Source organism: Eumetopias jubatus, unplaced genomic scaffold (genome assembly GCF_037043125.1).
Source record: "Eumetopias jubatus isolate StellerSeaLion01/CBP00866 unplaced genomic scaffold, mEumJub1_p1.0 scaffold_5, whole genome shotgun sequence".
Classification (NCBI taxonomy): Eukaryota; Metazoa; Chordata; class Mammalia; order Carnivora; family Otariidae; genus Eumetopias; species Eumetopias jubatus.
This window is the reverse complement of record NW_028274811.1, coordinates 121,059,709-121,348,066: the sequence shown is the minus strand read 5'-3', so window position 1 is coordinate 121,348,066 and position 288,358 is coordinate 121,059,709. Positions and strand designations below refer to the sequence as shown.

Sequence of the window (288,358 nt, the reverse complement as noted above, 5' to 3'; positions counted from 1 at the left end):
ATGAAATTGCTTAAAGCCAACTCCAAGAGTTAAGCTTAAGCTCGAGGGACATACGAAGGCCTGGACTCTCTTACAATTGCATAATAAAGTGGCAAATTGATTTATTTAAAAATTACCTCACTGGTAATAAATACTCTAATATTAAAAACATTAACCTGAAGAATGGCAATAAATTCCCTTCAGAGGGACATGTTGTGGCCTCTTTGTATACTCAGTAAAACCATGCCATTTGCTGCTTAATGTAATAACACACACCCAGACCCCTTTCCCCAACCCCCGTACACTTAAACTACTTTTGGAGGATCTGACGAGCTTATCTTCAGAACAATCAGTCGATAAGATTCCACTCTGAGGATCATCAGCATCCAGAAGAGCAGCTCATCCCTTTTGATTCAAGTTTTAGATATTTATAGAACAAGACAAAGATTCATTGCTTAGGTAGAAAGCTGTATTTGGTTACTTTTTTCCCCTTTCCTTTTTACTCATTTAAACGAAAAGCAGCCATCCTTTGACAATACAATTTTTTTTATTTTTTAATTTAATTTAAAAAATAAAGGATTAAAAAGCCAAGATTTTTTCAAGGATGTGGAGAAAGGGCACCTTTGTGCACTGTTGGCGGGAACGTAAACTGGTAGAGCCACTATAGAAAACAGTATAGTGGTTTCTCAAAAATTTAAAAATAGAACTACCCTATGACCCAGCAATCCCACTTCTGGGAATATGTCCAAAGGAAATGAAAATGGAATCTTGAAGAGATATTTGCACCCCATCCAAAGGAAATGAAATCAGTATCTTGAAGAGATATCTTAACTCCCATGTTCAGTGCAGCATTATTCACAATAACCAAGGTATGGAAAGAACCAAAGTGTCTGTTCTTGGATGAATGGATAAAGAAAATAGATTAATTATATATATATATACGTGTTGTATATATATAATTATATATATGAGATATATAGATATGAGGTATATATATACACATATATATATCTCAAAATATTTTTGTCCCTAAAAAGAAGGAAATCCTGCCATTTGCAACAACATGGATGAATCTGGAGGATAGTATACTAAATAAAATAAGTTAGAGAAAAATAAATACTATATGATCTCACTTACATGTAGAAGCAAAAAAAGTAGAACTCATCAAAATAGCAGAATGGTGGCTGCCAGGGGCAGGGTTTGGGAGAAAAGGGGGAATTTTGGCAAAAGAGTACAAACCTTCAGCTATAAGATGTTCTAGGGATATAATGTACAGCGCAATGACTGTATTGGATACTTGCAATTTGCTAAGAGTAAATCTTAAATGTTCTCACAACACACACATACATACACACAACTGGTAACTATGTGAGGGGATGGATGTGTTAATTAACTTGATTGTGATAATCATTTCACCATATATATATATCAAATCATCACATTGTCCACCTTAAATATATACAATTTTATTGATCATATCTTAGTAAAGCTAGAGAAAAAAAAAGCCAAGATGCTTTTAATACCATTTTGTTATTGGGCATCAGGTAAGAAAACGGCAAACACGGAAGTCTGCTGAATAATGCAGAGAGCTGGCTGTGCAGTGAAGATGGGTGGTATGAGCATGAAAAGAAGGACCACTGCAAACGGATTGGCTAGAACATGTCTTTGGTGTGGTAGAGAGAGGCAGGGACACAGCAAAGGTTATAGGAAGAAGAAGGAAGAATTGTCTGGAAACTGAAGTAAAACAAAAACAACCAAGAACTCTAGGAAATACACACACATACACACACACACACAGTGGTTGCAAGGCAGGGGAAAAATGAGACGCAGAATGGTAAAATGACAGTTACTACTTGAACACCTCTGATAATAAAAATTTATTCAAGAACTTGAGTCAAGGGGTGCCTGGGGGCTCAGTCAGTTAAGGACCAACTCTTGATTTCACTCAGGTCATGATCTCGGGGTCGTGGGATCAAGCCCCACACGGGGCTCCACACTCAGCAGGGAGTCGGCTCAAGATTCTTTCCTTCTCCCTCTCCCCATGCCCCTCCCCCCTCAAATAAATAAATAAATCTTTAAAAAAAAACGAGTGAAGATATCTAGTATTTGATCAAATCCATCAAAATATGAAACTGACTCTGGTTTTTTGTCAGTCAGAAACAAATGTAATTAAAAAAAAAATTCTGTCCTTCAGGGATAGTACTATCCTAGCAATGTTGATCCTCTAAAAAAAAAAAAAAGAAAAAAATCATTAATTAAACCCAAACTGAAAATGTCATTGGCAATGAAATCAGTCAAAAAACCATGGGTTGAAAACCACTTAATATGTCTGTTTTAAGAATGTGTGCTATACTTAGACATGTTTGGAAAAATAAAATCTAAACATGGCTGAGATTTTACATCTCATATAAACATGAAACGGAAACATGTTGTAGAGAGGAGAAACATACTTCCAAAGCTAGAAGGATTTTTATGTAAATTAAATGTAAACCCCAGGAAGGAGTTGGGATGCTCTGAGATGGAACAAAGCCATCTTGAGATCCTCTAGCAATACAAGAAAGACCATATCAATAATTATTCCCAAAATCCTATTCTAAAAATTTCACACTTTAATGGTTACACAAATGGTTATATATTTTTTTAAGTTAACTGTTTCAATGAAGGATTTACTATATTTTTGTTGAGACTGCTCATGCTCTACTCATGAATGTGAGTCTAACGCAGAATGATATCTGGTGGCCACATACCTAAGTTACAGGTTCCGTATTTTGGAGAAATGAGTATGTTCATTCCATAAACTGAAGTCATTAAAACAAGTAATAGGAAAGCATATAAATATCCTAAAAATAAATGTTTGCATAATTGTTCTCATTGTAATGAAGGTTTTTTTTTCTTTTTTCTTCTAATTTTTTTAGCTTTATCGAGCTATAATTAACAAATACAATGGTAAGATATTTAGAGTGTACAACCTGATGATTACACACACACACCCCCCCCCCCACACACACACACACATCTGTGAGAATTCTCCCTGTGGAGTTAATTAACACATATATCCCCTCACATGTATACCTTTGCATGTGTGTGTTTGAGAACATTTAGCTACTACTTTCTCTAGTTTTAATTATACAACACCATGTTATCAACTACAGTCATTATGTTATACATTAGATCCTTAGACCTTATTCATCTTATAACTGAAGTTTGTTCCCTTTTTACAAACCTCTCCCTATTTCACCAAGCCCCAAGGTCCTGGTAACCAACTGGTTCTCTATTCTCTGCCTGTATGAGTTCAACTTTTCTTGTTTGTTTAATAAGTGATACCATGCAGTATTTGTCTTTCTCTGTCTGGCTTAGTTCACTTAGCCTTGTCCTCCAAGTTGTAAGTTTGTGATCCACTCATCATAAACACATTTCCTTTGTAGTAATGGTGGGATATCATAACCTTTCAGAATTTGAGGTGTAACCAAGGATTGAATAGGCAATGCTTTTTGCCACTTCAATCTGATTCATATTGATCCACCAAAAACACAGAGATATTTGTCAGCCTCTCTTATAAAACCCATTTTAGTATTATCTTCAAGGCCTCCAGCATCAGCTGAGGCCTATATCCTGCCTGTTCAAAAGCTACCTAGTTCCTAAATTCCCATGATTAAAATCATTCCTCTGATATAAAGTATTGGTCACTAAAAGAAAGAGGTAAAATTCCAACTGAATTACACTGAAGACCATTAATATAAGGCACAGATCTGTTTATCATACTAGTATAACAGAAAAAGTATTAGACTTAAAGCCAAAGGCCGGGATTTGGGTTCCTGCTCTGCCATGCACTCTGTAACTTGAAGTAAACCATTTTTTTTTAAAGATTTTATTTATTTATTTGAGAGAGAGAGAGGAAGAGGGTCAGAGGGAGAAGCAGACTCCCTGCTGAGCAGAAAGCCCGATGTGGGACTCGATCCCCGGACTCCAGGATCATGACCTGAGCCGAAGGCAGTCGCTTAACCAACTGAGCCACCCAGGCGCCCCTTGAAGTAAACCATTTAACTTCATTAGGCTTCTGACTTTTTCTGTAAAATAAACCCAACTGCTCTAAGATTGTTGTAAGGATTAAATGGGATGATATGTTTTAAAGCATTTAGAACAGATTTTCTGATGCCTTTTAGGGACCAAATTAGTTGCTTTAAGAACAGAGCACTGAACAGTCAGATTTAATGAAGTGTGTGGCAGATGCTACTATTTGCCTAACCAATAGTTATTTTCCTTCTTTTTTTTTTTTAATTGATCCAATTTTGCTTGGGGTGACAATAGGCCTCAATTAAAATAATCCTTATTAGTCATGAACTCCTTTTCGCTGGATGTGAGAAAATAGACCCATATTTGACCAACCTAATAGAGTTGGGGTTCTATTACCTGCAATCAAATGCAGTCCTGACTGACAGAGGGAGAAATAGCAAGCAAAGGAAAGCATCTGGAGCACAAGTAGTTGGCTGGAGCATATAGAGTGATCAAGACAGGGTGCAAAAGGGTTAGGAAAAATGTAAAAAGGAAAAGGTTACTACAAAAAAATAAAAATCTTGACTGTGTTCACACTTGTCCTAGACCCAAGCCCAACCCTTGGAAGGCCTGATGCCTATTGACCACAGTGGGGATTGAACACAGGCTATATTGTAAGAAGCCACTCCAAGTTGCCTTCCTTTGAAGGACAGATTTCCTATTTCTCTACATAAAAGCGTTCCTTGCTGGTATGTTTCTATTGTATTAGATGCAAACTCATTTAATAACTCTTAAATTAATTTTGAACCATTTATTATGTTTATGCTTCAAAAAGGCTTTTTCATTGCCAAGCAAATGGAGGATGATAAAAATGACTAGATTCATTTCAATCCAAGAGCAATGGATTCCTATATTTTTAATGCTAAATTGACCTATGCCTGGGTCATGGAACATGACTGGGCTTGATTTCCACTTTTCAAGAAATTCAATCAATTTTAACTAAATTTCATATATAAAAATGTCCTTGAGGAGATGGCTAATGCTTAACAGAAATCAAACTCACAGAAAATTGTTGATTTCTTACCATCTCATCTATGTTTTATGGCAGAAAGTGTCTGTCCCATACCACCTAAAGATACTGTTCCCTAAACTCCATGAGCACCCACTGGAGAAACATCAGTTTGGGCTGTTACTGTTTAAATCATACCTTAAGACAAAGCAAGAGTCAAAACATGAAACCAAGGGGATGTAAGTGAGGCATTCAGCTCAGGTACAAAATTTAATGATGTTCAATAAAACTCAGTAATCAGGATAATTTAAATTAATATTTTTATGCAATTGCTTTTAGAAAAGCAATTCCCCCAAATGCATGATGAATAAAATCCGAAATTTTACATAAAGACAAAGTCTGATTCTGCACTTGCATGATTCACCTTACTCGCTTCATTTTAACCCCAGTCTCAATGTCACTTATTTTTTTAAAAAAATTTTTAAAGATGTTATTTATTTTTTTGAGAGAGACAGAGAAGGAGCACAAGCAGGGGGAGGGGCAGAGGCAGAGGTAGAGGGACAAGCAGGCTACCTGCTGAGCAGGGAGCCTGCCTCCCTGCTCTATCTCAGGAACTAGAGATCATGACCTGTACCAAAGGCAGATGCTTAACTAACTGAGCCACCCAGGCACCCCCCACCCCCGCAATGTCACTTTAGATTAAAAAATCTTCTTTGGCTCAGATTTGATCCTGCCCTGACCCTGAGGGATGGGGCAACTGCAAAATAGAAGCACGGGGGAGATGGCAACAGCCACTGGGGTGAGACCTTAGGAAGAACACTGACTGCTCATTTGGTTCTGAGGCCCCTCATGGATCTTGATAATGGGCTTCCCCAGAAAACCAGTGTTTTTCCCCTCCCATGGCCACACCTCTAGAGCCATGATGATGCCCACTTGGCCTCTGAGTAGCCTGGGAGATTTTCACAATATTGCACTCTCTTTGGATAGGACCTTCAGCTCCACTGGAATTGAGTTGATGTGTCCCCTTGGATTCTGGGCCTGAATGATACCAGGTGGTCCTCTCTGTACCCAGGCTTTGCTCACATCCTATCATGCCTTGTGCTCAGGCCCTCCTGGTTCTAACAGAGTATGATGGGGAAAAAAATCAAGTCAGTAAGCAACAGTAAATCAATATTTTTCTATTTTTCTCTATTTGAAAAAAGTTAACACTACGTTTTTCTTTTCTGTTTTCATAAGAGTAACTGAGTAATACAACTTCCTGTTAATAGATGTTTCATTCCACCCTTAGGCATGGCTAGAACTACCCAGGCAGTACTGGTCTTCATTGTGAAGCCCTCATTAGTGCAAATGGCACAGTAAGTAAAAATGGAACTCCACTCCCAGGCCTTGTTTTAAATATCATTGCCATATGTGCTCATGAGTCATGCATTATGCTTTTAGGCAATTCTGCCAGTAACAATACTTGATTCAGGAAGGTGTCTGACCTAAGGCATTAACTACAAAAAATAATTTATTCCTTCAATTCTGTCCCAGCAGAGTACTACATTTTGAAAATGGAAACAACTCATGTGGATCATGCGGAGCAACATGCATTGCTACAGAAGCAAATGTTTCCAAAAAATCTTGCAGACCACATTGGAGATGGTCTTCATTATCTCCTGATAATAGTTCTAAATGACACCATTTGACTGACACTAATGCCATTTTATTTAGGCAAAACTAATCCTCCCAGCCCAGGAGAGCCAAAAATATTTGTGAAGCTCCTTTTTTTTGGAAGTGAGACACCATGATTTTTCATAAATTCAAGTTGAAATGGACCTTAATTTGTTGTTTTCCTCCAGTGTCTTTTTATATGAGGTTTCTTGGTGTCAATCATTGAGCCATATGCCATATTTATAAGGACTCTGCACAACTGTCTCATAGCAGAATGGGTTCCAATGTTACAGTTTCCTTCATTTTTTTATGACAAACACAATGTCTATTTACTTTTTTCATATTTCAATCTTCTTCTTGCTTCTGAAAAATTAGACCAAATAGAGATGGAGAGGTTCATCTAATCTAGCCCATTCTTTCTTTTTCCCCATATTCTGTACCATTATTTTCTGCTACTAAAGTACTTCAAAGAGAGGCTGGCTCTGTCTATATGGTGGATATCAGATGGACAGTGACTCTTCGTATACTGTAAGGGTCATTTATTAGCACAGGAGGAGAAGAAAGCATGCCTTGAAGCTCAATGAGGGATGGGCATTTTGCTTTTCCATCAAGCACTTCTATGAACCAGACTGCCATCAGTAATAGTTCCAAGGACTAGAGGTAGTGAGATCAATCTTGAGTGTGTGTTTGTGGATGAGCACAAGGTCTTTACTGAAGGAAACTTTGTTGTCTGAGGTCAAGAATACAAAGGAAAGAAAAGAACCTTCTGTTTGGCATGGGGCTTTGTTTTAATATTTGTTTTTGCCCCAGGTATACAAGCCACTCAGAAACCTGCCTCATTTCTCATCCTTCCTTCTGCCTCTGTGCACTGTTTTAGTCTTCATTTCTTCATCTCTCTCCATCTTTATTTCTTCTCTTTCTTCTCTCAGTCAATATAGCCAATAGGAGAAAAGGCCAGTACTCTCAGGATCTAGGTGAGATGTGGTGGTGGGGATAAAGTTGGGGTGGGGTTGAAGCAATTCTGTAGTTTCAGCCATTGAATCAGGTTCTGGGGTTTGTTATATGGTGCACTTGTTCTCTGTAACATTTTCAGCAGGAAGCTTGAGTATGGAACCTCAGTATGAACAAACCTCCTGCTTCAGAAAGCAGACATGGCATTATGACTGTCTGGAACTCTAGACTCCCTGAGTATGCTCATTGAGGATACACAGGCAGTCATTCAAGGTTTCGCTAAGGTAAATGTCTGCGTTCCACTGCAATCAGCCTGACAGAGGCTGATCGCCTCAGTTGGCATGAAACTGTCCTCACAGGCAGCGTCTGCTCTCACCATGACCCAACTCTGAGATCAAATATTCCCCTGAAGCCAGCTTCTCATTCTATTCTCTCACTCAGCCCTAGGATCCCCACTGATCTAAAAGGGTATTCCCACAGGGCATGGGGAAAAAGGCCAAGCTGGCCCCTCTAATTGAGCTAGCAGGACCACAGGAGTGTGGAAGTTAAGATTCCTTTGAAATGTGTTTGTAATATGAGGGAAAGCAGGGGAAGCAGGAGTCCCAGCAACAGTCATTTGTGCCTTGCCTTTGCCAATTTTGTTCCAGAATTTCTGCTCCAAAGAAGAGAAATATAAATAAACTTATTTATGTCAGAAGATTTCAAGTAAGTAAGGGCACATAACATTTTTAATTTGGTATACCACATATTTGTAGGCATTTTCTGGTTTTCTCTACCCTTTAATGTGAGCAGCTTATCAATCTATTCATTACACATGATTGTCTTGATTAGATAGAGCCTGATGCTAATCAGGTTAAAGACTTCATTGCCAGAGGGACCAGTTAGTTTTACCTCATTTCAAGGCTTCATTACTCATGAATCCCAAACAGCTTGGAAATGTCTGCCGTCTTCACATGAGGAGCAAGAAGATGAACAGTTTTGTACCTACCTTTCATGGGATCCATACTATCACCTTCACATCTGAGGGAATGCATTGATCTGCTGTTGTTAATGTTGTTGTCATATTGCAGCTTCACATGATGCTCTGGAATGGTCAGGAGAGCCAGCAGCCAGAAATAGAAAGTATGGCAGACACAGAAGGCCTCAGTCCATTTTTCCTTCTGCCAATTCTTTATTTTTTTTAAGATTTATTTATTTATTTGAGAGAGAGAGAGAGAGAGAGCAGAGGGAGAGGGAGAGGGAGAAGCAGACCCTCCACTGAGTGGGCCACAGGGCTCAATCCCAGGACCCTGAGTTCATGACCTAGGCCAAAATCAAGAGTCGGATGTTTAACCAACTGAGACACCCAGGAGCCCCCTTTTTGCCAATTCTTAACTGTATAACTTTGGATAAGTCACTTTTTTTTATCCAAGGCTTTAATTCTAGAAAATTTCTTTTTTTTTAATTTAAACTCAATTTAATTAACATAAAGTGTATTTTTAGTTTTAGAGGTAGAATTAGTGATTCATCAGTTGCATATAACATCCAGTGCTTGGGCATTAAAGAGGGCACTTGATGAAATGAGCACTGGATAAGTCACTTTCTTTCAATTTCTTCATCTGTAAAATAAGGATGATACAACAAATCCCTGTAGTACTTTCTACACAGGACCATTTTAAAGTTCACAATAGATCAAACATTTGAAAATGCGTTAAACACTAATGTCTTAGAAAGATTATTCAGTAGTTATTTCCATGCACCATTTTGAGCTACAGTTCCCCCATCAATCATGGGTAAAAGCCAGTGGGGCACATTCTGAGATAGTACACAATACTTTAAGTTCATTACTAGGACAATGAAGTCACTGACTGGGAGTGGGGCGGAGGTAGTCTCTCTTATTACAGAGAATTATATGGAAACTGGATTCCAAGAGCTTAGTCCCTCCCAAAAGAGGTGGACCAGATGTGGAAAAAGAAATGGGCTCTCATCAATGGCATCAGAGCTAGAAAAAGAACTGATATAAAGGGAGGCCACTAAGGGAGGACCTAAAATGAAGGAGTACCCACTGAATTTGTGGCACACGGACAGGAGTAGGGTGGGATACCTCTGAGTGGAAAAATCTTTTTTCCATCAGCAAATTTTTGTCATAGCACTCCAGAGTCTTCCTGGACTTCTTAGAAGAGCTCAAGCTGTCATCACTCATTCTTGCATCACTACAGATACATATCATGCTGGACAGGTAGAGGATTCATGAAAGAGATGTGCAATGATTTAGACCCTGGGACTCTGAATAGTTTGTGCTAAGCTCCCCAAATTGAATAGATGAGACATTGCCTGTGCTCCACCAGCACCTTAGAGCCTCCATCATGGGCTGCAAGGTAGAGCAAACTCAAAACAATGTGTTCAGCAGAAAAAAAGGATCATTCCCAGGAGTGAAATTTGGAAGTAGAAGTAAATGAGGAATCCTGAGAACTTCTGACTTTAGCTTAGAATATTTTTATTTTGTAGGTCTTTGGTCCATGGTACTAATTCAGTGTGTCTGGAGGGATACTCAATTTGCCATGCTTCATTAAGTATCTACTTACAACCTTACACATAATAGTTTTCAAATCTTTTACTAAGATATTTGAAAAACAAAACCATTAATCTGCTTCTCTCTGGGCAATTTCAAAGTACTTACCTCCACAGTACCCAAGAAGCCAGACAAAGACAAATCTAGTAACAAGGAAAGAGAAAATATCCTTGGTGTCTCCTACAGAGAAACCAGGTGAATCTAAACCAATGCATGCTGCATTTGAGTACCTTTCTGTTTCCCAAACGCAATACTGAAATATAGTAAGCCAAACTCTTTAGGATGCTAAGGTTTTCTTCCCCTGGTTTTGGTTGTTTAAATGCAATTCCCCTATCTACTGAAAACATTTACTAACTGAGTCATTTCAATCTGTTGTTAATCGTACTGTCTGAAGTTTACACGGATAGGAGAATTTACCTTTCCCATATCTTACAAATTGGAGGTAACGAATCAGGTGCAAACATTTTGTATATAGGATAGAGACCTTTTTTTTTTTTTTTTTTGCTCTCTATCCCCAACCCCAACTCTGGGCATGTTAGAAACAGAGATAATATATTATTAAATTTTACTGAGGAAGTTTTATCTCATGAATATTTCAGTATGTCTATGAAATCAAGATTGTATTAGCTGTACTCTTCAACTCTTACCAGATAACTCACCTCATTTATTTGACATTATCACAAAGTATTGTGTTTCACATAAGTGAATTTTCCAGCTAACCATAACTTATCCATTAGAACATTTGAATGACAATTTTCTTTGAAAATACTAACATAGGGCGCCTGGGTGGCTCAGTTGGTTAAGCGACTGCCTTTGGCTCAGGTCATGATCCTGGAGTCCCGGGATCAAGTCCCACATCGGGCTCCCTGCTCAGCAGGGGGTCTGCTTCTCCCTCTGACCCTCTTCCCTCTCATGCTCTCTGTCTCTCATTCTCTCTCTCACAAATAAATAAATAAAATCTTAAAAAAAAAAAGAAAAGAAAATACTAACATATATTAAATACTTATCTGCCTCTTAAACAGAGGTTACCTGTCATGATTTTGTCTCTTTATTTTGCTTGACAATTCAGGGTCAACACCATGAACATCCTGTTATCCTGCATGGTTGTAATATAGCAATGCTTTCCGGGCGCCTGGGTGGCTCAGTTAGTTAAGCGACTGCCTTCGGCTCAGGTCATGATCCTGGAGTCCCGGGATCGAGTCCCACATCGGGCTCCCTGCTCGGCGGGGAGTCTGCTTCTCCCTCTGACCCTCTTCCCTCTTGTGCTCTCTATCTCTCATTCTCTCTCTCTAATAAATAAATAAAATCTTTAAAAAAATATATAGCAATGCTTTCCAATATGAGTGGAAAGGCCCATGTTCCTGTACAAAATGGCCCTGGACTGTTCTGGTGTTTGTTTATTTGAAGTTCTTGAATATGTCTTTTCTCATTTCTCTGCATCCTTCATCACAATATGGCCATCATCATGACTTCTTGCTCATTCTAATGGGTTTCCTTTTCTGATATATTGTTTCTAATATATTATGAACTGGGAAAACATACCCTAAGCTTGTTAAAATTTTGTACACAGCAAGAATATACAGGGACAAAGTGAAGATCTTGACTATATAAATACCATATGAACTTAATATATGGGTATTGAGAAATCCATTTGGTTACTTATAGGCTTTTTAGAATATTACTTTCTGGTTATTAAATATCAGATAGAATAAGTGACCAGTGAGAAAGGGATGTGTTCCAACATTTAGACATGTGAGATAGCTTTGAGTCATGTTTTTTCACAGCATATTTTTTGTAAAAACAGTTCACCAGCCAGCTTATAATTATGAGTGTAAGGCAGACGTTGGAAGGGACTTTTGTATTAGAAAAGGTCTCCTAAACGTTATTAACCAGTAAATAGGCTGAGTCTTATTTTTTATCATTTGACCATTGACAATAGTAACTTGGCCATTTTTAGTTCCTACACAAAGAGTCCTGGTTAGGGAAGGCCTTATCGTTCCACAAACGTCCAAAGGAGAAAGGGGCTAAGGAACTTTGACCACGACAAGCTTTCTCATCTCCACAATCTAGATGGAATGAGCATGAATGGCTGTATGCTCTGTGGAGGCAGGATGGGGAGAGGAACTAGAGCCCTGAGTGTCTGGGTAGGATTGTCACCACCAGGGTCATCTCAGAGAGATGGAAACCTGCCCTGAAATAGATCAGAGGCAGTAATTTCAAAGCTATTAAAGTGGGTTTCTGAACTCACTGTTAAATAGAGGTCTCTAAAAACAGATTTTGCCTTTTCTCCCAAACATCTATACCATAGGAAGCTGGAAGTGGGAGTGGCTGAGTACAGTCAAAGGATTCTCACAGAGAAACCCAACAGAAAAGGAAGAAATGTCCTTGGCTTAACTCCCTACTTCTCTTCTTAAAAGTTAAGAGGCTCAGATCACAAAAAGGAAATGGAGGTACCTGGATGGTTCCGTTGGTTAAATATCTGACTCTTGATCTCAGCTCAGGTCTTGATCTCAGGGATGTGAGTTTAAGCTCCAATTTAAGTACTTAAAAAAGAAGAAAGAAAGAAAGAAAAAGAAAAGAAAAGAAAAGAAAAAAGAAAAGAAAAGAAAAGAAAAGAAAAAAAGAAAGAAAGAAAGAAAGAAAGAAAGAAGGAAAGAAAGAAATGTAGTTACATTTATTTTACCTCCAGTACCTGGCAAGGCTTCTAGTGAAAATGTTTGTAGTTTAGTCCACTATATTTGTCTTTTTGAGGAGAGACTAAAAAACTAAAAATAATAATTCTTAAAAACCCTTTTCTCAGCCTGTGATAAGTTGACAAGTTGCAAAAGTTTGAAGGGATATCTGAACCACACTCCAGTTCTCCTTTAGCTATTATGTGGCCATCAATTCCACTAAAGTCTATTTTGTCATCTGACCATAAGCTTCCATCCTCTCAGATTTCTATAAATCAGAAACAAATTAAAGCTCTAAAGAGGGCTATGACAGGTTAGAGCAAACCAATATGTTTTTAAAACATGCCCTCAGAGGGGTGCCTGGGTGACTCAGTTGGTTGAGCGCCTAACTTTGGTTCAGGTCACAATCTCAGGGTCCTGGGATCGAGCCCCACATCAGGTTCCCTGCTCAGCAGGGAATCTGCTTGATCCTCTGCCTCTGCCCCTCCTCTTGATCCTGCTCTCTCTCTCTCTCTCTCTCTCTCTCTCTCTCAAATAAATAAATAAATAAAATCCTTTAAAAAAAACGGCCAGAGACCACAACATATTTCTTTTGATTATATACATGGTTCTTACTTCAGATCTAAAAAAAAATGTAGTCTTTAAAATATGTCACTGCTATAGCAAGTAAGGGCTCTCTCATGGGGGCTGGGGGAGATAGCCATTCATCCATTTAGTCAATCAACAAACATTTATCAAGTACCTAATACCTACTAGACTTTGCCTGGATTTGGGACCACAATGGGGAGCAAAATAAATCCAAACTGGACACTTGAGCTTGTAGTCCAATGGGGCAGACAAGCATTAACAAAATATTACACAAATTAATAATTTAAATATCACTATGAAAAGTGCCCTGAAGAAGGTCAGGGAACTCTGTAACTGGGAGCATAATGAAGGTTGGGAGCCAATACGGGCTTCCTGAGGATGAGACATTTAAATGAAGTCCTGAGGCTAAGCAGGCGTTAAAGGTAGCCATATGAGGAGGGGGAGGATATGCCAGTCACAGAGAAGGACAAACACAGAGCCCTGAGAGGATCTGTTTGCTCAGACCAAGCATGTGAATCATAAGGAAGCATGTTTAGAATCTGCATGGTCATTAAGTACTCTTGCTTGTGAGTCTGCAACGCCTGCCTCCTCCCCAATCCCCCCAAGTTCTGGGAACCTTATCCAACCACCACAGCTGCTTAGATGCCTTTCTCCTCTAAAATATTTATTATGTCCTTCACTAAGTGCTAAGTACTTACTGCCTTAAACTACTTTTTAAAATTATCTTACTTGTATTAGTCTGCTCGGTCATGACAACAAAATACCATAGACTGGGTGGCTTAAAGAACAAAAATTTATTCCTCACAGTTCTGGAGGCTGGGAAGTCCAAGGTCAAGGTGCTGTCAAGGTAGGTTTCATTCAGAGGTCTCTTCTTTAGGCTTATAGGCGGCTGCCATCTTGCTGTGTGCTTATTCGACCTCTTCTTTGAGGGCACAATGGAAAGCGAGTGGGCACAAGAAAGCTCTCTGATGTCTCTTCTTATAAGGGCACTAATCCCACCAGGAGGGCTTCACCTTCATGACCTCATCTAACGCTAATTACCTCCCAAAGGCCCCATCTCAAAATACTAGCACATTGGGGGTTAGGGACTTCAACATATGGATTCGGAGGGGACATAAACATTCAGTCCATAACATTCCTCTATGCAAATGTATCTTACTTCTACAACTAGAACATGAGCACAAGTTTTGTGGACTTGCCCTACATATCCCCAAATCCCCAAAGCCTCTAGTACATATCAAATGCCCATAGCAGTTTACTGATTGCCAATGAATTATTTCTGTCTCTGTTCAATTAATCAAACACGTAGGACCAATTAAGTACACTGAGTCTTATTTAAGTAACTCATGTAAGGGTAATTAGATGTCAAGTGATTCAATATTTGACTAAAAACATAAACTTTTTTCTTTTGGCTTCTTCAGTGTATGTGCATGTGTGTCCGCATGTGAGCGTGTATGTGTGTTGGGGAGTATATATTATTTCCTAACTGATTTTTTAACTGCTTGCTACTAGCATGTTCTATTTCTGGCTGAAATATTTATTTCCATACCTAGTTGGGATTAAAATAATCAAGAAAAATAACTGCAACACTAATGAATGCTGAAGACATAGAAACAAAACAAAGGTAGGAAACAGGAATGTGTAACACAATTCCAACTCTGCAATCTATCTATATCCATATCCATAATCTGTATCTATCTGTCTCTATCTATTGTCTATCTATCTATCTATCTATCTATCTATCTATCTATCTATCTATCTATCTAAATCAGGGTCAGTAGAGAAGAATGGTTAAGAATGGGACTCAAACTAGAATGTCTGAATTTGAATCTGAACTCCACCATTCAGTAGATATTTGACTCTAGACAAATTACTTAACCCCTCTCGGTTTGTTGGTTTTTTGGGGTGGGGTTAAACTTTTCAAGTTTTTATTTAAATTCTAGTTAGTTAACATATAGTGTAATATTGGTTTCGGGAATAGAATTTTGTGATTCATCACTTACATATAACACCCAGTGCTCATCACAGCAAGTACCTTCCTTAATCCCCATCACTCATTTAACCCATTCCCTCTACCCACCTCCCTCCATCAACCTTAATTTGTCCTCTATCATTAAAAGTCTCTTATGGTTTGCTTCCCTTTCTTTTTCCTCCCTTCCCCTATGTTCATCTGTTTTGTTTCTTAAATTTTACAAATGAGTGAAATCATATGGTATTTGTCTTTCTCCGACTTATTTCACTTGGCATAATACACTGTAGCTCCATCTACATCATTGCAAATGGCAAGATTTTATTCTTTTTGATGGCTGAGTAATATTCCATTGTGTGTGTGATCTTCTTTATCCATTCATCAATCAATGGACACGTGGACTCTTTCCATAATTTGGCTATTGTTGATAATGCTGCTATAAATATCAGGGTGCATGTATCTCTTCAAATTAGTATGTTTGTATCCTTTGGGTAAATACCTAGTAGTGCAATTACTAGGTCATAGGGTGGTTCTATTTTTAACTTTTTGAAGAACCTCCATACTGTTTTTCCAGAGTGGCTGTACCAGTTTGCATTCCTACCAACAGTAAAAGAGGATTTCCCTTTCTCCACATCCTTAACAACATCTGTTGTTTCCTGTGTTGTTAATTTTAGCCATTCTGACAGGTGTGAGGGTGGTATCTCATCATGATTTTGATTTGTATTTCCCTGATGATGAGTGATGTTGAGCATCTTTTCATGTGGCTGTTAGCCACCTGTATGTCTTCTCTGGGAAAATGTCTGTTCATGTCTTTTGTCCATTTCTTAACTGGATTATTTGTTTTTTGGGTGTTGAGTTTGATAAGTTCTTTATAGATTTTGGATACCAACCCTTTATCAGATATGTCATTTGCAAATATCTTCTCCCATTCTGTAGGTTGCCTTCTAGTTTTGTTGATTGTTTCCTTCACTGTGAAGAAGCTTTTAATCTTGATGAAGTCACAATAGTTCATTTTTGCTTTTGTTTCCCTTGTTCTGGAGACGTGTCTACTAAGAAGTTGCTATGGCTGAGATCAAAGAGGTTGCTGCCTGTGTTCTCCTCTAGAATTTTGATGGTTTCCTGTCTCACATTTATGTTTTTCATCTATTTTGAATTTATTTTTGTGTGTGGTGTAAGAAAGTGGTCCAGTTTCATTCTTCTGCATGTCGTTGTCCAGTTTTCCCAACACCATTTGTTGAAGAGACTATCTTTTTTCCATATGTACATAATATGTACATATTACATAAGTACCTCATAAGATTGTTATGAGAATTTCTGAGTTAATAATTGTAAAGCACATAGAACAGTGCATGACACATTGAAATCTTTACACGTGCCTTCATACATCAAATGAAATAAACTGAAATACAACAAAATATAATAAAATAAAAATATGTGATAAAAGACAATGAATGGATATGGAAATATGTTGGTAGAGGTAATCTCTGATGATGAAGTTATTTGGTTAATACTTTTTTGGGGGGATGGAGGGGTCTGTATCTCCAAATTTTCTATAATAAACATATATTTTTGAAATAAAACCAAGAATAAAAATATATTTAAATATATAATATATGTGTATATAGGTATACCTTTAATATACATATACATATATATAATTGTTGCATTGCTTACATATCAATTTCCTGGAATAATAATTATCTTACAAGGATGTTGTAGAAATTAAATAGGTAAGCTATGCAAAGGTCTCTGTTTACCCTTCTGGATATACTCCCACCCTTCTGTACCTTGACCTGGATGGACTACAGCAAGGGACTCCTTTGGCCTCTGACTTCAGGTTGTGTTTGGTCACTGTGGAGCCCCGATACAAGGTCGGAGGAAGAGGAGAATGAGGTAATGTATTTCCTGAACCTCTCCCATCAAGGTCACTTCACAGGCTGGCCCAATGCCCTCCAGCTGGGGGCAAGCTTGATTCCTACAGCATTGGATAGGCTTCTCTCATTCTTTCATTCCAGGGGTAATGGCTCCATTCTTACTAGCCCATGGGGTGTCGCCCTGTTCCTCTGTGAGTTCCCTATACCCTGCCCACACTTTTGTGAATGTCCTTTTATTAGACCCTCCATGATTTATTCTAATTGAGCTTGCCATCTGTGTCCTGCTGGGGACTTTAAAATATAAGACAGACATCATCTGACACAGGGTGACTGCTCAGTAATTGCGAGGTTGGTTATTATTGTAGAAGTAAGAAAACAGTGAAAAGGCTAAGTGCCTAAGGCTGGAGCCTAACAATCTGCCAGGAGTGCAAATTCCTTGTCCTTCTGGAACCTGATGCCTTGTTCTAGAGAATACACACACACACACACACACACACACACACACAGTGTATAGAGTGCTTACTACATGCTGGGCAATGGCCTGAGTTGGCTGAGGACCCACCTATGAGGTACATAGTTTATGGATGAGAGAACAGTGGTTATAGGTAGTTAATTAACCAGGTTAATTAGGACTAAGTAGTATCTGAAGTGTCTGGCTCCAAAATATAAGCTCTTGGGCACCTGGGTGGTTCAGTTGGTTAAGCGACTGCTTTCGGCTCAAGTCATGATCCTGGAGTCCAGGGATCGAGTCCCGTGTCGGGCTCCCTGCTCGGCGGGGCGTCTGCTTCTCCCTCTCACCCTCCCCCCTCTCATGCTCTCTCTCTATCTCATTCTCTCTCTCAAATAAATAAATAAAATCTTTAAAAAAAACAAAAACAAAAACAAAAAAAACCCAAAATATAAGCTCTTAACACAAATTCAAGTGGCTCCCTGAGCCCAGGGCACACAAAGCCAGCAGGGGCTTCAGCCTTTGGGGGGAGGGGGAGCTTACGGCAACTTCCAAGAATCCTGGACAAGCCTGAACCTCATCAGCAGCAACTGACAAGGGCAATTCTGTTCTGGAAAGAGAGGGCCATGGAAAGAACCTATTATAGGCTAATTTTGTTTCCATCATGCAGGGTGATAGAGACAGTCCTTTGCTGGTGGAGAAGGCTGATAATTTTTTGTCATTCTCCAAGCCTTGCTGGTCTTCCTTTCATAGCCTACATGGTGTATTTTATGCCTTTAAGTTAGCAGAACTTGAGCTCTTTGTCTGACCTAATCCCATCTATTGTTGATCTGCTTGTTTAATCATGATGCTGTGAACAAATAAACTATGCTCATTTTTAACATGATTTGTTAACAATATACCAAGAAGTCTTCCTCCCCGCATGTTTTGGCCAAGCCTCCCTTTTAACATGCACTATAATCTCATGAACTCAATAGTTTCCAAATAAAGAGGCAAGTGCTATAACCATCAGAGAGACAGCTGGTCTAGTGATTAGGAACACAAACTCTGGGACGCCTGGGTGGCTTAGTAGGTTAAGCGCCTGCCTTCAGCTCAGGTCGTGATCCCAGGGTCTTGGGGTCGAATCCTGCACCGTGACCCTTGCTCAGTGGAGAGCCTGCTTCTCCCTCTGCCTGCTGCTGCCCCTGCTTGTGCACGTGCTCTCTCTCTTTCTCTGACAAATAAATAAGTAAAATCTTAAAAAAAGAAAAAAAGAACACAAACTCTGAAGCCAGATTGCCTGAGTTCACATGCGATGCTATCACTTCACTACCTGTGCCTCTTTACTTACATGCAACAAGAGGATAACTGTAGCATCTTCCTCACGGAGCACTTGTGAGGATCGAAAAAGTGAATATATACAAAGTACTTACAACAGCCCATGACACATATGTGCACAAAAAACTGTATTTGAGCAGGAACCAGAGCAAGTGCTTTTAAAACTTTGACAATGCAGGGAGGGAGGTGTCAGGAAGTAGGGGGCATGATCAGGTTAAATTAACTAACTTTCTTGCTTGTTTTAAAATAAATAGATACTGGGTATTAAGGAGGGTCCTTGTGATGAGCAGTGGGTGTTATATGTAAGTGATGAATCACTAAATTCTACTCCTGAAGCTAATATTACACTGTATATTAACTAACTAGAATTTAAATAAAACAAATAGATCCTAAGAGGAATAGAATATCATGGCCTCTCAGACAATTCATTCATCAAATATTTTTGAGCACCAAATATGTGCCAGGAAGTCTTTATTAAGCATTGGAGATACAGCAGTAAGCATAATAGGCAAGAGATGACATGGACATTATATTCTAGTGGTGGAAGATCAACAGTGACTATATAAATATCACACTGACCATAGTCAGTCAAGGTAGTGTGCCAGTCCCTGGGATTAAGACATAAAGACTTACTTTATCGGGGATACCAGTCTCTTTAGGGAGCCTGGGCAGTTACATAAAACTGACACCTTTACTAAAGGCCAGTGAATGTTACTGATGAGTACTGTTGAGGATAGAGGTGAAAAGCCTGAGAAGGAGGCCTGGATGCCATTCACTCACAAGGGCAGGACCCAGTGGGGCTACCCTGCCCCAAGGTGTGGGCCTCATGTGTACAGATTCAGAAGCTCAGTTTAGTTATGGTGGCCAGGGCTGATCAGAAAGTGGAGAACTGATTCCTAATAACTGTATTCACAAAAAAGCAATGGATAAATCAGTATATCAAAATATTTACAAGGGCATATTCTTTTCCTGTGACAAAACCCAACTGAACCAGGGAAGGTAACCTTCTGCTAGGACTCAAGATACCTGAGGGAGTAGGAGAGGAAGAGAGGAACCTGAATTCATAATCAGATGTAGTTAGTGAGGTAGGATCAAAGAGAAATGAGTTAGACAGTCATAGGCCAAAGGAGTTAGTCTCAGATGAGATTGCTGTATGTCCATCACAACCAAGTTCTCTTTTCCTAGGCTGAGCTAGATATATGCCCTACTAATTTTAAGTCCTTCTTGTCTTTGTTCCATGCAGACCTCTCCTTTCTTATTAAAAGGCTCTTTCTTCAGTACCTTAGACTAAGCAGTTTTAGCCTGAACTTACTTAAGTCTTTTTCCTTCCAGATCTGCTGTGATTCTATTCTTCAGGATAATGTCTGTTAATGGCTAATACCACATCTTAGGTGATTTTATAAATTCAACATTCAGAAGGAGCTCTTAGAACAGCATACCATGTACCCTCCTGTGGACTACCTATCACCAGAGGGTTGGAAGGAATTGCTGATAACACCCTGAGATGAACAGAGAATATTGCATGTAAAAACACCACTTTGAGTAAAGGATGGAGGCAGGAAAGAGCATTTGAAGAACTAAGTGAAGCAAATTTCTAGCAGAGACGGGATCATAATGGGAACACGACTCAGAATAAGAGAGATGGATAGGACTATAATATGGAAGGCCTTAAACTTCAAGCCAAGAGCTAGGAATATATTATATAAGCAGAAGGGGGACTACTGAATATTGCTGAACAAGAAGGTGACATATACAAAGATGAGTCCTTGGAAAATTAATTTGGCAAAAATGCATAGGGAAAAGTAGAGAGGTGGATTTGGAAGAAAGAAGAGGTGGCAGTAAGTCATTCTTTGGGCTAGGACAAAGGAGAGGACAGTATATCAAACCTTGAGTCCATTCTTAAGTCCTAGGAAATTGGCCATTGATCAAAATGATCCAATCTTCCTTTCATCTCATTCTCAACTGTCTTTCCCTAAAACCTGTTTCCAGGTTCCTTCCAAAAGCACCCAAACATATACTAATTCTTTTCCTTCCAGGCAACTTTATGTGGAGTAGACCAAGGTGCCTGGGGAAAAAAAAAAGGCTCAGGAGGCTGAATGAAGAATCTGGAAACAGCGAGGAGTTCCGAATACTTTCTGCTAAACTAGCATACTAGAGCTAATCAGCATCAGGGCACAAGACACAGTTGGGAATGTTAGCTCAGTCATCAAAGTGAGGATACTATTACAAACTCCTGGATCAGTAAAATAAGACAGTTGAGCTAAAAGGCCTGTAAATCAACTTCTAGTGTCTATATTCTAGAGTCTAGATTCCCTTTATTTTAGGAATTCAGGTCAGGCCACACCTGCATACAAACTGAGGTCAGGAACAGACATTCATTTATCAGGATGAGAAGAAGCCAGCAATACAAAGAGCAGGGGAAAAGATTTCTTGGCAGAAAGAATAGCATCTCTTAAAGGCTAAAAGGAAAACATGCTGGCAAGGAGAAAGACAAACGAGGAGGAAGAGTTAATAATGGTCTATATTTACTAGACACTGTCCACATGCTATATTCTAATTGTTTACATGTATTAGTTCTTTTAGACCCCACAATTTTCCTATAAGGTAGGTGATATTATCATTCTCATTTTATAGAAGAAGAAACAGAGGCAGAGAAGCTAAATTCTTCACCCATGGTCATAAAGATAGTGGTGGTGGAGTTGGGATTGGCTCCCTGGAAGTCTGGTCTCATACCCCACTCTTAACCGCAATGCTTGAAGTATTTACAGAACTGCACAATGGTAGTGTGGCTGGAGTACACGGAGCCAGAAGAATGGCCCAAGGTAAAGTTGGAGAGGTAGGTAGGGGCCAACTCATGAAAAATCTATGATGAATAACTTGATTTAATTCAATGTGTAGTGGGAAGTACTGAGGAGTTCTGAGTAGGAGAGTGACGTGGTACAATTTACTTTCTAAAAGATCCTAGGCTGATCATTAACAATGATCGTTGGGTATAGATGGCCTTGGATTAACAGTGGGATCATCACCTGGGAGCTCATTAGAGATGCAGAACCACAGGCCCCAACCCAGGCATACTGAATCACAATCTTCCTTTTAGCAAATCCCTGCGTAAGTGTATACACATTAAAAAACTGAGAGGCACAGGCTTAGAGATTCCATTTCATAATGGTTGGAGAGTAGAGAAGCCTGTAAATGAGACTGGAGAGGTGTGGCCATTAAGGAAAGAGAAGAATTGGGAATGAGTAGGGGCACAGAAACCAAAAGAGGAAAATATTTCAAGAGGAAAAGAGTTATGGGTTGCATCAATGTTGCATCAATGGCAAATAAGATAGACAAGGATCAAGTGGATTTGGCAACAGGAAGGTCTTGGTGACTGAGAAAGAATAGGTCCAATGGATGGTGGTGATGAAATTGGAAATTTGATTGTAATCTTGGACAAAGCCAAACAGGCCTCTGCAAATCAAAGTCAGGGATGCATAAGGCTTGAGCCAAAAAGATGTATTAAGGTCAGAAAGAGCAAAGGTTTGAGGAGGAAAGAGAGAAACTCATCATGTCAGGGTCAAGATTTGGAAGAGAAGAAGTAAAAAAAACAAACCCCCCCATCCATGAAAAGATCATTTAAGGTTCTTAAACACCTGTTGCTGTGTCTACCTCTCATACATGGCAATGTCAAGCATACCCACTCTTCAGGTAGGGTCCAGGCCAGAAAGTCACAGTCAACATGGGAATGATCCAAAAAATTTATTTATTCAGCTACTACGTTCCAGGCATTGGTCTAGATGTTGGGGCTACAACAGTGAAAAGACAGACTTATTGGGTTCTGGCCTTTGTGGTCTTATGATGGGGGTGGAGAGAGGAAATGGGGATGTCCAGGGAAGGGGAGCAGAAAATACGCAAACCAATACACAAAACAATGTCAAGTAACAGTACCATAAATCAAACTAGACCAGGGTAATGATATAGATAGGAATAATAGGGCCTGGTGTTTTGACAAAGTAATCTAAGAAAACCTCCCTGGGGTGGTGACATCTGAACATTTGAAGAGAGATATAGGATAAATAGCAACCAGATTTATTTTAAAACACTGTATTTAGGATCTATATAGATTGTTCTGGAAATGTTGGGAATTCTGGAAAATGTTCAGCAAGCCCTCAGGTGGGGAAGTGTCTTCCAAATTGATAATTACCTATAATAAATAATAAGGACCAGGCCTCTAAGAAATTGCAGCAAGCCCCATGGGAAAACGGCTTGGGGCTTTGTCTTTCTATGAATGTCTGGGGCAGGGTGAGATCAGTGAATCTGTGAGGCCCAGGCAGGATAAAGGGGCCAAGCTGGCAATCATTTCAGTCTAGACGTTGCTGAGTTGTAGGGTGTGGGGAGGCTGCAGGCTCCTGGTTATTCCTGCTCTCATAAACCTCTTTTTTCTTCTCCGCCCCCACCCCATAGTACATTTCCTCCTAGCTGGTTCTCAGGACCACAGCCCTGCTCCAGTTCTGTGCTAGCAATTCTCTCAGCAATGGCTTCCTCACTGTACCACCAACCCCACCAAAGAACCTATGAGGCTGAAGACAGGCATGATCCAGCTTCTGATAAAAGGACAGTCTTCTTTACATCTGTTGCTCCACTGCAAAAGTTCTTCCACCTAAAGACTCAGACCCAAATATATAAAAGCTTCCACTTAGTGGATGCTGAAAATTTCTTCATGGACTGTCTTTCCATGGATAATTTTGAGCATACCTGAAAACTCTTTCAGAAGCTAGAACTCTAAGTCAGTTGTTTCTTTCCCATTATGTCCCAGTGTGATTCTATTTTAAGAAAATGTAGTCCCATTTTGTGGATCTTGAAAGCCAGTAAGGGAGTTTGGTTCTCTAAATTATATACCTCTATTTGGGCTTTTTGAAAGCCATTCCTTTCCTGGATTATGCCTAATTTTGAACAGGTGACTTTTATTCAGTTCATTATAACACTATTCCTAAATTGGCTAATAGAGCCCTTGATGCCCTTCTTAGATGTAACTGGCATAAATGTCTGCCTTAATAAAGCTGAATATCTAGAAGTGGGTTTTTTCTCCCTTGAAAAATGCCATGTCTATGCTTGAGTGCCACACATTTACTCCAAATTTCCTATTTCAGCCAGCAGAGATTTGTCACAATATGACAAGCTGTACATTTTCTTATAGCGTATCAAGACTACCTGGAAGATATATTACTTCAATTAGGTGTGTCAAACCATCTGCCACAGAAAATTCAAAATGCCCTCTATGCCACCTGATGGAACATAGCTGATTTATTCAGAAGGTAGCTGGAAAGTTGGCAAAGGATCAGTGCTTCATGGAGGGAAGAGGTGCTGTCACGAGACACAAAAACAAAAACCTCACTCATTAGAAAAAAGGAATGCCTGCTGAAGGCAAAGTGGAAGGAAACATAACAGATGCCCTTATTAAATTAGTTCAGTTTATAGTAGATTGAAGATCCCAGGTTGACTTAATATGAATGAGTCTTGACATAATCCTTGGAAGTCGATCAGTTATTCTGCAGCTGTTTTGCCACACCACCTGCATATTTTGTGTGCAGATGATGTGCAGCTCCTAGAAACCTCCTCATAAAGGTTGATGTGCAAGTTACCCCATATGTACAATTTACAATCCTTTGTATATTTGGACTGGGGGTAGAGAGGAATATGATGGAAATGTGGCATGTCATTAATTGCTCTGGATTTCTTTCCTGCCTGAAAGATTATCAAGAAATGGGAAAGTAAACATTGAATGCTTTATTTTAGAGAATCAGCAGTGAAGTATAAGCAGCATTAACGTGGTCCCAAGAGGAAACTGGGGGCCTTATGTATTTCTCCTAACAGGAATGCTCCGAATCATACTTTATCACCAAACCTGACTCTTTTTCATAGACAATGTGGAATGGATCCTACCCAGACTGTGGTTCTTCCTCCCTGCCCCGTCAGCTAACTGAAACCCTTTATCCTGAATCCCTTAAACACAGAATTTTTCAATCTCAGCACTATTGATATCCTGTACCTGATAATTCTTTGTTGCATGTTTATATGTGGGAGGAGGAGGTGTCTTGTATATTGTAGGATATTTAGCCACATTTTTGGCCTCTACCTACCAGATGTCTGCAATACTTCCCCAGTCATGACAATCAAAAATGTATCCAGACACTTCTTTTTTTTTTTTAAGATTTTATTAATTATTTATTTAAGAGAGAAAGAGAATGCATGGGGGCAGAAGCAGAGGGAGGGACAAACAAACTGCACTGAGCACAGAGCCCCACACAGGGCTCGATCTAATGACCCTGAGATCATGACCTGAGCCAAAATCTAGAGTCAGACACTTAACCAACTGAGCCATCTTGCACCCCTGTCTCCAGACATTTCTAAGTGCCCCTAGAGTGAGAGGGGTAAATCATCCTTGGTTAAGAACCACTCCATTAATGGTTTTGGGGAGAAGAGATGCCAGAGTTCCCCATGGCAAGTCACATGACAATTTTCAACCAATTGCAGATCACAGGAAGATGGTAGCTGTTTCAATTACTAAGAAGTACCCATTGTTTCTTCATGCGGATAATGGAACTACCAATGAGATTGGCCATAATTCTTGGCCATAAGTGATTTGTGGATATAACACTATTAAAATCCTGTTCCCTAGCAGTCATGAGAGAGATAAATATGCTGTTTTCATGATCTGGAGTAAACTGTCCAAGGTCATGAGGTATCTTGTGGGTCTCCCAAGGAAACCAAGGCAGGGCAGATCAAGAACTCATAACCTTCATTTTTCATTGCCTAGTTAGCCACAACAAAAGTAAAGCACTATTCATCAAGACAAGAAGCAATCATAGTTCAGACTTCAATTATATCTCCTGTGTGAGTGTCAGGAAGCAGCAAGATGGGCTTCCCATAAACCCATGAAGGATGTGGGCTGAAATACTATCACACTCAGGATAAGAAGAAGTTCACATGGCCAAATGATGATGGCCAAATGATATTGTAAACTGACATGTGAAAAATGCTTTATGCTTTAAATCAAGAAATAAATGGTAAAGAATTTGGCATTAATTTTTTACAATCTCTCTCTCTCTCTCACACACACACACATAGTTGCTTATTTTAACCTAAAATTTGGATTCTATTTTATTCAATAAAGAATATGTCCCTAAATCACTGGTGTTCATTACGTAGAAGTTATCCTTTTACAATTATTCATAAAATTGATTTAAAACACTTTAAGGACTAAAATACATACATACAAACATACATAAAACCTTTTCTAAATTTTGCTCTTTATGAAGTTCAAGACATATTTTTCCAATGTAGAGGGATTCCCTTCTTACATGCCTGTTGGAGCTAAATTTTTATAACACTGTTCATATAGCACTTAGCACTTGCCCGCATATCTCAAGTAATCATTACAAATACAACTGTCCTCATTTGACAATTGAGAAAACTGACACTGAAGTTTCCTTCAACATCATCTGGGGAGGGAAAGAGTGTGGAAGATTAAACACTGCTCCTCTGGTTTTCGTCAAATACAGCTTTAACCACTTGCATTTGTTGGGATACAAAAGAGACACACGAGCTGCTAAAATGCTATAAACTTAGATGTTTGCATCTGAATGGTGGACGATGAAATGTTTAAAGAAGAAATGGTAACAAACTCGAATATGACATTCTAGACTGGCTCTTTGAGAAGGCAAAATGCTTGGTGGATCAGAGTCTTTAAGTATAGCAGTATTAGCAGGCAGGTATAACTGTAAGGGGATATAGACTCTAGGCATATCCCACACATGTCTCCCTTTTCCTCCTTCCTTCATGAATTTACTCAAGTTAAATCACAGTAACATGAACACCAAGGGTAGCCCTACAGTTAAAGGAAAATCATAAAGAGACAAAAGAAGATATGTTACATGACTAGAGAAGGAAGCAGTCTCCATTATTGTATCCTGGAGATGATAAGAGGCTGTATAGGTAATTGATACCCATCACCTCTAGGTCTTTCTTTAGTGCTAATTCACAGAGCTACCCTCTCTTTTCTCTCAAGCCAACTGCCTTTTCAGGTCATTGTCTTTTTAACTGAAAGTGTGGGCCAGCACCCACCCATCACCCTAGCCTCCTCTCAACCACTGGATCTATGGAATAGTACTGACAGAGGGAGTAAAACATTAAAAATTTCTTCCTAGTTCAGTGCTTAGGGGAGAATAAGCAATAAGAGTTTCATGGTGTCATACTCTCCTCTTAGGAACTAATTTATTCTAAGATATGTTTTCATGTTCAATGGCTTATAGGAAAATTGAGGGTCGTAATATAAGCCGGCCTCCCTAAGGTGATATGAATAGCTCATAACAAAACAATTTTGACTCAGTCAATGTTCAGCACATAGTCATAAAGAATAGAGCCCAGGTGATGGGCACTGTATAAACCTGAAACAGAATAGATTTAGGAATTAAAGCATTCAGAGCTTGTCAGCTGCTCCCCATGTATTAACGTGTGTTCCTGCCAAATAGTGTTGTCCATGCTTGTTGTCCTTTTGCAGTCGCTATGCACCAATTATCTCTGCACATTTATCCTCATTATCTCTAATTATAATAATGAGAATCTAAATTTTTGTGGAGCCTTAAGTTACTCTCTGATACCAAGGGAGGAACATTAACTCTTTCAAGTCTTTAGGGTGTCATTAAAGGCATAGCAACAATAGCACGCTGAATGACACTTACTGGCCAGAAAAAATTAATCTACCTGTTTCAGTGTTTAGCAGAAAACCCTAAGCTCAGTGCAGGTGACAACACAAAATAGTGATATAAATAGTGATCCTAATCTGTGCATTGAGTTACAGTGAAAACTAGTCTTGGGGCACCTGGCTGGCTCAGCTTGTATAGCGTGCAACTCTTGATCTCAGGGTTGTGAGTTCGAGCCCCACATTGGGTGTAGAGATTACTTAAAAATTTTTTTAAATATAGCCTTATTATCTGTGAGCCTCTCCTTGGGTGCAGCTGAGATTTTAATTTTTCCTGAAGAGTTTTGGCAGCACAGTCATAGTCAAGCTGGAACTCTGGTTCTTTGGTACTTAATTCAATGGCTCTTGCTAAATAATAAAGGCATAAGCCTCGTGAGTCAGAGTCTCTTGAATCTGATAACTCCAGAAAACACATTTTATTTTATTTTTTTAAAGATTTTATTTATTTATTTGACAGAGAGAGAGACACAGTGAGAGAGAGAACACAACCAGGGGGAGTGGGAGAGGGAGAAGCAGTCTCCTGCTCCCTGCGGGACTCGATCCCAGGACCCTGAGATCATGACCTGAGCTGAAGGCAGACGCTTAATGACTGAGCCACCCGGGTGCCCCCAGAAAACACATTTTAAAGAACTCCAAGGCCTTTAAGAAGCCTGCCATGAGAAATAAGTTCTCTAGAATTTACAGATTATTTAGAGACTACAGAAAGTTGTTATATCATGGGTCTAGGAACCAGCTTCTCAATGAAAAGTTATTAAACAAATAGTCAAAACAACACCCCTGTCCTTCCAACAGGATCTCTGCCTTTTTCTAACCTATCTGACTTCTTTCTCAGTGCTGTGGGAATTCCAGTGTCTACATAAGCCCACTGGTATCATGGAATATTTGTGTTCAAAGCATATTTCATTATGCCCAATCCTTTCAGCATAGCAGATGGCATTCTAATTTGTTTAGAACACCATTTTAGAGACTATGTATTTGCTCAGTAAAGTGATTTTGATTTAGACCCTGATATTTTGGCATATACACCATCCCTACACTGAATATTTATCAGTGACCCATTCCCACTCCTGTCGTAAAAGGGGACATGTGCTCATTTTCTTCCAAACTTGATGCTTATGTACTGATTAAACACAAATAACAGAATGGGAATTTTCAAATTTTTAATTCAGTTTCTGAACATACTTTTAATATAAATATAATGTGAGAGCTTCTTCAACACAAATAGTGTCCTTCTCATGTAGGTTAGTGGATTTTTTTTATACTATTAGTGCAGTTTAAACTTGTATTTCTTCTGAGACTACCTCACATTTCAAAACAAGACACTCACCTATCATATGTACATAGAATAATTTCCATAGCAACACTCTTTCTCTTTAAATTTTTAGTATTGTCATTTTTAAGTACTAATTATCTGGTTGTTTGGTGGCAAAAATCACAGGCGAAAAAAATGGAATTCATTAAAAATGTGTAAAACATTGTGGTCTGATGTCTTTGGAAATAAAAGAATATACAATAAAAGTCCAGTTTTTCATTATCATGTAGCTTTGTGCTATTCTTTTCCACAGCTTTAACCTCTGTCCTATTGCCAAAAAAAAAATCCCCAAAACAACACAAAACAAAACCAGAAGCCAGATGTAACAAATACTTTTAAAAGCTGAGCCTATCATAGAGGTAGTTAGCTTCCATTCCTTTTATCTTACCTTATTGTAGCAGCTGAAATGGGGGTCTGGAGAGCTTTTCTGAAACTGTTTCTTAATAGATTCTAAAGAGTCTCGGGTTATTTGAAGAATCCTTGACAGACACTGATGAAGGAAAACACTCCATGAAACATACCATACACTTCAAATCTAGAGGGTCACGTGAGCAATTACAATTCTATTTCAAAGTTTGTTGGTGTGGAAACCTCACAAAAGAGTTGCACCTCCAAATAACTCCTTGCTTCCGTCCCTGATCCCATCCACAGCCCCTTCCCCACCCAAACCATCAGGGAACAAGCCCTCCTGAAGCTTTCTTCCTGGGTCCCCTGGGGCTACACTTATGCCTGCCTCCACAGGTCATCTGTGAATGTTCTTTATGCAACGTGGGTGTGTTTCCCAGAGGCTTCTAAAAACAGATTCAATGATTCTGGAATTCTTAAACCTCTTTTGTCAAAAAATTTTTTAAGATGAATTAATTTGTCAAATCCTTCCACTCAGGTATCATGAGATTCAGATAGCAATAGATTCCTGCAGAATAAAGCATCATTTCCCAGTAGTGCCAAACATCTTTTTTCTTGCTCATCTTTGCATTCCAATTCATGATTCTGAAAATATTCATGGATTGGTGCAATATTCACAACAGTTGTATTTGGCTAAGGAATACTTTGCAATATTAAACAATTCGTTTTCCCCTTAGATCTGTACAACTAGGCGAAATGCCAAGAAGCAGGATACCGATTCTTTACATTGGCAACTAGCTGGAACATGAATAATGTAATTGTGAACACTTCTATAAGAATATTTAGTAAAACTGAGTTTAAAATACTTTAAAACTTCAACTTCATTTATTTTTGTTTTAAATGTGATATTTATTAAAGTACATATTTTTGCCTTTAAATTTAATTGATAACTATGAATATTAAGTTTTATAAAGCTGTATAAAAACAATAGCTTTACACAAATGTTCTATTTGTCATTTTGAAGGCTGTAGGGGATGAAAAGTTTTCCTTTCTTCCCTTCCAGGCTCTTTGGCTGGTCTAATAATTAAATTGACATAAGACAGATTAACAGGAGAAAAAGAAATTTAATTTCCATACATATGGGAGCTCATAAAAATATGAGACTCAAGGAAGGGACCAAAGCAGGCAGCTTTTTTACCTTTTAGACAAAGAATTTGTGAAGAATTGACATGACAAAGTTTGTTTATCCAGCCTTCTTGGCCCTGAATTCCCTCTCTCTGGTGACGAGTACGCCTTTTGCCCTCTGGGTACAGATAGAGTACCCTTCACATGGAAATTTATTTCCTGCTTTCAGGGGGACAGAGGAGGGTCAGAGTATCCTTATTACACTGGCTGTTTCTTAAGTAACTTTAATTCAAAATCCATACATACAATGGAATATTACTCAGCCATCAGAAAGGATGAATACCCAACTTTTACATCAACATGGTTGGAACTGGAGGAGATTATGTTAAGTAAAATAAGTCAAACAGGGAAGACAATTATCATATGATTTCACTTATCTGTGGAACATACGGAATAGCAGGGAGGACATTAGGAGAAGGAAGGGAAAAATGAAGGGGGGGGATCAGAGGGGGAGACGAACCATGAGAGACGATGGACTCTGAGAAACAAACTGAGGGTTCTAGAGGGGAGGGGGTTGGGGGGATGGGTTAGCCTGGTGATGGGTATTAAGGAGGGCATGTTCTGCATGGAGCACTGGGTGTTATACGAAAACAATGAAGTGTGGATCACTACATCAAAAACTAATGATGTATTGTATGGTGACTAACATAATAAGAAAAAATTATTAAAAAACATCATCAGTATTCCAAAGTGACATATTTTGGGATGCCCTGCTCTGAACCCTATCATGGTACAATTTCAAGGTAGGAAGATAAAACATGTTTTATTTAGCAGTTTGTCAACTGATTTTTAACTTACAAATTCCCAGGCCACATAAATTTTAGGGGCAGGCCTGTTAACCTTTAGTCAAGAATTCCCAATTTTGTGTTCAGTTTCACTTTACCTGGATAGCCTCTTGCCAGGCTCCTCTCTGCATACTACTCTTCTGGAGTTTTCCTGGATTCTTAGAAGGACGTAAAGATGGGCCAAAGTGATGAAGCTTCTCCAGTTTCCACCCAGGATTTTATCTTCCATGCTCTGCTCTTTCTTCCAGCACTCATCAATATATAAAGGCATGATCTCAAGGCTTAGTGGAATGAAAGCCATCAAATTCTCACCAGAAAGTTGGTGAACTATTCCCAAGTCTATCCCAGAAAACGTGTCCAAATGAAAAGAGTTTCCTTTTTCCCCTTCATCTTATGACATTATGACCCAAAGTCATAAAAGATTTATTCACATCAACTATATAATGTATATTCTGTGAGTAAAGCAAAATTTTCTGATCAGTGAGTCATTCTCTCAAAAACAGAAAAGAAAAATTACTCATGTGGGCTACAATTATTTGGTGAAAATTTCTGGAACATTACCTCTTAACACTCCTCATATTTTTAGATCTTTGACTTATGGTCTAAATTTAAGAAGTTAAACACCATTTGAACTTTATTTGGAATAAACTACTCTTATATCATTATTTTAGGAATGCCCGGAATCTAGCTAATGGGGGGGGGATACTTCCCCAATTTATGCTCTAAGGTCTGCATGGATCTCTCAAGATGTAATACATGTGTAAGCTGCTATTAATAATAATTTGTCATGATTAGGAAAAAAATTAGGTAGTCCTTGACTGTCAGGTTGTTATCCTAATGAAAAGCTGTCAAGATAATTTTATTTTACCCTGAAATGTCTCCATCAATTAACTTCAGCTGATTGCCAGAACATTAACCTTGGTTTGCCTTTCAGATCTGCTGTTCTCAGAATGCTGTGTAAATAAAGACATGGTATCAAATATGTCACCATTTAAAGTTGATTTGTTGGATTTTTTCTATGCTATATAAATAAAATCTAATGTTCTAATCATGAAAAATGCATTGAGTATTTTCCTGGGATTAAAAAAGTATACCTGAATCTTATGGCAGGTGCAGGTCTGATACAGGTTTTTCAGTGTCCATAGAACTACCTTATGATCACATGAAACCATAAAATAATGACCCCATAAGTGACACTCATTGTTACAGTTAGTACTGGAAGTGACACTTATCAGATCTCCTTGACAATTTTGGTGATAGTAGGTTCCCCAGGAAGGTTATACTCATGGTTCACATAAGGGAAGCAGGTCCAGATGTCAGGAAAGAAAAAAATATATTAGCGTCTTAAAGGCCCCAACACAACAGAGTTTTGGCCAGTGATAATATCCTTAAAATCCCCATATCCACCCAGTTTTGTTCCTTGGTTTTCTTCTGTTGGAGTTCTGAATCTCCAGGAAAAAAATGAGGTGTTGGTACAGAGAGTAATGATTCATAGATCTCTTGCCACAGAGTTGAGTTCTTCATTACTCCAACTGCATTTGGGGAAAGCACAGGGATACTGCATTACAAATAATATTGAACTTTCCAACAATTCAGCAAAATTTTACATTAAATAGTCTTGATGCACTTCTTCCTGTACTTGACTGAAAACTCCTCAAGGACAAGAATAACATATAACACATGACTGCCTCCTCAAATATCCAGCATGATAATAGAGGTTCAAATATTGTTCATTGATTGAGAGAAAAAAATGGACTTGTGTTCTGATCAAATGTTTGGTCAGGTATCCAACAGAAAATAACTAAAAGGCTGAGGAAAATACTTATTAAGCCTTATTAATTGCACTGAAGATCTTGTAAGAATGTGGGGATTCTTCAGGCCAAAATCTATCTGTAGGAGAAAACCTAGAAGTTTTTCCCTCATAAGAGGAAATCACTTTTACTCTGGGAGCATATGCTGAACCTGGCAAACTTGAACTTCAGTTTTCATCGCCTCACTGGAACAGGAACAGAAGCCGCACTCAGAACCTGCTGACAGGGAAATTTAATAAGAGACCTTTCCCTCATAAAGTTCCATTCGCAGTTTAAGTCTGAACCAGATGCAAACCCCCCTCTTTTCCCAACATGAGGCTACTTCAAGGAAAGTTGCTTTGGTGCTGAACAAAAATGGGGAAAATGTCCCTAAAAAGTTATTTTAAAAAAAGCTGGCCTGGGGCACCTGGGTGGTGCAGTCGGCTGAATGTCTGACGCCTGGTTTCAGCTTAGGTCATGATCTCAGGGTCATGAGATCAAGTCCCCTGCCAGGCTCTGCACTCAGCATGGAGCCCCCACCCCCTTCCCTCAAATAAATCTTAAAAAAAAGTTGGCCATTATGACAGTTTGCTAGCTAAATTTAAATTCACTAAGAAAATACAACAAATGTACCACACGTGTACAGGATGTAGATGGTAGGGGAGGTGGTGTATGGTAGGAGAGGGGATATGTTAATTAAAAAAAGTTAACTACAGGAGTCCTCAAAAATCTGAAACTGAGTTTTTATCTTAAAAAGTTTCCAGGGGTGCCTGGGTGGCTCAGTTGGTTGTGTTCAACTCCTGGTTTCAGCTCAGGTCCTGATCTCAGGGTTATGAGGTTGAGTCGCATGGTGGGCTCTGTGCTCAGTGTGGAGTCTACTTGGGATTCTTTCCCCCTCCTTCTCCCTCCCTTTTTGCTCCTCCCCCTGCTCTCTCTCAATAAATAAATAAATGAATACAATCTTTAAAAAGGTTCCAAACTGGGTGCCTGGGTGGCTCAGTCGTTAGGCGTCTGCCTTCGGCTCAGGTCATGATACCAGGGTCCTGGGATCAAGCCCTGCATCGGGCTCCCTGCTCAGTGGGAAGCCTGCTTCTCCCTCTCCCACTCCCCCTGCTGTGTTCCCTCTCTTGCTGTGTCTCTCTCTGTCAAATAAATAAATAAAATCTTTAAATAAAATAAATAAAAAGGTTCCAAACTGTTAGTGCTTCATGATCCTCTCTTCAAGTCCCCTCTGAAAGAATGTACCAACACTCTAGGCCTTGAGAATTCCCACAAATATTTTTGTAAGGACATGCACACAGTCAAAACCCAAAAATGCGCAAGGAAACAAGTCTAAAGTAAAATCCAACAGAAATGGAGCTCTGAAAAATTTCAAGTGTTGAAATAATAAAACTCATGATTTAAAATAAATCAAATACAAGCTTGAAAATATTTTCAGGAAATATGAAATATAAAATATGGTGTAAGAGATTTGAATCATGATGAGATAGTACTTTCAGAAATGATAAATATAATAATTGTAATAGAAAACTTAATAAGTGGACTTACCAGCAGAGCAGATACACCTGAACCAAGTCACCGTAAATTGAAAACTAGGCCAAGCAAAACAATTCAACACGCAGCACAGACAAAAGAGATACAGAGTCTGAATGTACAGCTGTGAGACAGAGAAGATGAGGTAAGAAGGTGTAACGTACATATAAGTGGAGTTCCACAAAGAGGAGACGAAGAAAGAGACTTGGGCAATATTTGAAGATATAATGGCTGGCATTTTCCATACCTGAAAGATGACATTGATTCATAGACATAGGAATCCTAAGGAATCCCAAGCAGGATAAACACAAAGAAATGCATATCTAGTCATATCATAGAGACACTGCCCAACAACAAAGACCACTGAGAGATTTAAGGTAAGTCAGAGAGAAAAAGATGATTACCACAAAGGAGCAACATTTCAACTAACAGACACCAAGGAAGCTATAGGAGAATGGAACGCAAATCTTCAATTTGCAGAGGAAATACTTGTCAACCAAGATAAGGGAGGGAAAAAAAGATAAGGGAGAAATAAATTCATTTTCAGAAAAAAATGTTTGCCAACAGCAGACTCTCACAAAAGGAAATTCTAAAGGAAGAAGTAAAGTGAACACATATCTATGATGCAAGAAGGAATAAAAAGCACAGAAACTGGTAAGTATAAGCACACATAAGTGAACATATTTAAGCATAAGTGAGTGATAATAGAAATGCAAGCACATCCTGTCCAGACCACATAGATATTTTGATCCCTTCTCGCTACTTCCATTACTGCCACCCTAAGCTAAACCAACATCTTTTGCTTGGATTGTTGCAATGATCTTTTCTAAAGTGTCTTTCTGGTTCTGCCCTCAGCCAGATTGATCAGTTTAAAATGTAAATTGGTTCATGACATTCCTCTGCTCAAAACTCTCCAATAGCTCCCAAAATCAGTCAGAATAAAACATAAAGTCCTTGTAGATCTACAAGGCCCACATGATCAGGCCCCATATAACCAAGCCCTCCATTTTGTCTCTGGCTGTATTTCATAATGCTTTTCCTCATTATCTTTATTCCAGTTGAACTGGACTTTCACTGTCCTTGAACCTGCCTTGAACTTGCCAGAGTTATTGCTGCCTCTGGGCCTTTAAAAGTTCTGATCCCTCTGCCTAGAATGTTTTTTCCCTTAGAAATACACAACTCTCTCCCTTACTCGAAAGTGACCTTTTCAATGAGACCTGATGGGAAAAAGACACTCAGAGTATATTCCTTCCATTACTTGGGTGTTTGATGTATAATCATTCTTTAAAGATTGTGGTTTATTCACTCTTCTGTGTATTTCAACACTTTACCAGCTGCCTGACCACTATTTGTGACATTCTATTGGTGGAGCTGAGGATTAGCCAACTAAGGTGATAGTTTTAATTATTTAGGGTGTATTAACTCCTACTCCTTTCCCAAGCTTATGGCAGGCTTTGGAAGTAAATGTGTCTAGGGTCAAATTCTACCTTTGCCATTTACTAACCAGCCTTGAGGAATTCCGTTAACTTTTCTGAGCCTCTGTTTCTTCAACTTTGTAGGGTTGATGAAAAACACAAAGTTGTTTTGTTTTGTTTTTAAACATAACAATAGCCTCCCTGGAAACTCATTCAATAGCATTTTTTTTTAAGATTTTATTTATTTATTTGACAGAGAGAGACAAAGCTAGAGAGGGAACACAAGCAGGGGGAGTGGGAGAGGGAGAAGCAGGCTCCTCGCTGAGTAGGGAGCCTGATGCGGGGCTCGATTCCAGGACCCTGGGATCATGACCTGAGCCAAAGGCAGACACCTAATGACTGAGCCACCCAGGCACCCCTCAAGAGCATTTTTAAACAATCATTCGTTCCTTTTTAAAAGCTTCTTATCTTCAAAGTCCTTGCTAAAGCTTTGGATTTTGTTTGCTTTTTGTTCCTAAGCCAGGCAATCTGCATAACAACAGTATTTCATTTGAAACTTCCGTGCAGTGGTTAAAAACCAGCTGCCTGACCACTATTTGTGACATTCTATTGGTGCAGCTGAGGATTAGCCAACTAAGGTGATAGTTTTAATTATTTAAGGTGTATTAACTCCTAATCCTTTCCCAAGCTTATGGCAGGCTTTGGAAGTAAATATGTCTAGGGTCAAATTCTACCTTTGCCATTTACTAACCAGCCTTGAGCAATTCCATTAACTTTTATGAGTCTTTGTTTCTTCAACTTTGTAGGGTTGATGAAAAAAATATGAAATAAGACAGGTAAGACATCTCTCACCAGTATCTGATACATAATAGATACTCACTAAATGGAAATAATTATTACACCAGAGTACATTTGGCTGATCCAGAGGTGAAGAATATGAGAATGGGGATAGAGGAAGAGTCTAGGAGGGAGAACAGAATCCATTTCTTTCAACAAATACTTTCTTCAAAATGTAGGTAGGATTTAGGTCATTAGACAGTTTTTGTAGGTAGATTCATCTGTGATCACAGGAGCTAAGACAGGAATGTGAGTTTCCTGAGGGATCATTAGGCCAACAATCTTTCAAATGAGGCTCAGTGCCTCTAGAAAATCTAGATATATTCTAGAGCCCTCCTGAAGAAATGAGTTATATTTTATCTCAGTCTGAACCTACAGCTGTATCTGGCAGCTGAGGCTTTAAAGATCTACATCCCTCAGGAAAGGAAGGCACCATTGGCTCTGTCTTTAAGCCTAGTTCTCTTTCTGACTCCAACAGCACTTCATGGTTGAAGTTTCCTGGGGAATCCCTTCAAATGAAGTCCCTGATGCCATGGTTCTCTCTGCTGCTAGAAGTTCCTCATTTTTTGGTCTTGTATTAGTCCTTTATTCTGTCACATACATGTGAATTTACATAATGATACTGGCCTTGTATCAATTTACCTCAGAGCTAATCCAGGTTTCTCTGCAAGACTGTGCTCATAATTTTTCTTTGATCTTAGTTTTTAAAAATCTGATTTTTACATTTTCCTTGAAGAAATAGGGCCATGAGCTATGTTTCACAATTTATATAGCTGATTATATGTCCTCTGATTTTGTGTGTTATTCCAACAGCTTCCTTCTGAAAGTTCCCTTCCCTACTTTCCATGCTTTGTGTTCTGTCCTTTCGTCATGTAATACTTGCTCTGCTATTATGAAGGATTGGGCATATTTTGATATGAGTAGTATGGATAAGGCAGTATTTTCTCTTTCCCCAAATATTCTGCTTACCTAAAATAGGACCTAATATAAATTTAGTTCTGTTTGTGTAGAACCTAGCAGATCTTTATAAGAGAAAGAGAAAATGGTATAATGTTGAAAAAGTACTGAGAAGCAAAAAGATGCTCCTTCTGCAACAAAAAGAGTAAATGACTTATTTCTGGAATTGTCTAAAATGAAGTAACTAATATCCAATTCGTATTTTTTTCTCTATCCTACTACATACAAAAAAAAAATTTCCTGTACAGATCTGAAAGAGTGATTTTTCTCTCCTGGCCCTTTCTATCTCCCCACTCGAAACAGATTTTGTTTTCCTTTCCCCCAACCTGTGAGGGGGCATTATGTATGCCCTGCATAGTGCTATAGGGGACTTATCTTAATTTTTATCGTTTTTTATAAATTTTTTTAAGGATTTTATTTATTTATTTGTCAGAGAGAGAGAGCACAAGCAGAGGGAGAAACTGGCAGAGGGAGAAGCAGGCTCCCCGCTGAGTAAGAAGCCGATGTGGGACTCAATCCCAGGACCCTGGGATCATGACCTGAGCTGAAAGCAGATGCTCAACCAACTGAGCCACCCAGGTGTCCTTAATTTTTATTGTATTTATGTCATTTCCCTAGTAGAACTTCAGTAGAACAGATTTATAAGTGAACACACAATTTAAGATGATACTATTATTCTAAACACAGGAGGATGTACTCCATAATTTGAGGCAAAAAAAAAAATCACTTATTTACCTATGCCTTTAAGAAACTCATCATGTCACTGGAATAAGAAATAAACATGATGAGGATTCAGCAGAGGAAGAGATAACCCACTTTACTGAAGAGACACCATTGATGAACGGACAGGATTTAAACATGCAGAAAGACATTCCAGAGAGGTAAAGAGAGAACAGAATGAGCAAAAGCTATTAAGTGGGAAGGGACCAAGACCATGTGAATGCCAATAAGGTCTTAATTGTTCTGCTATCTCTACAACTATTCACCAAGTGGTAACACAATAATTTCCAAAAGAACTTTTATTTCCCAAAAATTTACTTAAAACATCTAAGCCATATCACATTAGGAAATTACCATGTAAGATAAAATTATGAATGTCATTTCTATCAAGTAGAAAAAAAAAACTTTTCCATCATTTCAATACATTTCTTCTACTACCATTTACTTATTTTTCTTGTTAAAGTAGTGAATAAAGAGGCTGTGACACAGCCCAACTTCCTTGCAGAATATTTCTGATTATCTGAACACTCCAGTGACTGAGAGTGCCTTATCCAGCCCAAGGCAACAACAGATTCTGTACTGTGGGAGGCGGGAATGGATTTGGAAGGAATCTAAGTTGGTTGTTGAGAGTCTTGACTATCTAGGATGTAATTTCCTTGGTCCAACAGGACAGTTCTATGATATTAGAGATTATGTCTCTCCTGTTCACTAAATATTTCCCAGTCTCTAGCATAATGTCTGGTATATTTGTTGAACATAAAATGTTCACTGACCAGGTGGTCTCTTGCAGTTTGGGTCTCTGTACTTATAAAATGAGGAACTGAAGACAGAATCAGGTATGATCTCTTAATGTTCTTTTTTGATGATACACTCTAAGGTAGAGTTCACATAGTGACCCACAAACAGGTTTTGTTTGATCTGCAAAGTGACAAAAATTTTTAAATTAAATGCCAAAAATCTAAAGGTTCACATATCAAATATACATGAAAAATCAAATGACATTACAATATTGTGCCAAGCAATTTGCTTGCCTGATGCCAGTCAGGTTGTTTAAATTGGGCCTGATCTCTCTAATATACTACACTCCATCTTACTTACTCCCTATTACTTACTACAGCTCATGTCTCTGGTCCCTATAGACTTTTGATTTTGTGATACTCTAAGTCTTTCATAAAATTCTCTTCCCATTTAATACATGGGAGTATAGACACACAAAAAAATTGTGTAATTATACTCACGCCTCCATTAAGTATCAAAACCTGAAAATGGCAGTCAAATCTACTGAGACTTTCATCCAAGCAATTATGTACTCCTCCTAGCTTTGAATTTCTCTTTACTGCCAAGGCTTTGCTGTCCCTAATGTCAAAGCCTTCTCAAGATTCATTTGGAAAAGAAAAAATGTGAAATTCTATACAATTATAAAGTAGTTTTTGTAGAAATTGTAGCAGCATCTATATTTTATGATTCTGAATCCATGATTTTAAAGATTAATTTTTCCATGAAGCATTAGCTATACTCACTCATGCTATCAAATTAAATAATTTCCCTCACCCAGACCCTAGATTGTTTTTTGTGTTGTTTGGAATGACTACTGTTAAGAGTCTGAGAGGCTGTTTGGTCCATTGTCAAAGGTCCATCTTCTATGGTCTATGAGGAGGCTGCTTTTAGAGGACAGTGGAAGTCCGTGTTTTTATTAACAGAAGAGGGGAACAGGCTTCCGAGATTTGGGCATGTGCTCATGGTCACAAAGTAGTTAAGTGGCAAAACTAGAAATAAAACCCATATCCCTTAGCTTCCATTTGAACTCCTTCTTCATTACCCCTTGCTGACCACGTCCCCCACCGCCACTCTTTCCTTTTCAGTGCTATAGGGAGAACCATTACTTTCCAGAACAATGGTGGTAATAAGTTTAATCAGGGCCCATTCTACTAAGGACAGAGATGTCAACACATTTGTGGAATTTCACAGTTTGCATAGCTTTTTGCTTATTTCTCTAGAATCCTTCCTATCTAAAAATTGAACTGTCACTCCTCAAAAAAACACTGGCTGAAAATGGAATTTCACAAAAACTAATGATGTAATGTATGGTGATTAACATAACAATTAAAAAATTAAAAAAGAAAATGGAATTTCACTGGAAAATTCCACTGCTTTAATGTTGGCCATGGCTAAACTTCAGTCTGTATTGGAGAATGGCCAAAGCATCTGAGAAGTTAATCGTTCTGTTATCAGTCTATTAACCAATTAATTAAGATTGATCACCAAATTATGGACCCTCATTGTGTGTATGTGTGTGTGTGTGTGTGTGTGTGTGGTGGGGGAGGGAGCATTATAGGGTCTCTAAAAGAAAAACAAGGCCTAGGGAACGATTATTTTCCAATCTGTGTGAGGCTAATTGAAAATACGGTAGGAATTGAGTAATGAGACTAATAGAGTGCTCTGGATTAAACTGAGCAGGCTGCTTGAAAGAGATGGGACTCCATCTGGGTCTTAAAGTAGAGATTACAGGTAAGTGCAAAGGAAGAAAGGCAGTGAAAATGCATGAGAATTTATACCGAAACAGGAGCAAGCATAAGAGGGTCTATAGGCTGCAAACAAGTGGCCCTTAATTACTATAGGAGTGTGTGCGAAGTAGCAGAGAAAAAAGTAGTAGGTAGGGTGGGACAAGACACAGTGTTTAGGACTGAATGACTTTCAAGGAAGTGACTGAGTATCTAAATCTAAAAATAACCAAATCAAAGATAAAATAAAATAAATAAAAATAAAATAAAATAGTTAATATATACATAAAAAATACAAAATGAAGTGCACCTGGGTGGCTCAGATGGATAAGCGTCTGCCTTCAGCTCAGGTCATGATCCTGGGGTCCTGGAATCGAGTCCTGCGTCGGGCTCCAGGGACCCGCTTCTCCCTCTGCCTCTGCCTCTTTCTCTCTCTCTCATGAATAAATAAATAAAGTCTTTAAAAATATATATAAAATGAAATAACGAAATAGCCCAAACCTAAAATAAACATTATTTGTTCATCTTGTTTAATGATGGCATTCTCTACTAATAACACTGTATTCCATTCTAGGATAACCACTCCCTCCATCCCACCACGATATACATGTTGTATTTGTCATTATAGACCTCAGATGTGACCACCTAAAAGAACCTGTTTCCTAAAGAAATTTGTTTACTTTCCAGGCTTTGAGATACAAGACCCAGGGATTTACTCTGAGAGCTGAATTTCACTCAAATTCTTTCATTACATTTTGTGCCTTTCTGTAGACTGGGCAATGGTAAAGTGGACCTTTGCCCCATTTTAAGTAAATCAGCTGCAACTTGCAGACTTGTTTCTAGGGCAAGTTTCCTTTTTTGTCTTGTTTTTAAAGGCTTATGATTTATGTTTATCAGTACTGACATTTTTGGAAAGGAAGAAAAAACAAATTCTATATTTAAGAAGGAGAGTAATGGTGAAAGGAATAAGTGTATAGTCAGCTCTTTCTCCCTATTTCCTTCCCTCTCTTCCTTTCTGGCTTTTTCTTTCCTTTCTTCCTCCTTTCTTCTCTCTATCTATCTATCTATCTATCTATCTATCTATCTATCTATCATCTATCTATGCATTACCTTAATTTGCTACTTAAACCATAATTGATTACAGTGGCTTTATTGACCCTTAGGGCAGAAGATGGCTTTGTTTGGTCAAATACCTTGATCAACTAGTTTGGGCACCCAGATAACAACTGGTAGGAGACAGATAAGTAAAGAGAGAACAAACTGTTCCACAAACACAAGATAGAAAAGAATTTGCAGATACAAAAAAATGGGGGTGGGAAGGGAATGAAAAGAAGAAGGAGCTAATCATCAACATGGCCAGAGGGACCTCCAGGGCCGTATCACGTACAGAGAGACTTCTGGGGGCAGGGATAGCCAGATGATCACTAAATATTGCTAAACACTTCTTCTCTATCATTCCAAACTTGAGCTAAATCTCTACCCATAAAAGTTACTTGTGTGGGTAGAGATATGGGGAAATTAAGGAAAGCAAGTTGCAGCCCACGAATATACCAATGGAAGAGAACAGCAGGTGGATATGACACATGAGTGAAATGAAGAACTCAGAAGGAATAAGAACTTACAGCAAGGTCTGATCATGAGAATGTCAACCCCCTGGACTTTGAAGAAATCTTGGAGAGTACATCAGCATTTCCATTTGATAGGAACAGGAGCTTAAAGCAAATTTAATATAACTTTCAGGTAAAGTAATGTCATTGGAAATACAGAAGATATCCACACACTCATCTATGTGTCCACATCTATATCTTTATCCAAAGATAGATATACCATCTCGGTGTTTATGATCCTTGTGAGTTAGATCATGGTTTTAAGTACTTGTCTTGAAACTTAAGTTATTAATATATTAACCATCTCAGAGCCATTTACATTGCAACTTTCTTTAATTCTATGTTTTTAAATATCTACAGGTCACCTCTACCTTGGCAAACATAATATCCCATAATTCTCCCCTCTTCTTTCCTTTCTTATTTTGGTCTCTGGCCATATCATTCTTCCAGTTTCCTAATTAATAGATTGAAGACTTTCTTTGGCAACTGTTTCTTCTTCTGTACATTCCTCAAGCAAGCCTTTGGGTATTTCCTTTACAATATGTTCTGTATGAGTGCCCTTGGTTTAGTATTCTTATATACTAATAATTATAGGTTCCCATTACTTTTATTCTCAATTGTTAAAATTTGTTAATTAGTCTCACCACCTTGAGTCTCCCTTCTTCAACAACCATCTCTGGTTCCAAACCATCTGTGTTGAGTTTCTGTTTAGCTAAACTGGAAGTATATTTCCCGTAATTCCCTTCCCTGCACAGTTCTGCATTAGCAACTGGAGAAAATTTTGTGAGATTGGGAAAATGAGTGAGGCAGCTGACACTACATTCTGAAAGCTGGTGTACAGTATCAGGTGCTTTGTAGCTTGTAATGTGAGCCAGCAGATCAGTTGATCTGATATATTCTGTACGAGTGTAAGGTATTGGGTGACCAAATGATGCAGCGATAGTGATTTGTACTACATTCCTATTCAACTTATTTGGCCTGTGCAGACAACAAGCAGATCTCGGAAAAAGACAACAGATTATCTTAAACTTAATCAGGTAGTGACTCCAATTGTAGCTGTTGTTCCAGATGTGGTTTTGTTGCTGGAGTAAATCAATACAACCCCTGGCACCTGGAATGTAGCTACTAATATGACAAATGCTTTTTCCTCTGTATCTTTTGGCAAAGACCATCAGAAGCAGTTTTTTTGTAGTTCACAGAGCTTACTTTCTTATCTCAGGGAGTCTGTCAATTCTCCAGTCCTATATCATAATATAGTCTGCAGGGATCTTGACTACGTCCCCATTAAACAGGACATCATACTGGTCTATTACATTGATGATAATGTCCTGATTGAATCTGATGAGCAGGAAGCAGCAACTAGTTTAGATACCTTGGTAAGACATATGTATGCCTAAACCCCCCAAACATTCAGGGGCTTGTGACCTTGGTGAAATTTGTAGAGCCCCAGTTATCTGGGTATATCTGGGTATATCAAGATATTCGTTCCAAGGTGATAAATAAGGTGGCATCTACCACTGGAAAGGGGGCACAACACATACTAAGTTTCTTTGGATTTCTGAGGCAGCATATAATTAATCTGGGCATGCTCCTCATACCTGTTTACCAAGTAACCCAAAATTTGGCCAGTTTTCAGTTGGGGCCAGAATAAAAAGGCTCTGTAACTTGTCCAGGCTGCTATGCAAGCTCTTCCGCTGCTTGAGTCACATGACAAGGATTCAATGGCATCTGATGTAATGATAAGAGATAAGAATACTGTATGGTATCTTTTATAGGTCCCTTCTCTGTAAGCCAATAACAGCACAAACCTTTAGGATTCCGAAGCAAGCTATTCTATCCCCTGCGCAACTGCAGAGGATGAGAGAGCTTTTTTTTCTTTTTGAAAAAATAGCATCTGGCTTTTCACAGGCCCTAGCAGAGGCTGAGTATTTGAGCATGAGCACCAAGTTACCAAGGAACCTGATTTATGTTTGTCAGAACCGTCTCTGGGTTAGGGTTAGCCATAAAAGAAATTTCCATGTGATTTGGAAGCAGAAATGAAGCAAAAGTTATGGACATTGTTACTAATCTGTTGGCTCATTTCTTGGTATGGATTAATAGCCAGGACGGTAGCTCCTGCAGTTTCTGCCAGATGTCCTTCTTCAGCCTCTCCCAGTCCTGAACCAGGTGTGCAGGTCCCTCCATGGGGAAGGATGCTGGCTTCTCCAGGCCATACTTGTGCTCAGAGTTGGAGGAGAAAACACAAACTAGTTCATCTGCATGGCTTCCCTTTTGTCCTCACTTCCCCAGCTTCACGTTCAGCTTTTCTTCCCAAATGCCTGCCCTGCTAGCCTACTTTAGGCCACCACCAGACACAGGTAATGTTCTCAGAAAATTCTACCCTAACTCCCTAATTGTATAAATTCTAATTCCTACGGAAGCTTCTTACTCCTTTTTCTCATAGTGGTTCTGCTTCATTAAATAAACCCTAACTAAAACACTACCATTGTACTTTCAAACTTACATATCTTTTTAAAAAAATTTTTTGATTCAAGTATAATTAACATACAGTGTTATATTACTTTTAGGTGTACAATATAATGATTCAACAATTCTATACATTACTCAGTGCTCATCATGGCAAGTGTCCTCTATCCCCTGCACCTATTTTACCCATCCTCTGACCTGCCTCCCCTCTGGGAACCACCAGTTGATTCTCCATATTTAAAAGTCTGGGGTTTTTTGTATCTTTTTTTTCTTTTTTCATTTGTTTTGTTTCTTAAATTCCACATGAATAAAATCATATAGTAGTTGTCTTTCTCTGACTCATTTGCTTAACATTATATACTCTAGATCCATCCATGCTGTTGCAAATGGCGATTTCATTCTTTTTTATGGTTAAGTAATATCCCATTGTATGTATGTATGTATTTATCTATCTATCTATCTACTTATATATCACATCTTCTTTATTCATTCACCTATAGATGGACACTTGGGTTGCTGCCATATCTTGGCTATTGTAAATAATGCTGCAGTAAACATAGGGGTGCATATATCTTTTCATATCTGTCTTTTTATTTTCTTTGGGTACATACCTGGTAGAATTACTGGATCATATGGTAATTCTATTTTTAATTTTTTGAGGAAATTTTGTACTGTAAACTTTCCATATTTTATATTTAAAGTGGTTCTCTTATAAGCTCATAAGGTGGGTTTTATATATTCACAATCAAGAAATCTTTTAATTGAAATATTTATTCTGTATTTATTGTTATTTCTTTTTTTTTTTTTAAGATTTTATTTATTTGACAGAGAGAGCACAAACAGAGGGAGAGAGAGGGAGAAGCAGGCTCCCTGCTGAGCAAGGAGCCCAATGTGGGACTCGATCCCAGGACCCTGGGATCATGACCTGGGCCGAAGGCAGCCGCTTAACCAACTGAGTCACCCAGGCCTCCCTATTTATTGTTATTTCTGATACATTTGTATTTGTATACAACTTTTTCTTCAGTTTGTTCCGCATGTTCAATATTCCTTTTACTTTACTTCCTTTTTTTTTTTTTTTTGCCTTCTTTTGAATGAATCCAGTACTTTTGTTGTTAGTTTTACATTCTTTCACTATTTTTTTAGTGGTTACACTCATGAATCTTTAATTTACTCAAGTTTAACAAAACAAATATAGTCACATTTCCTGCGGTTACTGATGTATCTGGGCTTACATATGCCAATTTATGATTTTATTTCCATTTGTTCTAGTGTTTTATGTAACTTTTCCTTTATTATTTTTTGGGTCCCTCAATCCCTCACTGGGGACCCAAAGCTTTTTTGCCCAAAAGTGGCTAAAATGACCAGGGGTTAGAGAAGTTTCCTCTTGATATAGGGGTCTCAGGAACCGTGCTACCAAAATCCACTGGTAAAGCCCTGATTTGGGCTACAATTAGAATGAGAAACTGTAAAAGTACAAGAGCTGATAGAGTTATGAAAGTCAGAATATTTAAGCAGGTGTTATATAAGGAGGTTGTGTCAACTTTCCTTGAAAGTTTTATGGGAATGGGTATTATGTCTGGCCAGGGAACACTTCTCCTACCCAGTGCTGTAAAACCAAAACCTGTTGATAAAGTCCTAATGGAGGCTACAGTTAGGAATGCAAGAGTTGATGGAATTAAGGTAGAAGTTTGTAGGAGAATTTGTATGTTTGAACAGGCTTTATGTGAAGTGGTTGCAACTCTTTTATCTGATTGTATTATGGGTATGGACATTGTATCTCACTGGGGAATGTTTCCCCTACCTAGTATTGTAAAACAGAAGACATGCAAATCTGCCCTTCAAGCAATATGAACTGGACTAGCTAAATGCGAAGGTATAAAGAGTGAAGCTATATATGAGACCACTTCTGCTTTTGAAACCTGACTGGATCGAATGGAAGCCTACAACCTTGAATGGCCAAGCTCTGGGAGACATTTTCATGTGATACAAGGCCAGACTGAATAGTTACTAATAACTGAATGAGATTTTAGTAGTATGCTGCTATCTTTTGACTTTTATGATTGTTTTCCTATAAGGGATTTATGTTTGAAGACCAGGGGGCGGACTGCAATATTGTGATTTATAAGAAATATACATTTGATTATTCATATGACCAAAATATATTTTTCATATATATTTGGTCTTCATTCACAGTACCTGGCTCACAGTTCCCCAAATCCCTGGAATTCCCTAAGTGTTGAGAGTGATCAAGGTGTCTTCTGTTATGTTAATAAGGCAATTTTTTTTGGATCCCACCGAGGGACCAAGAGAACCAATCCTGAGATTAGAGGGCTGGAATTTTCAGTTCCACACCCAGACTGCTGGGGAGGAGAAGAGGGCTGGAGGTTGAATCAATGTCAATACCCAATGATTTAATCAATCATGACTATGTAAGGAAGCCTCCATAAAAACCCAAAAGAACAGGGTTTGTAGAGCTTCTGGGTTGGTGAACACTTGTAGATGCTGGGAGAGTGGTGTACCTAAAAATGGCATGGAAGCTCTGATCCCTTACCCCATGCATCTCTTCCTTCAGGCTGCTTTTGAGTTATATCCTTTTATAATAAACTGGTAATCTAGTAAATAAAATGTTTCTCCAAGTTCTGTGAGCTAGTCTAGCAAATTAATTGAACCTGATGTGGGGGTTCTTGGGAACCTCTGATTTACAGTCAGAAGTACAGGTAACCATTTGGGCTTGTGATTGGCATCTGAAGTAGGAGGGTAGAAGGGGCAGTCTTGTAGGAAGGAATCTTACTTAACCTGTAGAATCTGATGTTATATCCAGGTAGATAGTGTCAGAATAGGGTTGAATTGAATTGAATTCTCACACACACACAACCCACCCCTTCCCCCCTACTAAACACACGCACACCCCACAGATGATAGAACCTAATTTACAGTTTCAATTTTTTTTTTTAAAGAATTCACTCTCCAATTTATTCTTCCTCCATTAAAATTAATGTGTCGTTTGTTCCTCTGGTTGCTTTTAAGATTTCTCTTTGTCTTTGACTTTTAGTGACTGGCTACTGATATGCTTGGGTTTCTGTTTTTGTTTTTAGTCCTGTTTAGGTTTGGTGGAGCTTCTTTAAATCTGTGGGTTAAGTTCTTTTGAAAGTCTTGGGAAATTCATAGCCAATATCTTGCCCATTAAATCTTTAGTCCCATTCTCTTTCTTCTTCTCCAACACTTTTATAGATATTTGATATTTTTACTGTGTTCCATGCGTCTCTTACACACTTTCCAGTATTTTTTTTTAATCCATTTATTCCTTCTCTGCTTCAGTCTGGATACTTTATGTTGTTCTATCTTCCAGTTTACTGATCCTCTCCTTCACTGCCTCATCTGCTATTACACTTATCTATTGAATTCTTAATTTCAATTTATTATATGTTAGAATTTCTCTGGTTAAATCCTCTATCTCATCATCTACTTTTCTGAATATGTTAATCTTCTTTAAAGCCTGTGTCCAATGATTGCAACATCTCAATCACCTGTTAAAACTTGTGGCAATAATTTGAGGGTCTTTCTGAGGTCCTCTTGAGAGTTTTTTTTCTTTCTGTTGAGTGGTTCATATTATGGATAGATCACCTTATTTCACTCAGGGACTGAGAGGTTTTGAAGATGGATTTTTGTCCTTACAAAAGGATTGTCTATTTCTGGTCCACCCTTACTTCTTAGGTATAGACCTTCTGGGGAACTAAATTTTAAGATATTTACTAGGACCTTTCCTTTTCAGCTGGCCCTGATTTCTAATTTTTGTCTTCCCAACTTCATGAGGCAGTGTTAGCTCTTCAAAGCTTTTCAGACTCCTCCACTGTCACTTTATATTTACTTTCCCAGTGCTTTGGATCCACAAATCTTATAAATTAACAAATACCTCAAGGGGAAAAAATGACATGGAATGTCAAGCTTAAGAATATAAGACTAACTGCACTGTGTTGCTTTTTTGCTTCAGAAAATTTTGGAGCATTATATACTCTTAATACTCAGCATTTTTTTGTGTGGTGGTGGTGATGGGTATTTTATTCAGCTTTTCTGGTTGCTTTCTGTGGCCAGATTTATCTATGGCAATCTATAACACCATTACTAGAAGTAGAATATTCCTTGCACGCTTGCTTTTTAAGAGTAATTTTTTTCATTTTGCCTTCAAAAAAGGTCTTATTTTTCTTTTTCATTGTTTGCCTCACAAAAGTAGGTGGACTCAGAAATGCACATAATTACTGATGGTGCAATGCTGGTTTTTCATAACTTCTTATTAGAAGGCCAGAACAAGCTCTCACTGAGTCCTTTCACATTTTAAATCAACAGGTGCCCTTGATGATGAATGAGAACTGATGAGAGACCACCATGAGAATTTACATTCATCTTTAATGGCTAAATTGTTCAACATTTTAAATTGCCAGTAATTTTTTTTTAAGAGTTTATTTATTTATTTATTTGACAGAGAGACAGCAAGAGAGGGAACACAAGCAGGGGGAGTGGGAGAGGGAGAATCAGGCTTCCCGCAGAGCAGGGAGCCTGATGTGGGGCTCAGTCCCAGGACCCTGGGATCATGACCTGAGCGGAAGGCAGATGCTTAATGACTGAGCCACCCAGGTGCCCCAAATTGCTAGTAATTCTTGAATTCATATGCTACACTTGGCCAGGAAGAGAATAGATAATTGAAAACCACAGATAATTCAGTATCTCTTTTGGCCACTGGTTTTAAACTTTCTCTCCAAACTCAATTTTCTTAAACAGAGAGTTTATTGTACATAAATATTTTCCATGTTCCAGATGACACGAAAATTTCCAAGACAAAAGAGAGCAAAAGTAGAAAAGCAGGGGTCCTAAAAACAATCTAAACATGAAAATATTATTTCCAATGTGAAAGGGAATTTTTTGAGCGGCTACTATGTATCAGGCACTTAAGATACATTTTTAAAAAACAGACCTGTGAGGAAAGATATTATATCCACTTACATATTAGAAAACAGACCCAATGAGTTTAAGAAACTTGTTCAGAGACATCCCACTAGTGGGTGACATTCCTAGATAAAACTACTTATTATTAATTAATAGGGAGAGTACAACTTTTTGAAATTCCAAGTGGAAAAGAAATCGAGAACATCCACCGTTTTGAGCAAATTAAAAAGGCAGTCTTTGAACTTTTAGTTATTTTCGCATTTATTTTTTTCATTGAAATTTTTGAGATGATTTTAATTTCTTATTCAATTGGAAGAAATAATATTGAGATGTCCAATTCCCCAATACATGTTTTCCTCCAACAACATTATCTTGCAAAACTATATTACAATATCATATCCAGGCTAATGACGTTAATACAACCCACCATCTTACTCATGTTTCTCCATTTTCACTTGTGCTTATTTGTGTATATGTGTGTGTGCACATTTGGTTCTATACCATTTTATCACATGTGTAGGTTTGTATAGCCACCACCACAGGTAAAATAAAGAAGAGCTCCATCACCACACGGACCCCTTAAGTAATCCTGTTATAACCACACCCACCTCCCTTCCACTCTTCCCCCCAGGTCCCTAAACTTTGGGAACTACTATTCCGTCCTACATTCCTAAAACTGTATCATTTCAAATATGTTACATAAGTGAAATCATATAGTCTATAATCTTTTTTTTAAAGATTTTATTTACTTATTTATTTGAGAGAGAGAGAATGAGGGACAGCACAAGAGGGAAGAGGGTCAGAGGGAGAAGCAGACTCCCCGCTGAGCAGGGAGCCCGATGTGGGACTCGATCCCGGGACTCCAGGGTCATGACCTGAGCCAAAGGCAGTCGCTTAACCAACTGAGCCACCCAGGCGCCCTAGTCTATAATCTTTTGGTATTGACTTTTTTCACTCAGCATAATTTCCTGGAGATTCACATTCCTTTTTAATGCTAAGTAGTATTCCGTGTTTTGGATTTACCACAGTTTGTTTTACCATTCACCCACTGAAGGACATCTGAGCTGTTTCCAGTTTTTGGCTTTTATGAAAAAAAAACAGCTATAGACATTCACGTACAGGTTTCTGTATGAACATAAGTTTTAAATTTTCTGGGAGAAATGCCCAATTGTATTTGCTAGGCCATATGGTAATTGCATGTTCAGTTTTAAAAGAAACTGCCCAACTGTTTTCCAGACTGGCTATCTCATTTTACATTCCCAACAAGAATGCAGGACTTATTTAATATGTCCACATCCTCAGCATTTGGTGTTGTCACTGTTTTTTATTGTAGTTATTCTGATACATGTGTAGTGGTATCTCATTGTGGTTTTAATTTGCATTTCTCTGAGGGTTAATGATGTTGATTGTCTTTTCATGCTTCCTGCACTTGTTTTAATTCCATTTAGCACTGAAATTTGCATTATTGGTGATTGGAAGAATAAAACCATTTTTAAAAAACCCATCCTCATATTCTCTCCTCCATTGAGACTCCAGTTCCTTTTGATTAAATTTCTCATCCAAAATCCAAGAGACCACTTCTCTACACTCATTGCTATATCCCTAGAACCTAGCACACTGCTGGCTTACAGCAGGTACTTATGTCAGCTATCAATTTATTGTCTTTCAACTTCAAATGCACACTTCACTGTCTTCTCCAAGATAATGGGAGTGGACCCTGCAAACAACACTCCTTTGTATCTCCTTTTTCAAAACTGTAGTTATTATAAGGATGCTGAAATGGATATTCATTTCAGGTTTTCCTTTGAAAACCTTTTTGATATGAAAAATTTCATACACTAAAGTGATAGTATAATGAACTCTCATGTACCAATCATCCCCAGCTTCAATAATTACCCAAATTTTGCCATCTATTATCTCTTTCCCAATTTTTAGGTTTTTTTTTAAGATTTTATTTATTTGAGAGAGAGAGAGTGAGCAAGCGCACAAGCATGGGGGAGGGACAGAGGGAGAGAGAGAGAAGCAGACTCTCCGCTGAGCAGGGAGCCTGATGCGGGGCTCCATCCCAGGGCCATGAGATCATGACCTGAGCTTTTGCAGACGCTTTTGCCAGAGTATTTTAAACCAAATCCTTGTCATGTAACTCCACCATGAATACCTTTCTTGATGAGGTCAAGTCATAAGCTGGAGGACGTAAGTTGATGACAGGGCAAAGGTTCAAGTGCTTTCTTCTTGTTGAAAAACAAATTCATGCTCTCAGAACATGATCAATTAGGCAGGTGTACCTCTTGGAAAGTTTTATTATTTTTATTATTTTATTTTATTGAATTACTCTTCTTCTGGACTACACATCCCTGTTCTATATATACAGGTAGATAAATCTTTTTGCTATGGTCCTGATAAAATGAAAAAGATGTTTCCTTATTAAATGGAAAGTCATAGGAGATAAACATATGCATCTACTCTATGTACAGGACTCTGACTTTAAGCCCTCATTTTTCCCCTCCTCCCAACAGAACATGACTTCTAAGTTTATGCCTGAGTTAACTTTTGTAAAGATGTCCAGTTCTACCACAAACTCAGCTGTTCTTGGAACATTTCTGCTTTTCCATGATACTATACGACAATGAGGTCATTTCACAATTGCTTCTTTTCTGGAAAACACAGCTGGCTCAGTTTGGTCAGCAACGTTCTCATTGCTGCATTTCCTGAGTCACCACAGTATTTCACTGACCCCTCCCCAGAACAGATTACATCTATGTAATATCCTTTCAAGATAAAACATCCCAAATCAAATGACTACAATAGCCATTGAGTGGTATGCTCCTTATTCTGGACTAGCATTGTTCTAGTTCATATCTTTTCAATAACTATTATCTCACTGAAACTTTAAACTCAGATTTTCTTAAACCAAACATAAATGATGGTTAATTTTTGTCCTCCAACTGCTCCTTACCAGGAGTACTACATTGTTTGTGGCAGAATTCCTCCTGATTTTGTACAGATCACAATAATTCATGAATTACTTGATCTCTCTGTTTTGTGGGTTGTTTTGGTTTTGATTGTTAAGAGTCACTTTAGCTTTTTTCTAAACATGGTTACACATTTTATTGAACAACCTGTGGTATATTTAAGGATGTGTTGAACAGAGGCAAGTATGAAATCTAACTTCAAGACCCCTCTAAACAGTCTTTCATGGTCCACATACTTTTCCTTCATAGAAACGGGAAACTCAGCACAATTATAAATTTACTCTTAAGTGTTATTATTTTATTAAAAGCTATTTCTCTACATTCATATTGCTATATCCCTAAAACCTAGCACACTGCTGGCTTATAGCAGGTACTTATGTCAGCTATCAATTTATTGCCTTTCAACTCCAAATGCATCCTTCACTGTCTTCTCCAAGATGTGAGTGGACCCTGCAAACAGCACTCCTTTGCCAACTAGCATGACGTTAAGCTTTGTCAACAGAACTTTCTGAAGAGACACTTGAAGAGGAAGAGGTTTTTCCTCCCAGTGGATATACCGCTCTTGTCAGGGTCCTGCAGCTCACTGTTTTCTACTGTCCAGCCCCTGCAGCAAACAGCTTCTCCAGAATCCCGAAACTCCAAAACAATTGGCTTACCTAGTTCCTGACTCCTGCAGTGTGGGGTGGCCAATGGAGCCCCAGTGCCAGCAGTTGGCCCCAGCACTCCTTCAGGGAGCCTTGCAGTGGAGTGCTGCAAGACACTGCCCTGTGAGTGACATCCCTGTCATCTCCTCACATGGTTTTGTGGCTACCTCTGAAGTGTGGCGTTCCCTTGGCTAGAACTTCCTCTGGCTCCTCAAAGACCGATTTCTAGCAAGTTTTGCTAGCATGGCACCACAGTGACTTTTCTGCCATCTGTGAGCCAGAGCTATGCACTTTCCAACAAGGTCTGGATCTTAGTTCTATAAGCCTCTTCCTTGGATGTTCCATCTTAAACCCGGGGTTATGGCTGTTCCTTAAGTCTACTATTCATATGTTATTGAGACTTCTCTCTCCTTCTTACTAGCTAATTCCTCAATATTCAAATTCTGTTACAGTTAACAATTCTTTAAATTAAAATCTCTGTTCAGGGATGCCTGCGTGGCTCAGTTGGTTGAGCATTTGCCTTTGGCTCAGGTCATGGTCTCAGGGTCCTGAGATCGAGTCCTGTATCAGGGTTCCTGCTCAGTGGGGAGCCTGCTTCTCCCTCTGCCTGCCATTCCCCCTGCTTGTGCTCCCTCTCTGACAAATAATCTTTTTAAAAAATTTCTCTGTTCAATTCACCACGTAGTGTCTACTGATTGGACCCTGATAAAGTGCTCAAAAAATATGTTGAAAGAAAATAAGAAGAGAAAAAAAATGAGGAGGTAAGAAATAAAAAGAGACCCCTAAATTATTACTGTCTTATCCCAAAACAGCTGTGTATTTACCTGCAATTATTTGGAATCAGAAAGTTATGATCCTGCGCCACTGGATTCTTTCTCAATAATTTATCCACTCTATTCATCCCATCACTAAAAATTTATTGAGCAATGAGTTTGCTGAGCATATGTCAGTAGGTTTCTTGGGATAATGAGAAAGTTGGTGAGTCTACAAAGAGAATCCAGACTATAAAGCCCACAGAAATTTCCTTGAATATCAAGATTTCAGGCAACTAGATTTAAGACTCCCTTTAAATCAGACTATACTTCTTCTGTCCCTCTCCCTCCAACTCCTACCAATAAATTAATAAATGAATGAGTAAATAGATAGGTAAGTAATTTAATTCCTGTTCTTCAAATTCTCGTCAGAAAATGCTGCTTAATATCTAAATTAAATTCCTTGCCCCTCCTTTTCTTCTTCTTTCCAGGACCTAGGGCATTCTTCAGTAGTTATACACAGTACCTCTTTAAGTTCTTATTAAACACTCCTTTAGCTTCTCTTGTTCAGTTAAATATGCCAGGTACTTTAGTCTTTCCCTGCAGTTTGATTCTTTTAACTTCTTTGTCTTCCTGAGCATTCTCCATGTTGATCACATGTGTCTTAGTTCAGGCTGCTATAACAAATACCACAGACCGGGTGTTTTAAACATTAAACGTTTATTTTTCACAGTTCTGGAGGCTGGGAAGTCCAAGATCAAGGTGCTGGCAGATTCTGTGTCTGGTGAGGGCCCTTCTCCTCATCTGCAGATGGCTGGTTTCGTGCTGTATCCTCACATGGCCCCCTTCTTAGGAGGGCACTCATCCCACCATGAAGGATCCACCTGCCTAACTTCCTCTAAACCTCATTATTGCCAAAAGGCCCTACCTCTACATACCATCATAATGGAGACTGGGGTTTCAACATATTGATTTGAGTGGGGGTGGGGAGGGGAGGGGAGGAGACGCAAACATTTATTTAGTAGCAATTTCATCTTAAATGCCACAGTTCTCTCTGTGACAAGCTCATATAGAGTTTGATACTACTGATTTAATAGAAGCCCCTCCTCAAATGCTTTGGTCTTCTATGTTTGTTCATGTATTTGGGTATCTGTGATATATTAAACACCTTTGATTACAATAATGAAAACATTCCACATTTTGAGTAAACTTATATCTAAGATAGAAATTATGTTTATGGAAAGTTTAAGAGTTAGGAAGGGAGGACAGGAGGACACAGAGAGTCACCTGGAAGGCAAATCATGATACAAAGACTGCCTAATAAGCACTCGGACTCCTTAGAAGAACTGTTTTAAAGCACCATTTACACATACGCTAATATAATCATCAATTCTTTCCTATTCATAAAGCAGGTTTCTAAGAATCTTTTCCTATGTAATCAGTTCTGTATATACTTTAAAATATAATGTTTCTTTAAAATATTCTTAAATAAGACATTATGCTAATTGAGAAAGGCCTTAGATGACCTCCTTCAATTTACTGATTCTAAGATGAACATTTTCCCACATTTTAACTCTGAAACTGGAAAGTATTTCACAAATGACAGCATCCTACCAGTGACTTGGCTCCTTCATCTTTTGGCAGCCTTACTGCTCTGGAAGAGGCTGACGCAGGCACCTCAGCTCCCTCCCATCCTTCTTCTGACCTGATTCACACCCCTAACCTATCCCCTGGACAAATCGAACCCTTATCAGTGAGAAGCACCTAGACTGTAAATGTATACACTTCAAGACAGGTGGATTTCCTTGGGCCGTTAATGGCTCATGATGTCTATTAGCTGAATAAAGCATCCATTAACAACTCTTTTTTGTTTTAAATACAAAAAGGAAATACTAGGCAAACTCATCTGAGACTGAAAGCCTAAAAAATCTTAATATGTATACAATAAAATTTATAAATTATAAAAAGCAAATGCAGTCATAGTGCATTTTAAGTTTGATGGTGCCTTCAGATATAAAGACCAACAGAATAGAATATCCCAGAAATAAATCCATGCATATATAGTTAACTGATCTTCAAGAAGAGTGTCAAAAATACACAATGGAGAAAGGATAGTCTCAACAAATGGTGTTGGGAAAACTTGATATCTGTATGCAAAAGAACAAATTTGGACCCTTATCTCAAATCATACATAAAGATCAACTCAAAGTGGATTAAAGATTTAAACTTAAGACCTGAATCTATAAAACTCCTAGAAGAAATCATAGGAGAAAATCTTCTGAACATTGGTCTTGGCAATGACTTTTTTTAGATATGACACCAAGAACACATGCAACAAAAGGAAAAATTGACTAGTGGGGCTACATATATATAAGGAACTCCACGAGTCAATAGCAAAAATTTAAATAACCCAATTAAAAAATGGACAAAGAACTTGAACAGCCATCTTTCTAAAGAAAACATACAAGTTGCCAACAGATGTATGAAAAGAGGTTCATCATCCTCAACCAAGGAAATGCAAATCAAAACCACAATAAAGTATTGCTTCACACCTATTAGGATAGCTATTATAAAAAAAAAAAAAAAAGAACAAGGAGCTCTGGATGGCTCAGTCAGTTGAGTGTTTGAGGAATGGAAATTCCTCAAAAAATTAAAAATAACATGATCCATCAATCTCACTTAAATGTCCATTGACAAATAAATGGAGGAAATATGGTATATACATACAATGAAATATTAATCAGCCATAAAAAAAAGAGGAAATCCTGCCATATGCAACAACATGTATAAACCTAGAGGACATTATGCCAAGTGAAATAAGTCAGTCACAGAAGAACAAATATTGCATGATTACATTTTTATGAAGTATCTAAAACAATCAGACTCATAGAAACGGAGTAGAATGGGGGCTGCCAGGGACTGGGGCAAGGGGGAAATGAAGCGTTGCTGTTCAATCAGTATAAGTTTCAATTATGTAAGATAAGTTCTAGAGATCTGCTGTATTACACTGCACCTACAGTTAACAATAATTTGTTAAGAGGGTAGATCTCATGTTAAATATTCTTACAATAAAAAATTGATGGCAACTAATATTCAAAGAGAGGGTAGTAACAGATATTCTCACATGGTACGTGTCTTGATGGCCCTAATGTCTTCCCATCCCCACACCCACCCCCAATAGCTCCACAGGCTCCAGGACTCTGACCAATTTTCTTCTTTCCATGGACCTTTTCTTCCCCAGTGAAGGAAATGGCACTAAATCTCACTGAGTGATACGCTCTTTATGTCACCAATGACATTTATTTTCAGGCTGCCAATTTCAACCTCATCTCTGGAGTTCAGCTGAATGGGTCTGAGCCACAACTCTGACTTTGAATATGGGTAAAGGTTAATGACAAGGAAAACAAATTTCAGAAAGGTGTTTAGTCACAGAAATGAAGCAATGCCCATCAGCCCCGCCTGTTGACGTCAGCTGAGCATTTTTACCTGTGGTTGCCTACATAGGGCCTTTCATATGAGCAAACTCAGTAATTTCAAGTCTTCCACAGGAACAGTTTATTTGGTGGGTGCCATTATCCTTTTTATTTTGACTTCTACACATTTCCTTATAAACTCGGTTATACACAAGAGCTGTGTGGACAGGGAGAACAAAGCTCCAAGATCTGTCCCATTAGGTTTAAAGGTTTTGGACTCTCTATTTTATAGCTTACCAGAGAGCAACAAATCTAGTTCTATTCAGGTGATTTAATTCACATCTCATTAACTACCTTGGCAAAACCCAACATTAGCTTTGATAGGCTAATTTGATTAAAGAATTGATGGACATTACTTCTCTCAGACTAATGAAGTTAATTTTAATGGTGGTAGTAATGTCTCCCTGGAAGATTACGTTGAAAATGAAATTAGCTAGCTAGTATTTTTAGGTGATTTGTAAATTATGAAATGCTAAACAAATGTGATTATCACAGGCCTCTGTATTCCTTTGTTGCAGTTTCTAGATTCCACCTCCTGTGTCTTTCCCTTTCTTTTCCTATCTCTTCCTTAGAGGTCTTACCTAGTTACTTGCCTGAGGGAAATCCTTAAGCCTGGCCTACTATCACCTCATGTTTTCAACTAGTAAATTGATTCAATATACATATTTGGAAACCTACCATGGACAAATCATGGAGTTGTTACAGAAATATACAAGACATTAAACACACATACGCATGAGCAAGCACATGCACGCACGCGCACACACACACGATGTATATTACATTCCCGTGAGGCCACTATGCACACATTTTGAAGCAGTATTTGGCTGAGAACCAGTTAGACGACTCTTAAACACTTACCCACACCGAGTGCATACAAAGCTTGGAAACTGGAAATTAGAGGAGCATTTATGGAGAAAATCTGGAAGAAGATGTTGGACACTCTAATGCCAAGAAGGCTAGATGGGCGATGCTACCTCCTGTGGCCAGATCAAGAGGGAAAGGCTTCAAAGGGAACATCAGAGTTTATGTGAGCTTCTGGACTGGCGTCTGATTTCCTTCTGAAAACTTTAAAGGGTAAGAGATAGGATGCCTAGGAATGAGCCAAAGAAATAAAATGACTATGTTGGATACCAGGGCTCCTATAGTTTATCAGTGGAAACAGGAGTGTTTCCTATGGACTCAGTGTGGGTCATGCGACAGAAGGACCAGGAAAGCTGCCTGAGGTCATTTCTAAGTGGACCATCCAAGAGTAACGCCCCATTATATGTAATAATGACCATGATAATTAAGCATATTTAGCCTCTAAAGCCAAATATCATTTTTGTTTGATTATGGTTTTGAGGGAAGGAACTGTCTTATTAATTAGTTACCTGGACTGGTGTAGGCATCACTCTCATGGGACTTGCTGCACGGTCCATAAAGGGTATCTTTGGATGATTTTACACAGACATAATGGAAACAAGAGAATTCAACTGCATGCCACACAGACATGCATACAGATCACATGACATCTAGTGATATTTATGCTTAAACCCACTTTGATATTTAGCATGGTCTTAGGTGAGAAGGCACTGTAGATATTAGCAAATAAAAGGACAGAAACAATTCTGTCCCAAGGTTATATTATGACACACACACAAAAAAAGATCTGTATTTTTACATTTTTCAATGTACTAATTAATATTGTTATGTGTTAATTTTACAGATATATTAACTATACCTTACAGAACCATGGTGAAAAGCATGAAGATCACACCCTGGGTGAAAAAGATTAGTGCTAAGAAACCCACCCACTGAATAAATCTCTGCCTATACTTCCACTGGAATAATTTTCAAAGTTGTGTTTAATATACTGACATTGTAAGAAAAAGAAAATCTCTACCCACAATCTTCCTACCCACTGGTAACATCTATAAATGCTCTTATATGTGTTCTATGGGCCCAGCTACAAGCAGTTTTACTAATATGCACTTTATTTATTTATTTATTTAAGATTTTATTTATTTGTCAGAGACACACACAGCGAGAGGGAACACAAGCAGGGGGAGTGGGAGAGGGAGAAGCAGGCTTTCCGCCCAGCAGGGAGCCCAATGTGGGGCTCTATGCCAGGACCCTGGGATCATGACCTGAGCCGAAGGCAGTCGCTTAACAACTGAGCCACCCAGGCACCCCACTAATATACACTTCTGCTGACCAAATCCCTCCCAAGACTCAAGAGTTACAAAAAAGAGTTATAATTCATACTTTGGTTGCAGATGACAAAGACCCACAAAACCCAGCCCAAGTGAAATGAGAGACTTTGGGCTCATACACAAGTATGGCTGGAGGGAAACTGGCCTTAGGCATACTGAGAACCAAGAACCCAAATACCACTAGGATGCTCCTTACTTACAACTCCATGTGCTTGTGTTTCAGCTTCTTTCTGCCTAACTGGACCTCAGCTGGTAGGGTGTGTGTGGGTGTGTGTGGGTGTGTGTACCTCAGCTGGTAGGGTGTGTGTGTGTGTGTGTGTGTGTGTGTGTGTGTGTGTGTGTGTGTGTAGAGAGAGAGAGAGAGAGAGAGAGAGAGAGAGAGAGAAAGAGAAGGGGGAAAAGGGGGCGTTGGTTCCAGACTCACATTTTATTGCGTAGTGACTAGAGAGGAATAAGAAAGTTAGCTTCTCTTTCATCTCCAGTTTTTAAACATGGGAGAAATAACCTTACTGGTATATCCTGGGTCATAAGCCCACCCTGGGTATAACTGTGGACAAAGGAGAGCGATCAAAAAAGGCATAATCTGAGCACACACCCAACCCCGTGGCCAGGGGATGAGTCTGTTACCAGAGGAACAATACAGATGCTGGGCAGACTATACCAGAGCCACTTCAAAATGCAAGCAAACTCTACACACCATCGGGAAGCACTTAATGTATGTATATCCTAAAAGAATGTAAGATAAAAGCAAAAAAATACATATTAACACATGAAGTCTGGGGTAGTCCATTTTTATAGATAAATGATTGGCTTGACAAGGAGTAAAATCAGAATTCACTTAGGTAAACATTTGTTCCTTCATGAAAAACGGTATCTGTTCTTTGGTAAGATAAAAAGAAAAGCAACAACTTGATTAGAAGCAGTAAAGTATGTGAACTATTTATTGTTGGTCTTTCCACCAATCTCTAGTATATTATTCCCATGACTGGTCACATCATTCTCAAACAAGAAAAAGGACAATCACAGCGATCTGTAACAGTTTAAATTATTTACACTATTTCTTAATGTGTTTAATATCCATGGCACTCTTTAATCAAGAATATAAAGTCATCTACTTAGGTTTTGCCACTCAAAGTTGGGAACATTCTTAGAATCACATTATCCTAAAGTAATGGACTGGAATGATAAGTAACTAAGTCTGCAAATATAGCAACCATCAATAACATACATTTTTCCAAAATATAATTCTAACAGATATGTATTATTCTCTGGACCTCACAAATTCCATAAGAGTCCATTTTTTTTTTTTTTTTTAAGATTTTATTTGACAGAGAGACACACAGCAAGAGAGGGAACACAAGCAGGGGGAGTGGGAGAGGGAGAAGCAGGCTTCCCGCTCAGCAGGGAGCCCGATGCGGGGCTCGATCCCAGGATCCTGGGATCATGACCTGAGCCGAAGGCAGCCGCTTAACAACTGAGCTACCCAGGTGCCCCAGAAGAGTCCTTTTTATCAGTACTGGGAAAATGTGCTTTCAATCCTGCAGCCAACCAGTTAAGACTATTTTAGATAGAGAGTGTGATACCAAAAAAGCCTCTCTCCTCCCTCTAATACCATACATGACACAATCGTAGTTGTACCTGAAGAGAAAGTGAGTTTAAATGATAACTGTCACCTAAAAATATGCATAAATTCCTATATCTGGTGCCAGAGCAATGATATATTGCGCTGTATATGTGTCTACCTCTATCTGGAGGACAGCTGTCTGACCTGTCTTTAGGGTGTCTGGACTTTTCTCCCATTTGATACCCAGGATGCTTAGTATATCCCCTGGGGCAACTGGGTGGTGAGGAGGACACCTCTGAAGACAAGTTCCTTACAAAAACTACTCCATCATGTTTCTTTCTTTTTTCTTCTTAAAGATTTTATTTATTTGTCAGAGAGAGACACAGCGAGAGAGGGAACACAAGCAGGGGGAGTGTGAGAGGGAGAAGCAGGCTTCCCGCTGAGCAGGGAGCCCAATGTGGGGCTCGATCCCAGGACCCTGGGATCATGACCTGAGCTGAAGGCAGAACCTTAACGACTGAGCCACCCAGGTGCCCCCATCATGTTTATTTTCTAATAATAAAAGTTCACTGCTCTTCAAATCTGGACTTGCTCATCAGTTTTTCCTCTATTTGGATAAAGCTGAATTAAAAGTACTTTATTCAAGGAAGTAGCCTGGGCAGAAGAAAGAACAGTGTTCTGTAGTAAAGGGCATTCAATATTTAAAAACTTTTCTGAACAGAAATAACAAAGCCTGAAAAGAAAGAATTTAAATTCTGTTGTCATTGTGACTGGATTCATGATAAATTATCCCACAGCCCCTTGTGGCGTAAGAGGAGGTCTTGTGCAAGTAGCCCACTGGGCCTCAATAACATAGAGAAAGCCTCTTAGGGACCCCTCTGGATACACAGAAATACTGCATTATTTTAAAATGAGAAAACTGACTAGATCAATTAGGTTTACAACCCCCTTCTCAGAATAAACCTTAGTCTTTGGCAAAGCACAGATGGTTGGTTTATAAAGGCAACTTCTTTGTGGGACGTCAGCACCAATAAACCCTACACTCCTTGGTCTCTCCCACGAACCACTTAATTCTCCCATACGGAGATGTTCCTGTTTGCCTTATTGAGCACCTATTTAGTTATAGAAAGTGTGGGAGGAGAAGGGGTGTTTTAGGGAAACAAGATACAATCACAAAATCAGAGGCTCCAAAAGAAAAGTCAGGGGAGGCCAAAAGAAAAACATAATCATTAAGACAGCATTTCTCCTACTCAAAATTCATGTATCATTCAGGACTAGTACAATGCTGCCTTGGGCATACTCTGGGTGGAGTTATTTTTCTCCCTCATTCTTCAATGAAAGTCTTCCTAAGGGCCCATCTTGGTACAATTTAGTGTACCTATCACAAATGATAAAGATAAATCCAATGTGAGCACCAACTGTAAAGATAAGCCTTCTCAGCACTTATAAAACAAAGATAATCATTTATATTTTTTTTGTCTTTCACTAAAATGTCATAGCACACTTGAGAGAACAAAGTCTATATGGCTGCATGCAGTGTAAAATGCTTGAAGAAAACTAGTCAAAAACTGCTCATGAGATACACAATTATGATTACTGATATCCTTTCAATGAACTATGTGATTAAAATGAAAAACACACAGCCTAGGACAAATGTCTATTCCACATTTCAAGTTGTGATCTGTCGCATTGGCATGAGTTTTGGTGAAACCTGGTAAAAGAAAGAGAGGAAAAAAATGACCAAATTGTAAAAAAAACAAACAAACAAAACTAATGGTATAAACATCTCCAGACTTGAATGATGTTGGTACCAAACAGGCTTACCATGGACCTCACCTAGTTTCCTCATTATTTTCCATTCTAAACCAACAAGACAGAAAACTCTTTTCTGTTTACATTTTGTGTATTTAGTAATTCTCAACCTTCTTGCACATGATAGCTCCTAAATTAAGGATCATTAAGACTTGCAACAGAGAGGGGGTGGAGGAAGAGCAGACAGAGACAATAGAGGGTTCAGATAACCAAGCTCTCTACTGAATCGATCACTGAGCTCTGAGACTGATGCCTCTGAGACTACTCAAAACAGAGTAAGGCTCAAGTCTCATAATGGTCAAAATAAGTCTAGTCAATTCACACTTTTGTTAAGAGACAATGTAGTCTTTGGATTAACTGGATACATATTAACGCAGGTAAGTATGATCAACGACAAATTTTATCTGAAATTTCATAATGAGAAATGGAAATGATCTAAAGGCAGTAAAAAGATTCCAAGTCATCTTAAAAAAGGAGGTAAGAGCATTAAAAATATTAAAAATTGACCATAATTATGTTCAATGTACAGAATTCCCTAGGACATGCATTCCCTAGAAGTCGTGAAGCAGAGAAAAATGAGGACAGCTCTACCTTTAACGGTAGAGCTGGCAGAAGAAGAAACCTAACCAAAATTTAAGTGGTTTGGCTTAATTTTGACTGATCTTTCAGAGTGTAATGCCAGGTCCAGATGTCTTCATTCAATCTGGCAAATATGCATTGAGTCCTAGTAAGTAACAGTGCCCACAGAAAGCACAGTAGGGCATACTGAAATCTAGATGACTTTTTGAGCCCCTCAAGAATGAACCGATGGAAGTGGGCCTAGCTCTCATTTTCCCTTCCAGAATAAACAGTTCATATTTTGTTAAATTAATGAACAAATGAATGAATCAAAGATTAAATAAGCTTCAAAGAACTAGAAAAAAGGTTTTAATACAGGTTAAGACAGTATTAAAAATAGAAGGAGTAGGCAATTATTTGGCTTTGATGAGGTTAAATATTTTTAGTTCATTTTTAAATTGTTTCTGTATTAACTCTTCATAATGTGAAGAGTTAATGCCCCCTTTTCCATTTTTCTACTAAAAGAATGACATGATCAGAATAAAAAGGATAAGTATGGCTTCGTATATAGCTTAAAATAAATGACAGCTCATTCAGACTTGCCAGTTCCAAGAGCAGATATAATAGACAAAATAATAGACATATAATAAATAGAAAAAATCACAGCCCACATGTGCATAGATCTTCAACTCTACTGAAAAGAATAAAAGACATATGGGCTCTGTGTATTTAGAAAGTGTGTCTCACAAACAATCCATTTTCTTTTTTTAAACAACAGAGCATCTGTAGAAATAATTTAATGAAATAAAACTTTGTTGGGGGGTGGGGAAAGATCACATTCAATAGAGGATTTGTAGCATTTCCTTTAAAAGGAAACTGGACACCTTAATTTTATAAACTAAACATATGATCATTTTCCTTGGCATATCGACCCTGTTTGGGGCTCTAACTATCATTTATATCTTCAATATGGACTCTGACTTCTATGAAAAAAGAAAAAGCTTTATGCAGATTGACCTGGCCTATTTTTGTAATGAAAAACATCTACTAAACTACTATTTTTCATCCTATTCTCTCACAGTCTCATCAACATCTTAAGCCCATGCAAGCTGAAGCAGATTATCCTGCCAAGGTGATCTACAGGGTGATATAAGATTATATGATTTAAGTGTAGAAGATAAGCCAACTATTTGTTTTCCCAGTCCACTGAAATCCCAACTGTATACTGTTTAATTCTGGTATAATGCCAGTTCATAATAGATATTGAGTATACATTTATTCAACTTAGCAAAGAATATCTACAGTTGGCTTCTTTCAGATTTCACTGCAAACATATAAAAAAGCAGTATTCTTATTTAATTTTTGCCACTGGTGGTTTAGGTGTATTCCTGCCTGGAGAATAAGACCAAGGCCCTTGGGAGTAGGAACTATACCAATTTGTTCTATTTTATTCACATTTCATAACTCAATATGGGACACAACTGGATGTTTAATAAATAGTCACGGATGACTAATGACCTCTGGAAGTTTATTTTACCACATGATGTTCAAATAGGGACTCAAATTTTAAAAAAATTTTAATTAAAAAATAAAAACAGAAGGAAATATTCTGTTTCAAAAAGGGCCCACAGACATATATGGTAAAGAAAAAACTACTTTATGTAACATAAGCATGCATCAGAAAAGAAAGAAATGAATATAACTGTTTGAATTAACTACTCAGTGGAAAAAGAGACTTTGGAGATAATGCAATTTAAGTGGTGGGATTTCTCCTTTTCTTTCTACCTCGGCCCATCAAGTAACTGGCAGTAACACATGGAGTGATATACAGAAATCTGACATTTTCATTAGCTGGTCAGAGCTTTCATATGAGAAAATGTTAGCCAACACATTTTCAAAATTATTCTGACCTATGTTTTTACCCTTTCTTATTATGCAACAACCTGGCTGTCTGACTATTCCCTTCTAGAATGCGTATTTCCAGATGTACAGTGAAGACTGAGTGGGCCTTTTCTCAAGAAGAAATTTTGACTAACTTACATGAAGTCACATATAGAGTAAAATGCTACCTATGCAGTAATAACCACATGGAATAGCTTCTAGAGTATGACATGAAATACCTTCTGAACGATCAAGAAATGTTATCCTCAATGTGCTTTTATGACTAAATGTATTTTATTGATAACCCAGCTATTAAACAGAACATGTTATTAATTAGAGCATTCCAGTCCCTAGAATTACAGAAAAATAATCTGCTATATGTGATTTCATTTGTCAGGGTCTAAAGGGATGCCATTGATCACCAGATCCTCAAAAGTGAGTTCTTTTGTTGAGATGGTTCAGTTGCTACCACACCTTTTCATTTTTGGACAACATTAACATACAAATTAATATTTTATCTCAACACCCTAATTTGGAGGAAACAAGATCGATCACATGTTAATGTCAAAAGAGAAGGAGGAGTGATATGGTAATAAAACAAAAACCAAAGAGGTATTTTTCAGTGCACTGAGACATGGAAACTAGCACTTAAAAAAAAAGGGCAAAAACAGTAAAACTCCACCTTTTTCATCCTGACTTACCTACATGAAAGAAAAAAAAATTGATAAGGGTCCTTTCTTTGCATATTCTCTTTTGTAGCAAAGAACTGAACATGATGTGGATCTCAAAATTGTTACCTGATAAAGAGGTTAACTTATCCACATAGGGTAAAAATACAAAGAAGAGCTGATACACAAGAAGAATTGTTTGCTTTTATCACTAGAATTGATAAAAGCAAATATACTAAATAGTTAAAGGTTATTGAAAAGCTAATTAAAGATGTGCTTTTTGTGCGAGGTACTGCTGACAGGCTTCTTTTTTCCAAAGGGAAATCCAAAAAAGGTTAATAGACAAAGACCCTCATATAGTACCAGAAACAGTTCTATGTGGATAATGAATTATGCAGCAAAATTGTTTTTACAGGAATTTGTTATGCACCAATAGGTACCAGCCAAGAGGTAGTACCTAAGAAAGAAGTCTATGAAATATATGCATGACTTATTGAATAAGTTTTGTTAAATTGCTTTCTCTAGGATGGGTAGCTTCAAATTTCTTCCCATTATAAATATATTTCATTTTAACTAGATCCCTTCTTAAAAAGGTGAGAGGCACATTCTTTTCCTTCAGTTCTTCAGAGACATTTCCCCTTTACTTTTTTTTATTTAGATTTTTTTTTTTTTTTTTTATTTGACAAAGAGAAACACAGCGAGAGAAGGAACACAAGCAGGGGGAATGGGAGAGGGAGAAGCAGGCTTCCCGCCGAACAGGGAGCCTGATGCGGGGCTCGATCCCAGGACTCTGGGATCATGACCCGAGCCGAAGGCAGATGCCCAACAACTGAGCCACCCAGGCGCCCCTCCCCTTTACTTTTGATTAATTTCCAATGGACTGAGCCATCCTCTCAACTCCCATTAGGTAGGTGATCGGTGATTCATTAACAAGCACTTAACATTAAAGGATGATTATTTATATTACAGTACTATTCTCCTTCTTTTAAAAAAGAGATTTGTGGGTTTCTTAAATGTATACTCCCCTGATGTTTATGTCCTTTATAAGTCTCAGTTTTTATGCACCGGGTTTTTCTTTAAATGCAGGATACACCTATTTTGTGACTAACTCAGTGTCAGAGCTCATCATTCTAATATGTTCCATGGATGGAATTACCAGGCATCAAAGTTAATCAAAGAGAAAGCCATAAATCATAGCTGGGTTTAAAACAAGGCAGTATCATTTCTCCGTGTGTGGCTCACATTTTTGAGTCAATTTAGTCTAGCCACAGCTGACAGGTAACCAAGAACAAAGGACTGCTAGGGACTTTACAGAAAGTAGCTTAGAGTTCAAGCTCCACCTTCTGCTTCCAGCCACTTCTGGGGGTTCCTCCCCCTCCTGCTTCTGACTCCTGAGCCAAAAGCTGGCCGTGAGTCAGAGCCTGCTCCTGCTCCCACCTGCTCTCATCTGAAGGCACCCTCCCTTTTCACTCCTGTTCTCTGTAAAGGTCAACTCCAAAAATGATCACAAATTAATGGTTCATGTCCTGTAAACACCCATTAATCAAGCTCATGATATAGGACAAGTGGCTGGATTTGTTCACAGAAACACTTACTGCAAAATCACACCCAGTGCTCTTTTTTATGTCATCCACGGTCAGGCCTTCCCAGAGTTCAATCAGAGTCAGTCCTTTCTTGTTGTCCACATCAAATACAGCCTGTCAGAATCAAGAAAACAACAATGACAATTTCTATCACGGTAATTATTTTATAACATGAAACAGAAATAACCTCTCAAGTTCTTAAAGGAGAGACAAGACCCAGGACAAAAGACTCCGAAAATCAGCAATGAGAAAATGTCAACTCTAACGATTACCTTTTGGTGAGAATAAATGCCAGCTCCCTAATCGGCAATTAGCTATGGAGCACTGTTGATGCCAGAAAATAAATGAGTGTTGACTACTGATGGCACTTGCCACCTTTGTAACCAGTTGTTTTTTTTTAAACTACTTTCCTTTAGTTAGGTCTAACACTTCTGGGTCAAAATTTCAATTAGATGAATAATGATGATTTGAAGAGAGAAAGGAATGCAGAAAAGTAGGGAGGGAGGAGAAATTTGGAAGGTGAATGCACAAGGACGGTAGGGAAAGCGGATCAACGCTGCTGGGTAAAAAATTACAAGAAATAAAAGAAGGCAGGCATTCAGAAGTGCCTACAAGTAACTATAAAGGGATCGTAGTCCTGATCCTGAAAGACCCCCAGGTAAGCATTAAAACTTTCCCTCTAAGTCCTGTGAAGACACACAGGTGCGAGAGGATAGCATGAGAATCTCCCTCTGATACGCACTCAAATGAAGATGCTTGTGCTTGGGACAAGCATGAGAAGGCTAACCTCCCACTCTAAACATTCCTTTACAACACTGGTTGGTAACACCAGGTGATGGTAGTGCCAAATGGTATAGTGTGACCTCAACATGTTGTATCTGATTTAGGACACCTGCTGTTACAACTGGCAATATGACAACCTGAGTGGAAGGGACCGACAAAGTCATTTAATATAACCTCCCACTCAGGAAAACATTCTTCTGAGATGGTCACTGGGGCTCTGCCGGGAAGCTTCAGCGTCAGGAGGCTCACTTGGCTCATGGCAGATTAGGCTGTCTATGGATAGGACACTCTAACCATAAGAGCCCCAAACTGCTTCCCTCTGTCACTCGCTGGGTCTACAAGTTGTCCTCCAGAGCAACGACACTTTTCCCACTCTCAGCTTCCACAGCTAGTTTCCTTTTACCCAGACTTACGTTTCCTATATCCCTCCCGTCCTCCAGATTTACCTTGCATTCAACTATTATTCGCAGGCTGATCTTGATTTTCAGCTAGCTTGGAAATCAAACCTTAAACTGCCATTTTAAATACACTCCGGCTTAGAAGGCTAATATGAAGAACAGCCACATGTAAAGGAAAAGAATCCTGGCTCTCAAGCTGAACTGGAATGCCAGCTCTGCAACATGCTAGCTAAGCGGTCTTTGGTGAACCTGTCTTTGCATGTATACGTGGATATCAAAAAACCCCACTTCCCAAGATTGTTATACAGGACAAATAAAATAAACATACTCTGAGCACCTGGCATCATGCCTAAGACACAGCAGGGGCACCATACCTCCAAGTTCTTTCCCTTTAATAGCTTAACTTATTGTCACCTGTGTGTGAACTCAAAGACCCGAAATGCTTGTTTCCAGTTAACTGATTTTTTTTCCCCATGAGCAAAACATTAAGAGGACCAGTGATACCTGCATTCTCTGATAAATTCACAGATAACCTGGTGGAGGAAATGTTCTGGCAAACTTCCTTTTTGTTTGCACAAAAAATATTCCTAAAAAAAACTTTTTTCAGCAGAAATATGTGTTTTGAGAGGAAAGAAAATGGTCATTTAGGAATGTCTGTATGCTGCATTAGATTATTTAATTCCAAAATGACAACTTAAAGATGTTTTTAAGTGGATACTTTTGCTTTGCAGAAAATGTGTCAAGCATTATTCATACTGATTTTCTTTCCCCTGCAAAAATGGAACTATAAATTTATCAAAATGGAACAAATAAAAAACTCCAGATTGTGTTATTAATAGGCAGGGAAGGGATCTGAGGAGAAGATAACTGTGATACCATGAATATAAGGCTTCAGTGATCAGGGTGAGAAGATCTATGGCAAACTGACTTACTGCTTTTAAAAACTTTTAACACCTTTATCAAACCCTAATTAGCTCTCAAGGTCATATACTAGAAAGCCAAGCATCTATTATTAAAATGAAGGAAATTTACTTTTGAAATATTTAGGAAGATTTTCATTTAGCAGTATAAACAAAACCTTGATAAAAACGGGAGACTACATTACAGACAAAGCAGTTAATCATACCCAGCTGCTGGCAAGGAAAGCATCTTTCGCAATCTCATTCTAGCAGCACGAAACTAGGAAATCAGGGTCAAAACATCCCCAAAGCCTCTTTCAAATGGCAAACCAATGGAATTTTCCTTAGAAGTTGAAAATGGAATTCTAGTCCCGTATCTGCCATGGCAGGGCTGAACACATTCATTGCCCTTAATGGCACTGCATTCTCATTCACTCTTTCAAAAGAGATGTATTGAGTACCTACTATATCTAGAGCACAGGGGTAAACATGCAACATTCCCTTCCCTGAGGTTCCACAGCTGCCTTTCACTTTGCCCATTTTTTGCTGTCATCTCCAGTAAAGGCTCCAATTACCCCCATATGCTAATGACTTCCACAAGTTTAGTCCAATCCTGACTTCCCTCTGAGCTCCAGATCCACATCTCTAATTGTTTATCAGAAATCTCTGACTGGAGGGGCGCCTGGGTGGCTCAGTTGGTTAAGCGTCTGCCTTCTGCTCAGATCCTGATCTCAGGGTCCTGGGATCCAGCCCAGCGTAGTCATCGCATCAGGTTCCCCGCTCGGCAGGGAATCTGCTTCTCCCTCTGCACCCCACCCCCACTCCCGTTCATGCACTCTCTGTCTCTCAAATAAATAAAATCTTAAAAAAAAAATCTCTGACCGGATGTTCAGGATGTTACCATATTCAGGAATATCAAACTGAGTGTGTCCAAACTGAACCCATTCTTTTCCTACCTCCCACTGCTCCTTCCCGTCTCCTCCTACAGTCTAGGCTTCATTAGGAACTCTGAGGAAGCACCTCTGCTTTAGCAGTCATATCCACTGCGTCATCTAGCTAGGTTGAGTCCATCTGGGCCTCTCAAATCCGTCCTTCTGTCCCGTGGACCTGATATTTCTGGCCTACATCACCGCAGGAGTCTTCTAACTGGACTGTCTCATCTCTTCTCCCCCGACTCTGCATAAAAGCTACGTTGTTTTTTTAAAATGCAAATCTAATCAATCTAAAATCATTGAAGGGCTCCCAACTACCTTCCAGATAAAACCCAAATTTCTTAACAAGGCATTCACAGTCATTCATTCATTCATTTTTAAGAGAGAAAGCAAGTGTGTGTGTGCACATGCACAGACGAGTAGGGGTGGGGGGATGGACAGAGAGAGAGGGAAGAGTATCTCAAAGCAGGCTCCACACTCAGGGAGGAGCCCTACCGGGGGCTCCATCTCACAGCCCTGAGATCATGACCTGAACAGAAATCAAGAGTTGGAGGTTCAACTGACAGAGCCACCCAGGCACCCCCACATTCCTTTATGACTTAGCCCTTCACTGTCTTTCCAACTGTAGTCTTTGGAGTCTGGTCCTGCCCTCACTCTAAACTGTTCCACTGGCAGGTCCTTGGGTAGGCAGCTTATTTTATAATTCCACCATGACTCTGCCTATTTTCTTTCCTTTGCGTAGAAGGGCCTCTTTGGTCTTATTCTCACTTGTACACCCCTACTTACCTTTCAAGACTCATCACTCATCTATCAACTTTCTCATCAAGAGAAGTGCAGTACATTTATTCAACAAGCATTCACTGTGTATGGGCAAATACCATGCAGAGTCCTGGATAAACAGTAATGAGTGAGACAGGCAGAGTTCAGAGGTTATTTCAATACAGTGGTCAGTGTTGAGTTAGGGTATATACTAGGATTCAGAGAAGCACCCAGAAGACTTGTGGAGAGGTAGGGAAGATTTGCCTGAGAAGGAAACATAGAGCTGAGACATAAAAAAAATGAGTGGGTATTAGCCAGATGAAAATGGTGGGAAGAGTATTCCAGGGAGAGAAACAGGATGTGCAAAGTCCCAGAAGAACACGGGGGGGGGGTGCGGAAGACAACATAATTCACAGCATTTCAATGCAGCTGAAGTGGGGAGAATATAAAGGTGGAAAGAGAAACAGAGACTGGAGGAGAAAAGGTAGAATCTGTGAAATGCCTTGCAAAACACAAAAAGTTTATATTTGGAATGCTTGGGTGGTGTAGTCAATTAAGCATCCGACTCTTGGTTTCGGCTCAGGTTGAGATCTCAGGGTCGTGAGATCGAGCCCTGCATCAGGCTCTGCATTCAGTGTAGAGCCTGCTGAAGTTTCTTTCTCCCTCTCCCTCTGCCCCTCCCTCCCCACCTGCTCTCTAAAAATAAATAAATAAATCTTAAAAACAAAAAGAAAGAAAGGTTTGTATTTGATACCATTAGAAGCTTTCCTGACATCTCCCCAGGCTGTTAGGCAGCCTCTCTCTACGTTCCTAACTCACCATCCAGCATGTATCACTATCATGGTCTTTATCACATGTATTACTCTAACTGTGGGTCCTGCTGGAGCCTGGGTGTCTAGCCCTCCTGAATGTGCTCCCTTGGGGCAGGGACTGTTCTCCTCTTTTCTGTAACACACTATTGGGAATAATACTCTAGTTCAGACAAAATGCTTATTAAATGAATAAATGTATAAAACAATAATGTGGACGGGAAGAAAGGATATACAAGTTTTTAAAAATGGCAGTAAAGTTAAATAATATGTTCTATCATAAGGAAATGTAGGTGTAAGATAAGAGGTGCCAAAAGGAATGGTGCATCCTTTGAAGGATGAAGCCATGAGTGCTGAGATTACAAAAATGGAAACTGCATTAGGCTTAAAGGATGGAGAGGATTTGGGGAGGCAGAGTCACGTGGAAGGTCTTGCAGGTAAGAGCACTGAGCTGGTAAGAGCAAGGACAGAGTGTGCATGGCCCAGGGAGAGGGCTTACTTAGAAGACAAAGATCAAGGGGGAAATGCTGCTGGAATTATCCTTCCAAGGTCTACCACTTTCTTAAAGAAAACAGGATCGAGGACCACTTTGTCTTTATTTTCAAAGTAATGGATTCTTTTCAATAAGCCCTGTCACCACAGTTTTGGAGGGGTTCAAGAAGTGGTAAGACTCAGGGAATAAATGGTGAAATAAAATATTCTGCCCTTTTATCCAACCTCTATTCTCTACAAGTCATCTTAATGGAATTCTGCATAAACGGTCCTAGGGGAAGGCACCATTTAGAACAGAATGCTGTTTAAAATGTGGCTTTGTAAGGTATTATGAACCTCCCCCTCACAGGGCTGCTTTAGGGTGCTTACCACACTCAGTGAGGGGCAGCAAACCAGGTTAATAGCAGGATGCCATCCCTACAGCTCTCAGCAAAAGGAAGAGCATCCAAACAAACCAACCCTGATACAGGTAATTTTGTTTTTTGCTTTCACCAAGATATTGAATCAAAACGACACCCTCCTAGCTCACTTCTGAGACTTACGTCATTCTAACATTCTAGGTTCAAATCTGGGTCAGAAAAATGACTATAGACAACTGTCATTGAGGCTGCTCTCAGATCTAAGCAGTTTCCAGTTGTACCATTAACCAACATTTTCCATCTAAGAAAAAATCTAGAGAAGCATGAAAGTGGCTGGTGTGTTCTGAAGTCCACTTTATAAAAGAGAGCTGAAAGCATGCAAGAACCATAGAATAAATTGCTTGGCTCACTATGGGACTTTTCCTGCAATCTGAACCCAAAGGATTAAAACCCAATTTTGGCTGACTTTCCCAAAATGAAATCCAGTAATTTGCACTTGTGATTTGGGAAAGCAAAGAAGAAAGGTAGGAATATTCTTAACTTTATATATATCATCTATCTTAGACATCTTAACAGTCCAAGTAAAAGGATGAATAAAACTTTTCTTTGATTATACACACTGTCAAAGTTACCAAGGACAGCAGTTCAAGTCTGTATATGCGTATTTTCAGAGAGTTGCACGTTAAGAATTCTACATTTAGAAACATTAAATTGATGAATTTTCCTATTCAGTCTACCCACGGACTAAACTGATCTTATAACTACCAACACAACAGTTTTAGAGGGTAACAAAAAAAATTCTAAAAATGCTTATAAATAAAAAAAGGGGTGATAGGCATTAGAGGGAATAAAAACAGGCACCGTACCTTTTCAGTAATGATGCGGTTAACACATTGCTTTCCAGTCAGTGGCAATGTACATTTCTCCATGATTTTATGTACATTTCCCTGTTTTAAAGAAGGAACATCAAAAAGAGTAGTTAGGGACCAATTCTTGTTTAGAAGTAGAATAACGATAGGACAAACAGGAACCATCAGAGAAATTGTCCCTTAGGTACAGGCTGTTTTAAAATGTTTGCACAGTCACACTTTTGCTTTCTTTCTGGAGACAGTTTCTGTCCCTGAAATAATTTAGGGAGAATACCAAATGAATAGCCAAAGTCATAAATTATTTAGGTGGGAAACACCTTGCCACAAATTGGACTTCTCAATTCTCAGTCCTCATATCCTGTAATGAGAAATTTCACTTCTAGTGTCCTGCTTATTTTTCTCTTTCAGGGAACGGTCTCCTTGACAAACATGAGCTATTATTCACCAAGGATAGGAAGCATACATAAAACAAAATGTCTAATACCCTTTTTTAAATTAATTTTGTTTGTTAGAGAAGTAAAACATACATAAATACAGCAGTGCCTAGCCTCCCCTCCTTACTTTTAGACCTGTTCTCAACAGGAATCCATTTTATTTTACTTTTCTTAGCATTTTCTATCTCTACACATTTTTCCTGTTACCACTTCGTTTTTAAATATTGTGTTTACCATGCTATTTATTTCTTGATTAATCCATTTTAGACTCTATCTACTAACTTTTTTTAAAACAGCATCTTTTTTTTTTTTTTTTAAGATTTTATTTATTTTTCATGAAAGACAGAGAGAGAGAGAGGCAGAGGGAGAAGCAGGGAGCCCAATGTGGGACTCGATCCCAGGACCCTGGGATCATGACCTGAGCTGAAGGCAGACGCTTAACCATCTGAGCCACCCAGGTGCCCATCTATCTACTAACTTCTTATTATGGCACATGAAGACTTAACTGTCTTACAAAACCCATTCTCCTTCATCATCTGCAGTTCTTCAGTAGAGCTGTCATAATTCGTAGTTAACTCCGTGGTTAGAATGTACATTGTTCTGCCTAAATGACCATGTAAAACTGTTCACTGCAGGGCCAGGCAGTGTAGTACACCCTGATTATATTCATATTCTCATACGGCTATTTGCGCTTTTCCTAGGGTTTGTCTGAGCCTCAGTTTGCTTATTAGTAAAATGTGTGAGCTGGCCGAAATTCATATTTTTTCAAAGCTTCTTTTAGCTACTGTACCCTTTCTTCAAACATAAAATAAAAAGGGTGGGGCGCCTGAGTGGCTCAGTCGTTAAGCGTCTGCCTTCGGCTCAGGTCATGATCCCAGGGTCCTGGGATGGAGCCCCGCATCGCAGCGGGCTCCCTGCTCGGTGGGAAGCCTGCTTCTCCCTCTCCCACTCCCCCTGCTTGTGTTCCCTCTCTCCCTGTGTCTCTCTCTGTCAAATAAACAAATAAAATCTTAAAAAAAAAAAAAAAAGAGCAGAAAGTAGGTGGGGGTTAGGCAAAGTCAGTAAAGAGGAGTGGGAGGTACCGGCTTCCAGTTACAGAATGAGTAAGTCATGGCAAGAGAGGACACAGCATAAGGAATAGAAGGAATACAGTCAATGATACTGTACTAGCCATGTATCAATGTTTCAGGACAGATGGCAGCTACACCTCTGGGGAGCACAGCATAATGTACAAACTTGTTGAATCACTATGCTATACACCTGAAACTAACATAACATTGTGTATCAACTATACTCAAAAAAAAAAAAAAGTGGAAAGCAGGTTTTCCCCCCTTCTCCCCCATCCTCCAACCCCCATCCCTACATCCCAGGTGTAGAGGTGGCCTCTGGGACATGTATGGAACACAGCTGAAACATTAGCTCTGATTATGATTATGATTAAGCTTCTTTCTAAGTATCAAGCAACAGGAGCCTAAATTAATATTTCCCTCGAGGGTGAAGGCTATCCCATCATATTCTAAATCTTCTATTAAAAAATGGCAAAATGCTTCTATTGCTTCTTTTTGGATCTAAAAACACCACACATGATGTCATGTGCATTACCCAAGTATTTTCTGAATAAATGAATGGGGAGGAAAATGGGAATTTTCCTGGGAAAATTCTACTGGGAATCCCAGATGGATTTCAAAAAGACAAACTCTATTACTTTAATTTAATCAAAATGAGTGTGAAATACATATAAAATGGATAGACATTACACCTTTAATAACAAGTTATATGCTTCTGGATCTTACTGTATAAGAACATTTATAATTGTAGAAATAAAACCTCATTTTCACTTCATTTCTAATGCTCTATTTTCCTTTCCAGTTTCAAAGAAAGTTTGCATGTGTCAGAGAAGCTTAATTAAAGAGCTGAAATTAATGATGAATATTCAAGCTTGTACAGTTGTCAGGTCTCCTTACATTTAATATAACTCAAATAAGGCATGTCACAATGAATTCCGGGCCTGCCTGGGAACAAAGTGAACAATCTGTGGGCCTCTGAAGAACATTTTTTGCAGGGAGCTCTTACTTTGTTCTCATTATTTGAGCAAGATCTGCGTCTGGTGTGAAAGAAACAACTTGGATTTTAATGAACAACCAACTCCGTTTTAGGAGGAATCAGGAATTTCAACAGACAGAACTGTGAGCTCCCAGAAGAGACCTTTTCTAGACTATTTGCTATATAAACAGTACAGTGTATGGTTAAGAGTGTGGGCTGGAGCCAAAGAACCCGGGGGGGAAAGGCTGGCTCTGCTCCACGCTGGCTGTGCAAAGTGTGTGGGCCTCTGCCCCACCCCCATCAGCCTTACCCCATGGGGTTCTTGCAAAATGAGATGCAAGTGTCCAGCACTCAACAAGTGCTCTATAAGTGTTAGCTACTATTGTTTATACAAAACATATTTAACATTTCTACCATCTACCGGGGAATTCTTTAGGAGCTCTATATGAAGTTAGACATGTAATTGTGCAGAAAATGGTCTAACCACAATTCCTGAGACCGCAGAACTAATGAAACCACATATGGCTGGCCTAGGAAACTGCCAAGTGCCTTCTTGCAGTGAGAACAATGTCACTAGAGGACTCCATTCACATTTAGCTTTAAGACACAACACAGATCAAGGAAAGAGAGAAAATGAGAGGTAAAAAGACAAAAGAATGTCACAATTTCAATATTCAACAACAGGTTAGCTATGAAGCCAAAATAGGACTAACTCCCCCTTTAGCGCTCTATTCTAACCATGCCGGGCTGAGCCTTACAATGTGGTATAGCAGGAGCACAGATTAATGACTCACAAAGGAGGAACAAGCGCCTGGGTGGCTCCATCGTTAAGCATCTGCCTTCGGCTCAGCTCATGATCCGAGGGTCCTGGGATCGAGTCCCACATAGGGCTCCCTGCTCAGTGGGAAGCCTGCTTCTCCCCCTCCCACTCCCCCTGCTTGTGTTCCCTCTCCCGCTATATCTCTGTCAAATAAATAAATAAATAAAATCTTTAAAAAAAAATAAAAAAATAATAAATCCTAAAAAAGAGATGGCAGGGTAGTGTGGTAGCAAAGAACGCTGTGTTAAGAGTCCAAAGACCCATTTATTTTTCTCTTGCATCTGCCTTTGAACGGTCACCTGGTCCCTTCAATTTCCTGTACCGCGGTTCCCCCTACAATGGCCTTGTCTACCTTACCTGATCACTGTAGAAATCGCACAAAATGCAGTAGTAGGAGGGGTGGAATCTACACACAAATATTTAGGGTCAGTGGGGTGTGGTTCATCCTGATCATTTTGCTTCCTTCTGTCTTTCCCCATAAAGAAATGCCACAAAAGGTAGAGGAATGGATACAAAGTGCAGTATTAAAAATGCTCTGACTAGCCTCAGGGGCTCCTGATTTCACTATGCCCTTATATTTGCTAACTTCATCATAACCTTGATGAAGAGCTAAATCTCTTTCTTCCATCTGCTTCTCCAGTCTTTCTGTTTCCCCCTTGGTCACTTACAGGTTTTATGTAAAGACCTGGGAAGTCACGTTTTCTTTTTAATGATTTAGGGACTCAGTACTTCCTATTACTTGCTTCATGGTGATCTCTCTTTAATTCTTTAGATACTTGTGTGAAATCCTGCATCTAAATTCTTCAGTAACAAACAGCTCTGGTTAAATGATAATAAATCCCCCTTGTTATCATGGTGGTAAGCTTCATGTTATCACAATGGACTTAATCCCAAACAACAAGCTCTCTTTTTCACAACGTGATGATTTTTGCATTTGATATCAGCATTTTATTCCCCTGAGGCAACGGAGCGTGCATGTAATAAGGTTTTGCTTTAAATAAAACGCCATTTTATGCCCATCTTTTCTGTTAGGTGCTTTTTAAATGTGGCTGCAACATATTTCTTCTTTCAGGAAACTTCTTTGGGAAAGCCCTAATGATCAAATACAGAGAAGGCAAATTCTGCTCCTTAAGGGACCAAGTCTTAAAGCCTTTGTTCATGCTACTTGAACCACACACCACCACAGACTCCATCACCCCACATTTAAATGGTAACACCCTCCCTATTCTTCAGGACTGGCTGTCTGAATATTGTAATTCAGACTGAGGGAACCCCAACAGAGCTAGAGCTGTAGAGTACCACATGACTGAATATCTAAGGACCACCGGAGGCCGCTTTCTAGTCCCAAGGTATGTACTTGTACAGTCCCAACATCTCTGAACTCACTCGGAGAAGCACAGCTAGCAGAAGTATGTGATGGGGCTTACAAGACTTTGGGGAGATAAATAAAGGTACGATCAAAGGGAGAAGCAAAGACATCTCAAGGCGGCAGTATGAAACATACACATCTATAAGTCAAGAGAGAAGCTGGGTGAATTATGGTTATTCTACCTCTTCTGCCCACTCTCTCCTACAGCTTCAAGGCTTGCATTAACACACTGAAAAGGGGCTACATAAGCTGAATTTTACAAAAGAATATTCAATACTTCGTCTGGGGGCACAATGAAACCTAGGACAGATTTCTCTTTGGGTTTTTGCCAAAACATGATAAAAGAAGCCTGAATGTCACTGTCCCTTGTCTTTCCTTCTCCCCACTGGTCTCAATGCTTTCACCAAGTGAAAAAGCGTCCATATACATACACACAAAAACACACCTCCCAGGGAATGTCGTATTACAAAACACACTGACTGTCAAATCACTATGAAGATTGAAAAGAAACAGAAAAGAAACATGGGATTGGCTAAGGAAAACCAGGATATGCGGGGTAAAAGGAAAAGGTGATATTACTCACACTGAGTTTATACTCATGGGGTATTTTTGGCCTTTACACAGTACCTATTTGGTAGGGATTCCAATAATCCACAAAGGACTTGAGCAGAAAGACTCAGCTAGCTCTGAAGTAGAGACAGTTGCTATTACAAAATGGTTTAATATGTGGATGTAATAACAGTTTGCGGTTACAGGCACATTCTCAATGGGAAGGCTAACCAAATGAGACAGTACATACAGCAAGGCATTTCCCTGAAAATAGTCTTCAGGGTTTTGAGATCTTAGAATAGATGGCCATTTTTCTTACATATAACACAAAAATCTTTATCATGGCCTTTTATTTTCTCTCTAAAGATTGCATCCTATGATCTCTAGCCTAAGGATGGTACAGCCCAGGCGTGAACAGGAGTGATTTTCTCTTTCCATTCATGGATTGCTGTGGTACATCAGAAAGCTTCTCTGTGAGTTAGTTTTCCTTTTAAGAACTGTGGATATTCAAAGCCTCAGAATTTAGAGTTATTTTCTTAATTAAATTTCTATAAGACATTTTAAAGAGCTTTATTGGTTGTTGGACTGTGTTCTGCTTGCTTTCTTTTCCATTATAAAATTTTTTTGGCAGGCATTTCCATCATTGATGGAGAAATAAAAAGGCAAAACCATGTAAGGATTTCTATATTTTAAAGGTAAATATTTTTTTCCCTAAACAGATCCTAGCCACAAAATAGTCTCATTAACAACTTATAAAATATTGACAAGCTTCTATGAATGAAAACAATTAAACCAGCTGAAACCATGTTAATCATAAATTATTCCAACAAAGAAATACTTTATTTACCTTGGGATACTTCTCAATGCTGCTGAAAATTATTCCAAGAATGTTTCCCAGGAAAGAATTTTTTAAAAAAATCTTTCACATTTGTTGGCCTTTGGTAACACATTTGGTCCAAAATAAATAGGACTAATAAACCTCATTTACTTTATATAATTCCTCTCCATATAAAGTAAAGACAATGTAAAACTGCATTCAAGATTTCTATAGGACACCTTTGCTATCAGATATAGATTAGACGTAATCAAAAACTTATTCATAAAGACTTACTCCCAATATCTTAATATAATTATGATTCTTTTCATCCTTTCAGAATCCAGACCTCCTACTGTAATAAAAATAAAATCTAAACCTGTTTTAGAAAGAGATCTTTCATTTATGCTCTCTAAAATAGGTACCCAAGCTTTGCTTGTTTCCAATAAATGACAACTATGACCGAATTTCTCTGCTTTTGTGTTCTGAAAGTTATACCCTTAGGAAATATTTCCAGTATACAATACTGAGAACAAAGCACTTTCTTTTATATTGTTAGTGGTAATGGTACCTGCCAGACAAAAAAGGTTATTAGAAAAAAATGGGGGCCCAAAGGCAGGATACATGGATTCTCAGCTTGCTTTTGTTCCTAATTTTGTACTTGACTTTTACCGGAATAATTAACCTCTATGGCACTGGGTTTGTTTTCCTTTGCAAAGTAAACAAGACCTACCTCACAAGAGTATTGTAATGATGAGATATGGAGGCAGTCATGAAACTGCTTCAAAAAAGTTAAAAGTGCTCTACATGTTCAAAGTCTCATTATTATTTGAAGAATTAATGAATTCAAAAGGTATTTATTGAGTCCTAATGGGTGTAAGACATGATTCGCTTCAGCTTTTACAATGGACAGATCCCCTGCCCTCACAGAACTTACATTCTATTGAAGAAGGCGATGACGGTCCATCAGAAGAGGGGGTACTTCTGTTTTACAGAATAGTTGGGGGAAAGCTCTTCTGACACTTTGAGCAGAGACCTGAGTGAACTGAGGGAGCAAGACAAGAAGGTATCTGAGGAAGAGCCTAGAGAAGAACAGGTATTTTTGCAGGTACCTGTCTCACCAAAGCAAGAAGAGTCTTAGGGGAAACTCAAAAAGGGAAAGTGATCATTCTGAAACCTGAAGCTTCCAGAAAAGGGCAGATTTGGGTGAAACACTGGTGCAGAGTTAGCTCTGATGAAGTTGCAGCCTGGTATGATATAATGAACACAAGCTTGAACAAACTGAATGAAGCCCCTAGCTCTATCACATACCTGAACAAGTTTCTTAACCTGCCCACATCGCAGTCTTACTTAAGAGGGTCACTGAGAAGCTAACAAGATTCAGTATGTACAATGCCAAGCACAAGCCCTTGTACCTCATAAAGACTCAAACTGTTACTACTTTCCTTCATTGTCTTGCCATTTTTAGAGGGCAGAAGAAGGACATGTTAAGAGATGAAAAGAAGCCTAAGAAAAAAGGTAGCTAGACACCAAAAAACTGCCTAGGAAGAAAAGAGTAAAAGTATCTTGTTTCTGTAAAAAACTTTAATTAGGGATTTCTAATCAAAAGTTTGAAGAACCATTTCTTTTCCTGTTTCAGAAATTCTGACTGAGACAAAAGACTTTAAAAAAAAAGAGAGAGAGAGAGAGAGAGAGAAAGAATTTGCTAAATACAGGCCTAATGTTTTGAAAACGAATGCACAACAATAATCTAAAATGAGTTGGGCTTCAATGCTTATGCATCAACATTAAAGTAACAACAAAAAGGAAGTCAGAAAGAGTTTTCTCCAAATTAGACATTATGTTCCAGAAAATATTTGGATTTTATTTGCATGCTTGGCATCTTTTTGCCTTTGAAATGAAGTATCCTGGATGCTTTTGCAAGGCATCTCTCAGAAGTCACCTGTGTTGGTTTCATTTCTATTGTTTCATATTTATGCTCTACTGCTTACTTTCCACTGTTTACAAAACAATTTATGATATTTTCATATTTATTACAGTTTTCACAACAAAACCATTTCATGGCACACATCACTCTGTAACAGAACTCCCTCATGGGAAGCAAGACAGATGCAAACTCTCCCAGAATGCTGCATCTCTAAATAAAAACAGGGCAAGGGACGCCTGGGTGGCTCAGTCGGTTAAGCTTTCGACTCTTGATTTTGACTTGGGTCGTGATCTCAAGATCCTGAGATCAAGCCCCGTGTCAGGCTCCATGCTGGGCGTGGAGCCTGCATGAGACTCTCTCTGCCCCTCTGCCCCTCCCGGCAGCGCATGCTTTCTGTCTCTCAAAAAACAAACAAACAAAACAAACAAACAAAAAAAACTCAGGACAAATGAACTAACATTTCCATTCAAATTAGCAGGTCTCAAGGTGAGAACAGGTAGATTTTATGTTAAAACTAAGAATTATAAAAAATAAAGGGAAATGAACAAAGAGCGTAGACAATGAAGAGAGTACCACCCAGTATCAATTTTGCAAATCATCAGAAACCCACGGATTCAGGTCAGAAAGGCAATTAGCTCAGTTGGTTCAAAAACACTGAGTTGGGAACAAGGAACAAAGTTATACTGACAGCTCTGTAGTTAGAAGACTGGACTTTGGAATCACAGACACCCAGTTCTAATCTCAGTTCCACTAGTTATACGACCTCACACAAGGAACTTAACCTCTCTGAAGCTGTTTTAGAAACCATAAAAAATACCTGTATCAGGTTCATGGGCTTATACATGCAAATACACACAGAGTGCTTAGTATACTGTCAATAACAGTAAGCTCAATAAATGCTGTTATTTTGTAGGATGATGATACCATCATCATCATCATAACTATCATCACCACCACACCACCACCACCAAGTGTAAGCTCCACGATTTTTGTGGTTTGTCATTCCAAATAATAGAAGTACTTAATACATAATCAGCACTCAAAATAAAAGTATCTTACTTTTCAGAATAAGGACGCTTGCTATCACCAAGTCCACCATTTTCTCACCCTTCCCAAAATGGCACTTCACAGTCTTAGTAAGAGGCCATATTGTCCACTTGAAAATAACTGTTGTTGAAAGGCCATATTCTGTTGTTTTTCATTTTGCATGCAGAGAGTAGCCACTCTAATCATCTTTAAACCTGAATTGCAACATCTGCCCTGACATCTTTTCACTGAGTTTGAAGACATTATAGTTTTTACTTTTATTGTGTATGCAAATAATTAAAGAATACCCCACTGTTTCTTTCGCTCAAAGTTAAAGAACCACTTAGCTGAATGAGTATAAATAACTGCTTTTATTTGCAACCTTTCTCTCTAAAATATAAATGCTATCAATTTGGACGAGCCTGAGAAAACAATAAAAACCACAACTGATGACAGGATTTCGGCATACTGGGAATTTCCAAATGTAGCACATGTTACCTTTGCAGAATGCTCCATGGTGACCACCACTTTGGTCTTCGCACTGGACACTAGATCCATAGCCCCTCCCATTCCTTTCACCATCTTCCCCTGCAAAACAGAAATGGAAAAGAAGATGTAATTCTTTTTCACTTATTTTAGTATGGGGCAGAACAAAATTAACTGGCAAGAATAAGTCACTGGAATAATGAGTGAGGAAAACTCACTGACCCTTATTGCTTAGTATTAGAACCTTTACAATGTTAATATTCTGTTTCTCTATTATTCTATGATTGAAGGGTAAGTTCAGGACAAATACTATGATGTCACTTTTATTACACGTGGCTAACATTTTGTTGATGATATATGAGCAATAAGACACAATCAGTGGATCAGAAAAATCTTAAGAACCATTTCAGAATTCTGGTACTTTATTATTACAATAATAGCAGATTGAAATCCACATGCCCCTGACAGCCACTTCCCTCTATTTAAACACATAATCGGCACCACTGATTCTTCAATTACAAACACTTTCTAAAGCACTCTCTTGGATTTCCTGCAGATTAAAATACCATTAGGTAGTAGGCTAAGGCACTAATGGTGTTTCCCTCGAAATGATTAATATGAAAAGGTGGGTCTGTCTTTCTAAAACTTGGCATTTATCTTGCTCTTAGAAAAATAAGTCAAACAAAACAAATAGTATAGCGCTGTTAAGCAAAAACAGAAAACAGAAGCAGAGTTCTGGGCCTTTCACCATCACCATTCTATTTTTGTTCACCTGTCCATCTCCTCATTCATTAAACATTTACCAGCCACATTCTACGGGCCACACACTCTGAATAATTCCTACTGTCTGTTCTGTCTCCTGGTTACAGAGTCTTAAAAAAAAGCAGGTGTTTCTAGAGATGATGAAATAAATTCTTACTCAAGTATACTGAAGAGAAATATCTTCTAACATTGAAGCCTCCTTAAAATTTTATTTATTTTTTAATCCAAGTCCTCTTGCTGATTTGACAGTAAACTCTCAGCTCCTTCTCCGTAATTTCATAGCTACAAGTAGATTAGGCAATGTACTCACACCTGGCTCTCAAACATAGAGGTCTCAAACCCTGTGATTTCAGAAACATTTTAGAGGCCAATGCCAACACTGCACGAACATGAATTAGATGTGCATTATATAAAGGAAAAGAGCAAGTGGTCAGGATGTCTTCGTGGACCATCTCCGCTAAATGAGATGGGCTGCAGCTGAAGTGGCTGTGGGGTAGCAGTGGGAGGGGAGCAGGGAGCGGGACAGAAATGGAAGGTCCAAAGTAAGTCTGTCTTCAGACATGTACGTTCGATAAAGCAGAATATCTATGTAATTTTATACTTCTATGAGCCATGCCTTCATCCTTAGTTAGCTGCAATTTTAGTAAGCTAGGTATATTATTTTCATATTTCTGTAGAGAAATATATTTTCTCTACCTTTATAGGATGAAATTTGAGTAATTCAGAGATGGAAGCAATCATTGTCTATCATAAACTCCAATACTGAGGAAGTTTGAGATTTTAGAGCATCAAAGGACATTAAAGCAAGTCCATTATAAAATGAATTAACCTGTTGTGGTAAGAACATCCATCCAGTCTCAGCTTTCACAGTGTCCTTGGGAAGACTCTAAGGGTATAAGTGCTAGCAGAATGAAGAAGCCAAAGAAAAGCAGAAACCAAAGTAGCATTTTAAAAACTCCTTGAATTAAAAAAAAAAAAAATCCTTGAATTAGAATATACCAGAGGCAAATTTTTTTTTAACCTGTGGCACAACGATGATAGGTAAAAGCTTATGCCAGTCTCTAATAAGAAGCTTGTCCAATTCAGGTGAATCTGATTTATACATTTTTAAATCATCGTCAATTATTTAAGAAATATTTATAGAACACGTACTGGGTACAAAACACTGTGCTGGCAGGAATATACAGAGCTTCAGAACATGACAGAAGAACCGTCTTTTTGTTTCTGCTAAAAAGAACATTCTTGCCCATATACATAAGCTTAGGTGCAGAACACCTAAGATTTATTCCATTAGCCCACTGAAGGACATTGGCAAATTCTCTGAATTATCTCTGAATCCATTACCTATAAACCAAGAGTAAGAATATCTGCCCTCTCATAAAGCTGTTATGAGAAGTGCATGAGATAATGTATAGAAAATTGTGGAATAAATAAAATTTATAAATTCACTGACATATATCATCATCCAGTCTATCTGGTTTACTGCATGTCTAGTATGATGAGCCTGTCACTATACTGGGTGCTAGAGTTAGAGATGATCACAACAGGACTCTTTTTCTCATAAACTTCATCATCTGGGGGAGGAAAAGCATCCATGAGTAATCAAGGAGATTTGGACCAAACTTCCTCAGTCAGACAGACTGACTGATTTATTTATTTATTTAGTTAGTTATCTGAGAGAGAGAGTGAGAGAAGGGGCAGAGGGAGAGGGAGAATCAGATGCCCCGCTGAGTGGGGAGCCTGACGCAGGGCTCAATCTCACGACCCGGAGACCATGACCTGAGCCAAAAATCAAGAGTCCGATGCCTAATCCACTGAGCCCCCCAGGCGCCCGAAACTTCCTCCCTCTAAAAGAAGCATTGCCACAACTCCCTCATCCCCAAGAGCCTTAGTGCTAAGTGCCTTTTCACCCTGCATGGTTGCTAGTTAGTCTGTAATTGTAACACAGTGAATTTCAACCTTTTTTTTTTTAATCTTCTCAGTGCTTGGATGAGTGAGGGGTGAGTGGATTAAATTAACACAGGCATGTTCACGTCCTAGCAGAGAGCAGGGAGGATGCCAGTGCTGTCTGTCCCTGGGGAAACGGGCGGGAAGAGGCGGCTCCCAGGGATCTCACAGAGGAGGTGCTGCACAACGGCAGTGTGCCAGATGGCCAAGAGAACTCAGCATCGCCTAGGAGAAAGCATTTCTAGCAGGTTAATAGTAACACCTTCAAATATTTGGTTTTCCTGTTTTTTAAAGTAAGTTCATTGTATCGGAGAAAGAAAATAACCTATTTCCTTCCATTTCGGTTCCCAGATGATTTCTGAAACAGAATCAATCACTAAAGGAAAACAGTTCATTCTATCTATTTCAGCAGAAAGAAACAGGGTTAGATGAGACTTAACTCTCCAATGCAGGTGGGAAATTCATCATTGCCCTTCAACCCACCTTAGCAGCCACTCTTTTGGGGCTCAATGACTTGCATTTCCCGGTTATGGACTGAAGTTATGGGTGGCCATGTGCCTGAGCTCTAGACAATGGAGAGAGGGAGGTGATACCTGTGATTTCCAGGCTCCTTATGCTCTTTTGCCTTCTGTAATCTGGACACTGACATCCAAGGTGACCTTGGAGGATGACTGAGCTTCCTCCAGGGTTCTTCAGGGTCTTTAAATGACTGTGTGCAGCAGAACCCACTTACTCAGAAACACGCTGCACTGTATGATATGAGTGAAAAGTAAAAGTATAGGGTGCTAAGTCACTGAAATTGAGGAGTCCTACTTGTTACAGCAGCTAGTGTGACTAATATAATGATGTGGTGCCCAAATAAGTTCTATGGAAGGGATAGAATTGGGTGTAGAATTAGAACTGTTAGACTGCACAAGAGAGGAGGGAACAGGCCTACATTATACCTACTGCTCCTTGAGGGAGGGGACTATGCCAGATATCGAAATTTACCATTCTATCCACATGTCCAACACAATGCTTGCCATTTTACAGAGATGTGAAACAGACCTCACAGCCATCTCTAACTCCCTCCCCAAAATCCAACATCCTATTCGACATACAAAACAAGAAGCTGATAAAAGAGAGGTTACGAAGCTAAAAATATACCTTTACATAAATCACAAGAGGAAAAGTGATTCTTGGAGAAAAATAGGCCTGTGATGAAGAAGAGATTCTGGGCATGATTGAAACACTGGGCCAGGGTGACACAAAGTGTGGCTTTCTTTTAAAATCTCATCAGCAAACATACATATCTTGAATGGTGCAACTTTAGCTCTGAAATGTATTCTGGCTAGCATAATGGAGAGATGATTGCTGGATACTCATTTCATGGCCAACTCATCTTTTTGCAGTTAAGGACTGACTCCGGTATCAAGTATACAAAGAACACAGCAATAAGATGAACTAGAAATGCTGCGTGCTCTATTACGACACACTTAAAAAATTTTCTAAAAAGATACTGACTCAAGCATTATCCTCAATTCACAAATATTTTTTATTCAAGGTCAATTATAAACCAGGTAGCAAAATAGGAAGAATAAAAGATGAATACGGTTATCTATCTTTTTCTAGAAAGTAGATTTAAACTATTTTATTTTCTTTTAAGATTTTATTTATTTATTTGACAGAGAGACACAGTGAGAGAGGGAACACAAGGAGCCCCTGAATCAATATTTTAAAGATATTTTACTTATTACTTTGATCCTATTTCCTAATAGGAGACTCTGAAAGAAAGTAAAAGAAATTATGTTAATAACATGATAACATTAAAAAAAGGGAAAAAAAAACCCTCAGGGCGTCTGGGTGGCTCAGTCATTAAGCGTCTGCCTTTGGCTCAGGTTATGATCCCGGGGTCCTGGGATCGAGCCCCGCACTGGGCTGCCTGCTCCGCGGGAAGCCTGCTTCTCCCTCTCCCATTCCCCGTTTGTGTTCCCTCTCTCACTGTCTCTGTCAAATAAATAAATAAAATCTTTTAAAAACAAAAAACAAAAAACCTCAATGCATCAAGTACAAATATTAAATTGCACTTCCAATGACGGTAATTCAAATTCTAAATATGACCTTTGGCGATGTTTTAAGGTTTTTATAGAAAGGTAAAATGAATACATTTGAACAGTTCTGTGGAATGCTGTATAAAATACAATATAAAACATACTGAAAATGATTCTTGCCATCACCTTTATCATTAGTATATAGGTAGTAATGGCTTATTTGCAGATTTGTTATCTATATTCTGGTCTTAAGTGAGAAACAATGTACAATATACAGAAACAATTTTTAAAGCATTTTAAATTAATGCTATATGACTTACTGGAATAAAAAGGGAAAGATAACTGTGGAGTGATTTAATAATAAAACTAGGTCTTGTGGCTCAATATTAAACACCAGAACGTTAAGTACCCACCTCAATCCAAATGTCAGCCTCTTTATTTCTATCTCACTTCCCCATTATGAAAAAATACGAAAGAAAGGGCCTCTAAACATGCTCCTGGCTAAAGAGTAGTAGGAGTGAGGAAAAATAAGAAATATAATATCAATATTTGTTTAAATGTAAAGGAGAGGCTAGAACTCTCTTTTAGAGAAAATAAAAGATTTACAATTTGCCTTGGTTTTGCCAAGTTATAACAAAGTTAGAGTAGTAATATTTCTCTTTTCTGCAATAATTATACTTCGTATTCAAAACCAAGAAAAATGTGGTTTTCCTTTCCAAGATTAATTGTATTTCCCAGGATGGGTGGATTGATCATGTAAACTAGCTAATATAGAACCAGACATATAATTGCAGCCTTTATTACCAGGTAAGTTAGCAAAATTGCTTGTGACAAATCTCAGTTATCAATCATAATATGGGCAAAAAAAAAAAAAGAAGAAGAAGAAAGAAAAGCATGTCATAAAGCAACACTTGGACAAACTCAAAATTCCTGTTCTCTCGGGGACCTTGTTTCATCAACTATCCCCTTGGCTCCAGTTTCTCCATCCTGCTCCCTTCTCTAGCTCCTCCCTGTTGATTCCTCAATGCACAAAAATCTGGTTTCTGCCTTGACCACGCCTTTGAAGTGAGAACTACTCTATCGGGTCTCTAACATTTAACTACCTGATTCAGTAAACATCTTGTGGGTTTATTTTACTATATTCCTGCACCTTTCTACTACATTTTACACTATTTTTTACCAACTCCTTGAAATGCTCCATTCATGGGCTTCCAAGGTACAATACTCCCCTGGTCTTCTGACTTCAAAAGGCTTCCCAGTTCCTTCCTAGCATCCCTTTTCCCACCCCAGCTGTGTGTGTTGGCCAACTTAAAAGCTCTGTCCCTGACCCTCTGCTCTTGCCTCTACTTTTTCTCTGGGAGTGACTTCATCTGCTCTCATGATATAAACTGCCCCTGTCTCTGATGACTACTAAAGCCATATTTCCAGCTCAGATCCTTCCTCCAAGTCTCAGACTTCAATATCCAAAAGTTTCCCAGGTGGCACAATCTGTAAGCTAATTCCTAAAATTGTTTCCTCTTGTTCCTGGGCATTTTCCAGCCTTCTTTGAGATTAGGGTTGGTCATGTGAATAAGTTATGACCAACAGAGAGTGAGTGAGAGTGACATATAATAATTCCAGGGTTGGACTATAAAACCTTCCAAGCACTATGTTCCATGTTCTTCCCCTTTCTGCCAAATACGTGTTGAAAATGGTGGGGCCATGGATAGAAGGAATCTCAATTCCCAAATTAGTGCACAGAAGAGAGCTGCCTGCTAATCAGGGATACTCCTTTTGGTTCTGAGAAACAAAAACTTCTTTATGTTAATTATGACATGCCTCCACTCAGTATGGTTCAAATTAAATTAAGTATCTTTACCAAGTCAAATCTCATCTACCTACTAACTCCATCTCAGTTAGTGGCCAACCATCCACCTCAAGGTCCAAACCAGAAACTTCCTTAGCTCTTCCCTCTCCTTCATTATCTATGTGCAATCAGCCATTTAATCACAAATAACTCCAATTTTTCCAGTATTTCTTAAACTTCTCACCCAAGATCCTTGTGATTTCTCCCAAGAGTGCTGTAACAACATCCCTACTAGTCAACCTATGTCCAGCCTTGTCTCTCTCAAACCTTTCCAACCCACAGCCATGAAAATAATCTCTCTAAAATGAATATCTTATGTTATTCCTCTACTTAAAACCTTTCAGTAGTTCCCCCGTGTGCCAGGGCAGAGTCTAAGCACCTCAGTTGGGAGACGAGACCTGGGACAACCTTGCTTCAACCCTCGTCGTTTCCTCACACCTCAGATCCCATTTCTGTGCCAGGAATAATGAGCTGCTTGTGCACAGCATATGGCTTCACACTATGCCAAAAGCTCCCACCCTCATTCTATTAAGTGTACTCCAGCTCACTCTTTATGTATCAAATCATGACTACTTCTTCCAGGAAGTTTCACAGGCCTCTGCCCCACCCCATCAACAAGATTTGATTAGGGACCTCTCTTGGGTGCTCTCACAGCATCCTTGCTTATCCCTATTGTAGAATCTGCCAAATGAGCTGCACGAAGATCAGGGTTGATATTCCACTGGCAGGTAGTGGCCAGGCCATACAGGTGGTTATTATTGAAATTCTTCCTCATGAGAGGCACCCTAACCCCTCTCTAAGCAACCTCTTCCTAACTCCACCACCATCTATCTAGCCACTGAAAATACAACTGTGGGCCTCCAAGACCCTATCCAGCTTTGACTACCCTCTCTTCTGACTGATCACATTTATTCGGATTAATCAGTGCCTGTACACTAAAGAAATCAATTAACTTCATATAGAAAAAGTGAGTTCTGCTCCTAGCTATTAACTACCCTGATTCTCTCATTTTGTAAAATTATAAATACCACTCAATACGTGTCTTCATAGTTCACTTATGAAACCTCATCTCTTCAAGTAAAGAAAAAAATCGCAACGCACATAAAATTGATTGACTCATTAATTCCACCTTTGTACAGATTAGTAAGCATTTATTAGGTTAATAGTTAGAAGTATGAAACTTTCACATTTTCTTTTCCTAAGTTATAATCAATGGGTGACTAGGTCTCTTTTGGTTATAAATGAGGCACTTTGGATAGGTTAACTTCTTTGTACAAGACCAGATAGACTTGCACTCTGTTCTATTTTACTGGATTAATAACATGGACAGGAGAAAAACTTATTCTTAGCTCTGTTTTGAAGGTATAATTTCAGTTTTCAGAGTCAATTCATAATTCTGCAGAGATGAAAACAGACATCAAAGAACCTGGCTAAGGAACTTCACCTTGTTTTATCAGGCTTCCTACAGAAGACATCAACAGAAAGAGCTTGAGCAAGTGCTGCAGGATACATATAAGGGGGTTTATTTTTATTTAAAATGATTAAGGATTCTTATATTATATATTATTATATACTTATATACATATAAATAAGTAATATTTAATTGAATTTATTAAATACAACTAAGTACTGGAGCTTCTGGTCTTATAAATTATCCAGAAACAGAGTAAGTATATTTAAAATCCAAGGATAAGTTATTTTCTACATTAACAACCTCTTCCTTCCCTTGGGTCACTGAGAGAAATGTATTAGAATCACAGGAAATTGCCATATGTGAGCATGTGTGACCTACGAACAGGAACTTCATATGGCTGGTTCAAACTCATGTTCTAATGATGGGAAAACAGATTCCATTAACTATCACACAGAATTTATTTTAAAGGCTCCTATTATTTTTAGGAGATCCCCAGATAATCACAACAAACATACCAGCTAAAAATACAAATTAAAAGGTAACAATACTTTTTATTTGTCTGCATGTATAAATGATAAAATATATTAATTCCTTCAACAACTCATTCACATGGAATACAAAATCACTACTACTTCTTCTAGAACTAGAAAATAGTTGTTTTTTTAGAAATTTTATTTTCTGATTCCTCAAACAGGACCTGGGTTGGTTGGGAGGGAGGGGGAGGTGTGAGAACAAGAGCCACGGGCTGAAATACACTGGCTCCATCACCTCCTCCCTCTGTCTGCAAGCTCTAAGGCGCATAGTCACAGAGCTATTGTAATTACGCTGCCATCTCTGACAACTGGACAGAATCCCCAGAGAGAGACACAGTGACTGAAGGAATATTATTAAGGAATACATGGAAATCATTACCAGCATTTTTAATGCATAGTAGAAGAGATTTTTAAAAATCATGTAAAAGATCATTTAAAAGTAAAAAGACAAAAAACCACTTATGAGCAACCGTGAGAGTATGCCATGTATGTTAAGTGTGGGTGCCCTATTAAGCAAGTGTTAGAGGGTTAGGTGGAAGGGATAAGACCATTTTGACTCTACACTTAGTAAGTACTGTTTATTCCCAAGATGTCCTCCAGAGTTAGCTGATGGCCCAGTTTAATGACTGCCCCATACCTCCTGGGGGTTAACAGCTATGAACATTCATGTCAAATTGATAACCCTTTGGTCATTACTGAAGAGTCTTTTAAGTTTTTTCCTCCTGTGCAAGTCCCGATCTGTAACACATTGACCTGATGGCTCTGACAGATGAACAAGTCTCACCTCTGGTTTTCTCGGAAAGCATACCCTATCTTCAGACCAGTATGTGGTCTGACCCCAAAAGGGAGAAGCATACCATTGTTTTGAGAATAACCCACCTCTGAGAACAACAGAGAAAGCTAGGGAGCCATGTCACTGTGTGTGTGCTGAGGGGATGGGGGGGCCTAACATCACAGGCATCAGAGAGGAGACAGAGATGATGCTGGGAATAAAAATGAAAAGTGAAGTCTTTACAGATTTATTTATTTTTAGAGAGAGACACAGAGGGAGAGAGAAAGCCCAGAGGGGAGGGGCAGAGGGGGAGAGAAAATCTCAAGCAGGCTCCACACACAGGGCTGAGCCTGACACGGGGCTCGATCCCACAACCTTGAAATCATGACCTGAGCTGAAATCAAGAGTTGGACGCTTAACCAACTGAGCCACCCAGGTGCCCCAAGTGAAGTGTCTTTAAAGACAAGTAACAAGAAAAAAAAATTTGGGTTGGGGGGAAGATCTTGGTAATGTAGAAATTAAAATACCGAGAATAGAATAAAAAATTAAAAATATTCTTTTGAAGTAAAATACAAAGAAAGATTAAAAGAGTAGAAATATAGAGAAACAAATAAACTTTAACTCATTTCTTGATACGCAAGGGTTTTAACTCCCTAAATTCCATCATAAGTTTCTGATCTTGATGTTGTGATACTTTATCTCTAACTTTCATAATACTAGAGATGGATATCACATACATGACAAAATAGTATTAAAAACCAATGTGTGAGTAATAAAAGCTTGATTATTTCAGATACATTTTATGTGGAGCCTAAGTTGAGGGGTACTTTAAATGTAGTACATCCTCAGGTGAGTAGCAAGAGTTGCAGTAAGTAAGAAGAATTTTACTGCTTTTATTGTTACAACACCTGGTGGGCAGACATGACTTCATTCACATTCACCTGGAACTCATGCATGGCAAATACTTGGAGCTGGGGTGTACTTGCTAGAAATTATTTTTATTCCCAAGAAGGCTGTGTTTAGGCCCAGTATTTTGAAGGAAACAGTCTCTTGATAATCTGCCAAACAGCTGTTCAGGAAAGAGTTGCTTTTTTCCTCTAACTTCAGGAAAGTTCTTTATTATTCAAAGCTGTATGACTGTGGGTTAATACAAGCATATTTTGTTTTACTGTACTTCACACATACTGTATTTTTTACATATTGAAGGTACGTGTCAACCCTGTACTGAACAAGTTTACTGGGGCCATTTTTCCAACAGCATTTGCTCAGCTCATACCTGTGTTATATTTTGGTAATTCTCGCAAAACTTCAAACTTTTTTGTTCTTGTTATGGTGATCTGTAATCTTTGACTTTACTGTTACAACTGTTTTGGGGTGCCATCAGTCATACCCACATAAGATAACAACCTTAATTAATGTTGTGGGTGTTCTGACTGTTCCACCAACTGGCCACTCCCTCATCTCTCTCCCTCTATTCAGGTCTCCCTATTCCCTAAGACACAACAATATTGAAATTAAGACAACTGATAACCCCGCAATGGCCTCTCAGTGATCAAGTGAAAGGAAGAGTCCCAAGTCTCTCACTTTAAATCAAAAGCTAGAAATGATTAAGCTTAGTGAGGAAAGTACATTGAAAGCTGAGAAAGGCCCAAAACTAGGCCTCTTGTGCCAATTAGCCAAGCTGTGAATGCAAAGGAAAAGTTCTTGCAGGAAATTAAAAGTGCTAGTCCAGTGAGCACACAAATAAATATGAAAGTAAAACAGCCTTACTGCTGATGTGGAGAAAGTTTGAGTGGTCTAGATAAAATATCAAACCAGCCACAACAATCCTATTAAGCTAAAGCCTAATCCAGAACAAGGCCCTATCTCTACTCAATTCTATAAAGGCTGGGAGAGGTGATAAACTTGCAGGAGAAAAGTTTGAAGCTAACAGAGGTTGGTTCATGAGGTTTAAGGAAAGAAGCCGTATTCAAAACATAAAGTGCAAGGTGAAGCAGCCAGTGCTGATGTAGAAGGTACATCAAATCCAGATCTAGCTAAAGATAAATAATGGAGATGCTACACTAAACAGGTTTTCAATGGACATGAAACAGCCTTCTCTTGAAAGAAGATGCCATCTAGGACTTTCATAGCTAGAGAGGAGAAGTCAATGCCTAGATTCACAGCTTCACAGAACAAGCTGACTCTGTTAGGGGCTAACATAGCTGGTGAATTTAAGTTGAAGCCAATGCTCATTTACCATTCCAAAAATCCTAGGGCCCTTAAGAATTATGCTAAATCTACTCTGCCTGTGCTCGATAAATGGAGCACAGCCTGGCTGGTAGCCCATCTGTTTACAACATGGTTTACTAAATATTTTAAGCCTACTATTGAGACCTACAACACACACACACACACACACACACACACACACACACACACACACACACACACAAAGATTCCTTTCAAAATATTACTGCTCATTGACAATGCACCTGGTCACCCAGGAATTCTGATGGAAAGGTATAACACAAGATTGGGGGACATTCTATAGGACATCTGAGCAGTACTTCCCAAACTATCAAAGTCATGAAAAACAAGGAAAGACAGAAACTGTCACAGAGAAGTCTTTTTCTCAGAAGAAATGTTCTTTTCCCAGAGAAGACCAGGGAGATATGACAAATATTATGTGGTATTCTGAATTGGATCCTGGAAAAGAGAGAGAAAATTAATGGAAAAATTGATATTAATAGTAATGTATCTGAAAGACTTACACTGAAAACTATAAAACACTGATGAAACAAATTAAAGAAGACACAAATAAATGGAAAGACATCCTGCGTTCATGAATTTGGAATACCTAATATTGTTAAAATGTCCGTATTACCCAAAGTGATCTACAGATTCAAAGCAATGCCTATCAAAATACCAATGGCATTTTTTTTCACAAAAATAGAAAAAAACAATCCTGAAATGTATATAATAGTCAAAACAATCTTGAGAAAGAAGACAAAGCTGAATTTGTTTTCCTGAAATCACTCCCTGATTTTGAAATCCATTACAAAGCTACAGTAATTAAAACAATATGATATTGGCATAAAAACAGAGTAATGGAACAGAACAGAGAGCCCCAAATAAATCCAACCATGTACAGCCACCTGATTTTCAGCATGGGTGCCAAGAATACACAATGGAGAAAAGGTAGACTCTTCAACAAATGGTGTTGGAAAAACTAGATTATCTACATGGGAAAGAGTAAAATTGGAATCCTATAGGAGTAACAAAAGGGAACAAAAGCAAAAGTAGCAAGTGGGACTACCTAAAAAACTAGAAAGCTTCTGCATAGCAAACAACAAAATAAAAAGCAACCTAAGGAATGGGCGGAAATATCTGCAAGCCATACATCTGATTAGGGGTTAATGCCCAAATATATAAGGAACTCTTACAATAGCAAAAAACCAAACAGCTCAACTAAAAAATGGGCAAAAGACTTGGATATTTCTCCAAAGACGACATACAAATGGTCAACAGTTGAATGAAAGCACGTTCCATACCACTAATCACCAAAAAAATGTTGTAAATTAAAACCACAATGAAGTATCACCTCATATCTATTATCAAAAAAACAAAAAACAAAAACCAAACAAAAAAACAAACCCAAAAGGTTAAGTGTTGACAAGGATGTGAAGAAACTGGAACCCTTGTACATTATTGGTGGGAATGTAAAATGGTACAGCTGCTCACAAAAAATAGTATGGTAGTTTCCCCCAAAATTAAAAATAGAACAACCATGTGATTTAGCAATCCCACTCTTGGGTATATATCCAGAAAACCTGAAATCAGGATATCAAAGAGATGACCTGCACTCCCATGTTCACTGAAGCATTATTCACAATAGCCAAGATACAAAACAGCCTAAATGTCCACTGACAAATGGATGGATAAAGACAATATGGTGTATACATACAATAAAATATTATTTAGCCTTTAAAAAGAAGGAAATCCTGCCATATGCTACAACATGGATAAACCTAGAAGACATTATACTAAGTCAAATAAGCCAGTCACAAAATGAACAAATACTGCACGATTCCATTTACATGAAGTTATCTAAATAATCAAACTCATAGCAGCAGAGAGTAGAACCATGGTTGCCAGGGGCTAGGGGAGATTGGAAAATGCAAAGCTGTTCAATGGGTATAAAGTTCAGTTACATAAGATGAATAAATTCTAGAGATCTGCTGTACAATACTGTGCCTACAGCTACAATACTGTATTGTGCACCCGAAAATTGAAGAGGGTAGATCTCATGTTAAGTGTTCTTACTACAATTAAAAAAAAAAAAAAGACCAACACCCCACCCCCACCCCCAAAACAATAATACAGCAATGTGTGGCTCTTAGTTTTGACAAATGTACCATGATAACAGAAGATTGTAATAATGAGGGAAATTGGGTGAGGGAATATGAAAACTCTTTGTGCTAGCTCAGAAGCTTTTCTAAAAATCTAGTTATTCCAAAATACAGTTTATTTTTTTTTTAAATGTCAGTATGTGGCTTGTTCCTGTGGTTTTTGTTTTTTCATCAAAATAAAAACAAAACGGAGATTAGTTCTCTCATTTCCCTCTGTGAGGGCCTCTCCTAATAACTCTCCCAGCTTATTGCTAAAAAACTCTGTAAACTCTAACTCCCCAAAAACAAGTAAATTTATGACAGTTAAATGAATCTGTGCCTTCTTTTTGGCTACAATGTTTTCTTGTCATAAGTAAACTTTATATTTTTGCAGGACCCACCATTTACCAATGCAGAGTACACTAACCTAAAGTCACAAGTTAGTAGCTGGATAAAGAATAAGACAGTTCTGAAACCACTTATGTGGGTTTTTGTTGTTGTTACTATTTTTATTTTATATTTTCTTTTTACCGTTTGGCCCTCCTCACCCACTTCTCACAGTCCCATCACCCACCTCGGGCAACCACCAAACTCTTCTCTGCATCTATGAGTTTGCTTTTTGTTTTTTCTTTTCTTTCTTTTACATTCTACATATAAGAAAGATCATATGGTATATCTTTTTTTGACTTATTTCATTTGGTAAAATGCCCTCAGGTCCACCCACGTGATCACAAACAGCAAGATTTCATATTTTATGGCTGAATAATATCCACTGTAGATATATCACAATTTCTTTATCCATTCATCCATCAATGGACACTTAGGCTGTTTCCGTATCTTGGCCATTGTAAACAAAGCTGCAATGAACATGGGGGTACATATATGTTTTTGAGTTAATGTTTTTATTTTCTTCAGATAAATACCCAGAAAGAGATTTGCTCATTCATATGGTAGTTCCATTTTTAATTTTTTTTATTATATTATGTTAATCACCATACATTACATCATTGGTTTTTGATGTAGTGATCCATGATTCATTGTTTGCGTATAACACCCAGTGCTCCATGCAGAATGTGCCCTCTTTAATACCCATCACGAGGCTAACCCATCCCCCCACCCCCTCCCCTCTAGAACCCTCAGTTTGTGAATTGTGTAAGACTGTTGAATCACAGACCTGTACCTCTGAAACAAATAATGCATTATATGTTAAAAAAAAAAAAAAGAAGAAGATAGGAGGTGAAGAATGAAGGGGGGGAAATCAGAGGCTGAGAATTTTTTTAATTAGTTTTTTAAGATTTTATTTATTTATTTGAGAGAGGGAGACAGAGATAGCAACGGAGAGCACAAGCGGAAAGGAGAGGGAGAGGGAGAAGCAGGTTCCCCACTGAGCAGGGAGCCGGACGTGGGGCTTGATCCCATGACCCTGGGATTATGACTTGAACCAAAGGCAGATGCTTAAACCATCTGAGCCACGCAGGTGCCCCTCTTCTCATTTTTAATTATTTATTTATTTGTTTGTTTGTTTATTTATTTTTTGCTATTGAGTTGTAGAGGTTCTTTATATATTTTGGATACTAACCCCTTATCAGAATTATAATTTGCAAATATTTTCTATTTGGTCGACTGCCTTTTCATTTTGTTGATATTTTCCCTTGCTATGTTTTATTTTTCCCAATAAACTTTACTATCCAGGTTACTGTTACTTTGATTAGCTTGTCCTAACGATAGCTTAGATTTGAGAAAAAAATTTTTTTAAATCAAACATGGTAATGAGAACCTTTATAAACAGTGTTCTGCAGCCATATTATTACAAGTCTGTGAAAACTAAAGATTGGACCTTTGTTCTATGACATATAAAATACCATTTTTATCTTTTGCTATTGTTAATTCATTTTTCTTGCTATGGTTTACTTTTTCCATATTGAGCATCTTTTAATAAACACAATTTTATGAACATAATTCCTCATTACCTAAACAGTACTTGCAGAAAGTAAATAGATCTAATTGAAGCTTTCCTTTACAAAAAGAAAAAAATCGACAAGAAAAAGTTAAATACATTACTTGAAGTTAAAGAACAAATCAGAAAAGAATCGGATAAAGTCTTTCCCTAGTTTCCAGAAAGAGGTAATTGAATCCCCAAAGAAGATGCTTCCTATTTTAAAATATTCATTATGTTGAATTTATTGCACTATTTTTCTTTCTTACTGTTCCTAATCTGTTGGATGTTGTTACTAGATTTAGTTAAGAAGCAGAGAGAAAACCTAGAGATGCCCCATGTAGCTTCAGTTTAAACAACTTCTAAAAATACAGTCAGATCCTTTAGGACCTAAATCATAGTGACAACTCACCAACCAGAAATCCTTATCCAATACTGTTAACGTTAAAGGCTATAACTATAATCCAGAAATATGCAAAACAGATAATGAATGGCTAAAAAAAATGTCAAATCTCATGTTCCTGAATTAAAATGTATGAGTCTCCCTCAAAGGACTCTGTCCCAGGCCTTCATGCAAAACATTATTTACTTTTTATGCACAATTGTAACAAAAGTAGTAATCTGTTCTCCATCCAAAAAAATTTTTTTTTAGAAATTAGTACTTACACAGCTTAATTTGGATGATCTGAAAAAATCATGCATGGAATATCTTATTCTCTAACAGTTCTGTTTAAATAAAGTATTATTATAAATATTCTAATGATCTAATTGAGTTACCAAGTGATAAGATGAGCAAAGTTGAATTTACTGGTACAATAAAGTTAAAAAATGCTCTTTTACTTAGGAAAATTCAACTATATTGGCTTAGGAGGGAAAAGGAAAGGAGAAAGAAAGCTAAATGTAAAATGCTGATGATTATGCCTGGCATTCTATTTTGATAGTGAAGGTCTAGAAAGAAGATAAGGTGTGATATGGGAAACTGATATTCACTGTCTCAACTCCATATGCCTCTCATAATATGAATTTACCAAGATAACTCTAGGGTTGAAAGATATGTTATTATACTTATGACCCCCAAATAGAAGCCAACCAACTGTTCTATCTGGTTCTTAACAACATAGCCATGATCTGACATAGAACCGTTCCTATGTGTCTTAGCAATACACATCCCAGCGCTAATACGATCAAATGCTGGAAGTCTTTCTAAAAAATTATGGAATCAAAAATGAAAGAAAAACTAAAATTAAAAATTACCTAAGAAATGAATAAATAAAAGGACTTTATGTCTAAGTTTATAGAATGCAATTTACAATTATGGAGAGACCTAAGTGTTTTTATAACTAAAAGAGAAAGCTTGAAAATAAAGCATTCAGTTTCTAAACCTAGAACTAGAATAAACAGAAGATAAATAAGAAAAAGGACATTAATAAATTATTTTTTAAAGATTATTTATTTATTTATTTGAGAGAGCAGGGTGTACAGGCACAAGTGGGGGGAGGAGCAGAGGGAGAAGAAGGAGACCCCCCACCCCGCCACTGACCAGGGAGCCCAACATGGAACTGGGAGGGGGGTTGGGGCTCAATCCCAGGACCCTGAGATCATGACCTGAGCCAAAGGCAGCCACTTAACTGACTGAGTCACCCAGGTGCCCCAAATTACATATTTCTCAAAGTACACTTGAGTAACTTTAAAATAGGCAAATTTCTTACAAGCCTAATTAAAAGAAAGGAGAGAATATGAACATTTACAGAATTAGGAATAAAAAGTAGATACGGTAATAGTTTTTGAGGATACTAAAGAAGTTAAACAAGAATATTGCACATTGTTCTGGACAAATAAATGCGAAAATCCAAAAGAAATAAATGTTTTCTAGCAAAATAAAAATTAACAAAACTGCTACAAGAAAGGTTACAAAATTTGAGGTGACCAATAAGCATAAAAATATCTTAGGATTATTAAAAATTGATCATTTGTATAAAGAAGTAATAACATGTATCAATATCTATCAATTTAAATGACACTAACAAATTAAAGGTGAACTGTGTGATTAAATCAGTAGTTAAAAACACATTAAATAAGGGGTGCCAGGGTGGCTCAGTCAGTTAAGTGGCTGCCTTCAGCTCAAGGTCATGATCCCGGGGTCCTGGGATCCAGCCCTGCATGCTGGGCTTCCAGGTCATCAGGTCTGCTTATCCCTCTGCTCCACCTGCCCATCCCCTTCTCTCCCCCCTCCCCGCCCTGATTCATACTCTCTGGCTCACTCTCTCAAATAAATAAATAAAATCTTAAAAAAAAAATTGAATAAAATTCAACAGCCATTCACTTTTAAAACTATAAACAAAAGGAAACTTCTAAAACAATATAAAGGACATTCTATTAAAAATACAAGCAGGAAGCATAATATTAAAAGTTAAAATTCTAAATGAATTCTTATCAAAATCAAGAAAATTCTTAATCACTACTACTTACTCATATTGTTTTGGATATTTTGTTAAAGAAAATAAATGACATGCATTTTAGAAAAGAAAAATTGTTATTTATAGATAAAAACACTGTAGAATATCTAAGAGAAGTCTAAAAAATTATACTAGCTAATAAGAGAATTTTAAGAGTGAATAAATACAAGATAAATATACAAAACCAATAGTTTTCCTTTATATTAGCAAGAAGACTTAGAAGCTGAAATGAAATATCCAGCTTGAAACACTGGCAAAAACTGAAAAATAATTAGGAATAAGTGTAATGAAGGACGTAAAATGAGACCTGTAATAAATGACAAAATATACCATTTTCCCGGACCAGAAGACTTAACTCTTGTAAATCTGTTATTCCTAAATCAACATAAAGTTTAGTGCACAAAATGTTTTACACACTACCATCATTCACCCCTATTTTTACCATATTCACCACAGAAATAAGTTTGCCCACCACTCTACCCAAAGTGGTTAATATACCTAATACAACAACAAAAAACAAAAACACCTCCTAATAAATTTGTTGAATAAAACCCATCGCATTCACCACATTTAAAAAATAAAGAGCTGAGGTCTAGAAAGGTTAAGTAACCTCACAGAGATAGAGAGACAATTCAAAGTATACTTGAAAGGAAAATGGAAGGTTCTTTGTATTGGGATGTTGCATTTTTCAAAAGTAAACTTTTCCTCATAATGGAAACAATATTCCTATTAGATTACAAGATAGGAGGGATGAGTTCCAGGACTAGCTTAGTTACTAACTAGTTTTGTGACCTGAGTCAGATCACTTCATTTTTCTGGATTCAAGTTCTCCAATACAACTAAGGTGCTGTATAGCTGGATGATGTTAAAATTATATCTATACAGGAGTACAGATGAAACAAGATTGGCCATGAATGGATAATTGTCTAAACTGAATGTATGCATTTTACTATTCTATATTTGTATGTATTTGACATTTTCTCTAATAAAACTTTTTCTTGTTAATAAAAATGCTGACCAAAAATTATCTCTAAACCAAAAGAGTAAAGTGAGAAGTAAAGATTTCTTCAACTAGAAATGCCAAATCCAGTTATTTAATAAAACTTAGTCTTCAAGATTCATTAGCCTTTAGCAGCAGGGTCACATTGCCTTCAGCCCTTTAGATTTATTCCCTGCTAAGTTGTATCAGCAGCATGATTATTTATGAAATAACTAATAATGGTTTTCTAAGAGACCTCATCTACCATTTGTAATATTTCCTCCTTTTTAAAGTGGGTTGTTTAATGAGAAGGGGCTGCAGCAGTCATACAAATACATCACTAGCCGAAGGGATAATAATTGAATAATTGAAAATACCAAACTCACTCATTGCTCATTCTCTCTGTAAAGAGAAACAGAAAGGAGGGAGGAGGAGGGAGAGAGAGGAGAAAGAAGGAGAAGATGAAGAAGACAACAACCAAATTCCCATTCTATGCACAGAAGTCTGCCTTCTGACACCAGAGAAAGTGGAGGGTATATGATCAAAGACATTCTTACAATAGCTGCTGGCAGGCCAGGTAGCACCACGGCTTGGAATCGATCAGAAGCCTAGCTCACCTTTCTTCAGTCTCTGGTTTGAATACATGAGTTCCAGCACATGGTCGGAGTTCTTAGAACGAAGGAGTTGTTCACAAACACATCATATGGAACATAGCAAGGAGGGAAATATTTCCTTTCCTCCAGAGCCCAAAAAGACTCAGGTAGCAATTAAAAGACAAAATTTCTTTAAGATCACTGAAAACTGAGATTTCCAAAAAGAAAGTCTATTTCATAGTCTCATGTCCCTTTGCCTACTTAGAAGATTAACACTGGTGGGGACCTAAGCTGAGTGAGCTGACTTGCCAATGAATTTGCTATTGTTCGTTCCTGATCTTAATTTTTTTAAACTTCTATTTAGGACTCCCCTTTGCAACGATTCCCCTATTCTTACAGTTCTGTTTCAATGTTTCTCATTTAAGAAATATTAAAAGCTATAATTATTTTAAAAATCCTGGCAGAAGATCTGAACTCTTCCAAAGAACTCTTCAATTGATAAATTATAAAAAACAATGGTAAATAAAATGGATAAAATGCTTCATACATGAGATTTACGTTATTTATATGTGATTAGGCAGTGAAGATTATAGAATCTGAGTGTGAGAGCTTTAAAAAATAAGATGCAGAAAAAAGCACATGCAAATGGTCAATCCAGGACCTTTCACAACCCTAGTTTGAACTAAGATCATATATACAGCCTGTATCCTTCTAATTGCAATAGGTTTTATGCCACACAATGAAACAGTAACTTCTTTATCAAGTTTACAGAAATGTTGTAAGAATATTTATTTATTTTGCAGGAAGTTTTATCTCTATCATGAAAGGCATTAGTTAAGTGCTTCCCAAAAGAATGTTTAGGTGAATACAAAGTACATAAGAACAAAGGAAACTATGATTAAATCCCTATGTCATAACTGGGTTACATATGTAAACGTGAATAGTTAACTCTTTTTTTTTTTTAAGATTTTATTCATTTATTTGACAGAGAGATAGAGAGAGAGCACAAGTAGGCAGAGGGAGAGGGAGAAGCAGGCTCTCCGCTGAGCCAGGAGCCGGATGTGGGGCTCAATCCCAGGACCCCAGGATCATGACCTGAGCGGAAGGCAGCTGCTTAACCGACTGAGCCACCCAGGCGCCCCTGAATGGTTGTCTCTTCATCTACAATAACAGGGATGGTTATATTTAACTCACATCATCCTATAAGGATGAAATGACAATAAATATACAAATAAATAATACCTGGCCAATGGCATGTGCTTAATAGCTATTAGTTCCGTCCTTGTAAAAATATTAGATTTATAATTTAGCTGTGGCTTTTAAACACCCACAAACAGTATCCTCCAAGTAAGAGGAAAATTCCTTCTAAAACTAATGTGTCAAATATTTTAGTCTATAAATATGCTTTTAGCCTGAAAAATACTTGATGTAAATAATAAAACTAAGAATTTTGAACATGTTTTCTAGATAATCACAGATAAAAGCACTTGTGAATAACTAAATATAGTCTCCAAGTAAAGAGCAATAATAAACAGCTTATGTTTCTAATAAATTTCACAAATGCTAACTTGTCTTTTTAAAAAATGTATGCTCATTGGTTAAACTGCTGTACAAGAAGGAATCATTCTTTGCTCTTGGAAGTTTTGCAAGCATTAAATGGGTCTCTAAATTGGCACAGGAAATAAAGGTCCATCCATTGGGCCAGAGCAGTTTTGGGTTTTTTTAATTCTGACCCTCCTCCCTCTCTCTTCTCCCACCCCTGCCAAGTAGGGGTTGGTCAGTTTTTATTCCCCAGGTAGAATAAACAGAGCTTGGCTAGGTTCTTCCATGGTCCTCTCTTCTGTCTAGGGCAGCTGGGAAACAGACTGGGCTGGGGGATCGCCCTGATGTACAGAAACCCTAGATGGAGACACCCCTACATGCGTGAAGGCTTAGCTGAATATGAGCTCAGAGGAAGACCTTATGGCAGCAAGGAAACAGACGTTAAATCCGAACTTGTTTTATCTTGCTTTTGACAAATGTACAAGGATGACAGCGAGGAGACACCACCATGTGAGACAGATCTCAGAAGCAGAATTCACAGAGAAAATGGTCAAAAACAAGTTCCAAGACCCAGGACGCTCGGCAAAATCAAAGAGTCCGGGAGGCACAGAGGACTGTGTGTGAAGAACTCTGAAGAGCACGCTGCGGTCCTACTCCTTCCGCATCAGAAACAGGAGAGGGTGAGTACATGCCTGCCCCTCACTCAAAGGACGGCAGAGCCCGGACGACAAATCCAGAGCACCCCGCCTCCAGGAGAGTCAGGACACAACTGGGGAACGGAGTGCCTGACTTCTGCCTGAGAAAGCTGAAGTGACTGGGGGAAGTGGACAAGAAATGCGTGAGTGCTTCCTAGGTGTGGTCATACGAAGGCCGGCCTAAAGATGCTTTAACATTTTCTCAACGGGATGCCGCGCAAATGAGAATCTCTGTGTGAAGTAGACCACAGGAAAACCGGAAGCTGCAGGAGAAACCCTCAGCCATTGTTCTTCCAGCAGATGCTGCAGAAGGGGCCCAGAAGAGGGTCTCCAAAGACCCCACACATAGAAGAGGGATCAGCTTTCTCTGCAAGGAACAGAGAGCAGGGAAGCAGCTCATAGCATTACCAGCCATGTAAGAACTCTTCCACCCTATTTCCTTGCCTTCTCGTTCTCCTGAATTTTTACCCAGGTAGGTGCCGAACAGTGAATTGGGGGAGGAGGTGAATGAAGAAAAAAGCAGAACACCACACAAAACCTTTCCCAAATGCAGACAGCCGGCCTTGCCTCTAGTTGGAGAGCCACAGGGAGAGGAGATGCGCTGCTTTTAAAAATGTATGTTGAAGCAATGTTCATTATTTTGAACTGGACTCTTTAAGTCTCGAATCAAAACAGAGTTTGTGAACTAAAGTGACCCAGTGACAGTTATTATATGATCGGATAATGAGCTGAAATGTCATGCAGAAGGAGAGCTTCCCTAACTAAATAAAGTTAAAGACACCATAGGAGATAAAAATAGCTGTGTTTTTATTTCATCCCACATGTAGAGCTTGTTCAGCATACTGGATACAGAAAACACACACACATGCTTGTTACAGCTGGTCTGTTCAGACACATTCACTAACGCAGAGAACAATCACCATGAATGTGATCTTTAAAATGACCAAAGACAGCAGCACTGAACAATATTTGATAAGAGATAATAACTGCTAACAGCTAAAAGGAAGGCCTCCAGAACAAGAGAAGAGGATTAAGTGAGGAGGAAGGCAGCGGAGTAAGGCTGTGCTGGCTCTTTAACAAGTCTTTGATGGCCGTTTTTAAAGAAATGCAAAATAAAAGAATAGAAAAAATACCAGCATTGGTAATAGAATGAAAACAGTTTGAGTATGAACTGGGGTAATTCTTCTGGACAGTAATTCATTATGCATCAAAAACCCTAAAAAATTGACCAACGTATTCTACTTCTAGGGATTTATACTAAGAAAATCATCCAAGAAATATATGAAGACATAAGTTCAAAAATATTATTAATGGTATTAAACAATACAGGAAAAAAAGTAGCTTTCAGATATGAGAGAACAGGCAGTACAGGACTGTGATCTCTGAGAGAAGGAAAACCAGTGAGGTAGGCCTACCAATGCCCCAGCCTACTGCTTCGAGACCTAAACCCAGGCGGGACCAGCAGCTCTGCTGGGTTCAGAGAGACCTAGTCAACTGGAATTTGACTAGAGGTCCCAAAATACCAAAATAGAGGTATTTGTTGAGAAACTAAAGTCTTCTCTCAACGAACCTTAACAAAGTTGAAAAGCAAATATTGAAAGAATCAGCCTGAGTGACATCTGTAAGACTCGTACTGTAAGAAACATCAAAGGAGGTCCTTCAAGCAGGACAATAACATTAGATAGCAATCTGGATCAATGTAAAGGAGAAGTGCAGGAAAGAGCAAATATGTTGGGAAATACATAACTTTCAGATATAAATTAAACTACATAATAAAAATATACAAAACATAACTTTTTTCCTCATTTTCAATCTCTTTAAAAGAGAGCTGAATGCTTAGGACAAAAATAACAAAGTATCATGGGGTTTAAAACAAATGCAGAATAAAATGTATGACCAACAGCATAAGGGCAGGGAACAGAAGTTTACAGCTGTATGGTTCTTACATTATACTTAAAGTAATATGATATTACTTAGACTGTGATCAGTAAAAGGTATGTATTGTAAACCCTTGAGGAACCACTGGGGAAAAAAATAAGAAAATAAGTCAATAAGTGAAGATAAAATGGAATCATAAAAAATGCTTAACTGACCCAAAAGAAAAGAGGGGGGAAAAAAAAAACTCAGATGGGCAAATGGCAAAAAAATCATATGCTGATAGATTTAAGCCCATATGTTGATAATCATATAAATGTAAATGGCCTAAACCTCCAATTAAAGGTCAGAGATTATAAAACTGGATAAAAGATCAAGACCTAACTATATATTAACTACAGAACTCACTTAATATAAAGGCATTAATAGGTTGCAGGTAGAAGAATGGAAAAAAATACACCATGCAGAGTGACTATAATAATATCAGACAGCAGACTTTAGAATACAAAATATTACCAGAAATAAGGTGGGATATAATGAAAGGGGTTAATTTGTTAAAAGAGCCTAATAACTTTAACTGCCTACTAATACAACCAATAATGGACCTCTAAAATATACAAAGCAAAAGGTAACACAACTGAAAGCAGAAAATGCCAAATGCACAATTACAGCTGAAGATCTCATTACTCCTGTCTCAATAACTAATAGGACATAGAAAACTTGAATGCTATCTATCTACTTGACCTGAGTTATAGGACATTCTACCCAACAAGAGCAGAATACATATTCTTTTCCAGTGCAGCTGGAACAGTCACTACAAGAGACTGTATTCTATGCCATAAATAAATTTCAAACTTAAAAGAATGGAAACTATATAAAGTATGTTCTCTGACCTCAAGACAACTAAACTAGAAATTAATAAAGTTATGTGGAAAATCACCAAATATCTGGAGGTGAAGTGACATACTTCCAAATAACCAACAAGTCACAGAAAAAAATCACAAAGGGAGATTAGCAAATATTTTGAAGAAAAAGTGAACTGAAAATGAAAACACAATATATAAAAATTTGTGGGATGTCACTAATACAGTGCATGGAGAGAAATTCATAGCATTACTTGCTTATATTAGAAAAGAAGAAAGGTTTCAGACCAATGACAACTCCAAGGCAGGAGTTGTCAAGCTTTTCTGTAAAGTGTTACAAGGTAAATATTTTAGGCATTGCAGTCCACCCAGTCTCTGCTGCAACTGCTCAGCTCTGCTGCTGCAGCACTAATGCAGCTATAGGTAATACACACAGGAGTGGATGTGGCTGTGTCCCAGTAAGACTTTACTTCACAAAGAGGCAGTGGGCCAGAGTCAGCACATGGGCCACATGCGCAGACCCCTGCTAGGACATCAGCTCCGTAACTGCAGAGAATTTCATCTGTTTTGTTAACTGCTGCATCTTTCAAGAGGCAAGAACGGTACATGGCCCTTAATACATGCCTAATAAATATTTGCTGAGTGAACTAATTTAATCCCCAGAACAAGCATATGAGTTAAACACTATCATTTTATAAGTGAATATACTAAAATAAAATGATCTGCCATACCACCAAGTGACAGAATTAGTATTTTAAGTTTAGGTCTAATCCCTAAACTCTGTACACTTTCCACTACATTACACTGATATGGCAAAAGTATTACTGAATAACTGTAAAAGCATAATACTACACATACATATTTTCTCCACCATTTTCCTTACCTCTGGCTTGTAGAACAAGACAAATATGTTAAATCCATCTCTACATCTGTATGTTTATATCTTTATATTTCTATATCTGTACCTATGAATTTAATATTTAGACTATACTTGATGCAATTAAACCACTAGATTAAATCTTTTAATTTTTAACTTTTTTCCCAGCTTTATTGAGATATCATTGACATAACATTGTTTAAATCTTGAACATAAACCTCTTTAGTTGTACAAACAGAAGACTAGAGAGTTAGCTTTATTTAAAAAAGACACAACTTGAATACCAAACCAATTTTATGCACTCATACCTCTAGCATAATATGAGTACACCAATTCGTATTTCTTCTTTTAAAATGCACAAAGAAATAAAAAAACTGCGAAGGAAAAACAAACACAATACGTCCTGTTTTCCTTTGCCTTAAGACTCCCTCGTTTCAATTCTCCCCACACAGAAGGAGCGGGCCCTTGACTGCTGTGCTGAGCAGCCGTGTCTGGCAGGCCGCGGTTGCACGCTTTCCATGACTAGCTTCCATTGCTGCTCATACACATCTGTTTCCCTTCACAAGTCAATAATCTACGGCAGCTGTTTTCCAAAAATAGGCATTAGGAAAGCCAGAGCAGTTCTGAATGCAGATTCAACGGGCTACACATCTGTCCACATTTTCATAGCTTGCCTGGGGTTTTACCATCGTCACAATAATCAGGGAACTCAAAGGAGCCAACGACTATTTTGTCACATTTTCTCTCTTTGGATGCTCAGGGCAGAATTTTTAAAACTCTGTGTACAGGAGACCAGCACTGCATACTAAGAAGCTATGAAAGGATAAGACAAAGAGTATCCATACCATTTGCCTGCCTTAAAAGCATAGTGTCTGTTGTAATCCGACATCGTGATGATAGATGGGGATGCCATGATGCAGAGAAACTCAAAGCTTTACAACCATTGAAAGAATATTCAACTCAGTCAAAAGATAAAAGTATATGAAAAATGATATAATAAAGCCAAACTTTTCAGCTTAACTGCCAGATCTTGCAATAAAAATCTATCTAAATTTTAATAATCAACATAAATCTTTGGGGCAAACAGAAATAGATTGCTCACTGAAACTTTATATAAAGAGGATAAGCTGTATCTTACCCATAACCAATAAGACCAAGAAATGTGTCCTCAAAGGGTTTAATTTTTGGTACTTGACTATGAGCTCAGGATAAGCAGGTTGTACTAGCTACTGTAAAACATAGTCTTGCTTACAAGAGTGTACTTTAAGGCAAATATTCCCTCTTTAATGTTAAGAAACAGAGCACTGAAGAAGATAAAAATAGCCACTATTTATGGAGTGCTTTTAGTGGCCACTTTTCATTTTCTTCTCAATTAATCCTAACAAAAACATGTGCTCGGGATTGTATGACTTGTTAGGGAGAGAAGTGAAATTCAAATTTGTTACAAACTAAAGCTCATGGTCTTGACTCTTAACCTATTCTGCATTCAAAAGAGTCAAAATATACACTATACATCACATATGAAGAATCCAAGAAGTGATTATCAGTTACTAAAGGAACAAAAGAAAAGCTCACCAGAAATAACACTACCAAGGTGCCTGGGTGGCTCAGTCAGTTAGGCACCCAACTCTTGGTTTCAGCTCAGGTCATGATCTCAGGGTTGTGAAATTGAGCCCTGTGTCGGACTCTGAGGTAGGCATGGAGCCTGCTTAAGATTCTCTCTCTCCCGAGAGGGGCAGAAGGTATATTGGAGCAAATTATAGCAGAGAACTTCCCTAATGTGGGGAAGGAAACAGGCATCAAAATCCAGGAGGCACAGAGAATCCCTCTCAAAATCAATAAAAATAGGTCAACACCCCGACATCTAACAGGAAAACTTACGAGTCTCAGAGACAAAGAGAAAATCCTGAAAGCAGCTCGGGAGAAGAGATATGTAACCTACAATGGTAGAAACATTAGATTGGCAACAGACCTATCCACAGAGACCTGGCAGGCCAGAAAGGACTGGCATGATATCTTCAGAGCACTAAACGAGAAAAATATGCAGCCAAGAATACTATATCCAGCTAGGCTGTCATTGAAAATAGAAGGGGAGATAAAAAGCTTCCAGGACAAACAAAAACTAAAGGAATTTGCAAACACGAAACCAGCCCTCCAAGAAATATTGAAAGGGGTCCTCTAAGCAAAGAGAGAGCCTAAAAGCAGCAAAGAGCAGAAAGGAACACAGCCAATATACAGTAACAGTCACCTTACAGGCAATACAATGGCACTAAATTCATACCTTTCAATAGTTACCCTGAATGTAAATGGGCTAAATGCCCCAATCAAAAGACACAGGCTATCAGATTGGATTAAAAAACAAGACCCATCAATATGCTGTCTGCAAGAGACTTACTTTAGACCCAAAGACTCCCCCACATTGAAAGTGAGGGAGTGGAAAACCATTTACCATGCTAATGGACACCAAAAGAAAGCGGGGGTGGCAATCCTTATATCAGACAAATTAGATTTTAAAACAAAGACTGTAATTAGAGATGAAGAAGGACACTATATCCTACTTAAAGTGTCTATCCAACAAGAGGATCTAACAATTGTAAATATCTATGCCCCTAACATGGGAGCAGCCAATTATATAAGGCAATTAATAACAAAAGCGAAGAAACACATTGACAGCAATACAATAATAGTGGGGGACTTTAACACCCCCCTGACTGAAATGGACAGATCACCTAAGCAAAAGATCAACAAGGAAATAAAGACTTTAAATGACACACTGGACCAAATGGACTTCACAGACATATTCAGAACATTCCATCCCAAAGCAACAGAATACATTCTTCTCTAGTACCCCATGCAACATTCTCCAGAATAGAGCACATCCTAGTCACAAATCAGGTCTCAACCGGTACCAAAAGATTGGGATTATTCCCTGCATATTTTCAGACCACAGTGCTTTGAAACTAGAACTCAATCACAAGAGGAAAGTCGGAAAGAACTCAAATACATGGAGGCTAAAGAGCATCCTACTAAAGAATGAATGGGTCAACCAGGAAATTAAAGAAGAATTAAAAAAATTCATGGAAACCAATGAAAATGAAAATACAACTGTTCAAAATCTTTGGGATACAGCAAAGGCAGTCCTAAGAGGAAAGTATATAGCAATACAAGCCTTTCTCAAGAAACAAGAAAGGTCTCAAATACACAACCTAACCCTACACCTAAAGGAGCTAGAGAAAGAACAGCAAATAAAGCCTAAACCCAGCAGGAGAAGAGAAAAAATAAAGATCAGAGCAGAAATCAATGAACTAGAAACCAAAAGAACAGTAGAACAGATCAACGAAACTAGGAGCTGGTTCTCTGAAAGAATTAACAAGATTGATAAACCCCTGGCCAGACTTATCAAAAAGAAAAATGACCCAAATCAACAAAATCATGAATGAAAGAGGAGAGATCACAACCAACACCAAAGACATACAAACAATTATAAGAACATATTATGAGCAACTCTATGCCAGCAAATTAGATAACCTGGAAGAAATGGGTGCATTCCTAGAGATGTATCAACTACCAAAATTGAACCAGGAAGAAATAGAAAACCTGAACAGACCTATAACCACTAAGGAAATTGAAGCACTCATCAAAAATCTCCCAACAAACAAGAGCCCAGGGCCAGATGGCTTCCCAGGGGAATTCTATCAGACATTTAAAGAAGAATTAATACCTATTCTCCTGAAACTTTTCCAAAAAATAGAAATGGAAGGAAAACTTCCAAACTCATTTTAGGAGGCCAGCATTACCTTGATCCCAAAACCAGACAAAGACCCCATCAAAAAGGAGAATTACAGACCAATATCCTTGATGAACATGGATGCAAAAATTCTCACCAAAATACTAGCCAATAGGATCCAACACTACATTAAAAGGATTATTCACCATGACCAAGTGGGATTTATCCCTGGGCTGCAAGGTTGGTTCAACATTAGCAAATCAATCAGTGTGATACAATACATTAACAAAAGAAAGAACAAGAATCATAGGATCCTCTCAATAGATGCAGAAAAAGCATTTGACTAAGTACAGCATCCTTTCTTGATCAAAACTCTTCAGAGTATAGGCATAGAGGGTACATACCTCAATATCATAAAAGCCATCTATGAAAAACCTACAGTGAATATCATTCTCAATGGGGAAAAGCTGAGAGCTTTTCCCCTAAGGTCAGGAACGCGGCAGGGATGTCCACTCTCACCACTGCTATTCAGCATAGTATTAGAAGTCCTAGCCACAGCAATCAGACAACAAAAACAATCAAAGGCATCCAAATCGGCAAAGAGGAAGTCAAACTCTCACTCTTTGCAGATGATATGATACTGTATGTGGAAAACCCAAAAGACTCCACCCCAAAACTGCTAGAACTCATACAGGAATTCAGTCAAGTAGCAGGATATAAAATCAATGCACAGAAATCAGTGGCATTCCTATACACCAACAACAAGACAGAAGAGAGACAAATCAAGGAGTCGATGCCATTCACAATTGCACCCAAAACCATAAGATACCTAGGAATAAATTTAACCAAAGAGGCAAAGGATCTGTACTCAGAAAACTATAAAATACTCAGGAAAGAAATTGAAGAAGACAAAAAGAAATGGAAAAACATTCCATGCTCATGGATTGGAAGAACAAACATTGTGAAGATGTCAATGCTACCTAGAGCAATCTACATATTCAATGCAATCCCCATCAAAATATCATCCACTTTTTTCAAAGAAATGGAACAAATAATCCTAAAATTTGTATGGAACCAGAAGAGACCCCAAATAGCCAGAGGAATATTGAAAAAGAAAAGCAAAGGTGGTGGCATCACAATTCCGGACTTCCAGCTCTATTACAAAGCTGTCATCATCAAGACAGTATGGTACTGGCACAAAAACAGACACATAGATCAATGGAACAGAATAGAGAGCCCAGAAATAGACCCTCAACTCTATGGTCAACTAATCTTTGACAAAGCAGGAAAGAATGTCCAATGGAAAAAAGACAGTCTCTTCAACAGACGGTGTTGGGAAAATTGGACAGCCACATGCATTAGAATGAAACTGGACCATTTCCTTACACCACACGAAAAAATAGACTCCAAATGGTTGAAAGACCTAAACGTGAGACAGGAGTCCATCAAAATCCTAAAGGAGAACACAGGTAGCAACCTCTTCGACCTCAGCCACAGCAACTTCTTCCTAGAAACATCGCCAAAGGCAAGGGAAGCAAGGGCAAAAATGAACTACTGGGATTTCATCAAGATAAAAAGCTTTGCACAGCAAAAGAAACAGTCCACAAAACCAAAAGACAACCGACAGAATGGGAGAAAATATTTGCAAATGACATATCAGATAAAGGGCTAGTATCCAAAATCTATAAAGAACTTATCAAACTCAACACCCAAAGAACAAATAATCCAATCAAGAAATGGGCACAAGACATGCACAGACATTTTTCCAAAGAAGACATCCAAATGGCCAACAGACACATGAAAAAGTGCTCAACATCACTTGGCATCAGGGAAATCCAAATCAAAACCTCAATGAGATACTACCTCACACCAGTCAGAATGGCTAAAATTAACAAGTCAGGAAATGACAGATGTTGGCGGGGATGCGGAGAAAGGGGAACCCTCCTACACTGTTGGTGGGAATGCAAGCTGCTGCAACCCCTCTGGAAAACAGTATGGAGGTTCCTGAAACAGTTGAAAATAGAGCTATCATATGATCCAGCAATTGCACTACCAGGTGCAATGTACCCCAAAGATACAAATATAGGGATCTGAAGGGGTATGTGCACCCCAATGTTTATAGCAGCAATGTCCACAATAGCCAAACTGTGGAAGGAGCCAAGATGTCCATCGACAGATGAATGGATAAAGAAGATGTGGTATATATACACAATGGAATATTATGCAGCCATCAAAAGGAATGAGATCTTGCCATTTGCAACGATGTGGATGGAACTGGAGGGTGTTATGCTGAGTAAAATAAGTCAATCAGAGAAAGACATGTATCATATGACCTCACTGATATGAGGAATTCTTAATCTCAAGAAACAAACTGAGGGTTGCTGGAGTGGTGAGGGGTGGGAGGGACGGGGTGGCTGGGTGACAGACATTGGGGAGGGTATGTGCTATGGCGAGTGCTGTGAATTGTGCAAGACTGTTGAATCACAGATCTGTACTTCTGAAACAAGTAATGCAATATATGTTAAGAAAAAAAAAGAAGATAGCAGGAGGGGAAGAATGAAGGGGAGTAAATCGGAGGGGGAGACGAACCATGAGAGACGATGGACTCTGAAAAACTGAGGGTTCTAGAGGGGAGGGGGGTTGGGGATGGGTTAGCCTGGTGATGGGTATTAAAGAGGGCACATTCTGCGTGGAGCACTGGGTGTTATGCACAAACAATGAATCATGGAACACTACATCAAAAACTAATGATGTAATGTATGGTGATTAACATAACAATAAAATAAAATAAAATATTCTCTCTCTCCCTCTCCCTCTGCCCCTCCCCACGCCCCCTGCTCATGTTCTCTCTCTCAAAAAAAAAAAAAAAAGAAAGAAAGGAAGAAAGAAAGAAAGGACACTACCAACTTCCACTACCAAAAGAGTGGAACCAGACACAAGTACACTTTTTATGCTTAGTTTTTGTTCCTTCGGAACTCCAGAGTTCTCCATCACCGCCCCACCAGGCCCAGTTATTTGGAAACACATGAGTGCTGAAGTATTAAGAAAATTATAAAATAACAAACACTGATATTTTAATCACTCACTGGAATCTCCACAGGATATGTAAAAATGTGATTCATGTTGAAAAATCTTTCCTACATAGGACAACTACAGAATGTATGTAAGAGCTTCCAGCCTCTCTGTGTTAAACCATAATATAAACAAAACACATTCTGACTTTTTAAAGATGCCCATGTTCCCCAAAGACAAAGATGTGTTGAACATGTTTCTGCTCCATGCTAATGACCACTGTGCAAATTGATTTCAAAACTGGTTAACAGTCCAGAGAAACAGACATATTTAAAACTCGATTGTTTCTGTTCATAGTAACTAATTCTATTCCCTTCTCTGCCAGGTACCCCCAACTTCTTTTTCTCAAGTTATCACATAATAATAAGCCAGTTATTTAGCTGTACTATATGTCAAACTCATATACATCATATACAAGGTGATATGTACTTCATATATATTACATCATTTATTCCTTTATATAATCCTAATAAAGTAGGTAGTATCCTATCATTCTCATTTTACAGATGAAGAAAAGCAGGCAACTGCTTCAGTTACACTGCTAGCAAGGGACAAAAATTGGGTTTCAACCCATGTCTGTCTCACTACAGGGCCCTTGCTCTTACCCACTAAGCTATGAGAGCCAGACAGGACACCTAAAATCATCTAATCTCAAATCCTTATTTTATAGATAGGGATGCTTAAACCTGAAGAGTTTAAGTGACATGTTCAAGGTCACACCTTGATTACTGGGTAGAGTCAGGGCTAGAACCCAGGGCTTACATTTTTATGTTCCTTCTACTACTCCATATGGCCTTTTTCTAAAATTTGAAAATAGAAATATGTTCTGATTCTTTACACAAATAAGTATTCCCATAAACTGTCAATCTGATTCACTATACAGCATTCAGGAGATCCTCCCTAATTTCTCTGAAGCCTCCAAAAGCTGCCAACTCTTACAACCATGGCTGATTTAGAATGATAAACATGTTTACACTAAAATAACAATATATTCCATAAATTGCTAAGGTTTCTTATTAGTAATGGTTCAATGATATTTCTCCCTTACATTTTATTTCTTTTATTATTTTTATTTTAAATAAACTCTATCCCCAATGTGGGGCTTGAACTCATAACCCTAAGATCAAGAGCAGCATGCTCTACCGACTGAGCCAGCCAGGTATCCCTCTCCCTTACATTTTAAATGTGATTTATGATTATTCTTTAATATACTGGTTTTCAAACTTGGCTACAAGGTTGCTTTTAAAATGCTCAGTGCCGGGGTGCCTGGGTGGCTTAGTCAGTTGAGCATCTGCCTTCGGCTCAGGTCAGAATCCCGGGGTCCTGGGATCAAGTCCCACATCGGGATCCCTGCTCAAGAGGGGAGCCTGCTTCTCCCTCTGCCTGCAGCTCCCCCTGCTTGTGCTCTCTCTCTCTAATAAATAAATAAAAAATAATAAAATAAAACGCTCACTGCCTAGGCTACATCCCACATTAATTAAATTGGAAAACTCTGGGAGTGGGACCCAGGAGTCAATATTTTTTAAAACTGTCAGGTGATTCTAATATGCAACCAAGTTTGAGAACCAATTAAATTATTAATAATTTAATAATTATTCAAACTTTAAAAAAATATTTCATGGTTTATTAGATCAAAAGAGCTCACTAACACTGTCATCAACTATATTAATTCACCTTCCTCAAAAAATTACCAGAGAAAAAAATCTAAGCGGTTTCAGAAAAACTTTCAAATCAAGAACACCAGCATCAGTTGCTTAAACTCCTTATAGCTGACGATACAAAAAAATACACAGAAATCTTTAGGTATACACACAGAAAGAGTAACCTGAGCTACCAGCCAAAATGAGCCCATAATCATGGACATGCATTATTTGTTTCCATCTACGTATCACAAAGCAACAACCTGGAATGTAACAAACCACACTCATAAATTAAGTCAACTGATTATAGTCCTTTTTCCAAAGCTGATTCTAAGTGGTTTTTCCTTGATTTAGGCCATTAGTAAATGAAAACTGTTTGCATTTCACAAGCATGTTTAAACATCACAAGTTTTGTATTCCATAACAGAAGACAATGTGATTGATTACATGAGGTCACATGACCAACCAATCAAGAGAGGTTTTTATTATTTTATTTTTTAAAGATTTTATTTATTTGAGAGAGAGAATGAGATAGAATGAGCATGAGAGGGGGGAGGGTCAGAGGGAGAAGCAGACTCCCCACTGAGCAGGGAGCCCGATGCGGAACTCGAACCCGGGACTCCAGGATCATGACCTGAGCCGAAGGCAGTCACTCAACCAACTGAGCCACCCAGGCGCCCCACAAGAGAGGTTTTTAATCACCATGAATAAGAAAATATAGCATCAACATAAAATTAATGAACTTGTTAACTGTTCTTTCTAGTTATAAAAAGAGCTATAACAAACATTGGTATTTCTTATTTTTATTAGAATTAACCCATTTATTTTTAATCTTCCCCAGTTCTCTGTTCCTCATGGAAAATTATGTTTTGGTACTGATCCTACCTTTTTAGTTCCAACTACACAGTAAACAGGCAAAGTCAAATAGTTCTCAGTAGCTGTTGTACCAAAATTTGACTAAAATATTAAATATTATTAAAATATTTCCTTATTTTTATAATAATTATATTGTGCTCTCATAGCAATTCAACAAGATTTTGCTTAAAAAATAATTATGGTAACCCGAGCATAATTTAGAAGAAAAATGTCTACTTACAGGTATCATCCAGTTAGCCAGGTCACCATATTTGGAAACCTGCATTGCTCCTAGCATTGTTAGATTGACATGCCCCCTGAGAGAGAAAAAGGAAATATAAAGCAAACTTCACAAGCTTTATGCCCCATTTGCTTGAAATTGCCAGCAATTAAAATAATTCTATACCCTCCAAAATAAATTTGCTTTCTCCCATCCAACACCTGATTTTCCAAATCAATCAGCTCAAGCTGATGTAGAGAAATAACCATTAAGAGTTCTTAAAAAAAATTATAGCCTATATTGTCTCCAAAAACAAATTAAAAACAGGTGTACACAGTGAGTTTGTTTCCTTTGGTGAGGGGGAATGTGGCTTGATTTGAAAGCAAACACTAGCTAGAAAATGAAAACACAGTTTTGTAGAAAATGTGAGGCTCCTCAGAAAGAACTTTAAAAATATTTACTTCAGTATTCTCAGCACATAGATATATATTCCATTTGGGGGGTTCTTTTAATAACAGTGAGCTCAATGTTCCAATTCCCAACATTCAATGTGAATAATTTCCTATCTTGGTGCAGCTGAATGAGCCCATGACCATTTTCTGGCTGGGAGACGTGGCTAGTTTCGGAGCCTTGCTAACACGTTCAGGGGATGACTCAGTTCATTCCATGCCATGTAAAACACGAGGGGTTCCGTTGTTACATACCCTCTAATCATCGCAAATGATTCATCGCTGGAGAAGTAAGAGGCTCCTGGAAGAACAGTAACTGTTTCCTTGCCTAAACACACATACACAAGAAAGGAAACAAAGGGGAAAAAAAGCTATTAGATTTCTAAGAGTGGAAATCATGCAGAGAGAGGTCTATACCTTCTCTGCTTCCTAAAGAACTGAGGCCCCCTTAACCAAACTGCTGTGGCAATGGGGGTGCAGGAGACACAGTGGGAACTGTTGCCCTATGAGGAGGAGTATTTAGTCAGTGGCACTGTTCAGATTTGCCCCTGCACGGTGATAGCAGAAAGCAGACCAATTTTTAATTTTATTATTGTTCTTGAAATTCTCTACAAAGCACCCCCTGTCGCCTCTAACCATTCCCACCTCTCCCCAGCCCCACTCCCTCCACAAGCCCCTGCAAAATGCTGATGAGAGTGAGGAAAAAGGTGCCCCTGGGATGCACCTGTCAGAATCCAGTGCTACTGTAAGTCACTGGAGCAAAGAGATTGTGGAATAAGCATGAAGAAACACAACTTTGAAGGGAATGACAGAGAAGATGCTCCTCAGATGTTTCTTAAAAATCAAGAAATGATCTAGAAAGTGAGGTGCCCTCTAATTCCTTAATATCATTAGGCCCGAATCTCTTCTTTTAATCTCTCTCAGCCTATTTCCTTTCCTGCTCCTGTTTCTGTTAAAACTCATAGGACTTTGATGAGATCAGGGAATAGCACCCTAATGCTGGCTCAAATATTTAATGGTAACTTCCAAGAGGTCCTCTTGGAAAGACCTCTTCCAAAATTTATACTTCATAATCAAAGTTCACAGCTGGAAAGGATCTTCAAGGTCATCCAGTCCCCACACAACCGATCATATCACCTGCCTCATATACTTCAGATGTTTTCGTGATCCACTTCCTGTCTGTCCAAGGCCCGGGAGGAAGCTTCTGGTCTTAACCAGAAAAGGGCTCACGTGCCACTTTGTCAAACAGAAGTCAACTGTATGAGAACATCACATGCATTATCCCAGTGTAATAAAGCAGTCAAAAAGAAGGGGAAGAAAAATTATGATTCGAGGGCTGGACCAGAGAAAAGCTGGATCAGAGTGGTCAGACCATGCCCAGGTGTGCAGTGTAGCTGTGCCCTCACAGCTGCTCAAGCCTTGCCTGAAAGCTGAATTCTCTAACGCTATCCCTCCCTATTTGAGCTCAAGTAGAGAGAGAGAGGCTATTTTTATCATGCTGAAATATTTATTCCCCAAGGGAGTTTGATTCTAAGTAGGGGAAACATTTTGACATCTTCCAAAGTACTATAAAGATGAAAGGTTTGGAAAATACTTTCTGGTGTGGTCAGTAGGGGCTTTTAGGTAGCACATAAGATTTGGATAATGCATGCAAAGTCCTTACTACAGCACCTGGCACAGAGAAAGGACTCCATAAACATAAGCTTTTATTATTGTCATGTTTATTATTCCTCACTCCAAACCTACTTATAAGAGACAATGCCATCGCCCCTCTAGGGATAAATGCTACAGGACCCAGCAACTGGCTTATATGATGGAGTTATACAGCCAGCCTGGGAGCTCTAGGTTTCAGGACAGGTGAAATACAACTAAACTTGATCCTAACACAACTTCCATATCCAGCAAACTCGGTTCCTCACCAGTCCTGTGAGGTGGATAAGCAAGGACCAAGAATGTGTAGGACAAAAAAGCAGAGAAACATAAAAATCTCAATTCTTTGTTCTGCAGGTGCTAAATCACAATGACTTCTAAAGGGCAATCTCCACCAGCTGACCGAACATAGAAAGCATTATTTACGACTCACAGGAAACCTGGAGATCAGTGCGAGGCTTTGGCTCTCCCCATGTGATTTATGGAGCATAGTTTTATTTAAGAGCCCAGAAAACAACGCTCATAAAAAGTAGTTATTGTCAGGCACCTGCTAATACATTCTGGCATGTTATAAATTACATTCTCTGGAAGCCAAGTTAGTTGTCAGTATTTTTAAATATCCAATATCTAAATAAAAATAGATACCCTGAAGTTGAATCCATGTTTTTCAAAAACAATGTCCAAATTTGGTCAAGAAATAACTGTAATCAACATACAATCACTATCTTAAAGAAAAAGAACTTTCTTATTTGACTATTCCTGATTAATTTGTTTCCTCCAGTTCTTCTCTAGATCCTTTCATGATATTTGGGTAAACACAGTTCTTCAATTTCATAGTTACTGAGTCCTTTGGCTCATGATTTAACATGTCATTTACTCAATATCAAGTAAATGGCTGCTATGTGCCTTAAACAGCGTTATAAACCAAACACAGATGCCCTAAACTAATGATTCTCCAACTTTAACACCCATCAGAATTACATGGAGGGCAGATCTCTGAGCTAAATTCCCAGAGTTTGTAATTCAGAAGGCTTGTGATGGGGCCTGAGAATCTCTATTTCTAATTAGTCCCTGGTGATGGTGATGCTGATGCTTTACCACATTTCGAGAACCACTGCCCTAAGCAAAAGGAATATGCTATTCATCTAGAGAGATAAATACACATGAATAATTAATTACAAGGCAAAATGAGAGACACTAGATGTGTTACAGGTTCAAAGGAGGGGCATTTTTGAACCACAGAAGATCAAATGAACTGGAGCTTGAAGAACGGGTATAACACATTTCAATAGTGAATTACTGATAAGGAGATGGGGATGCAAAAAGAAGGGAGCAGAACCCAAACTCTGATGATAGGCACAGGAAGAGCAAAGGCATGAAGGAAGGCATGAGTCACGATCAGAACAGATCCAGTAGTGCAGGATGAGTGGACAGGGGAGTCCTTGAAGGGTGTAGTGGAAGATGAAGGTGGAAAGGGCAGGTGCAACTATCAGATAGATCTTGAATGCTATACTACCTTTACCTTAGTCTGCAGGCCTGTGATTCTTCAGCTGTGGCACAAGGGCCTCCAGAGAAGGCATTATTGACATTTGGAGTTGGATAACTCTTTGAAGGGGGGCTGTTTCAGTTATTATAGAATAACTGACAGCATCCCCGACCTCTACCTACTACTTGACGATAACAGTGGCAATCAAAAATGTCTCCAGACATTGTCAAATATCCCCACTTGCTTACTGAGAACCACTGCCCTACAGGCACATGGCAGGGGCCAGGGTTATTTATAAGACATGAGGTTAACATGGTGGTTCTTTCTAAAGCAGTTTTAATCAAAGGTAAGTCATTTAAAACACTGTATATTAAAAGAAAACACAATTAAGAAATAGAGAAGACAGATGGTTAAGCGTCTGCCTTTGGCTCAGGTCATGATCCCAGGGTCCTGGGATCGAGCCCCATGTCAGGCTCCTGGCTCAGCGGGGAGCCTGATTCTCCCTCTCCTTCTGCCTCTCCCCCTGCTCATGATCTCTCTCTCTGTATCTCTGTGTCTCAAATAAATAAATAAAAAAATCTTAAAAGAAAGAAGAATGCAAAATGTACATTAATACGAAAGCTGAAATGTGAGACTCATTGGAAATTTCACAATTGCATCAGAATACTGAAACTCTTAACAGGACCTCTGAAATGTTGCTGTAAGCACAGCCTTCTGCCCCTTTGTAAAACTTAGGTTAGCAGTGGGTATAGTTCAATGTGTAGAGAAAAAGGCCAGGAGACTGTGTGTGAGTCCAGTTCCTAGCAATGGGATCCTGGGGACATCACAACACTATTCTGGGCCTCAGTTTCCCAATCTGTACAATAAGTTTTCACGTGAGGCTCAAATGGTATATAAGTATGAAAAAGTATGCTGCAAACCAAATAGTTCTGTAAGGTGGTAATTCATTTTTTCATAACCTTGAGATTATTTAGAAGGGATCCCTAGAAATACCTGTGTTATTTTAAAATTTTAATACACTGATTATACCCAGAAATAGAACTCTTTGTATTTATTCCAAGGGATTTCTATAAAAATCCTTTCAGGGACACCTCGGTGGCTCAGTCGGTTAAGCGTCTGCCTTCAGCTCAGGTCATGATCTCAGGGACCTGGGATCGAGTCCTGCATCAGGCTCCTTGCTCAGGGGGGAGCCTGCTTCTCCCTCTGCCTGCCACTCCCCCTGCTTGTGCGCTCTCTCTCACTAGCTCACTCTCTCTCTGATAAATAAATAAATAAATAAATAAATAAATAAATAAATAAATAAATAAATAAATTCTTTAATTAAAAAAATCCTTTCAAATACAAAGAAGGGGCTGATCTTCCAGGTAACTTCCAAATTTGGGGAGTTGAGGAGACCACCAATATATATTCTGGACTCTTTAGCTTGAAGTATCTCCTCCCTAATTTAGACAGCTCCAAAATCAAAAGTAACATAAATCCTAAGCAGAACTTTGATGACTTTAAGAGTTAAAATATTAATAAGGTGATCTGCAGCTTGGCTTCCCAAAAGCAATGAATTACTGTTTTACAAAGCAGTCTAAGACTATGTATGGTATTTCAGGAGTTAAAATATAAAACTAGTGACTTCATTACAACTGAGCTACTTTTAAGCTCATGGAATCAGAAATGCCTACTGTCCAATAATCATTGAAAAGATTAACTACTTTTCCAAGGAAAGTGGGTTCTATGAACTCAGGCCTAAAATTTGGAAAATGGAGTTATTCATTTTGCAAATAACTCACTAACATCATAAATTAATTAAACCAAGCAGCAAATATTTTCACAGATCAATTAGCTATTGCTAAAGGGTACAGTACAATTAAATTACAGCCTTAGTTAAATGTCATTGCTTTATCACAGTGGGCCTTTCAGGGTTGAGTCGTGTTAGCTAATTCAACTATTTAACCAGAAGCGGTTTTACTTCCAAAAATTCTAATTTTCAAACATCAATTCTACTTGGCAGCTGGCCTTTATGTTCAGCTAATATTGTTGCTCTTCTGAGACCTACATGTACTATTTTTGAATGTGAAGTACGAATAATACTTTTGTGGGGGTAGAGTGAATTCAAGAGTAAAAGAAGGGTAAAGAAAATCATGCTAGAGTATAAAAATTAGCTTCTTATGAGCAGCCTCAATGTAAGGATAACCTTCAGCCCCAAAAAGCATGGGCAGTAACAATGGCCAAAGGGTCTGGCCTGGTTTTTTCTCCTCTAGGGTACTACTACATGCAACTGTAGGTCACAGTCAAATAAAAGGCTTAATAATAAAAGGTAAAGCATATAAATGTGGGAATAAAGAAGACAGGCTAGAGTGACAGTTCAAAAATCTCTATTACTCACATCACTGTGTTGTACTTAGTGGCAGAGTACAACTCTAAATAACCTTGAACCTCTGAAAGATATGCTCTTCTACTCCAATGATGACTAGGGGACAGTGAGTATTGCTCAGAACAAAAACCCAGTGTGCCAGATCTTTTCTTTTTGCCTCTACGGATCCAGTTGTCATCCTTCTCATCACTAGAAGGCAAACATATTTCAACCTGGGATTGGCCAATGGAAGGCACAAGAAGAAGATCCAGTAAAGAAGACCCCCACCCCTTGTCCAGGTTTCTGCAAGATGGCTGCATTCCTCTACCAAAGGCCACAGATTCTCTTAGGTGGCCCTCTCCCACTGCTGTCCCTTAAGGCCTCAGGGTGATAATAACTCCCTGTGGTGCTTCACCATCCTTTCCTGGTTTCCCTCAATTTTAGTCATACCCTTGTAAATTGTCCTTTCCTTTAATTCTCATTACCCCATTTGGAGAGTGCTCTCTATGTATAGCCTGGACCCTGACTGACTGACCCACCAAAGCTCTTGCCATTATATGTAGCCCCACCTGCAATTTCTCCATTATCTGAGTCTTCCCTAAGTAAGAGGGAAGAGATCTCTGATCTCTGAAGAGCAAGGCAGGCAAAGAAGAGACTAGGAAGGCTTCTGTCCCCCCTCCTCAGTAAAAAACACAACTGGAGCACTCTCCAGGAAAAGACAAATCAAGCCTGACTCCTTTCTCTTATTTGGCAAAGAATTAAATTAACGGCAAAGGAAAACACTGGAAAAACATGTAATGAGGGAGTTTACCTGCATTGATTAGATCTGCATCAACTTCATTTTGTAGTGGATATGGACCCTGTCAAAGCACACACTGAATTAGTAAGTTTCTCATTGAATAACATATTAAAATCATAACAAAAATAACTTTTCTAAGAACGCTAGGAAATTACTATCAAAAGACTTGAGGTGAACCTTTCAAAAATAATTCCAGTATTGTCATGGCTGTTGCTCATATTGATTAGTCTTTCCTACACTAATAACTATGATAAAAAGTATTTCCTAAAATTTACCAAAGTTTGAAAGAAATGTTACACTATTAGAAATATAGGTCAGTAAAACAAAAAGTAATTATTTGGTAGGTACTATGCAGTCAATGTTACTCATAAATCTTCCCGGGGGTATCAGTGACTACAAACAAAATGGCTGCCTTATTTGACTAGAAGGATGCAGAGAGGCAAAGTTTCATCTTTTTGGTATGCAGCATCTAAAGGCTCAAATTTGGAGTCCTATCCTTATCTCTCACAACACCTAAGTTTTGATGCCCTTATTTTCCCTTTGCCTGGTTACTCTCAGTTTTGCTTTTTAATTTTGTATGTATTTTTATAAGGCATCTCTACATTACTTGAATGGGGTGAGTAGTTTCATAGCATAACATATAGTAAACAAAACAGGAGGAAATGGAAAAAGGAATCAGGGAAGCAATAAGACAGAATCAAGAGTGAGGAAATCTGAGCTGGGAAATTCTAACATGCTTTCAAAAAGAGGGACCGAATAATGTATCGTTTAAATAAACTGAAGTGGCAACTAACATTTTAGGACTATGTCAATTTTCCCCTAAAGGGAAAAGTTGATAATATACATCAACTCATTTCCCTTGTCTCCTAAATGAGGGAATTGGTCACTCTATAAATAATCACATTTTTAAGGTATGTAAGTCTTTGACCGCAATATGAATCTTCTATCCAGACTCAAATCAGTTTTGTGCTTCTGAAGATGGTCATGATTGCTGCCTCAATCAGTATCAACTATATGCTCATGATCACTATTTATGTCTTAAAGACAAGATATACACTTTCCATATATACAATTTTTATTGCATTAACAGTTAAGATCTGAGAACAACAGATTAGAAATCTTATAAACTGGCCAAACTATAAATAATCTCTGCCATAGTTAATATTAAAAATGTCATCCAGGGGCGCCTGGGTAGCTCAGTCGTTAAGCGTCTGCCTTCGGCTCAGGTCGAGTCTCACATCGGGCTCCCTGCTCGGCGGGAGGCCTGCTTCTCCCTCTCCCACTCCCCTGCTTGTGTTCCTGCTCTCACTGTCTCTCTGTCAAATAAATAAATAAAATCTTTTAAAAAATAAATCAATAAATAAAAATGTCATCCAGGAAACAAAAGTATTTCTTATTATTATAGTATTGAATTAAAAGTATATCCAAATTCTGTGAGAATGTTGAGCTCATCTGGAAGGTTAATCTTGAGGAAGAGAAAAATTCTTCCCTTTTGAACAACATGGCCTCAAAATGAGAATTAGGTAAGAAGAATTTTTTGAATTAATCAAAAAATGTCCCTGTTCAAGTAAAAAACCTTACTCTTCAGTTTCTCATTCAGAGTCTTATTGATCATTATTTAAATACAGAATTTTTTATGACCTTCATTATCTTGTCCAACCACACAAAGATTTAAAAAGTTGTCCGAACAGAACACTGTGAGGTCTCTCCTAAGCAGGTACACGAGGGGAGGTAGACACTGAGAAGCTGACAGAGGACGAACAGTCAGAAAGCTCAGATAGTCAGGAAACTACCTTAAAAATAAGGCTGGGAACTTTAAGTTAACAACTCACAGAAGATTTCACTAGATGGACTATCTCGTTTTCCACTGAGACTGGATAAATAAAACATTAATCTCTGTCTTACCAAACCCAGGATTCCATTTTCACTTTGCAGATGAACTGTGATATTTGGGCTGATAAAGTTGCTGGCCAGAAGTGGGATTCCTATGCCCAAATTAGCTGGGGAAAAAAGATGTTAAGGTCCACTATACAAAAGATAGAAAGATTATGCCATAAATCTGCCAAATATATAAATATGAACTTCTGAACTTTAAGGGCACTTGCTCTGAATGTAATCACTGAATACATTCTCTCCTCACTCTCCAGGCACTATTTTGTAATCTCTTTAAAAAAGAAAATCTCTAATTTCAATAACATTAATATGCTTTCCTGTAAAGATATCAAAGTGGTGGCTTCAGAGGTCATTTTTATTGTAAGACATATTTTATTTTCATTAATGTGCTTAGCAAATTTGAACTGGTATATTACGACTTATTGTGACTGACATATTAAACATGGCTTGACCTTTGTTTAAAAGTAATTTTCACTATTCAAAACTCCAAAAAATAACAGTGACTTAATATTCTCAAAAAGGGGTATCATTTTTAAATTAAAAAGAAAGTTTTCTGACAATACCAAACTCTCTGTCTAAAACCATAATGATTCCTTTGGGTCACTGGGATAACATTCATTGGTAACTGAATTCTTCAAGATACAAAGAAGGAGGAGGAGGTGACTAAGTTTCAGTGAATATAATTGAGACCATATAAAAAGTAACTAAGCTAAGGCATCAAAGAGCTGAGTTTGACTCTTCTTCCTCAAATGATCAAAATTGGGTCCTGATTTGTCTGTAATGGTGTAGATTTAATCTTGCCTCCCAATACAAACAGGCTGATCAAATCAGAGATACCCACACCACCTGGAACTGCTGTCCATACTGTCCACTACCACCACACACTGCAGGACTGGCGAGAATTAGAGCAAAGAATGATGGCACTCTGAGGAGATTCCAGGAACAGTGAGATCTTTATGAATCAGAGCCAGAAAAAATAAGGTTTGTATGTGCTGCAATATTACAGACTACGGAGGCTGGCAAGAGGATTCAATGAACCAAAATACTGCTTGTAGACACGGTAACTCTAAGAAGCTCTGACAATAGCTACTTGGTTCATTTCTTACCAAATCACAATCTAGTGTAGTGTAGTTGGTACTTCATTTCTCACAGTGATGTACAGATCACATTGAGATATTAATTTCATTATGAGCAAGTACTTTCAGATAAGAGAACCCCAATGACAAGCTTCATACCTGAATTCTTTCATCATATTCTATAATTTTTTCAGTTCCTTAATGCTTTTTAGTGGGTCAAATAGATAAAGATAAAGAAGTCTGTGTACTCTAGGTTGAAAAAAAAGTTGGTGGTATGGAGAGACCATTTATATGAACTAACTTGCAAATATTTTTCATAGGCAATACAATAACAGCGAATAAAGAACACCTAGAAGCCATTATTAACTAAAATTAGTGGTATCATATAGTCAGTGTTTAAACGTCAGTGGGAAAACAATTGACTGGAGGTCAGATTTGAAAACCCAGGACCTAGCTTTCACCTGCTAGGTTAACTTGGTTGATGCTCTATCTTGCTGATATAGGAGCTGAAAAGGAGGTACTATTATATTCCCCTCCACCATGTGAATTCTCTCCATAACACAACATACAAACTGGAAAACAAAGAAAAACGAGGTGGTGGAGGTAAAAATAAAGTAGAAAAAGAGAGTTTCCCCAGTCAGTAACAGTCTGAAAGATGATATTTATGGACAGGAGAAGCTCGCAGAATGTAGACCCTTGTCATGTTTCTAGATCCTCCTTTAGGAACTTTAAGTATGGCTTTAGGCCTTTAAGTATGGCTTAGTGTATTTACCACTCAACAAATATTTATTTTATCAAACACTATTTGTATTTATATGCAGTATTTGTTATTGTACAGTTCAATGTTTGATGTACTGAAAATCAGCAAAATGGCAAAAAGACTCACTGTTTAACACATTCGAAAACTGAATAGTAATGGTACTAAATTATCTCAATCTACCTTTTTTTTTTTTGACAAAGTATCTAAAGCAAAATTTGAATCATTCATTGAATACCCTTACAAAGCATTAGACATAAAAGGGTACACTCATGGGATCCTTGTCAAAGGCAACAGGGGTTGTTAAGAAGTTGGATCTTATGTTTCAATGAGTATGCAAATGTCAGAACATAGAGAAAGTAAATAACACTGTTATAACTAGTACTTCTGAGATTTGAAACCCTCATCTTGGGTAATCTCTTTTCCCAATAACCTTTAGCAAAATGCCAAACTGTATATTAGAAATCCATTGTATAATAGAAAATAGCTAAGTAAATTTTGGTTGCCATTTTGTTTCAAGAAGGCAAACAGATTATAATTCCAATTTCATATACCTCGATATCTTTAGGTTATACGCCACATTTTTTAAAAATTGATCCATTGCTTTAAAAGTAAAAGTGAACTAGAAAAGTATCACTATGCAGGAGGCCTAGTGCCTGATGAATATAGAAAAAGGGAGGACTATGTCTCTGCTCAGCCCCAGAAAGATAAAGGATACCATACATGCCATCCTCAAATTCAAGAGCCGCCCGCTTGATGATACGTTCCCTTACATTATCTCCAGGTTTACTGGATTTGGTTTTTACATCTTCCTCTTTTCGGACCGATAAACGCTTGAAAATAAACAGAAATAAATTATTCATGGTTGAAGTATACCTTGAATTTTATTACTGCTGAAATATAAAAGTTCACCAGAAAAAAATGTAAGTCTCTCCCATTACTACTATGAGGCAAATCTATAATACAACAAAGAGTTCTTTTTTAAAGAATAACATTGGTGGTATTTGATGACAGAAATAATTTTTTAGAAAGTGAAAGAGGTCAGATTTGTTTGAAGAAGAAGATATACTTGTTCTGTTTTGGAAGCAAATAATCCCTCTGTTACTGTCACACTGACTGCTGCTACTATTACTCTTAAGACTTCTGCAACTGAACTCTCAGGTGCTCAAGGACTGAACCAGAACAAAGAAAAGGAACAGACCTTGGGACTCTGTTTTTGCAGGGCTGTCAGAATGTTTTTACTAGGTGTTGCTACTGCCAATTGCATATTTCCACCTGCAGAGTCTGGACTGGTTTTGCTACAATGCATCACGGGAATCATAAAAATATCCAGAAACCAGCCAGGAAATTATTTCCATTACTAAATCTCCTTGACATAGACTCTAGTTTCTATTTGCAAACGTCCCACATCCTTTCTCCCTAGCCCCCTAACATTAGTATTAGATTGCAAAATCTCTTTGTTTGACACACAGCTGATAGTATCTCTGACTGCCCAGTATCTCCTACTTGATGTCTATTCTGTTGCTGCTCCCTACACAGCTGTGAATCTTGATATCAATTCTGACCCAGCTGAACATTCTTCATGCTCTCAGTAGCCTTAGAATACTTCCACGGCTCCTCGTACCTACTCCTTGCCATGATCTCATATCTACTAGCTGCCCAGAGCCTGGTGCTAATGGGAATGACATTCTGGACTTTATAAAGTGCAAAGCAACTTCAAGAAAGACACTTCTGAATAATTAAACACTAAGTCCAACAGGGCTAAAACCTTCTCTACCCTAGGACAGCCAGTCAAAACTATGCATTATAAATTAGGACAGTTACAGAAGCCCGAAGACACAGCCCAGAGAATCACGTAACTTGGTGATATACACTTGGTAAACACAAGTCACTGTTGGACTAGACAATAACATGTCTCCTTAGGATGGACACATGAGAAGCTCCTCCTAAGATCCAAAGCAAGACTTTCCATTCAGCTCTAATTCCTTATTATCTGGAATAGCCCCAGGGGCACATATCTCTAATAATCAGGTTTATAAATACTAACAAAGAAGCTAAGTCAATTACCTCAATTCTTTTCTCATATTTTTCTCCCTTTATAAGGCGATGTACATAAATCTTAGGAATATGGATGTCTTCTGGCGCAAATGATCCAATATCCACAATTTCTTCAACCTAGGCAAAAAGAAAAAAAAAATTAAATGGAGCTTAAACTGAACACTTTTATTTTTAAAAAAGTGAAGTATATGCATTGTTACCTCCAATTTAGATTATATATACAACGTAAAAAAATACATATAAGGGTGCCTGGGTGGCTCAGTTGGTTAAGCATCCAACTCTTGATTTCGGCTCAGGTTGTGATCTCCAGGTTGTGAGACTGAGCCCAGAGTCTGGCTCCACATTCAGCAGGGAGTCTGTTTGGGATTTTCTCTCTTCTCTCTCCCCCTCCCTCTCTCAAATAAATAAATGGATCTTAAAAAAAATAATACATATGCACACACAAATACACGTATATATATCAAAGAGAGATAGAATATATTACACACACACACACACACACACTTCTGGACCCACAAAAAAAGAAATTCAAATTTCTTCATAAAATATAGAATATAAAGCTCCAAAACTTAGTCTTTGCCTAAAGGAGTCTCAGTTACAAATCTGTCAAATGGTTTCTCAGTACAGCTGCTTGAACTTTCACAAATTGCAGCTCAAAACTTGAAAGCACATCCCTTAAGCCCTGATTTTCAAAATTAATGGGAGATTTATCATATCAAAGACAAAAATCTGTTAACAACATCTGCTTGGTCAATTGAAGAGCTTTTTAAATATAGATACAAATGCTATTTGTAACAGTTATTAATTATTTCTGTTATTAGCTTCCTAGGATTGTGACAGAACTGCAATTGCTGAAATAATTTTACTTAAAGACATCTTAATTTCAATATGGAAATTCAAAAAGGAAATATTAACTAATAACTAGAATACTCAATGTAATTAGAATTAAAGTCATTCACAGAGCAAAAAGGCATTTTACAGCAGTATGAAATGCTCCAAGTTAGTCTGCTATTTTATAATTCATTAAAAAAAGACAAAATAGCATTTTTATATCAATATAAAAAGAACCTCAGAATAACAATGATCAAGAAAAACTAACGTTAATGCTGTTGGGGTCAAAGAATTATCTTTCTGGTACCAAGAAAAAATATTATCTTGAAGACTGGCGGGTGCTCAGTTCAATATATGCCATACGCAAAGCAAAGAACAATTTGCTTAAATGAACTAACTTGTGCAAGGTGAGTTGCACAGCCTACTAAACTAATAACAACTCTCCAGAAGTTCTGAGGTCAAGTTGCACTTTTTATGCTATTTTACCCTGTATGCCCATACCATACTCCTCCTCCCATGAAAGAATACCAGGGGTTACAAGAGTCATTTTAGTTATTCTGCACTGCTCCACAGAGCTGGGAAAAAAAAAAAAAAAAAGAATGTGGTAGATAAAAGCTATCCTCAATGATAATTAGAAGGATCTTTTTTTTTAAAGATTTTATTTATTTGACAGAGAGAGGCACAGTGAGAGAGGGAACACAAGCAGGAGGAGTGCGAGAGGGAGAAGCAGGCTTCCCGCGGAGCAGGGAGCCCGATGCGGGGCTTGATCCCAGAACCTTGGGACCATGACCTGAGCCGAAGGCAGACACTTAATGACTGAGCCACCCAGGCGCCCCAAAAATTAGAAGGATCTTAACCAAAATCAAACAAAAATTCCAAGTAAGAGTCAGTGAACATGTGGGCATCCAAGCTGAAATAGTGGGTAGAGATGCATACCTGCATTCATCTGAGAATGAGTTAGAGGGAGGCAAGGGATTCCCCATCACTGCAATCTGTATCTTCCCCCCTACTCCCAAGGCCTCTCTATGCTCTGGTATTTCCAACTCAAGGTGGTGACCAGGGAAAGAAGAGGTGGATACAGAAAATGCAGAGCAGCTAGGCATTATCACTAATTCTTCAAATAGTTGGAATTTCAGCCATCAGAGTTCATTCATATTTTTATATGTATTTAATTCAAGCCTTCAAAGAGGCTCTGGACTTCAAAAACTTGTTTATACATCAACCCATTATCCTGAGGATTTATATGAAGACTTATTATTCATGAAAATATTGGCCACAGCATTTGGTAAAATAATATTGAGTTGGAAACAACCTAAGTCGTCTACAATAGGCTAATGGTAAAATATATATGGTACATCCACATGATGGATCAATACTTTGGTTTCCATAATACTTATGACATATCATAATTTAATGTTTCATAAAAATGAAAGATTTTTGTACAAATAAATATTTACAGATATGCCCTTTGGCACAATTATCTCTACACCTACAAAAAACCTGAAAGGAAATACAAGGAAATGCTAATAATTATTGCCTCTGGGTAACAGTACAAGTTATTTTTCTTTCATTTCACTTCTATAATCAAAGGGTGAAAACCTACAGATTTTTTTTTTTTTTTAAGATGCAGCAGACACGAAGTAAGGAGATTCCCAAACTGGGAAATACATTAAGTGGAGGATGTCATAAATTCCTTAATTAGTCAGACATGTACCAAAGGACATGTTAAAAAGCAAACAGGAACTCAAAGAAAAACTGTGGTTTGTAAACTCTAACAGTGCTTACAACATTATGAAATGAATTTAAGGAAACTCTTTTGCCTACACTTTTTAAAGATAATAAGAATTATTCTCCTGATGCTGTTCCAAAAGTCCAGACCCTCATATCTCTTGCTTGAATTACTACATCAGCTTCCTAATCAGTCTCCTTGCCTTTGCCCTTCAGCAAGGACAAGAAACATAATAGAAAAGAAAAAAAATAGTTAATACTTCTCACTTAAACCAGAAATGCTGACGGTAACCAATCACTATTGTCTTCTGATTCCAAAAAAAGAAAGTTTTGCCCCAAAACACCAAATTAAGACAAAGTTTCTTTATCGAGGGCAATGGCATCATGATTTTCACAACAAACAGGGTGACAGAATGTGTCCTGACAAAAGAACTCTGACAGAAAGCAAGAATCTGGTTAAATGTCATCAGTTCCGTGTTTTGTCATCCTGATAGAAGTGATTTTCCTATTGTAGAAAATGCATGTGAAGCATTTGTCCAAACATCAACACTCAACAGTATTGAAAACTTCTATACAAAAATCAAAGCTTTCTCAGAGTCGGTTAGCAGAGTTAATTGCAAAGGAAGAAAATATTTGAAGTACAAACCAAAAGAAGAAAACATATGTTTTCAGACAATCTGTGAAAAGGGTTTAAAAAAACCGGAGAGGCAGAACTATCTTAATGCAAGCTACTGAAGGGACTGAATCCTTCTCTGCTGGTCTTGTGTGATTTGGAGAAAGAACAGTAAGGAGGAACCAAAGTCGGGGGGGGGGGGGGCAGAAACAGTCTAGTGAGATCAGGCAATAACATAAGAGCCAAAGGAAATCTGAAAAGAAAAAGAGGAGTAAAATGAGCTTGTTAAGAAAAAAGTAAAAATAGGGCGCCTGGGTGGCTCAGTTGGTTAAGCAACTGCCTTCGGCTCGGGTCATGATCCTGGAGTCCCAGGATCGAGTCCCACATCGGGCTCCCTGCTCAGCAGGGAGTCTGCTTCTCCCTCTGACCCTCTTCCCTCTCGTGCTATCTCTCATTCTCTCTCTCTCTCAAATAAATAAATAAAAAATCTTAAAAAAAAAAAGAAAACAGTAAAAATAAAAGCTCACAAGAGCACTCACTAACCATGGCAGAAATGCTCCTCCTGAAATCAGAAGTGGGCAAGACAGAAAATAAAGAACAAAGAAACAGTCTCAGTGCAAAGCAGTGAGCAGATTTAAGTGTCCTCAGACAAGAGCAAGATGGAGGACAGGTAGCTAAGAACAACTGAGTTCTCCCGGGGCACGAGGCATAGTTCTTATGCAGCACCATCTGGTTCATCTAGAAACCCAGACACTTGAGGCATCTCTAATTAGTACTTGTCTTCAGTCATTAGCAGGAAAATAGAGGCTAGGAAATGTTAATTATTATTGATTTGAACTTTGTTTTAAAAAGGCTGCTTTCTCTGCCCCGTACCCTTTTTAGTTTATCATTCTGAAAAGTTTTATTTTAAAGCTCAGAGAAGGATAAGAATCCTTGGGCAACAATGTTTTTGTTTTCATTTGGCAAACAGTATTTATATCTCAGATAAGGGAACAGAGAAGCTGCAAGGCAATAACTTTCTTATTTTTTTAATTTTGTTTTAGTGACAACCTGAATCCGTGATTGCCACAAAAAAAATGGGCCCAACCCTGCCAACCTCACTGTGACACAAGGTGAGGCCTGTTTTGGGAGCAAGGGGAGGAATCACACCGCAGGGTTCTTTCCTGAGTCATTTTAACGTTCAAAACAGGTTAGGAGGAACGTACTTCTTTTGCCAAGAAATAAAAAACCAACAACAACAAGCAATAATGTCTGTAATCATGAAAAACACTGACCCCAAATTAGGAAAAGCTGTGGAAGACCAGAAAAATGGAAGGGGGAAGCATGAGCAATAACAGAAAACATTACAAATTAGATGCAGAGGTGCTCTGGATGGTAAGATGAAGAGAAAATGTGGAGCAAAAGGGAGGCCAGCATGCAGAGTATCCTTCTTGAGAATCCAAAAAAGGGGAAAAAAAATTTCCAAAGGAGCAAGAAGGTGCATATTGTATTAAGCTTCATGCTAGGTATGATATGATTAGTGCAAAAATATAAGATACAATGGCATGGAAGCTAAAAGGGCCTGGAACAAATTATATATGCTCTTAGATGTCTATACATAAAAGTGCAAAGACTGAAAAGATGAGCGGCTATTAAAGCATTTGGAACCTTAACAACAGGGGTAAATATGATTGCATAGTCATTACTGAAACTTGAGATAATTCTACAATGTTCAGTGAAAACAAGCTGACAGAAGAACATGCTATCTCAAGAAAAATATGCACGTGCCCGGGGAAGCCACAGACCTAGTGATGAAATGTGGTGAAGTATATCTAATGTGAGTTCAAAAGGAGGAAGAACATCACACTAATGGCCATATACTGAGTGCTCACCAAACTAAAGATGTAGAGGACATACTTTTAATAGAATGTCAACATTTCTGAGAAATAAGATAGTCATATCATGAGAGGCACTAATTATCTGAGTATCTTCTGTTCATCATATTCCTCTGATAAATTCTCTATTGCCTTCTGACAAGGTCTGTATTTCAGAAGGAAAACGTGAGAGAAATCATAATTCTGGACCTCTAACCAATAAGGATAAACTTGGTAAAGTAGAAATGATGGAAACCCTGAGAGAAAGTGACAATGTAAAACTGGAATTTGTAATAGACCAGGAACTGAATCCTGGACATACAAAGAAATGTATCCTGGTCTTTGAAGAAAAGCAGATTTCAAAAAGTTGAGAAAAAAAGAAACAGAATCAAGTGGTCAGAAACTCTAAATGACAAATAAACTTAAGAGATTTTCAAAACCCCCACTCTGACAATAGAACAGACCACCTTGACGATGAAGAGAAGAGCACATAAAGAAAAGTGTAGGAGGTGACAACATGGGTAACTATGTGGTTCTGCGTATTCACAAGGGCTCACACAAAAGGGAGACAAGCATGATCTAGGACAAAATGAGAGTCACATGAAACCTTCAAAGGTATGTCAAAAGGTACAAAATTGGAATGAGAGGAGTCATATACAAAATGCTACGGATGATGAAAGAGTGGTTCCTGGGGTGATTTTGCTGTTGCTGATGGAGAATTCAGAAATGGTAATCAGCACTGCTTGACAGAGATGACAGAAAGAAGTGCAGTGGTTCAACTCCATCTTGCTCCTGACTTCCCCATCAGCGAGAAGGAAAGGGCAGTACTACTATGGCTAAGGAGGAACTGAATTCCAAGAAGAGAGAGATTCTCTAATACTAGGCCATACACAAAATGATATACCAGGATTCTTTTTTTTTCTTAAAGATTTTATTTATTTATTTGACAGAGAGAGCACACAAGCAGGGGGAGCGGCAGAGGGAGAAGCAAGCTCTCTGTTGAGCAGGGAACCCGACACGGGGCTCGATCCCAGGATCCTGGGATCATGACCTGATCCGAAGGCAGACGCTTAACCGACTGAGCCATACAGGTGCCCCTGATATCTGAGGATTCTTAAAGAGCCTGAAAAATATGGTCACAGAATTATAGTCAAGTGAAAAATGGTAGCGATGTTGGGAGATGGAAAGAGGGAAATAGACTCCTTTTCAAAATAGGGGCTCGGTTCACAACAGTATTCTAAAATGGATTATTAAACAGATAGTTTGTAAGGTCATGAAACAGAGAAGAGAATATTGTGAGACACCAGTACAAGTTTCCCCCAGACCACACAATGCAGAATGGACTGCACTAATCTGCAGATCAGGCTAGCACACTGGTAGGCCCGGAGAAAAGCAGTGTGTGATTTCACAAAGAAACTGACCAAGTTCCTCATGAAAGAGCTGTACAGACTTAGCAGGGAAATGTACCTTGGATACAATTCAACAAACACAAATTAAGCACCTACTAGATACACAGCAATGAAGAAAACAGGGAGCTGCTGTGATGTGCAAATAGGGAGATAAGTACTTGAAGAATCACAGAAGTACTTGATGGCTTGACAATCCTTAGAAGTCTCCAATGCTGTGGTTTTTAACCTTTGGGGGGAAATGTGTAGTTCTATACAAATCCGATGAAAGCTACACACAAAGGAATTTCCTGATCTATAAAATCCTTCATGAGATTTCAGAAGTTTGGTCCATAAACACCCCCCCTACTCTTCAGCCTCAGCTGGACCCCAGATTAGAAGAGAAGCCCACTCTAGTGGGGTAAGGTCTTTGGTCCTATCCTGTTCAACATCTTTATCAAGGCCTTAAATGGAGACAGGGAACACACTGTGAGTCCACTGTGGTTCAGAGGAAAGGGTCTGCGTGCAATGGGCAATTATGAACAGATATATTTCCATCTCTGTCAGAGAAGACAATCTCAGGCTCATGACCTCCCAAGTATTTAGCAAAAGTTCAAGTGACAAAAACAATATTCGAGGAGTCCAAACATCCTTTTAATGTTCCAAGAAGAGTCTGCCCCTGGAGCAAACCAGTGTCTTTATACCATTGTTACAAAGAGTCAGTTTCTCCTTCTTACAATCAAATGAGGTCTTTCGTGCAATTAAAACAGGGTGCCAAGATAAAATTCTGTCTAGTTTTAATAGCAAGAATAATTGTACTTCACTTGATCTGATCATTAGTTTCCTTTATATATGTACTATCAACTACGTGAGTACTTTCATTTTTACTTGACATCTTGTACTCACTCATGTTTGCCATGGCAGTATGATTTTTCAGTCTAATTCCAGCTCCATTTTAAAGCCCTACTATTGCTTTTCTTTCTTCGTATAGCCCTACTTTTAAATGATGTTGTTTTGTATATATTCTGTCTCTTGTAAGCTACTTTAGATCATCTCTGGAACAAAATGGGTAAAAATTAAACAGTGCATTTATTAAATTGGAGAATGATACAAGGCCAGAAAAAAAGAGCTGACACTATTAAGATAGAAATATTACCATCTGGGGACCTCTGCGTGGCTCAGTCGGTCAAGTGTCTGCCTTCAGCTCAGGTCATGACCCCAGGGTCCTGGGATCGAGGCCCACATCAGGCTCCCTGCTCAGTGGAGAGCCACTTCTCCCTCTCCCTCTGGTGCTTCCCCAGCTTATGCTCTCTCTCTCTGACAAATAAAATCTTAAAAAAGAAATACTACCATCTGGTCTCTACTGGTTAGGAAAATAAAATGGGCCAATATTAACTGAATGAAATTCATCAGGGAACAAATATTGTAAAATAATACCTGGCCTAATAATTTTTTTGAAGTGGAAATATAAAAGGGTTTACCTAAGCACCAGCACAAAGAATACATGTGACAGAAATACCCAAAAAAATGCCAGAAAAATTTTCCTTTCTCCATTTGCTGTCCAGCCTCAGAGTTCAGGATAACCACCTTAAACCTCAGGTCCCTCATTACAAAATAAAAACAATCCTTCCTCTCTACAATGTCTCATCTGAAACATGGGATGAGAAGGAAAACGGATGAAGCAGTTTGAACTAATTAAAAGAAAAGCTTTACCTAAAAATAGCTTAATTTACAAAAATTATGATTAACCACAAAATTAAAAGGCCATATTGATAAAAAAAAAAAAAAGAAGCAGGAATATTACTTACTTCATGGACTACCCAATAGTTTCTGTAATGGAGAGACTGTATTTTTCTTTTTTATTTGAGAGAGAGAGAGAGAATGAGAGAGAGAGAGAACATGAAAGGGGTAGGGTCAGAGGAAGAAGCAGACTCCCCACCAAGCAGGGAGCCTGAAACGGGACTCGATCCTGAGACTCCAGGATCATGACCTTAGCCGAAGGCCCAACCAACTGAGCCACCCAGGTGCCCCTAGAGAGACTGTATTTTAAAAACAAATTTTAAAGCAGGGCGCCTGCATGGTGCAATCGGTTAAGTGTCTGACTCTTGGTTTGGGCTCAGGTCATGAACTCAGGGCTGTGGGATCAGGCCCCATGTTGGGCCCCATGCTCAGTGCAGAGTTTGCTTGAGATTCTCTCTCCCTCTCCCTCTGCCCCTCCCACTCATGCTCTCTCTCTCCAAAATAAATAAATCTTTAAGAAAAATAATAAAAACAAACTTAAAAGCAGTTTATAAGTATTATTTTCATTTCCATGTACTCTTATATCCAAACAGTCTAGTCCATGATGGGTTTTTTTGCTAGCATTTTTTTTTAATTTGACCAAAAATGCCAATCTTCACTAAATATGTGATTTAATAACATTTAGGCAGTATTATTAAATATCCAAATTTTATTTGTCATATCTTCGTCTAAAAGGAAATTGTATTAGGGCTGTAGCAAATCCAGAGAAGTAATTAAAAGGAGTACATCCACCCAAAGGGATTAAAACACTTCTAACACGTTCATTCAAAGCACCAGTCTTATCTACAATACTAAGGAAAAAAATTACACCATTATCACATACCCCAAGGAAAACAGGGAGACATGATATAATTAAAAGAATTAAACTGGGAACATTTTTCAATGAAGAGAGTTATGGAGAAACAGGAAGAGAAAGAAAGTCTGTGTTCAGGTTTTACAGCCACCAAAAAAACTGCCTATTAGTGATGCCAACTGAAACTTTGAAAGGTTACTCTTTTAAGACTGTTTCCTTCCACTTGGGGCTGTTAATCATCCTTGGAGCTTTTTACAATGTTAAAACGCAGTATTTAACACATAAAGTAGAATCAGGTTAAACTCCAGCATTTCCGGAACACGGTTCACAGTTGCTTAATCTAACAGAGATTGCAACTACTATTCACCTTGTGAGACTCGATAATTCCTAAATTTAAAATCCTTCACCATGTGGAAAAGAACAAGAGCTTTTTTTTTTCATTTCACCTTTTCAATGTTCTCTATATGTCTTCATTCTATAAAGCAGTAAGCAAAGGCATCCTATTCATTTCATTTCATCCTTATTTCATGAAGAACATTAAAATGCCATGTTTCTTTTTCCCTGATTTAGTATAAGGGGCCCCTGGGTGGCTCAGTTGGTTAAGCGTCTGGCTTCAGCTCAGGTCATGATCCCAGGGTCCTGGGATCAAGCCCCACATCAGGCTCCTTGCTCGGTGGAGAGTCTGCTTCTCTCTCTCTCCCTCTGCTGCTCCTCTTGCTTGCTCTCTCCCTCGCTCTGGCCCTCTCTCTAATAAATAAATAAAATCTTATAAAAAAGGTAGACAGAAGATGTAAAAATAAACTTCAAGACAACATACCTTTCCCACCCCTCAGTGTACAATTCCCAAAACTAGATCTTTAAGTCCTAAAGAAATTCACATACTCATCACCTTCTCAGCTGTGATGTTAGCAGTAAGAGCAAGCAAATGGCCGTTCCCTCCCTCCAAACAGCAGGTACACACAATCGGTTTTATGGCTGGCATCACTTGGTTCCTTTTTTCCCCACAAAGAATTTCAGCCTCTAGTTATCACTAGGAAAGCAGAGCCAGTCCTGCCTCTGAGGTCACTGTTCACAGCAATGACTGAAAAACCTACGGTGAATGAAGCTGATGAACTCCCAAATCTAAAATGTCTTTTTGGCATATACAGCTCATCCCTGAAACTCAACACCACATTTGAAGTTAAGAATGATAATTAAAAGAAGCACCCTGATCTTTTAGACAGAATTTCCCTCCATTAAAGACAAGCAGCTATGGTTGATGATAAACAGTAATTTGTTGATGCCAATACTTTTGTCCATGTGATTCTAATGCCATGTATTTTATCCACTTCTCCTATACTTAAAAAATAAAGAGACGACAAAGTATGATATAGAGTACTGGGTCTGGGGTCAGAAGATGTAGATTCTGGTTTTAACCCTAATGTCATCTAGCACTGTGTTCTTATGTGAACCACTTAAAGTCATTTCATCTCTAAAATGTGGAAGTTGAGTTTTAAATGATGCCCAATATTCTTTCCAGTTCTTACATGCTGTAAGTCTACATTAGCTCTTGGATGTGCTATAAAAAGACCTTAAAGTATGCAAATTAATGTATCTTTTTAATTACTCTAGGTTGTTGAACACTAAATCATTCCCCTCTTACTGGGTGTACCTTGTTAAACGCAACACATGATTTTCATTCCATGCCACTGAGTTACCTTCCATACTCCTCTGGACTTACATGTTTGCCAGGCCAACTCTCACCTGAGTAAACAGTCAGTTGCATTTACAAGGCCAGTTTATTTCCCACCAGTTGATTACCCTCTACATATCTAGTTAACTACCATATGGCTTGTTCTACTTTAACTGTGTAATAAAAGCCTATTGAATGAGGCACACTATCTATTCCAGCCAGCATTAAAAGGCACATCTCGAGATAAAATGACCCCAGGGAAGTCGGAGGAAGCTAGTCACAGTAATAAGGAAAGGAATTACAGAACACCTGGCAGCAGATTATCAAGTCTCTCAGTTCAGGGCCTGACAAAGGCCTCAAATATAAAGCTGTCAGGAAGAACCACTGAGGATAAGGCATTTTTGCTTCCTTAGACCACAGCAGGATAATGATGCCAATCAAGTAGAACGGGCAGAACATTTCTAAGCCTGCAAAGTATTGCTTGTATTTTAAAATTGCTGGTTCAGTGACTCAAACATCATTTAACGAGCATCTATTATGTGCCAGGCATTGGGCCAGATGCTGGAGATACAAAGATGAGTGGGACAAGGTCCCACAAGGTGCTCCTGGTCGAACGGAGGAGGGAGGTAAACAGCGAATCACAGCACACATGGTGATAAGTGCTATCACAGAGGGAACGCTCCACTCAGAACGCAGAAATGAACCACAAAAAGCAGGGTGGGGAGGGCATTTCAGGCAGAAGAAATGGCAAGAACAAAGTCCTGGACTCAGGAAAGAATGTGATCTGGGGGAATGTGAAGAGATTTAGGGCATGCAGGAATGGGAGCGGCAGAAAGAAGTCTGAAAATTTTATTTTATGAAATGAGGAACCTAATTTTGGAAAAGCTATCAGAATGGCAACAGTTATCCTGAACAAAAAAGAAATGTGATTTCCTTCATATTTCAAAAAACTCACAAGAGTTCACCTTAACTAATACACTGCTAGAGCAGTTTCTTTTGACTATTGTGGTTTCTCTCCAGAAAAGAAATTTTTAATAACTTGGCAATTACATCCTCTCACTTTCATTAATTTTTGGTTGTGCACCTGGATTTTCTAGGGGCCTAGTAAAAGGCCACTGGGAAATCTGAATATATTCTAATTTTAGAAGGCTGCCATATGCTATGTGCTAAAACTACAATAATGATACATGCTGAAATATGTTTATAAGAAATATAACCAGTAACACAAAAGGGGTCAATGAGTAATGCTTATTACTTTTCCTCTCACACATTTCTTACTTAAATCATTTATGTAAGCCATGACTTTAAAATGCCTTCTTTTTTAAGCTATACTCTTGAACAAGAAAGATTTGGAGAGTAACTCCTTAAAAAAAAAAAAAGCAGCTAATTTTTATGAAACAATCTTGCATAAGCCCTAATTATCACTTCAGTATTTGTAGACGAGATCTATATTTGAAGTGGAAAAAATAACATTTTTTTGACAAGGTCTCTGGAAGGCGTGAGGAAAGCCACTATTATTTTAATAGGAGTGACTTTAAAATCACAAGCTAAATTCTTAACACCAACATGGAACAAATCAATAAGTAGGTCAAAAGTTGTTAGGTAAACTAAAGGAGAAAGTGAAATTAGTAAAAGGAATCTTTGTCCTTTTTTGCAATAAGACAGTTTTGTGAGAGAGTATCCCCTCGATTTATATCACTCATTCCGTGCCTTACTACTCAATAACCTTGAGGAGAGAATATCACAGGTAAAGATTCCAAAATCGTTATATTATGTTAGAAATTCCCTCTGGCCCTTTCTTGACTTCCCTTTCTCAACAGAATCTATGTCCTCATTTGCAGTGAGATGATTTTGTGGGAAATCATGACCATAAGTTTTAGAGAGCTGTCTCAAAACAGTGAATCAACAGAGCACTTGACTCACACCTTATTTTAGGACTGGGTTCGTTCTGTGGGTATAGCTGCCAGTCACGGTTACGTCTCTCTGAGAGCCTTAACCATCTTTACTTCCATAACTAAGTTACTGCTATGGGTTCAAGATGCTGTTCCTTTTGGGTAAAATGAAACTAGACGAAACCAGAGAGGGAGAAAAACCATAAGAGACTCTTAATCTCAGGAAACAAACTGAGGGTTGCTGGAGTGGAGGGGGGTGGGAGGGATGGGGTGGCTGGGTGATGGACATTGGGAAGGGTATGTGCTATGGTGAGCGCTGTGAATTGTGTAAGACTGATGAATCACAGACCTGTACCCCTGAGACAAATAATACATTATATATATTTAAATAAAAAGAAACAAAACAAATGAAAAAAGGGGGAAAAAGAGAGAGAAAGACAAACCAATAAACACTTTTAACTACAGAGAACACACTGCTGGTTACCAGAGGGGAGGTGGGTTGGGGGATGGGGGAAATAGGTGATGGGGATGAAGTAGTACACGTATCATGATGAAAAACTAAATAAAATGACTTAAAAAAAAAAAAGATGCTCTTCCTTTTCTGGTTTACTAGCTAGAGCCAATCCAAGTTTTTTCCCAGGGTGAGGCAGCTAGGAAGATACCTCCAGGAAGCTGGGTTCAAACCCACAGAGCCTAGCTCGGGATCACACATCAACCACAATCCTGTACTTCCTCTTCTTCCCTCATACAATTCTTCATCTAAATGGGAGATTCTAGAACCTGGGAATGAAATACTAGAGACACTCCCATTAAAAAGAACAACAGTAATACCAACAACACATAAAATCACAAAAGATAAATAGCCAATAAATATTCAACTTCCCTTGTCATCAAAGATCTATAAATTAAAACCATAGGGCAGCATTTTTCACATAGCAAATCATCAAAACAATTTTAAGTATAATATCAATGTTGTCAAGAATGGTTCAAAAGTGATACTTTTATATATCACTATGGGATAATTGAAATTACCTCCTAGAGAATAATTTAGCAATATTTATCTAAAGTTTGTAAAATGTTTATGCACGCACACAAAAAAATTCACTTCTAGAAATTTTGTCAAAGAAAATAATCAGATGTGCACCGAAACAAGAATACTCACTAAAGCACCGTCAGTAATAGGGAAAGATGGAAAACAACATAGAAGTCCAACAACAGAGATTTATTAATATAAATTTGAGTATAACTATTGAAATAGCCTTTTGGGGGGAATATTTAATGACCTGCAAAAGCGTTCTTAATGTTTTATGTCATGAAATATATATATTTAACACGTTATGGTCATACGGTCATAATTTCATATATATATGAACAGGAATTAAAGAAATCAAGCCAAGATATGTCCAATTCCATCGTTCCTTCAAAGCCCTTGATTGCATGTAGGAAGTGTCTCCACATCCCGTTTTGGCCCATTCACAGCCAAATATCCTTAGACCTGTGAGCCAAGAAGGAGAGTGTCAAATGCCTGGAGTTCTAGCCCTCCTTTACAATACACCACTATAAATATGTGCAGAAACAAGGCCAAGAAATAGAAAGGGGTCCTGTGGGGTTAGACGCACAAACCCATAGCCCACAACAGCAGGCAGGATCCCACAGCAATTACCATCTTTACCATTAAATTTAGTACCCATTGCTCTACATACAACTTCTAATTTCTAGGTGAGTCCTGTCTCATCAACTAGATTGTGAGACTAAGATAATCACTGTCATAAACAGATAAACTCTGTCATACAGAGCAGATCCCTATCATCTGTGAACTTAACAGTCATGTTTTTTACTATATTCCCAAACACCTTTGATTTGTTGTTTTGGTAAGCTACAAACTTGACTCAACGTGCACCTAGAATGCACTTCTAGCCGACTGTCCACTTCCCACATTTAAGTGAAGTATTGTTTTTAGCTCTACGTGGTCACATATGCAGTAACCTCTTTTGAAAGAAAAAAAACTTTCATTTCCTTGTGAAAGTCTGCACACAATACCAGGAAAGTAGTACTTGGATATCTGGGACAAATACAAGAAACCAAATATCAAATTCAACAATGGCTCAGACTGAGAGCATGAACAAGCCTACTACACATTCTATAGGGAAACAAATAAAAGTAGGCAATTTATTAATCTTTCAGAAAGGGTTACAAGCAGCAGAGTGGGTTAGTACCAAGCAGCTCAGTTGCTGGATTATATGGTAAGAGCATGTTCAGTTTTGTTAGAAACTGCCAAATTGTCTTTGAAAGCAGTTTTACCATTTTGTATTCTTACCAGCAATGAAGGAACATTCCCATATTTCCAATCTCTCTAGAATTTGGTGTTGTGTTTAGGATTTTAGCCACTGTAATTAAGTGTATAGTTCTATCTCATTGTTTGAATTTGAAATTCTCCAAAGACATACGATGTTGGCTTATTTGCCATATGTATACTGTCTTTGTATATATATATACTGTTTATACAGATCTTTTGCCATGGATTGTGTTTTTGATGTGTATCTAAAAAGGCACTGCCAAACCCAAGGTTACCTAGATATTCTCTTAGTTTTATTCAAGGAGTTTTATAGTTCTGCATTTTATATTTAGGTCTGTGCTCCATTCTGAGTTAATTTTCCTCAGTTATTTTACGAAAGAGAATTTAAATAAGAAATTGGAGAACTGAAAAGGCAAGAAACCACTGAGGTTGACACCAATTTAGTAAGTCCAAGAGGGAGCAAAAGGAAGTGACTGGAACTGGTACTTGAGAAAGGGGCTCCACAGAACTGGGGTCCAAAGAGCTAAAAGACGGCATGGGGCAGCTAGTGCTGGTAACTCTAAAAGTCAAGACAAGGCTAGTACTGTGAGTATGGGGGGAAAAAATCAGGAACAAGAACCAACTGCCACTGCACACTCATTCAGGATTATTGTGTCTTCATAAAGAACTGTCCCTTTATCATCATGGAATATCTCTATTCCTAATAATCTTCCTGGCTCTGAAGTCTGCTTGTCTGATGGTAATACAGCTACTCCAGGGTTATTGTGATTAGTATTAGCGTTGTATTTCTTTCTCTACCCCTTTACTTTTTAATCTATCTGTGTCTTTATATTAAAAGTGGGTTTTACTCTTCAAATGGTATTGTTTGCCTTTAATATGCCTTAAAGTGTTTGTTGAAAGCTGGACATGATGTACTGGGTGAAAGGCCCTGAATGTGAGGTGTAAGCTTAGCCAGCTGGGGGCCCTGAGTGTGAGGTTTAAGCTTAGCTAAGTTGGGGGCCCTGAGCGTGAGGTGTAAGCTTAGGCAGCTGGGGGCCCTGAGCGTGAGGTGTAAGCTTAGCTAAGCTGGGGGCCCTGAGTGTGAGGTTTAAGCTTAGCTAAGCTGGGGGCCCTGAGCGTGAGGTGTAAGCTTAGGCAGCTGGGGGCCCTGAGCGTGAGGTGTAAGCTTAGCTAAGCTGGGGGCCCTGAGTGTGAGGTTTAAGCTTAGCTAAGCTGGGGGCCCTGAGCGTGAGGTGTAAGCTTAGCCAGCTGGGGGCCCCGAGTGTGAGGTTTAAGCTTAGCTAAGCTGGGGGCCCTGAGCGTGAGGTGTAAGCTTAGCTAAGCTGGGGGCCCTGAGCGTGAGGTGTAAGCTTAGGCAGCTGGGGGCCCTGAGCGTGAGGTGTAAGCTTAGCTAAGCTGGGGGCCCTGAGTGTGAGGTTTAAGCTTAGCTAAGCTGGGGGCCCTGAGCGTGAGGTGTAAGCTTAGCCAGCTGGGGGCCCTGAGTGTGAGGTGTAAGCTTAGCTAGCTGGGGTTTAGGTTGTGCCTACTGTTTGCTGTAGCTATAGATGTCAGAGGCTCCATTTTTCTGTGATGTCCTTGTTTTTTGTCTCCTCGTTTGGATTTCCCTAGAGACTTCTTCTTAAATAAGGTCTGAGATAGGAAAATCTTTCAGTTGTATTTCCCTATCATGATATAGGAGCTCTACTGTGTGGTGGCCATTGTGAAGGTGGGGAGGACAGGGAAGCATCCACAGTTTTGTGATTAGGTCCGTCTTCTAAGGAGACTTTGCCTCCCACTGGTGCTTCTCAGTTTTGTGGTTTCTCCCTCCTTTAGTGAGACTGGAAGATGAGAGGCAGGCAGGGCTAGGTATTCCCCTTCCCACACCTGGAAGGCTAGAGAGACCTGGAGTTGGATATTTCCTTTTCCCCAGGTCACTTAGGCTCTGACGAAAAAGTTTCTCTTGAAGGCAGTCCTTGTTAAGATAATAAGACACTCTGGGTGTATTTCAAAGTGGCCACTTCCCTCTCCTTCTGCCAGAAGCACAAGGAGATTTTTCTCCAACCTCTATTGTGAGAATCTGCTAGAGATCCTGGAGGTAAAACCCAGGAAAGTATGCCCCCACCCACCCAAAATGGGGGCCACCTCAAAGTTTTTAACTCTCAAGCTTGTCCACATTGAGCCTCCAGCAATTCATCAGTTAGTTTAGGGTCTCCTACCGAGTGTCGGTTCCTACAGCGATTTCTGCTCCTGGGTTTCTCCTCCGGTATGCTTTGATTCTCTGTATCAGCTTGCTTGTCCCGATTCTGGAGGCAATGGTTTTCCTTGCAACCTCAATTCCCTGATGAATCTCTAAGAAACACTGTTGATTTTCAGTTTGTTCGGTTTTTTCTTATTGTGAGGACAGGCTTGGTGACTTCCAGGCTCCTTAGATGCCAGACCAGAAACTGGAAGTGCCTACAGAAGTGCCCTCTTATCCATGAGGGATATTTTCCAAGACCCCCGGTGGACGCATGAAATTGAGGACAGTACCAAACCCTATACATATTTTTTTTCTATACATGCTTACCTATGATAAAGTTTAATTTATAAATTAGGCATAGCAAGAGAATAACAACGAATACTCAAATAGAACTATAATATACTGTAATAAAGGTTATGTGAATGTGGCCTCTCTCTCTCTCAAAATATCTTACCGTACCATAGTCACCCTTCTTGTGAGGATATGAGATGATAAAATGCCTACATGATAACATGAAGTGAGGTGAATGATGTAAGCATTTTGATCAGTATCATTAGGCTACTACTGACCATCACAAGGTGGGTAATCTGCTTCTGGACCTCAATGGACCACGGGGAACTGAAACTGTGCAAAGTGAAACTATGGATGGGAAGGGGGATCTATTTTTTACGTAGATAATCATTGCCAATATTTATTTCTTAGAATCCTAAAATTTCTTAGAATCAAACCATTGTATAACATATCCACCTCATTTTTAATTGGAGGAAAACCATTCTAGCTTCCCAAATGTGAAGGCTCTCACTTTATAGCTGTTAGGGGACTATCTTATTTTATAAGTTTTAAGAGGTTAATACACTGAATGATTTCTAATTTTGTGTTTATGGAAGCATTCACTTTGTCCTGCAGCTATACTTAGTTGACTGAAAAATTCAATTTGCTAAAGATCTATGACCCTGCTAGTAAGGAGGTAGTAAATTACAATAAAATGTTAATATTGCAAAGTATAAAACAAAATGCACCTTAAAATACACCTTGTATCCTTTACTTTTGCTTAAGCATATAAGCTTGGGAGGCAGAAAGAAATGTGTTTGGATCTTAACTCTCCCCCTTTACTAGCTTTGCTATCATAAAATTTTTCCCTATCCTCATTTCTTTCCTCTGTAAAATAAGGATAATAAAACCTAACTCAATGGATAATTATAATGGATGACGTAAAGTACTCCGCACTTAAGTGCACGGTATAAATAGTACTTGTTGCCTCTGTTGTTGTTATTTTTATTATTACAAGGCTATAACTCCTTCACCTGTTATTGTCAGTGCTGAAAATATTTCAATGACACAGAGTCTGCACTCCGTGTAGGGCATACCTTAGCTGTATTCATTCTACTTAGACCATTCTACTGCCCCTTCTACTTCCTAGGAATGAATTTCATGAAGAAAAGTTTTCCATTCTATTTTCCTACATCCTTTTATAAAACCTAGTTCTCATCAATCTACATGTAAAATGCTAATTTGTACATTAAAAATATGAACCAACAAAGAAGAAAAATAAAAATTTTTTGGATGCAAACATAATGCCAAAAGCATTGGGGAAAAAATCTATTAACAACTCAGAAGCTAAAATACTTTTTGTAGCAGGAACTCATTTATAGAACTGCTTTTAAAATTCTATTTAATACTTCCTTTATTTCTAAAGGTCTAATTCCACTTCTGAGATGCCAATTCTCAAAATGAATGAGGGTTGTAAATTCCTCAAACTGAGAGAAATTTAAATTATACCAAAACTTTCAAATTCAACAACCTTAATCCTGTAGCTTTTTATAGTCAACCTGTATTTGTCTGAGTTTGGTAATGATGAATTTTTCTTCCCCGAGTTTTGTCTTTGCCAGCAAAGCTTTTCTAAAATTTAAAATGAAATTCTAAACTGAAAAGAACTTTTTCACAATACAAGGCAAAACTTGTATCCTTCTCCCCCCAATTAAGGAAACTAAAATAGCTTCTTTAAATGAATAATGCAGCTCCTTTTCACAGAAAGCACCAAAAAGATACTAGAGTTCTTCACATCCCTGTTTAACTTCCCACCCATAGGATTTGGATTTAAAATTCTCTTCAAAGCAATTAAATGTGGACTTAAGTTATTCAGTGACAGAAGCTATGTCCTAATGTTAAATTTCAGAAACTGAATGGAAGAAGTGACCTACATTCTTGGACATGAGTGGTCTTGGTTTCTTCATGGAATGAACCACAGAGTAGAAAACCATTGCTTTCCAGCAGTTAAGTTATCCTTGTTTTCTAATCTTTCATTATTTCTCCCAAATTAAGCAACTGTTTCAAACCTTTTCATCTAAAAACAAACGAAATAAGATATACTTTTTTCATGAGTTTGTAAAAATTCAATAAGGCAAAGCTTTCATAAGGAAGCAGTGAAAACACACCTGCAGTCTAATTTATTTATATGTAACAGTATGCTTTATCCTAAGCAATATGGAAAGATCTATTTTTGAAAACTTAGTCCCTCTGATGTTTGCAGGCAGTGGTGTGCCCATGGTTGAACATAAATCATCCATGAATATCTGAGTCCCTCTTTATTCATTTTGTTTCTCTTGCTCCCAAAAGAATAACAAATGTTACTTTCATTCAAAAGAAGTCAAGATGGATAGTCAGCACAAGCAAGTTTCCTCAGGGAACAAACTTTAGTTTTCAACCCAAACCAAAATATTTGAAATCTTTTGGACAAAAGTACAAAAAGAGATAAGTAAGTCATTAACTAATGCTTCATTTAAAACATGACGACAGCTAAAAGAGGTCATCAATTTTTGAGCATATGCAACTTAGGTTAATGACAGATTTATTAAGAACCTTCCTTTCTTTAAGGTGTCCATGACGTTCCCCTTAAAAGTCATCACACTTTTTGAAGGAAAGGATCAACATATTCAGGTTGATTTTAATGAGCCTTAAATATTAGGTAATTTACCGATTAAAGCTAACAATATATTTGAAGCACAATCTAGGTTAGTTTCTCGACAACTAGGTTACAATTTTAGAAATTGGGGAGGTGGGGCGCCTGGGTGGCTCAGTCAGTAAGCGTCTGGCTTTGGCTCAGGTCATGGTCCCAGGGTCCTGGGATCGAGCCCGATACTGGGCTCCCTGCTCAGCGGGAAGCCTGCTTCTCCCTCTCCCTCTGCCGCTTCTTGTGTTCCCTCTTTCTCTGTCTCCCTGTCAAATAAATAAATTTTTAAAATCTTAAAAAAAAGAAAGAAAGAAAGAAAGAATTTGGGGATGTTATGGAATTTTCATTCCCTTGGATCTCAAGAACTTTGGAAGACATGGATAGGAGAAGCAGAGTGAGCCCTGCCAGCTACCACACACGCACAGAGTTCCAAAACCATCCTCACTGGGTCATTGAGAACACTGGCAGTCATCTGAGGTTTAGTGACTAAAACAGCAGAAGGGATCAAGGTGAGCACATAGCACTTGAGAGCTTTAGAAAACATATTCAAATGCCCTTTCCCACTGCTCAAAATAGACCCATGAAATGGGCAGACAGGAGATACTATAAAGAAGCTGGAATTTTAAAGTAATTTGTCCAACGTCACGATGCTAGTGAGAGACAAAGATACAATTCTTAATCTCAGATTCTGTTCATAAAAAGAAAAAAAAAGATAAAGAAATACACGGAGACTCCTAAGAGCTTCGTCCCAGAACTTCTTTCCCTGAACAGTCTTTTCCATTCCATGACTAATTATCAAATTATATATGTAGATTATTCCCAATAGTATAACTCCCTTCCAGACCTCTCCACTGAGCACTGTACATACATGTCCACATGAACCTGCAAAGTTACCACCTGGATGCCTAAAAAAGCCAACTCACGCCTAGGAGAACCCTTGTTTCCCCTTTGGCCAGGTTTCCTATTTCAGGAAGTGGCACACCATTGCTTGAGTCAGGTCAAGGAGTTATTTTAAATCCCTGACTTTCCTCTCCCCAGCAACCCATATCCAGTGTATCAGCAAGTCTGATAGATTCCTCTGCCACAATACTGTCTACCTCAATTCTATCCCCCTTCCCCACCTGCACTCCACCATCGCCTCTTGCCTGGATCACTGGTCACCCTGCCTTCCTTCATGCCATCGTAAAACCCATTCCACACACAGTACCCACACTACAACCATGACCCTTTCATTTGTGCTTAAGTCCCATCTCCTGTAAAATCCCACATACCTACCTACCTACATTTTCAATTTTGCAATTCTTATTGATAAGCATCTCAAAAATAAAGCCTTGGTACTCGTCATAGCCTGCCAGTGGCAGGTGAAGCTTGGAAAGTCAGGACTTAAACCAAGTCTTCCAAGTGTCCTTTTCTTTAGACCATTCAAACTCCTAGTGATCTAGCCCCAGAAACCTACCCATATCTCAGTTTTCTCGTTTGTAATACTGTAATAAAACTGCCTCTCCTCCTATGTCACCTGGTGACAGGTAAGAGGATCGAATGAGTGAATATATGTGAAAGTGCTCTGAAAAACATAAAGCATGACACAAACAGAAAATGATATAAAATGCATGCTACTGCAGAAATGCTGCTTAAGTATGGAGTTTTCTGAGCTTCTGTTTACAAGAATGAGGAATTAAGTAAATCTAGCTAACATAACTGACTTTTGCCTCTTGTCACTAGAATATATGTAGGCTGGTTCCAGCCTTCTCTATCGCTTCAGAGGACTGGTGCTATAAAAGAAAGCACAGGGCTGCCCTGGTTAAGTCCCTGATCTCCCGATTTACCTTACCAACAAATACGAAATAACCAGACAGATCCTAAGTGTGTTTCTGACTAAAAACAAAACAGGAAGCTAAAAGCCACAGTTCGGAAGGCTGAGAAAATCAGCCTCACCATGCCCAAAGTCTCTCTACTCCTCTCCCTCCCTCCCTCCGGGATGCAGAGGGCACAGCTCCAGAGAAGATGAGAGCCCAGGGCTGTAGTGTCCCTCCCAACGCCAGGAACACAGGATGACTCCAACGCCAGCCAGCCAGCAGGAGCTGGAGCTGCATGCCAGTCAAGGCTCAGGTTGCAGAAGTCCTGAGGTACCGACGTTCACCTGGCTGTGTGCTGTAGACACAAGAAACTGGCCCTCAAGAATGATGAGACCAGTCAAACAGGCAGGAAAAGGCAAGATGCTTCCAATTAGAATCAGTCCATCAATTCATGATAATCGAAAGTCAGATTTCCTGACAAAGGCATTGAGATTTCAAAGACATTGTAACAACTGTGGACAGATATGCAAGTTGTTGTATCTGATCTTCCTTTCATTATGGCTGCCCCCCAAAAAGGCTTGCCAAATTGCACATTCATGTCACTGCCACACAAATTCTTATTATTGGTTTAATTCTTCATTGATTTTTTCAAACCAGTTATTATTCTATTTCAGTTCTACTTGAACCCGTTGGTCTTTTAAGAAATAATACTGAGTTGACATTTAAGATATTTAGACTACAGAAATGGAAATCATGCTGTAAATTAAGGGTCTGCAAACTTGCTCTGTGAAGTCCAGTTAATATTTTAGGGTTTGTGGACTCTGTCACATATTCTTTTTTAAATAACCCTTTAACAATATAGAAACATTCTCAACTCTGATGTGGTACAAAAAGAGGCCATGGGCTACAGTTTTGCAACCCTTTTAAATAATAACTGTGAGCTAATAGTATACAGAACATTCACAGTTACATATAATATAAATCAGTCTTTCATTTAACATGAATCATACTGGTTCCACAGGTTTCTCTTTCCTGAAGTAGGTACTAAACTAGGAATGTTTTATATTACAGAACGATGAGGAATACACCCTGATTATTTTTCATGAGGCAAAAAATTCTGCCCAGATATTTTTTTCCCCTCCCTAGGTGGTCACGGATAAAAAATGTTCACTAAGAATTAATGAAGCATCCTTTACAATGTACATACTTAGAGTAAAATGTAAAAGCCTAAGTTTATACAGTGCAAGTTGATAAAATGCAAATTTGTGAAGCCTCAAAAATTATAAATAGACACAAAATCAAAAAGCCAAAAATAAAATAAAATTCACCAATCCATCAAAATAACACATCCATCCATGTGTTATTAAATGACTTTCAGGATCTCTGCACTAACAATAAAAAATAGCACCAAAATTTTGTAAGGATAATGGCATACAAATGACTTGCTGTAATTGGTATTTCTACCCCACAATGCAATGAAGTCCATTGTACCTGAGATAATGGAACTCTCTCACATAGCTGCTGCGTTGTTACCAAGCAACAAGAAATAAAATGTCAGGATTAGCACTCGATTTAATATATTTTATCATCAGTAAAACATGTTTCTATTCTGCTATTCTTCTGGATGTAAATGGTCATTAGTCTAAGAATTATATTTAGTAATCTATAAGAGTATGCAAAAAAAAAAAAAGAGAAGAAAGAAAGCAGTAAAGTTAACACCGGGCATTCACCAAGTCCATTCTTTTTTAATATTTACTGCTGCTTAGTGGAAACAGCAGAATTAACATAATAGTAATTCTACTACTGAGGTTATTTTTGCCAAAACACTCAACTACAATTTGTCTTCATTAGCATTCAGGTATTTTCAAACCAATGTAGCATTTCATGAAAATTCAATGGTCTTTAATGGTCATGAATGATCTTTAAACACTTTATTACTTTGAAATAAGTAGTCAATCAGTTCAGTCAATTTAGCTGTGTAAGGAAATTACCATCTTTTCTGTCAAAAGATTATACATCCGGCTAAATTTGTAGCATAAGAAACTTACAGATAACTCTTTCAGAGTGGTTTAGTAGTAATTATAAAATGAAATACAAAGCATGAATAAAATCTTACAACTAAAAAACTATGAGAGAAAGAAATGTAAATTAAAAGGTATTATATAACAGGTCTAAAAACAAAAATCAATGTAAATGATAACCACTACTTATCACAACCACCCCAAAAGTTAAAGGCTGGGCAAATGACTGCATTCTGCCAGGATTCATGCGGGTTGGAGGAAAGAGGGTATTCGATCTTTCTATATTGTTTCAAACAGTTCTCTTACCTCCCCCGACCCTTTTTCAAAAAAGAATTTGTGTCAAGTGTTCAACTCAACTGGCCTGGGTGGATAAAGTAAAGAAGACTGGAATAAATAGTTTCTTGCTGTCCTCATTCTAGTTAACTGAAGTAGAGTTTTACCAGGTACATACTTAAGGGCAGTAAGAGATATTTACATATCATGCATCACACAGTGAGTGTCAAACTTGACACTCTAGTCAGATTCTCATAAATATCATGTTTCCACACGGCAATCAAATTTGTGTGTGTGAATGAATTCCATACAGGGGTGACCACTAGTTGCCTGGGTATAGATATGTGTGCTCCAAATCAAATCTATCTAATGAGGTCTCTTAACTGGTTAGAAGTGCTTGTCTTAAGTGGAGAGAAGCTTTAATTTTTTTGTTTAACCTGTGTTTTTTCTTTTTACGGTCTCTTGCAAAAATGATGAGTTTCACAGCTTTAGAAGCTGTAATATCATAAGGCGTTAGCAATGTCAAGATTAAGAATAAAAGACACTTAAGGGGAAAGGAATTATGTTTATCCCTCAGGCATTTTTGTGTTCTCTAAAGCAGGAAGGAAGATAACAAAAGTCTCTAAAAACATGGATACATTAACTGGCCTGCTTGGTGGAGATTAAATGTTCACAGAATCCACTGAAGTGATTAAGTCATGTCATTAAAATCCACTGTGTTCTAAATGTAAAGTGAAACAACCAGTTTGATCACTTCTGATAAGATAATTCACGAGGAGTTATCAATGCAAAGTTCTCCAAACAGGGCCAGGGAGTCACAAGAGCCTGGAGGCTCCAATCTTAGAACCATTCCCCATTCATCTCAGAGTTTTAAAGTCAGATTTAGGCCTTGGGCACTATTACAAAGTGAACTAAAAATACAAATCCTATTTCCCAAAGCCTCAGAAGGAGACATTGCTGTTCCCAAGAAAGCTGCCCTCATGGGGGGCTCCTCAGCCTACCACCCTGCAATGAGCAAGGGAGAGTAGGTCGTCCCCATTCCTCAAATCCACCAGCAATGCTCTTGCCACACACCTCGCCACCGGCTACCCCTACCGCCTAGACTCCTCCCCCTCCGAGAGCAGAAGAGCTGGTGTCCTGAGTCCCTGGGGGGTCTCTACTCAGAAGGCCTTTTACTGATCACCTTATCTAAAACTTCAGTTTCTTCTGCTGACATTTCATGTTCCTTTTCATGCTTTTTGTTTTTTCTCCTTCACACATATCAACATACGGCATGCTACGTACTTCCCTTATGTACTGTTATCTCATGTCTATCTTGAGCAGCAGAAAGTAAGCTCCGCAAGAGCAGGGGTGTGTCTCTGTTTTGTTCACTGCTGGACTTCCAGAACCCAGAAAAGTGCCTCTCCTTAAAATGTGGTTGAGATATAATATCTGGTGTTTCTTTATAGATAATAAAGGAGGAGAGAAAGGGAGATGGGGATGTAGATGAGGCAGGCGTGACCATGGGCTAACAGTCATTGCAGCTGAGGGATGAGCTCCTGGGGCTTCACTACACTCTTGTTTACTGTTGCATAGGTTCATCATTCTTCATAATAAACATTAAAACCAAAAATTTTTAATATCATTTATACTGCAATGAATCTTCGCTCTTCCTCACCCACCAATCAGAAACAACACACGTCTGCTCAGCAGACTGACAGATGTGTCATCTTTTCCTCTAGTTAATCTCCTAAAGAGAGAAGGCACGTGCCAGGCATTAGTACAGAACACAGAAGTCACAGTTCCCAAAGCTTGCCTCTTCTAACACAAGTTTTAGGATAGCACTCTGGGAAGTAATTTTCAATATGTCCATAACTTATGACTTAGTGCATTTTTTTTTAAGGGGACTGATAAAACACCATATTCCTGATAATGGTTATGGCTGCAGGGGATGCAGGCAGATGAGAAAGAGTATGAGCAATCTTCTAATTCTTACCTTAGTGGGTTCACAGGTATTCAATGTGTTATTATGCTTCATAACCCACAGAGGCTACATGTACACAATATCTGCATGCATCAAGTATCATATAAGCAATTCTTTCATATGCAAATATGCAAATATACCATAATGTGGTTATTATAAAAATAATTTTATTCAAGTCGGGATAATAAATATACTGTTTTAACTAAAAGCTGAAATTAGCTAAAAGAGAAGAGGCTCAGTATAAACCATGCTGTCCTCTAACACCAGCCATGGCACAACCCTGACAAAACCAGCTGGGCTATTTCCATCTCAGGCAGCCTCAACAGCCTTTGGTGGCTGAGTGAGACAACCTTTTCTGACAGAGCAGGCATGCCAGGCTGCTTGCAGGAGACCAAAGCTCAACAGTCTCCTGAGTGAAGCACTCCAAGCCCTCCCCCTGGGTTTTCTATTATAAGTTGCTTTTTAAAAAATGCAGAAACAGGTCACTTCTAAGAAAAACCCAAGGTGGTAGGATAGGCACCCAGGAGACTGGCAGAGGGGCTCACGGGGAGCTGAGGGGGATAAGAAGACCCCTGCAAGAGCCAAATGAGTTCCCTTAGGAAGACAGGACAGTCCTCACTCATTAAACACACAGAATGCAACGCCAAGAGTCGTTCCCTGGCTGGTTTTGCACTTAAACTTGTTAAGTTTATCAGGGAAGACGACTGCACCCACTCAAAGAGAAGGAGGTCCAGAAATATCACTGTCTGGGCCAAAAAGAGAAACGTCTTTCTGGCATGTGTGCCAACATGCGCACCTGCTTGTACTATTTCTCCCAGTAGCCACTCAGTTCCTTAAGGGGATGGAGGCAGGTGGGTGGGGGCGGGGAGTACAGCCGGCATTCACTGTATCACAACTTTGTGGTGAAGCATGCAATTGGCTGCAGGTTTTAAGAAATATGAATGCAATATTCATATCGATTTTATTAAAGGGGAAAACAGACACACTCGGTCACCTCATTGGCTTTATACAACTTGTAAGCTTATGGAGAGCACATCTGAAAGAGGAAACTCTTCTGGAAAGGAGGAATATTCCCCCTTTTAGAGAAACTAGAAATAACTCATATTGAGGGCAAATTTGATACTCTCTTTAATTCAAGATAAACATCCTGATTTACTTCTTGATAGAAAACATTTACTGTAAATTAATTACAGAAGAAACTACGAACAACAACAAAAGCAAGAGGTGACTTGTATGTTCCTTTGCCACTCTGCTTCTAAGGCCAAAAACAATTTTGAGATGCCTAAGGGAACCATTGTTAATACTATAGATACTTATAGTTCTACTCTCCTTAAAACTCAAATTACAGAATGTACAAAAGGATGGGGCAAAAGGCTGCAAAGAAGCTGCACCGCAGAGCGGCACAGAGCTTTGGAAGACAGGCTCGAACCCAGGCTCTGCTTCAGAAAAGTCCTCTAGTTCCTCCTCTAAGAGAAAGGAGATGAGCTAAGAGTTCTCAAAAATATTTTTTGACTGTCTAAAAGTACTAAAACAGACGTTCAGTCACCATATTTAAGGGGAATTTGTGGAGAGCTGCAAGGTTCAAAGAGGCTACAAGATAGAATGAACCGAGGTGAAGACTGAATGGACCCATCACAGATCACAGGGTGAGGCTTTTCTCAAAGCCACCTCCAAGGTATATGGTCGTGGAGGAGAAAAAGACCATGATCTGGCAAGGGAGAATAGGAGAGAGGAATAAATTAGCCAAAAAGCTCTCTGCTTGATTCTAATAGTTATTGATTCTAATAGTTACCATTGAAATGGACGCCTCCCAGAGATTCGGTATCTTTCAGAAGTTTGAAAAATGATCCATTTATGAAGATTTTGAAAGCATTTCATAAAATAATGGAAATGAGCAGACACCTGGAATCAATCTCCCTATGGTTCTGCCCTAGCTGTGTGACCTCAGGTCCCATATTTAACCCTCTTCTGTAAAATAAGGATAATATTGGTTCCTACCTTATAAGATTATTATGAGGATTACAACAATAATAATGTACATAAAAAATATAGCAGTGACTAATACATAATAAATACTTGATTAACAGTAGCTATCATTATAATAACTAGCAGGCAGGAGAAAATGTGGGTAATTTATGATCTCTGAAGATTTCTGTTTAATACCACACTGCAGAGACCAGCTCATAATCATCCATCCCACTAGGATCACCATCAAATAAAGCAGGACAGGAACAGAAGAGAATTAAGAATCCGGGAGGTCCATGAAGGTAACAGAGTGCACAGAACATAGGGAAGAGGAGGAGCTGGAGGTCCAGAGTACTCACCAGACTCAGAATAATACAAAAGTCACAAAGTCAAATGGACTTTTCGTATCACAAAATACTCCCTCTACTCACCATCCCCAATTCCAAATGATTTTACTCTTTTGAGAACAAAGTTCTTATAAATCAACTTACAAGCATGAAGACCTCTTCTACTATGGAACTTATAATAATCCGTTATTTAAAAGCTGTTTTGCTTAGATTCCTAAGCTAGAATGACAAATTCGATTTCATCTTGATCATTATAACTAAGCTCTGTCCAATCAAACTTTTCACAGTGATGATGTTCTATACCTGTGAAGCTATTGACAGTAGTCGCTAGCCATATGCAACTACTAAAGAGAAAATTACCTTGTTTAATTTTCATTAATTTAAATTTTAAAAGTTACATGTGACTAGTGGCCACCATGTTGGACGCTGCAGGTATAGTCCATTCTGAGTGGCTGACAGAAGCACCGTATTGAAAAGGATCCCACAGTGAGTCTGCGTCTAGCAGGGAAGAGTGCAGGGATAGATAGAGATGTCTGTTCTCAGACAAGGGGGGCTAGCCTTTACCATATTTACAGGCTCGGTTAAAGGAACTGATCTCCCTATCCCTTACACCAGAAAAAACAAAACAAAACAAAACAAAAACAACTCCTCTCTTTTCTAGTTATCTACAGTGATTCTCAGACACTAGAGGGTCATTTTCTGTTCTTAGAAGAAATAAGATTGGCTGAAAAGAACCGAATTATAAAAGAAGAGGAAGAAGAAAAAGAACTTCAGACAGGACAATGCATAATGCCCTTGGTATTGAGAAGGAATATTAGTTCCAGGAAGTGTTACAGAAGCACATAAAATCAACAGTGTTAAACTACCAGTTATTTTAAGCTAAGTTATAGGCTTTTTTTTTCAGTGATACCGTATATGTGCCATGGACAGGTCATTAAGATGATTCAATAAATAAAAAAAGAAAAAACAGATTACACAGTGAGAGTAAACCACATTGTCCATTTTGAATGCAAAAAATACACTAAAGCCATTGCAAAAGAAACCATTATGCCTGGGTTGAAAGTACCACATCCTCTAGAACTTTAAAAATAACTTCACTTTCCAAGAGAGGAACAGAATTCTAACATTTGGTTTTTCAAAAATACCACTGTGCTGCCTCCATGAAATACCATCTTGGCCAAATGCATGCAGGAGCCCAAAGACACCACATACGAAACTGCCATCACATGAAAAAAACCACGAACGTGTATTCTCATTTCCAGATCCCACGATGGGTTCCTATAAAGCTCTCCCAAGGAAAAGCTATCTCAAACCTTCATGAAAATTTGGTTCCAGGGTGATTCTCAAAGTCTCACGTTAAGAATCATTTTGAAGTCTCCTTTCAGGTTCATATATGTATGTGTATATATATATATACATAGCAGGTTCATATATATAACAAAATGGCAGGGTTTGAGTGTAAGCCAACTATTTTTGTCTCAGGGCTTAACCCTAGAAAGGCTCTAGAATTAGTCAAGTCTCTCCCACACCATAAGACGTCCAAAGAAGAGTCAGTTAGTTCCTTAATTCAACTACTCCAAACAGAACCACATCAAAGCAATTACTTGTACTACCCTCCTTCTTCCTTAAAGAATTCACGGTATCAAATACAGTAATGATATAACTTACTATTTTTCTGGGGTTTTGTATATAAAAATTTATCTTGCAATTTTACCCAAGGAGGTCTATTTTACTAAAATACCAAAGGACTGTTATAAGCTAGCCAGTCTCGTGGCTTGATCCCAAAGAGAGCATTCCAGTGAGACCCTAGCCAACCAGAAAGCTAATGTTACAGTAAAATTGCAACTATTACATATTTATCTTTTTAAAGATTTTATTTATTTATTTGCCAGAGAGAGAGAGAGTGCACAGCAGGCAGAGGGAGAAGCAGGCTCCCCACTCAGCAAGGAGCCCGATGCAGGATTCGATCCCAGGACCCTTGGATCACGACCAGAGCTGAAAGCAGACGCTTAACCAATTGAGCCACCCAGGTGTCCCTCAACTAATACATATTAAGTAGAATCCTTTGATATCCAAAATTTAAAAGCGGTCATTGTTTATCCTCCCGAAGACAAATGAACTGTTGTACATTTGCTGAACTAATACATAACAGCAAGTTTAAAAAGCAACCTTTGGAAACCAGAAATAACCTCTTCTCTCACCTCTACCACTGTGGTCTCTGCAGCTTTGCACATCGGCAAATTGAAATTTCTTGCACTTTTCCTATATTAGGAGTGGGGGAAAGTGGGAAAAGAAAACCAAAAATAAGAAGAGTTTCTCTCAGCTTTAATTATAGATTAAAAGAATTTCTATAAACTAAAAATCTGTGAATCTTTTAAAAGAATGTGTATTTTCCATAAGTGTTAAAACAATTTTGTAAATAAAAACAATGGCCACTTCATTCAATTACAGTTTTCATGGGGTTGAAGGAAAGAGGAACTATTTTTCATGTTCAACATACAGATCATATACAGAAAGATAAAACAGATATTAATAAATCTACTCTATTTAAAACTAAGTTGCCTAAGTCTTTTAACTGGGATGCCACTTTGTTTCCATGGTTATATATTTCACTAAACTTGTTCTTGTTAAAATATTAAGAAAAGTAGCACGTGCTTTATATGAGAAGGTATAGTAATTATATTCTCTATTAAAAAGAGACCTATTGCTGAAATAAAACGACACATTCATTGGTAATGTGTGAGTCATCTATAAAGATCATTCCGGGGGACCAATTTCTAATGAAATTTTTTGAAGTACAACACCCACATTAGACCCTGAGGTGTAAAAATTTCCAGAAAGTGCCAATTTTGCTGATGATTTTGCACTCAAGTTCTTAAATTAATGCATCACCACCAACCATAAAAATTTTAAGGTATTTTTTTTGTTTCTGAGAGTGTAAGTTGACTAAAAAAAAAAATCTTATTTGATTGAGGGAACTGAGTTACATCTTTCTTTTACTAGCTCTTTTAGGCCACCAATGTTTATCTCACTTAGATTTAAGGATAAATATAAAGACAGGTGTGTCCCTGAGACAGAAGTCCTTGGGTACTTTCACAAGTTGCTAAGTTGGATTCCACCAGCCATCCAGCATGCCCAGCATCAAAAGCTCCAAGGGCAGTGTGGCCAGAGGCAAAGGTATGTAGGGCTGTCCTAACAATGGCCTAGACAGACCTTTTACCAGTTGTCCCCCTAACAATGGAGGTCATCCTAGAAGTCAGGATATTAAGAATCTAAGTCACTTGACCATTGCTGATGGAGCAGTCTCATCTCCTACCAATAACCACAGGCATAAGTCAATGCTGAGAACAGCCCCCGTGCAATCTTTAGATATTAGAGCCAGGCAATGAAACACACGATAAACTCATGGAAATAGTTTAAATAATTCATTTCCATTTGCTTCTATACAATTTCATTAATCTTTTTTAAAATGCAAAATGTGTTAACTGCCAAGATCAGTTGTAATCAAAAACTGGTTGAATTCAAGAAATCAAATATAGCATTAATATCATATAAGATCTTCAGAAATGAACAAAAACAGCATGAGAGTAGTCACTGAGAATTCAACTGTGCTCTCACCAAAGGTGCATCAGGTAAAGATAAAAATTATTACTAAAACAGTAAATGACCATATTATAAGAAAGAAAATTATTTCTGTAACCTAACAGGCAAAGTCTTCAAGACTTGTAGGTGTATATTCAAAGATGGTACAATTTTCAAAACTACCATATAATGTATATGTATAATATATAAACACTTAGTATTTAGTATGCTCAGGGTAATCAAAAGATCTTGAGCTATATTAAGCCTTTGGCTTAATATCTGTGGCTATCCAAATAACAAGCATTCTCAAGATTAATCAACTTTTTCAGATAGAACCTACATAAGTATTTCCTAGCAGACGCCAACAGGACTGGAAAAGAACTGACCTAAATGGGTGCTAGCAAGCTCTTCCCAGAATATCAAAATAATTTAGGCATTTTAAGACAATGCATATTAATAATATAAAAATTAAATACAATTGTGTGCTTTTCTCACATTTGCTAAGTATGTCTCAACATTGTAACTTGTCCTGGCAACTAAAATACACACAGAAAAATAGTCTGTATGGGACTATATACAAGAGTATATTGATTCAAAATAGCTACCAAGCAGTGCAATGTGGGCACCACCTAATCAGAACAGACCCCCACAAATACACACCAGCAAGAATGCACAGCAGCAGCCTTGCACACGCATGCACACACTGACCTGGGGGCTTGTACGACTGTAAGCCACTTTTTAAATGAATCTTTGAACACCAAACACATCAAGATATCCGTTTTGCAATCATAATTTAGAAAATGCAAAGTTGCCGAAATGCATTTCATTAATATTTAAAACAAAACAAACATCATACTACCTGAAAATCACATTTCCTGCTTGGTCTGCCTTCCAGGCTTTCACCAAAGCAAAATCTCCAGTAATTGCTTCCTCCAAAATAAAATGCTGACCATTAAACTCCCTCACCTGCAGGAGACAAAGGGGACATTGTCAGGTATGTGCTGGGGTAGAAGCAGAGAATAAGGATACAAACCCGGTCGGGGAAGGTTTCTCAGAGGGAGAACAATCTAAATGGAGATCTCCCGGGGGAGTAGTGGTAGGAAGCCAGGATTTAGTCAAAGTGGTGGCGGAGAAACCAAGGGAACAGCATGTGCAAAGACTCAGCAGCGAGAGGTTGGTAAACTTGAGGAACTGAAAGTTCTATATGCTTAAGGCATAGACTGCATGTTAGCACTCTTTTTATTATTTGTGTGCATAAGTTATATGTAGAGAACATGAAAAATAGCCCATCTTTCCCTCCACCCCGGGGGCAGGGGGGAAACAAAACTATATAAGCTGCATAAAATGGGCAAAGTATTTTGTACCTAAAATAGTTATAAAAATCTATTCATCTCGGGCGCCTGGGTGGCTCAGTCGGTTAAGCGACTGCGTTCGGCTCAGGTCATGATCCTGGAGTCCCGGGATCGAGTCCCGCATCGGGCTCCCTGCTCAGCGGGGAGTCTGCTTCTCCCTCTGACCCTCCCCCCTCTCATGTGCTCTCTCTCTCTCTCTCATTCTCACTCTCTCAAAATAAATAAATCTTTAAAAAAAAAAATCTATTCATCTCTCCTAACTAACCTATAACCATCTGATGAAATTTTAATTGGAATTCCTAGAATTTGCAGATGAAACTGGAGAACTGACATGCCATAGCTTTCTACCTGTGAACATAATATATGCCTACATTTTCTGAAGTCTTCTTTTACCTCTTCAAATTGCTTTTAATTCCCCTCCAAAAAAAGCTTTGTGTATGTTTTAGGTTTATTCATAGGTACTTCACGGTTTTTGATGCTACTATGAGTATTCTATGTTCTTCTATTACACCTCCTCTCTGTCATTACAGATCTAATGAAATGCTATTGATTTTTATATGTCTATTACCTTTTAATTCTACTACAGATGAAGGGGAGTGGGGAGGGGAAAAGAAGCATAAAGTAAAACTATGCCGTGGCACTTTGTTCCTTTTTTCTTCCTGGGGATTTAGCTCTGCAAAGTGAATCAAAGAGAGGAAAGAATGTCCGTGCTAGGCTCCATCCCACACAGGATGGAGCCATATAGGAAGGCAGAACTCCATCCTCGTTCGTACACCACCCCCTAGTGGACAAACCACACGCATATTACATAAAGCTGCAGGACTAAGTTCAGTATTTACTTTTCTTTAACTATGGTTTAAAGCAGAAATCCTTTCTTAAAGAACAGATTCCTTAAAGACCTTATCCCACTTTCCTGCTAGAGAATATTAATGAATTCAGGGGATCACTGAGGAAGGAGGATCTTACAAATGTGAAACTTAGACGAATCGTATGAAAGATATTTAAAAATTACACATCAGTATACAGCTTTTTAAAAGAGTTTCATGTATTTCAAAGTCATTACCATAAACACCAATGATGACAGATGAGTTATGTTGCATACAGATCTAGAAAACTACATACAGATCTAAATATATGCTAATCCAAGGCAATGTGAAAAAATTGGCTTTTTTCCCCTATTCCAATTACATAATTTCCTGATGGGTCTATAAACCAGCAGCTGCTGATGCTAGCCATTCTAAATTTTTAAAACAGGGAAGGGACTGGTTTTGCCATACTAGCTATTACACTCACTGGAAAGAGTTGTGTGTTTCCCGGTTACCACTTCCTCTTTTTTCAGCCCTTTCTTGAATCCACTCCAATCAAATTTCCACCCTTCCAGAAAAATCCTCTCTTCCAGAAAAATCATTCTTTGAGGTCACCAATGACCTCCATGTTTCTAAACCCAATGCTCAATGCCCTGTCCTGTTACCGCACCTCTTCTCACTCTGACACAACTGATCACTTCCTCCTTTGTAAAACTGCCCGTCTTCAAGTTACCAACTCCCCTTGGTCTTCACTCACTAGACACTTTCCCATTCTTCTTTGCTGCTCCTTTTCCTCTTCCCACCCTTTAAATGCAAAAGAGGTATTCACTACCTGTACTCTAGCCTTAGACACTCAGCTAGCCCCACAGACTTAAATATTATATGCTGAAGACTCCAAAGCTCCTAGCCCAGCACCAAACCCTCCCCAAGCTGGAGACGACTGAGCAACTTCTGTTAGAGCCTCAAGGACGTCTCAAATGCATCCAGTCCCAGACAAGACTCTTCGATTACCTCCATACTCTGCCCATCTCAGTAAGCAGCATGCTTGGTTCTTGTCCTTCCTCACCCTGTAACCAATCCATTGGTAAACCCTGCTGGCTCTGCTATCAACATATGTCCTGATTCCAACCACCTCAGTCTAAACCACTTCCACTCCCTCCTGGATCAGTACAACAGCCTCTCAATCTCTCTCACTGATTCTGCTCTTGGAACCCTACCAAAAAACTCTCCACCCAGCAGCCACAGCGATCCTTCCAAAATGTAACTCAGACCACATCTCTCCCATGTCTGAATTCTCTGCTGTCCTCTCACCACTCAGTAAAACCCAAACTCATGTGATCTGGTTCACGCCTCCCTTCAGCCTCCCATCCTACTGCTCTCTGCCTCGTTTACTCTGTTCCAGTCTCACTGCCCTGCTGTTCCACAAACAGAGCTGGCCTGCCCCAGGACCGTGTCCTTCCCCTTCCTTCTGACCAGAGCACAACCCTATAGTTTTCACCCACTCATTCTCCTGTTTTATTCTGATCTCTACTAACTGTCACTTCCTCAGAGAGGTTTCCCCTGACCCAATCTGGAACACCCCTTCCCTGGCCAGTGACCATTCTCTCTGCCCTTACCCTACTCCATTTTTCTTCATGGCACTTTCTTTATTGACATTATGTGTTTATTAATTCATTCCTTGTCAGTTCCTCCACTAGCAGGGGGACTTAGTCTAGATCATCTCCTTTTCTACCATACGTGGGCCAGTGTCTGGCAAATACCACTGAATTAAGAAATTTACTCACCTCCTCTTCCTACCATACGTACGGGAAATAAAGAGCTAGCAAGAATCATTTCAAGAAATTATTTGTCACGTTCCTAGGTAATTCAGACCAAAGTACAAAGCTACTAGATTTGTGCACCTGACTCCAGGCAAATATGAACCAAGACATTCAGAACAGACTCCAGTCTATCCTATATTTTCCCAGGGCAAGTTAATGCTCTAGCTTCTAGCAAACTCTCAAAGTATTAACCCAATTTTTCTGGGCATCATCTGTATTACTAAGATCCATTTTAATAATTAGGCTCCTGTCTTACTTGGTCAAAAACTTTTTAAACCTAATTAGGCAGTAAGGAAAGAAGATAGAATATAAAAAAAATGTTAATCAAAACTTTGAGTCAATATAGGTCATTCTAAGCAAAAAAAGCAAAGCTCCAGATGGAAGATGCTGCTAGACACAAACAATGAACAGCAAGGCGCATGTTCAATGACCTTTTATCTTCTCTCAAAACATGGAGGTGCAGAACATCCCTATAAGCAAAAAAAAAAAGAAAAAAAAATTATAAAATTCGCTATAGGCAAGTGTGGTAGGAGATCCCTCGATTTACTAAGCTGTCATTTCCTCAGAGCTAAGCTCACCATTTCTGCAGCCTGAGTTAACACTCTTGAGCCATGTGGCCAGGGAGAAGGGAGAGGGACTAAAAATACAGTAATGGAATATTGTCCTGTGTAATTTTTACAACTGCCTCAAATCTGAGTATCTCAAATATCTATATGTAGAGTCCTATTCTTTTCTAATATGTGAGTGAAGTTACCTAGTATAAAGGTACTCCATCCCACCCAGCACTTTAAATAAAACTAAATTATTCAGTCAGCTCAAATATGTCCAGTGTACAAAAAGAAGGATAAAGGAGACAGGATGAATGCTCTATCTTATTATGTAATTACAACTGTCCCCTCCTTTTCAAAATTGTAGACAAACTTGTGATGTCCTTGGCTTTTTTTTCTCCTTCATCCACATCCAGAAGGGGCTTGAGAATGAAAAGTTTAATACAATATATATCATACACCTACTCTCTTTTCCACATGAGCATTATCAGAAGTTATAAATGCTCCAACGTTTGTTAAAACCTACCATAAAACTAATCTTGACTCAGGACACCTGGGTGGCTCAGTCGTTAAGCGTCTGCCTTCGGCTCAGGTCATGATCCCAGGGTCCTGGGATCGAGTCCCGCATCCGGCTCCCTGCTCCTTGGGAGCCTGCTTCTCCCTCTGCTTCTCTGTGTGTCTCTCTCTCTCTGTCTCTCATGAATAAATAAATAAAATCTTAAAAAAAAAACTAATCTTGACTCACACATCTTATATAGATCACAGTTTCTTCTCATTTATTCTGGTTTCTCTATGTGATTTTAATTATTGGCAGATGCTCAGTTTCAGCAGAAATTTTACCTAGCGTACGCCACATAAGTGAAGGACAGTGTCTCTTCTTACACAGAGCAGATTTTATCTTATCTACCCAGAGTCCACCTGGAACCCTATGCTAAAGGAGGCATCCCAGTGCTACCTGAATGAGAGCTACTTACCTCTCTCGGCTTACTGGCAACGGCAATGGTACCATCTTTATTGTATTTGATCGGTGCCCCTCCTTGCTGTACCAGGGTCCCGTACCCAGTGCTCGTGTAAAATGCAGGAACGCCAGCCCCACCTGCACGAATCCGCTCTGCAAGCGTGCCCTACAAGTGAGCAACCACCACACCATAAGAAGTTCATTAAGCACACTTCTGTATGTGGATACGGAAACATTTACAGACACAGTTCCTCTCTCTACAGGTTTATCATTCTAAACAGGACCTAGCACTGTATATTGGTTTATTTCACTAACACTGTATGCTAGATAATTGAAAACAAGTATTGCCCCTCTAGACAACAATCTCTCAATTCTTAATCCGCATTCCAAATGTAACTGCTTCTTTGGATCATCATGCGCTCAGCTTTCTGGTCTCCCACTGCTCTCCTGACATCATATTCTCCATCAGTCTATTTGTAATATTTTAAAATCAATTTTCAAATCTGAAGTATATCACTTTATATATATATATATATATTTAAAAATATGTATTTAAATTTTGTGTTTTACTGTGTGCCCTATGTAGGTATAGCTTGAAGCTTATCATGAATAACAATGCCATTATTATATAATAATGGTATGTTCATTTACTTAAGAGTTCATTCTAAAACATTCTTAAAAGCATTTTATCTACTACATTATCTAACTAAGAAAAAATCCAAAGTTAGGCAAAGAGTACAACATACAGGTAATTTGGTTTTTAAAAGCTAAGAGTACTTCAAATTTTATCTTAGAGTAGAAACAACTGTATGCAAAGTTTCTTTGTATCTTCTTTTTACCATCTTTACCCCCTTCCCAGGTACCAGTGGTTCAAAGCTGATTTCCCTGGCTCCCCCCGCCCCCAACTGCTTTCCAACCCAGTTCTCCCATAGGGGAGTAACTCTGACCCTAAATATTTCCTAACACCCACCCTAACCCTAAGACCTATTGTTACAGTCTAGCTACATCATATTCATACTACATAACTGATTGGTCACTCAGTAGTAAGAACTGGTTGAGGTCTTAGTAATATTATGTTAAAATCATTTCAGCCTGAAAACAATTTTCTACTTTAACTGGGTCCTTTAAATACTAAACTCAAAGCAAGAACTAAAAGTTGGGACTTCAGACACAGAGTGTTTGAAGTAGGGTGGGATCATCTGGGGAAGACAGGATCTGAGGCATAACTGACAATCTTCCAGGTAACAGTTTCTCTATTCTATCTAATAGAGATAACTCCATTTTGTACTGTATTTTAAATTAATAACATTCCCAAGATTAAATCATCCAAACAACCATAACACTCTCTACTATAAGATATTTTTTATGTCTACCCTCCTTGAATACTTTATTCCTGCTCTCTGTCCAACTGCGCAAGGACCTAAAAGTGGACAATCTCTACAGACAGGCTCTCTGCAGCTACCACCAACCCCCCTACATCCAAATCCCAAAGGGAGTCCTATCCCTACCACTTCAACAACACTTCTCTGGCTCATTGGCTCACAGGCTGCAAAACAAGTTGCCCGAGCCAACGTTTATTCACCTGCCACTAAGTCGGGGAGAGAGACACTGACCTCTTTCAGCTTAAAGAAGGAATATAAAAGAAATACTAAGGAACTCCCATGTATATGCCCTCTGACAAAAGAAGGGATAATACAAAAGATAATAGAAGTAATCAAAAGGTTAATCTTCAAGGGCTCCACAACCCAAAGGAAAAGTTATCTCAATCTACAATGTGAAGAGGAAAAGTATATGCAATGGACTGAATTGTGTCCCCCACCAAATTCATATGTTGAAGCCCTAACACCCAACGTGATTGTATTTGAAGACAGGGCCTTTATGGAAGTCATTAAGGCTAAACGAGGTCATAAGGGTAGGGCCCTGATCCAGCAGGATTAGTGTCCTTATACTAAGACCCCAAAGTCCTTGTTTGCACGTGTGCATCTTCCTTCTCTCTTCCTCCCTCTCCTCCCCTCTACCAAGAATCACATCAGCCTGTACTTGGTCTTGTACTTCCCAGTTGCCAGAACAATGAGAAATCACTTCCTCTTGTCTGAGCCACCAAGTCTGTGGTATTTTGTTATAGCAGCACGAGTAGACTAAGACAGGATACCTTTTGTTATTTTCAAAAAACTTTAAATGAAAATGGATAAATACCAGACACAGTGCAAGGCTTATGACAAGCACAGATGCCCACACTGTGGGGTGATCGGGTGGGACGTGAGTAATGTTGTGAAACCTCAGGTAGAAAAGTTCTCCCCTGCATGCTCTCTCTAGACAAGCATATACTGGGAGTTCATTATTGATTTTTAAAATGTTGCTATCTCATGTTATTACCAATTTAGTGAAGTCAGTGGTAATAATAATTCTGTTGACAAAAATAAAGCAGAGTGGTGGGTTCAATTTCAGAGATGAAGGCAGATGATGTCAAATTGGAAGACCAATAGGCACAAATGGCTTCAACAAGTTTCCTTTGTGACAAAATCTTTAGCCAGTTAAGACATAGTGTATGACATGAATGAAAACCTGCTAGATTCAAATGCGGTAATTGCTTGCTTGGTAAGGAACATCTATTCCCTGGAGACCTGGGCTCTGATTCCAGTTCTTACTCCAGGACATGGCCAGTTGTACCCTCCAGGGACTTCACTTTCCTGATGTCTCAGCAAGAACATATTCCTCACATATTTCTAATTCTATGATTCACAGGAATGGACTCTTAGGACAATCCCCAAGCATTTCAGCAAGTCCTACTGCAAGCTGCCAGCACAAAATGGACACCATAGTGCCAAGCTTACACATCTGTCCTGTAGCCTAGATACTGTTTACTAGAAATACCTCCCTTTTTTGGGGCACGGCAACAGAGGCTTTTAGTCTTCTAGCAATCAACAGGTGTGACCTACAAACAAATTTCCTTGGCCTGGCAAAATCGCATCCTCTCTGCCTTACCTCTCTTGCAAAAGAAAATTGCTAGAGGGAAATAGGTAAATTTCAAACTAAGTTACTATTCTAAAAGAGGAGCAGAGAAATTGTCTTACCTGAGGTGTCAGCTCTACTTCTAATTCACCACTTAAGTACTGTCGTTCAAATTCTGCATTTTCTCCCACATATGAAGAGACCATGCGTTTTATCTGCTTGGATCGAAGTAAAAGGCCCAGGCCAAAGTTGTCAACCCTAGAAGAAAAATGCAAGCAACTTGCAATCAAAGCAACATCGGTTAGAACACTAATATCCCTGACTTCCGAAAACATGCAATATTATTCATTTAAAGGAATCCTCTCTGCTGGGCATTGAACCCATATTCTCTCATAGTCTCCCACCACCCAAAGAGCCTTGCAAGGTGGCTGTTCTTTTCTTATTTTACAGCTGAGGAAACTAAAGCTCAAGACCTTTCAGTGATTTCTGCCGAAAGATATCTTGGGTAGTGACGTAGCCAGTATTCAAACACACACCAATCCTACAAGTCTGCCCTGCACCTTTCACTCTTTCCACTGCTCCCAAGTGATAATAGGGTAGAAGGCGAGCAGACTGGATCTTGCCCTACACTCTGAAGGCGTATGTAAATGCAAAGGCGATGCCACTCTCCTAACCTGCACTGGCTCCAAACAGAAAAATTCATTCTGTCCTAAAAAAGTGAACACGCATTCTCATATTTAAAAGAGAGAACAGGGGCGCCTGGGTGGCTCAGTAGGTTAAGCATCTGACTCTTAATTTCGGCTCAGGTCATGATCCCGGGGCCCTGGGATCAAGCCCCATGTTGGGCTCCTTGCTCAGTGGGGAGCCTGCTTCTCCCTCTGCCTGCCACTTCCCCTGCTTGTGCGCACACGCTCTCTCTCTCACACACAGATAAATAAAATCTTAAAAAAAAAACAAAAAAAGGGAAGGAAATATCAAGTGTTGGCAAGAATGTGGAACACCCAGAGCACTCATCTATGAAGAGGAGAATGTCAACTGATCCAACCACTTCTGAAAAATTATTAGCAGTATCTATTGATGCTGAACATATGGATATGCTATGTCAGCAATTCCCCTCCTCGGTCTATATCCAACAGGAATGCATACATATATTCCCCAGAAGACAAGAATATTCATAGTCACACTGTCCATGATGGCCAAACACTGGGGCCTCCCCAACCAATACTACTCCACAGCAGAGCAGAAAAAATGAGCAGTATGAAGGAATCAGTGACAACCCCTGCAACAATGGAGGGCTCTCACAGGTAAAATGCTAAGCAAAAGAACCACAAGAGAGTACTTACCGACCTATTCCTTTTATATGAAGTTCAAAGTCACACAAGACTAACGGATAAGATCAGAAGTGAGGATAATGGTTAAGTTTGGTGGGAAAGGAAAACAGTGACTCGAAGGAGCACAAGAGGGGCTTTCTGGGGTACTGGTCATGTTCCTTTGAAAGAATCTGGGGGCTGGTTACATGGGTCTGCAGCCTGTAAAGATCCTTCAAACTTCAAACCTGCGATATGATCACTTTTCTGTGTTACTCTATATTATGCTATGATAAAGTTTTTTTAAAAGACAGAAATACAGTGATAAAGCCAGAGCACCTCCCAGAAATAGAAGCCTTCATTTATGATCTCTCCCTCCTAATCCCCAAGTGCTCTCATGGCCTCTCCCTTACGGAGCTTGGGTCATCTACACTGTTCACTCATCCCATAGTCCTTTACTAAGTTCTTACTGCCCCCCAGGGCTAGTATGTCAGGTCCTGGGCCAGGGGGAGCTCTGAGATATCAAGGGATAAACATGTAAACCTATAATTACAACAGAGGGTGAGATGTGCTAAGAGGTCTGCATCAAGTACAATGAGAACACTGAAGGTCACCCAACAGAGAGGAGAAAGAGGTCCAGAAAAGGCTTACGGAAAATAACACTTGAACAGGCGTGAAGAAAAAAGTCCTTGAGAGCAGAGTAGAGGTGTGGAAGCAATGAACCAAAAAGGCAGGTAGGCAGCTTTGCAAAGGTGCACAGTGGTGGGACAGGCTCCGTGCTGAGTGTAACTGCAGTATGGACTGAAAGCAAAAGTGAGCAAGAGGTAGAAGGCAGGCCAAATTGTCACCTGTCACGTGAGCCATACCATGAAATCAAGATTTCATCCTAAAGGATATGGGAGACCCTGTGAAAAATTTTAAGTAGAAAATAACAGGGTATACAATTAATTGGAGAGGTTCAGTGATAAAAGGCCGGGAGATCAGTTAAGAGGCTTGAAATAATCCAGATAAGCAAAGACAATGGTCTGAACTAAGGCAGCCCCAAAAGGAGTAGAGTAAAAGGGGACCAGTCAAGGGATATTTGGGGGAAAATAAATCATAGGTGTATTGCCCATCCTGATGTAGATACAGACCCAGTCCAGAATTCTGGCTTTGGCAGTGGAACAGAGTGGGAGAATGGACGGGTGGTTAATTAGTCTACAGTCCCTAGTGACATCCCCTTGCATGACCCAAGGAGGGATAAGTACGGTACCTTGTGTGACAAACCACGGACGTTTCTCCTAACAACCTCCTTGTCTCCCCCTTCACTTCACTCTCCATCCCCACACTCCTCATGCCCACAAGTGCCCATCCCCACTCAACTGACTCCTACTTCCCAGAATGTATCACTGCCAAGCCTCTAATCTAGACCAGGAGGTCTAGGCACACTGAATCCCTCCAAGTAGTCCAGGTAACCGTCAACCATTTGCTAAACTTGTTTATAGTTCTTGTCTTCCAGTACTGAATCTGAGAACATTTCCCACTCACCATGAGTATAGAAGGAATAGCTACATGATTTATTCTTGCTTGTTCCAAAAGAAAACTAAAGCCTAAGCAAGTATTTTCAAGAATGTACTTTTGAGATATGGAGAAGTATGGAGAGAACGCCCTGAAGATTAATAATATGCTTGGCCACTAGAGGGCTCCACATCACTACAAAGTCTCTGTCTCTCGGAAAAATCAGTTCTTACACACACACACACACACACACACACACTGCCATCTCTGTTTTTTAGCTGGGCCTTCTGTTCTTCAGGTTAACAATTCCATTCTCCTAAATTAAGCTGCACCTGCAGCCTGCCCCATCCTTGCAGATCTTTAGTACAAAAGTAACGGAGTGCTCTGTCACTCCTCTCTCATACTCTACATCAACTATCTTGGAAAATCCTGACTCTACCTTCAAAATCCATCCAGAATCTGAACATTTCTCACTTCCTCCTGTGCGACCTGCACCATCTCCTGCCTAAAGACAGCAACCTTCCCTACTTCTACTCCTGCCCCCTGCAATCCACTCATAAAATGGCGGCCAAAACCGTAAGAATAAAACAAAATATGTCAGATCACATCACTGCTCTGCCCAAAATGCTGCAATGGCATTCATGCAAAAGCAGAGGTCTCTAGAGTGGCCTGCAAGGCCCTGTAAGATGAGATGCCCTTGAATCTCAGACCTCATTCCTCCCACTTCCCTTTTGCTCACTTTCCTTCTGCTGACCTCCTCCCTGTCCCGCAAACACACCAGGCGTACTTCCCAGGGCCTTTGCACTGGCCTTTCCCTGTCTCTGAAACTCTTCCCCTTTATACTGAAATCTGCCCCTCCATTTTCACATTTGTGGAACATTTGTTGAATGAAGTTATTGTTTGATTTCACTTTCTCCCTTCTCACTGGCTCAAAATGAAAATCACCAAGTCCTCATGCTGGAGATTTTCTATTTGCCCTTGCAGATCCATTCGCCAATCTCCAGCTTGCCCTGTGCTGGGATGGCTGACTGGATAGATGGACTCCCTTGCCCTCTGTCTTCTGACCAGGTGCGAGAAGGATGTCAGGATTTATATTACCCTGACTCCCTCCCTGGCAAGCTGCAGCACACTGGACAACCCTCTCCATAAAGCTTTCCTCCAGTTCCTGGCAGCTCTCTCCTCTCGTTCTTCAGGCCTAAGGCTGGCGGTAATAGCGCTCTCTGTTACTAACTCCAGGGTACTTCAATACTCATATTGCTTTCCCGTAACTCTGACCATTCCTTTAAAGACAGTCGCTTTGGTAAACTCTCTTCAGTTACCCAATATGAGAGTACTATTGATATATCCTCTGGAGCCCTATCTAAATAGTCGTAACAATAAAATAATCCGTGAAAGTGAATACAGTCCATTTGCTTTCTGTAGTCTTTAATACCTGAACCACCCTCCAAGTATACAGGTCCATATGATAAACCAGAATGTACTTGCCCAATTCACTGACTTCAGAGATTTTTCCCATTACACACTCTTTCATGGATCTCTGTTTGGCTTTTCAACCCATTACACATTTGAACTTGGCTCTGTTTGGACATGACCTCTCTCTGTATTTGTTGATCTTGGCTCTGGAAACTATGTATATTTGGCCTTTGCTTTCTTTTTTGGACTAGCAACTGGCTTGGCAACCAAGCAATGCTTAAGATGCTCAGCCCAGGCTACCCCCTGACTAAGTACAGAGCTAGTGTTTATGCCTCAAAAAATGCTGTTAGGTAGCTTATAATAAGTGTCTTTCTTGCCACATACTTTCCAACTCACGAATTCAGTAAACATATATCCATTCTTTACTGTTTATCAGACAATGATGATACAAAAATGAAAAAGGCAAAGCCCTTACAATAGGAAACGAGAAGACAGACACAGGCCATCTTTTGCAAATGAGAAACATACATTTCTAATAGAGAAACATGCATATTAAGGCATCTTGCAGCTCTTTGATATTAAAGGCAATTTTGGTGGACTTTCAAAGAGATTATCTTGCTTGCCTTTAGTAGCCAACATTTCCCTAGCACACCTAAGGAGAGATTTGACCATTCTCTTATGGTACCACAAACTCAGGTTTCAAACATTTTAGTGGTAAAAGAAATCTAAAGCCAAGAATTCAATAAAGAGATATATTCATGTAAATCAAAACAGTATTTCATGGAAGACATAAACGTTCCACAAATATTTGTCATGTTCTGAATCTGAAATTTCATTTTCTGAAATCTCATTAATTGGAAATTCTTGTCAAAACAAAACTAATCAAAATGAATTTGCAACCATTTACTAAACTGGATTTCTCGTTTCCTCTCATTTTAGGCATGCTTAAATCTCAGTTACAGTACATATTTACTCTGATAATATCAAGAATATCAAATGAAAAGACCAAGTTATATTCGGATAGCACATTAACTTATGATGCAGTTATATGGAACAAGTGAACACTCACTCCCTTCCGTGAGCGGAGCAGAGAAGTTCAAGTACACATCCCAGGAAGTGGTTAGCTCTTCTCAGACAAAATAATCAACTCTTGGGGGAATGCATAATCAGACAAAATGGCCTACAGCTCTCCACTGAGCCCTTCAGAGCTGCAGCTGCCTCAACTAATAATAAAGACGGCACAGCGAAGGGGCCACCCACCTTTATCTACTGGTTCAAAACCACTGGTGCAGACCCAGGAATTTTATTTAGCATGAAAAACTGCTCATTGGGTCCAGAATTCCTACAGCTGACTAGTGTAATACCACATATAGGTAATAGTACTGTAACCACAGACACAGGTGTGTACGCATTATCACATAGTACTTACAGGCTTCCACATGGAAGCTGGGTGTCCATTTGTTTAAATTCCCACCTTCAAGAACGGTAATCTAAAATAATCTTGTCATAAGGAAATGAGTGTGATTAATATAACACATCTATGCTTCCCTTACTTCTCTAATTGGCTGATATATAGTTTACTGTAAAACTTTTGGTTTCTACAGGCTTGTAATTCACATGTCAAAGTCTTCTAAAAAATTCAGTGAAATGCATATTTTCAATTTTCCCTACTTTCCTAATCAATCCATATCAAAGTCTGGATTCATCCGAGTGACCCTAAGGGGGAATGTTTATCTCATCAAGACTAACAGTCAAGGGGCGCCTGGGTGGCTCAGTAGGTTAAGCGGCTGCCTCCGGCTCCGGTCACGATCCCAGGTGGGACCAAGCCCCGCATCGGGCTCCACTTCTCCCTCTCCCTCTGCCTGCCACTTTGCCTACTCGTGAGCGTGCGCTCTCTCTAAAAAATAATCTTAAAAATAAAAAAATAAATTAAATAATATTTAAAAAAAAAAAGACTAACAGTTAATACTCCACACCCAGATAAGTGGTACCTCATGGCAACAGGTCTTACTGATAACTAAAAACAAAACAAAAAACACAGACCAAGAGCCCTGAGCTCTGGAAAGTCTTCCAATTCAGGTAGATCCTTCCATAAAAAGCCTTTTTCTAAATGAGAAAGCAGTTATTACTTCTTTTTTTAAAAAGATTTTATTTATTTATTTATTTAGGGGAGAAGGGCAGGGGAAGAGGGATACACAGACTCCTGAGCATGGAGCCAACAAGGGGCTCCATCCCAGGACCCTGAGATCATGACCTGAGCTGAAATCAGGAGTTGGATGCTTAATTGACTAAGCCACCCACATGCCCCAAGAAAGTAGTTATTACTTCTAAGTTCTCTCCATTTACTCAACAATCCAAACCATCTTTGTTTCTCCAACAAAGCAGTGCTAAGTTTTCCTCATTTATCTGACTCTAATGGCCAAACAGAGCCGTCATTCCTGTAGATCTGTGATTAAACCCACCTAACTAGGAGAATCAACTGCCAATGAGGGTGTGCAAAGTGCTTTCTTTGCGTTCAATGATGGTTATCAGTATTTACTCCGCATCAAGAATTTACATTGATTTACCCCATCCCTTGTAAGCACTGAGCTATCTGGAAAACCCAACAAAGTACTGATAGTCTAAAGTATTTTTAATAAATACAAAGTAAGCTCAAATAGCACGAGATGCATTTAAGAAATATCAAGTGATCATGAACAAGTTACTTCTCTATTTACATATGAGTTTCCTCTGTTAAATGAGGGAACTGGAACAGATGATCTCTACAATCCCATCCAGCTCCAGCACTTGTGGGGAAGAAAAAACTACTGTAAGCAAAAGGATCAGTCTGTAATATATACTAGAGAAGGACTACAATTCGGTATACAAAGAAAGACTGGAAGTCTCCAAAGGGGCAAGATCAATGAAGGCTAGAGAAGTTCTATAATTGAATAAGGCTTCTTTGAGGATGTGGAACTAAAATCTTAAAAAAAAAAAAAAACAAAAACCTGTTTAATATCTTCCTCTATACATAATGATCTACAATAACATAAAGGGACATCTCTAAACTATAAAATGCAAGATTCAATTTGAAAATCTGTATTTTAACTTTAACAATGCATTTGGAATTTAGAAAAATAAAAACACATCAAACTAAGATATAAATCTATGATATAAATCTATGCAAGTCTGCTTTACTTATGATTATGAAGGATGGTACCAAAAATATTTGAAGAAATGTAACCTCCAACTCTTGAGCTTGTTAAAAACTATCTTATGAGGGCACCCGGGTGGCTCAGTTGGTTAAGTGACTGCCTTTGGCTCAGGTCATGATCCTGGAGTCCCGGGATCGAGTACCGCATCAGGCTCCCTGCTCGGCAGGGAGTCTGCTTCTCCCTCTGACCCTGCCCCCTCTCATGTGCTCTCTCTCTCTCTCATTCTCTCTCTCTCAAATAAATAAAATATTAAAAAAAAACTATCTTATGATACTTGAGCATATTTTTCATTTTATTCATAAACTTTGTATAAATATTATAGAGAACTGTCATTTCTTTCAAGCCACTTGTTTTCAAAATGCACACTTACCCTGCATTGTTGCTGACTGCAGTCAGCCCTTTCACTCCAGTCTTCAGTAAGGCTCCTATAAGATTTTCTGGAATTCCACATAACCCAAAACCTATTAAGTGAAAAAGACAATTTGTGAAAATGGTAATCTTCTCTCAGGGAAATGTATGTTATCCTTTTCCATAAAAAAAAAATGCAAAACACATTATTAGATCTATTAAGGAAAATATACAGATATATCTCAGCAACTTGGGAAGTGGCTACATAGCTGTACCCAAATGTTCTGCACCATTAGATAGCACCAGACATAACCGTCAAATCTTTGAATCATAAGAATAAAGCCAAGTGCAACCAGTTAATATTAGCTACACATCACACATCTTGCACTTAACTACACATCTATTACTGTCCAACTTTATAATTCAACCTTTATACAATTACTTTTTCAAGCATGTTTGTTTATATGCCTGAGTAGATTTTGCAGAACCGGAAGCCTAGACCAATGACTTTTATTTCTTTACAACTTCTGCAATTTGTCAAATAGTATTGGGTTTAAAATGGACATTCAATGACTGGTCAGTTGAATGGATGAATGAATGAACAGCAGCCCTAAAAACAAGCCTAGATTCCTGTGACCAAGGCCTAGAAATAAGAAAAAATAAGAGTAATAAATAAAAATTATAAGAATCAGGCAGTGAGTGTAATGAGTGTGAGACAATGTTTCTAAAAGACATTCCAAACAAGGTGCAGCAATGAACCCAGAGGCTTCAACAACAGAGAGATGCGTATATGCTTTTTACCTCCTAAAATGAGGAATGACAAAAGGAATAGCTAGGTAAGGGCAGATGAGAGCCATGCAAATGTTTTAGTTAAACAGAATTCCCAAGGATCTAGGAATGTTTTCAAAGCTACTAATAAGACATCACCATTTAAAACTTCAGCTTTTCAAAATAATAGAAAAAGAAACACAAAGGGAAAAAGTGAAACATTAAGTGCTAAACCTTGCTAAATTTTCAAGATGAGGACACTAATAAAATCATTACATAATGAAATAATTACATAATATGCAATAAATGACTAAAAATAAAATAATTGGCATTTCTGATCTCCACAGCTTTGCCATTGTGATTTCCCTGCTTTGCTAAAAACATAAGGATGTTCCATCACCAAAAGGAAAACAGTACCATTACTCACCACCAACCAGTATTGTTGCACCATCAGGGATGTCTTTTACAGCTTCCACTGGATCTGTATAAAATTTGGTATGGCGACGTGTGCTGGTCGAAAAGTAGCAAACACATCCCTAAAACATTTTTTAAAAATTTTTAAGTGAATCATCATTTGGAGATACATCTTTATTTTGCATGTATACCAATGTATTCACTTTTCATATAAACAAGGATAATTTCACTATCTGCTCTTTGAAACAAAGAGTGGGGCCGTAAGTAATTCATCTTAAGAGTAGGAAGGACATACTCTACCCACAGATTATCACCAGAATTCCCTTGTGATCATGATGGATGTCTTCCATTGTATAAAGGAAAACTCTGTCATTTGTGGCCACCCAAAAGATTGAAAGTAGACAGCTCATACACTGGGACTCAAACTCACAATAATGATGCCATCAAGCATCAGTTTCTGATAGTGAGCTAACCTTGCATTCAGTCAACAAATATTCACTGAGAACGTACTATGTGCCAACTATTCTGGTGTTTACTCCCATCTAGTAAATATTAAGACATGACTGCCACTCTGCGGGAAATGAGGTATGGTGTGACCAGTATACAAATACATAGTTGGGCCCCTGACCCAATCTTGTATCAGTGAATGCCTCCTAAGGGAACAAGTAAGGAACAGTACACAAAAAGACCCATCCCCCTAAGGGGCTTGGAGTTTATAGATGCTGAGAAAAATAGCAAACTATTATCTGCAAGGAAGGCATGGCTAGTCTTACCAGTGACCTATTTGGTGCAAAACAGGTTATCTAGTGAACATTCATCATCCGTTTTAAACAGTTTCCCTCTTTATAATTTATCCACAATACGGAGGAGAAAATCAGAGCTGACTATGTTGTAATCATTCATGATAAATATCACCTCTCTTTATTCTTATTATATATTCAACCTAAAAAGGGAGGGAGAAAAGAGAAAGGCTCCTGACTCCTCATATGCTGCCACCTTAAGGAGTTCATAAATGTAAGCTCACACGTGCTGCCTTATTGGTCTTTGACAGACATCCTATGAGGTCAAGGTAAACGCATTAATGAGTTTCTACCATTCTTTTCTTCCTCTATAAACTTATTTCATTGAAAGTGTCAAATAGTACAAAAGTCTATTTCCTTTAAGAGAACACTGAATGTCAAATGAAATATGCAAAAGTAGAGGTTACCCAGATGACTTTTGTCCCTTTAAATTCAACCTTGGTTCAGATCTGGTGAAGAGAGGGGTCTATCCTAGCACACCACTGGGAAATACATGGAGGCAAAGCTAGCAAAGAATGAGCTGGAGCTGCAGAGAGCTTACTTCTCTGTCCTATCCCCAGTAGCAAGGATTTATTGGATTTTGTTTAAACATGCACGTACACATACAAATATATATTTTTTTAAATCTTGGAAATTAAAAGTTTGATAGCCTCAATAAAGAGGACAAAAGATGAATCATAAAATAAAGTTGAGGATATCTGCTCAAAAATAGAAAAAAGAAAAATACAGATACTCTAATCCAACCAATTCATTTCACAGGTCAAGTTTCTGAAGCTGAGCAAGATCTCGTAATGTACCCAACATTGTGTTACAGCAAAACCAGATCCCAGGTTTTAGCCTTCATCACAGCATCCTTCTACCACAATCTGTTCCTCTCCATGAGTTTTAAAAGCCCACCGTCTTATTCTACTTCAATTTCATTATTTACAGATAACAAATCTTTATGAGTGCCCTATTTTTTAATAAAGAACTCTATGTTATTATCTTTTCTAAAGAGTGAAGGAGAAGTCATTGCTCTGTACACCTTAAACTGATACAGTACTGTTTTGTCAATTATATCTCAAAATTGGAAAAAAGTCAAAGATGCAAAAACATGCAGTAAATACACAAATGCTAATCTCTATCTCTTACCAAATACAAAGGGGTGAAAAGTCAGGGCCTCAGCAGGAGGAAGAAAATAAAAGAACTCATCTACACCTAAGTAGTCAGGGGGTAAAGTCACTCTGAACTACTTATCTGTAGACTGAGAAACATGAATCCTGTAAGAGAGGAAATCAAGAGAAAACTCACTTCTCCTACAGATCCAGGACACTTTTCAGATTCACAAGGGGAAACAAAAGTATATAAGCATAGACTTGTCAGGAATTCTGTCGTTTCAGTTGATAGTGTCTTCATTACAAACAGAAATTATTGAAATGCTTGCCCCACACCTTAAAAAAATACCTCAGAAGGGGGCTCTTGGATGGCTCGGTTCGTTGAGCATCTGACTCATTTCAGTTCGGGTCATGATCTCAGGGTTAGGGTTAGGTGAGATCAAGCCCCACATCAGGCTCTGCACTCAGCGCAGAGTCTCCTTGTCCCTCTCCCTCTACTCTTCCCGCGACTTGCTCACTCTCTCTCTCAAATAAATAAAATCTTTTAAAAAAAATACTTCAGAAACATTTTAGAAAAGACTCAAGTGTTTCACATTTATCTAGACAATCAAAAGCTAAAAGAAATGAGTGAAATGTTTGCAGGCAATGTGAGAATGGTTCAAGATAATAAAGAAATTACACCCAACTTTTTTTTTATTTTTCCACACATTCAGTTAATATTTGTTGACCTTTGTTACCTATTTGTTATATTGACATGTGATATCTATTTGCTAAGAAATCAGCAGTGTGACCCAATGGGCCACACTCCAGTAATCTCTGGGTCAAAATTCCAGTTCACCCACAATTGCGAGAAACGGAGAAAATTGCAAAATCTGAGTGTAAGAGGTGATTTTAAGTTTACAAAAGGATGACAGTTGTTTCTTAAGGATGTAGTAAGGATTAAGTAATGGTATATCAGACCCTGCGTTTATACGCTTCCCTTGGGCAATGTAACCCTCTCTCCATTCTGCACCCGGGCAGTAAGATTAACTTGCCATTGACTGGACTTTAGTTTTCACATTTAACCTCCCCGCTCTACCTTACCTATACACACAGGCAGGTATTACTGATTCTACAAAGAATTTTTTTTAGCATGACCTATGCTCTAGCAAATTAATCCATGCCACCCTTGTTGAGGGTTTTGAAAAATGGGTTCCAGCTTTAAGATTACTTTAACATGTTTATTTTGTTTGTAGTCAAGCTTACCATTCTAAGTATTCAGAGAGTACTGGGCAATCTGGCTGTACGAATGCAGGTAGTGAGGCAAAGAGGAAGGAGAATGTCTGAAGCCAGTTGCACCAGAATGTTTCCTGTGGGTCTTTAAGACTTAGAGCCTTGGACGCAGCACCCCAGAGAAAGCTTCTCGGTTTGTTTACTGAACAAGCTTCCTCTCTGCCCACATTCTATCCCATTCTCCCAGCCTCTGGGAGGCAAGGAGCATCACTGCTGACACCCTGTAAGACTGAGCAGAGGAGGTGTCTTTTTTTCGTAAATAAGTGAATTCAAAGTGAAGCTCTACACTGCTCATAAGTTGACTTTTACCTTCTAAAATGCTAAAACAATGAGGTGAAAAGATTCAAGCACCATCTGCTACACGAATAAATAAAGAGCCCTTAAGTCTGCAGAGGTTACTAAAAGAATGAAGAGTAATGAACTGTATGGCTTCACCATCTATGTATTTCGGGGGTGAATTTTTCACCAAGGTCCTCCTTTACATTTGGGTAACATATTTCATTTTGTTTTCCACTCTCCCGCCTTCTGCAAAATTCCATTTTGTGGTGCCCCTAGTTTCTGCTATTACTATTGGAGGAAGGAAATAATGACTATATTGCAAAACAACAGTCAAGGTCCTGAAGGGTAAGAAATAATCAAAATTCTTATATTGCCATTTTTTTCTATTTAATCTATTTCTCCTTTTAAAATTCTCCCCCTCTTCACCCTTTGTCCTCTAGTTAAATTCTTACATTTAGAATTTGAGGTCTGATTCCGTTCTTGAGCCTAAATTTTATCTGATAATTTCCCAATTCAGAATCTCCTTCCTTTCTTTTTCTTTTTAAGATTTTATTTATTTATTTGACAGAGAGAGAGACAGCGAGAGAGGGAACACAAGCAGGGGGAGTGGGAGAGGGAGAAGCAGGCTTCCCGCAGAGCAGGGAGCCCGACGTGGGGCTTGACCCCAGGACCCTGAAATCATGACCTGAGGCGTAGGCAGCCGCTCAACGACTGAGCCACCCAGGCGCCTCTGGAATCTCCCTCCTTTCTAACCACTTCTACCATTCTTTCTTTTGCCTAAATTTCTCTTTTTCTTGTCATTCAGTACTCCAGAACTTTACCAAAAAACGCACTTCATTTTGAAGGTCTTTCAGGGAAAATCCATATAGCATACTGCTCTTTTATTTTTAAATTAATCTTATCTTAATGATATGGAACTGTACACCCAGGTGTTATTTACCTATTACCTTGCAGTTAAAAAAATCAGGACACAGGAAGATTGATACTGCCCACCTCAGTACCAAAGTCTGATAAACAGAAGTGGAAAGGAGAAGCCATATGGAGAGAGATGAAGAGGACCCTGTTGGAAGGAAAAGGCAATAATATGCAGGTGGATACACACATATACACACTTAGCAAGGAGAATATGGCATCAGCGCTAAGTGGAGATGGTGATGTGTGTCGTAATGTTTACCAATGTCAAAGGTAAATTGACAGTAGGAGTATCTATCAAACGTGGAATGCTCACCTTAAATCAAACACTACCAGTTATGCACTTATGAAATGAATAAATAAATCACAAGGACCCTACAGGGAGTTACCGACACTAGGCCAATTCTCTAAAGTAGTGGCATACTGTTTTTGAGGGAACATACATGTTCCTTTTATTCCAACAATAGAGTGATGCCCAGCACTTTAATAGAGCACAGATAAAGGAATGATGCATTCTGCCTGGTGTATCAGAAAGCTTGAGTTTGCCAAGAGTTAAGATACTAATGAGGATGGGGAACCCAGAAAGAGAAGCATGAATAAAGGTACGGATATGTGAAAAGGCTCATTGTGCTCAGGAACACGCGGGACCAGGTCCCATGGAGAGAAGCTCGTGAAGATCGGGCTGAAAAAGGAGACGGGCAGGACTTAAGGACCACACTGAGGTTTTGACTTCTTCCTTCAATGAGGAAGGGACAGCAAAGCTTTTGAAACAGAGATGTCACAACTCATATGAAAGACTGAAACAGGAAAGTGGCAGAGGAAATCATTCTTTCATCCACTCATCCATTTGTTCAAAAATATCCATTTTGTATAAAATATACTAAATACTGGAATACAGAGTTAAGACAAACAAAAAACCACTCAAGCATAGTCCTTGCACTGATAAAACTTGCAAACTAGCAAGGGTAATAGTCATTAAATAATTACAAAAATTTAAATACAAATGTTAATATCAGGGAGCTATATGGAAGAAATAGACAGTTGCTGGGAAAGAGTGCCAAGGACAACCCCAAGGAAATTTCAGGAAAAGGTGCATACATGACACTGGTTATCCACGAGGTGGAGGGAAGAGGAGAGGAAAGAAGGGGTCCAAGATTCCACTGGTGGGATATGGGTGCTATTAGCCATAATGAGAACAAAAACAAAACAAGGGAGGAAACAACAACTTTATGGCTGGTTCGCTGTGGATCAGAAAGAGCTTGAAGCACTAAGTGTCATCCAGGGGGACTGGACCAGTAAGTTGTACCAGGGGAGAATGGAATTGGCAAGAGATCTGGGGAAAAAACAGGTTCAAGGAAGAAAGGTAGGTAAAGTGTTAATGGTAGCTTCAGGATCTTTTTCCAGTAATAATTTTCCAAAGTGAATGGAAAATAGTATTAAATGCTCCTTCTGAAACAGTAATGGAGAAAGAAAGATAACTTCAGATGGTGTATTCAAATCTAAGTCCATGCCAATGGCTCTGAAATGTAGTTCTCAGACTAGCAGCATTAACATCACCTGGGAACTCATTTATGTAAAGTGTGGAGCCCCACACAGGACCTACTAAATCAGAAACTCTGGAGGTGGACCCAGAAACCGGTTTGCTAAAGCCTCCAAGTAATTCTGAGGCTCATTAAAGTTTAAGAGACTTGCCTAACACACACACATCCACCATCTCATTTTGGCTGCTGGTTATGTTTAGCAGAAAAGTTCTCAAGGTTACTACCTCTGTTTGTCCACAGGGTTCTTTCATCCATGTATTAAACATGTCTATATTATGCCTAATAGTGTGTAATGTTGAGAGGGATGGAGAATAAAGCATACAAGATTGTCCTCGACAACCAGAAACTTGCATCTTGTTAAGAAGTCAATTTAGGGGCACCTGGGTGTCTCAGTCGGTTAAGTGTCTGACTTCGGCTCAAGTCACTATCGATCTCTGAGATAGAGCCCTGGGTTGGGCTCCACACAGTGGGGATTCCGCTTGTCCCTCTCCCTCTGCCCTTCTCCCTGCTCAAGCTGGCGCTCGCTCTCTCAAATAAAATCTTAAAAAAAAAAAAAGTCAATGAATGCATTTGAAAAGTTAAACAAGCACACAAGTGTTCCAGTGTAAGGCAAGTTAGATGAGCATCTAAGGACTAAATAAGCAGTAGGGGCACCAAGTGCCAAGCATGAAGAAACCCCTGGAAGCAGGCATTGGACCTATGATAACCAAACCTCAAAGAGGGAAAGTTTGAAGCTTGATAGGAACTTTCAGTGAGGCACAGGGAAACCTCTGCCACCTAAGAGGTTTGCTGGGCTTCTGAAGCAGTTTAACGCCATGGGAAAGTGAGTAAATTAATACTTAGGCAAATAGGTAACTGCCAATGTTTTTGACCTGGGCCCAAGGGTATGGGAGTGTCCTGGTCTGCATGTTTCAGCACCCGCAGCAGCGTGACTGAAGGTCAGTCAAGTGCCCTTTTAATAATGCTTTATATATCCAAAGCTATCAGCAATTACCAAAATGCTGCCTAAGAGGCATTTATGAATAAAATGTTCCAGTTCTAAATCATCCCCTAGCATTTACCTAAGGGGTTTCTCAGAGATTGCATGCGGGAAAGAGAGCAATGGGGCGTGGCAGTTCTGTTGGGTACACACCTCGTGCAAGACACGCTTTCAAGCTCAAAACTATTATTTAATGCGCTAAGTACAAACGCTACTTTCCGTTTTTCCCTAGCAAGGAAGAGGTTACGATGGTAGCCGAAGTAAACCGCCCTCCAGGACCCAGCACTCTCGGCCCGTACTGGCCTCCGAGGGGCTCTGGGCAGGAACCCCACCTGAGCGTGGGAAAGAAAAGAAAAGAAAAGAAAAGAAAAGAAAAGAAAAGAAAAGAAAAGAAAAGAAAAAAAAGAAAAGAAAAGAAAAGAAAAGAAAAGAAAAGAAAAGAAAAAAGAGAAAAGAGAAGAGAAGAGAAGAGAAAAGGAAAGGAAAGAAAAGAAAAAAGGAAAGGAAAGGAAAGGAAAGGAAAGAAAAGAAAAGAGAAAAGAAAGAAAGAAAGAAAGAAAGAAAGAAAAATTGGTGGAGAGGAGGCAGTAAGGGAGGCACAAGGTTTTCTAAGAGTCTGAAAATGGAAATCCTCCAACCCGGATGCCTGCGCCTCAAGAGCGCGAGCGAGCCCCGGCCGGAGCACCACAGGTTTCTCCGTCAGACGGGGAAGATGACCAGGCGAGCGCTCCAGTCCGCGTTCCCCTTCCCACCGCCACGCAGCGACGCGGCCAAATAAGGGAGGACAGGGAGGACACGGCATACCACCCCCGCGACGCCCAGCATCCGCCGCCTCCACGGCCAACTCGCGCGGACCGGTGGCTAACCTGCCCCGAAATCCCCAACGCGAGGTGCAAACCTGTCCCCTGCTGCCGTCACCCTTACCCGTCCCTCGACCGGCGCGCCCTCCCAGGAGGCTGCTCGCCAGGCGGAGATGCTAGCCGGGGAGGACGCGTGCCCGGGAGGACGCGAGCGAGCCCTGAAGGGCGCGGAGGCGGCGCTGCCAGACGCCCTCCTGCCCCCTTTTAGCTTTTCTCCGCGTGCTTCTACACCCGATCTCGCCCGGCCGGGGGAAGCGGCTGCAGAACCGCGCAAAAGTAGTCACCCGAAGGAGCAGCGAGGCAAGGCAGGCGTCGGCGCGTCTCGGTGTCCCGGAGACGGCGCCACGGACGCTAACTCGTAGGTTGGAGCGGGCGGGTGCATGCAGAGGAGAGGACGCGGGCACCACGCAGGGTTTCGTCTGCGTTCTGCCGGCGCGTGGCCTTCTTCACTGGCACGTTACCTTGGACCAGACGCCCCCGGTGAGGCGGGCGGCGGCGCAGAGCGGGGACCAGGCGGAGAAGAGTTTGAGAGCCGCCATGTTCCGGGCCGGGCGTGGAGAAGGCGACGCGCTGAGGCGCGCGCGTGAGTGTGTAGGAGTGCAGCCGGGCCGCAGCGGCGTCAACGCGAAGGGAGGGAAGGGAAGGCGCTCGAGGGGCTGGCTGGAGGCTCGACCGCGCGTCGATGACGTCCTCCTCTCGCTCGCCCACTGAGGCCGCAGGTTTAGAGAGACGCGAGGCTGGGAGGGGCCCGGCGGATAGCGTAAGCCGGGTGCAGCCGGGACGGATGGCGGGGGAAGCTTCCCAGCCCTGCGGCGGCCGAGTCCTTTCCCCGCGCCTTCCAGGCAGCTGCATGGGCGCGCACCTGCAAAGCACACAAGGAAATTAAATAAGACCTTAGCTTCCTTAGCAAGTACACCTAATGCAATGAATAATCAGTCCAGTTTCAAGTCTCCATAACAGCATTTGCCCTTTTACTGTATTCTTTTAGCTCTTTTTCCCTGATGAATATTATTTTAATCAAAATCAATGACGGAATAGGATACCAAGTTAGACTATCCAATCACATTAGGAGAAATTAACCTAGTAATGCTCTGTATTTTCAACACATCTTAAGAAGTTGGAAAGAGGTGAAACTCGGGTATTAGAACTTAAGTCCCATTACTAGTCCTAATAGAGCAGCTACTGTACTGTAGCTTACAGAATGTGAAAAAGCTAACATTCACAGCTGAGTCTGCCTTTCCACTTTCGCCCTTCCAGAGGGCATATGAAATGGAAAACAACTTTGTCTAACTGTGGTCATATGACTCCCTCTTCTTGGCTGGTCTCACTCTGTTGCTTTTGGCTAAACTAAAGACACAGATTTCAAGTCTTGTACTCTGTGTGACTCTAATTCTTATGAGAAAAAAATCAGCCTCACTACTCTATGGTCAAGACACTACTATTTTTTTGGTAGTTCACTGGCTGTGTTTTATAGTTTTTAGATAAAATAGGAGTAACTTGAACAAATTACAGAAAAGTTCTGTACAGATTTCCCTCCTGGTTCCACAAAGCCATTTCAATTCTAGTCTGTGTAAAAAACCTATTTTTTTGAATATCCGAATTTTTCTGAACTAATAAGAATAGTCCCCCTTGCTTTGAAGGACCGTTTTTGACAAATATATTCTGGAAACTTTTCTTTGTGTAATCATGTACAGCTTAATTTACCCGTTCTTAAAAATTGGAAGAATTGAATTGAATTCAGATCTTTTAAATAAACGGTCTGATTCCAGAAATGCAATAAGGAAAGTTTATTTTGTATTATGTCATTTTATGTATGTGTATATATATGTATCTCATGCGTTATGTTATTTATGTACATATATACATTCATTTTTGTGTGTATATATACATTTATATCCCTTCTCTATCAATTGAATATAGACAATTTGTCAAAGTTAGATTGTAAATTGTCATTCTCTGCTTGAGGGATTTTTGTTTAAATTATCCTAAGATACTATTTATTAGCATATACTATTTATTAGCATCGTCTCTCATTACTCATTAAGACATCCTGCCCTCAGATGGAGTGTTTACTCCTCCAAGCTGTTAAACAGGGGCGGGGCATCTGAAGACTTGTTTTTCAAAGATTGTTTGACTGGCAAAACTAGTAATAGGAGTTTTTTTTTTTTAAGATTTTATTTATTTGTTTGAGAGAGAGAGAGAGAGCACAAGCAGGGGAATGAAGAAGCAGGCTCCCCCATTGAGCAAGGAACCAGATGCGGGGCTCAATCCCAGGACGCTGGGATCATGACTTGAGCCCGAGGCAGACGCTTAACCGACTGAGCCACCCGGGCTCTCCAGTAACAGGAGTTTTTAACTAGGTCATTTGAGTCAATTAAAAAAAAAGTATGCATGCTTATTGTATACAATGGTTTGTTAATATATGGAAAACAAATCCCTTCAGACAAATAATTTTCCTCTAGTGGATTTGAAAGACATAAATTTGAAATTTTACATAAATCTGTAAATATATTGTTTTATAATGCAAATCATCTCCTAATTTACTTTTGTGTTATTTTCATAGATTCTTTGAAGTAGTGCCTTGTATTAACTAATGTGCATTTAATATTCAATGGATAAAAAGTGAATTAAATTTTACTCACAATGTAGGGGAAGAAAAAGTAAAATAAATACATAAAATGTTTGGAGAGGGGGGCACCTGGGTGGCTCAGTCGTTAAGTGTCTGCCTTCGGCTCAGGTCATGATCCCAGGATCTGGCCAGCGTTGGGCCTGGTGCCAGGCTCCCTACTCTGCGGGAAGCCTGCTTCTCCCTCTCCCACCCCCTCCCCCTCTGCTTGTGTTCTCTCTTTCACTGTGTCTCTCTCTGTCAAATAAATAAAAATCTTTAAAAAAAAAAATGTTTGGAGAGGGTTCAACTCCAGGAATGAAAATGAACATTACTACATTAGGGCGCTAAACAAACTTAAAGGAGCAAAACACACCAGAGAGATTTTGTATGCATTCAAGTCTGATTGTGTTACTTCTGCTTAAAACCCCTCAGTGATTTTCCCCACTGCCTTTAAGATCCAAAGTTTACGGTTCCTACCCTGGCATAGAAGGGGATCATCTCCTCTGGTTTTTCTTCCCCCTGCATTATTTCCTTTATATTTCAAGCTATTCAGCACTTGCCTCTTAACTTCCACAGGATGAATTCACACCACAGACATTGATAGCAAATGGTAAAGAACATGGACTCTGTGTGTAGCTAGGCTGCCTGGGTTCAGATATCGGCTCTGCTATTCTCTAAACTGGGGTGGGGGTGGTCCCCGTGGTTAAGAGTTTAAAAAGAGCTGCAGAATGCAAGATGTAAGGTCATGTCCAGACCAGTGTCTGTTTGCAGTATTCAGGTGCTAGAAGATTAAACTTGTGAACTTATCTATTTTTCAGATGTTTTCTATATTTTCATAAACTGGAAAATATCAGGCAGGATTTAAACCCTGGACTATATGGTATTAAAGACTGCTTTAATCTTTACACCTCCATCTTTTATGAGATGTCTTTGAAGCTGACCCTAACACCCACGTTTCCCTCGTTCTGCCCAAGTACCCAACTTCAGTTTCAGTTTCTCTCTTAGCTGTTTGATGGCAGTCACTTCCTAGATAAACTTCTTTTCTCTCAGAGTTAACCACCTCTTAAATGATGATTTCCAATACAGCTTTGGTCTTCTCACACACTCTCCTGAACTTTTCAGGAATCCTCATAGGCTACAAATTAAAGTTCAACATCCATTTGTAGCCAAGATCTCTCTAATCCAGGCTCAGCAAACCATATAACCTTAACAGCTTTATAGAAGTACTTCAGAGGTTCCACAAACATTATATTTTGAAATTAAATCTTAAATTATTTTCTAGCTACTCTATCAATCCTAACAAAGCAGTAGCATGTACACTCAATTGTGATGTATCTCTGATTTCAACATACTAAAGCTTACCAGATTGCAGTTGGGAGGCAGACCTTAGAATAAAGTCTATCCTCTCAATGCCTATACTTGAACTTAAAAAATTAGTCAGTGATAATGAAGGCTGAGGCTCTGTACTTATCTTTTTATCATTTTCACTTCTGCATGTTGACACATAATTTTGTATAGATGTATAATACCTGCATGCCCTGCTCAGACAAATTTACTGCCTAGCATTATTTCTCATTACAGCATAGTAGTTTTTCAACAAGAACACCTAAAACACTTCTTGATAATGTCGTACTATAGATAGCATTAGAAGTTGTTTTCAATTTTGGTCACTTCATAGTCAACATTTGTATATGTAAACAAGAAGTAATCAATATTATTAGTGATTGACTATTGAAGCAAACACTTTCTGCTACTTTTCTTTCAAGCTTCTGATCTACTTTAATTGAAACAGATTTTAGGGATTTTAGGGCGAGCTGCAATATAAATCAGAATTTTCTTAGTATTGTGCACCCAAATAGAAAAACAAAAATAAGGAAACCATCAGGCCTAACCCCATGGTTGCAAAGTTTTTGTTCATCAAAAGACCTTTGTTATCTTCATTGACTTCATTTATACCAGAAAAAATATTTCACAATTAAAATGAAAAAATCACATTTAAATTATAAAGTACCACTTTTATCTATTTTATATTACTTGGGTTATAAATACAATTTTATTTGAAAGTAAACATTTACTAATTATGTTTGGAAACTGTGGTTTTAGCTAACTCAGCCCATCTTCTGTTCCCCATATATACCAAGGGCCTTCCGACATGGAGTCTTTGTTCAAGCCTTCTTTCCTATTATTAAAATAAAATGCAGGGGTGCCTGGGTGGCTCAGTTCGGTTAAGCAACTACCTTTGGCTCAGGTCATGATCCTGGAGTCCCACATTGCCTGCATCAGGGCTCCCTGCTCAGCCAGAGTTGGCTTCTCCCTCTGGTCCTCCCCCCACTCATGCTCTCTCTCTCTCTCTCAAATAAATAAATAAAATCTTAATAAATAAATAAATGAATAAATAAAATGCAAAGGGGAGACCCTCCCCCTCTCATGCTCTCTCTGTCTCTCATTCGCTCTCTCTCTCAAATAAATAAATAAAATCTTAATAAATAAATAAGTAAATAAATAAAATGCAAAGGGGAGACCAAACTTGAAAATTCCCTAAGCAAACAAAATCATTTAAGCCATGTAAGCAAAACTAAATCTTATTTCATGAACATAAGTGAAACTTAGGTTATTTCTTATAAATGCCTCTGATAATCATAAAATAAACAAGTCATCTTCCTAAAATGCTAAAAGATATACACTGAAAATTTTTTATTACGGTGTAATTGACATAACATATTAGTATCAGTCGTACAACATAATGATTTGATAATTGTATATATTGCGAGATGATCACAACAATAAATCTAGTTAACAGCCATCACCACATATAAATACAATTTTTTTCTTGTGATGAGATCTTAAAAATTACATATTAGACAGTATTATTAGTTATAGTCACCACGCTGTCTATTACATCCCATAATTTATTTATTTTATAGCTGGAAGTTTGTAATTTTTGACCCCCTTAATCCATTTTGCCTACTCCCTACCCCCTCTGGCAACCAGCATTCTGTTCTCTATGACTTTGGGGCTTTTTGTTTGTTTTTCATTTTTTAGAATCCACATACAAGTGAGATGATATGGTATTTGTCTTTCTCTGTCTGACATTTCACTTAGCATAATGCCCTCAAGTTCCCTCCATGTTGTTGTAAATGGCAACAATGTCTTTTTTATGGCTGAATTTTGTATATATCCATATACATAAAATGTATATATATACATATATATAAAACAATATATCACATTTTCTTTATCCATTCATCCATTGATGAACACATAGACACAGTTTGCTTCCTTGCCTTGGCTATTATAAATTATGCTGTAGTGAACATGGAGATGCATATATCTTTTGAGTTAGTGTTTTCGTTTCCTTTGGATAAATACACAGAAGTAGAATTGCTGGATCATATGATAGTTCTATTTTTAATTTTTTGAGGAAACTTCATCCTGTTTTCCACGGTGGCTGTACCAATTTATATTCCCACCAGCAGTGTACAAGGTTTCCCTTTTTTACACATCCTTGACAACACTTACTATTTTTTGTCTTTTGGATAATAATCATACTGACAGGTATGAGGTGTTAGCTCATTGTGGTTTTGATTTGCATTTCCCTGATGATTAGTGTTGTTGAGCACCTTTTCATGTACCTGTTCATTGGGTGATTTTTTTTATTTTTATTTTTTATTTTTTTACAGCACAATCCGACTAGTTGTGCTCTAAGAAAACTATTAATGCCTGCAATAATATATTTCAAAAAAATGCTGCCAAGAGATTGTGACACCCTTTATTTATTTCTGCATCATGTTCCATGTATTTTATTTTACCTGCTCAGTAGAGCAGAAGTCAGGGTCACTTATCCAGCCATAGGAACCAATTCATTACATTATAGTACATCATTTTGAAAGTTTTATTATGCCACCACTAAAAAGTAAAAATTTTAAGTATGTGTGGAAATGTTTAGGATAATTGTAAAAAGCAGAATTCAAACTGTATTCAATAATGATCACAGCTGGTTATATAGTTTTACATAAGGCCAAAAACTGAAAAAGACCACTGAAAAAATGAAAAAAAATACATATATAATGAGAGCAGGACTTTAGGTATTTTCTGTCATTGTTTAAAATATTGTATAACTTTTAATTAACCTTTAATAGCACTATACGTACAGTTTTGATGTGAGTTCAAAATACCCATTTCAGGATCTCAAGGTATTTGTACCCCCATGTTCGTCACAGCATTATTCACCATAGCCAAGATGTGGAAGCAACCTAAATGTCCATTCACAGGTGAATGGATAAAGAAAATGTGATATATGCATACCTTACAAAAGAAGGAAATCCCGGCGTGTGTAACAACATGAACGAACCTGGAGGAATTATGCTAATTGAAGTAAGTCAGCCACAGAAAGACGAATACTGCATGATTCCACTTATATGAGGTATCTAAAAAGAGTCAAATTCATAGAAGCAGAGAGTAGAATGGTGGTTGCCAGGGACTCGGGGAGAGGGGATGTGGGATTTGCTATCCAACAGGTATAGAGTTTCAGGTATACACAGTGAGTCAGTTAGAGATCTGCTGTACAACGCTGTGCATGTAATTAATACTACTGTATTGTGCATTCAAAAACGTGTTAAGAGGGTCTATCTCATGTGAAGGGTTCTTAACAAAATTTACATGTTTATGTATTTTATATGTATATATATGTATATACATACAAATATGTATTTCCAATTTGGTTACTAACTTTGCCTTCTCCAGTCTCAAACTGGGAATCCAAGGAGTGTTTCAGGAGACTGGATGTTGTGTTTCACATCACACACTAATCGTTCTGCGGTAGCCCACAATGGAATGGCAGTGATAATCTTCCAATATGTACTTCTCTGTAGGTGAATGGAGGTGGCGGCCTTCAGTGAAAGGCATCTACATGTACATCAATGAAATAAAGCTATTAAGTTGGAAAAATAAATGAATCAACAAGATAAACATCTCCCCACTTATCAACCATTAATGGACACTAGTCAGTGCCTAGTAGTCTTGAGCTGTGCTACCCTCCAGGCATATCTACACTGTGGGTTTTCTGCCTCCCTCAGAGTAACCTGCAGTCCCATTTGTTGATGTCTAACAAAATACTTCTGAATGCTTAAAGGATAGAATGGACAAATATACTGACTAGTCCTACCTAGAACATAACCAGTCTAAAAATACTGAAGTGCTATTCACTAGAATGCAGTTAGGAAAGTACTGGGAAGAATTCATAGATACCTTTACCAGGGGATACTACACAGTAGTTAAAAAGAATAAGAGAGATCTACATGTACTTACAGGAAAACTTCACCAGGATATATTGTTAAAGAAATCAAGTTGCAGAATAATGTGTATGATGTGATTTCATTTATGTAAAGAGGAATAAACCAAAATTATATATTTGTGGTATTTGTATGGAAAATCATAGAAAGGTATCTGAAAGGAAACTAAACTCTTAACAGTGGTAATTCTAGAAGGTTAGAGAGAGTAGGAGTCCAAAGTGAAGGGCAATTTATAATTTTCCATCTATCTGCATTGCCTTGTTTTAATTTTTACTATATGTAATTAGATACTATTTGTGTAATTTTTTAAATAAAGAATCAACAATTATCCAATAATTTCTTAAACTCTTAATTGGGTAGACCCTGAAATATTAAAAAGAATGACACACTTCAATATCTCCAAGACATTGACAAGTCAAAAAATCAGGGTAAAGCCCTATGACAGTATGATTCTATGAAAAAAAAATTGCTTTTGTTTATTCATAGATGCCTGGGAGAATATTTATAGAAAGTTCAATAGTAGCTACTTTTATTTCAGGTGATTTTGGCTTTATTCCTTATGCTCTTATAATTAATATTCTTTTATTTCATTGTGGATAAAAAGGTACATCACCTCCACCTTCTTTTTTAAATATCTATAGATATCTGTTCCTGAAGAGGTGATAAAAACAATTTTAAAATTTCAAGTCATCAGATGTTTGTCCTAGAGCAGGTTCTCTTCTATACAGCAGAAGTATAAGAAGGAATGAAATATATTCCTTTCTTTCAAGGGACTAAAAGTCCAGTTTTTTGTTTTTTGCTTTTTTCTAAAGATTTTATTTATTTGAGAGAGTGAGAAAGAAAGAGAAGGAGCAGGGGGAGGGGCAGAGAGAGAGGGAGAAGCAGACTCCCCACTGAGCAGGGAGGACAGACAGACAGATGTGGGGCTTGATCCCAGGACCCCAGGATCATGACCAAAGCCAAAGGCAGATGCTTAACTGAGCTGCCCAGGCACCCCTAGGAGTTTAGTTTTTGTAAGAAATATTTTTTTGACATTGCTTAGAGAAGAGCTAGAATCTAATGATTTGGAAACAAGAGAGTCACATTCTTGTTATAGTTAAATGAATAGATTAAAAAATTATGTCTTTTGTGTTTTAGAATAACCTGTGGCCCTCCTTTCTGGCGATAATTGAATAGCTGTGCAATAATAATTGAATTATCTATTGAAAGTCAATCCTAGTAATAAAACTAGATTCTCTGCATGTTAGAGAAGGCTTATTTTTACATCCTTTTAGTTGAGGGGTGGGGCAGGAAGAGGAACAGAGGCATTGCCCATAGCCAGACCTTTCATAAGTGTACCCATCAAATCATGATAAAAGAAAAATCCATCCAGAAAATATTACAACTATAAATATATATGCAGCTAGCATCAGAGTTTCAAATAAATGGAGTAAAAACACAGAAACAGAGAGAAATAGACCATTCAACAATAATAGAGACTCCAGTATTCAACTTTCAATAATGGATAGTATAACTAGGTAAAAAGATGAACAAACTTATCAAATGATTTTCAAAAAGATGCCAAAACTATTCAATGGGCAAGAAATAGTTTTTCCAATAATGGGATATCCACATGCAGAATAAAGTTGGACCCTTTCTTCATACCATAAGCAAAAATTAACACAAAATGGGTCAAAGACCTAAATGTAAAATGTGGTAAGCTATAAAACCCTTAGAAGACACAGATGAATTTCATGACCTCAGATTTGGTGGTGGGTTCTTAGATATGACACCAAAAATATAAGCAGCAAAAAAAAAAAAAAAAGGACACCATTAAGAAAGTGAAAAATGACCCATAGAATAGGAGAAAATATTTACAAACCATATATCTCATAAATGATTTCTATTTGGAATATATAAAGAAATCTTACAAGTCAATAATAAAAATTTTAATAGCCCATTTAAAAATGCACAAAGGATCTGCATAGACATTTCTCCAAAGAAGATACATAAATGGCCAATAAACACATGAAAAGATACTCAACACCATTACTCCTTAGGGAAATCCACATCAAAAACAATACCACTTACACCCAGGAGGATGGCTAGAATCAAAAAGTGAAATAATAACAAGTGTTGGCAAGAATGTGAAGAAAATAGAACCCTTACATACTCGTGGGAAAGTAAAATGGAAAACAATCTGCAAGTTTGTTAAACAATTAAACATAGACTTGCCATATGACATAGCCCTTCATTTCTTACCCTAAAAAAAGTGAAAACATATGGTCACACAAAAACTTGTACAGAAATGTTTATAGCAATATTAATTGCCAGAGGTGAAAACAACCCAAATTTCCATCAACTGATGAGTAGGTAAACAAAATGTGGTAAATCCAAACAATAGAATCTTATTTGGTAAGAAAAAAGAATGAAGTACTGATAACGTGCTACAAAAATGGATGAACTTGAAGATGTTATGTAAGCAAAAGGAACTAGTCACAAAGACCATATATGATTCAATTTGTATGAAGTACAGCACAAGTAGAAGCCATATCCATTATCACAGAAAGTTCTATTGGACAGCACCGGTCTGTCCAATAGTAATAAAAAAGCTGCTTGTCCTTTGGCATGAATAATTTCTGAGTCTTTTAAGAGTTGGGAGCAAACAATTAGAAGTTGGATTCTTACAAGAATCTGGGACATGAGGAGATTTGACTTCAGAAAGGAGAAGGTAATATGATAAAAGCGCAAAAAGATTTGAATCTGCCACACTGCTAACTCTGAAGACAGATGAAAGGGCCATGAGTTAGGGAATGTAAAAAATGCAGCTCTAGAAGCTGGAGAAAAACAGGAAATGGATTCTTCCCTAGAACTTCTAGAGGGAATACGCCCTGTTGACCCCTGTTGAAACTGATTTTGGAATTCTGACCTCCAGAGCCATAAGAAAATAAATATGTGCTGTTTTAAGTCACTGATTTTGTGGCAATCTGTGACAAACTAATATAAACCGAATGGAGACCTTAGGCAAGTTTCCTTGCCTTTTCCAGCTTCTAGAGATTACTCACATTTCTTGGCTCATAACCCCCTTTCTCCATCTCTGAAGTTGGCAAGGGTGAGTCAAGTTCTTTCCATCGGGCATCACTCTGACTTCTGCCTCCTTCTTCCACTTTTGACCCTTGTGATTACAGTGGGCTCACCCAGATAATCCAGGGTAACATCCTTATTTTAAGTTTAGCTGATTAGCAATGTCAATTCCTTCTGCAACCTTAATTTTCCTTTGCCATGTAAGGTAACATTCACAGGTTCTAGAAATTAGGACGTAGATGTGTTTGTGGGACCATTGTTCTATCTACCGCAATGGGTCAATCATCCTCTTAATAAAATTGAAGATATTATTCAAAACTTTGGTTGGATAGTTGCTCACCTCTCCCTGGAAAGGAAAGGAGGTAAAATATTCAGAACTTTGTGTCTGATTGGATGGAACTGGAATGGGGCTGAGTGAGTTATAGGATTCATAAATGATTCCAAGATAGGAACTGGGGGATCACAGATGAGCCAGGAAATGATAATCCCAGGTTTGGACATTTTAAATTTGAAATGCCTATGGCATTTGCAGTTGAAATGCCCCATAAGCAATTTCATATAACAGTATATGGAAGTATGAAGCTCAATGAAGTGGTTTAGGTTGGAGATAGGATAGATTTGGGTGTCATTGTATACATTGTATACATCATAGCCAAATCATGAGAGTGAGAAATGTTAAACAGGGCAGAAAGGATCTGAGAAGTAAGAAGAGGAGATGGTATTCGAACACAGGTCTCTCATAGTCTGAAGGCACAGTTGGTAACTAGTGTGATACAGAGCATCCCCAAAGGGCCAGTGGTAAAGCAGCTGAGGTTTGGGAAAGTGGAGAGATGGGGAAGAAGGTGAGGGTGGTAGCACATATGTGGAATGATCAGAGATCTAGGAGCCAAGAGAAGGGAAGTTCTAATCTCTACCACTCACTAGTTGTGCTAACTTAAGCAAGTAATTTAACTTTTTCTGAGCTCCAGGTTTTTACCTATGACACGTGGAAAATATATCTATTTGCTTCACTGAGTTGTTGAGACTTAGAGATAAGGTGCAGGAATTCTCTGGGAAGTTAAAAGTGCTACACAAATATAATTTACTTGAACATAAAAGTAATTCCTTTTTTTCTTTTTTTAAAAGATTTTTATTTATTCACTTGAGAGAGAGAGAGAAAGAACAAGCTGGGAGAGGGGCAGAGGGAGAGGAAGAAGCAGGTTCCCTTCAGAGCAGGGAGCCTGATGTGGGGCTCGATCCAAGGACCCTGAGATCATGACCTGAGCCAAAGGCAGACACTTAACTGACTGAGTCACCCAGGCACCCCAAGTAATTCTTTTCTGATACCACTACCACTCTGACTTAATATGTGAGCTGTAAGTCATGTTGTATGGACCAAAATGTGTTTTTGCCTCAGAATCTGAATCAGAAAAAAATTACATATGTTATATTAACATCATATACACACATAAGATATATTATGCAGGATATATGTGCAGGTATGGTGGAGGGGGTTTGGTAAGGCTGAGAAAAACAATAGAGACTGCATACTACTACTGATGTTAAACTATAAAATGTGGTCAGATTGACTGAACATTGGCCCTTTCGATAATTTTCTGTTAGGGACTTGAAGAATCTGAAGTTTTTAATCTTCTGTATCTACTTAGGAAAACTGGTTAAAGCTCACTGGGAATAAGAGTAAAGGATTGATAAAAACCATGAGGACCAGGTGGGACAGGAATGAGGAAGGAAAAGCCAGACAGAAGAGGTTGTTTAAAACCATATTATGGCATCACCGAGACCTCCTGTGCTTCTGTTGGTTATGAAAGAGCAAGATTTTCTTTCTGGCAGTGGTCTCAATCTTTCTGCTTTTCAGATATCGTAGGCATTACAAAGGGATTAGAGACCATACAATACCGTCTGTAGTGAACATTTGTGTTTTTGCTGCTCAGTAGCTAGCCTCCAACCACCCTTTTCTCAGTACCGCCAGTTTTTAAAATAAAACTTCCTTTCTTTGCTTTCAGGTCTAATAGTTTGGCAGGGGGGGATGGACCCACCTGCTCCAAGGGACAATGATGCCCTGGGGACAGTAATGGGCTCAGGGATGAGCCGCTGATCAAATTCAGGTGCATGAGGTCCAGGCTTTTAGATTTTGTTCTGGTTGTTAGGAGATAAGGCTCTTCTTTTTGACTGGTTTCTAATTTAAAGTTGGGAGCCAATGCTGCTGGCAGCCTTTTTCCACCATTGGTACCACCTGTTTGAAAATGGAGCCAACAGAGAGGCAAGAGGAATAGGCAGTTCGAGAGAGACCTGGTTCTAATGACGTTATTTGGGCCTCTGTTTTTCAGTTACATCATTCAATAAACTGTTGTTGTTGTTTCTGTTTTTAGCTTATGCCATTTTAGGTCTAATTTCTTATCTGTTACAACGAAAAAGCTTCCAGTTGATTGTGGCGTTGGAAAATATCCATTCTCCTTTCTTTCCAGAGTAATGGAGCTGTGCTGACCAACTATTTAGCATTGAAAATCCTGTGTCTCATGGAAGCCCTAAGTTCCAGACACACTAGGATCGTTGGTCACCCTAGGAGGCTCATGGGCTGTTTGTAATAAAGCCTGCATTTTCTAGCTTCTTATACCATGTGATTAAGTTCTGGCTAGTTGGATGTAAGTGGAAATGGTCAATGCAGCTTGCAGGAAATGCCCTTAAAAGGAAGAAACGTGATCTGCCTTTCTTCCTTTCTATTGGCTGGAATATGAATATAATGGCTAGACTTCCACAGACCACCTCAGATCAAGAGGTATTTCCTTCCCTAGGAAGGAAACGCTTGTGGCAGAGCAATGAAATGAGATGGAAGAAATCTGGCACCCTGACAGCACAGAGTGCTTATACAACTCTGGACTGAAAACTTCTACACTTCTTGAATCTGAGAGAGCAATGAGCATCTATCTTAAGCCTCTGTGGTTGTCTATAACTCATAATTCTAATTCACTGATACAATTTCTAATTGAAAAAAGCCCCTTCTGGGGCGCCTGGGTGGCTCATCCAGTTAAGTGTCTCGTCTGCCATGATCTCAGGATCCTGGGATCGAGCCCCACCTTGGGCTCTCCGCTCAGCGGCAAATCTGCTTCTCCCTCTCCCTCTGTGATCTCTCTTGCTTTCACTCTCTCTCAAATAAAATAAAATCTTAAAAAGAAAGAAACAAAAAAGCCCTTTGTAATGTGTGTCTGCCTCTCCAAACATGACACTGATTATAAATTCACTTACCAAACTCGACTCTCTAATGTAGTCACAATTTCAACATGAGAAAATGCTCATCATTATAAATAGAAGTCATCAATTTGGGCGTTACTAGCAGAGATCACAGATGTAGTGAGACTTATTTATGATCCATGTCAGTAGTGGATATTTTTGCTTGCCTAGTTGCCATCTGCTCCTTTCCTCCTAACAGAACCCCAATTTTGTACAGGTTTTCATTTCTACCCTTCTTCAACACACTCCTCACAAGTTCAGAAATAGAACTTGTGATAGTTTTATGTGTCAACCTAGGTAGGCTAGAGTATTCAGGTACCTAATCAAGTACTAATCTAGGTGTTGCTGTGAAGTATTTTGTAGATGTGATTAACAACTAATTGGTTGACTTTAAAGAGATTATCTTTGTGATAGATTTGTAGATGTGGATTCCCTCCCCCCCCCCGCCCCCCATCAGTTCTGTTTCTCTGGAGAACCCTGACTGATACTGACCTGGTCAGTATAAGAGTAATTTTAACCCTTTGTCAGTAATTGGTTCTGGACCAGGCATGTGACCAGATTGAACCAATGAAATGTGAGGAAATATTTGATCTGAGATTCTGGAAAAGTTCTTCCTTATAATTCTGTGAGAGCTTTCAGTAGTAACTGCCTGTCTCTTCCTCTGATGGTAGTTTCCTTAGATATGCGGCCAGTAATGGCTGCAGCCTTTTCACAGTCAGGATGAGGGTAAAGCCAACATACAAAAAAGGCAGAGCCAAGAGACTTGCAGAGAAATGGAGCTAGGGCTGCTGGTTTAAGTCAGCACTGAAGCCTGTCCTACCTCTGGGTTTCATTTAACAAATCATATATTTCCTCATTGTTTAGATTGTAGTTGATTTTTCTGAGACCTGCGGTCAAAATTATTCTACCTAATGGTGCCTGGGTGGCTCAGTCGGTTAAGCATTCCACTTGTGATTCCGGCTCAGGTCATGACCTCATGGTATTGAGAATGAGCCCCATACCTGGCTCTGTGCTGAGCGTGAAGCCTACTTAAGATTCTCTCTCTCTCTCCCTCTCCCTCTCCCTCTGCCCCTCCACCTCCACAGTCTCTCTCTCTCTCTCTCTCTCTCTAAAAAAAAAAAGATAAAGTCTACAATCTTTAACATGGTATTAGAAGCCTTGCCTGATATGCCCCTACTAACATATACCCATTCTGTATTTTGACTCTAATTAGTTTCAGGATAAAAACGTGGGAAACTATCAAGGAAAAGTTGAGCAACCAAGACTTAGGGAGGCAAAGAAACCAAGTCCTCCCCCAGGAACCTCTGTAGCAGTAGGTGGGTTTCTGTCTGGAGCACTTACATTGGCATGATTAGTCTTGTCTCTTGTGCTTCTCTCTTCAGTGTTTCAAATTACCAGGAGAAAGAATCTGATTGGCTTGGCTTCTGTCAAATTTTTACCCCCGGATCTATCTACTATCTACCATTCGATCTATCCCCATAAAGGCTGCTCTGTCTTATTACCATATACCTGTGCCTGACCACCTAATTGAATAAATGAATTGGCCATGGCCAGAAGACAGGGTCAATTAATATAGACATGGCCAACAGGAGCTCACTCCAGGGTTTGGAGTTTATTTCCATGGTTGTGAGTGAGGCATTCACCTCAAGAGACAGCCTTGAAGCCTCAGCTTGTTCCACTTCCCCTCCTCACACCAGTGTTGTAGTTTTAGAATATAGGTGAGGTTCATTGGGGTGGAGTCCAGAGCGGACAACCAAGAAAGAATTCTTGAGCCGTCTTTGGTGCAAAATGGTGGTTTATTAAAGCATGGGAACAGGACCCGTGGGCAGAAAGAGCTGCTGCACTGTGGTCTTGAGGAATGGCTGATTATATACTCAGGAGTTGGGGAGGTGAGGACAAAGGGGGTGTCCAGAAGGACTGACATGTGCTAAAGACTGTCAGGATACTGGAGGCCTCGTTATTGTCAAGCCAACGTTGTTTTTCCCTCTAATGAGGCACTAACATGAAGACAGTCGGGAGTTTCCTGGAGAAATGTTACATTCCTCCTATCACACGTCCTTGTCGATGGGCTTCAGGTTCAAAAGAAATTCAATTTTATTTACATTTCCTTCTGCCTCAGCCTCCCTCAATTTCATATAGGGGAGGGTGATGTTAGGGCTTCAAGAAACTGAGTTATAGGTCTCTGGAAGTTAGGTTATTGATAAGAAAGCTTCTTCCTTGTAAATCACTAGGACATTTGTAAACTGAGGGAGACTCCTGTCCTGTAGGACTGTGATCTCTATCAGTTAACCATTTGTTTTTCCTTTAGGGCAGCCAGGAGTGCCTGAGGAATGTCACATATATCACATGGGGGTGGGTGGTAGGGTGCCAGCTTCTGGTTTGTCCTCAGCTTGCCTTCTGTTGCCTCATCACCAGGAGCTTTTAGCCTCCTTCCAATCCTCCAAACTGCCAAGCAATTTCCAAACTCAGAGTCATGGCATATGCTATGAGTGTTCTGGTTATAGATTTATTGGCCCGTTAGCTCTAAATTTATCCTTTTTTGCTTCTTTTATGAAAAAATATATGGGCCCTTTAAATATTTTTTTGTGGGGCACCTGGGTGGCTCAGTCGTTAAGTGTCGGCCTTTGACTCAGGTCATGATCTCAGGGTCCTGGGATCGAGCCCCGCATCGGGCTCCCTGCTCAGTGGGAAGCCTGCTTCTCCCTCTCCCACTCCCCCTACTTGTGTTCCTGCTCTCTCTCTCTGTCAAATAAATAAATAAAATCTTTTAAAAAAGTATTAAAAAAATAAATAAATAAATATTTTTTGGTAAGCTGATACAATGTTAAACATTGTCAGTAGAGGGAACTAGAGAGACATTCCAAGACACACAAAGTCTTCCTGGTTCTAAATTTGATTTAATTTAATTAATTTCTTCTTAGCTAATTGGATTTTATCCAATTATATATTAGTGATGAGGACAATGGTACAAATAGATCAATTATTTATTTTAGAAGATATTTTGGTAGATTCATAATGAGTTAATTTCTCTGAGAAGTTTTTAAAATCTAGCATTATATTTTTATAATATAGGTTTTTTTTATATTTTTATTTATTTGACAGAGAGAGAGACAGCGAGAGCAGGAATACAAGCAGGGGGAGTGGGAGAGAGAGAAGCAGGCTTCCCGCTGAGCAGGGAGCCCGACATGGGACTCGATCCCAGGACCCTGGGATCATGACCTGAGCTGAAGGCAGACACTTAACGACTGAGCTACCCACGTGTCCCTATAATATAGGTTTTTTAAAGTAAAAATAACTTATTATAAAAATGGAGAAAATTACTCATATTTTCTTTTTTATGACAGGGTCTCTTAGGCTTCAAGTATTTTCTTCAGTGCCTTTCTTGGTGAGGGCTGGCTGTTACCTGTTTATATTGATGGTGAGACACTCTTCTTCAGGTGCTTACTTTGGTATGATCTTGGACAAATCACACAATCATTTACTGTAAGATTTGGAGAAATTCATAGTCAAAGTCTGTCCATTTTCTTCATCTGGAAATGAAGGGCTGTACTATGTGCTCTCACATCCCTTCCAACTCTCTCTGAAGACACACACACACTTGAGTTACTGTTGAGCGGTAATTCCCAGTGTCAAGTATGCTTCTTACTAAAAGTCCATGGTTGTTGAATGAATTATTGGAATTGTAAATTTATTTAAAATATACACTGAGGTGTCAAATGCTTATCAGAGTTTTGATTCTTTAGCCACATTGATCATATAATGCAACCTTCCTGGCCTTTACATTCCTGATTAGAGAGTAATATACTGACAAGATAACATGGAATTTTAAACTAATAAACATCTTCTGAATACTCATTATGTGCCAGGCACTGTAGAAAGCACCGAGGAAACAGAATTAATACATGATTCCTGTCCATCCCCCATGTTTAGGGTCAACTGAAGAAGAAACTATTGTTACAAAGGTCAGCTAAGAAGCCATTGTGATTACTTATAAATCGCAACACACTATTTCCCTATTTTTAGTATTGCCTATTATATGAAAAACTACCTTTCATAAAAAGTAAGATAGAGATTTTCAAGATGTACTTTGTCAAATTGAAAAACAAAACTCTAGTTAAGATTTGTTTGACAAGAGGCAAGAATATAGAGAATGAAAAGTAGAAATTAGACTCATTTGACTAGATGCTTTGAAATTCACTCTCGAGAGGATGAACTTCACACATGAGCGCATTGAGGGTTGAGATGTGTGGTGGTGGAACTTTTGTAAATGCAAAATTTTGGTACTACTGGACGCGAGACTGTTAAAGTACATTAATACGACCTAGCCAATGCAGTTCAGAAATAAAACAAACCCAGGTGCTAAAATTAAGATTTGGAAAAGCGGCACTCCAACACGTAGACTAGGAATGCCCACTAGTGTTTGGAGCTCCCCACCCAGACACACAATAACCTCTGAAGACTTATGTGTGCTTGCAAGGGGGCTGTCAGGCTTTCCATTTCTGACCAGTGGGTTATAATCATTTCATTTTAGGCAACGCCCTCACTCCAAGGCCAAAAGGGGACAATCCTACTTCCGGACCTTCCCGTCTGCCCTATACACTACAGCGGCAGCGCGGGCCAGAAACCAAACAGCGAGGTCGGCCGGCCAAACACCACCAGCCAGTCGCATCCACCCAGCGCCTCCCCGAGAAAATGGGGCTTCCCATTGGACCAACGTGAGGGCGTGGAGAGCTCCCGATTGGTTTAGAGGAGGGGGCGGGAGAAAGGCGTGCCCTGACGTCATGCCCGCCCCTAACGTATCCCTATTGTTCTGGATTCTGGGAGGGAGGGGAATACAGCGAGGAAGAAAATAAACAGTAACCACCTTTACCGGCCTGTGCAAGCCCCTTTACAGAGCTGGGGTTCCCTCCCACCAACCGAAAGAGCTCCGCCCTCACGCTCCCTCTGCGCCGGGAGATCAGCTGACCGCGGGCAGGCGCAGTCACGTGGCTGGGGCGCGCCCGCCCGTTGTGGCCATGGCGGCCGCAGGTTCCAGTGTGGTGAGGCGAGTGGAAGAGCTCGGGGACCTGGCTCAGGCCCACATACAGCAGCTTAGCGAAGCTGCCGGCGAAGATGGTGAGGGAGCGGAGAAGAGGGGGGCGGGCGGGCTGGCGGTATTTCAAAGCTGGCACTCTACGCCAGTAGGGGCTTGGAGGCTTCGGCCTGTGGTCCGTGTAGCGCCCAGACCAGAGCTACCCAAGGTGTTGCGCTTCTGACCCTCGCTTCAGGGTCGGTTGTCCACCTCCAGGAACTCACGTTGCCTTATGCCAAGGCATTTGCGTCGAAACTGCATTTTTCATAACCCATGAAAACCTCTTACATCTCAATCAAATCCGTGCTGCTCTTTATCTTGATAGCGACTGGGAAAAGGTTAAAATCTGGATAAAAGTACGAAAGTTTAAATGAGTGGTTGAAGCTGACTGATAGTACACAAATAAGTAATGGTTGTTTTGGGTGCAGTAAAGATAGCTAGGCGTGTATAACAGTTACACTTTTTCATTGCTGCGTTATAAATTTCTGTCTTCTGTTTTGGACTCTAAACCCAACTGTAAATAGTATTCTACAGCAGAGCTTTACACTGGTATAGTTTGGATGATTCTTTCGTATACATCACCTCAGTTCTCACAAGGGCTCTGTTAGTGTTAGAACACTTGTTTGGAAATGTCTAAGTGGTTTCCTTAGGACAGACCGGCTTAGAGAATTACCCGGACTTTTATTTTTTTATTATTTATTTATTTATTTACTTCGACTTTTAGTTTTAAATCCAATTCTCTTTTATTACATTTCAGCTTCCTATTATTTTTGAGTTTTGAGCCTTTACTACAGATAGGTTTTTAAATTCTTGTGGACTGACTCATTGTCATCAGACTCAAGGAAAATAGTAGTGGAACATTTTGCCAGATGATTGATTGTTGGTGAATTTATTGAGTAGGGTCCACAATGAAATGGCTCAAGTTCCAGTGAAGATTATTTGCTGGATTATCTTTTCTTAGGAGTATGTTCTTCAAAACCCACAGATCACCCTGAAGATTTCTTTTTCAGTGTGTGGTAAGCAAATCCAAGGATTCACAAGAATAGTTTATGGACTGTAATGGCTATTACCTGGAAGTGTACCCAGGTTACCTTACATTACATTACAGTGATCTCCACCCCACCCCAGCTCCATTTAAACCAGTCTAAAGAGATTGAAGAGTGTTTTTTATTCATTTATCACTGAACCCGAAAGCCGTTCTCATTTTCCCATGGAAGAGTTCTTTTATTCAGACTAGAATGAGGGGTGGAAGTAAAAGTAAAGTGCTATATATTTTTGTTGGGAGACTTTATTCATTTTTAAGGATTTTATTTTTAAGTAATCTGTACACACAACATGGGGCTCGAACCTACAACCGTAAGATTAAGAGTCGCATGCTCTACCAGCTGATCTAGCCAGGCGCTCCTTGTTGGGAGACTTTAAAGTTGTGAAAATTTACTAAAATTAAAATGATAGTGATCCATGTTATGAACTATTAATCAGTATTAATAGCAAGATTTTCTTATTTTATGAAGTTTAATTAAAACATGGTTTCATGTTTGAACTGAACTTGGCATTCTTTTTTTTTTAAGATTTTATTTGAGAGTGAGAAAGCAAGAGACAGAGCAAGAGCGGAGGGGGAGGGGCAGAGGGAGAAGGAGAAGCAGACTCCCTGCTGAGCATGGAGCCAGAAGGGTGGATGCGGGCTTGATCCCAGGACCCTGGGATCATGACCTGGGCAGAAGGCGGATGCTTAACTGACTGAGCCACCCAGGTGCCCCTGAACTTGGCATTCTTTTCCACACAACAAAAATAATATTCACTCAAAATGTGCCCTTTAATGTAGCAACTATGTATTTATATTAGGTTATAGGGATTGATAGTTCCTATTTTCTACTTCAAATTAGATCAGATGCAGCCACATATTCCATCTAAGAATGTTCTTTTTATTACTAAGTCAGTTTTTGTTTATTTCTCATTGTACAAACACAATGTGTTTACTATATGGAAGTATGCCACGAGAGGGACTTTTTTCAGGATTATGTAAGAATCACTTGTCTTTGCCTTGCCAATCTTTTCTTTGACTGAATGGTTCCAGTAAAAGTATTGCATTTTATAAAAGTTTGCATAACCCCCCTCCCCTGTACTTACAAATTTATGTGAGCTACTCCTTCAGCATTGGTTTACTGAATTCAGTGCAAGTCTTTACGTTTAAAATAATTTTGGAATTTAAAGAAGAAAATATCAACTCAGTTTCTAAAGAAGCACATAAAGAGTGCCATGTTCCATACAATTTCACTTCACAGTAGAATCTTTTTTTCTGGATTGTATAGATGCTACTTCGGGGCTGGGGAGAGATGGGAGGGCAGTTCAGGTGAATAGTGGACTTTAAAAGCAGTCAGTCTGGTTTAGATACAGATTAGGCCTCCCCTAGGAAAACTTGAGGTCATAGTATGATTAACAGCAGACATAACTAAAGCTGGTGGTGCCTTTACTTCAACAGTGAACAGCTTATCTATTTGTGTTAAGTGCTAAAGCTGGATCAGATGGGCCTGCACCAAGTATTACACTTTCTGTCCATTGGCTAGTGTTGGAAAGGGTATATATTTCAGAAGGGAAGTACAGAGGGGCAAACTCAAGGACCTTTGTGTCTAAATTTGACAAGAGATGGTGCAGAAGGGTAGATAGATAGAACCTTGGTATGGACACTTTGTAGGTTATGGAGGAAAAATCCATAAGAAAAAGTGAAACCACAGAAGCAAAGGGAATATGCCATTAGAGAGAGGGGAGAAATTAGACAATGTAGAGGAGAGGGAGGGTGAATTGTTTTTAGAGGACATATTAGAATACTCAGTTCCTTCTTTGAAGGAATTAGGTAATTTGTTCCATTTCTAGGTTTTTAAAGGAATAAAATATGTAGATGGATTATAATTGTAACAGCTACTTACATACATAAATACATAAGCACATGATAAAGTTATAATTGCTCAGAGCTTACATTTTATGAGGCATTTGATTTAATCGTTTTAGAAAATACATTTATGAAATAAGTTCAGTGGAAGACCTTTCTGTAGATTTATGTGTATTGTTTGTACTGTTCCAATAAAAGTTTTAAATTTATTACTTACACATTGTGTGTGAACATCATAAAAGCAGCATTATGAAAATGAAAATACAAATTGCATTTATGAAATGACAGCTGGACCTAGGAAGTTCATTCTAGCTTTTCAGAATAAATTACCACGATAAATTTGTTAAGAAAGATTAGGCATTATGACATACTTCATGTTTTACAAAAGATACTATTACTACCATGCTGCTTCTTCAGTGCTGTAACATAATATCATTTCAGATACACCATTTTTGTTTAACACTTTGAAACTTATGAAATAATCTTCACATTTTTATCTCTTACAGATCACTTTTTAATTCGGGCCTCTGCAGCTCTAGAAAAATTGAAACTTCTGTGTGGAGAAGACAAAGAATGTTCAAATCCATCAAATCTTCTAGAACTTTATACACAGGTACTGAAACAGATGTGATTTCTGACATGTTATGGAGAAGATTGCTTATATAAGATGACTGACTCCAAAGTTTAGGTGTAGCGAAAACAGTTTATTCTCTATTTAAAGTGTTTGATTTGGGGGGCACCTGGTTGACTCAGTGAGTAGAGCATGCAACTCTTCATCTCGGGGTTGTAAGTTAGAGCACCAGGTTGGGTGTAGAGATTACTTAAAAATAAAAACTTTAAAATAAAAATAAAGTGTTTAATTTTCATCAAAAAAACCTGTGTATATAAAACAGAGAGACTTGAAACTTTGAGGCAATATACAGAAAAGTAAGATTTATTATCTAATGTGTTGAGGAAAAAAATCTTGTGGATAAGAGAACTGCTTCCCTTTATATATAATTAAGCAAAACACTAATACATGTAATTTCCAAGTTCTTGAAGGTTATTAAGAGGGAATGAAGGTCTCTGTGAAGTCCCTGATTATTTTTTTCCCCCTGAAATTCATCTTTTCTTGGGATTCTCAACACGACTCTCCTGCTATTGTCATGTAGGTCTATAAGATTTTTCTGTGTCCCCACCCCCATTTTTTACTTTCCTTTCAAATTCAGGTCACTGTATGGACAAGACCTGTTTTCTTGGTTTTCTCAAACACTGCTGAGGCAAGATGACATTAAAAAACACAATTTCATATGTAACTAACATTGCTATAGCACTTCATAGTTGACATAGTGCTTCATATGCCCTTACATGATTGTGAAAGTATAATAAAGATGAAGTGGTTATAGAAACTAAACTTAAGATAAGCTTCCAGAGTACACAGTTTACACTTAGGTGCCTGGCACTCTGCTTTCTGTTAGGAAATACATAAAGCTGAGTTCTGCCGTCAGATATCATGGTTGAATGAGCCTGTAACAACTTGTACTTAAACCCTGAAGGGCCCGCTGTTACTTGGCAGAGCTTTGCCCGGCTTTCCTTCCCTTTGGAAAACTCCGTGCTTGTTCCATGTCTTTCACATGGGAGAGTTCTAAACATTTTATTTATTTATTTATTTATTTATTTATTTATTTATTTATTTATTTATTATTTTTATTTTAAGTAGGCTCCATGCCCAACATGGGGCTTTAAACTCATAACCCTGAGATCAAGAGTCACATGCTCTACTGACTGAGCCAGCTAGGTGCCCCTAAACATTTTAATTTATTTCTAAAGATAAGATGAAAGACCTAGAGATACAGATTTAAATTCCCCAGGCCTCCTTGGACCCTAATGTTGGTTCTGAATCAACAGATAATTATCCATAGGATAATGATCTTGCCCTTCCTGGTGTAGGCCTTCCACACAAGAACACTTAGCACTTAAGTAACCCTATATGCTAGTTAGTTATATGCTTTACATAAGTTAATTCATTTTATCCTCAAAGCAAGGGAACTTTGAAAAGCCATTTCTTCTTTTTTACCACTAAAAGAAAATTGACTTGTCCTTGGTTAGTTAGGTGATTTAGTGGTAGACCTCAGTTTCCTTAGTCTTAGTCCAATAAATTAAAAAAAGAGAAAGGGTTGGGTAGTTTTAAGGTACTTGAACAGAGCATCTTATATTTAGGAATGCTGGGGATTTAGTGTTTAAATTACATAATATTGGTGATATGCTGCCTTTATTGGGTGGCAGGATACATATCCTCCAAATGCTGATTCTGCATTTGAGGAAACAAATCCTTTGAAGATTCAATATATAAAACTAGAGGTATTGACCTTAAATTGATATAGCAAGCATTTAGAAAATGTTCAAGAAATATATATGTGTAAATTGCAAAGAACATAAAATTATATTTTTCATAATTATATGTGATTAGCTTATCTAAAGTCTCCATTTTATTTACTTACCTTTTTGGGAGAAGCAAGATCATTAATTCAATGTTTTAGTAAAATACCTATGAAGTTTCCTGTAAAGTCCATCTGAGATTATATTTTTCTATATATTTACAGATTCTATATATATACAGATTATATTTTTCTAGACATTTTTCCTACTTTTCAAATTTAAATATTGTGCTGGAAGATTTAACTGTCTAATAAGGCGCCTGTATATGTAAAGTTAAACTGTAAGAATCATTCATGTTTTTATGGATACTCCTTTTTTTCTTCCTTTTACTTCAGGCTATTTTGGACATGACATATTTTGAGGAGAACAAACTAGTAGATGAAGATTTTCCTGAAGACTCTTCACAGAAAGTAAAAGAGCTGATCAGTTTTCTTTCAGAACCAGAAATTTTAGTTAAAGAAAATAATATGCATCCAAAAGTAAGTTTTGCACTCCTATAAATAATAATGAAATGGTGCTGATTCTTGCTGTATTGCTCTTCAGAGTCTGTAATTTTTCCTCTGGAATGTGTCTTTGTCTCTGTTTTAGATTAAGATTAAAGGAAGGATATATGAGAGTTTAACATTTCAGAACAACATCATAACTAAAGTATCACATATATGTTTCAGAATGTTTGCATGATGGAATTGTGTTGGAATTAATGGTGCCTGATCATTTTCTAAACACAGATTATTTACTGTTTCTGTTCCCTTTACTTTTGCAGGTACTGTTTTCTTGAAGGTCCCTAGTGATCTAATTACCACATCTCTTTTGTCCTTTTTACAGTTCTCACCCCCCTGGACATTTGCTGCCTTCCTTCCCATTGGTCACCTCATCCCTCTGAGGTCCTGCATGCTCCTCTTCATGTCTCATAGCCTTGCTCTTGCTCTTCCCCAGGCATCTCCCTTCTCTCCCATCCTGGAAAGATAGGCCCTTGCCAAGGATATCTTCTTAATCCTCTGATCCTCTGTTCTGTCTTTGCTTCATAACTTGTTCACTTGCTTTTTACTGTCCTCTCTGTTTAGATTCCAAGATTTTTATTTCTAGACCTGGCTACTCTTTCAAGCAAATAATTCTTCAACTGCTGGCTCTCTTTACCTAGATTTTTTTTTCTCTGTGTGTTTATCAGGGGATGCTAACTGTGGAAATACATAATCTCAAGTTTTAGATGTACAGCACAGTAAAAATTTGATTGATTGATTTTTTTTTAGAGGGAGAGAGAATGAAATCACAAAGGCCTCATTTTAGGAAGCTTAACTCAGCATCTGCCTTCGGCTCAGTCATGATCCCGGGGTCCTGGGATCAAGCTCAGAAGGAGCCTGCTTCTCCCTCTTCCTGCCAATGCCCCTGCTTATACTTTCTCTGTCAAATAAATAAATAAAATCTTTTTTTTTTTAAGATTTTATTTATTTGAGAGAGAGAGAATGAGAGATAGAGAGCACGGGAGGGAAGAGGGTCAGAGGGAGAAGCAGACTCCCTGCTGAGCAGGGAGCCCGACTCATGACCTGAGCTGAAGGCAGTCGCCTAACCAACTGAGCCACCCAGGCACCCAATAAATAAAATCTTTAAAAAAAAAAAGGAAGCTTAACTCAGGAAGCAGCATTTATTTATTTGAGAGACAGAAAGAGTGCTTGCATGCATGAGGGAGCTAGAGTGGGGGGGAGGGGCAGAGGAAGAGGGACAAGCAGGCTCCCCACTGAGCAGGGAGCCTAACGCAGGGCTCCTTCCCAGGACCCTGGCTGGGATCATGACCTGAGCTGAAGGCAGGCACTTAATGGACTGAGCCACCCAGGGGCTGCTAAAAGTTTGATTTATTAAAACTGTTTTATATATATCTTCATTATTTTATTCTAGCAATAGTACAAATAACTGTGATCTTGTTTCAAGTAACATTTCTGAAAAGTTATCCTTTTTTAAAATTTTTATTGAAGTATTGTTGACATACAATGTCACATTAGTTTCAAGTGTACAAGGTAGTGATTCAGCAACTCTGTATGTTGTGCTATGCTTATAAGTGTAGCTACATCTTATAAGGCTATTAAAATACCATTGTACCTTTTTTCCCCTGTGACTTAACTGATTCCATAACTGGAAGCCTGTACTCACCTTTACCCATTTTGCCCATCTCTCTGGCAACCATCAGTTTGTCTCTGTATTTATGAGTCTGATTCTGCTTTTTGTTTATTCATTTGTTTTGTTTTTTAGATTTCACATGTAAGTGAAATCATATGGTATTTGTCTTTCTCTTTCTGACTTATTTCACTTAGCTATCTAAGTGATATCTAAGTCTATCCATGTTGTCACAAATGGCAAGATTTCATTCTTTTTTATGGCTGAATAATAATCCTTTGTATATATACACCACATTTTTACCCACTTATTCATTGATGGACATTTGGGTTGCTTCCATATCTTGGCTATTGTAAATAATGCTGCAGTAAACATAGGGGTGCGTGTATTGTTTCAAATTAGTCTTTGTTTTGGGTAAATACCCACTAGTGGAATTACGCACGAGTGGATCCACTACTGGATCATATGGTACTTCTATTTTTAATTTTTTGAGGAACCTCCAAATTGTTTTCTACAGTGGCTGCACCAATTTACATTCCTGCCTACAGTGTATGATGGTTCCTTTTTCTCCAAATCCTTACTACCACTTGTTATTTCTTGTCTTTTTGATTCTAGCCATTCTGACAGGTGCAAGGTGGTATCTCATTGTTTTGATTTGCATTTCCCTGATGATTAGTGATGTTGAGCATCTTTTCATATGTTCTTTGGCCATCTCTATGTCGTCTTTTGAAAAGTATCTATTCAGGTCCTCTGTTCACTTTTTGATTGTATTATTTGGGGTTTTTTGGTGTTAAGTTGTAGGAGTTCTTTATGTGTTTTGGATATTAACCCCTTATCAGATATATCATTTGCACATATCTTCTCCCATTCAGCAGGTTGCATTTTGATTTTGCAGATGGTTTCCTTTGCTGTGCAGAAGCTTTTTATTTTGGTGTAGTCTCAGTAGTTTATCTTTGCTTTTGTTTCCCTTGCTTCAGGAGACATACCTGGAAAAGTGTTGCTAAGACCAATATCAAAGAAATTACTGCCTGTGTTTTCTTCTAGGAGTTTTATGGTTTCACGTCTTACATTTCGATCTTTAATCCATTTTGAGTTTATTTTTGTTTATGGTGTAAGAAAGTAGTCCATTTTCATTCTTTTGCATGGAGCTGTCCAGTTTTCCCACACCACTTATTGAATGAAAAGTTATCTTTTTAATCAGATTATGAAAAACTTATATTTTAGATATATTAGAATTGGCTACTAAAATACTGAAACACTATTTTCTAAAAAATTGTAAATTGGAGTAGTTATTTAATTTTCATGTAGCAATAGATTTCTATACTTCTGATTCAAAGTAAGGCATTCATGTGTAAGTAGCTTAAGTAAAGGGGAAATTTCGTGAAATGAAAGTGTTTTGAATTGCTCAATATTTTGAAATTAATTTTGATTTTTACAGATGCAAGGTTTCTTTTTTTAACTATGTCTTTGTTGTTTCAGCCCTGCGATTTGCTTGGGGATGAACTCCTAGAATGTCTCTCTTGGAGACGGGGAGCCCTGCTCTATATGTATTGTCATTCTCTGACCAAAAGGAGAGAGTGGCTCACAAGAAAATCCAGTTTGCTTAAAAAGGTAAAGGGGCATTCCTTATGCATTTTTGATCATTGACATTTATAGGTTTCAAAAAACTGTCCTTGATGTAGTAAGAAAAGTAGTGGAGTCAACAGTCTGGGTTTACATTCCAGCTCTTTTACTTGCTAGCTATGTATTCTTAAACAAATTGGAATTATTGTGAAGATTAAATAAGATAACATGTGAAAGCCTTTGTAAACTGGTAAATTCTATGTGCTTTTTTTAAGTTTTGAATTTTTATTTTTTAAAATACAAGCTAGACAGTCTTTATTAATTTCTAAGCGTAGTTCTGGCCTGAAGAGAACAAACTTGGTTGTGAGCCTGTCTCGTCAGCAGATCACTCATAAAGAACCATCATGACCGTGCTGCTAGAACATTGTAGCCCTCTGATTGATCTTGATTCTGTAAATCAGTAAATCTTAGTGTTAAGTATCACTAAGGAGTCTAACTTGAGTTGATTATACACATGGTTTATATGGGCCTGGAAGTGAGAGGTCACACTTGATATAAAAGCTTGATCATACTATTTCTAAATTATAATAAGTACATACATGTTTTAATAAATTGTTACTGAACTCATCTTTATTATCTTTATCCTTTTCTTCCTCTGATAACATTTTTGACAAGTATAGTACTGAATCGTGTTCTTGGTTAATTTTCTTTTCCCCATATGTTTTTGCTAATTGGAGCATTTGGAAGGTTACATTTATAAAAGTTTTGGGGGTGGTGGGTTCTTCTACCACTGTAATATAATAACCATAAGATACATCTACATATTAGCCAATTTTCTCTTGAGTAAAGAATGGGGAAAAAATTAACATTTGAAGTTTCTACAGTTCTGTATATAATATTTGCAATTCTTTGGCTTTGACTTTCATTTAGTACCTTATTGATGGAATCAGTTACTTGCTACAGATGCTAAATTATCGGTGTCCTATCCAGTTAAATGAAGGAGTTTCTTTCCAAGATTTGGGCACAGCTAAATTACTGAGTGAAGGTAATGTGATCTCTTTTTGAAGTTTTCTGTTTTAAAGGTTTTCAAAAAATTTTAAGTTTATTAGACGTAACTCTGACTTAAATGAATTTCGAGTTATATACCAAAAAGTAATAAAAGGGCTTTTAAAAAATTTAAATATCTTCTCATGTAACAGAAAAATACTGCTAATCTCTTTATAGCAATTCTGGGAGAATTATATATCATGTTGCTCTTTCACATAAAAACGGTCTGGAGCTGGTTATGGTGGCTCCAAGGCATCATCAGGTTCCTACCTTTTTCCTCCAACCTCTTCAGAACTACGGCCTATAGCCTCAGAGGGAGGCACTTTATATAGACTAGCATGAAAATAGCACTTCCCAGAGTTGTGCAGCATGAATCCCCATTGAGGATACTGCATTCTCAGTGTCTTAGGATGCTTTTGAAGCTCTTTCATCTCACCTATGTTTCAGTCTATAGGAATGGCAAAAGGATGTTTCTTTCAGCCAAGTCTAAAAGAGCAACCTTCTTAGAAGTTTTTGACACTAAAACTTCCACCTACATTTCACTGGCAAGAATTTAATCACATGACTTCATACAGGTACAAGGGAACTTGAGATGTACAGGATAGCCCTTTACCTGATACATTGCCATCCCAAATAAAATTGTCTCTTAACTAAGAAAGAAGGGAAGAACGAGTATCTGGTGGCAACTGTTAGTTCTTGTCGTAAATATCTATGCACTTAAAAATGTTAGGAACTGGGGGCGCCTGGGTGGCTCAGTCGTTAAGCGTCTGCCTTTGGCTCAGGTCATGATCTCAGGGTCCTGGGATCGAGCCCCGCTTCGGGGTCCCTGCTCAGCGGGGAGCCTGCTTGTGTTCCCACTCTCGCTGTCTCTCTCTCTCTGTCAAATAAATAAATAAAAAATCTTAAAAAATAAATGTTAGGAACTGGATGAATATAGAGCATCATTTGGGGTTTAGATTGAGATGTGGGAGGGAAGAACCACTTATTTTTACCATCTTTTTGTTAAGTGGAGGAACTGAGGTCCTGATAAGCCAGATGACCTCTCAAAGGTCACATACCTGGCAAGTGACCTTCGATTATATGTGTAAACTTTGTTTTATACTTCATCTGAAAATTTGAAATTATACCTCATCTGAAATCAAATATGGAAAATAAAACTTAGGGAAAATTCTGTAGTTTAATTTTATAAGTATTTTAATTATTTTTCTTTGTTAGCTTCTGTAGACTTCTTCATTTTATTTGAAAACATTGCTTAGAAAAAACAGCATGATTTAAGTGTCATTAATAGGTGACTGCTGAAAGTTACTACTTTCAGTTAATTCAGGCAAGTAGCTTGTCCTAAAAATTGTGAATACCAAGTGCCATTCCAGTGGGCCTGATATTTTGACGAACATGGGGTATTTTGACTTATTTATATAGGAAGTATTTATTTCAGATAACTAATAAAGTGATTAGCTGCATTGAGAATGGCCTTTCTAAAATCTCACCCACCCACATGGATTGATATAAAAGAAAAAGCAGGGATGGGCACCAAAGCCTATTTAGAACCAAAGAAAGTAGGAAGATCAGCAATTTCCCTTATTCTCCCATTTCTAGTCATAGGGTAGGATACTTTTATGGCCTGGAATTTTCTCTAGGATATTTGTGGTATTGGTGTCTTCTCTTAAATCGTAATTTGATTGCACTGGCTCCTAGCTTCCACTACTTCTTCCAACAGGACAATCAAAAGAGACAGATCTTCTTTCCAAGAAAAAAGAACACATCTGCTCCCTAGCACTTTTGCCACAGGGCTAGATCCTCTTCTGGTGTTAGTTTCTTGTTCTCATCTAAAGCAGTTTGCTCTTCCCTACTTCTTCTCTCTGAAGATGTAGATTAGAAGCCCGCAAACCTATTTTTCATGGGCTGAATTCCTCCTGAGACCCCATTAGAGAGGGGGAAGCATAATTCTGAATTATCCTTAATATTAATTTAAAAAGTTCTATATGAATTATCAAAATATTTTTGTGGCCAGATGTTAATGATAATTTACCCAACTTTAGGTAAAACTCAAAGCAGTGTATACTTAGTATGATTGTTATTTCTTTTTCCAAGGTGAGAATCATTTTGTCGTTCTCTGAACATTACTTATATGCCATTACATTTTCAGCTTTTAAAAATTACCAAATAATGTCTTCAGTAAGCCTCTTTATGTCATTTCTGAGCCTCATTCTTCTGTGGGCCCTTATAGAAATAGCCTTGTCAGGATAATCCTGGACTCAAGTGGGTTAAATCAAAGTACTGTTGAGCTTTGCACACGCTTGGTTTATGACCTTTTTTATACCATTGAGGATTTCTGCTGCTGCCTTCTCAGCAGCATTTTGGCTCATAGCTTAGCCCAGAACCTGGATTCTAGATCCCCGAAAGGAGCAGCTCTGAACTAGCATCACTAATTGCCTAGGTAGCTTGTTAAAAATTAACAGATTTCTGTGTACCACCTGCAGGGGTCAGTTCAATATATGGAGTCCGGGAATCTGTTTTTAATAAGCTCCCATATTATGATACAGCCAGATTTTAGAAATCACTGTTCCTAGTGGATATCAATCTGGCCACTTTTTTTTTTTCTTCCTGTGGATATCCTCTTTTTGCCCTCATTCTCACTTCATGGGTTATTCTCCCGCTTCCTACCTGCACCCCCCATTATCACATATGTTTCACCAAGTGCACTTGGTAGAATCCTTGGGGAAGTTGAAAGGGAGAAGGTGCCTAATTTACATTGTTCATCTCTTCTGTTGATACTTAATTGTAGTAGTTTAGCATAGTTTCTCTGGATCAGCAGCATCACCTAAGTGCTAGGACTTTGTGAAAAATGCAGATTCACAGACTCAACCCCATACTCGAATCTGAATCTCTAGAGTTGGGGGTGCAGCAATCAACATGTTAGCGTGTCCAGGTCACCCTAAAGTAGGCTCCAGTTTGAGAACCACTCTTTAGCATATAGCCATTCATTCTCTCTAGTAACATTTTCCCACAGGATATCTGTGTCCCCTGTTCAGCAGTCACTCCTTGTTAATATAAACACCGAGGCTTAGACTTGGGCACAAGTTGGATCCCAGATGTCCCCTAGGCAAACACTCCTCCCACCCTTCCCAAGTGGCTTCACTTTGTGGGACATACTTCTGCTCCTCCTCCCAAAGCTCTAGCCTGCTTAAAAGTTCATCCTTCTCTCCATTTTTGTTTCTATCTTTTTATTCCCCTCCACCATTCTTTTTAGGAATAACTAGACAGGGTATAGGATCACAAAAATAAAAAGGATATGCATTCAACAAAATGCCATATCTAATACAAAATATAATTCTGAGTAACATCTAATGCTGTAACCAGCTTTTTCTCTGAGGTTTATGATTTTTTAACTAAAGGAATAGTGAAAAATTACATTTCTTAATATTTATATATTATGTTTGTAACGATACTTTATACTTATACATGTACATAACACTTATATGTATATAATGTTTTATTCATAGAAAGCATAATTAAGTAGTGTAGCCTATCATTTTCATGAATGCAGGCCTCAGATTCTGCTCTTAAGTGACTCTTTTATTGGTGGGTGGTTTAATGAGTCATCTCTCCTGTAAAACCTGTTCTTTCTCTTGGTGATACTAGAACCTGAATTTGAGGTGAGGTGAAGGAGATAGTTGTAGGGACAAATTCTGTGACTATATAAAAAGCTTACAGTAGATTCAAACAATAGAAACTATGATAGATTTGAAAGTTGGATTTTTCTTCTATTTGTGTATCTCTAATACCATCATAGTCATTTCTAATGAGCCATATTAAGTGAGCAGCTGAGATTATGATACTCATTGATTTGAGGTAAACTTTTCTAATCATACATTAAAATAAATCATTTATTTGTATTCTAGTGGCTTCAAGAAGTTAAATAATCATGTATCTTAATGGCATTTTATGGTTTCTAAAACTCTTTTATATATTTTTATTTATGTATTCCTTAAGACAACTTCATAAAATAAGAGGTACGGAATCCTCATTTTTCAGATTTGCAAATGTAGGCTCAAAGTTGCCCAAAATCATAGTCAATAATTTATACCCAGATCTTTTGATTCTAGGTCTATATGTCTACCAAATTAATATATTTAGTGTGCCATAAATATTTAATTATATAATTACTTTATTTCATAACAAGAATGCTTTTAACTCTTGATGACAATCCTACATTGTATTCCTTTTTTTCTGGGAATATAAAGCATCTTGGTTATAATTTAACATCTTTCATAATTTAGAATTATATGGCCTCCTAGGGTCATATTTATGTATGATAATTTCTGTAGACTCTTGTAGAAATACAGGAGGTGTAGAATACTGGAACTGTATCACTGATCCTAGAATATACCCCAAAATAAAAGTTGGGTTCATGAGATTCAAGGAGTCTCTGAATACTCTAAAATTGTATGGAGAATTTAGGGTATATATTCCGGGAGAGGTTCCATTGATTATATTAGCATCTCAAAGAGGTCCTAAAGAGAATCCCAAAAAAGTTAAGAACACAGTGGCCTAAATAATTATTAAAAAAAATTCTCTGACAATACTCTGTTTTTTCGGGGGGATGCGGGTGATGGACCTATTTTATAGGTACAATAGAGATAGAAATGCCAGTTACATGAAGAATGTATTAGTGATAATTCGGGTTTTCTAGTGTAACTGTTAAGTGAGAAGGAAAAATGCTTAATGCCATAAAAGGAATTTATTAGAGTTTAAATAGCCAGGGTTTCTTTTTAAACATTTAAATTCTAATTTCTCAACCTAAATGATTTTCCCAGGAATATTTAGTGACATTCATTTGCTGGCTATGATGTACAGTGGAGAAATGTGTTACTGGGGATTGAAGCATTGTGCAGATCAACAGCCAGAAAATCAAGAAGTGGATTCTGGTGTTTCTGGAGCAAGCTACACGACACAAAAAGAACCCTTGGATTTCCGAGAAGTAGGAGAAAAAATTTTGAAAAAGTATGTATCTGTGTGTGAAGGACCCCTGAAAGAACAAGAATGGAATACAACAAATGCAAAACAAATTTTAAACTTCTTTCAGCATCACACTAACCAGTAAGTTCATCTATTCCTTTTCAAACAGGAAAACAAAACAACCCATGAAATGGAAAAGTTCCAGAAAAGAAGACATATTGACACTGTTTAAGAATGTTACACTACATAAAGATATCCAGCCTGGTTACCTATTTTAATGCCATCACCATTTTTCATTATATGTTTTTAAATCTATGAAAGAACGATTCTTTAATTTCTAAGATGGCATGTATGTTATTCTAACTCAGCCTGAACTGCAGATATTCTATAACTAATACCAAGTAGGAATTGAGTTTAGCTTTACAAGTTTTTCTTTATTGTGACATAAAATTTACCATTTTAAATATCTTTAGGTTATTTTGAAATCTATCTTGAAGTTTACTATGCTTCAGAGATTAAAATCAAGTCACCTTATTGCTTTAGATATATGCTAAGGATATAAAAATTGGCAAAATAAAAAATTACACGACTAGTATTCAGACTCCATTTCCAGAATAAGATAGATAATGAAAGATGCCACAAAAGAAATGTTTCATTTTTGTTTTACCGTTACGCATGGCATTTACAATTTTTATGCTTTTGGGCATTTTATAAAAATTTTCAAGTGATTTTCCTATTTTGTTTAAAAGAAAATGGATGGTTTATCAGATGAAACCAAGTTAGGTTAGTCCATCATTAGCTCATATGTGTTTAGAGTGCACCTTTTCATATGTATTGAAATTTTAATATTTTTGTCTTTAATAGTAGAGATGAGTGATAAAGGCCAGAGAACCTGACTTGCTATCTTGCTTACAGTATTTCTGTCTACCTCAACTCCTGTTGTCATCTTGGGGTGATCTTATAACTTGCTGATATCCTTGACTTCTGCACCAGTGACTTCATCACATTCCAGGAACTTACTCCCATGGCTACACCTTGAATGAATATCACCATCTTCAGTTTCTCTTTCTGAAATCTTAAATTTTAGTAACTGATGACAATTCACATCTTTCCAGCTTTTCACTTCCTCATTTTTACTAATTTTTCTTTCTCCTTTATTTCTGTTCTATCTCTTTAGCTTCTTCACAGCCCCCTTCTCTTGACTGTTCCTCTTTCCCCTAAACCATCAGCCCCTTTCAGATTTTCTTCCTTCCCTATCCAGCCTCAGCCTTATATGGGACACCAGATGAAGTGTTCTCCACAGTCCCTTCAAGTCCATTGTCCCGTTGTCCTGCAGTCTAACCATTCTGCAAGTATCAGCATTGAATTAATCCTGTCACCCACCTTTTCTGGAATGCTGCATCCCATGTGAAGTACATGCAGCCCTTCAGAGTGTAATCCCTATAAGTATCTCAGTTTCAACTTTAGGAGAGCCCTCAGTATAAGCCTTTTGCTTGTTTCTGGTGTTGCTCCTCTCGTTTTTCCTGGTGGCTAATTTAAACCTCTCACTTTCCTCATGAGGTCCTCTGTCCCCTCCCCTAGCATATGGCTCTTGGTCCTTTCTTACAGAAAATTGAGACTATGAGGACTTAAACTTTTATTTCCCAGCTTTGCCCTACTCATTTTCCCCATTTTTAATTTTATTTTATTATGTTATGTTAATCACCATACATTACATCATTAGTTTTGGATGTAGTGTTCCATGATTCATTGTTTGTGCATAACACCCAGTGCTCCACGCAGAACGTGCCCTCTTTAATACCCATCATCAGGCTAACCCATCCCCCCACCCCCTCCCCTCTAGAACCCTCAGTTTGTTTCTCAGAGTCCATAGTCTTTCATAGTTCGTCTCCCCCTCCGATTTCCCCCCCTTCATTTTTCCATTCCTACTATCTTCTTTTTTTTTTTTAGCATATAATGTATTATTTGTTTCAGAAGTACAGGTCTGTGATTCAACAGTCTTACACAATTCACAGTGCTCACCATAGCACATACTCTCCCCAATGTCTATCGCCCAGCCACCCCCTCCCTCCCACCCCCCACCACTCCAGCAACCCTCAGTTTGTTTCCTGAGATTAAGAATTCCTCGTATCAGTGAGGTCATATGATGCATGTCCTTCTCTGATTGACTTATTTCACTCAGCATAACACCCTCCAGTTCCATCCACGTCATTGCAAATGGCAAGATCTCATTCCTTTTGATGGCTGCATAATATTCCATTGTGTATATATACCACATCTTCTCTATCCATTCATCTGTCGACGGACAGCTTGGCTCTTTCCACAGTTTGGCTATTGTGGACGTGGCTGCTGTAAACACCAGGGTGCACATTTTCCCCATTTTTAGAATGGAAGAGGTTGCCTGCTCCCTGTTGAAAGCCAGTCTCTGCCTTTCCTCATTTCCCCCTGGGGCTTCCTTTTCGCTCTGCCTCCCCTGTAGGTGTTGTTCTTCCCTGGAGGTCTAGCCTTTTTCTCTTGATCCCTCTTCTCCCCCTTTTCCTTTCTTCTTTCTCTCTCTCTCTTTTCACTTACTCTTAGGTGATGTCATTCATGGCCATGGCTGCTTCTGACACCTATAATGTTAAGCTGACTTCTAGCCTTGCAGCTTGAATCCCAGCTTCTGCTCTCTCAGCCTTCTTTCTAACTGCCTATTAAATGTCTTCACCCAGATAATTTTAGTAGTTTTAAATTCAATATGTCCAAATAACTAACCCTCATCTTCTATCTAAAATCTTTTTTTGGTTCATGTTTTGGTGGTTTTGATCTTTCACAGTGCAGGGCAACAAAGATTGCCATAATCTAGTTTCTGTCTACCTTCCCTGTTTTATCTCTGCAATGCATCCTATGTAATCATGGTCTAGTCCAGTGTTCCTCAAACATTAAAAACCCAGGCTCCTTTTTGATAAACATTCTGATAGAGCCTCTTGGTATAAGGAAAATCTCTCCCTATCTCTGCCCCTGTCTCCTTGCTTAACCTTACACAACTAAGATTTTTATTTAACATAGCTTTTTAACAAGTTTTACTATAAACATATCTTTTGTGCTTTCCAAGTATAAAGATTTAAATCATTTTTAGTATGGTTTTAGAACCAGAGACTGCCCTCCCCCACCCCTTTTGGAGCATCATGATCAATTGCAAGTACTTTGGTTCCTTTCCTGACATGCTATGTGTTTTTTCCCCTCAGTAGTCTTTGAAGATCTCATTACTTCTGCCTAGAATGCTTTGCCCTTCTTTGTGGCCAGGTGAATACCTACTTATCCTTTAGGGCTCAGCTCCAGTGACACTGTATCCCTAAGGCTTTTTCCAGCCCTTTCCACACAAAGTTAGATGTTCCTTTGCTTCTGCTCCCTTAATCTTCCCTCTCATATTATCAAACAGGTAACACTGCTTTATAGTTCTTTATGAGTTGGTGAACTCCATATTTAAAAAAAAATTTATCTTTATACATTGTGCTTAATGAATAGTAAGCCCTTAGTAATTTTTTTTTTAAATTAATAAGAGACATGGTTCTTAAGTGCTGAACTCTGCACAAAAGGGTTGCTGCTATTGGATTCCAAACTGCCATGCCCTCTATACCGGTGGTTGACAAGGCAAATAAGGAATTACTCCTCAGAGGAGTTTAGTATTATATGGATTTGGAACTTGAGAAAACCATAACTTTCTCTTCAGAAATGGGAACTTCCATTTTGCCTTCATGACCCTTATGAACTACTTGGGTCCCTCACTGGTTGGTATAGTTCTAAGGGTGCTCCTGGGTGCTTTTTGTACTTTTCCATCCCCCACACAATTGGAGAGTAATTTGTAGACCATAACAGTTGTAATGATCTTTACTCTGATGTATTACAAAACAAGGAACAGCAGATTTTTTTTATGTATGTGTTAAATAAAGCCTATGAAAATTCTATTTCATTTAGAATGAAGTGTCTTCAAGATAACAAATATTCTGCATAAGGAAAGCAGTATAATTCCCTCATTAACAATTATTATGTGCCTACTACATGCCAGGTTTCATCTTAGGCATTGATGATACAGCTTTGTAAAACACCATTTTTTGGAGTTTATATTTTAGTGGAGGAAGTGAACACATTTTAAAAAAACAAATTTATAGTGTATTAAGGGGTTAGCGCTATAAAGAATAAAGCAGGGTAAAGTGCTTGTTATAATCTGGAAAGTAGTGCTGTTTTATTTATGGTGGTTGGGAAGGCATTAGTGTTTTCAAATTTCATCCATTTGGTTAAATGCCTTGCACATTCAGTACATTCATAAAGTTTCTTTCTTACGGAAGTTCTGATACAGAATTAAGGAATGAGTCATTACTTAAGACCTTTTTACTTTGATTACATTTAAGGTCTTTTCTGCAGTGTGGGCTTTACTCATGAGTGAGTGATAACCTAAAGGCCTTGCTGTGTTTATTACACTGGGGGTTTCTCTACATTGAGTTCTTGAATGGTTACGAAAACTTAAACTCTGTTAAAGGATTTTTTCATAATCCTTACATTTGTGTGGTTCTTTCCCAATGCAAATTTTTTTTTTTTTTTTTTTTTTTTTTGTTAAGTAGGCTTTGAAACTTAAAGGCCTATCTGCTTTGTGGCATTTATAGGGTTTCTGGCTACTGTGAATTGTGTGATGTTGATTAAGGTGTAAATCATGACAAGACTTTCCCTCATTCCTTTGCATACAGTAGAGTGAGGTGAGAGTTATGACTGAAACCCTGCAATAAAATTACATTCCAACTTTTACACTCCCACTGTGGATTTTATGATGTTCCTTAATGTGAGAACTGTGTCTGATGGTGTTCTCAGATTTATTTTAATGGCATTTTTAAAAACCCACAACTGGATGACATCCTAGTTTTGGATTGCTTGTCACTTTTCTCTTGCCATCTTCCAGGGCTCCAATTCTGACTCTAATAAGAATACCTTATCTGCAACAGAATCCAGGATTCTGTAGTTCTCTAGTGTCACTTTCTTGTATTATTTTTAACACAGTATGAAATAATGTTATTGGAAGTATTATATTAAAATACATTTAATGTATCCGCAATTAAAGTATGTGTTATGTATTCATCCTGGTGTTCTTTACTGTTTTTCCTTTTCCTACTTCTAGTGAAGATTTCCAAGTAAAATGTTTTGGAGCATATAAAATTTTTTTTTAATAAAAACCATAATCCCATATTTGTATCTTGTTCATTTTCTTTTATATCTGAGTGTTGTATCAGAATGAAAACCTTAATTTAAGTCTCAGTTTACTACTGACATCTGAATATTATTTCTTATGGTTCTAATAACTTTCAGACAGGGTAGTTTAGAGGTTAGGAAAATGGTCTCTGGAACCAGAGATCTGAGGTTGAATACTCGCCCTGTCATTTCCTAGCTGTGTGACTCCACAAAAATTATTGAACCTTTCTGTACGTTAATACCCTATTATTTAACAAAGGAATAATAATAGTACCTACCTCACAGGTTATTGACGATTAAATGGATTAATGTTCAAACTGCTTAATTCAATTGAATTAATTCTTGGGATGCTTAGCACATCTTAAGAGCTCAAAAGAGTTAGTTATTATTTTCCTTAAGTCTAGTTCTATATATCAGTTCATCATGCTGAAAAATATAATACTCGTCAGCCAGAATAATTGAGCGACAATGCGGATGTGTGTATTAGGTGGAGATGGTGATGGAACAAGACTGACAAATTGGTAACTTGAATGAACTAGTGGATACATGGGATTCCATTACATTATTAACTCTCCTATACATGTTAAAAATTTTCAAAATAAAAAAATTATAACTCATACATTTATAAATGTTCACACTTCTTTGTAAAAGCTGAGAACCATTTCAGTACTTTATACTGGAATTGAAACCCATTTTTTTCTTGTCCCAGTTCTTTCTTGCTCCTAGAGAGGGAGAAGAAATGCCATATGGTTAATCAATTCATGATTCTTTTTCTTGTCTGAACAGCCTCACAGAAGTCAGCTTGTAATTGGATTAGTTATTGGCCATTAGCGAGAGCATGCAAGAAAAATAATGAAACTTTAAATTCAGATCTCATGGAACCTCAGTGTCAGGCTTTATTGGATTTCTGTCATTTGACATTTAGATCCCCAGATACTTACTTATGAAGTGTAAATTCAAGCCAGTAAGTATTGTGTTCAATATTAAGCATTAAGCACTCTGCTTAATATATAAGAAGGGACAGTGTATGCGAGATGTGTATGTATATTATGTTAAATATAATTATGTATTTATATGCATACACACAACTTACATGTATGTTTCCTGTAGCCTATCATGATCCTTATAGACTAACAGCTTTATGAAGCTTTATGAAGTTGCTAATCCTTTAGTCTTGAAGACTAAAAATGGGGGATTAATTTTTCAACAGGTGATTTGGGTTATATGTGAGAGACTGTTTTGACTAAGAGTCAACTAAACTAAAGAGGGACTAAATGAGATAAAACAATGGACAGAGGATGAGTGTGAAATTTAGAATTTCCATATTTAGTATCTTCACAGAAAGGATAATTGCAGGTTCTGGATATTGTAAGCAACTACTGGTTGACAATGACTTTAAACCAGATTATGTAGAGATCTATTGTGTCCATTCTCAAGAATGGAATTTTAAAGCCACTGGATTATTTTGAATGTATTTTTCTTGTGGCATGTGTATTTTTCTTGTTGCGTGGTATAACCGATAATGCTGCCTTGCTCTTTATTGAATAATCCTAGAGACTTAAAATTTTATATTTATAACCTTAGAATGAAATATTCCTTTAAGGAACAGAGCTCTAGTTTTTGAGCAGAGTATTCTTTGGATTATATTGAGGTAATCTATTTGAAAATGAATGACATAGTACTAAAGTATTTGTGTCCATCTTACCAGTAGAGACTATACCCAGTTCAAAATAATAGGTTACCTTTGTTGAAAAGAAAACTACAGGCCCCAAATGGAACCACTTATTTTAAGGTCCTCACTTCAGCAAACCCAAGACTTCATACCTAACCTAACTGCAGTTTCAGCCCTCTCAGGAAAGTAACTTTTTTTTTTTTTAAAGTAGGGAGCCCAACCCCAAGACCTGAGCTGAAATCAAGTCCCGGGCTTAGTCAACTGACCCACCCAGGCACCCCAATAAAGTACCCTTCAACATGGAATTCCTGGTTAGCACTAGGAAATTTACTGATAGACCTCTCCCAGTCCCCTTAGGAGGATGACTTTGTCTACAATAGTGTACTTTTTGCCAATAATTTCCTTTTTTCCCATTCCTTTCTGCCTTTAAAGATTTAATTTTTTTAAAGAAATATCTACACCCAATGTGGGGCTGAACTTAAAACCCTGAGATCAAAAGTCGCATGCTCCACCAACTGAATCAGCCAGGTGCCCTCATTTTCTGCCTTTATTTTCAATTTTTAAAAAAGATTTATTTATTTGGGGGAGGGTGTGCGGCAGAGGGAGAAGGAGAAAGAAACCCAAGCAGACTCTACTCTCACACTGATCCTGAGTTCAGGACCCTATGATCACAACCTCAGCCCAAGGCAGGAATAGGAACCTTAACCCATTGCGCTACCCAGGTGCCCCTCTACCTTTAAAAACCTTTCTTGTCCTGCAGCTCAATGGAGCTCCTTTCCATTTGCTAGACGTATGCTTCCAGATTGATGAATTGCTTAATAAAGCCAATTTGATCTTTTACATTACTCAATTTTTTGTTTTTAAATATCTTTTAATGTGGGCTGTAGCACAGTTTCTTAAAGCCTTTTCAAAATAAAGCTGGACAAAGTGAGTAAAATGGATAACTGTTCCGACAGATTAATAAACACTAGCAGGATTTCAACAGTACCGTATCTGGTTTCTCCTCTTATTCTAGCCCTATTTTGCTGCCCTTTTATGGGATGCCTACGTTTGGGAGTTTTTGAATGTACCTAAAATTATAGAGAGAATATAGACTCCTCACCTTGTCATGAGGTCCTTCGTGATTGGGCCCCTGGCCACCCCCCTGGTCCATTTTTGCTAATTCCCAAGAAGACAAACAGTAAATCGGAGACCAAAAAACAAAGAACTGCACAGCGATGCTGAGAAGGAAGCAACTGGCTATTAAGCCTAAGGTAGCGGAAGAGGGCCAGCTATCGAGTAAGTAGGGGCCACCTAGGCCCCGACTAAGTGGAAATGGGTCCCAGACAGAAAGAACGACTTTGGGAGAAGTAACGGAACTTTATAAGGGGGCGAGAGATTTCACGCGACCGGGTGAGGTTCGCGGGGTTGAGGCCCGAAGTGAACGGGGCAGTTTCTCGGCGGGAGCTTCAAGCTCGGTTGGAGGACAACACACGTGATTGGCCCACCTCCCCGTTCCCTTCCAGGTCCCGAGGCTGTGCGCGGGGCGACGTGGACGGAGGTAGGCGCGGGGCTGGCGGCGGGCCGCCGGGAGCGGGGAGCGCGCGTGACCCTGCGGCGCGTCACGTGAGGCGCCGGCGGTCATGGCGGGAAGCGAGTCACGCAGCGGAGGCAGCTCCCCTCAGCCGCACCACAGCGACTGGAGCCGGCTAGAGGCCGCCATCCTCAGCGGCTGGAGGAGCTTCTGGCAGTCGGTGGGCAAGGAGAGGGCAGCGCCGAGGGCCTCTCAAGAGGAGGCGGGTGAGGAGGCCAGTACCCTGACGCAGCTGCCGGTGAGTGGCGGCCACCGGCCGCGGAGGACCGAGGGGCCGCACTGGGAGGGGCGCCACGCACCGGCGGCCTCTGAGGGCTTCCCCGCGCCCGGGTCTGTGTCTGCCGCAGTCCTGCCGCCATTCCGGCCAGTGTCGTCACCTGGGAGCAACAGTTGACCAGAAACGCCGAGGCGTTGACCTTTAGTGCTCGCAGACGGACCGAAAGTCGCAGCGAGACGCACCATCAGGGGCGCCCTGGTAACCGGCCAGGTCACCCTTAGGTCTTCTACCCCCCAAAACAAGTTTTGGCCCTAGAACACCCCGAACGTCAGGTTAAGGAAATAAGGAGACCACGGCCGAGTTTCTGGTTAGGCTGGGAAAGCCTTCAGCGACCGTGTGCTCCGCGCCTTTCATCTCCGGTTCGGTGTACCAAAACGCTGCGAGGAAGTCATGGCTCTGCTCTTACCGCGCGTATTTCAGGGCACAGAACTCACACTTAACTGGCAGTGACTAAGAGGTGCCGCAAGTTACAGCAGCCCACAAGAATTGTACACATCATTTATTGTTAAACTTTTCAGGCAGATGGGAAAATGGGAGAGAGGAGAAATTCTTAGAAATTATACAAATTCTGTATCTCAGCTGGACTGTTGACACCTCCCTCTGACGTCCATCAGAAATTAAAAACTGTAGGTTTAGAATGCCTCCAAGGTTCTTCCTTTTGGAGAAGTTCTTTGAAATATAGATTTTATGGAGCAAGATGGAGATGGCAGATTTACTCTTTGATTAGAACTAATGACAAAATCAGAAATGATTTGATAAAGGTTTTATTTTGAAGCCCAGATTGTTTCCTTAAGTGATTTGTTAAGATATATGTTGTGGCAAAATACCATGAGGAGAAATTAAAGGACCTGGTTATTTTGCTTGAAAAATACCAGAACAATGATTGGTCTTTCATGACTGTTTCAGTGCGTCAACAAATTAAATGTTCAGATGCGTTTTTCTTCTGCTGGCAGGAAAATAACTTCAGAATTATAGATTCAATTATTAAAAATACTGTTACATTGATCTTTGGTTATCTACAATAATTCCTCATGATATAATTATTAAAAATTATTAAAAAGATGGACTGTCCAGTTGACCTTTGGATTCCTAGTTAATAAAATAATTATTTGTTTGTAATTTATTATCAGAAAATTTATTATTTTTAAGGTAAGTTTTTCATCCCTAATACCTATTTGTGGTTTCTGTTTCAGATTGACGTACAGCTATATATTTTGTCATTTCTTTCACCTCATGATCTGTGTCAGTTGGGAAGTACGAGCCATTATTGGAATGAAACTGTACGAGATCCAATTTTGTGGAGATATTTTCTGCTGCGGGATCTTCCTTCTTGGTCTTCTGTTGACTGGAAGTCTCTTCCAAATCTAGAAATCTTAAAAAAGCCTATATCTGAGGTTACTGATGGTGCATTTTTTGACTACATGGCAGTGTAAGTATCTAGTTTTATGAATTAAAACGAAGATACTAAATTTGACTGTATCACAAGTCAATAGTATAAATTAGTCTTGACTTTGCCACTAATTCATTTCATGGAATTTGGTTGTGTTTGTAAAAGCTGGGGATTAACTTAAATTCCTTCATACAACCCTTTCAGTTTTCACATTTTGTTATTTACTTGTGGTGCCTGATTCTAGAGTATTTGAATACTTGTAGATAGTTCACATGCCAAGAAGTAAAACATTTCTTAAAACTTTCATCATCTTTAGAACACTTATCATTTTGTTAAATAGTGAATACTTTTCCGTATCCAAAAAAGGAATGATTAGTGATCAGAGACCAGTTCTTTAGCAGGGAAGAAAACCATTCTCAAGGTTCTGGGAAATAAGATTTTGTTACCACCCAAAAGCATTGACACTTTTAAATATCATGTAGCTGAGAGAATTAATGTTGTTGAGCAACTGTAGTATATTGGATTCTATGAGGGTTGCTTTATATATGTTTACTTATTTAGCCATCACCCAATAAGAAAGTATTATCCTTGTGTTCTAGATGTGGAATTGAGGTTCAGAATGGTTATGGATTTGCCTAAAGTCATATAGCTTATACGGGACTGTTCAGATTGGAACCGTGTCATGCCACCTTAAAAATATATAATGTCATTGGATCTGGATATAACCTACTTTACTGAGGGCCCCAAATTTAAGGCATTGTAAATAAAATTTAAAAAATATTTACGTTTTAGGTAAGAATTGTTTTACTCTGTTAGATTTAGTATCTAGATACAGGATTGTTTTTCATATTTTATTTGAGTTATTCACATCTTTCCTTATTCTAATCTAAATGCCAAGTCTTGTGAAACTACTTGATTAAAATGTATGTGATATGTTATATATAATTTCAGTAAGTGCTATTGTACTCTCACTTGCTGGTTGTTACTTCTACATTGTCCCACAAACAACCATACCATCAAGTATATCATGCTGTGGAACCAAGTTTTCCCCGGGAATAGAAGTAATCATAGTAACTACCATTTGTGATCATGTAAAGTATTTTTTTATTGAAGTATAATTAACATACAGTGTTCTGTTAGTTTTAGATATACAATATAATGATTGAACAATTCTATGCATTTCTCAATGCTAATCACGATAAGTGTAATCCCCTTTTATATCACCCACCCGCCTACTAACCTCCCCTCTGCCAACCACCAGTTTCTTTTTTTGTCTTCTTTTCTTTGTTCATTGTTTTGTTTCTTAAATCATATAAATTAATTTCTGATCTTTCAACCCTGGGTTAATTGTTATTGCTCAAATAATGCAGATGAAAAAACTTAAGTTAATACTATAACTGAGTTTTTATGACTGAACCAAGTGTTAGACCAAGTGTTCCATGAGAAAATCTAAATGAAAGATTAGAAAGTATGTAACCACTTCCTGGGGAGGACTTCCTTAACATTTGGACCACTTCTACTCCCAGAGTGCCTTTGCTTTTTCATGTCATGGCATCCAGCATACATATTATAATGTGTCTGTTCCCCACTTCCCTCCATGAGGATTGGAACTATTATTGTATCTCTTGTATCTAGCAGGTTCTCAATAAACTATTTATTGTTAAATGAATAACTGGTTATGTTTTTTTCTGTGTTAATTTTCTAATTGTGACAATTTTATACAGCTATAAAATGTGCTGTCCATATACAAGAAGATCCTTGAAATCTAGCCGTCCTATGTATGGAGCTGTCACATCATTTTTACACTCATTGATTATTCAGAATGAACCACGATTTGCTATGTTTGGACCAGGTTTGGAAGAACTGAATACGTCTTTGGTGTTGAGCTTAATGTCTTCTGAGGAACTTTGCCCAACAGCTGGTTTGCCTCAGAGGCAGATTGATGGTAATTTTCATGTTAATGTGTAGTATATAATAGTTAAAACACTTTGAGCTTGACACTAATATTAAATCATAAGAAATTAATTTTTAATTAACTCTGATATAATGAAATATAGTACTTTTGTGAATAGGCACCCCTCCTCCCCAGGTCCCAATGGACTGAAAGAGTTGATTTACTTTTTATGAGAAGTGAGCTTCCTCTTATTTCCTCAAATTTGTGTAATCTAGAATATAAGATTATGTGCAAGTAAATTATATGTTATGTTTGTACAGTACTTACCATATTTTAAAAGAATGTTAACAGCAAAAACCATTCAGCATCTACTATGTGCAAAGTACTGTGATATATTTTGGAATTTTTAAAAAGAGCTAAATTAACACCTTCCTCCTCTTTCTATAAAAACAATTATCATGTAGTTAGTTGGCAAGCAGGAGTTATAATAAGTAACAATATAATCTTGCTTATGCTTTGCTTATTCATTTATTGAGAGCACCTATTAGATGCTAGAGGTGTAGCTATTTAAAACAAACATCAAAAATTTTTGTCTGCCCTGAAGATACTTGGTCTTGGTAAGGACAAAGGTAAGTATATAGGTGATTAGAATATGGAGTAATTAGCTCCTGCATAGAAAGATAAGAGTCAGAGAAGGCTCTTCGTTGAACATGATGCCTTATTTGAGTCATTAGGATGAGTTAAAATAGACCATTAAAAAAAGGGACAGAAGTATTGTGAGCAGTGAGAACTACATTTCTAAAAGCACAAAGCTCTGGATACGTATGACACATTTGAAGTAGTTCTATGTGTCTAGAGTGAGGCTAGGTGAGAAGACGTGTATGCCATGCTTAAGCATTTGGGAGCTGTTGAAAGATTTTAAACAGAGGAGTGAGATGATCAAGATTGCATTTGAGGAAGATCTGGCTCCTGAGTGGAAAATTGATTAGAAGAGGCTATAAAACATGGAGACCCTTTCAGAAACAACTGTAATATTGTGAAAACATATGAAGGATACAGTGTTGACTGAATATGTATGAGCATTATTTCTGATGTGGTTTTCATATTGGTTGATAGTGCCATTCACTAGGATAAGGAGGAGGAAGAGAAAGTTTTTTGAGGGATCTTTATAGGGAAAAGGACAGCTACTCTGGAATATGCTGACTCATAACTCTGGGAGATGTAAGCGGAGATGCCTGCTATAAGCAATCCACTTGAATGGAAGCTCCATTAGGGCAGGAGTCTTACCAGCTTTGTTCATAGCTGTGTTTGATGTCAGGCATGTAGTAGGCACTCAATATAGATTTGATGAATAAATGAACAAATGACTCAAGAGTAAGATTTGGGTTAGAAATCAAGATTTGGGAATCATATGGTGTCCACATGGACTTGGAAGTTTCTGAGGATGGAGAGGAATATTGTGAACCAGGTGCTGAAATCTTCAGTGAATGTTTGGAGGAAGGGGTTATCAAAAGGAGATTCATAAATGATGAGGTTGAGGAAGGGATGATGGTACTACATCTGAATGGTGTATCTCAAACAGTTGGAGTTTTGAAGAGGGTGAGTAAAAGGACGTGGCATTGAGGAGTAAAGAGAACATTGACCCCACGCCTTTACCCTGAAATGTGAAAGAAGAAGCAGTTTTGTTACTTGAGAGTGTAGAGGAAGAGAAGTAGCCCCTAAGGGTAGGCCAGTTCAGGTAAGGCCATGAGGTGGAACACCTAAAGAAGAGGTTGGGGATATGGCGAAATTCACTGATCATGAAATGTCAGTTTTATTCTCCAGACAGCAGCAGAAATGATTGTTTACAAATGCAAATCTAATTATGCCTCAAACCCTGCAAGATCAGGGAAGAATGAGGGGATGGGTTGTTGGCAGTGTGGTACAGAATAGCATAGAGATCGTACTGGGTTGAGGTTAGATGTGTTGAGAAGGTAATCTCTGGAAATTAAACCGATGAAAACAAAGATCAGAAATAACAGTAGAATTTGTTTCTATGATCTCTTTGGGGAGTTTGTGCACCAAACCTGGTGGCCAGGGAACTAGGGTCATGCTTGCAGTCCAGCCACCAAGATTTCTGTATATGTGTTACCTGGAATGGTGACATAAGATGGCAAGACAGGTTAATTTAAACAACTAGATTGGTTATGATACGGGGATTAAAGATATGAAAAGTGGAGTTGTCCTAAAGTAGAGGTAAGATTATATTAAGTTGTTTTTGAAGAGCAATCTTTTTGAAGGAAAGAGAAATAATGAGATAGGCATTTTTAAGCCATCTCTCCAGTTGCTGTCAGAAGAATGCACAGTGGGGGTCAAAAATGGATGTAGGAGACTGGTTAGAAGTGATTGCAAAAGTCCAGATGAGGGTATGATAATTTAGACTAAAAGGAGGGATTGAGGATGGAGAGAAGTGGACAGATCTAAAAGGGCATTTGTATAGCAAAAAGAAGTATAGCCATGAGAGAAAGAAGGATCTTTTCATGAGGCAAGAGGAGAATCAGCCCGAGTGTTAACACAGCCAAAGAAGGGAAGAGGTTAAGAAAGAAGGACAAGTAACAATATTGAATAATTCAGATAAATGTAGTAAGAAGCTAGTATTTAGTACCTGTTATTTACCAGTCACTCTGCTAGGAATTTTACATATGTAATCTCATTTAATGCTTACAACATCTCTAAGAAGTATGTATTATTTCTATATATATTTTTAAAGATTTATTTATTTGAAAGTGAGAGAGAGCATGTAGGGGGAGGGGCATCAGAGGAGGGAGAGGGAGAGAATCTCCAGCAGACTCTCCACCAAGTGTGGAGCCCAATGGGGGGCTCATTCTCACGACCCTGAGATCATGACCCGAGCTGATCAAGAATTGGACACTTAACTGACTGAGCCACCAGGCATCCAGTATTGTTTCTGTATTTTGATGTCAAAACAGGCTCACAAAAAATGGCAATGTGGCAAATTCAAGATTATAACCCAAGTTTGATTTCAAATTTCAGTATCTGAATATTTCTTCAATTTTCTACAGTGTCATTGGTGACTCCCCATCAATTTAAAATCATTTTCAGAGGGAGAAAAAGCCATTTCACTGAATGTATACATGGAGTATATGACTAATGAGAAACAAAAACGTTGGAAAATAAGTCTTAGTCTTGATAAATATTAGTAGCTGTTAATGATGCAGCTGCTACATGATGATACAGAAAGGAATGCTATAAGCCTATTTGTTCTTTATCCATGTTTCTATTATTACCATTTAAATGAAAATTGCATACAGCACCTTTTCTTCAACATAAACATTTCATTTTATTCCAAAGCTATATATAATTTGTCATGGGCTTTTTGGTTGCTCTTTTTTTCTTGCACTGGATAATTTTTTTCAATGTGATCTTTTTCTATATTTATTAATGATTTGTTTTGATAACTAATTTTCTTCTCTAGGTATTGGATCTGGAGTTAGTTTTCAGTTGAGCAACCAACATAAATTCAACATCCTGATACTATATTCAACTACCAGGTAAGGCTGCCTACGTGGTGGCCAGCCTGGGGCATTAGGACTTGGGTACTTTGGGGGGGTGGAGCCTGCTTAGTATTTATGTTTTATATTTATATTTTTCTTATAGAAAGGAAAGAGATAGAGCAAGAGAAGAGCATACAAGTGCAGTTAACAAGATGTTCAGCGTACAGAATGAAGGAGATGATCAACAAGGAAGCCGGTATACTGTAATTCCACAAATTCAGAAGGTGTGTGAAGTTGTTGATGGATTCATCTATGTTGCAAATGCTGAAGCTCATAAAAGTAAGCATTATTTTCTTTTTAAGACAACTTTTTTGCGCAGCAAATAAAATACCTTTTAGGCTTTACTGTGGCTTCTTAAGAACATGGTGGTTAATTTAATAAATGTGATTCTGTGACCACATACATGGTTAATAGGGAGTTCTCAAACCTTGATGTGCATAAGGATCACCTGGGGAGCTTATTAAAAACAGCTGCCTGATTCCTATTCTGATGGATTATAGTTCATAGATTTTGGTTGTTTCTTGGGCATCTGTTTTTTTTTTTCAAAATTTTTTATTGTTATGTTAATCACCATACATGACATCATTAGTTTTTGATGTAGTGTTCCATGATTCATTGTTTGAGCATAACACCCAGTGCTCCACGCAGAATGGGGCATCTTTTTTTTTTTTAATAGGCACCTACAGAATTCTGATGCATGTCAAAGTTTGATAGTATAACTACATAGTATTTCTTTGTTGTATGCTTCTGCACTTATTATTGATATTTTGTCTGCTGTTAGCTCTATTCAAATAATTTATGCAGATAACTGGAAAATTTTATCTTAGTTTTAATTACCCAGATAGAGAGATGTGTGGGGTGGAGTGTTAATTAAGTAGCTTAGTTAAGAACACTCTCTACATCTCTACATATTCTGAATAATTGCCCTTCACAATGCTGTTTAGGCATCAAATCAGAATATTATTGGGCCACAAACCAGTATTGTAATTTTTATCCCAAATCTTTTGTGAATAAGTTAGGGCATGAATATATAATATATTTATCTCACTCAGAACAAGGTAGCAACATTGCTGAAAGAAAGTTTGTGGTGCACTGAAGTTAAGCAGAGCAACAAAAACTAAGTCCAGGTCAACTACTACTGACTAGTTGGAATCAACCCATTGCATTAGTGGTCTAACAGAAGAAGCATGCCCATTTCTGGGAATAGATTCTCTTACCTCATTCTCTACTGTTCTTCTACATAAAACATTTAACATTAAATTAAAAATTATAAGACACAAAAAAGTCAAAATGAAATGACCCATTTCAGGAGATAAAGCAATCAGTGGAACCATATCCAGAAATGACTCAGATGTTGGCACTCTCAGAAAGGGACATTAAAATAACTATGATTAATATGTTAAAGGATCTAGTGGAAAAGATGCAAAATATGTGTGAACAGACAGGGATTTTCAACAGAGAGAAGGAAGCTGTGAAAAAGTAAAATGGGAATGCTAAATATGAAAATATAGGAGGTGAACACTTTCCTTAGTGGATTTATCAGCAAAAGAAACCTTTGGTGAACCTGAAGATAAATTGAAATTACCCAAAGTAAAACACAGAAAAAAGAGTAGGAGTGAGGAACAGAGCATCCAAGAACTGGGAGAACCCATCAAGGGAAACAACTCAGGGATCAGTGGACTTTTTCTTAAGGGGCCAGATGGTAAATATTTTAGGTGTATAAGCTATATGATCTCTCACAGTTACTCAAGTCTGATGTTAGAGTGCAAAAGTAGCCATAGACAATTTATAAATGAATGGGCATGGATGTTTTAAAAAAATTATTTATAAAAATAGATCCATAGACCGTAGTATGCCAATACCTGGTCTAACTCATGTGTAATTAGAGTCCCAAAACATGAAGAAAGAGAACAAGGAAAAAGAAATTTTTGAACAGATAATGACCAAAATTATTTAAAAATTACTGAAAGACAACAAACCACAGAATCAAGATGCTCAGAGAACTCCAAATAAATTTTAAAAAATAATAATACATAAAAATAAATCTAGGTACATTATAGCCAAACTGATGAAAACCAAAGATAAAAGAGATTATCTTGAAGACAGCAAAGCAGAAGGAAGCATACATATAGAGGGCGAAAGATAAGGACAGAATTCCTGAAAGAATTGCTGAAGGCAATGAAGGGAAATCTTTACAGTGTTACAAAGTGGGGAAAATCTTGTATCCAAAGATATCTTTCAAAATGAAGGCAAAATAAAGGCTTTCGGACAAAACCTGAGAAAGTTCATTATCAGCAGATTTGCATTACAAGAAATACTAAAGAAAGCTCTTCAGGCAGAAGAATATGATACCAGATAGAAAAATGGGTCTTCATCAAAAAAAAAAAAAAAAAATTAAGAGCCCTGGGATGGAAGCAATGTAGTATATATAAGATGTTTTTCCTAATTTAAATTTTTTTATAATACATAAAGGAAAAATAGTAAGAATATATTGTGGGTATATGATTCTTTTAAGTAAGATATATGATACCAATACAAACAAATGGAACAAATGGAAATACATTGTTATAAGGTTCTCCTATATGTGAAGTTGTGTAATACTATCTAGAGGTAGACTCCTAAGTTGAAAATGTACATTGTAAATCTTTGAGTAACCACTAAAAAAGTGTGAGAGAGGTACAATTAAATAAGCCAGTAGTGAAGATAAAATGGAACCATTACAAATCTTAGTCCAAAGAAGGGGCATAAAGGAACAAAGAACAGATGGGATAAGTCAAAATCTAAGAGGTATATGATTAGATTTAAATGCACCCTGTTGATAATGACATTAAATATTTATTCATTTTTCTGTCAATGTATAACAAATTTCCTTCAAGCTAGTGGCTTAAAACAACACCTATTAATTAGCTCATAGGTCTGTGTCAGAAGTCAGCACAGCATGACATCAGGTCAGATGGGTTGCAGCACTTTCTGGTGGCTCCTGGGAAAAATCTGCTTTCTAACACACTGAAGTTACTGGCTGAGTTCAGTTCCTTACAACTGTAGGATGGAGGTTTTGTTTTCTTGCCAACTGTTAGCTGGGGGCTGATGTCATCTTTTAGAAGGTATCTTCATTTCTTGCCTTGTGACTCCCTCTTCTCTTCAAATCCAGCAATGGAGAATCTTTCTCACCAGGAGAACCTCATCTCTTTAAGGGCCTTCCTGATAGATCAGCCTCACTGAGGATAATTGCTCATTTTTGAAGTCAGCTGTGTCTTACAATGTAGCCTACTCATGAAAATGATATCACTGATTCTAGATTCCTCCCACTCTCAGAGGGGAAGAGATTATACAAGGGTGTGAGACATTGGGGGTCCTTTTAGAATTTTGACTACCTCACAATGTCTGTGATTTACACAGTCCAATGAAAGGCAGAGATTGTTAGTTTGAATAAAAGTGCTAGACCCAAGTCTATGTTTAAAGTGTTTAAACTAAGGTCTTTGAAAGAAAAGGGTAGTGATAGCTACAAAATTTATGAGAGGAAAATATCTATATCAAAGTATTTTTTCCTTTAAAATATGGAGACATCTGAATGGTACTGTGACTTTTTCCTCTAATTTCACTGAAATTCCTATCCTTGAAGGTTACCTAATGTAATTTTGTGACAGATCAGTAAATGAACAGCTGTAAATGAACAGCAGTAGAGGCAGTTTGTTATGTTTGGATCCTGGTAATTTTTTTATTTCCTTGTTTTGTTTTTAAGTTTGTTTTATTATTTTTAAAATCTTTATAAATAATGCAAATTAAGGGTTTTGACTACATTCTCTAGGACATGAATGGCAAGATGAATTTTCTCGTATTATGGCAATGACAGATCCAGCTTTTGGATCTTCAGGAAGACCTATGCTGGTTTTATCTTGTATTTCTCAAGCAAATGTAAAAAGAATGCCCTGTTTTTATTTGGCTAATGAGCTGCGTCTAAATCATCTAAACCACCCATGGATGGTAAGGTCCTATCTTCTCTGGTGAGAAAAATCTTATTTTTCACTGTTCTCTATTTGATTTTATTCTTTCCTACTCATTCTCTTTAATGAAATAGCATTCAAAAGTTAGTTTTAATAGCTTAATCAGTGGGAGATATTTGATTGGTATCAATAAGTTTCACCTGATCATTTGCTCACTACTTTCCTATCATAGATACAGTGAGATAGCAATTGGGGATTTTTTTTTTTTTTTAAGATTTTATTTATTTGACAGAGAGAGAGACAGCCAGAGAGGGAACACAAGCAGGGGCAGAGGGAGAGGGAGAAGCAGGCTCCCCGCGGAGCAGGGAGCCCGATGTGGGGCTCGATCCCAGGACCCTGGGATCATGACCCGAGCCGAAGACAGACGCCCAACGACTGAGCCAGCCAGGTGCCCCGGGGATTTTTTTTTTTTTTAAATGCCAGTATCATGGTTTTTTTCAGCATTAAAATATTATGCTTTAAGGGTCATCAGAAATACAAATTTCATCTTATTGTTTCTTGCTTTCCAAGTTTTATTTTAATCATGGAATCCTTTCTTCAAATGGAACCTTACATGAAAGCCCCTAAGTAAAATAAAGGAAAATAAAAATTGGAAATACTTATGCTTAATAACTTAGAGGATTTTCTTCCTTCCTCCCCATATACCTTCCATGGAGTTCTGAAGACTCTTTGGAACACAGCTGGAAAGCTACTGATACAGCTATACCTTCCTGAGTGGTGGGAGTTTTAGCTTACCATTAGGAAGAGTGGCAGTCTTAAAAAATACATTTTTGCAACTGGATATCACATTTATCAGCTGGCTAGCTGAATTACATTGAAAAATGTCTTAATTTTCAAAGTGGATTCTTTAGAGGAATTTTTTTCTAATACATACAAGCAAGTCATGGAAATGGTAGTTCTTCCCATTCCCAAAACTGAGTTCCAAGATAAGTAATAAGCCTCATATTGGTAATAATTATAGACAGAAGATCATATTTTTTTTTCTAAATTCTCTAGAAGACAAAACTTGAATGACTCACCCAAAGTTTACTGGGATTTTTAAAATCCTGTTCTTTTTTTAGTATCTAGAAAAATGTTTCTTTTAATCATAAGATTTTGGACTTAGTTTCTTACAGTGGTCTCTCTTATCTGCTCATAGGTCCAGGATACAGAGGCTGAAACTCTAACTGGTTTTTTGAATGGCATTCAGTGGATTCTTGAAGAAGTAGAATCTAAGCATGCAAGATGATCCTCCTTTTAGACCTTGGGAACTGAAACCACTTTAAGCTTGTTGCTAAGGTCATGATGTGGATATTTGCTCAGTCAGCCAATTTTGTCCTGCCTTTTTGCAGGTGGGCTTTATATTGGGACAGCTGTAACTGCCCAGTTTTTTACATAATTTTTACTTTTTACCTTAAATCAATTTTTTCTTGTAGAAAAAAGTTTCAGTGCTAGCATTTAGCCCCTGAATGAACCTTTTAAGACTTTTTTTTTTGATAACTTTTATATTTTCTTTTTTTAAAATATTAAATTCTGGAAAGGACAAGTTGGTACTTCTCTCATTCTTTGTGATTTCTAATTTCAGTTCAAAGGTTGCCCTGGTGGAGAATAGAAAATTTGCTAAGCTTTTATAGGTTCTTTTCAAAGGTCCTTAACTGGTTATTAAAAAGAAGTTTTTATCTATTTTTAATAAATATACTGCTTAAAGACTGGAATATTCATTGGAATTGCACTTATTGTTATGGCCATACAACTTCTGTTTTTTTTTTTTTTTTCCTGAAACAGTAGAAATTAACTTTATATCCTATTTAATACTAATTCAGTGAAAATAACTTTCCTGGAAGTTTTTGCTATTTCACATAACTGAAAGTTCATAAGATTCTAAAGCCAACTTCTATTCCATACTCATAGAGAAAACATTCCATAAAACATGATCATAAGACAGTCTCCTCACAAATTGCAGAGGAACTGTTACAGCTTTCCTATGTCATTAGAACGGAGGAATTTTAACACTATAATAACAAGAGCACAGTATTTGGGTTAGGATTAGGGTTAGAGTTTAAAAAAAAAAGAAGCATAGTAGTGCCAAGATATAGCCCACAATCCCTGAGTGGGTGCTGCTCCAAAAAAGGGAGTTTCTACATCTTGGGTACACTCATTCAGAACTTGGCTTCAACAACATGTAGTTGGGGGCAGGATGTGAAATGCTGACATCTCCCTCCTGGGAAGATAATTCTCTTAGAGAGGTAGTATGGTTCTGCTTCCTTGGCTGCCACAGTCTAGATTGGAGTTTCCATCTTGCTGAGTTGAAGGAGGGATGGGAGTGAGTGAGTCTTGGCTCAAATCCCAGACACTTGATGTTCTTACTGAGTTTTAGTAGATTTTTTTTTTGAAAATATTTCTTCATTTTCTATATGCTTTGCAATCATTTACAGATACTTGAAATGGCTGTTTTTTAAAAAAAATTATTTTCTCCAGTTTCTCTAGGGAGCCATTCCACAGAACCCCTCATGCTATTATGCCGAGAGTAGATCTCCCTATTTTCCTTTTAATATTTGTAGTACATCACCTCATTCATTCCTGATATTGGTAATTTATGTCTTATCTTCTTGACCAGTCTAGCTAAAGTTTTACTGATTTTATTATTAGTCTTAAAAAAACATGTTTTTGTTTTACTGGTTTATTCTATATTTCATTGATTTATGCTCTAATCTTTTCTGCTTTAAAATTTGTTTTGAGTTTTTATTCCATTTTCTTTTTTCTAGTTCTTTAAAGTAGAAATTTAGATCATTGATTCCATTCTTTTTTTAAAAAGTTATTTTAAGTAGGCTCCATGCCCAGTGTGGAGCCCAACACAAGGCTTGAACTCACAACCCTGAGATCAAGACCTGAGCTGAGATCAAGAGTTAGATGCTTAACTGACTGAGCCACCCAGGTGCCCCTATTCCTTTTTTTTTTAAATAAGCATTTAAAGCTATTGATTGTCACCTAAGCCCTCTTTAACTTCATGTAAACATTTTGAAATAGATATTTATTATTATACAGTTAAAATATTTTCTAATCCCTTGAGGTTAATATTCAATCCATGGATTATTTAGTAGTAGTATTTTAGTGTTGTTTAATCTGTTACCTACATATTTTATTGTTATTGATACCTGATTCAGTTTCTCTTTATCAGAGAACACTTTAAAATTTCAATCTTAAATTTGTTTAACCTTGCTTTCTGGCCCAGCTTATGGTCTATTCTGGTGAATATACCACATGCACTTGAAAAAAGTTTATATTCTGTAGTTGTTAGGTGGAATATTTTATAGCTATCTATTAGGTCAAAGCAATTGATAATGTTCAGATATTCTATATTGGCTATATTGATTTTTTTAAAGATTTTATTTTTAAATAATCTCTACAGCCAGCGTGGGGCTTGAACCCACAAACCCAAGATCGAGTCACTTACTCTGACTGAGCCAGCCAAGTGCCCCATATTGATTTTTATATAGTTGCTTTATCAGTTACCAATAGGCATTAAAATCTTTAGGTAGAATTGCCTATTTTTCCTTTTTACTGTCAACTTTTGCTTAATGTGTTTTGATGACGTTTTTAGGCACACATACATATATGACTTATTTTTCTGATGAATCAACCCTTTTATCATTATTAATAATGTCCTTTTTGTTGTTAATGCTCATTGTTGTGAAATCCATTCTCTAATATTAATATAACCCCTTCAGCATTTAAAAGAGTACTGATCTCATGATACATCCATTCAACCTAAATCTGTCTTTATGTTTTAAGTGTATCTCTTGTAGATAGAATATAGCAAATTCTGCTTTTTTCTTTTTCCATTCTGGCAATACCACATTTTAATCAGAATGTTTAGATCATTTACATTTAATGTGATTGTTAATATGATTGGCTTCAGATCTACCATTTTATTATTTTTTTATCCCCTATTCACTATTGTTTCTCTATTCTTTCTATTTTGGATATTTCAGTATTTTTTAGAAATTGATTTAAGTTTTTCTATTAGTTTTTTTTAGCATGTGTCTTCATTTTTTTAGAGGTGGCTGTAGTGATTGCAATGTATTTCCTTAGCTTTTGAAAGTTTTCTTATAGTTAACCTTGTACGAATTTGTGTAATATGTACAAATGTTGTAACTGTGTGGGTTTCATTAGTCTTCTCACCACTTTTCTGTAGCTGTTAAATGTAGTATACCACCGTACGTTATAAACCTCAGAGGACAGTGTTACAGTTTTTGCTGAAACGGTTCACATATGTTACAAAGAAGTTAAAAGAAGAAACATTTTACAAAATAATAAAAGTGGTCTTTTATTTTTTCAAAGATACATAAAATCCTGGGTTGACAGTTTTATTCTTTTAGCCCTTTCAATATGTTCTTTTGTTTTCTTCTAGCCTCTAATTTCTGATAAGAAGTTACTCACTAATTACATTTTGATTCTTTTGTATATAATCAGTCTTTTTTTTTTTTTGGCTTTCAAGTTTACTTTTTATCTTGGTTTTCAACCGTTTAACTACAGTGTGCCTTGGAAGGCCTTGTTTATAATTATCCAGCTTGGGAGTTACTAGCTTATTGAATATTCAAATTCATGTCATTTACCAGGTTTGTGAGATTTGGGGTCATTTCTTCAAATATATTTTCTTCCCCATTCTTTCCTTTCTTTCTCTTTGGGTCTATATTGTGTTAACAACACGTGTTACACCATTCGTTATTATTTAACCTGTCTCTGAAGCTTTCCATATATTTTTCTCTCTGTTCTTCAGTTTGGATAATTTCAGTTGATCTTAAGATTTTCAAACTCTTCTTTTTATCTATATTTCGCTAAATCAGTCTTGTGAATTTTTATAATTTATTATTGTATTGGTTCTATAACTTCTTTTTGGTTCTTTTTTTTTAATTCTATTTTTCTTCTCAGATTTACTTTTTTTTTTTTCATTGAGGGCATACATTTCTGTACATCACTGAGAATGGTTGTGATAGCTGCTTTAATATCCTTGTCTGCTGAGGCACCTGGGTGGCTCAGTCAGTTAAGCGTCTCCCTTCTGCTCAGGTCATGATCCCAGGGTGCTGGGATTAAGCCCTGCATAGGGTTCCCTGCTCAGCGGGGAGTCTGCTTCTCCCTCTGCAACCCCCCCTCCCCCTGCCAGCTCGTGCTTTCTCTCTCACCTGCTCTCTCTCTCTCTCAAATAAATAAATACAATCTTTAAAAAAATTAAAATAAAGTTCTTGTTTCCTAATTCCAAATCTGCAAGGGTTAGTTGAAGTATTTTTTTTATTAAAGTAATGAATGTCATTTTTATTTTTATTTTTTTGTATCTTGCAGAATTTTGTTTTGTATTCTGAAAAATATGACTGTTGAGTTGTGGAGACTCTGGCTTCTGCTATTTTTCTCCCATGAGTCATATTTTTTTCTTTTGTTTAAACAATTAACATGGTTAGACATAAATTGCAAACTGTTCCTTGAGCAACAATTCTACATTCAGTTTGTCTTTGTTATTTAAGTGAGCGCCTTGAGTTCATTTTTCACACAAAGTTCAGCCAAAGGTATAGACAGAAAATTTAGTGATTCCCTTCCTGACTTTTTCTTTTCTGAAACTCCCTTTATCCTCTCTAGTGGCTGCAGTTGTCATCAACAAAATCAAGACTTTTTTTTGCTTTTCAGATCTGTTCTCTGTCTTTTGTCAGAATTCTGTTGCGGGCTCAACAGTTTATTTTCACATTTGGAGTAGTTCTACTTTTTTCACATTTGGGGTTCACATTTGGAGTTTGCAATCTAGTAGAGCAATCATATTGTCATTAAAAACTTCAGTGGTCTTTTTCTTTTCCCAGGATAATCTCTCTTCTTGTGGCAGGTGTGATATTCCACACACAGATATGCCAACTAGGCAATTGGTCCTATAAAAGCAACAGCTCTTTGATCACCAAAATAACCTATTTATCCTTGGAATTTATTTATTTTTGAACCTACTGCTCTTTGATGGCCTAAAGTATAATTTTCATTTTATTCTGTGTTTCCTTGTTGCAGCAACAATCTTTTGTGTCCTACATTCTATCTGAAAGCAAGCAAAATTCTTAGTGGTTTTTACACTGTCTTTTATACACCTTATGATTTCCCAGATCAGTGTTCATTTGTCAAAAAATTTCTAGCATTTTATCTATACACAGTAGCTAAACTATATTGATCATTATTTTACACTGTGAAGAGTTCTCATGTCCCATTTTTCCCTTGATTTTCAGTATTATTTCATTTTTACTATATAGTGTGATGACTTTTTACTGTTCTTTTTTTCTCCCGTTGGAATTATGTTTGCCTTCATATTCTTTGACCCTTGGAAGAAGTCCTAAGCAACTTTTCATAACATTTGAGGTCTGACCCTTGCTACAGTCTCAACAAATTAAATACCCTATATTTAAAATTTTCCAGTTGTTTATTCTTTCTACACATTTCTATAAGAACGTTAGAAGCAGCATAACTAAGTCATTAAGTGCAAGGATCCTAAAACCAGATTGGTCTGAGTTCACATCTTAACTTTATTACTGTGTGATCTGGGGCAAGTTTCTTATCTTCTATGTGACAGAGTTTCTTTAATTGTAAAATGAAGATAAATAATACCTCGTAGAGTTCCTAAAAGGCTTAAGTAAGCTAATATTTTAAAACACTAAGGACAGCGAGTTGTACAAAAAAGTGCTCTAAAATAGTTCGATAAGTTTTGATGTACAGAACATTATCAAAATGAGTTTTTATTTTTAGTCTCATAAGAAAAACCTGATGTAAAGAGCCCCATTTACTTAAGAAAGCATATAAAAGCCTAACAGTAGATAGATCTGATGAAATAATTCAGGGGGACAATAGGCTCTTGATTTTTTCCACAGGAATATAGAAATTTTAGTTAAAAATTTGGCAAAGCAATATTTACTTTTTCTGTTTGCCATGAAAAGCACTATCAATTTTACACCAGAGTACATTGATGGTCATTTTCTGTTTTCTGCCATGTAAAGTACAAAGTCTTAGCTTGTTTGTCAGATTGATACTATAACTAGCAGAAGACTGTTCTTAAATACTGAAAAACATGACAGTGCTTTTCTAGATTTCCAGAAGGTGGTACTATTGCTACATACATACATAATTTGTTACCAAAAAAATAGCTATTTCAACTTAACTTTTATAATTTTGATTAGATTGGATTTTCAGTAGCATTTCCTAAAGTGTGTTTTGAAGTATAGTAATTTCCTTGATAACTGAATTAGTGTAACTTTAGTTCTTAGTGGGTTAAATAAAGTTAAGCAGGTTATACAAGACTTTACTGTGGGGCATTTTTCATTTTACTTTTTTCACTGAATATAGATATAGATTAGTTACAAATATAGATACATTTATAGAACAAACTTAGAGAAAATGGTCTTATAGGAATTCAAACTCAATAAAATATGATTTAAAAATATTAGGACAATCCACAGAACGGAAGAAAATTTTTTACAGATGGTATATGTGATAAGAGAGTTGTCTCTAGAATATATAAAGAACTATTTCAAATCAATAATGGAAGAAAAAGGCAGCAAGGGATTGTTCATTGATAGGATGAATGTATAAGGAAGGTGTGGTATATATACACAATGGAATATTAGCCATAAGAAAGAATGAAATCCTGTCATTTACAACAACATGGATAGACCTAGAAGGTATTATGCTAAGTGAAATAAGTCAGAGAAAGACAAATACCATATGATTTTACTTATAGGTGGAATCGAAAAAACCCCCACAGAAACCAATGAATAAACAATAACAAAAAAGAGAAATATGCATAAATATAGAGAACAAACTAGTGTTGCCAAAGGGGAGAGGGTTGGAGAATAAACAAAATAGGCGAAGGGGATTAAGAGGTACAAACTTCCAGTTACAAGTCATGGGGATGAAAAGTAGAGCATAGGGATATAGTCAATAATATTATAATGACTCTGTATGGTGACACATGGTAACTACACTTAGTGAGCATTTTGTAATGTATATAATCACTATTGTGCATCTGAAACATGTCAATTATACTTCAGTTAATAAAAAATAAGCAAAGAATCTAAAGATGTTTCTCCAAAAAGGATACACAAGTGGCCAATATGTACATGAAAAAAATACTCAACATCATTAGCCATAAAGAAATACAAATCAAAATCACAATGAGGTACGATTTCATACCCACTTAAATGACTATGATAAAAAAGATAGATAATAAATGTTAAGGAGGTTGTGTAAAAATAGAAAAACGCCTTCTTGGTCAGAATGTAATTATTTTGGAAAATGATTTGGCAGTTTCTCAAAATGTTCAAGTTAGTGTTACCATATGACCCAGTAATTCCAATCCTAGGTGTATATCTAAGAGAAATGAAAACGTATATACAAAACTTGTATATAAATGTTCATAGCAACATTATTCATAATAGCCAAGAAGTGAAAACAATCCAAAGGTCTATCAACTGATGAATGGATAAATAAAATCCTGTATATCCATACAATGGAATATTATTCAGCAATAAAAAAGTGCTGACATGCTATAATAAGGATGAACCTTGAAAACATTTTAAGTGAAAAGCCACTCACAAAAGACCACATATTATGTGACTCCATATTTATGAAATATTCAGAATAGACACAAAGTAGATTATTGGTTACCTATAGTGAGGGAGAGGGTGATGGAAGCATGGGGGTAGATGGCAATAAAATTTATTTCAAACACCTATCTAGACACTTGGATTTTTTCCTGAATAGTTACACTGTGTATTGCTGAGTTTCAGTAGCCAGTTCTGGGTCATGTGTGCTTTTTTTTTTTTTAAAGATTTTATTTATTTATTTATTTATATGTTTTTTAAGATTTTATTTATTTACTCATGAGAGACAGAGGGAGAGAGAGAGGGAGAGAGAGAGAGAAGCAGAGGGAGAAGCAGGCTCCCAGCCCGATGCGGGACTCGATCCCAGGACCCTGGGATCATGACCTGAGCCGAAGGCAGATGCTTAACCATCTGAGCCACCCAGGCGCCCTCATGTGTGCTTTTTTTCTTTCATGTGAAGACAGTCTGTTACAAAGTCAAAAATCTAGGCTAGTAATTTGCTAAATAAAATAGAAAGTATAGTAGCTAGCAATAAATTGCTTGATTCATTGTAACTGTATAGACCAGTATTACTTCAGCCTCATTTTTCTAGGTTATTATGAACATTATTATATTCAATAACCATTTAAATATTTTTTCTGTGAGCTTTGTGATCATCCATTTTGCCCATTTTCTGTTGGATTTTTTCCCCTCAAATTTTAAAGGACTCTTCAGGTATCAGGGAGACTAGTCTTTATCTATGATGCAAATGTTTTTTCCTCAGTTTATCACTTGTTTTCTGACTTGACTTGTTATATTTGCCATGCAAAACTTTTTAAAATGTCTAATTTATCAACATTTTTTTGTTGCATCATAGTTAAAAATGCCTTACCCACACACAGGTTATAAAGGAATATACCCATATTTCTTCTTGTACTTGTGTGATTTCATTTTTTACATATAAATCTTAGATCTATTTGGACTTTATTCAGGTATATTGTGAAGTATAAATCCAATTTTATCTTTTTTCCAAATTGATATAATTATTTCATTATAATTTATAAAATGTTCATATTTCCCCCAGTGTTTTGAGATACCATACTCTTTAAACACTAAATTTCTCTATGTAACTGAGTCTGGCCTTTCTGTTTTCTTTGGTCTGTTTCTCTGTATGCTCTAATGCTATACTATTAAACCTATAAAGGGGTTTTAATGTGTTCTAATATCTGATAGAGCATGGCTTCATCATTCCTCTTTTGAAAGGTTATCCAAAATATTCTTTAATACTTATTGTTCAATATGACCTTTAATATTAGCTTTGTTAAGAAAACATATTTTTATTGGGAATGCTATGTATATATACATACGCATATAAATACATATGTTACGTATGTATGTAATATCTTGGAGAGAAATTATGTAGTCAGGATATTGAGTTCTTTCCTAGAAAATGAATATGTTTCCATTTATTCAAGACAGGTGTGTTTTCAAGTTTTCCTTATATACATTTTGCACATTTGCATTTTCCTTATATCCTCTGGTTGATTATTTGTATATATGAAAGTTACCGATTTTGTGTATTAAATTTATATCCTTCTACTTTATTGTTTGACTTAGTTTCTTATTAATAATCCCTTGGGAAAATTGGGCAGCTATATACAGAAGAATGAAACTCGACCATTCTCTAACACCATACACAAAGATAAACTCAAAATGGATGAAAGACCTCAATGTGAGACAGGAATCCATCAAAATCCTAGAGAACATAGCAGTAACCTCTTCGACATCGGCCACAGCAACTTCTTTCAAGATACATCTCCAGGTGGAAGCGAACGCCGCGCTTTGAGTTGGATGGGCTGCTGACGCCAGCAGGATGAATGTGGGGGTGGCACACAGTGAAGTAAACCCCAACACCGGGGCATCTGGCTGGCCTACATCATCTTGGTAGGACTGCTGTATGTGGTGCTACTCAGCATCCCCTTCTTCAGCATTCCTGTTGTCTGGACCCTGACCAACGTCATCCATAACTTGCTACCTCCTGGCCAGCTTCTACACCAAATATGATGCTGCTCACTTCCTCATCAACACAGCCACATTGCTCAGCGTACTGGTGCCTAAGTTACCCCAATTCCCTGGGGTTCATCTCTTTGGCATCAACAAATACTGAGGGATGGGACTGGGGATAACACTGGACCAAAGGGCTGTAACATCCTTTCCTTCTCCATATTGTCTTCTGTGTCTTGAAAGCCCAAGAACTATATAACCTTTCCCAAACTCCCAGGAAGAAAACAGATTGGAAAATGGGGCTCCCTGGGCCCAGCCCTGCTAAGAGCAGATTTCTTTGAATCAGGAAAGGTGGAAAAGATAAAGGCCAAATCACTCTCCCTTACAGCAGGAAGCCATGTTTGAGCAGTTTGTTTGGTGATTAAGTTTTTCCAGATCTTCCACCTGCACCACCTTCCAGCTCTGTTTTGCTGTGTATTTTCCTTATAATAAAGATATTTTTTTTTTCAAAAAAAAAAAAGATACATCTCCAAAGGCAAGTGAAACAAAAGCAAAAATGAACTTTTGGGACTTCATCAAGGTAAAAAGCTTCTGCACAACAAGGGAAACGGTCAACAAAACAAAGAGGCAACCCACAGAATGGAAAAAGATATTTGCAAATGACACTACAGACAAAGGGCTGATATCCAAGCTCTATAAAGAACTTGTCAAACTCAACACCCAAAAAGCAAATAATCAAGTCAAAAAATGGGCAGAAGACATGAACAGACACTTTTCAAAAGAAGACATAAAAATGGCTAACAGACATGAAAAAATGTTAGCCGTTTTTGTCATTATCATTAGCCATCAGGGAAATTCACCAAATCAAAACCACATTGAGATACCACCTTACACCAGTTAGAAGGGCAAAAATTGACAAGGCAAGAAAAATTTGTTGGAAAGATTGTGGAGTAAGGGGAACCCTCTTACACTGTTGGTGGGAATGCAAGTTGGTACATCCACTTTGGAAAACAGTGTGGAGGTTCCTCAAAAACTTAAAAATAGAGCTACCCTATGACCCAGCAATTGCACAGATGTAGTGAAAAGAAGGGCCATATGCACCCCAATGTTCATAGCAGCAATGTCCACAATAGCCAAACTGTGGAAAGAGCCGAGATGCCCTTCAACAGACACAGATGTAGTGAAAGGAAGGGCCCCAAAGACACAGACGTAGTGAAAAGAAGGGCCATATGCACCCAATGTTCATAGCGGCAATGTCCACAATAGCCAAACTGTGGAAAGAGCTGAGATGCCCTTCGACAGGTGAATGGATAAAGAAGATGTGGTCCATACATACAATGGAGTATTACTCAGCCATTAGAAAGGATGAATACCCAACTTTTACATCAACATGGATGGGACTGGAGGAGATTATGCTAAGTGAAATTAGTCAAGCAGAGAAAGTCAATTATCATCTGGTTTCACTTATTTGTGGAACATGAGGAATAGCATGGAGGACATTAGGAGAAGGAAGGGAAAAATGAAGGGGGGGAAATTGGAGGGAGAGATGAACCATGAGAGACTATGGACTCCGAGAAACAGACAGGGTTTTGGAGGGGAGGGGGGTGGGAGGATGGGTTAGCCTGGTGACGGGTATTAAGGAGGGCACATAGTGCATGGAGCACTGGGTGTTATATGCAAACAATGAATCATGGAACACTACATCAAAAACTAATGATGTACTCTATGGTGACTAACATAACAATTAACAAAATAAATAAAATAATTCCTTGGATTTTCCGGATTTATAGTCATATGATCTGCAAATAGGGAGTTCTGTTTTCTTCTTTTACAATGCTTAATCTTCTATTTTATTTTGCTTTGCTAATACCGCCAATGTCAAAAAGTACTGAGACAATGGAACTCCTCCTTGCCTTGTTCCTCATCCTGGTGGGAATGCCTCTTGTCAGAAGTTTCCCGTTATGTAAGATATTGGCTTTAGGAGTGATGTTTAGTAATCATGTTAAGAACATATGCATTAAATACTATTTTATTAAGTATTTTTTTAAAAATGAAGGATAGTTGTCAAATTTTGTCAGAGGCCTTATTTTTAGCTTCTATGGTGATAATATGATTCTTAAATTTTTAGTAGAGTAAAATATGTTAAATTAATATTAAACCATCCTTATAATTTTGGAATAAATCTCTCTTGCCTCGTATTGTATTATTTTCATATAGTGTTGATATTTTTTGCTAATATTTGTTTAGCATTATTTTTTGCATCAGTATTTAGAAATGAATTCATAAGAATTTTAAAAATGTATGATATCTGTATTAAGTTGATGTATCAGTATTATACTTGCTTCATAAAAATGATTATAAGGTTTTTCTCCTTTTTTGCATTCACTGAAACAGTTTAGGTAGTATTGGGAACATGTGGTTTTGATACTTTGACAGAATTATTCTATGAAGACATCTGATTCTGATTCCTTTATTACAGTATGGTTTTTTTAATAACTTTCTCTACTTATTCTATGGAAATTGGTCTGTTTAATTTGGCTATCTTTATAGGATTCAATTTTTCCTAAGAAATTATTTATTTCATCTAGGTTTTTCTAGTTTGTTTGCATAGATATTTATAAACTACTGTCTTATGATTTTAAAATCCTGTTTCAAGATAAATTTCTCTTTATTATGTCTTACTTTCTATTTGTATGCTTTCTCCTTTTTCCCCCTCTTGACTGGTTAAGATAGTACTTTATATTATTGCTTATGTTTTAAGAACTAGTATTTTGATTTATTTGGCATTTTTTTCTCCTTTTTATAACTCAATATCTGCTGTTATTATTGTTCTTTATTATACTTTAAATTTATTTTACTGTACTTTTTTTTTAAAAGATTTTATTTATTTATTTGAGAGAGAGAATGAGATAGAGAGAGAGCATGAGAAGGGAGAGGGTCAGAGGGAGAAGAAGACTCCCCACTGAGCAGGGAGCCCGATGCGGGACTCGATCCTGGGACTGCAGGATCATGACCTGAGCCGAAGGCAGTCGCTTAACCAACTGAGCCACCCAGGCGCCCTTACTGTACTTTTTCTAACTTTGTTGGGAATTTGATTATTTTTATATTTTCATTTTATTGATATAAGTGTTTAAGGCTATACATTTTCTTCTGGCCACCACTTTTATTGTATTCCATAGATTCTTTGATTTTTATTTTTTTATTATCACGATTCTTTGGAAATTTAGAAATTTTGATTTTATTTCTTCATTTCCAAAGAATTGTTTAATAGAAAGTTTAAATTTTTTTTTATTGAAAGGCCTTTCACTTAAGGGTCTTTGTTTTCTGTTTTTAATTAATTTCTAATTATTGTTTTATAGTCACAGAATGTGGCATTAATTTTACTTTATGAAACACCAGATTTTGGTAACCTCATAGATGGTCGGATTTACTGAATGCTTCATGTATACTTGAGAAGAAAGTATGTTCTTTTTTTGTATGTGTCAATAAGATCTACCTTATTGATTATATTATGTAGGTTATATATCTTAATTTTTTTTCTTTTTTTATTCTTTTTTCTTTTTAAGCAAGAGTGAAGTATTAAGCTTCCCTGTAGTTCTGTCTGGTTTTCTGTGTTTTCTGTAATTTATGGTTTGTTAAGGAAGTTACTGGATTATATGGTGAATATGTATTCATAGCCATTACTTCTTCACTGTGAATTGGATCCTTTAGCATTATGAAATAAACTTTTTGTCTAATTTGGTATTTCCAAGCCATGGAATGTCAAGATTTCTTACTCATTTGCATTTACCTTGTCTAGCTTTTCTGAATCATTTTGTTTTAAGTGGGTCTGTTTATTTAACAGTTAGGTTTTGCTACATGAGGCAATATGAAATGTTTTTTAATAGGTGAGTTAAATTCATTTTTATTTATTGATATAATTATTATATGTTTAATATTTACATATTTACTGTGTATTATGTATTTGTTGCATTTCTTTTTCTATGTTGTCTATATATTTTTATGTTCCTTATCTTAATACCTTTAATATTATATATACATATATAAAATATTTATGTATTTATTTATAAATACTTAATAAAATAAATATGTATTATGTATTTATATATTTATTTATAAATATATTTATATGTCTACTATAAATATATTTATCATTATATACACATATATAAAATATGTATTTTACCTGTTCTATGTTTGTTTTTGTTCTTATAGTTATCTTTGTGCTAATACCGTCATTAATGACCATTTCCTTATTTAGATTTTTTTCCCCATCTTCTCTATTATCTTCTTGCTGATCTTTTTTACCTCTCTATTTAAATTATTTTATTGTTTTAATTTTTGCTTATGTCTCATATTATATTCTCAGTCTAATGTGTTGTTCCTTGGATGTCTTCCAGTTTTGTCTTTGTTTTGTTGATGATTTTTTCTTTATTTTCAGTTTTGTTCCTGAGCTAGTCAACTCTCATTTTACATCTTCTTGTTTTTATGTTAATTTTTATTTTGAACTTTTAAATATATTCTTTGAGTTTTTTCATATCACCAAATACTTGTTTAAGGATATTTAATTTAGATGGCATATTTTTCTGTGCTTTGTGGTTGTTTTTTGGGGAATAATTTTCATCATCTGAAATGTTTTGCTTTTCACTTTTTGGTTTTCTAATACAATACCCTTAGTATGGATGGTGTCTTCCTTTTTCTGTTAATTTTGGAATATCTTACATTTTCCTATGCCAGCAATAATTTTAAGGAGAAAAGAAAGTTTGGTGGCTTTTTAGATTTCTTAGTGCAAGAGTCCCCTCTTCTGTTGGTATGATGAAGTGCAGGTTCTTTAATTAATGTCTGCATTTTTTTGTGGGCAGAGGAGAGAGGATAATGGTGTCTTCTGATGTTTCTATATTCTTTTGTTTTTGTAAAATCTTTTCATTTCTACTACTTATTCCTCCTTTCCCCTTATCCCTCAAATCCATGGGGATCCAAAGCCATTCTCCCTTCCAAGTCTTTGTGCTCTTCTGGAGAAGAGGTACAACTCCCAATATGATTGCATCCACTTTCAAGGCCCTCCCTCTCACTTCCCCATAACCCGAACTCTGAACATCCAGATACCAGATTTATTTACTCTCAAAGATAGCGGGACTCTATCTTTTGGAAGATAATTATATCTGCAGTCCACACCCCAAGTGCCACTTCCTGCTCTGCGGGGGATCCAGAGGTGGTTCTTCTGGTTTCTGAATGTTTATCTTAGTCAATGTAAATTGAAGTGTTATTCTGTTTTAGTCATGTTGTAGGCATGAGCTATTGGGCAGTTTTACTCATTGTCTCTGATCTCTATGGTATTCAGAAGATATATGGAGATTCTAAATTTGGTGGCCCCGTTATCCTGTGGAATTCCAAAGTCAGATTATGTTATTTTTGAACAAATATAATTATTAATGAGGTCTTTCATTTTTGAACTACAGTTTCTTTCCTTATAATTTCTATATGTCAATCCTGGTTGTTTCTTTTCAGACAACATAGAATAAATCAAATTTCTCTCTTATGTTCTAGCAGAAGCTGTTCCCCAGCCCATAAAATCTTTCCTCTGAAATAATCATCTGTCAACCCTTCAACCAATACTCAGGTGTTGGAGCTTCAAGTCACCCTCCCGTCATCTGATCACTTTCTTTATCAAAGGTGCAAACTTCTCAGGTTCATAGTTTTCTGTAATATATTTACCAGCGTAACTTGAGGACATTATTACCATAGGAAGAAGCTAACAATACCAGTTCAAAGGTTCACTCTTAGAACAATTTACTTTTCTTTGTCCAAATACAATGACTTATGTAAAGAAATAAAGGAAAATTGAAAATGGGAACAAAACATGTTTTTGTATTTTGCTTTTGACAGCGGACAGTTATCAGTTGGCTTATTCACAAACACAGGAAGTATTTGTTCTGACTGGAAGAACAGTTAATGTGTCTAAATATTTCTAACCAAATGTAGCAAATAAAATGTAGAATAGCCTGAATGAAGATGAATACTTATGAATCTTAATTAGAAGTCCAGTGCTGCAAAGTGAATACTAATGAATTAAGAGAGCACTGCTTTGCTTGTTCTCATTTATGTGACACTGACAGGGTTATGCCTTTTTTATGCAATGATGCAAGTAAATCCTGGGGTTGCTAAAAATTTTCAATACAGAGCACAGTATTCTTAGAGGGTTCAAACAGAAAGCTAGGAGAATGTGGTGAAATGGAGTGGGCCAGTGAAGTTCTTTACATGACTTTACCACTGCCACTTACATGTGTTCTCATATCTTTATTGAAGAGCAAAGAAATAAAACTGAAGATTTGGGTACAGAAAGAAATATAAACTTAAGCCTAGAGGATGAAGTTTAAGCAAAAAAAAAAAAAAGAAAAGTCTACTACCCTACTAGTTTGGGACCAGAGGAGCAAAATCACTACTAAGTATCAATAAACAACACTACTGCTTACTTCACAAATCAAGGTAATAATATAGAAAATACCTTATATTTGTGCATGTTTCTAGTGTATCTACCACATTCCTCATATATCTCACTAAGTCTTTAGAGAAACTGAATACACACAAGGCAAGATTCATCAAGATTAAATGATTTCTCCATGGTCACTCAGATAGTGACAGAGCCAATACTAACACTCATGTTTTTAATAGTCAATGGAACACAGCATATTGAGAAAGTATAATGTAATTCATTGTTATCTTCAATACTCAAATACTTCTTAGACTTGTGGTTTTGTACTTGTTGAACTAGCTTAATAAAAATTTAAGTATGTGCAACACATACATGCTTGCATGTACAAGTGCTCACACATACATGTATGTGAATACATATGCAGATATCCATATCCACACACATGTGATGTATTTCTTAACTACACAGCTTCCACTAAAATGTAAGCTCTAAAAGGTAAGGATTTTAGTTTCTTTTAGTCATTGTCCTGTCTACAACAACCAAAGGAGTCACTAGTACATGATGGGTGATCAATTAACATGTTTTAAATACAAGAATAATCCACTGGTATGTTAATAATTATAGTCATTCTGCAAATCATGTTTATGTATATTTGCTACATTATTTAAGAATAGTCTTTCTTAAATAAAACTAAAGCATGTAACCTGTGGGACAGTTTAGGCATACATAAATTAGGTAGTGCATATGCTGAACAAATATAGGGAGGGTTGGAAGGAACAGATAGGCACTTGACATTCGTGAGGCATGGAATATTCAAGACAGTTATACACTTAAATTGTCAACCTATTATTGACATCCAATCTGGCCACAAGTGTCCTTTGCTGGGGCTGGTCAAGGGGTCAAGCTCCTGACCAGGAATATTTGCTCCTACAACTCTAATTGATCAAGTGTGTGCAGGCTCTAGGTGCCTGCCATCTGCTGAGTTGCCCTTCTCACCTTTAACTCCGGTCCTTATAACTGCATTGTAAGAAGAGAAGGCTGATGTAACAGAATGAGAGGGAAGAACAAGCCAGCAAGTGAGAGGGGAGGGAGGGGCAGAAAGAGAGGTTGGGAGAGGGAGAGGAGGGGAGAGAGAAAAAAAGAGAACATATGAACATTGTGCAACACAGGAATCAGGCAGCATGGTACCTTTATCCTGCTTGAACCCTATTCTAGGTATATTAACCAACTTCATTTCTTTCCCCTTGCTTCTTTTTAAAAAATCTTAATTCTAATTCCGGTGTTGTTAACATACAGCGTTCTATTAGTTTTGGGTGTACAATATAGTGATTCAACAGCTCCATATATTAATCACTGCTCATCAATTGTACTCTTAATCCCCTTTACCTATTTGACCCATCGCCCCACCCATCTGCCTCTGGTAACCATCTGTTTGTTCTCTATAGTTAAGAGTCTGTTTTTTTGGTTTCTCTCTCTCTTTTTTCCCCGCTTTGTGCACCGTTCTGTTTCTTAAATTCCACGTATAAGTGAAATCATATGGTATTTGTCTTTCTCTGACTGGCTTATTTTGCTTAGCATTATGCTCTCTAGTTCCATCCATATTGTTGCAGATGGCAGGATTCACTATTTATTATGGCTTAATAATATTCGATTGTATATATGTATACAATATCTTTATCCATTCATCAACTGATGGACACTTGACCTGCTTCCATAGTTTGGCTATTGTAAGTAATGTTGCAATAAACATAGGGGTGCACATATCCTTTCAAATTAGTGTTTTTGTATTCTTTGGGTAAATACTCAGTAGTGCAATTACTAGATCATAGGGTAGTTCTATTTTTAATTTTTTTGAGGAACCTCCATAATATTTTCCACAGTAGCTGCAACAGTTTATTTCTGTTTATTTATTATTTTTTTGGGTGTTGAGTTTGATAAGTTCTTTATATATTTTGGATACTAACCCTTTAACAGATATGTCCTTTGCAAATATCTTCTCCCATTCTGTAGGTTGCCTTTTAGCTTTGTTGATTGTTTCCTTCACTGAGCAGAAGCTTTTTATTTTGATGAAGTGCCAATAATTTATTTTTGCTTTTGTTTCCTTGCCTTAGCAGATATATCTAGAGAGTAGTTTCTATGGCTGGTGTCAAAGATGTTACTACTGCCTGTGTTCTCTTCTAGGATTTTTATGGTTTCAGGTTTCACAATTACATCTTTAATCCATTTTGAATTTATTTTTGTGTATGGTGTAAGAAAGTGGTCCAATTTCATTTCTTTGCATGTTGCTGTCCAGTTTTCCCAGCACCATTTATTGAAGAGACTCTTTTTTTCCATTGGAAATTCTTTCCTGCTTTGTCAAAGATTAATTGACTATATAGTTCATTTCTGGGTTTTCTATTCTGTTCTCTTGATCTATGTGTCTATTTTTGTACCAGTACCATACTGTTTTGATCACTACAGCTTTGAAATAAAATTTGAAATCTGGATTTGTGATGCCTCCAGCTTTGCTTTTCATTTTCAAGATTGCTTTGGGTATCTGCATCTTTTGTGGTTCCATGCAAATTTTAGGACTGTTTATTCTAGATCTGTGAAAAATGCTGTTGGTAGTTTGATAGGGATTACTTTAATGTGTCCCTTTTACAATTGCACCAGAAACAGTAAGATACTTAGGAATAAACCTAACCAAAGAGGTGAAAGACCTGCAGTCTGAAAACTATAAAACACTGATTAAAGAAATTGAAGATGACACAAAGAATTGGAAAGACATTCCATGCTCATGGACTGGAAGAACAAATGTTTTAAAATGCCAAAGCATCTAGTGTATTTTTAATTTCATTTATTGTGTTCTCCATTTCTCACTGGTTCTTTTTTATGTTTTATTTTCTTTTTCTTAAATTTTTTTATTAAAAAAATTTTTTTTAACATATAATGTATTATTTGTTTCAGGAGTATAGGTCTGTGATTCATCAATCTTACACAATTCACAGCACTCACCATAGTACATACTCTCCCCAGTGTCCATCACCCTGCCACCCATCCCTCCCACTCCCCTCTACTCTAGCAACCCTCAGTTTGTTTCCTGAGATTAAGAGTCTCTTATGGTTTGTCTCCCTCTCCGGTTTTGTCTTGTTTCATTTTTTCCCTCCCTTCCCCTATGATCTGCTGTCTTGTTTCTCAAAATCCTCATATCAGTGAGATCATATGATACTTATCTTTCTCTGATTGACTTATTTCATTTAGCATAATATCCTCTAGTTCCATCCACGTCGTTGCAAATGGCAAAATTTCCCTTTTTTGATGGCTGCATAATATTCCATTGATATATATACCATCTCTTCTTTATCCATTCATCTGTTGATGGACATCTACGCTGTTTCCATAGTTTGGCTATTGTGGATCTTGCTGCTATAAACATTGGGGTGCATGTGCCCATTTGGATCTACATTTATATCTTTGGGGTAAAAACCCAGTAGTGCTATTGCTGGGTCATAGGGTAGCTCTATTTTCAACTTTTTGAGGAACCTCCATACTGTTTTCCAGATGGGCTGCACAAGCTTGCATTAGTGTAGGAGGCTTTCCCTTTCTCTGCATCCTCGCCAACAACTGTCATTTCCTGACTTGTTAATTATAGCCATTCTGACTGGTGTGGGGTGGTATCTCATTGAAGTTTTTATTTGTATTTCCCTGATGCCGAGTGATGTTGAGCACTTTTTCATGTGTCTGTTGGCCACTTGGTTTTGGTAGTTTGATAGGGGTTACTTTAAATGTGTTCATGTCTGTTCATGTCTTCTACCCATTTCTTGATTGGATTATTTGTTCTTTGGGTGTTGAGTTTGATAAGTTCTTTATAGATTTTGGATACTAGCCTTTTATCTGATATGTCATTTGCAAATATCTTCTCCCATTCTGTCGGTTGTCTTTTGGTTTTGTGGACTGTTTCCTTTGCTGTGCAAAAGCTTTTTATCTTGATGAAGTCCTGATAATTCATTTTTGCCCTTGCTTCCCTTGCCTTTGGCGATGTGTCTAGGAAGAAGTTGCTGCGGCTGAGGTCGAAGAGATTGCTGCCTGTGTTCTCCTCTAGGATTTTGATGGATTCCTGTCTCATGTTTCGGTCTCTCATCCATTTGGAGTCTATTTTTCTGTATGGTATAAGGTAATGGTCCAGTTTCATTCTTCTGCATGTGGCTGTCCAATTTTCCCAACACCATTTGTTGAAGAGACTGTCTTTTTTCCGTTGGATATTCTTTTCTGCTTTGTCGAAGATTAGTTGACAATAGAGTTGAGGATCCATTTCTGGGCTCTCTATTCTGTTCCATTGATCTATGTGTCTGTTTTTGTGCCAGGCCCATACTGTCTTGATGATTATAGCTTTGTAATAGAGCTTGAAGCTGGCATTGTGATGCCACCAGCTTTGCTTTTCTTTTTCAACATTCCTCTGGCTATTCGGGGTCTTTTCTGGTTCCATACAAATTTTAGGATTATTTATTCCATTTCTTTGAAAAAAGTTGGTGGTATTTTGATAGGGATTGCATTAAATGTGTAGATTGCTCTAGGTAGCATAGACATTTTCACAATATTTGTTCTTCTAATCCATGAGCATGGAACGTTTTTCCATTTCTTTCTGTCTTCCTCAATTTCTTTTATGAGTATTCTATAGTTCTCTGAGTACAGGTTCTTTGCCTCTTTGGTTAGATTTATTCCTAGATATCTTATGGTTTTCGGTGCAATTGTAAATGGGGTCAACTCCTTAATTTCTCCTTCTTCTGTCTTGTTGTTGGTATATAGAAATGCAACTGGTTTCTGTGCATTGATTTTATATCCTGCCACTTTACTGAATTCCTGTATGAGTTCTAGCAGTTTTGGGATGGAGTCTTTTGGGTTTTCCACATAAAGTATCATATCATCTGCAAAGAGTGAGAGTTTGACTTCTTCTTTGCCGATTCGGATGGCTTTTATTTCTTTTTGTTGTCTGATTGCTGAGCCTAGGACTTCTAGTACTATGTTGAATAGCAGTGGTGATAGTGGACATCCCAGCCGTGTTCCTGACCTTAGGGGGAAAGCTCTCAGTTTTTCCCCATTGTGTATATTATTCGCTGTGGGTTTTTCATAGATGGCTTTTATGATATTGAGGTATGTACCCTCTATCCCTACACTGTGAAGAATTTTAATCAAGAAAGGATGCTATACTTTGTCAAATGCTTTTTCTGCATCTATTGAGAGGATCATGTGCTTCTTGTTCTTTCTTTTATTAATGTATTGTATCACACTGATTGATTTGTGGATGTTGAACCAAACTTGCAGCCCAGGAATAAATCCCACTTGGTCATGGTGAATAATCCTTTGATGTACTGTTGGATCCTGTTGGTGAGTATTTTGGTGAGAATTTTTGCGTCCATGTTCATCAGGGATATTGGTCTGTAATTCTCCTTTTTGATGGGGTCTTTATCTGGTTTTAGGATCAAGGTAATGCTGACCTCATAAAATGAGTTTGCAAGTTTCCCTTCCATTTCTATTTTTTGGAACAGTTTCAGAAGAATAGGTATTAATTCTTCTTTAAATATTTGGTAGAATTCCCCTGGGAAGCCATCTGGCCCTGGGCTCTTGTTTGTTGGGAGATTTTTGATTACTGCTTCAATTTCCGTGCTGGTTATGGGTCTGTTCAGGTTTTCTATTTCTTCCTAGTTCAGTTTTGGTAGTTTATACATCTCTAGGAATGCATCTATTTCTTCCAGATTTTCTAATTTGCTGGCGTATAATTGCTGATAATATATTCTTTTAAGTGTTTGTATTTCTTTGGTGTTGGTTGCGATCTCTCCTCTTTCATTCATGGTTTTATTTATTTGGGTCCTTTCTCTTCTTTTTGATAAGTCTGGCCAGGGGACTTATCAATCTTATTAATTCTTTCAAAGAACCAGCTCCTAGTTTTGTTGACCTGTTCTGCTGTTCTTTTGGTTTCTATTTCATTGATTTCTGCTCTGATCTTTATTATTTCTCTTCTCCTGCTGGGTTTAGGCTTTATTTGTTGTTCTTTCTCCAGCTCCTTTAGGTGTAGGGTTAGGTTGTGTGTTTGAGACCCTTCTTGTTTCTTGAGAAAGGTTTGTATTGCTATATACTTTCCTCTTAGGACCGCCTTTGTTGTATCCCAAAGATTTTGAACAGTTGTGTTTTATTTTCACTTGTTTTCATGAATTTTTTAAATTCTTCTTTAATTTCCTGATTGACCCATTCATTCTTTAGTAGGGTGCTCTTTAGCCTCCATATATTTGAGTTCTTTCCAAATTTCCTCTTGTGATTGAGTTCTAGTTTCAAAGCACTGTGGTCTGTAAATAGGCAGGGAATTATCCTAATCTTTTGGTACTGGTTGAGACCTGATTTGTGACCCAGGATGTGATCTACTCTGGAGAATGTTTCATGTGCACTAGAGAAGACTGTGTATTCTGTTGCTTTGGGAGGGAATATTCTGAATATATCTGTGAAGTCCATCTGGTCCAATGTGTCATTTAAAGCCTTTATTTCCTTGTTGATCTTTTGCTTAGATGATCTGTCTATTTCAGTGAGGGGAGTGTTAAAGTCCCCTACTATTATTGTATTATTGTCGATGTGTTTCTTTGATTTTGTTATTAATTGGCTTATATAACTGGCTGTTCCCATGTTAGGGGCATAAATATTTACAATTGTTAGATCTTCTTATTGGATAGACCCTTTAAGTATGATGTAGTGTCCTTCCTTATCTCTTATTATAGTCTTTGGTTTAAAATATAATTTGTCTAATATAAGGATTGCCACCCCAGCTTTCTTTTGATGTCTATTGGCATGGTAAATGGTTTTCCACCCCCTCACTTTAAATCAGGTGGTGTCTTTGGTTTAAAATGAGTCTCTTGCAGAAAGCATATCAATGGGTCTTGTTTTTTTATCCAGTCTGATAGCCTGTGTCTTTTGATTGGGGCATTTATCCCATTTGCATTCAAGGTATCTATTGAAAGATATGAATTTAGTGCCATTGTATTGCCTGGAAGGTGACTGTTACTGTATATTGTCTCTGTTCCTTTCTGGTCTAGGTTACTTTTAGGCTCTTTCTTTGCTTAGAGGACCCCTTTCAATATTTCTTGTAGGGCTGGTTTAGTGTTCGAAAATTCTTTTAGTTTTTGTTTGTCCTGGAAATTTTTTATCTCTCCTTCTATTTTCAGTGACAGCCTAGCTGGATATAGTATTCTTGGCTGCATATTTTTCTCATTTAGTGCTCTGAATATATCATGCCAGTCCTTTCTGGCCTGCCAGGTCTCTGTGGATAGGTCTGCTGCCAATCTAATGTTTCTACCGTTGTAGGTTACAGACTTCTTGTCCTGAGCTCCTTTCAGGATTTTCTCTTTGTCTCTGAGAATTGAATTTTACTTCTAGATGTTGGGGTGTTGACCTATTTTTATTGATTTTGAGGGGGGTTCTCTGTGCCTCCTGGATTTTGATGCCTGTTTCCTTCCCGACATTAGGGAAGTTCTCTGCTATAATTTGCTCCAATATACCTTCTGCTCCTCTCTCTCTTTTTTCTTCTTCTGGGATCCCAATTATTCTAATGTTGTTTCACTTTATGGTATCACTTATATCTCGAATTCTCCCCTCGTGATCCAGTAGTTGTTTATCTCTCTTTTTCTCAGTTTCTTTATTCTCCATCATTTGGTCTTCTATATCACTAATTCTCTCTTCTGCCTCATTTATCCTAACAGTTAGAGCCTCCATTTTTTATTACACCTCATTAATAGCCTTTTTGATGTCGACTTGGTTAGATTTTAGTTCTTTTATTTCTCCAGAAGGGATTCTCTAGTATCTTCTATGCTTTTTTCAAGCCCAACTAGTATCTTTAAAATCGTCATTCTGAACTCTAGTTCTGACATCTTACTAATGTCTGTATTGATTAGGTCCCTGGCAGTCAATACTGCCTCTTGTTCTTTTTTTTTTTTTTTTTTTTTTTTTTTGTGGTGAATTTTTCTGTCTTGTCATTTTTTCCAGAGGAGAATAGATGAATGAGAGAACAAAATACTAACAGGATAACAACGACCCCAGTAAAATATACACTAAACAAATCAGAAGACACCTTCCAGAAAGTGGTCGCTTTTCTGTTCACAGAGTTGCTGCTATTCTTTTCTTCGATCTCCTGTTAAGTTTGTTGGTGTTCTGGATGGTTTGATAACTATCTCGCTGAGTTCCTGGGACCAGATGAAATTTAGGTCTCCCACTCCTCCACCATCTTGCTCTAACCCTTCCCAGATCTAGGCAGCTGGGAAGTGAAAGGCAGAGGGAGGGAGTATGGAGCAGGAGTGGCGCCTGGGTGTGTGCCCACTGGGATGGCTGCCTGAGGGACCCAGGAACCTCGTTTTTATGCTTTCTATCTCTTTGTTAAGTGTCTCACTGATGTCTCCACGTTTTTCTAAAGTCCAGTGAATGTCTTAATGATCATTACTTTAAGTTCTCTATCAGGCATATTACTCATATCTGTTTCATTTAGCTCTCTTGCTGTCACTGAAGACCCCAAGTACCTAAGGAGTTCAGTTCATTTCTCCTTTGCTGCCTCCAGACTCCAATAAACTCCCTATGCTTACACTTCAGAGGAGAGTCCCTTTCAGCTTTCCTGCCCCTCTCCAAATATAGGTTATCACTGCCTCTTACTCAGTGTTGGGCCAGGAGAACTTATAGAACTTGTCTCAGTTCTCCTTTCCTGCCCTCAGTGTTCATGAGGTCCTACACACTGTACCTCGGAGGAGCATATCTCTCTCAGCATTCCTGCCCCTCTTCCACTGAAGTTAGGTGCCTGCTGCCTTGTATCACTGTAAAGCCCTAGTGTTTGAAAGTTTCTCTTAATTCTTAGCCTAGCCCCAGTATTTCTCATGACCACTCTGTAGGCCCATGAGACAATGTTGGTAGGTGGGGATGCTCTATGTCCTGAGGATTCTCAACCAACATGACAGCCCACACTTGGTATACAAAAATATTTTTAGAAGTTCAGCAGTTTTCTTCTTACCTGTTTCTCTGACAGCTTTCTCCTTTTCCACTGCTTCACCAAGGAAAAAAGAAACTGTTGGGTCTCTTCACTGTAGAGAGGTTTGTAACTTTCTAGATTTTATTCATTAGATATTTTTCCCCGTATTTAACTCTGATGAATTTTTAATAAACTATGATTTCATTGGTTATCTGGCTTTTTATTGTTAAGGTAGGAATGGCATTCTTTTGTAATTTTCTACATTCTAAGCAGAAGCTGACACCTGGCATTTACATATATGTGATTACTTTCCCTTCAAATATATATATAAATAGTTTTGGCAAAAGTTGTTGTTATTCCTCTTTCAGAATTTCTTAAAATCATTCATCATATTCCTTGAATACCCTCAGTGATAGAAAACCTTTAGCTCTAAAAATAGCTGCTCTAAAATAAAAATGACATTAAAATTAAGTTTGTAAATAATGCTGATAATGAAATTTAGCAATGGTTTGGTAAAAACAATGTAATTATAAAATAATTAGACTGACTTTCTTATGTCTCTTTTAAACAACTTTGAAGACAGTTTTATACAAATAGTTCAAAACTGGTTTTGAGTGATAACAGCATCATTGAAATATGAAAACTGTTTCTAATGATGGCTGCTTTAATTATAGAATACTAATTTTTTTTTGCAACAAGGCTTTTTATTTTATTTTATTTTTAAATTTTATTACGTTAGTCACCATACAATACATCTTTAGTTTTTGATGTGGTGATCCACAATCCATTGTTTTTGTATAACACCCAGTGCTCCATGCATTATGTGCCCTCCTTAATACCCATCACTGGGCTAACCAATCCCCCCTCCCCCCCCCAAACCCTGTTTGTTTCTCAGAGTCCATAGTCTCTCATGGTTCATCTCTCCCTCCAATTCCGCACCCCCCTTCATTTTTCCCTTCCTTCTCCTAGTGTCCTCCATGCTATTCCTTATGTTCCACAAATAAGTGAAACCATATGATAATTGGCTTTCTCTGCTTGACTTATTTCATTTAGCGTAATCTCCTCCAGTCCCATCCATGTTGATGTAAAAGTTGGGTATTCATCCTTTCTGATGGCTGAGTAATACTCCATTGTATATACGGACCACATCTTCTTTATCCATTCATCTGTTGAAGGGCATCTCAGCTCTTTCCACAGTTTGGCTATTGTGGACGTTGCTGCTATGAACATTGGGGTGCATATGGCCCTTCTTTTCACTACATCTGTGTCTTTGGGGTAAATACCCAGGAGTACAATTGCTGAGTCATAGGGTAGCTCTATTTTTAAATTTTTGAGGAACCTCCAGACTGTTTTCCAAAGTGGCTGTACTAACTTGCATTCCCACCAACAGTGTAAGAGGGTTCCCCTTTCTCCACAACCTCTCCAACATTTGTTGATTCTTTCCCTGTCCATTTTTGCCATTCTTACTGGTGTAAGGTGGTATCTCAATGTGGTTTTGATTTGAATTTCCCTGATGTCTAATGATGATGAACATTTTTTCATGTGTTTGTTAGCCATTTGTATGTCCTCTTCAGAGAAGTGTCTTTTCATATCTTCTGCCCACTTTTTCACTTGATTATTTGTTTTTTGGGTGTTGAGTTTGAGAAGTTATGTATAGATCTTGGATACCAGCCCTTTATCTGTAGTGTCATTTGCAAATATCTTCTCCCATTCTGTGGGTTGCCTCTTTGTTTTGTTGACTGTTTCCTTTGCTGTGCAGAAGCTTTTTATCTTGATGAAGTCCCAAAAGTTCATTTTTGCTTTTGTTTCACTAGTTTTTGGAGATGTATCTTGAAAGAATTTGCTGTGGGCAATGTCAAAGAGGTTACTGCCTATGTTCCCCTCTAGGATTTTGATGGATTCCTGTCCCACATTGAGGTCTTTCATCCACTTTGAGTTTACCTTTGTGAATGGTGTTAGAGAATGGTCAAGTTTCATTCTTCTATATATAGCTGTCCAGTTTCCCCACCACCATTTACTGAAGAGACTGTCTTTTTTCCATTGCATGTTTTTTCCTGCTTTGTCAAAGATTAGTTGACCATAGAGTTGAGGGTCCATATCTGGGCTCTGTATTCTGTTCCATTGGTCTATATGTCTGTTTTTGTGCCAGTATCATGCTGTCTTGGTGATCACTGCTTTGTAATATAGCTTGAAATTGGGCAATGTGATGCCCCCAGGTTTGTTTTTCTTTTTCAACATTTCCTTGGCGATTTGGGGTCTTTCTCTGATTCCATACAAATTTTAGGGTTGTTTGTTCCAGCACTTTGAAAAATGTCATTGAAATTTTGATTGGGATGGCATTGAAGGTATTGATTGCTCTGGGTAGACATTTTAACAATGTTTATTTTTCCAATGCATGGGCATGGAATATTTTTCCATCTTTTTTTGACTTCTTCAATTTCTTTCAGGAGTGTTCTGTAGTTCCTAGAGCATAGATCCTTTACCTCTTTGGTTAGGTTTATTCCAAGGTATCTTATGGTTTTTGGTGCTATTGTAAATGGAATCGTTTCTCTAATTTCTCTCTCTACAGATGCATTGTTACTGTATAAGAAAGCAACTGATTGCTGTGCATTGATTTTGTATCCTGCCACATTACTGAATTGCTGTATGAGTTCTAGTAATTTGGGGGTGGAATCTTTTGGGTTTTCCACATAAAGTATCATGTCATCTGCGAAAAGAGAGTTTGACTTCTTCTTTGCCAATTTGAAAACCTTTTATTTATTTTTGTTGTCTGATTGCTGCTGCTAGGACTTCTAGTACTATGTTGAACACTAGTGGCAAGAGTGGGCATCCTTGACGTGTTCCTGATCTTAAGGGAAAGGCTCTCAGCTTTTCCCCATTGAGGATGACATTCGCTGTGGGTTTTTCATAGATGGATTTTATGAACTTGAGGAATGTTCCCTCAATGCCTATACTCTGAAGAGTTTTAATCAGGAAAGCGTGTTGTATTTTGTCAAATGCTTTTTCTGCATCAATTGAGAGGACCATATGGTTCTTCTCTCTCCTCTTATTAATGTGTTCTATCACATTGATTAATTTGCAATCAATGCAAGGGTTGAACCACCCTTGCATCCCGGGGATAAATCCTCTTGGTCATGGTGGATGATCCTTTTAATGTATTGTTGAATCCTATTAGCTAGGATTTTGTTGAGGATTTTGGAATCCATATTTATCAGGGTTATCGGTCTGAAATTCTCCTTTTTGATAGGATCTTTGCCTGGTTTGAAGATTAAAGTAATGCTGGCCTCATGGAATGAGTTTGGAAGTTTTCCTTCTGTTTCTATTTTTTGAAACAGCTTCTGTAGAATAGGTATTATTTCTTCTTTGAATGTTTGGTAGAATTCCACAAGGAATCCATCAGGCCCTGGACTTTTGTTTTTTGGTAGGTTTTTGATCACTGCTTCAATCTCGTTACTGGTTATTGGCCTATTCAGGTTGTCAATTTCTTCCTGTTTCAGTCTTGGCAGCTTATAGGTTTCCAGGAAGGCCTCCATTTCATCCAGATCGCTCAGTTTATTGGCATATAGTTGTTGATAATAATTTCTAATAATTGTTTCTATTTCCTTGGTATTAGTTTTTCTCTCTCCCCTTTCATTCATAATTTTATTAATTTGGGTTCTTTCTCTTTTCTTTTGGATAAGTCTGGCCAGTGGTTTATCAATCTTATTAATCCTTTCAAAGAACCAACTTCTAGTTTCATTGATCTGATCTACTCTGTTTCTGGTTTCTAATTCATTGGACTCTGCTTTAATTTTAATTATTTCTCTTCTAATGTGTGGCTTAGGCATCGTTTGTTGCTTTTGCTCTACTTCTTCAAGGTGTAGAGTTAGTTGGTGAATTTGGGGTTTTTCTATTTTTTTGAATGAGGCTTGGATGGCTATGTATTTCCCCCTTAGGGCCGCCTTTGCAGTATCCCATAGGTTTTGGACCAATGTGTTTTCATTCTCATTGATTTCCATGAATTGTTTAAGTTCTTCTTTGATTTCCTGGTTGACCCAAACATTCTTGAGCTTAGTGGTCTTTAGCTTCCAAGTGTTTGAATTTCTGCTTAATTTTTTCTTGTGATTGAGTTCCAGTTTTAAAGCATTGTGGTCTGAGAATATGCAGGGAATAATCTCAATCTTTTGGTATCAGTTGAGTCCTGATTTGTGACCCAGTATGTGGTCTATTCTGGAGAAAGTTCCATGTGCGCTCGAGAAGAATGAGTATTCTGTTGTTTTAGGGTGGAATGTTCTGTAAATATCTATGAGGTCCATCTGGTCCAGTGTATCATTCAAAGCTCTTGTTTCCTTGTTGATTTTCTGCTTAGATGATCTGTCCATTGCTGAGAGTGGAGTATTGAGGTCTCCTACAATTAACGAATTGTTATCAATATGACTCTTTATTTTAGTTAACAGTTGGCTTATGTAGATGGCTGCTCCCGTGTTGGGGGTGTAGATATTTACAACTGTTAGAACTTCTTGTTGGATAGGCCCTTTAAGAATGATATAGTGTCCTTTTGTGTCTCTAACTACAGTCTTTAGTTTAAAATCTAATTTGTCTGATATAAGAATTGCTACCCCAGCTTTCTTTTGGGGTCCGCTGGCATGGAAGATGGATCTCCATCCCTTCACTTTCAGTCTGGATGTATCTTTAGGTTCAAAATGAATCTCTTGTAGGCAGCATATGGATGGTTCCTGTCTTTTTATCCAATCTGCCATCCTGTGCCGTTTTATGGGAGCATTTAGACCACTCATGTTGAGAGTGATTATTGAAAGATATGAATTAATTGTCATCATGTTGCCTGTGATGATGTTGTTTTTATAGATTATCCCTGTAAATTTCTGTTGTCTATCACTCTTGGGGTCTTTCTTCTTTTATAGAACCCCCCTTAATATTTCTTGCAAGGCCAGCTTAGTGGTCACATAGTCTTTCATTTTCTGCCGGTTGTGGAAGTTCTGCATCTCTTCATCCATTCTAAATGAAAGCCATGCCAGATAAAGTATTCTTGGCTGCATGTTCTTCTCATTTAGTACCCTGAATATGTCTTGCCAGGCCTTTCTGGTTTGCCAGGTCTCTGTGAATAGGTCTGTCATTATTCTGATGTTCCTCCCTCTGTATGTCAGGAATCTGTTCCCCCTAACTTCCCTTAAGATGGTTTCCTTGGTTCTAAGATTTGCAAGTTTTACTATTACATATTACTATTACTATTACAAATAGTAATTTACTATTACCCAACAGGGGTGTTGGCCTGTTTTCCTTGATCTTGGGAGGGGTCCTCTCTGCCTCTAGGATGCGAATGTTTGTTTCATTCCCCAGATTAGGGAAGTTCTCAGCTACGATTTGCTCAAATATATCTTCTAGTCCCCCCTCTCTCTCCACTCCCTCCGGGATTCCAATTATTCTGACATTGGAACGCTTCATGGTATCACTTATTTCTCTGATTCTATTTCCATGGATTCTGAGTTGTTTTTCCCTGGCCTCCTCTTTTCCCTTTTTATCTATTATATTGTCTTCTGGGTCACTTATTTGTTTTTCTGCCTCAGTTACCCTAGCTGTTAGATTATCTAGATTGGATTGGATCTCATTGATAGCATTTTTAAGTTCTGCCAATTCAGCTTTCATTTCTGCCCTTAGAGACTCTATGTTGCCATTATTTGATTTCTCCATTCTAGCCATTGTCTTTACAATTGCTAGCCTGAATTCCATCTCTGACATCTTGGTTATATCTGCATCCATTTGTAAATCTGCAGCATAAGTCATGATCTCTGAGTCTTTTTTATTTTGGGGGCTCCTCCTCCTAGTCATTTTGTTGATGGGTGTTTGAGGGAATGTATAGAGTCCAAATTATTGACCAGAACCCAAGCAGGATGCACCTGTTTTCTTGGGACCTTGGGGTTGCTGGCCTCTTGTTTTCCCAGCCTATCTTCTGGGGGAGGGACCTGCCATGCTGTTACTCAGGCAACCCTGTTTGGGTGGAGTTGCCCTGCCCCCTGTGGTGGGGGATGGGCTCCGGCGGCTTTCCCTGGTGGCTTTTCACGTCTCTTCTGAGAGTCAGAGCAGAAGAGACCATTTCCAACCCTCTGCCTCAGAGCAGAGAGACCACAGTCTGTTCTTCAGTGAGCTCTCCAGGCCACACTGTCTCCATTTCTGTCTGTGCTGCTATAAACTGCAGTGGCCTGGGTTGTGCACTCCTCTACAGCGCTCCCAGTCCTGCCTCCAGGTCGGAGCATGTCTCTGCCCTTTGTGCTTCTAAAACCGCCAGTCGCCCCCAGATCTCAGCGCGACCCTGCTGCTCCGAGTTTCCATCCAGGGGGCTGCCCTAAAGTCCTTTCCCCGCAGCTACAGGTCTGCGAGTCTATGCCTGGTCCCCAGCACGTGAGGCTGTCATCCACCGGCGGTGTAGGATCCCCACAGCCAGGCTCCCTCCTGCTGCCGTTTATCCTCCGGTATCTGCCCGCGGAATCACGGCTCCCCGCTTCGTACCTCGAAACCATCTGCCTGCAATATTCTGTTTGTAGAGATCCAGATCTTCTTACATCTCAGGCTGATTTCGTGGGTGCTCAGAGTGGTCTGATAGATATCCAGCTCAATTCTGGGGACCAGTTGAAATAGGGTCCCCTACTTCTCTGCCATCTTTCCTAGTCCCCATTGAATACTAATTTAAAGCAAGTATTGAGGAACGTGTAATTTTTAAATTAATTTTATTGCTTATATATCTAGCCTTGAACCTGTTTATAAAATTACTTTGAAATATTTCAAACTTTAGTTATTGTACTCTGAATAATGCAATTCAATAGATAACATATAGCTTACAATTTTATGGTTTTCTTTTTAAATACCAAAATAGGTTAATTTTAAGTTTACTTGAAAACATATCATAACACATCTTTAGTTTGTTTACAACTAATTTCAAATGAAGTGTTTCAAGGGGAAGATAGATACACTCCGTTCATGAAAACAAAAGTGGAAATGGAGTACCACAGAAATGTACTCATTTATGGGATCAGATGTGGCCACAGTTCCCAGCAGAGGGCAGCATTCTATGGGATATCACAGGTCGCTAGGGGAAGGCTTCTGAACTTTTGCCTTAAGTGCCAGAGCCTTGTCAAATTGTTGAGAAACATTTATTGGATTTTATCTGTTGAATTTTAAACAGTTATGAAATTATGAAACACTTACTTTGAGGCTGAATATTCTGAGTAGATGCTTATTTGATTTTTTTTTCTGTCACATACCAAAATTTAAGGACATGTAGTAATAATGACTTACTATAAATTTACTGACTTCTGTGTAAAATACAATTTCTTTTAATTGTTGAAAATGACTACAGTGAATCATGGAACACTACATCAAAACCTAATGGTGTACTGTATGGTGATTAGCATAACATAATAAAATTAAATTAAATTAAAAAAAGAAAATGACTTCTTTTGAAGTTCATTCGCATCTTCATGTTTTGAAAATTGCAGGATTTATTGCACAAAACCATGTTCACAGCATTTTTACATTTTATGATTTTATGAATGCCTATTATGTCCCCGGTAAGGCATTCACTTTCTTCTTCTTCTACACTGATTTTTTAAGATTTTTATTTATATGCAAGATTTTTCATTTATCAGTTTCCAGTCCAAAAAATGTATTATTTTTGAGCATTTTAATTAATTAATTAATTAATTTGAGAGAGAGAGTGAGAGAGAGAGAGAACAAGGAGTGGGAGCAGGAGAGGAAGAAGCAGGCTTCCTGCTGAGCAGGGAGGCTGATGCGGGGCTCGATCCCAGGACCCTGGGACCATGATGTGAGCTGAAGGCAGATGCTTAAAGACTGAGCCACCCAGGTGCCCCTGTTTTTGAGCATTTTCTAAGTGTAAGTTCCTTTGCAAATGCTTTTGCTGCTGACTTATTTCAGTTATCTTTTTCTCTCCTGTAGTTCAGTTATATATGTGTTGACACGTGCTCACATACAGCAAGAAGAGGTCGGTGCCTTTCAACAGCATACTGCAGTCATGTCTTCTACATTAACGCCTAACCTAACTTCTTCCATTCATTTCTTTTCCTTTTTTATTATAAAATATACATTTATTTATAGATGGGTCTGTAAAATATATTTGTACTGTTTAATGTACAATAACAAAATAAAACAAATGGTAGTGTAACCCAAGTCAAAAAATAGAACTTTGGCAGCTTCCAAGCACACCCACTTTGTTTTTGGCTTCCTCCCCAATTATAATCCTATCCCTCCACCCTGGAGGTATCTACTGTTCTGGCTTTGTGATAATCATACCTTTCTCTTTATGCTTATATAACGTATATATACATCCTTAAACAATGGTCTGATTTTGTCTGTTTTGAATTTAATATGAATGGAATCATACTGTTGGAATTTTTTTTCCTATTTTAAACTTTTAATTTGCATATTAAAAATTGTGCATTCCAATAAGTAAAATCATTTGAACAAAAAAATGGCACTCTGATTAAACTGCATTTTACAGTTTGCCGGACACCTTGGACCAACTTGGTTTTTGCTCTAGATTTCACTGTCAAACCCCCCAGCTTCTTCCTTCACCAACATGCAAGTCCTTTTCCTTCCCTGCCAGCCAGCCAGGCAAGTGGGAGGCAGGCTTGGCATTTATTGTCGGTAGTTCTGATTCTTTGGTGAGAAAAGGGGCAGCAGTCATTTAAACTTGATCCAACCTCTTTGCATCTTAAAAGTTAAATAGCTAAAAGAAGTAGAATAAGTAAAATAAGAAGGCAGTGCTTGTGGAATGTACAGTGCATGTTGGTGGTGCACACCTCGTTATGATTTGCCTGCTTGCTTCTCCTCTTCAGTCATTTCTTTTGAAGACTGGATTTTTCTCTTGCTTTTCTACCTTCTTTAATTTCAACTTACCGAATTTCTCAACCTCAGCTGGGGTTTGTCAGACATGATTGCAGAGGAAGCAGAGCGAGGCACTCCAGAGAGCAGACTCCAATCTGCACAGTGGCTGCCTCCAAGTGCCCTATTGGAATTATTTTTATCCTTCTTTTGATCAATATTGTGTTTGAAATGCCATCCATACTATAGCATTTGGCTATATCATTTTCCCAATGATATACTGTTTCATTGTATGAATATTTCACAACTCATTCATGCAACCGTAAGTGGACATTCAGGTTGTTTGCAGTTTTTGGTTACTGTAAATAACTCCTGCAAATATTTTTACACACCTATGCTGGTGCATATGTTTACATGTTTTTAGGGTAGGTACTGGCATACTTTATCATTTCCCTGGTGCAACACTTCTTGGGTTTTGATATTCAAACTTTAGAATATAGGTGCCTTTGTAACACGCCTGTCAGCTGATGTTTTGCGTGAAAAATTTGTATTTATGCCCAAATGCAGTACTACATTTTCAAGAAAACTCTGTGTGTGTATTGGGGGTGGGTGTTGTGGGGGAAGTCTTGAATTGTATTCTAAGTAGAATTGTTAAGTGTTAATATTTTGAAAGGTGCAGACAGAATCAGCAAAGGGCATTTTGATGGTTAATTTTACATGTCAACTTGGCTGGAGGTGGATGCCCAGATATTTGGTTAAACATTATTTGTCCATCTGTGAGGATATTTCTGGATGAGATTAACATTTGAATAGAGTGAATTAAACAGATTGCCCTCTACAATATGGGTGAGCCTCATCTAACTCACTGCTGGTCTCGATAGGACAAAATGTTGAGTAAAGGAGTATTTGCTTTCTCTGCCTATCTTCTAGCTGGAACATTGGTCTTCTCCTGTCTTCAGACTTGGGCGTGGACTAGAACTATACCATTGGCTTTCCTGGGTCGTCAGCGTATTCCTGGGTCTTGACAGCAGATCTCGGGACTTCTCAGTCTCCATAATCATGTGAGCCAACTTCTTATAATGAATCATAAGTCGTATATATATCCAATTGATTGTGTTTCTTTAGAGAACCCAGACTAATACAGCATGTTGCTGTATACAAAGCAATTGTTTGAAATGAGCATATTAATCATTTAATGAACATTTCAGTCATTTTACATCTTAACATGACAGCTTGTCACTTATATGTATAGGTATTTTACTGTGAATTAGTTATGTTTTAGGAAATTGGTTGAGGTTCTGAGTTGACATATAAAATGTTATGTTTTCTTATTTAAAATATTGATAAATAGACTATAAATTAGCATTTATTTTTTAAATGTCTATTTAAATCTGTTTTAAACGTCTACTAAAATCTGTTATGAAAACAGCAATTTTTTAAATGTCTATTTAAATCTGTTTTAAATGTCTACTAAAATCTGTTATAAAAACAGCTTTCTGATTTTAAGTGGGGAGTACCTCAAGTGGGAAATGGAAATTTTAGGTCATAGATTGTGTGTATCTTCAACATGGCTAGATAATGCCAAATTGTATTCCAAAAATATGGTACAAATATTCCCACCAGATGTCTTTGGGAATTCTCTTGCTTATATCCTCCCAGAGAAGGTAACCAAATATCCCAATTTTTAAGGAAATGGACCGTTTTACAGAAAAATTCCAGTTATAAAACATAGAAGAAAATATAGAATTAGAAAAGAATAATTTCACAGACCCAAATGATATTATAGATTAAGGGAAGTATTATTAATTGGTGTCAAAAATCATTTAAGTGGTAATGGGAAATTTGGTTAATTGCTAAAAGAAAATCTCACATGTTATTTTTTAATAGCAAGGGGAAAACTTATCTGTTCGGTGGAGGGGAAAAACAAAATAACTTAGTATAAGAATCAATCAATTGTAGCATCACTATTGGTTGTTAATCAAATAATATGTGCCTTTTGATATAATGCCACATGAAGTTACACCCCATGGCCTATGAATTATTCTAGGCAACAATATTTAAATTGGATTTATTAAGGCTCTGATATGATGTGCAATTTACAAGAAATGTAGAATATAGACAAACAAGGTAAATGAGAGCATAGCAATGAAATTAGACAAAATCAGGGATATTCTGTGGGAGGTAAATGGGCTGGATTCCTTAAAAAGTTACTATTGTGAAAAAGACATTGTGGTTGATTATGAGAAACTAAGGTACATAAAAACCAGAGACAAATGATCCTACATTTGATATTTGAATGGACAAACCACCTGTGTGCAATATTTGGGGATTAAATGGGGAATTTTGAAAATACTCTCAATATCAGAGGAGATAAAATGTACTGAAAGAGAAAGTAGAGATCATTTACTAAAAAAAGTAGGCTGAGGAAAAATATGTGCAATATGATTTTATACTGAGGTACTGAGGTGAAACTGCAAAGGGATGTGTGTGAGTGTGTGTGTGTGTGTGTGTGTGTGTGTGTGTGTGTGTGTGTGTGTGTAAAGACCTGGAGATATAAAATTAAGGTAATTAGTTGTGGTGGTCTCTTGTGGTGAAGGATTGATTTAATTCTGTTTTTCTAATTTTCTACAATGCACATATGCTGCTTTTGTAACCATAATTTTTAAAAGATACAACGTAGATAAGAGAGGGATAGTCCAAGATGATAGAGGAGTAGGAGACATTAGTTAAGTCTGGTCCCAGGAATTCAACTAGATAGCTATCAAATCATTCTGAACACCTGCAAACTCAACCAGAGATCTAAGAAAAGAATAGTGGTAACTCTACAAATAGAAAAGCAACCACTTTCTGCAAGGTAGGGGGTATGGAGAAGTGAATCTGAGGTAATATATGGGAAGATAAACCACGGGAGGAGGGAGCCTCCATAAGCTGGCTATCTGCAAGTGATATAGCAGTGGAGCACAAACCAGAACTTTTAGAAGTCTGCTCCAGTGAGGGACATCCCTGCGTCTGAACAGTGCCCAGATAGTGAAGGAGGGTAGAATCCTAGATGGGGCAGTGTGGTCTCAGGATCCTTGGGGCACAGGAAGACTGGGGGTGCTTGAGTGCGACAGAGGTCCTAGGCATCAGAGTGGGGAAGCCAACTGCAATCAATGAGCCCAGGAGGGGGCTCTCAGCTTGGGGTTGCCATATACCACGAACCATGGCAGGGTAGGTCGACCACTCCCTAAGCAGGGGCCCAGGAAGTGGCAGAACCATGGCCAGACCCCTATTCCTCCCCTGGGGGAGCAGGGCCAGTGCATGCTGCAGGAGTTTTCAGGGTTTGGAGGCAGAAAACAGGGTCACATGCCTGAGAGAGAAATGCTTGGTCACAGGCTGGGTGAGCATGGAGTGTGGATGGAGACCAGGGAGACAGGAGTGATTGACTGCTTTTCCCTGAGAGTGCATTGAGGAGTGGGGTCCCAGGCTTTCAGCTCCGGGGCTGGAGAGTGGGAGGCCACCATTTTCATTCTCATCCTCTAAAGTGGTGCAGAAAGCCTTCAGGGAACAAAAGCCACATATAGCAATCGGGAGCATCTTACTTAGCCTGGCCCCTGGCAAGGGCAATGCAATTATGCCTAGGGCAAATGCACTTCAGAATCAGTGCAACAGGACCCCTCCGCAGAAGATCAGCAAGAACATCCTGCTAAGACCAAGTTTACCGACCATAGAGAACTGTAAAACTCCAGTGCTACATGAAAATAATATATAGAATTCATGGCTTTTTCCTCATGATTCTTCAGTTGTTCAATTTTAATTTTTTTTCTCTTTCCTTTTTCAACCAATTTCTTACTTCTCCAATGTTTTTAAAAATCTTTTTTAATTCTCATTTTTACAGTTACATTCTACCTTTCATTGTATTTAATTTTAGTTTTGTATATACATATATACATATATATATATATATATATATATATATATATGTTTTTCTTTCTTTACAATTGTGGGATGTAATTTCTTCTAACAAACAAACCAAAATACACCCATAATCTAGTGTATGACTCTGTTCTCATCACCTGTCTGATATTTTCTCTCTTCCTCTCTCTTTTTTCTTCTTCTTCTTTTTTTAATTAAAGTCTTTAAATTTTCATCTTTACAGTTACATTCTATCCTTTCATTGTCTTTAATTTTTTTTTCTACATGTTTTTCTTTCTTTACAATTTTGAGATGTAGTTTCTTCTAAGAAACCTACCAGAATACTCAGGATATAGTGTATTGCTCTGTTTTGTTCACCTGTCTGTTTAATTCCTTCTTATTTTTTTTGTCTTTTAATTTTCATTTTTCCAGTTACCTCCTATCCTTCCATTGTATTCAGTTTTATTTTTGTACATATGTAAGTTTTTCTTCATATTTTTGGGATCTAGTTTTCTAATAAACAGACCAGAATACACACAGGATCCCGTGTATTGCTCTGTTCTGTTCACCAGTCTGATTATATTATATTATTTATTTATTTATTGGTTTCAGGTCTCTTCTGATTTGATTTGTGTATATTTCTCTGGGGTCCTTGTTGCCATTTTAGTATTTTGTTCTCTCGTTCATCTATTCTTCTCTGGAAAGAATGACAAGATGGAAAAACTCACCTCAAAAAAGAGAACAAGAGGAGTACTGCTGCCATGGACCTAATCAGTATGGATATAAAAAAGATGTCAGAACTAGAGTTCAGAATAAGAATTATAAGATACTAGCTGGGCTTGAAAAAAGCATAGAAGACTCTAGAGAATCCCTTTCTGGAGAAATAAAAGAACTAACATCTAATCAAGTAGAAATAAAAAAGGCTATTAATGAGCTGCAATAAAAAATCGTGGCTCTAACTGCTAGGATAAATCTAGAGATATAGAAGACCAAATGATAGAGAATAAAGAAGCTGAGAAAAAGAGAGAGAAACAACTACTGGATCATGAGGGGGAAAATTTGAGAGGTAAATGATTCCATAAAGCAAAATAATATTGGAATAATTGGGATCCCAGAATAAGAAGAAAGAGAGAGAGGGGCTGAAGGTATATTGGAGCAAATTATAGCTGAGAATGTCCCTAATCTGGGGAAGGAAACAGGCATTCAAGTCCAGGAGGCACAGAGAACCCCCTTCAAAATCAATAAAAATAGGTCAACACCTCAAGTGAAACTTGCAAATCTCAGAGACAAATAGAAAATCCTGAAAGCAGCTTGGGACAGGCTGGGGTTATGGGACATAACCTATAAGGGTAGAAACATCAGGCTGGCAGGAGACCTATCCACAGAGACCTGGCAGACCAGAAAGGACTGGTGTGATATATCCAGGTGCTAAATGAGAAAAATATGCAGCTAAGAATACTTTATCCAGCAAGGATGTCGTCTCAAAATAGAAGGAGAGATAAAAAGCTTCCAGGGCAAACAAACAAAGATTTTGTGATCACTAAACCAGTTCTGCAAGAAATGTTAAAGTGGATCCTTTAAGTAAAGAGAAAGCCCAAAAGTAACATAGACCAGAAAGGAACAGAGACAATAAACAGAAACAGTGACTTTACAGGTAATACAGTGGTACTAAATTCATATCTTTCAATAGTTACCCTGAATGTAAACGGTCTAAATGCCCCAATCAAAAGACACAGGGAATCAGATTGGATAAAAAAATGAGACCCATCAATATGCTGTCTGCAAGAGACTCATTTTAGACCCAAAGACACTTCCAGATTGAAAGTCAGGGGTTGGAGAACAATTTATCATGCTAATGGACCTCAAAAGAAAGCTAGGGTAGCAATTCTTATATCAGACAAATTAGATTTTAAACCAAAGAGTGTAATAAAAGATGAAGAAGGACACTATATCATAAAGGGTCTATCCAACAAGAAGATCTAACAACTGTAAATATTTATGCCCCTAACATGGGAGCAACCAATTATGTAAACCAATTAATAACAAAATTAAAGAAACACATTGATAATAATACAATAATCACAGGGGACTTTAAAGATTTTTATTTATTTATTTGAGAGAGAATGAGAGAGAGAGCGTGAGAGAGGGGAGGGTCAGAGGGAGAAGCAGACTCCCTGCCAGGCAGGGAGCCCGATGTGGGACTCGATCCCAGGACTCCAGGATCATGACCTGAGCCAAAGGCAGTCACTTAACCAACTGAGCCACCCAGGTGTCCCTTCACAGGGGACTTTAATAGACCACTTACTGCAATGGACAGATTTTCTAAGCAGAAGATCAACAAGGAAACCAGGGCTTTGAATGACACACTGGACCAGATGGACTTTACAGATATATTCAGAGCATTCCTTCCTAAAGCAACAGAATACACATTCTTCTCAAGTGCACATGGAACATTCTCCAGAGTAGATCACATTCTTGGTCACAAATCAGGTCTCAACCAGTACCAAAAGATTGGGATCATTCCCTGCATATTTTAAGACCACAGTGCTTTGAAACTGGAACTCAATCACAAGAGGAAATTTGGAAATAACTCAAATACAAGGAGGCTAAAGAGCATCCTACTAAAGAATGAATGGGTCAACCAGGAAATTAAAGAATTTAAAAATTCATGGAAACAAATGAAAATGAAAATACAACTGCTCAAAACCTTTGGGATGTAGCAAAGACAGTCCTAAGAGGGAAGTATATAGCAATACAAGGCTTTCTCAAGAAACAAGAAAGGCCTCAAATACCTAACTTTACACCTAAAGGAGCTGGGAAAAGAAGAGCTAATAAAGCCTGAACCCAGGAGGAGAAGAGAAATAATAAAGATTAGAACAGAAATCAATGAAATAGAAACAAACAAACAAAAAAACAGTAGAACAGATCAACGAAACTAGGAGCTGGTTCTTTGATAGGATTAATCAGATTAATTATTAATTAATTCGATTAATAATTAATTAATTTGGTAAGTCTGGCCAGTCTCCCTGGCCAGACTTATCAAAAAGAAAGAGAAAGGACCCAAATAAATAAAATCACGAATGAAAGAGGAGAGATCACAACCAACACAAAAGAGATATAAGAACATATTATGAGCAACTATATGCAAACAAATTAGGCAATCTGGAAGAAATGGAGGCATCCCTAGAGATGTATAAACTACCAAAAGTGAAACAGGAAGAAATAGAAAACCTGAACAGACCCATAACCAGCAAGGAAATTGAAGCAGTAATCAAAAATCTCCCAACAAATAAAAGTTCAGATCCTGATGGCTTCCCAGGGGAATTCTACCAAACATTTAAAGAAGAATTAGTACCTATTCATCTGAAGCTATTTCAAAAAAAAATAGAAATGGAAGGAAAACTTCCAAACTTGTTCTATGAGGCCAGCAATACCTTGATCCCAAAACCAAAGACCCCATCAAAAAGGAGAATTACAGACCAATATCTCTGACGAACATGGATGCAAAAATTCTCACCAAGATACTAGCCAATAAGATCCAACAGTACATTAAAAGGATTATTCACCATAATCAAGTGGGATTTATTCCTGGGCTGCAAGGGTGGTTCAACATTCACAAATCAATCAGTGTAATACAGTATAACCATATGATCCTCTCAATAGATGCAGAAAAAGCATTTGACAAAATATAGCATTCTTTCTTGATTAAAACTCTTCACAGTGTAGGGATGGAGGGAGCATACCTCAGTATCATAAAAGCCATATATGAAAAGCCCATGGCGAATATCATTCTCAGTGGGGAAAAACTGAGAGCTTTTCCCCTAAGGTCAGGAACACGGCAGGGATGTCCACTCTTACCACTGCTTTTCAACATAGTGCTAGAAGTCTTAGCCTCAACAAAAAGAAATAAAAGGCATCTGAATCGGCAAAGAAGTCAAACTCTCACTCTTCACAGACGACATGATACTCTATGTGGAAAACCCAAAAGACTCCACCCTAAAATTTTAGAACTCATACAGGAATTCAGCAAAGTGACAGGATATAAAATCAATGCACAGAAATCAGTACCATTTCTATACACTAACAATGAGACAGAAGAAAGAGAAATTAAGGATTTGATCCCATTTACAATTGCACCCAATACCGTAAGATACCTAGGAATAAACCTAACCAAAAAGGCAAAGAATCTGTACTCAGAAAACTATAGAACACTCATGAAAGAAATTGAGGAAGACACAAAGAAATGGAAAAACATAATGGGCCAAGCGTGGTCGCTAGGTTGGTTCCTGTGGAGCTAAGTGGGCTGGAGAGGCTTGTGAGAGTATTGAGTGTGGGAGAAAAGATGGTGGAGGATTAGGGGACCCTATTCCAACAGGTCCCCAGAACTGAGCTCTATATCTACCAGACCACTCTGAACACCCACAGAATCAGCCTGAGATGTAAGAAGATAGATCTGGATCTCTACAAACAGAATATCACAAGCGGTTGGCTTTGAGGTATGAAGTGGGGAGCTGTGATTCCACGGGCAGATACTGGAGGATAAACGGAAGGGGGAGGGAGCCGAGCTGTGGGGATCCTACACCACCAGTGAGCGATAGCCTCCCACAATGGGGACGGGGCACAGACTCGCAGACCGGTAGCGGCGGGAAAAGGACTTTAGGGCAGCCCTCCGGACGGAAACCCAGAGCGGGGCTGCATGTGCAAACAGGGGATGGCTGGTGGTTGTAGAAGCACAAAGGGCAGAGATGGACCCTGACCTGGAGGCGAGGACTAGGAGCACTGCTGAGGGGCGCACAACCCAGGACACTGCAGTTTATAGTAGCACAGACAGAAACAGAGATAGTATGGCCTGGAGAGCTCACTGAAGAACAGACTTGGATCTCTCTTCTCTGAGGCAGAGGGTTGGAAACGATCTCTTCTGCTCTGACTTGCGGAAGAGACGCGGAAAGCCACCAGGGTAAGCCGCCAGAGAACAAAAGCCCCCAAAACACGTTTTTCACTGAGCCCATCCCCTGCCACAGGGGGCAGGGCAACTGTCCAAACAGGGTTGCCTGAGTAACAGTGCGGCAGGCCCCTCCTCCAGGAGACAGGCTGGGAGAACAAGAGGCCAGCAACCCTAAAGTCTCTAGAAAACAGGTGCATCTTGCTTGGGTTGTGGTCAATAATTTGGGCTCTATATATTCCCTCAACCACCCCTCAACAGAATGACTAGGAGGAGGAACCCCCAAAATAGGAAGACTCAGATTATGACTTATGCCATAGATTTACAAATGGATTCAGATATAATCAAGATGTTGGAGATGGAATTCAGGCTAGCAATTGTAAAGACAATGGCTAGAATGGAGAAATCAATTAATGGCAACATAGACTCTCTAAGGGCAGAAATGAAAGCTGAATTGACAGAACTTAAAAATGCTATCAATGAGATCCAGTCTAATCTAGATAATCTAACAGCTAGGGTTAAGCAAGGGAGAAGAACGAATTAGTGACCTGAAAGACCATTTAATAGATAATAAAGGAAAAGAGGAGGCCAGGGAAAATCAACTCAGAATCCATGGAAATAGAATCAGAGAAATAAGTGACACCATGAAGCGTTCCAATGTCAGAATTATTGGAATCCCTGAGGGGGTGGAGAGAGAGGACTAGAAGATATATTTGAGCAAACTGTAGCTGAGAACTTCCCTAATCTGGGAAATGAAACAAACATTCGTGTCCTAGAGGCAGAGAGGACCCCTCTCAAATCAAGGAAAACAGGCCAACACCCCAGCATGTAATAGTAAAACTCGCAAATCTTAGAACCAAGGAAACCATCTTAAGGGAAGTTAGGGGGAAGAGATTCCTGACATACAGAGGGAGGAAGATCAGAATAACATCAGACCTATCCACAGAGACCTGGCAAACCAGAAAGGCCTGGCAAGACATATTCAGGGTACTAAATGAGAAGAACATGCAGCCAAGAATACTTTATCCAGCAAGGCTGTCATTTAGAATGGATGGAGAGATGCAGAGCTTCCAAGACTGGCAGAAACTGAAAGAATATGTGACCACTAAGCTGGCCCTGCAAGAAATATTAAGGGGGTTTCTATAAAAGGATAAAGACCCCAAGAGTGATACAGAAAAGAAATTACAGGGACAATCTATAAAAAAACAAGGTCTTCACAGGCAACACGATGACAATGAATTCCTATCTTTCAATAATCACTCTCAACATGAATGACCTAAATGCTCCCATAAAATGGCACAGGCTTGCAGATTGGATAAAAAAACAGGAACCATCCATATGCTGTCTACAAGAGACTAATTTTGAACCTAAAGATACATCCAGACTGAAAGTGAAGGGATGGAGATCCATCTTCCATGCCAGCGGACCCCAAAAGAAAGCTGGGGTAGCAATTCTTATATCAGACAAATTAGATTTTAAACTAAAGACTGTAGTTAGAGACACAGAGGGACACTATATCATTCTTAAAGGGTCCATCCAACAAGAAAATCTAACAATTGTAAATATCTACACCCCCAACATGGGAGCAGCCATCTACATAAGCCAACTGTTAACCAAAATAAAGAGTCATATTGATAACAATACGTTAATTGTAGGAGACCTCAATACTCCACTCTCAGCAATTGAGGAACATTCCTCAAGTTCATAAGATCTCAGATCATCTAAGCAGAAAATCAACAAACAAACAAGAGCTTTGAATGACACACTGTACCAGATGGACCTCATAGATATATACAGAACATTCCACCCTAAAACAACAGAATAGTCATTCTTCTCAAGTGCACATGGAACTTTCTCCAGAATAGACCACATACTGGATCACAAATCAGGACTCAACTGATACCAAAAGATTAAGATTATTCCCTGCATATTCTCAGACCGTAATGCTTTAAAACTAGAACTCAATCACAAGAAAAAGGCAGAAATTCAAACATTTGGAAGCTAAAGACCACTCTGCTCAAGAATGTTTGGGTCAACCAGGAAATCAAAGAAGAACTTCAACAATTCATGGAAACCAATGAGAATGAATACACATCGGTCCAAAACCTATGGGATACTGCAAAGGTGGTCCTAAGGGGGAAATACATAGCCATCCAAGCCTCACTCAAAAAAAACAGAAAAAACCCGAATTCACCAACTAACTCTACACCTTAAAGAAGTATAGAAAAAGCAACAAATGATTCCTAAGCCACACATTAG

At 38.2% G+C, this 288,358-nt stretch overlaps 3 protein-coding genes and 1 pseudogene across 5 annotated transcripts; 3 read left to right on the top strand and 1 right to left on the bottom strand.

Moving 5' to 3' along the window:
• Window positions 1–61,090: 61,090 nt before the first annotated feature.
• On the bottom strand, window positions 61,091–189,264 carry OXCT1 (3-oxoacid CoA-transferase 1). 2 transcript variants are annotated; one of them, XM_028097962.2, is made up of 17 exons: window positions 189,081–189,262; window positions 180,896–181,004; window positions 179,723–179,813; window positions 172,064–172,199; window positions 169,006–169,155; window positions 164,365–164,471; window positions 162,125–162,185; window positions 131,537–131,644; window positions 130,188–130,302; window positions 127,649–127,743; window positions 125,756–125,804; window positions 119,720–119,792; window positions 119,037–119,112; window positions 84,024–84,113; window positions 74,541–74,621; window positions 68,256–68,357; window positions 61,091–63,452 (listed from the first exon to the last, which is right to left on the bottom strand). In XM_028097962.2, the coding sequence occupies exons 1-17, from the start codon at window positions 189,156–189,158 to the stop codon at window positions 63,411–63,413; spliced, it is 1,563 nt and encodes a 520-aa protein (XP_027953763.1). In that variant the 5' UTR covers window positions 189,159–189,262; the 3' UTR covers window positions 61,091–63,410. The 2 variants fall into 2 exon arrangements, with proteins under 2 accessions (XP_027953763.1, XP_087879641.1); XM_088023515.1 differs by lacking the exon at window positions 61,091–63,452 and having other exon boundaries at window positions 68,157–68,357; window positions 189,081–189,264.
• An 18,417-nt stretch (window positions 189,265–207,681) lies between these two features.
• On the top strand, window positions 207,682–223,304 carry RIMOC1 (RAB7A interacting MON1-CCZ1 complex subunit 1). 2 transcript variants are annotated; one of them, XM_028097919.2, is made up of 7 exons: window positions 207,682–207,924; window positions 211,277–211,383; window positions 213,524–213,667; window positions 216,777–216,908; window positions 217,791–217,905; window positions 222,725–222,911; window positions 223,036–223,304. In XM_028097919.2, exons 1-7 carry the CDS (start codon window positions 207,825–207,827, stop codon window positions 223,142–223,144), a joined length of 894 nt encoding a protein of 297 aa, XP_027953720.2. In that variant the 5' UTR covers window positions 207,682–207,824; the 3' UTR covers window positions 223,145–223,304. The 2 variants fall into 2 exon arrangements, with proteins under 2 accessions (XP_027953720.2, XP_027953721.1); XM_028097920.2 differs by having other exon boundaries at window positions 207,683–207,924; window positions 222,725–223,121.
• Window positions 223,305–231,375: 8,071 nt separating this feature from the next.
• FBXO4 (F-box protein 4) lies at window positions 231,376–244,141 on the top strand. Its single transcript, XM_028098023.2, has 7 exons — window positions 231,376–231,566; window positions 232,799–233,034; window positions 234,720–234,940; window positions 238,365–238,440; window positions 238,547–238,722; window positions 242,252–242,427; window positions 243,586–244,141. Exons 1-7 carry the CDS (start codon window positions 231,378–231,380, stop codon window positions 243,673–243,675), a joined length of 1,164 nt encoding a protein of 387 aa, XP_027953824.1. The 5' UTR covers window positions 231,376–231,377; the 3' UTR covers window positions 243,676–244,141.
• An 8,755-nt stretch (window positions 244,142–252,896) lies between these two features.
• On the top strand, window positions 252,897–253,190 carry LOC114204886 (ORM1-like protein 2 pseudogene; annotated as a pseudogene).
• Window positions 253,191–288,358: the final 35,168 nt, after the last annotated feature.

Excerpts from the sequence above, each read along its gene's own strand:
- RIMOC1 (XM_028097919.2), top strand. The coding sequence starts at position 207,825 with ATGGCGGCCGCAGGTTCCAGTGTGGTGAGGCGAGTGGAAGAGCTCGGG. Across the intron at positions 213,668-216,776 it reads AAAATAATATGCATCCAAAA|CCCTGCGATTTGCTTGGGGA; the intron begins GTAAGTTTTGCA and ends TTGTTGTTTCAG. Across the intron at positions 217,906-222,724 it reads AGCTAAATTACTGAGTGAAG|GAATATTTAGTGACATTCAT; the intron begins GTAATGTGATCT and ends TGATTTTCCCAG.
- OXCT1 (XM_088023515.1), bottom strand. The coding sequence starts at position 189,158 with ATGGCGGCTCTCAAACTCTTCTCCGCCTGGTCCCCGCTCTGCGCCGCC. Across the intron at positions 119,113-119,719 it reads TCATTTGCGATGATTAGAGG|GGGGCATGTCAATCTAACAA; the intron begins GTATGTAACAAC and ends TTTCTCTCTCAG. Across the intron at positions 74,622-84,023 it reads CCATGGAGCATTCTGCAAAG|GGAAATGTACATAAAATCAT; the intron begins GTAACATGTGCT and ends TCTTTAAAACAG.
- FBXO4 (XM_028098023.2), top strand. The coding sequence starts at position 231,378 with ATGGCGGGAAGCGAGTCACGCAGCGGAGGCAGCTCCCCTCAGCCGCAC. Across the intron at positions 231,567-232,798 it reads GTACCCTGACGCAGCTGCCG|ATTGACGTACAGCTATATAT; the intron begins GTGAGTGGCGGC and ends TTTCTGTTTCAG. Across the intron at positions 238,441-238,546 it reads ATACTATATTCAACTACCAG|AAAGGAAAGAGATAGAGCAA; the intron begins GTAAGGCTGCCT and ends TTTTTCTTATAG.